At 40.8% G+C, this 288358-nt stretch overlaps 2 protein-coding genes and 2 pseudogenes across 2 annotated transcripts; 1 reads left to right on the top strand and 3 right to left on the bottom strand.

The window, feature by feature from the left end:
- Positions 1-15766: 15766 nt before the first annotated feature.
- LOC145793282 (uncharacterized) lies at positions 15767-16996 on the bottom strand. The gene is made up of 3 exons (XM_082876068.1): positions 16592-16996; positions 16413-16511; positions 15767-16204 (listed from the first exon to the last, which is right to left on the bottom strand). The coding sequence occupies exons 1-3, from the start codon at positions 16994-16996 to the stop codon at positions 15767-15769; spliced, it is 942 nt and encodes a 313-aa protein (XP_082732194.1).
- A 13841-nt stretch (positions 16997-30837) lies between these two features.
- Positions 30838-62188, top strand: LOC114256623 (prolycopene isomerase 1, chloroplastic-like; annotated as a pseudogene).
- Positions 62189-64426: 2238 nt separating this feature from the next.
- On the bottom strand, positions 64427-67399 carry LOC114256703 (cytosolic sulfotransferase 15). The gene is given in 2 exon segments (XM_082876067.1): positions 64427-65483; positions 67213-67399. Coding segments are annotated over 2 exon segments (1149 nt in total). The 3' UTR covers positions 64427-64521.
- Positions 67400-88638: 21239 nt separating this feature from the next.
- On the bottom strand, positions 88639-279140 carry LOC145793281 (cytosolic sulfotransferase 15-like; annotated as a pseudogene).
- Positions 279141-288358: the final 9218 nt, after the last annotated feature.

Genomic DNA, 288358 nt, shown 5'->3' with positions numbered 1-288358 from the left:
TCCTGAGGGAAGGGAGAGGTCCCGTAGACCATCTCTCAATGTCCGTAGGCTACATTTGGTGGCCGTAGGCCATTTTTCCCATTTCGGAGTCCGGTTTCCGGTTTTTCGGGACCGTTGGCCGTGTGCCTCGGTTCGGGACCGCTTAACCATCTCCTATTGCTCCGGTTTTTGGCATACTCCCTTTATACTCCCTTTTGAGGGACACTGGGGTCTGAGAAACCCACTTCGTGGCCGAACGCCACTTTCGGCGCTTAACAGCCCATTTTCGGGACGCCGAACTGCGCGTTTTGGCCCCCGAACATTCGTTTTGCAACGGTTTTCGTTCATTTTTGGCAGGTACCTCTGTTTTATCACCGGGGAGGTCACTGAAGGGTGGGAGGCCAGCAATTGTTGCAGCAACAAGTTATACATCCTCCGACGCCCTCCGGCGCCCGTTTTTCACACTTCCGGGCTAATGTTGAACACCTTGGGCCCACATTCTTGAACTTTGAACCACATTTTTGTGATGTACACACATGGGAGGACCCTAAAAGTTGGTGGCCGGCCATTAATGCTACTTGACCCTTTTGACCCCCTCCTTCCGAGCTAATGTTGAACACCTTGGGCCCACATTCTTGAACTTTGAACCACATATTTGTGATGTACACACATGGGAGGACCCTAAAAAATGGTGGCCGGCCAGTAATTCCACCTGACCCTTTTGAACCCCTCTTTCCGGGCTAATGTTGAACCCCTTGGACCCACTTTCTTGAACTTCAAACCACAGGGTTGTGTTGTACACACACAGGAGGACACCATCAGTTGGTGGCCGGCCACTAAATCTTCTTGACCCTTTTGACCCCTAGCCGGCCGGCGAGGAGGTGTGGCCGGCCGGCCACCTGGAGCAAAAGTAACTGGCCGGCCCAGTTCCTTGCACTGTGCACTTTACAGCTGTGGAGCTTTATCCCCCAGAAAATATCTTTATCCGGGGGATATTTTGTGGGGGAAAGTTGCCCTCCTTTTCCCCCACCTTTACACCCCCTTTTTGGCCCTTATAACCAGCTGGTGGCTTCACTTGTAGGGGTTGGAAAAATTGTTCTTCAAGTCTCAAGATCCATCTCTCCCTCCATCCTTCTCATTTCCTTAAAAAAACCTAAGTCCCTAATCACCATTTCTTCTACACCACCAAGCTCTACCATCACCACTTCATTTCCAGCAACAAGGAGGACTTCTCAAAGGCTAAAGAAGCTGCAAATTGGTCCAAGAAGCAACAAAAGCCTTAGTCTTCAAGGGTGAGTAACATTTCTCCTCTTTGACCCTTTTTCTTGATCCATTTGTAAGCCCTTTATGCTTTTTGTTTCAAGCTCCGGCCCTAACTGAAAGGGGCCTTCTTTTGAGCTCATTTTCACTTTTTATTAAGGGCTCAACCCTGTTTGAGCCCTCCATGATGCACTTGCTTCATTGATCCTCTTATATGTAATAATCTTGCATGCTATTTTTGGCCCATGAGTAATTTGTTTTTGAGCATGATGTAATCTGTGAATATGCTTATTTTGGCCCCTTCTTCAACATTGTTGAAGGGCCCCTCACCATTTGGTTCCTCCATGTGTCACTTGTAGTTATATCCCTTATTTGGCCCCATTTTTGCATAAATTGGCAGCCCCCTTTGCTTCTGTTTTTGGACCTTGGTCCGAACTTAAAGGGGCCTTATTTTGGCCTATACTTCATGTTTCATTAACATTTTTTTTCTGTTTGATGACTATTTTGTGTACTTCATGTTATAGCACCTTTTGAGCCTCAATCTTGTGCCTTTTTTTAGCATGTTTGTATATTGATTCGAGGCTTGCCATATACTGTAAACATTCATAATTTTGGTCCCTCTTCAATGTTGTAGAAGGAATTTTTTCAGTTTGGGTTTTGCTTATATCACTTGCTTCATTACCCCTCTCTTGGCCCCTATTCTTGCATGCCATTTTTGCCATACCTATGCTTGCTGTTTGGCCATGTTTATAACTGTGAAAATTCCTTTTTTGGGACTTTCTAGCTTCTGTCTTTGCATTGCATGTCCATATTGTGCATGTTTGGCATAGCTATAGGCCATTCCGGGTACCTGATATCGCATTTCGGGACTATTTCATGCATTTGGTGTCATTTCATATCATTTTGGGGCTGCTTTCCCCCACTTTTCATTGCTGAAATCCCATTACCATGTTTGCACATCATTTCCCGTGCCATAGTTTGCATTTTCGCATCGCCTCGGTTTGCGTGCCCGTGTGCACACATTTCGAGGCACTCCATTTTTATCCGCCGGCATCCTATGTGAGTGTGGCTGAGGCTCACTCATGTTGGTATAAGCCCATATCATGTTTTCATGTCATTGCATCGCATTCTGTCATCGCCTCGGTTTGCGCGCCCGGGTGCACGCATTTCGAGGCACTCCTTTTTTTTATCCGTCGGCATCCGATGCGAGTGTGGCTGAGGCTCACTCATGTTGCTATAAGCCCATATCATGTTTTCATGTCGTCCCATCGCATTCTGCCATCGTCTCGGTTTGCGTGCCCGCGTGCACGCATTTCGAGGCATCTCATTTTCACAGCATAGTGCATACTAGGTTGTATCTTAGATCGCATTCGTGTCATTTTCTCGGTTTGCGTGCCCGTGTGCACGCATTTCGAGACATCTTTTTTTTATAGCATTGCGTATGTTAGGATTGTATCTTAGCTGCATTTCATGCATGTCATGCATATTGCATCGTGTTCGGAATAGGAGTTAGCCCGGGCACAGGAAACGAGGTACATTTCGTACTCCGAGTGACGGAATGTATCTCAATTCCCCAGTCACCGACACTCCGGATTATCCATGATGGAGTTAGGTTTTAGTTGTATTTTCGTGTGCATTCATCCTATATTGAGTTGTGCATTTCGACTCCTCGGCCATCATGCCTCGGTATGCGTGATTGGTGGCACGAGGATCGAGAGATGCATATATTTGTGCAAATACATTGCTATGCCCCTTTCCTGCTCTATGTTGCAGCAAAATGAAGAATCAACAACCTTTTGGGGCGTGGCACGCATTTCAAGAACAGGTGTAAACATAGGCTAATTGGGGCATTCCGGTGGATTTCCGCGCGAGACAACCCGGACATGCATCATCCATCAGAAGCAAGGCAGTCCCTGGCTTGCATGCCAGTTTTATTCATTTTCTTAGTTAATTTGTTAATTAATTAGGATTTTGTAATATTTTGGACTGTAATATTCTTTCATTTGGGACTGTAACATTCGGACTGTATTATTTATTCAGACCCTCTGCGCGAGGGCACAACTGTAATAAGTGTGCGTGAGTGTGATGTATGTCTTCCAACCCCACATCTTTCTCCCTTTTATTTATCCGCTTATGATGGTTAGATTAGGGCATATTTCAATTAGCATACAGTGTGACAGCATGTTTGCATCATTCATCTGTTTTGCATGCACCGGGCTCGGCGCATCGTACTAACTGCATTGTACTTTCAATTCCAAAGTTGAATACATGTTAGTTGTAGCATTTCATATGCCATGTTTAGAATGGCCGAGCCTGATATAGTTGCATTTTTGCATGTGTTGCATTAGGCATTTCTGTATACTTAGGATCATGCATGATTTCTAATGAAGTTTCTATTTTGGCTTGGAGTACCCGGTAAGTTTTATGCTTTAGCATCCTTGCATGCGTGTGAGTGACTGCCATGAATAGCATGCTTACCATGAGGCTATGTGCTTATATGATATAACTGCCTGAATGCCTGTGGGTGAAGGTTAGGTTACTTAAATTGGAGTAAATCGTCAAATGTTTCAAGCCTACCTGCGGGTAGCAAACCATCTTTCAAAAACAAACATGAAATGTTTCGTTCCAATTTGAGCGACCCGGTCTATACTTGTATGCTGTGCGCATCACATAGTAACCTAGGCTAATAACCGGAATAAGAACTCACAATGTTTTCAAAAATAGATATCATGGTTAGTAGAGGCCGATCTTTGATCGGGCGAGCGGGGGTGCTCACGAAGTGACCTTCCCCAATCGTACCCAAGTTCCCGAGCCGAGGCAACTTTGGTGATGACGGACACGTGGCCTTTTGGCACCGAGTCAGGGTTTCCTAAATTTCGCAAAATAAAATATTTAGGTGGCGACTCTGTATCTGGCAAAGCAGTCCATGTTTGGCACTTCTTTTCAAAAAATCTGTTTTTCTCAAAACGATTTGCCGGATTTGGACTCTTTGGTTCAGACTTAGAACCGTGACTACGAAAGTCGAGTCCGAGCTGTGGCGAGGTCCCCCGCGGGCTGTCCACAGTTTCTGGCGACTCTGCTGGGGATTTAGAGAACTTGACTCGAACTCATGATATCTGTTTTTGACTACACTTGTGTGATTCTTTGCATTGCATTTGCATTGGTGCGCCTAGGACACCGTGTTTTCCATCTGCTATTCCTGAACGGTTTGCCGGAGGCTTGTCTTGTCAAGGCATGACCATAAGGCTGACCGGTTGTGGGCTCTGCCAGTATGGGAACACAAACCCCGGTTTTACCGGGGCACCCTCTTTGACCATTCGACCTAGTGCATATTCGGATCCATAGTGACTATTCCAAACTAGGACAGGTTGCTTACCCGTTTATAGGTTGTTTGAAACCGCTGCGTGCGTAGTGAAACCCTAGTTCCTGACAAAAATAGGACAGGGAAACCCTACCCCAACATAGGGGTGTTTTGGCTCTCACTTATCTGTTATGTGCTTTAGAGTGCGTCTCTACAGGAATGCATGTATCAGTATATGAGTTCGGGCATCAGGCCTGCGGGCATCAGTTCAGTATTGTCAGTATCAAGCCTGCGGGCATCAGTTCAGTATTGTCAGTATCAGGCCTGCGGGCATCAGTTCAGCACATGAGTTTGGGTATCAGGCCTGCGGGCATCAGCCAGTATTTGAGAATCAGCTATCTGCGGATATTAGATTCTATTTTAGGGGACAGTGATACAGGGATAATAATCAGTGTTTGAGGACAGTGTGTATTCAGCTTATTGACTGTGTGTTGATTATGCCCGGCTGTGTGTCATGCATTTTATTTTAAGCTGTTATGCTGTCCGTTTATCTGTTTATTTATTTACTTTTCGCTTTATTTATCTTTTGCTAGGTCAGTTTTTAGCACAATTGCTTCCAACCCAACAGGCATTCCCCAAGCACTTTGGACACGAGGTCGTCGACTCCATCGATTTGAGGATCTAATCGACGGACAGCCAGTGTTCCATTCTCTACCCCCTGTTACCAGAAGGAAGCAGAAAAAGCGCAGTGTATCTGAACAGAGATCACCAGAACAGTGGTTTCCCCCATCAGTGGACAGTCGGATTGAGATCCCCATTGAGACAGATCTGCCAGTAGTTCAGACAAATCGAAACAGTATGACGGCACCAACAGGAGTTGAGGAAATGATGCGCCAAATGCAGGAAACCATGCGGGCCATGCAGCAGGATGCTGTTCGCCGAGATGAACTCGCTAAGCAGCAGGCCAAAATTATGACCCAGCAAGCTGAGCTGATTACCAGACTGCAACAACAGAATACAGCATCTGCTTCACACCAAATCCCTCCTCCAGCAGGGGCTCCATTACCTGAGCAGGCACCTACTGTTCAGAACGCCCCACCAAGTGCCCAGAATACCCTGCCGAATGTCCAAAATTTACAAGAGGACACGAATCTTCCAACGGGGCCAGCTCCGCCCCCGCTTCCACCACAACTGTCCAAGGTCCACGCACCCAATCGCTCCGACTCTCCCTTCGAGTTCGAGGTTGATCATACAGCTCTGAAATTGAGCAAACTGGAGAAGCTCTTTAAGAAATCCCAAGGGGTCAAGGCTATGCCGGATATCGAGGACGGATATACCGAGGAGGCCGTAACACTCCCCGATAGGTTCAAAATGCCACAAATCGACCGCTTTGACGGGACCGGCAACCCCATGGTCCTTCTCCGACTGTTTGCAGACATCTTGCGGCCAATGGGCCTAACACGACCACAGAAGCTTTCACTATTCGGTCGAACCCTGTCGGGTGTGGCCGCCCACTGGTACGCAAAGTTACAAGATGAAGTGAAGAAGAATTGGGATGAAATGGCTGAGGCCTTTGTCACGCAATATTCATACAACACTCAGATCGAGATCACAACCCGTGATCTTAAAACGACAAGGCAAGAGCCCAAGGAAACTTTCTCGGACTTTGTGATCCGATGGAGGGCAAAGGCGTCAATGATGACTTTAAGGCCCACGGACAAAGATCAAATCCGGATAATTGTGCGCAATCTCCACCCGAAGTTGATGCAGAGAATGATTGTAGTCCCCTTTCCTACTTTTGCAGATTTACATGAAATGGGGGTGCAAATCGAAGATGCAATGAAACAAGGTCTGTTTGACCACGACAGGGAACAACCAAGGAGGACTTTCAACCGTAACAACAATGCGGGCCCGAGTGGCGCTGCAAATACGAGAGCCTCGGAAGTTAGTATGGTCACCACCACTCCCCCTCCCCCTCCAAGGCCCATGACTGCCACACCCTTCTCCGGCGCGTCCGGAAGCAACACACAAACCAACAGATTCCAACCGCGAGGCCAAAGAACCTTTACCCCACTATATATGCCCCTGACCAAAGTTCTGGGAATATTGATCAGAAAAAATATTTAAAACCCCTGGAGCCAAAGCCATTACCGAATCCACTCCCCCCCTCTTATGACCCAGCAAAATACTGCGCGTATCACGAACAACACGGTCACGACACCGACCGTTGTTACAGATTGCGTCATGAGATCCAAGATCTTATCGACAAACAGGTGATCGCGCCTCCTGATAAACCCAATGTCACAACCAACCCTCTCCCACCACATAACCAACCTTCCCCTCCCAAAAGAATTAATTTTATCCAGACTGGGGTCGCATCTTACGATCCTAGCATCTATATTACGCCCACCCACCTACCCAAGCCAAAGGTGCTCCTCCCCGACTGCACAGATTTCTTGTGCATGGTGGACATCTCCAAAACCCAACCAGAACCGATGGTGGTGACCGTCGAAGACAGGGCAGGGCAGATTTTGGGAGAGAATGAGATTGTTGAATCCGGGACTGGACAGAGTTTTGCTGGGGGAGCCTATGATCCAAGCAAGTACATCCTATCAACGAGCCGAATTGGGCTAGGTATAGAATTGCCAGAGACAGGAGAGCTATGCATGATCCGGGGGGATGGATCTGGGCTATGGGCAGATGATCTGACAGCCGTAGAGGAGGACTTTGCTAACTTGCAATTTTTCGATGACCAGGAACTGGGGGATACGTCAATCAACTGGTATGATTATGAGGGATCAGCGGAGGCCACTGGATGGCTCAAGGATCAACCAGATGCAGTGGGGGAAGCCCAATCAGAACAGAGCCCGGTAGGGGCAGAGATATCAGTTGTGGCCGGAAGGGCCGAAAGTCAAGTTATACCGCCGGAGAGCGCCGGTGCTAAGAATTCCGTTCGAGACATGGGCATTATGAATACGGGAATTGTTGAACAAACAGCTGTACTGACGCAGCTGGAACAAGAAAAGTTTGAGGATGCTGAAAGAGCTAGGAAAGCTAAGGGCCCTGAGGGGACTGAGAGTGCTGTGTGCACGAAGATAGAGAATGTTGCGAGCACGTGGACAGGGAGTACTGCAAGTGCAACTAAACCGGAGCCAGACAGGTGCCTATTGGCTGCCAGTGGGATGTGGTGGGAAGACGACGACTTATGTCTTGCCCACACGGATGAAGACTGGGGAAATGGCCAACCGGATGACACTTGGTATCTTGATGAAGTTGACCATATGACGAGAAGTGGGCGGTACTTCAAACCCCCACACCTGGACCAACCCGAGGCATCCGGGAAGGATAGAGAAGCGGAGAAACAGAAGGAGAAGCAGATTGAAGAGGAAGCTGTGCTGAAACAATTAAAGAAGATACAAGCAGACATCTCCATCTGGGGACTGCTAATGGCATCACGAGTACATAGAAAAGCTGTCCTATCTGCTATGGACAAGTCCAAACTCTCCATAGACACCACACCTGAATAGCTGGTTGGGCTGGTTTTTCCGGGAGGAGGTTCCCCGGCATTAACCTTTTCGGACAAGGAACTACCGCCTGAGGGCACAAGTCATAACAAACCTCTCTATATTTCCGTGGAATGTAGAGATAAGTGGATACCGGTGGTACTTGTTGATACCGGGTCTGCGATTAATGTCTGCCCGACCAGAACGGCATATGCAATCGGGTTAAAGCCCGTGGACTTCGTCCCGACCATTCAAGTAATCAGAGCATACGACAATACCAGCAGAGAAGTGATGGGGACTGTTAAAATTCAAACCAAGGTTGGTCCAGGACAACATAGCATTGAATTTCATATCTTGGACGTTCCCGCAACCTTTAACCTACTTTTGGGGCGACCGTGGTTGCACCAGGTCAAAGCAGTCTCTTCCACTCTACATCAGATGCTAAAGTACCCTCACGGGAAAGGGGTAGCGATCGTTTTTGGGAATTCATCCATCCATCCACCGCCGGAAGTGTCCACACCTGTCTTGGAGATCGAGCACGGCACGGAGGATGTGTTTTTATCGGGGTTCACTTTGGCCAAGGCTCAAGTGGTGCAGAATGTCATGGCTGTGAATGAGGGCATGTACATTAGTGCTCAATCTATCTACCTCATGAACAAGCTAAAACATACCCCCGGGATGGGATTAGGGAGAAGCGGCCGGAAGGGCGTCTCAATGTTGGCCGAAGTGCCACACAACCCTCACGCCTTTGGACTGGGTTATCTGCCCACCAAAGAGGACTGGGTAAGGAAAGGAAAAGAAATGGCCGGAAGAGCCAGGGCAAAGAAGGCCGGGAAGCCATTTGAGTTAATGCACAGGCCCATCTGGGGTACCCTAAACGGACGCTTCGTCCGGGAGGGGTAAGATTTTCCATTCTGCGGCTTCCCGGAGCCATGGCTAAACGCGGAGGGGAAGCGCGTGCCTGGTTTTGAAATCTTCTTCGACATACAACTATCTGGGGATGACGTTGCCGAAGCGCAAACAGACCCACCAACTGAGGTTGAGCAATGTGAAGCAGTGGATCCTGAGAGCACAGAGCTTGAAATGGGGTAGCACTGGCGAGTCTACTATCAGATCCTCCGATCGGCCAAGAGTGCTTGGGGGATAACTCTACGGTTTCTATGATTGGAGATGAAATAGTTGCGGGCTTTCCAGCGCTGATCTTGAATGCATCTATCGCACCTTCTCTCATCTGGCAATATGAAGAAGGCTTTTTATCTAGCAGCTCTGGGTCAGGTAGTGAGCCGGAATCTGATTCTACCGAATCTTGTGCGTCGGAATCAGATTCCAGCTCGACTGAGTCTGAGTCCGATATTCCTGGGGGTGATAACCAGGATGCCACAGTCCTGTCTAGGTCGTCTTTTTCATTTTCTTTTGAGTCTGTTGTAACAGAGGAATCTGATGGCTTGGAAATATTTAATGAGAATGATGTGGATGTGGTTTCTGAGTATTTTTCTGTGCCTTTGATTTATTGCTTAAATCAGGATTTTCAAAATTTTGATGAAAACAACGAGGGAGAAATTCCCCCAGTTTTGCAACGATTAATTGATTAAGAGCAGGAAAGATTTGTTAAACCTTTAATGGATGAAATCACTACTGTGAATGTTGGTACTGAGAAGGACCCGCGGCTGGTCCAGATCGGGACCACGTTGTCTTCAGAGGAGCGCGAGCGCTTAGTCGCTTTATTAAAAGATTTCAAAGATGTTTTCGCATGGTCCTACGAAGACATGCCTGGAATCGATCCTGAGATTGTACAGCACCGGATCCCTCTTGATCCCGAGGCCCGCCCTGTCAAATAGAAACTCAGAAGGATTCGCCCGGACTGGGCCCTCAAAATTAAGGAAGAGGTCACCAAGCAAATTGACGCAGGGTTCCTGCTGGTATCTGAATACCCAACTTGGTTGGCCAACATTGTTCCGGTACCAAAGAAGGATGGCAGAATTCGGGTCTGTGTAGACTTCAGAGATTTGAACAAGGCCAGTCCGAAGGATGATTTCCCCTTGCCGCACATTGATGAATTGGTAGATTTCACGGCAGGACACACCTTGCTTTCGTTTATGGATGGTTTCTCAGGCTATAATCAAATAGTGATGGCACCCGAAGACCAGGAGAAGACTGCGTTCACTACCCCGTGGGGTACATATTGTTATAGAGTGATGCCATTCGGGTTGAAAAATGCTGGAGCTACGTATCAACGGGCAGCAACTACAATATTGCATGATATGATCCATAAAGAGGTCGAGGTGTATGTGGACGACATGATTGTCAAGTCCAAAGATAGAGAGGGCCACTACACCGCCTTACAAAAATTCTTTCAAAGGGTCAAAGAGTTTCGGCTGCGACTGAATCCCCAGAAATACACGTTTGGTGTTACAGCAGGGAAGATGCTAGGGTTTCTGATTACACAAAGGGGCATCGAGGTCGACCCTTCCAAAATCAAGGCCATCTTAGAAATGCCACCACCAAGGACTGAAAAGGAGGTGCGAGGCTTTCTGGGTAAAGTGCAATTCATAAGACGGTTTATTTCTAAATTAACCTTGACTTGTGAACCACTTTTTGGTCTCCTGAAGAAAGGAAAGAAATTCCAATGGGACGGCCGATGTCAAGCAGCTTTTGAACAGATCAAAGAATATTTACAGAACCCGCCCGTGTTGTCGCCACCAGAGCCGAGGAGGCCGTTGATATTGTATCTTTCGGTAACTGAGACCACCATGGGCTGCATGCTCGCGCAGGAGTCAGAAGACAAAGTGGAAAGAGCCATCTACTATCTGAGCAAAAAGGTGCTGAATTACGAGACCCGCTATACACCGCTGGAGAAGGCTTGTTTGGCCTTGGTATGGGTAACCAGGAAGCTGCGGCACTACCTGTTAGCTCACTCTGTAATGTTGGTTTCGCGTTTAGATCCCATCAAATATCTTTTCGAGAAACCAGCACTTACGGGTAGGCTAGCTCGTTGGCTGCTGTTGCTCTCCGAATTTGATTTGAAGTATGTAACGCGCAAGTCAGTAAAAGGGAGAGCGGTAGCGGAGTTCCATGCCGACCACCCGGTTGAGGGGGATGAAGCGGTTGAGTATCTATTCCCAGATGAAGCCATTCTGCACGTCAAAGATGAAACTTGGACGATGTACTTTGACGGAGCGTCAAACCAGTATGGGTATGGGATAGGGGTGTTGCTGATAGCACCTGATGATTCCCGTATCCCTCTAGCATTCAAGCTCCAGTTCAAAGTTTCCAACAATGAAGCAGAGTATGAGGCATGTATTGCTGGCCTGGAAGCAGCCCTGGAACTAGGGGCAAGACGGTTGGACGTCATTAGGGACTCAAACCTTGTTGTGTCTCAAGCAAAAGGAGATTGGAAAGTCAAGGAGGAAAGGATGATAATCTACCACCAAACCTTGGATTTGTTAATTCCTAGGTTTGAGAAGCTAAATTTCACCCACCTCGTAAGAGAGAACAACAGGTTTGCAGATTCATTAGCAACTCTATCTTCTATGATAGACATCCCGTCCGGAGTCCGGATGCGTCCAGTCATTATTGATCAGAAGTTTGTGCCAGCATACGAGTTGATTTCCGCCATAGATGAAGTTCAAGACGACAACCCCTGGTATTACGACATCTGGAACTTCTTGGAAAAGGAGACATATCCACTAGGGGCAAATGCCAAGGATAAGAGGGCCATCAGAAGAATGGCTGCTCAGTTTATCATCTGCGGGGGTAAGCTGTACAAAAGGGGTCATCTGGGAATGCATAAGCTCTGTGTAGAAGCTGAAGAGTCGAAACGCCTGATGGAAGCCATCCATGGGGGGGAGTGCGGTGCACACATGAATGGAGTAATGCTGGCCAGAAAAATCCTCAGACAGGGCTACTACTGGTCAACCATGGAGGAGGATTGTATTGGTTTTGTTCGGCGATGCCACAAGTGTCAAATTCATGCAAACCGCATGAACATCCCGCCGTCAAAACTGTACAACATGACTTCACCATGGCCTTTTTCAGTCTGGGGAATTGATGTGATCGGAGCTGTTACCCCGAAAGGGTCAAACGGGCATGAGTTTATCCTAGTAGCGATAGATTATTTCACAAAGTGGGTCGAGGCCCAATCATACGCGGTGTTGAAGGCGTCGCACGTCGCAAAGTTCATCAAAAACAACATCATCTGTCGCTACGGGGTGCCAAACAAGATAATTTTAGATAATGGTTCCCACTTCAAGAAAGAAGTGATAGACTTGTTGGAAAAATACAATGTGGCTTTCCATAAGTCATCTACATACCGGCCGCAGACCAACGGAGCGGTTGAGGCTGCCAACAAGAATATCAAGCATATACTGCAGAAGAAGGTGGGAACCTATCGGGATTGGCCAGACAAGCTGCCATTTGCTCTATGGGGCTACAGGACTTCAATCAGAACTTCTACTGGAGCAACTCCATTTTCATTGGTCTATGGAATGGAGGCTGTTCTACCCATTGAGATTGAGGTTCCGTCGTTACGAGTATTGGCTGAATGCCAAATAGCCGAAGCAGATTGGCAGCACAACAGATTCGAAGAACTCATGCTCTTTGATGAAAGAAGACTGAAAGCACTGTACTACATCCAAGGCTATCAACGCAGAATTGCCCGGGCTTTCAACAAGAAGGTTAAGTCCAGGAATCTGAAAGAAGGAGATTTGGTGCTCAAAGACAACCGAGCTCCCATCCACGACCCAAGGGGCAAGTTCAAACCCAATTGGACTGGTCTTTACATCATCAAAGCTATCTGGTCTGGTGGAGCTGTGGTTCTGATCGATCTAGATGGCTTGGAGTTCTCACAACCGATCAATATGGACAAGTTGAAGAAATACTATCCTTGAGAGGCTCGCTAGGTCGAAAATCCGAAAGGGCGACCTAGGCAAAAGTCAGAGCACAAAAAATTAGAAAATATAAAAACTGAGCTCGCAAGGTTGAAAACCCGCAAAGGGCGGCCTTGGCAAAAGTTAGAGCGCAAAAGGAGAGTGAAAATACTCGAGTGAACCTCATCCTGAACTACGTAAGGCTTGATTCCCATCTTTGGGATACGTAGGCAACTTCACCTTGAAGTTCAGCCATAAACTTTTCCCCGATCAACTCTGTCCATTTTGATCATCTCAGCCATCTTTATCCATCAGCATTTATCGTGATCTCTGGTACAGTGCTGTTCAAACTAGGGGCACCTTTCCGTTGCCGCGACGGTGCAAAGTTCTTCAGACTAGGGGCAACTTTCCAGTTGCGGGGATCTGGGGTTGTGCATCTCAGTGATAGATTTTCGGCGTGTCCAATTTTGATCCACATCGAAAATAGTTTTGAAAAGTTTTAATAAAAGTTGACTTTGTTCAAATCAATCTTTTTACGACTAAGACCATTTTTGGACCAAAAACAGAAAATTTTCAGTACCACAACTTTCAATTTCATTGATTTCAAAACTGAGTTCTCCTGCTCTTGCATTACAATCGAGGTTGCTTTTTTTTTTTTTTTGGTACATTCATAAAGAAAACTTGAAAATACTAAATAAGCAACAAATTTGGGGCATAGTTGAATCAAGTATCTCTGCGTCCCCTTCCAGAGCTGGACGAAGCATCTGAAGCCAAGCTAGGCCCAACCTGTGCCTCCTCATTGAGCCAATCCAAGCACTCATCGGACAAAGTGCAACTGAAAGTAGAAGCAGGGGCCAGGAGCTCTCTAGTCCTCCATGCTGTGGCATATCGGGCGAGCTGCGCCCCCCGGGCCGGGAAAGCAGCTGGGTACTCAATCCCCTCCGGTGGGCAGGTCTGATCATGACCAAACTGACGCAGGAACCGGAACGGAAAATAGAATACGCAGTGGGTTAGACCAATCAATTGGATCCCAATCAGCCGGGACATACTATAGCTCATTGCCGGGAGGTTGAGCCAAGGACAACGCCAAGCAATGCCGTCTGCGGACAGATTGCACATCCAATCAAACCACCACCTTTCGTCAAGAGCATTGATTAGGCGCTGCCGAAAGAAGTAGCCTCGAGCTGAATAGGCCGGGCAAAAGTCCACAACCTGCAACTTGTCCATTAACCATACCTGGGGGAGGGATGGAAAATGAGAGAATAAATAACAGAGAGATGTACGATGAGAGAAAAGTAAGACAAGGGTTTTGTGAGAAAAACCGAGCCTGAGGGTCGAGTGATGTGAGCAAATATATATGTAAGGTTGGGTGGGAAACATTACCTGCAGCAGCAGTGGACTCCCAGCAAACCTAGTCGCCTCCCGGCGATAGACAGAATCTAAACCCATCAGTGTCTCGGCCAAGGTCATGGCAATACAGCTCTTTCCTTCTCTCAAGCCTTGGGCAACTTCAATCAGGCGAATGCTAGCCCCGCCGAAGCCCGAGGAAAGCAGAAAGTGAGACAACAAACATAAGCAGAGGGCGTGTTGCCGGAAACCCTGCCAATAATGGTTGCTGCGGTCACTGGCGTCGGAAAAACGGTGGATCAAGCCGAGGATGTCCAGTTCCCCACTGCAGATCAGAGATCGAGCATCATGCGCCGTGAGCCCACACATCCGCCCTAAAGCCTGAGCATGGCCAAAACGGAGCTGAGGCAAGATCACTTCAGAGCATTCAGACTCCATCAAAACCTGAAAATCTTCGAAAGTAGGACATACCTCTTGGCCGCCAAAGCTAAAAACATGCGTCACTGGATTCCAGAACCTTGCCGCGGCACGGAGAAAAGGGAGATGTAGCGGAGTACGGCTCAGCGTGAATAGTGCATTCAAGCCGAAACCCCGGAAATTCAGCTTTTCTGAGCCATCTAGAGAAGAGATCCAAGATGTGACATTTTCTGCGAGAAACGCCTCCATCTTTGTCTAAAACTAAGATGAAATGAATGTTCCTGAAGTTGAGGCTTTTATAGAAGGAAAAACACTATTCACGGGGACACGTGTCAAAAATCAGGTGACTGCAGGACTAAGTGGCCGGCCGGCCACCTTTTCTGGCTGGCCAGCCATTTACTTTTTACAAAACTGGCCGGCCAGCTGTTTCTCTCCACAAAAATGGCCGGCCGGCTCCCAAAGGTGGCCGGCAATGCTGCAATGTATCTCCTTGGCCCTGTTTTACTCTTCGAGGGGAAGTTTCAAGCATTTCCATGCAACGGGAGAGTCAAAGGCCTTCATCTCCCTCCGTTTCGCATGCGTTCCGATGCCCAGATCGTCTGAAGTACACTCTGTTGTTGTTTTGTTTATCGAGTTGTTGTTTTGATTATCGAGTTGTTGTTTTGCTTATCGAGTTGTTTGTCGAGCGGACGTGTTTCGTGTTTTCGAGTCATTGCTCTCTGATTAAACAATCTTTGTTTAAGTCTTGTTTATTTGCGTTGTCAACACTGTTGTATTTTGCTTATTGAGTTGTAAACTTCCTAAGGTTCTGTTATATCTTAGTAAGTTGAATTGCTTAGTTTGTTGCGTCGGTTCACTACCTGACTTGGTGATTACACAATGCACATTCCCATTCAATTTCATTTTTGGCGCAAAATAAAATGATGCGATACGATGCTAAAGTTTAAAATACGAACACCTTTTCAAAAGCTATTTCATTCCATCATGCTTTACAACAAACAAAGGTACAAGTTTTACAAAAAAAAATAAAACTGCCTAACAATGTGTGCTACAAATTACTAGCAAAAAGAAAAATAAAGCAGGAAACAACAGCATCAATGTCCTCGGGAGCGGGAATGAGAAGCACTCCTCATCCTCTTCTGCGGGACAACCTCTGCGCCATCATCATCATCTGGGTCGGAGCTGTCATCCTCAAGATCCCCCTCAGCCTCACCTCTGTTCCCCGAACCAAAACCGGAGCCCCCCTCCTCAGCAGATGTCTCTGACTGACGATCGGTAGCCTCCTCCTCCTCCTCAGCATCCTCCTCCTCCTCATCAGGCTCCACCTCTACAACGTGAGTCCTGCGTCTGCGGACAGGCCCTCCTCGAGCTCCTCGAAAAGGCCTAGATGGCCCGGCTCCTCGGGAAGGCCCAGATGGCCCCGCCCCCTGAAAAGGCCCGGGTGACCCAACTCCCTGAAAAGGCCCAGATGGCCCAGCTCCCCAAGGAGGCCCAGGTGGCCTGGCCTGCGGCTGACCGGACCATGAAGGCATCTGAAAACAAAGAGTTCAATTCAAATACATAAGTCCAAATATATACATCAGATGCAGATATAAGCAAAGGCTACGTGAAGCGAGTGCATGTAAATACAGTGTACAAGTGGGGTGTGTGTCAGATGTGCTCTACACAAGTAGTTTATCGATGCAGTAAAAATCAGCATGTCATCAGAAGTATGATAAATGCCAGAAAACTGAAGGGTACCTGAATGCCCGCGACAGACAACTGTGCCTCCCTCCGCAGAACCATGCCCTCGAGTGTGGCCACCAGTCCAACCACCTCCTCCATGTACCCTCGCGGTGGCTGCAAATATGAGCTCATAATCATCAGTGAACAAAAATGTCTAAACATCTGAATGATGAATGAAAAACAGTGGAGCATACCAGCGGTGAGTCAGGATCAATGGCGTATCGATCACTGGGCATCGGAGGCTCTAGCGGGATCGGGGTCGGAGAGATAGCCCCATACTGCCACGCCATCAACTCAGTCGGCATATCTGGCCATCCAGGATGAGGATAAGTCGACGGAATCGGAGGAACCGGTCTACTCCCACCTCTAGATGTACCAGCCCTGCTAGTAGAAGGGGCGTCTGCAGCCCGAGCCCGAGCCTGGCCCGAGGATGACATACCGGCAGGCCTCATCATCGGGATACGAGCTCCCGTCAATGGAGGCATCAAGTATATGTGACGGTAAGTGGCGTAGTCCCCCTCCTCAATATATAGTAAAGCATCACTACCCAGCATGGCGCCGACTACCTCCGAGTAAGAGAGCCTGTCAGCAGTCCGCATGCTGACTGGGGGCACTACGGGAGGATCCTGAGAAAGATACCCCCATACCTGGCGCAGAAAGCGTTCCCCCAGGAACCATGCCCTGCCAACCGGCCCTTCAAGCAGGACTCTATACTGGGAGATGTCTGACCCTCCGGTATACTGAAGTCGGAGACCATCACCCAGGGACACCCAGGGCTGCCATGTGATCTGCGGATGATAAATGCATAAACCAATCAGAAATCGAGAATATACAGAGCAAATCAAAGATGCAAATGAAAGGAACTGAAAGTTCTGAGGTACCTCTGAATGTCGCACAGTGTCAAAGTACTGTCGCAGGTAAAGGAGGGTCTCTCGAGGTCTCAGCCGGTGCGGGCCCTCGAACACCAGTGAGTATGGGGTCATGGGAACCCCTGCCACCTCCAACTCTGGGGCCAATGCTGGGAAGTATACATAGACCCATAGCTGAGAAAAGCAGTGCAGAATGTAAGTACGAAATGCTGAGAGCAAAATACAGACTGTAAAAGTGCGCTGTGTGTGCAATGTACAAGTAATGAAGAGCAGAAATGTAAATCAAGAGGACAGAAAAGTACCTCCCAGGCTCTCCAGTAGCCGCCAAGTAAATCGCCCCGCCCGCGGGAGGTCGCGCTCAATAAAAGTAAAGGGTAGCCAGGCCGGCGCCACCCCAGTCATATCGATGGACCTGTGATAGGTCAACCAGAGCGCTCAGCAGGTATAGCCCGACTGTGTTCCCTCTGTCGGCGAACAGGGTAGTCCCGAAGAGGAACATAAGGAAACCACGGGCGTACTGCTCAGTCTCCTCGGGGGTCTCGGGCACCATCTCCGCCCGCCGGAAGTGGGAAGAGAACCAAGTGTATCGGACTCTCCCAGAAACCCTGTCAACAGGCGGGTGAGCCCCCAATAGATACATCCAAGCGGCCTCCCACTCGCCCATATCCTCATCATAGGGGATGGGCCAACCTCCTATGTCTAAGCCAGTCAACACAGCGAAGTCTAGAGGCGTCATGGTCATGTCTCCAGTGGCAGAGAAATGAAAGGAGTTGGTGGTGTCCCACCATCTCTCTACCAAGGCTGCCATCAGAGTCCTCCTGGCAGTGCAACGGGACAACCCAACGCAGAAAGCCCCGAATCCTGCCAAGTCTACCAAATCTCGAACGGCCTCCGGGAGCTCGGCGTACCAGTCCCGCGCGGCGGTGGAACCATATCCCCGTACGCTGCGAGAACCAACCTGCATTCAGAATGAATACATGTGTCAATAATGAAATGAATGGGCTGTGTGCCAATGAGATGAACTGGGCTGTGTGCCGATGAAGTGAAATAAGCTACATGCAAATCTATCTGGGCTGCGTGTTCAGAAAATTTGAAGTTTGGGCTGCGTGTTCAACTTTCACTTAAATTGTGGGCTGCGTGTTCACAATCTATCTGGGCTGCGTATTCAGAAAATTTGAAGTTTGGGCTGCGTGTTCAACTTTCAGTTAAATTGTGGGCTGCGTGTTCAGAAAATTTGAAGTTTGGGCTGCGTGTTCAACTTTCAGTTAAATTGTGGGCTGCGTGTTCACTATCTATCTGGGCTGCGTGTTCAGAAAATTTGAAGTTTGGGCTGCGTGTTCAACTTTCAGTTAAATTGTGGGCTGCGTGTTCACTATCTATCTGGGCTACGTGTTCAGAAAATTTGAAGTTTGGGATGCGTGTTCAACTTTCAGTTAAATTGTGGGCTGCGTGTTCACTATCTATCTGGGCTGCGTATTCAGAAAATTTGAAGTTTGGGCTGCGTGTTCAACTTTCAGTTAAATTGTGGGCTGCGTGTTCAGAAAATTTGAAGTTTGGGCTGCGTGTTCAACTTTCAGTTAAATTGTGGGCTGCGTGTTCACTATCTATCTAGGCTGCGTATTCAGAAAATTTGAAGTTTGGGCTGCGTGTTCAACTTTCAGTTAAATTGTGGGCTGCGTGTTCACAATCTATCTGGGCTGCGTATTCAGAAAATTTGAAGTTTGGGCTGCGTGTTCAACTTTCAGTTAAATTGTGGGCTGCGTGTTCACTATCTATCGGGGCTGCGTGTTCAGAAAATTTGAAGTTTGGGCTGCGTGTTCAACTTTCAGTTAAATTGTGGGCTGCGTGTTCACTATCTATCTGGGCTGCGTGTTCAGAAAATTTGAAGTTTGGGCTGCGTGTTCAACTTTCAGTTAAATTGTGGGCTGCGTGTTCACTATCTATCTGGGCTGCGTGTTCAGAAAATTTGAAGTTTGGGCTGCGTGTTCAACTTTCAGTTAAATTGTGGGCTGCGTGTTCACTATCTATCTGGGCTGCGTATTCAGAAAATTTGAAGTTTGGGCTGCGTGTTCAACTTTCAGTTAAATTGTGGGCTGCGTGTTCAAAAAATTTGAAGTTTGGGCTGCGTGTTCAACTTTCAGTTAAATTGTGGGCTGCGTGTTCACTATCTATCTGGGCTGCGTGTTCAGAAAATTTGAAGTTTGGGCTGCGTGTTCAACTTTCAGTTAAATTGTGGGCTGCGTGTTTACTACCTATCTGGGCTGCGTATTCAAAAAATTTGAAGTTTGGGCTGCGTGTTCAACTTTCAGTTAAATTGTGGGCTGCGTGTTCACTATCTATCTGGGCTGCGTGTTCAGAAAATTTGAAGTTTGGACTGCGTGTTCAACTTTCAGTTAAATTGTGGGCTGCGTGTTCACTATCTATCTGGGCTGCGTGTTTAGAAAATTTGAAGTTTGGGCTGCGTGTTCAACTTTCAGTTAAATTGTGGGCTGCGTGTTCACTATCTATCTGGGCTGCGTGTTCAGAAAATTTGAAGTTTGGGCTGCGTGTTCAACTTTCAGTTAAATTGTGGGCTGCGTGTTCACTATCTATTTGGGCTGCGTATTCAGAAAATTTGAAGTTTGGGCTGCGTGTTCAACTTTCAGTTAAATTGTGGGCTGCGTGTTCACTATCTATCTGGGCTGCGTATTCAAAAAATTTGAAGTTTGGGCTGCGTGTTCAACTTTCAATTAAATTGTGGGCTGCGTGTTCAGAAAATTTGAAGTTTGGGCTGCGTGTTCAACTTTCAGTTAAATTGTGGGCTGCGTGTTCACTATCTATCTGGGCTGCGTGTTCAGAAAATTTAAAGTTTGGGCTGCGTGTTCAACTTTCAGTTAAATTGTGGGCTGCGTGTTCACTATCTATCTGGGCTGCGTGTTCAGAAAATTTGAAGTTTGGGCTGCGTGTTCAACTTTCAGTTAAATTGTGGGCTGCGTGTTCACTATCTATCTGTGCTGCGTGTTCAGAAAATTTGAAGTTTGGGCTGCGTGTTCAACTTTCAGTTAAATTGTGGGCTGCGTGTTCACTATCTATCTGGGCTGCGTATTCAGAAAATTTGAAGTTTGGGCTGCGTGTTCAACTTTCAGTTAAATTGTGGGCTGCGTGTTCACTATCTATCTGGGCTGCGTATTCAGAAAATTTGAAGTTTGGGCTGCGTGTTCACTATCTATCTGGGCTGCGTATTCAGAAAATTTGAAGTTTGGGCTGCGTGTTCAACTTTCAGTTAAGTTGTGGGCTGCGTGTTCACTATCTATCTGGGCTGCGTGTTCAGAAAATTTGAAGTTTGGGCTGCATGTTCACTATCTATCTGGGCTGCGTGTTCAGAAAATTTGAAGTTTGGGCTGCGTGTTCAACTTTCAGTTAAATTGTGGGCTGCGTGTTCTCTACTATCAATCTGGGCTGCGTGTTCAGAAAATTTAAAGTGTGGGCTGTGTGTTCACTTTCGAATTCGGGCTGTGTGTTCGACAAATCAGTGTTTGAGCCGTGTGTTCGCCTCTTAACTAATGTGTACTGTGCGTTCGCAATTAATTAATGAGCCGAGTGTTCGGAAATTCGAGTGTTGAAACTACATGTTCAGGATGCAAGCAAAGTACTATGTCATAAGCTAAACTGCGAGTTCAAGCATGGCAAAGGCGCGAAATGTACGAAAGATACAGAAAATGAAGTAAATACCTCTCGGGCCTCATGAGAGAGGTGATGCTCCGGCTCTCGGAGAAGCAGATCCCCGGGTGTTCGCTCGTCAAAACTAGTGAAGTGACGGAAAACGGCGCGTGGAAGAACATGTGCTGGCGGGTTGTACCTCCCGGGAATAAAAGGTCGGGTCCTCGGGGGTAGGGTCATGGGATCAAAATCATCTCTGGCGCCTGGAAAACCTCCGCCGTGGGGAGAATTACCCGCCATTTTCGGAAGATCTGCAAAGGGAGCAAAAATGAGCAAAATGAGCCAAAATTGGAAAAAGTCAACAAAAGTCAACTCTCGGGAAATGAAAAAGTCAATAAAAGTCAACTCCCGAGAAAATCTTCCAAATATTGAGATAAACTTACCTCAAGTGACGAAAATGCGAAAAGAAGCTCCGAAACCGAAATTTAATCGCTTCAAAGTGCTTGAAACTGAATATTTTTGCGAAAACAATTTGCGCGGGGCGTTGGAAAACGCGTGTGGAACTCAGATCTGGAGAAGAAAGTGTTGTAGGAGGCAAGAAAGGGGAAGGTCTCGGCTGCCTTATATAGGCCCCAAGCCTTGGATTGAAGGAGCATCAAAAAGGAGGTGAAAATACCAAAATGCCCCCGAATTTGGGCATATGGCCGGCCGGCCCTCTTTTCTAGCCGGCCAGCTATCTGCTTTTTGGAAAACTGGCCGGCCAGCTATTTGCTTTATGGAAGATCGATTGGCCACCTCCCCTTGGGAAGATAAACGGCCGGCCATATCCCCCACATGCCCACCTAGCTCTCTGCAAATTTTGAGGAAGATCGGAGTTCCCGGGACCTGAAAAAGTTCAAGAAAAGTACACTTCCGGTCGCGAAATTGCTCCGTCGGGACTTCGGCTTCGAGATCTGACATATGTCTCATCATCATTCATCGAAATCAAAGTGTATCCTTTTTGAATGAGTTGTAGCCCTTCCAGGAAGTGGGTCGGAGGCCGTAATTGAGTTACCTTCGCCGAAACACGCGTTTCCGTACTCGTTGTTTCATGACAAACGGACACCCTGATTCATGCTCGTGTCACATTATCTTGCATTCTCATGAGCATACCTGCCTTAACGTGCACATTTCTTGATATTGGCATACCTCTATACTTGGACATGCGTTGTCACGCATGTTCCACTTTTGCATTGCGATGCATTCACTTGCTGGCACTGCGTGTGTCAGACTTCCAGAATCACATTGGATATATAGCATATTGTACTTGTTGCAATTTCTCTCTTTTTGCAGGCACGATATTGTATGTACGGTTCAATTGAGGCTGGTGCGACCAGACGAATCGCGCAGGTATCGTATCTTTTCCGTGTGAGACGTGGCGGGGATTGAATAATCCTCCGCATTCTTAACTGCATGAAATGTAGTTGTTGCTTTGCATTCTCGCTTAAAACTGTTGCATCTATTTGCGAATACTTGCTTCATTACAGCTTGCTGCATTTGCATGATCATTGAGTTATGTTGGGCTTCTTGCATATCATTTGCATTTTGCCCCCTGCCTGCGGGCATGCCTGCGGGCACATCTTTGTTTATCTTGTACGTTTGTCTAAGTCTCCGGCCTTGTCGAAAATGGGTCGTCTCTGGGCTTTGACATTCACTCCCGTCACTTGTGACTTTCGAGTTCTGTCAAAGAGGGGCAACTGTAGACACCCCATTTTTGACCGACCTTAAGACTCAGACGTCACTGATTGAGCGCTTGGTGATGTTGCATAATGTGCTCGTTTAGAAGTTTCAGAGTTACGACCGTGAGCCCTGCCTCCGGACTTCCGAACCCTCTTTTATACTTTGCCTCGGTTTGCGAACCAGGCTCGGTTTTCTTTGTTTCTTTTCCTGAGGGAAGGGAGAGGTCCCGTAGACCATCTCTCAATGTCCGTAGGCTACATTTGGTGGCCGTAGGCCATTTTTCCCATTTCGGAGTCCGGTTTCCGGTTTTTCGGGACTGTTGGCCGTGTGCCTCGGTTCGGGACCGCTTAACCATCTCCTATTGCTCCGGTTTTTGGCATACTCCCTTTATACTCCCTTTTGAGGGACACTGGGGTCTGAGAAACCCACTTCGTGGCCGAACGCCACTTTCGCCGCTTAACAACCCATTTTCGGGACGCCGAACTGCGCGTTTTGGCCCCCGAACATTCGTTTTGCAACGGTTTTCGTTCATTTTTGGCAAGTACCTCTGTTTTATCACCGGGGAGGTCACTGAAGGGTGGGAGGCCAGCAATTGTTGCAGCAACCAGTTATACATCCTCCGACGCCCTCCGGCGCCCGTTTTTCACACTTCCGGGCTAATGTTGAACACCTTGGGCCCACATTCTTGAACTTTGAACCACATTTTTGTGATGTACACACATGGGAGGACCCTAAAAGTTGGTGGCCGGCCATTAATGCTACTTGACCCTTTTGACCCCCTCCTTCCGAGCTAATGTTGAACACCTTGGGCCCACATTCTTGAACTTTGAACCACATATTTGTGATGTACACACATGGGAGGACCCTAAAAAATGGTGGCCGGCCAGTAATTCCACCTGACCCTTTTGAACCCCTCTTTCCGGGCTAATGTTGAACCCCTTGGACCCACTTTCTTGAACTTCAAACCACAGGGTTGTGTTGTACACACACAGGAGGACACCATCAGTTGGTGGCCGGCCACTAAATCTTCTTGACCCTTTTGACCCCTAGCCGGCCGGCGAGGAGGTGTGGCCGGCCGGCCACCTGGAGCAAAAGTAACTGGCCGGCCCAGTTCCTTGCACTGTGCACTTTACAGCTGTGGAGCTTTATCCCCCAGAAAATATCTTTATCCGGGGGATATTTTGTGGGGGAAAGTTGCCCTCCTTTTCCCCCACCTTTACACCCCCTTTTTGGCCCTTATAACCAGCTGGTGGCTTCACTTGTAGGGGTTGGAAAAATTGTTCTTCAAGTCTCAAGATCCATCTCTCCCTCCATCCTTCTCATTTCCTTAAAAAAACCTAAGTCCCTAATCACCATTTCTTCTACACCACCAAGCTCTACCATCACCACTTCATTTCCAGCAACAAGGAGGACTTCTCAAAGGCTAAAGAAGCTGCAAATTGGTCCAAGAAGCAACAAAAGCCTTAGTCTTCAAGGGTGAGTAACATTTCTCCTCTTTGACCCTTTTTCTTGATCCATTTGTAAGCCCTTTATGCTTTTTGTTTCAAGCTCCGGCCCTAACTGAAAGGGGCCTTCTTTTGAGCTCATTTTCACTTTTCATTAAGGGCTCAACCCTGTTTGAGCCCTCCATGATGCACTTGCTTCATTGATCCTCTTATATGTAATAATCTTGCATGCTATTTTTGGCCCATGAATAATTTGTTTTTGAGCATGATGTAATCTGTGAATATTCTTATTTTGGGCCATTATTCAACATTGTTGAAGGGCCCCTCACCATTTGGTGCCTCCATGTGTCACTTGTAGTTATATCCCTTATTTGGCCCCATTTTTGCATAAATTGGCAGCCCCCTTTGCTTCTGTTTTTGGACCTTGGTCCGAACTGAAATGGGCCTTATTTTGGCCTATACTTTATGTTTCATTAACATTTTTTTTCTGTTTGATGATTATTTTGTGTACTTCATGTTATAGCACCTTTTGAGCCTCAATCTTGTGCCTTTTTTTAGCATGTTTGTATATTGATTCGAGGCTTGCCATATACTGTACACATTCATATTTTTGGTCCCTCTTCAATGTTGTTGAAGGAATTTTTTCAGTTTGGGTTTTGCTTATATCACTTGCTTCATTACCCCTCTCTTGGCCCCTATTCTTGCATGCCATTTTTGCCATACCTATGCTTGCTGTTTGGCCATGTTTATAACTGTGAAAATTCCTTTTTTGGGACTGTCTAGCTTCTGTCTTTGCATTGCATGTCCATATTGTGCATGTTTGGCATAGCTATAGGCCATTCCGGGTACCTAATATCGCATTTCGGGACTATTTCATGCATTTGGTGTCATTTCGTATCATTTTGGGGCTGCTTTCCCCCACTTTTCATTGCTGAAATCCCATTACCATGTTTGCACATCATTTCCCGTGCCATAGTTTGCATTTTCGCATCGCCTCGGTTTGCGTGCCCGTGTGCACGCATTTCGAGACACTCCATTTTTATCCGCCGGCATCCTATGTGAGTGTGGCTGAGGCTCACTCATGTTGGTATAAGCCCATATCATGTTTTCATGTCATTGCATCGCATTCTGTCATCGCCTCGGTTTGCGCGCCCGGGTGCACGCATTTCGAGGCACTCCTTTTTTTTATCCGTCGGCATCCAATGCGAGTGTGGCTGAGGCTCACTCATGTTGGTATAAGCCCATATCATGTTTTCATGTCGTCCCATCGCATTCTGCCATCGCCTCGGTTTGCGTGCCCTCGTGCACGCATTTCGAGGCATCTCATTTTCACAGCATAGTGCATACTAGGTTGTATCTTAGATCGCATTCGTGTCATTTTCTCGATTTGCGTGCCCGTGTGCACGCATTTCGAGACATCTTTTTTTTATAGCATTGCGTATGTTAGGATTGTATCTTAGCTGCATTTCATGCATGTCATGCATATTGCATCGTGTTCGGAATAGGAGTTAGCCCGGGCACGGGAAACGAGGTACATTTCGTACTCCGAGTGACGGAATGTATCTCAATTCCCCAGTCACCGACACTCCGGATTATCCATGATGGAGTTAGGTTTTAGCTGTATTTTCGTGTGCATTCATCCTATATTGAGTTGTGCATTTCGACTCCTCGGCCATCATGCCTCGGTATGCGTGATTGGTGGCACGTGGATCGAGACATGTATATATTTGTGCAAATACATTGCTATGCCCCTTTCCTACTCTCTGTTGCAGCAAAACGAAGAATTAGCAACCTTTTGGGGCGTGGCACGCATTTCAAGAACAGGTGTAAACATAGGCTAATTGGGGCATTCCGGTGGATTTCCGCGCGAGACAACCCGGACATGCATCATCCATCAGAAGCAAGGCAGTCCCTGGCTTGCATGCCAGTTTTATTCATTTTCTTAGTTAATTTGTTAATTAATTAGGATTTTGTAATATTTTGGACTGTAATATTCTTTCATTTGGGACTGTAACATTCGGACTGTATTATTTATTCGGACCCTCTGCGCGAGGGCACAACTGTAATAAGTGTGCGTGAGTGTGATGTATGTCTTCCAACCCCACGTCTTTCTCCCTTTTATTTATTCGCTTATGATGGTTAGATTAGGGCATATTTCAATTAGCATACAGTGTGACAGCATGTTTGCATCATTCATCTGTTTTGCATGCACCGAGCTCGGCGCATCATACTAACTGCATTGTACTTTCAATTCCAAAGTTGAATACATGTTAGTTGTAGCATTTCATATGCCATGTTTAGAATGGCCGAGCCTGCTATAGTTGCATTTTTGCATGTGTTGCATTAGGCATTTCTGTATACTTAGGATCATGCATGATTTCTAATGAAGTTTCTATTTTGGCTTGGAGTACCCGGTAAGTTTTATGCTTTAGCATCCTTGCATGCGTGTGAGTGACTGCCATGAATAGCATGCTTACCATGAGGCTATGTGCTTATATGATATAACTGTCTGAATGCCTGTGGGTGAAGGTTAGGTTACTTAAATTGGAGTAAATCGTCAAATGTTTCAAGCCTACCTGCGGGTAGCAAACCATCTTTCAAAAACAAACATGAAATGTTTCGTTCCAATTTGAGCGACCCGGTCTATACTTGTATGCTGTGCGCATCACATAGTAACCTAGCCTAATAACCGGAATAAGAACTCACAATGTTTTCAAAAATATATATCATGGTTAGTAGAGGCCGATCTTTGATCGGGCGAGCGGGGGTGCTCACGAAGTGACCTTCCCCAATCGTACCCAAGTTCCCGAGCCGAGGCAACTTTGGTGATGACGGGCACGTGGCCTTTTGGCACCGAGTCAGGGTTTCCTAAATTTCCCAAAATAAAATATTTAGGTGGCGACTCTGTATCTGGCAAAGCAGTCCATGTTTGGCACTTCTTTTCAAAAAATCTGTTTTTCTCAAAACGATTTGCCGGATTTGGACTCTTTGGTTCAGACTTAGAACCGTGACTACGAAAGTCGAGTCCGAGCTGTGGCGAGGTCCCCCGCGGGCTGTCTACAATAGGACATGAACTCTAAAGAATTAAGTAGGTTGATACAAGAATTGGGTTAAATTGAAGAGAATTGAACCATATCATACATGCATGCCTATTTCATCACAATTTGAAGTTGTTTTCAAAGAATTTCCTCTTGCATGTCCTCATTTTGGCCTTGATCAAAGAATTCAATATGTTTTTGAGTTGGATCAGTGGTCGCTATAATTGGGTTGGCCATAAAGCAAAATACGACAATAAACTACACTTTCTCCAAAGTAAACAGAATTAAATAACATTAATTAATTATTGTTATTATTTTTAATCTTACAATTACCTTCCAAGGAAACAAAACTCAATCGACTACATACACCAATTAGTATATTAATTAGTGTATCTACACTAATTATGACATTATTATTGATCACACCCATTAATCACATTACAAATATCAAAAACCTCTTAAATTATGCCACATCATCAATTTGTATACTAATTAGTATACTAATTGATGCATATAACATTATTCAACAAAAATCCATTCAAATTATTATTACTTTCTTTGACCAAAATAAAAAAATAAAAAAAAATTCCCTTCAAATTAATTATGTATATAAATAGCCTGTATTTATATTATACACCTTTCCGCATAGTATCTTCTCTTATTCCATATAAAACCTAAACCCGCATAGTATCTTCTTTTATTATTACTTTTCTTTGTTGGTTTTTAGTTTTAATTTGTAATGGTGTAAATACTTATAGTGGAACTAGTTTTTTTTTATAATTGTTTAAATTCTAGAATAGTATGTCGCTATTATGAAAAGATATGTGGCGATTATTGAACTAATATTGAAAAACCTAAGTGATTCGTGATTAAATCAAGAATTAATTGTACCAATTCCCAAACAACTAAAACTAATAATCTAAATCATCAAGCACGTATGAACGTGATTTAGATTGTTTTTTCCGAATTAATAAATTGACACAAATAATTTTTACGTGAAAAAACCACAATTGGAGCACCTCCAATTGTGATGAAAAAACCACGGGCGAAATGCCACAACTCAATCCACTACTGAAGAAAGAAAGATTACAAAGACACCAAACAAATTACCCAAACGCTTCCAATTTGTCTTCAATCCTTCTGTATATCTTTTACCTAGGGGTGAGCATGGTCCGGATTGGATCGGATTGGAGTAAAACCAGGACCAATCCGTTATCTACGGATCTTGAAAAATTGGAACCAATCCAATCCATTTAAATCATGGAACCAATCCGAACCAATCCATTTAAACACGGATTGGATCGGTTTAGGACCACGGATTTGCATAATTAAATTACAAAAAAATATATATGACTTTAATTTCATAAAAATATAAATATAGTACCATATTAGTTTCACAATAGCAACATGTCTTTTCATAATAGCGACAAACTGTTTTAGAATTTAAACAATCATAAGAAAATTAGTTCCACCATAAGTATTTAGACCATTACAAATTAACACTAAAAACTAGCAAACAAAAATAATAAAAGAAGATACTATGCAAGTTTAGGCTTGGATTTAAGTTTTATATGAAATAAGAGAAGATACTATACAAGAGGGTGTATAATAAAAATATAGACTATTTGTATACGGTCCGGATCGGTTCCAATCCGGAACCGTGGGGTTCAATCCGAAACCAATCCGTGAACTACGGATTTTTAATTTTTCAATCCGGAACCAAACCACGGATTCAAAAAATCAATCCGAACCTACTAGATTAGACTGGACTGGATCGGATTACGGATTTCACGGATTCCTTGCTCAGCCCTACTTTTACCGCAACCTTCGTCTTGGAATTGATTAGATTGATGTTGAATCCACAACATCCATTGTCGAATCAACGACTGGACACAACATCAAACTCCTTTGATTACTCTGTGCTTGAATCTTCGGATTCCACCGAAGAAGAATACTCTTAAAGAAGATCAACCAAACTCCTTGATGTGTGCTTATCAGAACATGAGTTCAATACTCAATCAACATCAAGGAAAACCAGAAAAACAGCCCCAAAAGAAAACCCTAAAACCCTTAAAGAAGATCTAGAAAACGTAACCCTAGATTTGGAACAACCTGCAGCTTTATAGCTGCTGAAGTCGCGAGGTCCGCTCGAGCGTAGGAATGGACGTTTGAGCGGGGACACTACAATGCATGTTCCAAACCAGGATTCACGCTCGAGCGTAAAATCACACCACTCAATATATTTTGCAGACAAGCCAAAATACTGCAATGATGGAAACTTCGCTCGAGCGCCAAGTTCCTCGCTCGAGTGGGAAGACCAAAATGAAAGGAAAATTACAACTCAATGCAACCCAAGTTTGTTCACGGAATTTGACAATAATAAGTAGGGTCCTGAAAAATATAATACTATATTTATATTTTTATGAAATTAAAATTTTATATATTTTATTATTATTATTTAATTATGTGAATATGTTATCCTAAATCGATCAAATTTGTGTTTCAATGGATTGGTTTAGATTGGTTTTACAATTTAAACAGATTGGATTGGTTTCAATTTTTTAAGAACTGTAAATAATGAATTAGTTTTGGTTTTACCCTAATCCGAGCAATTCGGACCACGCTCATCTCTATGAAATAATGTATAATTTCAACTTTAATGTTACAGGTTCAGATTTTCTTACTTACCAAATACTAGAAAATGAAGTGGGTCTCACCAATCCACCATTGGCTGAGAATCTGAGATTAATTCATACACTAGAGTAAATAATAATGATAAAAATAAATAAATAAATTTGAGCCTAAACAACTTTGCCATTCGGTTGCACAGATTAGCTGGGTTGTTCGAAGTTGGCTCGCTCGGCATAGTAGTTCGAATCAGCTCAACTATAGGAATTTACCTCACTAAATTTTTAAAATTTTCTTTGGCAACAACTCTTTGAGCTATATGCAACTTTGCCTCTGAAATTTTTTGAATGTCACCTTTACCCAATAAACTTTAGAATTTAACCTGCAGTGCTTTCTGAAATTCCATGCCCAGAATGTATATATATATATACATTTGGGTAAATTATAGGGAAATTTATTAAAAAATCATTTTTCAAGTGTTTGAATTGATGTTAAATCAGTCAATTAATTGCGCTCCCAAGTTTACTAAACATATCATGAGAGGTTATATGATATTTAATTTTTTTATTTTATTTATTTATTTATTTATAATAATAGTGGCATTGTCCTCAATACAAAATTAGTGAGAGCTAACAATTACTTTAGAGAAGTGCTATTTGCTTGTGTTTGGATCATGGATATTTGAAGGAAATGTTAGTTTAATACCTAAAGTAATACCCATATCCATGATCCAACCATATCCATGATCCAAAAGCATGTCATTGTTGTACTGTCTAAAGTTCTTTCATAGCCATCTACCCTTTTTTGAATTCTGGGGCATTGTTGATCATGGATCTAGCATTGACATCCTTATCCACAAATCAGTTTGGTTTGTGGAAACCACAAAATTCTTGATAGCAGAAATGTTTAAGAGAGGAGAGGTAACAGTAAACATCTGCAAGGGAACCTCATTGTGTGATTGTTAGGTCTGTATGTATTCCTTGATTTTCTTTGTACAAGGGCCATTGCCTGTTTAGAAAGCTTATGGTCTTCTAGTGCTTCTTATGGCCCCTCTTAGGACTCTCTGGTCGGTGTGGCAAGTTATGATGCAACTAGATTCGATATGTGGGAAATGTTTTTTCGATTGGCACTGGAGTGTTCGGATCAAAGCCTGACTAATCCCCAGGGTGCACAGGTCCTCAGTAAGGAATTTCCCGCAAGTGCACCTCAGTTAATTCAAGAGTTTTCTCCCAATGGGAAATGTTAAAAATAAACTATTGCCCAATTTAATTCATTCGTGACTTGAAAATTTCATAGAGAAATAAAATAATTCCAAAACCAAATTTTGCACATTTTAGTCTAAGATTTGGGCTTCATGATAGTGGAAAGATTCTTCAGAGTTTAAATTGCTTCCTCAGCATTAGTTAGGTCCTCTAATTTAAAGGAACACTTTGTCGAATTATCTGCAGGCAAGCCAGAGGCAGACGTTGTCGTAATTGGTAGTGGAATTGCTGGACTATGTTGTGCAGGACTTCTATCTAGATACTAGCAAGATGTTTTAGTCTTAGAAAGCCATAGTTTGCTTGGGGGTGCTGCTCACTCATTTGAGAAAAAGGGCTACAAATTCGACTCTGGTCCATCTTTGTTCTCCTGATTCCAATCAAGAGGTCCTCAGGCTAATCCTCTAGCACAAGTAATTTGTTCTTTTCATATCACCTTACTTCTTACATAAATGCAGTCTTATCTGAATATAGGTGGTATTTAGGATATTGCTGCTGATAACAACAATTAACTTCATTACATGGCATTTACTGGGGCTTGGTTGTACTTTATAGACAAGAAAAGATCATATTTAGTTTGGCTTCTCTCAAGTTGTCATCTCAACTGGAGAGATCATTACCCATTTTGGAACCAATATATGATCAAAACCGTTCATTTTTTATGATTTGTTGAGTAGAATATTCATGCAAAAAATCAAGATAATTGGACATCAGTAGCTATATATTTGAATCATATTTGTTTTAAAAAAATGGATGACATATAATTTCAAGAATAGCCATTCATTTTTTTGTAATACAAATTTGATTCAAACATATAGATATCGATATTTGATCATCTTGACTTTTTGCATGAATATTCTACTCAACGAGTCTTAAAAAGTGAACGGTTAGAATCACCGAAATTGGTCCCAAAATGGGCCTACCAAGCCCAATGCTTTCAAATTGAGATGGCTAACTTGAGAGTAGCCAAACCTTTATACTATTTGAACTATTGAGCGGCTAGAAGCTGGCCTATAGCTTGCAGCTATATCGACTTCCATTAGTGATATGCAACTATACCCACATGAAAATACACCCACACATCTGTAAAAGAAAAATACAACTGAAAAATGATTGAACTACATCCTGAGGCTCTTTTTATTTATTTATTACCTTCTGAATTCCACACTGGACAACTTAATTCATCATAATTTATGTGATGGACAATTAATAATATAATGTAGCACATGATGACAAATATATATATTTAAATATTTTATGAAGTTCTTCCTTCAATAATGTAGTTCATGATAATGTTTTTTATATATTTGAAATCCTCCCTTTAATTATGCCAAAGATATTTATTTATATAAATAAAAAAAAATGCAAACAACTGACTCTTCAAAAAAACTTAAGCTAATAATAGAAAAGGTGCAACCCAAACATAAACTGATAGAGGGGATGCAACTCAGTACTAGTATCATTAATAAATAAATAAAAAAAAGAGAATTTGAAGTGGGAAGGAGTGGTGGTGAGCGCCTTTTTGCTGAGGTTAGTTACGACGGCTGGTAGGGCTAAACCTAGTGAAAGCAAAAAGAATGCAGTAGCAACATTTATCTCCTTGCCGTGTGTTCAATTGCTTGAAAGGAAGTTCTTCGTTGTCTGGCTATATAGTATGGAAATGAATGAAAAGAATATAAACAAACTGTGTGCTTGCAAGGAAATGAAAGAATTAGTCATGTGGCAATTTAGATTACCAAGCAAATAAACATATTCTATACTTCTCTCTGGGATCTACAATTATTTAAAATTTAACCTTTCACTTCCTTATCCATTTATCCTATCCTGTCTAGCTATTCATCATCACTGTTGATGACGAAATGCTGAGCTGATTTTTGGTCACAGTGGGTGGTTGACTATTCAGTGAAGGGCCGGAATGGTTCTACTTCTCAATGGATGTTGTACTTTCTTTGTGGAATACATTTTATGTCATTGCATTGACGTCATTAAACACAATTCCTTGTGTTGCTTCATTCTCATTAATTAACCTTTTTATGTAATCTGTGATAGCATATTTTCTGTCTATTCCATCTGTGTAAGAACTTTTCGATGGACACAAGAATTTTTGGAGGTGTATGGTGCTTGTCTTTAACAATCAAGTGTATGCTATTTCCTAAGGTTACTGTAAAAACTGATGAAGTGATGATTAATGGATTTGTCTCTTTTTAGCATAGATTCTACGTGGAAGCTGCAAGAATGTAACGCCCTCAAAATAATACATAAAACCCAACATTCTTGACATGCATAGACACAAGAGAATAAACATCTTTCCATTCATCAGAGTAGTTAAGTACAAAAGTATTACATGTTGACAACAAAAGTAAATGCCCTAAGGGCTTACAACTTTCAAAGCCAACACTTGGTTACAAAAAAAAAAAAAGAAGAGTACTAACTCAAAATACATTAAGCCCTTGGCTTGAATTTACATGTAATACACCAAAAAGATAACAAAACAACAACAAGAGTCTTCAACTCCTAGAACCTCCCAAGTTATGTCCTTGGAGGTGGCATGTCACCTGGACCTGAAAATGATGTCCCATATAGGGTGAGCCACAACCCAGTAGAGATATACTAAACCAGATATAAGCAATGTCTAAATAATAGCATTTGATAGATGGTTAGCACTTATAAACCAATTTATATCACAATACAGTTCCATGACAATCATGTCCATGTTACAATCCATTTTCCTTTACTTATCAAATTATTTCATAAACGTGGCTCAGAACCTGGCCAAACATTTCAATGAGACTACATCTCACATTAAAACACTTTTTTTGATTCAACATTCAAATGAGTTTACAATTCACAATTAAAACACTTCCATGCCTCAATTAATACACATATTCGCTGTATTAACACTTCCATTTAATACACATATTTGCTGTATTAACACTTCAGTCTGATACACGTATTTGCTGTATCAATGGAGTCCATCCCCTATCTCCTCCCAAACAGGTTTGAGAGTCCATCTCCTATCTTTCGTCAAACCATGGAGTACATCCCCTATCTCTTTCCACACATTACACATATTCCAAGTATATAAACAATTATCATATACAAGGATCAATAAATACACATATTTGATGTATTATTCCAACCATCATATTCCATGACATATTCAATATGATTAGTTTTGATTTTCCCTAATCAACATGTAGTATCTACAACAATCAAGACTATCCTCCACTGATAGCCCAAAGCAGTTATTTCTTAAAAGAAGATAAATGCATCAACAGATATAATATCATCATTTACATAGGTGAGTGATAAATTAATCCAACTACACAATTCAATCCCATAATTTCCCAATTTCATGGATTTCAACTCAATTTCATGCTTTCCCAAATTAATTATACCAATTAATTTATCACAATAATTAGGGCATTCTCCCCCTTTACCAAAAATCAACCCTAAGGTTCAATTTCCTCAATTTGACACTAATAATGCCATTTTCCAAGTCTTACATGCACATGGGTTTTTAATATTTGAAAACCCCTCTTTTATAAATTACACAACAACTCTAACTTTTCCCAAAATTACCCAACATCACCAACTAATAAAAATGACCAAATTTAAAGACAAAACTCATAAGATGGAGTAGGGTATCCCTACCTCGAAATTAGAAGCCCAAAGGAGTAGATGAGGAAAAACCAAAGTGCTCCAAATCCACTATTGTTCAGATTAAAACAAAGCCCTCGCGACCCTCTACCTTTCTTACAAAGAACTTAAGGTAAAAACACACTAAAAATAGATGAAACCCTAGAGAGAAGTTAAGTGTAGAGAAAGAGAGAGCTGAATCTAGGGTTTTGAAATCAAAAGGGATGAAAAAGTGAAGTGTTTACCTGCTGCTGTCTACTGATATAATACAGGCTTGCTCGAGCGAAGAAGTGGTCGCTCAGACACAAAGAAGCCTCGCTCGAGCGTAGAAAGCCTCGCTCGAGCCAACAATCCAAACCTTCAAGTCTGCAACCCAGAAGCACGCTCGAGCGACAGAATGCTCGCTCGAGCGAAGAAACCCAAAACATAGACCTCGCTCGCTCGAGCCAAGAAATGCAACTCTCTGGTCTAGAACCAGACGCAGACGCAGGCTCGAGCTAAGGAACCCTGGCTCGAGCCACCAGACACAACACCCAACTCTCGCTTGAGCGAAGGAAAGCTCGCTCGAGCGAAGGACCAAAAACAAAGAGCTCGCTTGAGTGACAAAAGGCTCGCTCGAGCGAAGAACCAAAATTCTGGGCCACAACCATTTGCTGCCAATCACACCCAACCTGTAACAAACTTGCCCAAAACATCCTATAACTCAAATACAAAGTTTTGAAGGACGGAAACAAGGTATATACAACAACCAACATCCACGGAACCAAGTCCGGATTACACTAATCAATGGACGGAAAACCAGGGTCGCTATAACCTCCCATTCTTAAAGAATTTCGTCCCCGAAATTATGTACAAGTTTTTCAAAAACAAGTTTTTTTTTTTTTTTTTTTTTTTTCAATTCTCAATAACATCATAGTTCAACATTCCACATCTTGACCATTACCAGTCATCCCATCTCTATTCAAGAGGCATTTCACAAGATATACTACAACATGCATTATCAACATGCGTTTCTTTCAAATCCAACAATTTCCAATATACATGATTCACAATTCCATATCATACTCAATGTTCATGATATATTTCCATTTCAACAACACATTCAACATATACAATGTTATTTTAAACTTCCATTTCAAGGCAAGTTTCATGTAACAAGCCACATTTATGGCTTAGTCATGCTTGCATGCATTTATATGTTTTGCCATGTTAAGATTGCTGTAGCAACCCATATTCATGTTGTAGTCATGTTCGAGTTCGTTTATGTAGCTTTGTCTTGTTAAGTTTGCATTCATGAATCTTGCCTTGTTTCGTGTTTATGTGATTTGTCTAAGTGTTGTCTAAGTGTTGTGTGCCTGTTTTGTTCCTTCCTTGGTGCCTCAAGCCTAAGTTATGTTTAGCCGAAGTTATGCCAAGCCTAGGTTATGTTACGCCTAGATCATTCCAAGCCGAGGTCATCTTCAGTCTAGAAGTATCTTGGAACCCCTTCGTTTGACCTCCACATTCGCCCTGACATATTGGCCGAGATGGCATTATCTAGGCCGAGGTGTGAATCACCAAGGCCGAGATGTGTATCATCTAGGCCGAGATGTTACCTTTGCACCTGAATGATCTTGTCCTGGAGTGGTATGACCTAGACCGAGGTGTGGCACATCTAGGCCAAGGTGTGACACAACTTAGTCAAGTGTTGTCCTTCCTAGCCGAGGTCATTGCCACCTTAGTTGCCGAAGTCTTGTTGTTAGCCGATGTCACCCCTTGCCGGAGTGCTTTACCGAGTAGCTTGTTAGATACGCTTTGTCATAGTCTTGTCTTGTCAATCTATCACCTTTTTGAAGAGAACCAACCAGTCGCTGCCACGTGTCCGAGCTGAGAGTTAAGTCAGCCGGCAGAGAGAGAAACCCATCATTTGTTCCTAAACTTGTTTGAAGAGAAGAGAGAGAAGCTCTAGGAGAGGGAGAAGAGTTCTTGAGGGAGAGTGGATTTCTAAGCTTGATTCCTAGAGATCAAACCGTTAGATCCGTGTTCTAAGGTTAGATTCTTGATCAGCTCTTGTTGTTCTTTATGTTCATGTTATTGCATTGCATGATTTAATATGATTTGTAAGCCATGCATTGCTTTGAAGTTCGGTTTTAGAAAGAGAAAATAGTATTCATGTGTTTTTCAAGAAAAGCCATGTTTCGATCCGAAAGTTCATGCCAAGATCCATGCTTTTGTGTTTGTTTTCATATGATTTTCAAGTATGGGTACCCAGGTCCATGTTTTTGAACTCATAGCATGAAATCCCAGATTTGTAAATAAAGAAGTTATGATTTTGGCATTCATATTCCTCATGTTCTTCATGTTCATGTTCTTCCTGTTCTTCACGGGTGGAAACCCAGATCTCCAGACTTCACTTCCCGAGGTGTAGTCGCCGAGACCACTCTTACCTAGACCTCACACTTAGGCCAAGCATCGTATCTCACCTTGGCCTACCTTGCATGATCACTTACACCTTTAGTTGTCTTTTGCGCACCTCGGCATGCTGCCGCATGCCGAAGCCTAGGTAGCCACACCTCGGCCAGGAGGTGTGGGACCTCGGCAAAGACCTGGTTGGTACCCAGCATGTCTTCCTAACATGAAAAATAGTGTTTTGACTTCCAGCATGCTTTCCCCAGATCATTTGCATATATGTGAGACCTGTTTTGAGAAGTATGTTCAGTATGCTTTGCCATGTGTTTGTAGGACTTGGACCTTTGCCTTGACCCCGACGTCCCAAGAACTAATGTGAGTGGTATTTTTAATAAAGTCATGTTCTTAAGGTTTTGATAAAGCTTTGCCTTGTTTTGATAAAAGTATTTGTTAAGCATGAATGATATCCCTATTTTATGAATCAAGTGTAAGCTTTGTTTTGAATGGCAATGTATCAAGTAAGCTTTGTTTTGACCTTCTCGGAAAGTCCCTCGTGCTGGATGACTCTAAACTTTCGCAGCACCCTTGATGTATACCCAAGTGTTAAAGGGCTACGGGCTCTTGTAACATAGGTCCCTTGTGCTGGAGGACTCTAAACTTGCGCAGCACCCAAGTGTTAAAGGGCTACGGGCTCTTGTAACATAGGTCCCTTGTGCTGAAGGACTCTAAACTTGTGCAGCACCCAAGTGTTAAAGGGCTATGGGCTCTTGTAACATAGGTCCCTTGTGCTGGAGGACTCTAAACTTGCGCAGCACCCAAGTGTTAAAGGGCTACGGGCCTTCTTGCTTGGTCTTGTTTTGCCACTGGCGGTTTACCGCGTGGGTCTTGTAAGTAAGTGAGTAAGTTTTGAAAGACCAAGGTTATGCCGATGTTATGTTATAAGATTTGACGTATGTTAAGCAAGTAAGTTTTGTAAGATCATGTTTGACGAACAAGATTTATCTCATGTTTTGTACAAGCTATGATAAGTTTGGTTTTGACAAAGATATACTATGTATTGTTTTGAAAAGACCTCGGGAATCATTCATTTAACCTCTTTATTATTTATACCATTCACTGAGTATCCAAGCTCACCCTCCCTATGTATATATGTAGGTAAAAAGCAAGAAGTCGGCTACGCCGAGATGTGTGTTTTGTATGCATGTTATGATGCTTGTAAGGATGTCGGCAATCCTGAAGATTATGTTCTATGATTTGTAGCTCAAGTGTTTTGTTTATGTCGGCAATTTTGAAGCTTATGTATTTTGAACATGTCGGCTCGAGAAGCCTTTTATCAAGATGTAACATGTATTTTGTACTTTATTTTATTTGTATTCAAGTTTTAAAAGCTATGTAAAGATGTATGCCATTTCATTTGACTTATGCACTGCTCTTATGGACCACCTGTATTTTGAATTAATGCTTCCGCACATGTTAGCCCCATATATTTATACTCTGATCGTGTGTGAATTTTCTAAGTTGGCCTTCGGTAATCTCGGATTACTGGCCATCACGGCACCAAACTACTAGGGGCGGTTTGGGGTCGTGACAGAATGGTATCAAAGCACAAGTTCCTTATAATACGTTATTCTCACACTTCTAGTCCTAAAGAGCATAGGATGTCCTTTAGAATGATTTTAGGGTTGCATCATATTGCTTGCTACTTGACAAGGTGTGCATTATCTCGGCATAAGCATTTATCACATCGCCATGATCATGTTCACTTGCATACATGTTCATTTGTTCATTTTGTTCTAAGAGTCGCATCCTGCATATTCCTAGCATCATGAGAAGAGGTAGACCCCCAGTTGGCCGAGATCAATCCGAGGACAGAATAGACAGATTAGAAAGATTGGTTGAAAGTTTGGCCGATGAGTTAAGGCAAGCAAGGCAGCAGAACACTGGTACCACCTCCACCCAGGCCGAGCAGGCAGATGGCCGACATGCAGTTCCACCACCGCCAGTACCACAAGTGCCTCCGCAGCCAGCTTTGTATGGAGATGACACGTTGACCTTGATCAGAGAATTCAAGAAGATGAAACCGCCGAAGTTCCATGGAGGTATAGAGCCGATGAAGGCAGAAGCATGGGTTCTTGAGATGGAGAAGTTGTTCGAGGTTTTTCCTAGCACCGACGCTCAAAAGGTGTCATTAGCAGCATTCACATTGGAAGACGACACTCGTAGATGGTGGATGATGATCTGAGAAGGTAACCCAGACTTGTCTTGGGCTGGATTTTTGGAGCTGTTCTACGTCAAGCACTTTTCACTCAGTGTCCGAGATCGCAAGACTACAGAATTTCAGATGTTGACACAGGGTAGCAAAACAGTGGCAGAGTATGATCGTGCTTTCACCGAGTTGGCAAGGTATGCACCCCACATGGTCGACAATGAATACAGGAAAGCTAGGAAGTTTGAGAGTGGACTTTGAGGGCCAATACAAGATCAGGTTAATCTGCTCGACATGCCGACGTATGCTGGAGTGTTAGATAAAGCCATCCTTGCAGAAGTCAACCTGAACAGAAATCAAAGTTCGGGGAAGAATCAGAGGAAGAGGCAGACCTACGACTATCGCGAAGAAGAAGCAGACCCGAATGATGCCGAGGAGAAGACAGAGGAGGACAGTACCAACAACACGAATCAGGAAGGTAACACCAGGCCGACGTGTGCGAGTTGCGGGAAGCTACATTTTGGGGTTTGTCTTCGGGCGACTGGAGCATGTTTCGTATGCGGTGAGAAGGGTCATCGTATTAAGGATTGTCCCAAGGTAAAGGCTAGAGAGGGTAAGCAGAGAGGAGAACTTGACATCCGGAGACGTTTTGGGAACAAGGTAAGTGAAGTTTGGGGACCAAACTTCTTTAAGGGGGGAAGGATGTAACAACCCACATTTATGGCTTAGTCATGCTTGCATGCATTTATATGTTTTTCCATGTTAAGATTGTTGTAGCAACCCATATTCATGTTGTAGTCATGTTCGAGTTCGTTTATGTAGCTTTGTCTTGTTAAGTTTGCATTCATGAATCTTGCCTTGTTTCGTGTTTATGTGATTTGTCGAAGTGTTGTCTAAGTGTTGTGTGCCTGTTTTGTTCCTTCCTTGGTGCCTTAAGCCTAAGTTATGTTTAGCCGAAGTTATGCCAAGCCAAGGTTACGTTACGCCTAGATCATTCCAAGCCGAGGTCATCTTCAGTCTAGAAGTATCTTGGAACCCCTTCGTTTGACCTCCACATTCGCCCTGACATATTGGCCGAGATGGCGTTATCTAGGCCGAGGTGTGAATCACCAAGGCCGAGATGTGTATCATCTAGGCCGAGATGTTACCTTTGCACCTGAATGATCTTGTCCTGGAGTGGTATGACCTAGACCGAGGTGTGGCACATCTAGGCCAAGGTGTGGCACAGCTTAGTCAAGTGTTGTCCTTCCTAGCCGAGGTCATTGTCACCTTAGTTGCCGAAGTCTTGTTGTTAGCCGATGTCACCCCTTGCCGGAGTGCTTTGCCGAGTAGCTTGTTAGATACGCTTTGTCATAGTCTTGTCTTGTCAATCTATCACCTTTTTGAAGAGAACCAACCAGTCGCTGCCACGTGTCCGAGCTGAGAGTTAAGTCAGCCGGCAGAGAGAGAAACCCATCATTTGTTCCTAAACTTGTTTGAAGAGAAGAGAGAGAAGCTCTAGGAGAGGGAGAAGAGTTCTTGAAGGAGAGTGGATTTCTAAGCTTGATTCCTAGAGATCGAACCGTTAGATCCGTGTTCTAAGGTTAGATTCTTGATCCGCTCTTGTTGTTCTTTATGTTCATGTTATTGCATTGCATGATTTAATATGATTTGTAAGCCATGCATTGCTTTGAAGTTCGGTTTTAGAAAGAGAAAATAGTATTCATGTGTTTTTCAAGAAAAGCCATGTTTCGATCCGAAAGTTCATGCCAAGATCCATGCTTTTGTGTTTGTTTTCATATGATTTTCAAGTATGGGTACCCAGGTCCATGTTTTCGAACTCATAGCTTGAAATCCCAGATTTTGTAAATAAAGAAGTTATGATTTTGGCATTCATATTCCTCATGTTCTTCATGTTCATGTTCTTCCTGTTCTTCACGGGTGGAAACCCAGATCTTCAGACTTCACTTCCCGAGGTGTAGTCGCCGAGACCACTCTTACCTAGACCTCACACTTAGGCCAAGTATCGTATCTCACCTTGGCCTACCTTGCATGATCACTTACACCTTTAGTTGTCTTTTGCGCACCTCGGCATGCTGCCGCATGCCGAAGCCTAGGTAGCCACACCTCGGCCAGGAGGTGTGGGACCTCGGCAAAGACCTGGTTGGTACCCAGCATGTCTTCCTGACATGAAAAACAGTGTTTTGACTTCCAGCATGCTTTCCCCAGATCATTTGCATACATGTGAGACCTGTTTTGAGAAGTATGTTCAGTATGCTTTGCCATGTGTTTGTAGGACTTGGACCTTTGCCTTGACCCCGACGTCCCAAGAACTAATGTGAGTGGTATTTTTAATAAAGTCATGTTCTTAAGGTTTTGATAAAGCTTTGCCTTGTTTTGATAAAAGTATTTGTTAAGCATGAATGATATCCCTATTTTATGAATCAAGTGTAAGCTTTGTTTTGAATGGCAATGTATCAAGTAAGCTTTGTTTTGACCTTCTCGGAAAGTCCCTCGTGCTGGAGGACTCTAAACTTTCGCAGCACCCTTGATGTATACCCAAGTGTTAAAGGGCTACGGGCTCTTGTAACATAGGTCCCTTGTGCTGGAGGACTCTAAACTTGCGCAGCACCCAAGTGTTAAAGGGCTACGGGCTCTTGTAACATAGGTCCCTTGTGCTGAAGGACTCTAAACTTGCGCAGCACCCAAGTGTTAAAGGGCTATGGGCTCTTGTAACATAGGTCCCTTGTGCTGGAGGACTCTAAACTTGCGCAGCACCCAAGTGTTAAAGGGCTACGGGCCTTCTTGCTTGGTCTTGTTTTGCCACTGGCGGTTTACCGCGTGGGTCTTGTAAGTAAGTGAGTAAGTTTTGAAAGACCAAGGTTATGCCGATGTTATGTTATAAGATTTGACATATGTTAAGCAAGTAAGTTTTGTAAGATCATGTTTGATGAACAAGATTTATCTCATGTTTTGTACAAGCTATGATAAGTTTGGTTTTGACAAAGATATACTATGTATTGTTTTGAAAAGACCTCGGCAATCATTTATTTAACCTCTTTATTATTTATACCATTCACTGAGTATCCAAGCTCACCCTCCCTATGTATATATGTAGGTAAAAAGCAAGAAGTCGGCTACGCCGAGATGTGTGTTTTGTATGCATGTTATGACGGTTGTAAGGATGTCGGCAATCCTGAAGATTATGTTCTATGATTTGTAGCTCAAGTGTTTTGTTTATGTCGGCAATTTTGAAGCTTATGTATTTTGAACATGTCGGCTCGAGAAGCCTTTTATCAAGATGTAACATGTATTTTGTACTTTATTTTATTTGTATTCAAGTTTTAAAAGCTATGTAAAGATGTATGCCATTTCATTTGACTTATGCACTGCTCTTATGGACTACCTGTATTTTGAATTAATGTTTCCGCACATGTTAGCCCCATATATTTATACTCTGATCGTGTGTGAATTTTGTAAGTTGGCCTTCGGTAATCTCGGATTACTGGCCATCACGACACCAAACTACTAGGGGCGGTTTGGGGTCGTGACATTTCACAATACTTCCACAAACAAAAATGTATACAATGTTTTACGACTTAAGACATATTCAATGTTCTTAAAGTTTAACAATACAACAAAATCCCCAATACATGGTTAAACATTTGCAAACAAGTCCGGATATTTCTCACGGACCTCTAACTCACGTTCCCACGTGGCTTCCTCCACTCCGTGATGTTTCCACAAAACTTTTACCAAGGGAATGGTCTTGCCTCGCAAGACTTGGTCCCGCCTATCCAAGACCCGCACCGGTCTCTCCTCATACGAGGCATCCTCATCAACCTCTAAGTCGGTCCAATCCAATACATGTGATGGGTCCAGCTCGTACTTCCGAAGCATACTAACATGAAACATGTCATGAACTCCAGACAACTGCGGCGGCAAAGCTAAACGGTAGGCAACCTCGCCAATCCTCTCAAGGATCTCAAAAGGGCCAATAAACCAAGGGAACAACTTCCCACTCTTACCAAATCTCATCAAACCCCGCCTAGGCGATATTTTCAAGAAGACATGATCACCCACCTCAAATACCAAAGGCCTCCTCCTACGGTCGGCATAACATTTCTGACGACTCTGGGCTGTAACAAGCCTCCTACGGATAAGCTCAACCTTCTCCGTCGTTTCCCTCACCAAATCCGGGCCCAACAAAGGTGCATCACCCACCTCGGCCCAACAAACTGGAGACCTACAAGGTCGGCCATACAAGGCCTCAAACGGTGCCATATCAATACTGGACTGAAAACTGTTGTTGTAGGCAAACTCCACCAAGGGTTGCCTCTCCCACGACCCACTAAAGTCAAGAACACAATCTCGAAGCATATCTTCAAGGATCTGAATAGTACGCTCGGACTGCCCGTCAATCTAAGGATGATAAACTGTGCTAAAGGTCAATCTAGTGCCCAAGGCACTCTGCAAACTCTGCCACAACCTAGCGGTAAAATGTGGATCTCTATCTGAAACGATCGACATTGAGACCCCGTGCAACCTCACTATGTCCCGAATATACAAGTCAGCAAGATGATCTACCGAATCTCTCACGTGCATAGGGATGAAGTGCGTCGACTTAGTCAACCGGTCTACAACCACCCAAATAGCATCACTACCCCGTTAAGTCCTCGGAAGACCTACAACGAAGTCCATAGTGACATGCTCCCATTTCCACTCGGCAATAGGCAAGGGTTGTAATAAACCCGCTAGCCTCTGATGCTCGACCTTCACTTGCTGACAAGTAAGGCACTTAGACACAAAAACTGCCACATCCTTCTTCACACCCCGCCACCAAAACTAGCGACCCAAATCATGATACATCTTGGTGCCTCCCGGATGCACCGCAAGGCATGAGTGGTGAAACTCTCGGAGTACCTCCTCTCGGCAAGACTCCGGCACAAATAAACGGTCTCGGTATCTCACACTCAGGTCAGGATACACAGTCAAACCCTTCTCAACCTTCCCACTGGAGATCTTCTCTCGGAGGGATTCTACCTCAAGGTCACCTCTCTGTGCCTCTAACACTCGACTCACAAGTGTACGCTGCGCAACAACAAGAAACAAGGCCACAGCCTCAACAGATTCGCTCAGAAGCAAATCAAACTTGCCAAGTGCACCCAACATCTCCCACTCCCGGATGGCTATACAAGCTATATCACTGATGGATTTCCTGCTAAGGGCATCGGCCACAACATTGGCCTTCCCCGGATAATAGTGCAATTCAAAGTCGTAATCCTCAATAAACGCTATCCACCTCCTCTGCCTCAAGTTCAAGTCTTTCTGTGTAAACAGATACTTCAGACTCTTATGATCCGAGAATACCTCGAATCTCTCACCATAAAGGTAGTGCCTCCAGATCTTCAAGGCAAAAATCACAGCTGCTAACTCTAGGTCATGTGTAGGGTAATTCCTCTCGTGTATTTTCAACTGCCGCGAGCCATAGACTACCTCTCTCTGGAATAATCAACACTGGGGCGGTAGTAAGTCTAACTTTCAACTCTTAGAATGAATTTTCACAAGTCTCACTCCACACAAACTTGACCGCTTTCCGCGTTAACCTAGTCAACGGCGACGCTAGCTTGAAGAAATCCTTCACAAACCGGTGGTAATACCCAGCTAATCCCAGAAAACTGCAGATCTCAAAAACACTTTTAGGCTGTGCCCAATCCTGCACTGCCTCAATCTTGGATGTATCAACAGACACCCCTTCTCCGGAGACCACATGGCCTAAGAACTTGACCTCTCCTAGCCAGAACTCACACTTCCCAAACTTGGCGTACAGCCTATGGGCTCTAAGCAACTCAAGCACCACTCTTAAGTGTTCTTCGTGCTCCTCCTCAGACGGTGAAAAGATCAGAATGTCGTCCACAAAGACGACCACAAAGCGATCTAAGAATTCCCGGAATATCCGGTTCATCAAATCCATAAACACTGCCGGTGCATTGGTGAGCCCAAAAGACATCACTAGAAACTCAAAATGGCCATATCGCATACAGAATGCCGTCTTCGGAATATCCTCCTCCTTGACCCTTAACTGATGGTAACCGGATCTCAAGTCTATCTTAGAAAAACAACGGGACCCTTTCAACTGGTCAAACAAATCATCAATACGGGGCATAGGGTACTTATTCTTAACCGTAGCCCAATTCAATTTCCGGTAATCAATACAAAGTCTCAAGGCACCATCTTTTTTTTTTAGCAAAGAGGGCCGGTGCTTCCCACGGTAAAACACTAGGGTGAATAAAGGCTTTATCTAGCAATTCCTGGAGCTGAATCTTCAACTCACTCAACTCGGCTGGGGCAAAACGATATCGTGCCATAGAAATCGGCGTCGTGCCAGGCACTAGATCAATAGAGAACTCAATCTCTCGATGAGGTGGTAAGCTAACAAGGTCCTCGGGAAAAACATCCGAATACTCACAAACCACTCTAGGCAGTACAATCTGGGTCTCATCACACTCACTACTTATGAAGCTAACGAGAAGACCACTAAGCTCACTCCGCCCTCGCAGATCATACACCGGTGGCAACACACTACCAACCCGATCCCCCAAGAAAAGAAAACAATCCTCGCTCAAGGTACATACAGTGACCCTCTGGCGGTAGCAATTAATAACAGCCCGGTATGACGATAACCAGTCCATATCCAAAATCACATCAAAACCCGACATAGCCATAACTACAAAAGAAAATGGAAGCAGGCGGTCAGCGACCTCTATATCACAGCCCCGACACCCTTGTTTCAAAATTAGTTCACACCCAATAGGTGATACAACACATATAAGAGATGCTAACTGCTCCAACCCCAAAACAGATGCAAATGCAACAGATATAAAGGAATGGGATGCACCCGTATCAATCAATACATTGGCAACCGAGTTGCAAAACATAAAGGTACCTCTCACAACAGATGGAGCCGGTACAAGATCTTGCGCGGTAACAGCATACACGCGCCCAGAAGGTCTCTGATCTACCTGCTCACCCCTAGGAGCAAAAGACTGCTGCACAGACTGAGACGATGACGCCCCCTGATTGGCCCTCGAGGCCTGAACAGACTGTGCTGGCTGAAAACTCTGCGTCTACCTCGAACCAGACGCACCCGAGGTGGCACTCAACTGCGGGCAAAACCTCTTCAGGTGCCCCACCTGACCACACTAATAAGAAGGCAGTGGCTGACCTCTACCCTGACTCTGGCTCTGAGGTCGGGCCGAAGATGAAGCAGCTCTCTGACCTCCTCTCATCTGCGGGCAAGCTGGAGACTTGTGTCCCAGCTGACCACATTTGTAACAAGTAACGTCTCCCTGACTGCCTCTCCCAGAGCCTGAACTCGGCACTGGAAAGGTAGATCTCGCAAAAGCTCACTGGGACTGCTGAGGGTTAGAACCCTTCTGCCTCCTACCGTTCCCCTGGCCATCCTAACTCCTCTTAGAGCCCCTTCTTCTCTCCCCTTCCTCATGCATCATAGTCTCCATATGGGCTGCAGCATCCACATGACACCCATACTCTCGAGTCATAGACCCCCTAACTCTCATTTTGAGCCCGTGCCTTAACTTCTTCTTAAATTCCAAACAACGGCGTTCCTCAGACGCCACAAGCTTAGGTGCAAACCTGGATAAACTAGTAAATGCGACCTTAAACTCGGCCACTGATGAACTCAGCTGCTTAAGCTGGCAGAACTGATCTCTCAACTTCTCCCTGACTGCGGGAGACAGAAACTTCTCCTAGAAAGCATCTACAAAGGCCTCCCAAGTACCAGCAATACGACCCCTCATGAACTTCCACCACTGACCTGCATCCCCCTTTAGCTGGAAAGATGCCAAGGTCACCTTCAATGCCTCATCTTTAATGCCAAGCATCTCAAATGTCTTAATCATCTGCTCAAGCCATTCATCAGCCTTCAGTGGCTCCTTAGGATCCCCCAGAAACTCATTCGGATTAGGCCAGAAAAACTCCCTCTTTAGAAAAGAAGGGCCTACCTCCACCACATGGACTTGGGCTTGATTTTCAGCTCTGAGAATGCCCAAGGATTCCCTTAATGCTCTTGCCATCTCGCGGGCTAAGGCACCCATGGCCTGCTGACCTGCTGGCTCGGCCACATTGGCCTGACCAACCCCCTCCTGCTGCGCCGGAATCTCATCCGGTATAGGCATCTCCTGCCTCCCCGGCCTACCTTGCCTACCACCACGTCTCCGTCCTGACATCCTAATAAAGGTAACGAAGAACATTAGCACATTCACAAACGTGCCGAAACTATAACACTCGCGTCCTAATGCATGGACAACTGTAATTCATTCCACGTAAGCACATAATCACATAAGCACTTACGAATTTCATTTCTGGATAATGACAGTCCCGAGGCGTTACTAGAGTTCCAATTAGAAACAGCATTGATCAAGTGCTTTTCCAATAGGACTCCCAAAAACCCAAGGATCCAATCAACATCCTAGAAACTACATTCCATACCCATATAGTCACATAAGCATGTTATCACATAAGTACATAGCATTACATCTAAGTCTCTAACAAGTGAGACAAACCCATTATGGTACTAACCACTTCCCGCGTACCCAAAGTATTCGAACCCGGTACGCTCTGATACCAAGTTGTAACGCCCTCAAAATAATACATAAAACCCAACATTCTTGACATGCATTGACATAAGAGAATAAACATCTTTCCATTCATCAAAGTAGTTAAGTACAAAAGTATTACATGTTGACAACAAAAGTAAATGCCCTAAGGGCTTACAACTTTCCAAGCCAACACTTGGTTACAAAAAAAAAAAAAAAAAAAAAGAAGAGTACTAACTCAAAATACATTAAGCCTTTGGCTTCAATTTACATGTAATACACCAAAAAGATAACAAAACAACAACAAGAGTCTTCAACTCCCAGAACCTCCCAAGCTATGTCCTTGGAGGTGGCATGTCACCTAGACCTGAAAATGATGTCCCATATATGGTGAGCCACAGCCTAGTAGAGATATACTAAACCAGATATAAGCAATGTCTAAATAATAGCATTTGATAGGTGGTTAACACTTATAAACCAATTTATATCACAATACAGTTCCATGACAATCATGTCCATGTTACAATCCATTTTCCTTTACTTATCAAATCATTTCATAAACGTGGCTCAGAACCTGGCCAAACATTTCAATGAGACTACATCTCACATTAAAACACTCTTTTTGATTCAACATTCAAATGAGTTTACAACTCATAATTAAAACACTTCCATGTCTCAATTAATACACATATTCGCTGTATTAACACTTCTATTTAATACACATATTTGATGTATTAACACTTCAATTTGATACATGTATTTGTTGTATCAATGGAGTCCATCCCCTATCTCCTCCCAAACAGGTTTGAGAGTCCATCCCCTATCTTTCGTCAAACCATGGAGTACAAACCATGGAGTACATCCCCTATCTCCTCCCACACATTACACATATTCCAAGTATATAAACAATTATCATATACAAGGATCAATCAATACACATATTTGATGTATTATTCCAACTGTCATATTCCATGACATATTCAATATGATTAGTTTCGATTTTCCCTAATCAACATGCAGTATCTACAACAATCAAGATTATCCTCCACCGATAGCCCAAAGCAGCTATTTCTAAACAGAAGATAAATGCATCAACAGATATAATATCATCATTTACATAGGTGAGTGATAAATTAATCCAACTACACCATTCAATCCCATAATTTCCCAATTTCATGGATTTCAACTCAATTTCATGTTTTCCCAAATTAATTATACCAATTAATTTATCACAATAATTAGGGCATTCTCCTCCTTTACAAAAAATCAACCCTAAGGTTCAATTTCCTCAATTTGACACTAATAATGCCATTTTCCAAGTCTTACATACACATGGGTTTTTAATATTTGAAAACCCCTCTTTTATAAATTACACAACAACCCTAACTTTTCCCGAAATTACCCAACATCACCAACTAATCAAAATGACCAAAATTAAAGACAAAACTCATAAGATAGAGTAGGGTATCCGTACCTCGAAATTAGAAGCCCAAAGGAGTGGATGAGGAAAAACCAAAGTGCTCCAAATCCACTATTGTTCATATTAAAACAAAGCCCTCGCGACCCTCTACCTTTCTTACAAAGAACTTAGGGTAAAAACACACTAAAAATAGATGAAACCCTAGAGAGAAGTTAAGTGAAGAGAGAGAGAGAGAGAGAGCTGAATCTAGGGTTTTGAAATCAAAAGGGATGAAAAAGAGAGAGAGAGCTGAACGAAGGAAAGCTCGTTCGAGCCAAGAAATGCAACTCTCAGGTCGAAAACCAGACGCAGATGCAGGCTCGAGCTAAGGAACCCTGGCTCAAGCCACCAGACACAACACCCAACTCTCGCTCGAGCGAAGGACCAAAAACAAAGAGCTCGCTCGAGCGAAGAACCAAAATTCTGGGAGCAACCATTTGCTCCCAATCACACCCAACCTGTAACAAACCTGCCCAAAACATCCTATAACTCAAATACAAAGTATTGAAGGACGAAAACAAGATATATACAGCAACCAACATCCACGGAACCAAGTCCGGATTACACTAATCAATGGAGGGAAAACCAGGGTCGCTATAAGAAGTTAGATTCGTGGACTCCATGTGAAAAAAATATGATTACTGCATCTGTTCTATTTTCAGGTTTTGGATGCATTAGGTGAGTCAATTGCTTGTGCCAATTATGACTCTTGGATGGTTTACTTACCTGAAGGTGACTTCTTATCACGCATTGAACCAACTGACTTTTTTAAGGTAGACACTCAATATCCACTTCTGGTGTTGTGTTAGATTGATTCTATTTCTTAATTTCATGGGTCATCGTCCTAGGATTTTGCTACCCTTCTGATTGAAGACTGAAACAAGTAAAATTTATTTTGTAGGCACATTATGCTTTAGATATTGTTTTCCAAAAGACACATGAAACACTTTTTTATTTTCTAGCCATTAAAAGTGTGCACATTTGACTTGCTTCTTCAGATAATTAAAGAAAAACTAAACCAAAGGAACATATATATTTTTTGTTAAAGTTGCTACCGGGCGTTTATGGTTCGATAAGAACTGGAAAAAAAATTCAATCTCACCATTATGAAAATTACTAAATTAGGTGAGCAGAGTATAGATAAAAGAATAGAGGCAGATTGAAAATTTCACATGGGGCCTATTTGAACTCTTGCAATTATTTCTTGGTTTAATAAGTTTGAGTCTTGTTTTTAGGTTTCTATGGGTTAGTTGGCTGTTGGTTTAAAATCAGTTCTAGCTTTATTAGGAATCACAAGTTTGAGTCGGTAGTCTTTAAATTTTCTGGATATGGGCCTTTGTTTTGATCTATTGGTCATAATATGCGTTTAGCTATGTTTTTGGGAATTATATTTGGCCAACGTTAGGTTTTGAATATTAATATATTATAAGTAGTCAAAATTTAGTTGAGGTAGTAGAAGTATAGCAGCCCATAAAAATCCTTGTAATCTTTCTATTTGAAAGAGTTGAGGTTTTGTTTTTTGATTTTGGTTAAACTTTGCGAACTTCAAGCTCCTCTCTTTTTCTTCTTCTTTTTCTTCACAATGCAGCCAAGTTTTTCTGTGTGAATCACCATTCATACCTAATTTCCATGCGCACTGTACGGAGGGTAAAGAAAGAGTATATAATTTTGGTTTTTCTATAACTTTTATGAAACCTAAAACACTAGGATAAAAAAACTTTATGATAAGAGATTTCAGCAATCAATTTTCCTATGGATCTTACAAACTAAAAAAATACTTGAAGATTAGCAGACACAATCAATTGCATATATGTAGCTGTGTCACCTTCGTGACTGAGATGAACTTTTTGAAACAAGAAATCACTTATAGCCCTGTTATTGTGTTCTCTTAATTCTGGAAAACTACTTAATATGACTTCTAATCATTCTTCAGGACCTTGAGAAGTATGCAAGTCTTGATGCTGCGTGAGAATGGAGAAAATTTCTTGTAAGTATTGTGTATATATTCATATATATTCTATTCCTTATCAGCCTTTTTTTTTTTTTTCTTTTTCTTGAATATAGAAAGACTATGTTTTAATTTTTTTTTTTTGATAAAGTAGAAAAGGAAAATCTTGGCTATCATGTTCTTTTCAAAATTGAGAATGAGCCAAAATTTTTACTTCTCTTGTATTTGAGGTTGTCCAATATATCAAGCTATAAAAGCTCAAGGCTGAATCACAAAAAAATGATTTAACAGATTGCCCAATATCCTGGATACGTGATTTTGCAGAAGTTGCCTTCATGATTTCCTATTATTGCTCTTATCAAGAATATAAAATGCATTTTTGTACAGGATGCAATACTGCCAATGTCTGCAGCTACAATGGCTCTGTTACCTTTATCTATTCGATGTGATTGGGGTGTTCTATCCACTACTGCAACTAGATATGCCCCCTCTCTCTTGAAATCCTTTGCCTAAATGGGACCTCAGGGAGCCCTTAGTGCTATGAAGCTTCTCAGACCCTTCTCAGAAATAGTTGATTCCTTGGAGTTGAAAGAGCCTTTTATACGAAATTGGATAGATCTTCTGGCTTTCTTGCTCGCAGGGGTGAAATCTAATGGTATTCTATCCGCAGAGATGGTAACTATTACAAATCAAGGTTTTTTCTTTATTTTTTTTTTGAACTGTGGTATGATCATGAAATATAAGTATGCTTGTGCTGCTTATTTTATTGATAACATAATAATTTTGTGCTTCAATCTTTTCAGGTATACATGTTTGCAAAATGGTACAAGCCAGGTTGCAGTCTGGAGTATCCCATTCAGGGAACTAGGGCAGTTGTTGATGCTCTTGTTGAGCTGTGGGAGTAAAGCTAAGAAGTGGTCAAGTGAGTAAATGATTTAACTGAAAAAAATATAGAATTTCTCATTCAGATTGAATTATATTTCTTTCTTATTCATTAATTGATAAAAATAAATATTTGCTGCAGTTTGTACGCGATAAGAAGGCGGTTGTTAGTAATGCCTCTATGTGGGACACATTGGATCTATTACCTAAGGAAGTCATTCCAAAGTCATACTAGGACAGGATCAAAATGACCCCTCAATGTGAATCATTTATGCATCTTCATTTGGGTTTTGATGCAGAGGTGAGTGATAGTAACAACCAACCTTGCTTATGATTATTAAGGGGGGGGGGGGGGGGGAAAGAGAAGCTTTTGGTTCGCTAAGTGTAGACACCCCATTTTGATTGGCCCTAAGACTTGGGCGCTTTTTTTTGATTACCCGATGATGACAATTAGAATGTGTTTCTCACAGAATCCTCAGTAAGAAAGATGGAATTTGAACTTTAATTCCAACCTTTACACATTTTTTTGGCCAAACTATTTTAGACCTAAGAAATATTTAAAAACATCTTGTTTATAGGTTTGGAGTTGAAGGAAATAGGAGGGGATGGAAGAAAACTAGTTTAGGAAAAGAATGAGCATCAAATCATTAAGAGGGAAATGAACAACCTTCACAAAATTAGGCATATCTCTTTGTATACTTGGAATTTAAATGTGAGGCCATAACCATTGAAAATTAGACTTTTGGGGCTTCAATTTAGACCCAAGAACCACCTAAGCCCAAGTCCAGATAAGGGAGATATGCCCATTTGAAGTTGGGCTTAAGAGAAGATTTTGTTGACTTGGCCCAAGGGAAATGAATAGCCTTCACTAAATTAGGCATATCTCTTTGTACAATTGGAATGTAAATATGAGGCCACCACTATTGGAAAGTAGACTTCTGGGGCTTCAATTTAGACCCAAGAACCACCTAAGTCCAAGTCTAGATGAGAGAGATATGCCCATTTGAAGTTAGGCATAATGGCAGATTTTGTTGACTCGGCCCAAAACAACAATAGCCCATTTTTCTTGGTTTTGGTTCGGTTGGGACAACCCATTTACCTATTTTCTGATCCATTCAAGTGCATCCACTCATCCTCCATTATACCTAATCATCCCCCATTGTCAAAACAAGGTTTTGTTTGCATCCATAAAGGAGTATCTGTAGACGTCCCCGGAACGCCCCGGGAGGAACGAGCTCCCGTTCTGTTCATTTGTGGGGTCACTACAGCTCAGACTCTCAAATTGTCACGGTTCTTAATCTGAACCAAAGAGTCCAAATCCGGCAAATCGTTTTGAGAAACAGATTTTTGAAAAGTAGTGCCAAACATGGACTGCTTTGCCAAATACAGAGTCGCCACCTAAATATTTTTAAAATGGAAAAATTTAGGAAACCCTAACTCGGTGCCGAAGGCCACATGTCCGTCATCACCGGAGTTGTCTCGGCTCGGGAACTTGGGTACGATCGGGGAAGGTCAGCTATGAGCACCCCCTTTCGCCCGGTCCGAAGACCGGCCTCTACTAACCATGATATCCGATTTTGAAAACGTTATGTGTTCTTATTCCATTTATTAGCTTAGAATTACTGTGTTATGCGCGCAGCAAACAAGTATAGACTAGATTGCCTAATTTGGAAAGAAACATTGCATATCCGTTCGTTTTGAAAATGCTTTGGAATTTGCTACTCGCAAGTAGGCTAAAACACGGATTTCAATGAGTTTTTCCAACTCAAACAATCCAACCTTCACCCAGAGGCATTCAAACAGTTTAACACATAAGCATTTAGCCGCATGGCAAGCATACTGTCATGTTAACATTCACACACATGCGAGATGCTAAAGCATAAATACTTACATCGTACTCCGTGCAAATCAGTAAACTAGTTAGCAAAACATGCGTGTCCTAGTTCATGCTAAATTGCCTAATGCAACACATACAGGATGCAATTAGATAGGCTCGGCTAATCTAAGCATGGCATATGAAATGCGATCAACTATCACATATTCAATTTTTGAATTGAAGTACAAATGCAGTTAGCATGATGTGCCGAGCCTAATGCATGCAATACAAATGGATGCACACATGCACAGCATAAGGTATGCTAATTTAAATGTGCCCTAATCTACCATCGTAAGCAGGTAAATAAAAGGGAAGAAAGACGTGAGGTTGGAAGACATACACACACTCACGCACGCATATTACAGATTTGCCCTCACTTGGAGGGACCAAATAAATATTACAAATTAATTAACTATGCAAGCTAATTAAATATTACAAATTAATTAATTTAATTAACAAATTAAATTAAGCTAAGAAAACAGATGAACCGCCTCGGGAAACGCACCGCCATGCATAGGCTGCCTCTGTTTTCCTTCCTTCACTCCTCTGGAGGCTGTCAAAACCTCAGGACTGCATCCCTGGACACTGGGGAGCGCCACCGGCTGAGTGGAATTACCACCGGCAGTGGTGTATGGCCATCGGCACAAAATGAAGCTGTCGGCAGAGGAATTATTGCCGGTCGGCACCTTACACTGCCGGTCGGCAGAGTGTTCCTGCAGAATCTGCAAATGACAGCAACAGAGGGCAAGGCAAAGCATGGCAACACAATTCAAGGCATATATGCACCAACCATGTCCCTTATCATGATAATGACTCAAAGGGGCATGTGCCTCGATTCTCGGACCACCAATCACGCATTTCCATGCATGATGGTCCAAAGAACCAAGTATGCAACTTTGATTTCAAATGAAATGCAAACCAAATCAAACCAAAGTCCTAATCCCTATCACCAAATCAAGGGGCAAGGAATGCATGCAAAATGCAATGCAACCTAAGCATACAAGCTAAGGATGCAACATGGCATGGCAACTAACTTATGCAAGCATACAAGCATACATATGGCAATGCAAATGGATGCAAAGATGGACTTAAACATGAATTAGGCAACTCTAAATAGGCCTAAAACAGTAGCCATAATGCTAAAATGAGGGGCCAAATACATATGCGCACATACACATGTTGAAAGGCCAACACTTGGGCACAAGTTGAACAACCCTCAAACACATTTGAAAGGGGGAATCATGGACTAATTAGCATGCAACATGAGCTCTAAAAATGCATGTTAGGATGGTGCCAAACCAAGCAACAAAATCAAGCCAAACATGCAACAAATAGTCCAAGTGTTCAAAGCAAACCAATGGGGCATTGAACTACACTTAGCAAGACCAAACATGGCATGGACTAAATGACTAAAAACAGAGTTTTAGGACATAACATAAGGCCCAAAAGACCACTTAGATGGCATCTAAATGGCTCAAAAACAAAGGCATGCACAAATGGTCAAAACAAGGAGCATGCAACACATGCTTCCAAAGCATCAAAGGGGCATGCAAGGCAATCAAGCAAGCATGAAAATGGGACTGAAATAGCTTATAGGGTGGCCCCAAATCACCAAAACAATGCAAAGATGCCATGCTACACATTCATATGCTCAAGGCCAACAAGCCTAAATACAAAGGAGCTATATGATGCATGCCAAATTCGACCCAAACAACCTAGGAAAGACCTAGAACATGGCAAAACATGCACAAAATCTTCACAAGACCAACCCTAAAACATGCTCCAACAAAGGCTAACAACCTAAGACATGTTAAGGCATAACAAGGCATTACAAGGCAACTATGCTAAGCATGCATGGAGTACCAAAACCAATTTAAAATCATGTTATATTATGGATATATAAGCATGAAAAACAGCCTAAACATGCTCAACACACACTCAAGCATAGGCTCTCTTAAGAGACCAAAATATGTCCTTTTCAAGGACAACAAGGAGAGGGGGTGGCCCTCTCCTTCTTGGGACTTCAAGGCATCATCTTCACCACTGAAATCCCTCAAGATTTCATTGGTGAAGAGACCCCAACACCAAAATCCCGGAGCTAGCACAAAATGGCTCAAAATGAGGCCTTTCAAGGCCTAAGGGGGGTCAACCACCCTCAAACAACAAAACACTCTTAATAAACAATAAAGAGGGCCTAAAAATAGAACTTTTTTATGTTATACAATAAGCACAAAAACAGCTCTAAGACAGGTAGAAAATCAATGTAAAAATGGGGAATAAAGGTGTAAGTTTCTTACCCTTGATGACCCCTTCACAAATGGTGCTCCAATGGCCTTCTTTAGCTTGAATCCAACACCAAAACTTCAAAACCAGTCCCTTAGAACCTCAAGAGCCAAAGGAAGGTGAAACACTATGTGTTTGTGTGCAATAGTATGGACTAAACACACTAAAACACACACAAGAGGGAAAAAGAGAGAGATAAGGTGTAACAAACCCTAACCCTAGATCTCAAACCCTAACAATGGCTGTCTAAGCTCTCAAAATATCTCAAAATGTCTAACCTCCCAAGCCAAGAGACCCCTCTCTCTCTATATGGCACTTCTTGTCTTGTAAAGCTTACAAGACAAGCTTCATAAGAGGGAGATCCCTCCATACACGTGTATGGAGGGGAGCAAAAGCAAGACAGCTGTCTTAAAATATCTGCTAAAGCAGATGCACAGTAATCGGCCGGCCAAAAATGCCATCTTGGCCAAAAAGAGTGCCGACCGGCACTAAAAAGTGCTGACCGACAACAAATAGTGCCGGCCGGCAATATACATTGCCGGTGGCAGCAAAAACCAGCCGGTGGCCTCTAGCCACTGCCGGTGATGGGTGGGGATGATCCACAAGCCCTACCCTGCCCTTCCAAGGCAAAACACAAGTGTTTGGTGCAAAACCAGACACTAAACGGTCGAGTTCGGAGATCCTGAGGCAAGGCACGCGAGCCGAGGCCTCCGGGAACTCCAAACGAATACAAACATGGATGATCACCGTGTGTTCAAACGGTGACGTCCAAGTCTTGAGGACGGTCAAAAATGGGGTGTCTACAGTATCCCATGCAACCATCTTGAAAATTTACCCTCCTATCACATTCTTGTCTCCCACCTTGTCTCCCACAATATAGAATGATCATATTGTAAAAGAGAAGGAGGACCACGAAATTGAAGAGAAAAGCGTGAGAAAAGGGTGAAAAAAGAGAAAAATTGAGTTTTTGAGCCAAAAATATTCCTATCTTCCATATACACCCCATACCTTTCATAGCTACTGAAATTCCTTATTTCCATATACCAAAACCACTCCAAAAATTCTGATATAGCCAAAGATCAATTGCCTTGATTATAAGGAAGAATGTTTAGTGATTGAAAGTGAGAAAAACTAGAGAGTTAGCCACTTTCCATACCACAAACTCCATAAACTCCATAATTTCGAATTGAGGATTTGAGAACACACTTCCTACACTTGAGGGTGATCAAGAGGAAGTTTGGAAATCAAGAAGTTCAATCTTTCTTTGGAAGGTGAATTTTTAGTCTTTTATTTTCTTATATTTTATATCTCATATTATTTTCTTGCTTCTTATTTCATAGTGTTTTGTTATAATCCAAGTGGTTTGTTTATCTCATATTTATTTTCTTACTTTATATTTCATAGTGTGTTGTTATAATCCTAGTGGTTTGTTTAGCTCATAATTATTTATTTATTTATTTATTTTTATTCGCATGCTTTAATTTCATTTAGTTTTGTTGTAATCTTGCATGTTCTACCTCATATTTATTTTTTCTTGTACTAGTCTCATATTAGTTTTGTTGTAATCTTGCATGTTCTATCTTATATATGTTTTATTGCTTTAGGTTTATGTTGTGAGTTTGCACTTTTTATTTTATTTTATATTTGTTTTCTTGTTTTTTAATCTAACCGGTAGTGGTTAGTTGAGCCACCTACATATTTTTTTTTTTGTTGTTCCTTTTCTTGGTTTCGCAACAAGACAGGTTTTGCTTGGCCTAGTTGGCCGGCCGGCCTATTTGGCAGGTCGGTTAGCTTCTTCCGAACAAGATGGCGTAATCTCCCAAAGTTGACCAATTTCTGCCGGCAGTTCCAAAGAACATGAAGCTTTTATTTTATTTATGTTTATTTTGAGTGTTTTGCGAGGTTTTTTTATTTTGATGTAATACTCTTCTCATCCCTCTCCAATTTGGTTTGTAATTATTCTTTCAAGTGTTATAATAATTCCTCGTCCTGCTACTTTCGATCTCGTTCTTTAACTTGCTTTCTTTATCTGTAAATATGCATCATATTTTGTCTTTCATTATATCCATGCTTTGCATCTATGTTTCATGCATCTTGATTCGGCTAAGTTTGCATTTGTGGGTTTAATAAAATTCCTATGTGATTATGTGCGCTACCTCATGTTCTTGAGATGATTCACATGTCATATCTTAGAAGCCGAATATTTAGTTGCATCTCACGAGTGAATTGCATTAGGCTTTTGTATATAAGATCATGCATGTTTTACTAACTTTATTTTGTAGCTTGTTCGTGGGACGTCAAACATGTAAGTTTTTATGTTTTAGCATCCCATTTGTGTGTGTTTTTCTTACTATGTTTAGCATTCTACCATGAGGCTATTTGCTTATGTGATGTAACTCTATGAATGCCAGTGGATGGAGGTTATGTCGCTTAATTTGGAATGATGTTGATTTTCATGTTTGTAAACTCAATTTATTTAGGTTGTACATCTTCAAAACTACATGAAAACAAGTTGTTCCACAGTGGGTGACATAGTCTATACTTGTATGCTTCACATAGTAAATTGTAGGATTTATTAAATAATCAGAACATGAACATATAAAAAAAATAAAATCCATATCATGGTTAGTGAAGGCCGATCTCTTGATCGGGTGAGCGGGGGTGCTTAATTAATGACCTTCCCCTCTCATACCTAAGGTTCTGAATCAAGACAACTTTGGTTACGACGAACAGTGGCCTTGGCACGAGTCACGGGTGTCCTAATTTTTTCAAAATAAATATTAGATGGTGACTCTGAGATCTGATGACGTAGTCCATTTCTGGCAAAAGGTTTTTGCAATAAAATAGATTTTCTAAAAGTTACAAATGTGGACTCTCATTTATGTTTCACATTGCACTCGTGAGACTATATCAAAGAGATCGAGGGTCCGAACTGTTTAACGCGCGCGGGTATCCCTCGGGCATGTTACACTAAGTGAGGTGCTTCTTTAAAAAATCCATTATGAATTCTCTTGTCAGCAAATATTTTTTTCCCCACAACTGTTCAATATCAGATGCAAAAGTTCTGTTTGGTCATTGTATTGTTTGTGGGTTAGTTTCTGTTATGTAGGCCATCAAGTCTTATTTCACTACCTTAGAAAATATTTTTCATGTCCATGTTCAACATGAACCATGTTGATCTCTATTCAGTGGACATGCGGTTAAACTTGAGCATTTAGAGGAGATGATTGTCTAACATAGCATCAAAGCATTAGTTTTGGTAGGACTTGGGTTCAAGTCTCCGTGTGTTTATTTTTTCCACCATTATGCTTTTCGCTTGGCATCTATTATATTTTACTTGCACCTTGTTTGTATGTTAGTACATTTGCAACCTATTTGGTTCATCTGTTTGTTGACATATGAGAAGGGGGTCTCGTGTGAGGGAGGGTACAATGGCTTGATATGTGTTATTTGGCCCAAATCATAAATAGCTTTAACTTTTTTTGGTAGCTTTGATCCTACTAGGTCTCGGGCTCAAGTCTTTCCAGATAATCTAATACCTTATAGGATCAAAGTTTTGATATCAAGTTAGAAAAATCTAAATTCAAGTCCTATTATCCTTTGGTTCCAAGTTTCTCACAGTAAGGTCTTGGGGAAGGATGCGAGAGATCAAGCATGTTACTGTCACTGGGTCATCTAACATAAACCATCTTGACCAAAATTATCTAATCTTATTGTTGTTGTGTTGCTACTGCTGCTATTGTCATCAATTTCCCATGAATCACGTGCTTGTGATATATTTTTCTATTGCCTCTATCCTTTTCCTGTGCAATATCCTAATTTCCGTGTCTGCTCATTTCATGGGCTTCTTGGGTTTGGTTTGCTCTACATTTGTAGTCAACAGAAGGTTTCCTGTAACCTATGATTACTTTTGCTATCAACTTTGCAAATTTATTATATATGTGATATGATTTATTCGATTTGCACAATTCATGTTGAAAGCTGATAATCCAGTGCACTATTTCACACCTAACAGTTGCATGTCATCATATATCCCAAAGAATCGCTATTTCTTTTAGTTGTTGAATCTTTGTTGGATTGATCCATGTGTGATGTCCTGAATCCTCATTACTAATGGAATCCAAATGATCTCTGGATTGAATAGAAGATCCTTTCAATTGGTTAGAAGCCGTTACTTGAATGAAACTAGATTTTGTGGAATTATTTTAATATTTGACGATACATTATGTACCTTACTAAACAACCGATCCTTGTTTACCAACTGTAGACTGCAATAAAAAGTTCCCACGTTTGAATGTGAGGGCTTGGGTGAGGCTTGCTAAAAATGCATTATCTGTTGGTGATAATGCATAGTATACTTATGTCAATCTTAACTCTTTAAAGATAGATTTTTTTTTTCTAATACTGCCGAGATGAGTTGAAAAATAGCAGAATTGAATCACCATTTGGAGAAATTGAAATCACAATGTGGTAACTCTAAGAAATTACTGTTAAAATGGTTGTGAATGATTGGGAGAGAGGAGTCGATGTTGATCAAAATGTTGTTTTAATATCTGTACCCAACGTGCTTTGTCCAGATCTTGCACCCCCTGGGAAACACGTGTTACATGCCTATATGCCAGAAACCGAACCATTTGGGCTCTGGGAAGGACTTGATCATAAAAGTGCTAAATAAAAGAACTCAAAGCTAAAAGATCTGAGGTATGCTTACTGGTAACTTTTGTCATTGGCTTTTCTTATGTTGTCATTCATGACAAATGCACTAATTGAAAGCCGTGAAATTCAATATTATCAGAAGGAATAATAGAACAAGTTCAGCTAACTTATTATGGAACATTTTAATGATAGTCCATTCAGAATTTGACTATGGTATTGAGGTTGAGGGAGTTTTACATTTTTTTTTTTTTGCTGATTAGGTTTTTTTTTTTTGCATCTTAAAGCTTGATTTGTTTAATTAGACCTAATGTTTTCTAGTTAATTGTCAAGTTTAAGAACAATATATATTGTATGCATAAATTTTGGCATTGGAGGTTGTGACCTAGAGCAATGACAAGTGTTATCAGCTCCGTGTGTTATGGCGTGGGGTTGAGTCACCTGAATCAGCCTCTCCATAAAAATGTGTAGGGAAAGCTGCCTACTCACTATCTCTTCCAAACTTATTGTAAGTGGGAGCCCTGTGCGTTGTGTACAACCTTCATAAGTTTTGGCATTCTTTTGATTTTTACCTATGGTGGAACTTCTTAAGAAAGTCTCAAGGTACATAATTTTTCCAATAATTGAAGCAACTTGGTTTTACCATGTATGATGTGACAATATTTGAACCATCATGTCTTTTAGTTTCTCTAAAAAAATTGTCAAAATTGCATATAATTTTGGAGTCAGAAGTTCATATTTCTGTGTATTCTTGGAATGTTGTCGACTTAATTTTTGAGTTTCCTATTAGCTACCTTGCTAATATCTCTAATTGTTCTCTCTTATTCTTTGAAATTCTCAAATGCTCATGTGCCATCAGATTATTTCCGGATAATCTGTATATAGTGTATGAAACAAGATAATTATTTTTCCTATTAAAGTAGCTCTTATTATTCCTTACCAATCCAAGTCATGTGGAGGGCCGTGGAGCGTGCTGTTGGTCTAGGTTTTGATCGCGAGAAGTGTGAAGTGAAGTTGGTTGGAACCCCCTTGACACATCGAAGGTTTCTCCGGAGGAATAGAGGAACTTATGGGTCAGCTATACAGGCCGGTAAAGGCACTTTTCCAGGACATTCAACTTCGATCCCACAGCTTTACTGCTGCGGTGATTCTACAGTCCCTGGTATCGGAGTCCCAACAGTTGCTGCTAGTGGCACCATTGTTACAAACTCATTGGTTTTTGTGTCTCAACACTCAGAGCTTCTTGACGCTGTTGGAATATGATAAAAGTTGTTGAGTTCTGTTTAATGTTTCTCTTGAATTTTTCCTCATTTTGTTGTATATTTATTAATATTGTATATAATGTTTTTGAGAAACAAGTATTTTTCTCTTGCTATAAAATTTAAATAATACACGTTTTTTTTAGCACACACTGAAATTAAAATGAACCTCACTGAAATCGGTTGAGTAAAAATCTTGGAATCTAATTTAATTAGATTTTTTCCCACCTTTTGAATTGGAAGCAAAAATAAAAATAACTCAAATGTTTTATGATGCATTTTTTTAATAATTGGTAGGAGAGAAGTAATGGAAGGGGAAGCTGCATTTGCAACGGTAAGACTCGAATTTCTCCCCTGGTGTGGGTAGGGGAGGAGGTTTTTAGTTACACACATAGAAAGATCAAAGTAGCTATCAGATAGAAAATACTGGTTTTAAGTTGTTGACATACCAATATTTTTATGATGATGATTACATTTACCTTCACTGCATAGGTAACATTTGTGAGTGGTGGAGCCTATTAATTAGATCAATGAAATGGTAACACATAAGATGATGTTTGGATATTTTTTACCTTAAATTAGAAGCACAAATAGATTGGGACTTATATAGTTTAGACCTGCTGAAGTAATTATTTTTTTGGAGACTTGCATAAGACTAAGGTCAAGTAAAAACTTATCGAAAATTTTTTGGATTGAAATTATAAATTATGTTTTGAACAATTAGTTTTTGAAAGAGAGTAAGTCCATTCATCCTTGTTAGTTTTTTATTTTTGGCAATCTCGTTTGACAAAACTCTTTTCAGTTGTACTTTTATTCGCTCTTTTTATTTTAGTGAGGCTATGAGTCTTAGATACGAATCCAACCCGAATTGTGCCTTACAGAGAAGTTTCAGAAGTTAATTCTTTCATGTTTGCCACTTCGCTGACTATAACGGGGATCGAGTTGCCCAGTCAGCTCGCGGGGGTCCAGGGCGCAGCGCCCCTTGGCGGGTCCGGGGCAGCACCACGGCGGGGTTGAGGGGCAGCGCCCCCGGAGCAAAATGCAAAAATGCATTAGAAGTTGCCTGTCCGCTCGAGCGGACATTCCCCCGCTCGAGCGGAGGATCCTTGGTTCCAAAAGTTTGATCACCTGCAAAAACACTGGAAGTTGTTTTTTCCCGCTCGAGCAGAATTTCCCACGCTCGAGCGTCGGTCCGCTCGAGCGGCCATTCTGGCGCTCGAGCGGAGATCGCGGAACAGATTGCTATAAATATGTGTTTCAATCAGATTTTAGGATTACGCCTCCAGATCTTCTTTTTGGATATTAGGGTTTATATTTGGGGCTATTTTGCTAGTTTTCTTTGATGTTTGATTGAGTATTCAACTCATGGTTTAAGAGATATACATCAAAGGATTGTTTGTTTAATCTATACAAAAGAGAGAGTTGTTCTTCGGTGGAGTCTGGGGAATTCGAGCCTGAAGCTTTGGTGGATTCTAGAGTGGCTCATCGTTGTGATTCGACATCGGCATTGTGGATTCAATGTTGGGCAAGACAATTCTGAGGTGAAGACAAGGCTGGAAGAGACACATAGAGGTTAGTTCAATTCGGGCGTGGATTCGCTAGGTAATTGAGAGTATACTTGTGTAATTCCTTTATGTCTTTTTAGTGGATTGTTTTGTGGCTTTTGCTCGTGGTTTTTTTATCACAATTGGAGGCGCTCCAATTGTGGTTTTTCCATATAAAATCGTTGTGTCGATTTGTCTTGATTGTTTGATTGGGATTGTTATTTACTGCTTAAAATTGATACATAATCACAAATCAACATATAGGGAATTTCTAGTTTTTTTCAATCCTTGTTACATATTGGTTGTGGGGGGGATTAATGCATGGGGTTGGATTATATATCTTGCTTGATCTTGAATTTCACATTTATACATTAAAGTGGACCTCTAAATTGACAGTCCCTTTTGGACTATATATCCTCCATATAGGCGACTATTGAGTCTTATAGAAGGGGATGAGATACAAAATGGAAGGATTAAGGGGGTCCAAATTAGGGGATTGAATGACTAAAATATTCTTAAATTATAGTGTTTTTTTGTTTTTTTGAGCAACAAAGAAACAATTTTATTGAAACAAAGATGATGACAAAGGGAGGACAAGAAGTCCTCCTACAAAGTTTGAAAATACAAAGCTAAAGACCAAAGAAACAAAACTATAACACATCACAACCGGTACTAAGCATGAAAACAACAATCCAATCCCTAGAGACCATTTCTAACAAACATGAGATAAGATGGAATTCCCGGACTTATTAGTTTTGGTAATCTTGTCCAACGAAACAAACATAGTAAATTTTCACAAACTAGTCTTGAATGCTAACCCAGAACCACCCAACTTTTCTTCAATGACCTTGTTCAAGCGTTCCACCATCTCAGGTGTAAAATGATTGATCCAATCACCCACTTCACCTCTCCTAAAGAACGTCTTATTCTCGAAGTGTCTAATGGATTTACCAGTTTTGTTCACCTCCAACTCTCTCATATTGTTAAAGTTGCACAACCTTGATATCTTTTCTATCACACCTTTACTCTCTTCATCTGAAGAGAATGGAACACTCGTAAACTCTGCTAGCCTCTTCATCTGAAAAATAATGTCTTCTTTCAAGTCCTCGTACATCAAAAACAACACCTTTTGAGGCTTCTTCAGGCTCTCCTTCTAGTACCCCAATACATTGTCCCAAAAGGGCCCAAACTTGATAACACCCCTACAATACATGTCAAAAGCATCATTACATGATAGAGGCTCAATGCTCTCTGGTCTACACTTGGACAAGAAGTGCCAGGAGGAGACAAAGGAGTCGTAGGGATTGAGACAGAGATAAACAACGCGACAATTAGAGGTCTTGATTGAGTCAGGTAATGAATGGTATGGCATATGGGTGGAGAAAATGCTAGATTGAAAATTGGAGAGGTTTAGAATATGACTGCCTTGATGGCCGTCTTTATCAGCGGAGAGATTGATCTTGTGAAAAGGAATGAGATCGTGAGGGTTGGAAGTGAGAAGGGGGTGTTGGGAAAGCTTGTTGGTGTAGCGATGACGGTTGGCGATAGCGAATGTTAGGGTTTTCGACCAGGTGGCGCCTGATTTGGGCATGGTGGCGAGTATGAGGTTGGTGTCCTGAGCTTTGAAGTGTTGTTAGAAAGACATTACATCTTGAATATGCATTGAGGGGCACCAAAAGCCTTGGTAGAGATAGAGATCCAGACCTGTCCATCTCTTCTCTTTGGGAAGCAATGCTAGTGGATTATCATGGCAATCTTCTTATTCTTTGTCTTTGATGATTGGATTGCTTTCCCTTTCTTGAGTGTTTTCCATGGAAGGTGGGGAGGGTATGTTGCTCTGGTAGGTAATCCACAAATTCAGTATTCTTGATCTTGATAATGGTTTTGAAAGCCTGCATAAACCCAATGTTATATATATATATAAACCAATGCTCAATGGTTTTGGATGCCTGCATAACCCAATGTTCTATATATAATAATAACCAATGCTCCCAAAGAATTCTTGATCTTAACCTTGCTTAAAAAAACAAAACACTAGGGCATTTTTTTTTAAGTTTATATTTACAGTTTTTTTTTGTTTATATTTATAGAATTTTTGAAACCATCAACCAAAGCTTGTTTGGTTTCTAAAGTGAGATTTTGATAAAAATGTAAAGTGTGTAATTTACCCTTTCATTTTTGTGCAAGTAACATTACTGTTCTTAGATCTTTTACTACAAAATTAAGCTTCCATAACCCCAATGGTGTATAATAAAATAAAAATAATACGATTATAAGATTGATTTAATTTTTTTTATTTCATGGATAATATACACCAAGGGTCTTATAGAATGAATGATTCGGATCATCAAAAAGGAACCCGTGATGGGCCCAACGGGCTCCTCAAGTTCTCTCAAGTTGATATTTGAATTCGAGAGAAACTCAACATATATCATGTACGTATAAAGATTTATATAATTTATAATTTATAATAAGATAAGATAGAATAAAAGTCAGCCATCTTGATTCAGGGTTGGTTTGGAAATAGCCCATTTTAGTAACTTTTTGATTTTTTGGCTAAAATATGAGGTGAAAAAAATTAGTATGTTTAGGATACTTTTTGAATTTTTATTAAAAAAACATGTAAAAGTGGGGAGAAAATGAAAAATGAAACCTTTGAATAAGACCCATACGTGGTTAAGGAGATTGAAAATGTAGGTAAGGAGATTCGAACTACTAACCTACTAATATGGTGCAAGAGTTCAATAATTGTTGAAGTATCTTTGAAAAATCCAGAAAATGTGCTAAATACTTTATATATAATAATATACATATATAAAATAATTAAGGTCTTAGCTGTTCTGGCCTAAGCAATCCACAAAGTTAAAAAAATGTGATTAAAGAAGGGTAAATTATTAAGGCATTTGGTCCAAAAGTACACATTCCAATTTTGTTTGGCCAAAGGTCCAAGCATTGAAACACTTTGTCCAAAAAGATAAGCTCAAGCAAAATGACCAAAATACCTTTCCTTATGAATATATGGGTAAATTATACAAATAGTCCCTGTACTTTACACAATGTGTCATTTGGTCTATGTTGTTTCAATTTGCTCGATTTTGCCCCTTAATTTAACGGATTGTGTCATTTTAGTCCGATAAATAATGGTTGTTAAGTTTGGTGGATGGAAAGTTAAATTATGTATTAATTTGGTCTTTGTAGTTTACACAATGTGTCAATTTAGTCTTTGTCAAAATCGAGCAAATTAAAACAATAAGGACCAAATTGACACATAGTTTGACTTTCCATTCGCCAAACTTAACAACAGTTATTTATTGTACTAAAATGACACAATCTGTTAAATTAAGGGGCAAAATCGAGCAAATTGAAACAACAGGGATCAAATTGACACATCGTATAAACCACAAGGACCATTTGCATAATTTACCCTAAATATATCATATACACAATTTAACCCAAACAAATCACAATCCATCTCTCTCTCTACTCTCTCTTCTCCTCTTCCATATCACCGCCACTTCCACGACGCTGGAGTCGTTGTCCACCTTGCGCCACGGCTTCACCTCCGTCGACTTTACCGTCCTCTCCACCCTCATTGCAGCCCTCTCTCTCTCTGCCTCCCCCTCCCCCCTGCCAACACCACCTCTTCCTCCTCCTTTATCGCCTCCTCTCATCCTCACTGTCTTCCTCCGTTGTTCATTGTTGCTGCTGCTGCTGAAGCCCACACAGATCTATAGATCTCTGCCTAAGATCTATAGATTCGAACAACCACCACGCTTCTCTCGATTCAGCTCCTCTACAGAGGAGCACCACCATCACCTCTATGCCTAGGGCTAGCCCTGAGATTTGTGAGGCCTAAAGCGAATTATGAAAATGGGGCCCCTCTTACATATATTTTTTTTAATAAAAAAATTTATGCATAAAATGATAAGTATTAACAAGTTTTTTATTTAAGTTTACTTGCACAGATAATTATTAAAATTATAAACTAAAATTTACTTTCATATATTAAGATAGGAAGAAATCAGTACAATGAATCAAAAACATAAAAAACTGGTTTTGTTGCTTTATAGTTTAGCAATATTTAATTTACAATTGAATCAACTATCACTTAAATACTACTCTTCTCACATTTTTAGCTGCAAATCACTAATTAAGTTTGTATAATCTAATTTATCTACCAAATCCTTTTCAATAGACAATATAGCTAATCCATTCAATTTTTCTTATGACATTGTTGATCGAAGGTAGGATTTGATCAATTTTATCTTTGAAAAACTTCTTTCTCCAGAGGCAACAGTAACTGGAATAGTCAACAATATTGTATACACAATCCAGGCATTTGGAAAACAACCATCCATCAATTCCAAATAATTCATCACTTCAATTGGCCTATTGATTTTTTTTGGCAAAACTTCTTTGAAGACTTTCAACTCAGAAAATAAATCTCTCCCATCAACATCCATAAGTCCATCATGTTTCAAAAAATCTTCAAGATTAGCACAATAAGTCTTCAAGCATTCATCACTGGTAGAATTTAATTTTTTCAAATCAAACAAAAATCCAAAAGTTTCTTCATATATTTGAAATTGTTCAAATCTACTCTTAAGTGAAGAAATAGCTTGATCTATTATATATATATATATATATATATGAAGTAATTAACTCTAAAGGATTCTTCAGTTGATTGTGTAACGTCTTCACTAACATTCTCATCAAACTGTTTCTTTCTACAAATGACACGTCTTTCACGAAATATAGGTTGAATCTCCATTTTAGTTGCATTTTCTTTAGCTTCAATCGTGGTCTCCAAAGATCCAATTTCTCTATATTTTTCAAGAAATGTAATGAGTCCTTTTAATTAATGTATAGCAACATCAATATACATCTCTTCAGCTTGAAATGACTTGCTAACAGAGTTGACAGCAAACAACAGATTGTGCCAAATAATCATGCCAAGCAAAAACTCAAAATTCTCAATTTCAGATGTAACTAAGGATTGAGCTTCATGCTTTGTATTGGGTTCATCAGATTCTTTTTCCAACTGAATTAAAGCATCTCTTATTTGTGGAGCTTGGTACTGTATAACTTTAACACTTTCAATGCAACTTTCTGAACGAGTTTGTGATAATGGCTCAAGTGTGAGACCTTCCACATTGTCTTTAAAAAATTTTCACCTCTTTGTAGAAGATGAAAACAACACATATATGCGTTGTACCACTCTAAAGAAATAGATAGCTTTGGAACAAGAGTTAGCCATATCACAAAGGCAAGATTAAGACTCTGACACCCACATGGCGTGTAGAATGCTCTTGGATTTATTTCAAGTACTCTTTTTTGTACGCCTTTGTGTCTCCCTTTCATATTAGAGCCATTATCATATCATTGCCCTCTTATATCACCAATATTAAGTTGGAGTGTGTGCAATGCTTCTTTAAGTACATTAAAAAGTCCCAACCTTGATGTATCATCCACCTTCAAAAATTCTAAAAAGAATTCTCCTACCTTTACGGGACTAGTTGAAACATCTACACATCTTATCACAAGAGACATTTGTTCTTCATGACTAACATCCAGAGCACAATAAAAAATAATTGAAAAATATTTCGCTTCTTTGATTCTTGCCACAATCGTACTCTTCATCTCACTTGGTAACATCTGTATCAATTCATTTTGGATTTTGTGACCAAGATAATGGTAATGAATTTCACTCTTTTGAATACGTTGAATGTGCTCTTGCATTACTAGATCAAATTTGACAAGCATTTCAATTAAGTTTAAAAAGATTCCATTTATTTCTTGATAAAACTTCTCATTGTCTTCACAAAAAGCTAAATTATTTTTAGCAAGAGTGATCACAATAGAAATTATCCTTAGTAGCACTTGTCTCCAGTGTTCTCTCTCTTTGTTGATTTGTTCTGGAACACTTCTATCAATTGTTTCATTCTGCGTCAATCTACTTTCCAATTCAATTCATTTGCTCATGCAAATAAAGTGCTCATTGTTGTTTCATGACTTCTAAGCATGTTCTCCAGATTCTTCCAATCTTTCAATCCATCAGTAGCCAAATGAATTTTGTTCCCATCTTGCTTAAACAACTTACAACAAAAGCAAAATACTTTCTCTGAAGCATCTGAATATACTGGCCACTTCCTATTCTACTTCTCTCCATTGTGTAACTATCGCAAATAAAATGTAGAAGAAAAATGCCTATCTTTGTCTTCTGGGGGAAAATTCACACCATTACCTCTTATAGGACCTCTTTCAACTAATAAATCTCTTAAATTTTGATCAATCTTGTCCCAATTACTTGGGTCATAAATGTTTAGAGGTCCACATTCAACATTGACATCTTCACTTTCATTAGATTCTACATTCCCCAAATCTTCATTCTTATTCTCATTCACATGTTCACTAGGTTCTTCAATCGCCAAATCCTCATCATTATTGTCATTTGTATATTGATCAGTTTATTCAATTACCAAATTTTCATCAACTGAACCCAAAATATCTACTTGTTTCTTGCTACCAAAATATTTATCAAGTACTCTCGATTGAGATTGAATTAATTGTTCTACTTTCAGCTTCTTCTTTCTCTTTTTATTTCCAAAATTATACTTCATAGGAAACATGACTATAATCACAATTCAATCCACAAATCACAATCTACTAATTATCTCATATCTGATAGCAAATAAATAATAAAAAAACAATTTGATGAAGGGCAAAAAAATTAGAGAAAAATTATTCATTTAAAACTGATAAAGACCTAGGTAAAAAAAATTAGGACAAAATTATTTATTCCACTAAAATCTGATAAATAAAGAAAGTAAAAAAAAAAACTAGGGAAAATTTATTATTCCACTAAAATTTGATAAAAAAAGAAGGTAAAAAAAATTAGAATAAATTTATTTATTCTATTAAAATATGATAGTAAGAGAGAGAGAGAAAAGACTTACTATGAGAGAGAGTGTGAGAGAGTGAGTGAGTCGCCGCCATGTCACGATTAATAATTTCCAATTTCTAGCCGGTACTCAATGCTCTGCTTAGTGCTTCCTTCGTCACTTCGTGAGAGAGAGAGAGAGAGAGAGAGAGAGAGAGAGAGAGAGAGAGCGCTATGCTGAGTACACTCATTCATCACTCAGTGCTCTGTTCTGCTTAGTGCACTCATTTCTTCATCACTCAGTGCTCTGCTTAGTGTTTCCTATATTTTAATTTCATCAAAATGGGTTCAATTGGGTCAAACCACATCCACACTTATAAATAAATATGGATCCAACAAAATATTTTGAAGTCTTTTAAATTAGCCCTAAAACAATAAAAATAATTTGGATCTATTTAAATTTGTAATGTACTATACCATTTTACTAAATTTAGAACCCTATTTTGGATCAATTTATTGGGCCTAAGGTACAGACCTCAATGGCCTTAGCCCAAGGCTGGTACTGTCTACACCATCATCAACACAATGTCTCAGGAGCTCAAAGACATAGTGGTTCCAGCGAACCTCAGTTCCTTCGTCGCTGACTGACCACCACCACCACTACTATCCTGCCAATTGAACGTCTCTCTCTCTTTCTCTCTCTTTCTCCTCTTCCATCATCCAGATTTAGGGTTCCTCTTTCTTACATTTATGCATTATATATACAAGGGAGAAGGGATATAGGGGCCAAGGGGGTCACGTGCCCCCTTGACTTTTGCATTTTTTTTTTTTTTTAAGGATTGTTTGTGCCTATATACAAAACATCCCATCCCACTTTGACCCCAAAAAAACTGGCACACGCACACAGTGGCGGAGGGAGGTAAGGTCAGGGGGTCATGTGCCCACTAGATTTTGGGATTTATTTATTTTTTTTTAAAATTTTGCAAACATAAAGAAAATATTTTAAATCAAAAAAATTACAAAAATATTATTAGAGTGAAATGTCAATGACATTGTAAAAATTATGATAACAATAACGGTTGTTTTAATTGAAAATGAAGAGAGTACTATAAATCATAATATCTATGAAATTTTATGAATGTAATGGTAATGTCATTATTATTGACATGCAAGTATAAGTAATCTCACTATAAATATATGAAATTTATTAGATTGTTAGTTACATTTGACATGTGAGGTTCACTCTCTATGTGTTTATGTACTATTAGTTGGTGATATCACATATTATTTGAATGTAATGGTAATGTCATTATTATTGGTATGCAAGTATAAGTAATCTCATTATAAATATATGAAATTTATTAGATTGTTAGTTACATTTGACATGTGAGGTTCACTCTTTATGTGTTTATGTACTATTAGTTGGTGATATCACATATTAATGATGACGTGGTATTACCATTATATTGAATTTTTAATCAAATTTTGTATAAAATTTATTTTATCATTATATAATTTATTTTAAGACTTATATCTATATTTTTTTTGTATTGTCCATGATACACTAGTTACAAATAACATTTATTTTTCTAATGTTTCTTGAAATCAATCGTAAAAACTTGCGTGAAATATTTTTGTAAAAATTTTCGATATTGCAATTAATAAGTGTCCCTTCTAATTTAATTTTCGAGCTCCGCCACTCTGTATATATATATAGGCAAATATATGTGACATATATGTGAGTTTATTTTGGATCAAGTGTGAGGGAATATCACCAGCATTTGTGGCCAAAATGAAGGTGAACTGCCCAAAAATGCCGTGATTGAAGCTAACTCTGGGGAACAATCATAGGAAGTGAAAATCCAACAAATTAGTGATGAACACTACTTTACGCACTGTGGTTGGGAAAAGCTCATCAATGACAACCATTTCACACTTGGGGATTTCGTAGTTTTCAGCCTAATCTCGGATTCAGTGTTCGACGTTGTTACGTATGGTCCCGATCACGAAAGTCCATGGATTCACCATCTCGTAAGAGCTCTCTCTCTTTCTCCCCTTTATGTATTTTATTATTCTAGGTTTATATAGTTACTTGAGTTTGAGATGCTTGCATGAGCAGATCCGTATGATAGGTGATCAAACAGAGGAGAGGGTCATCCACAAAGCTAGGATTCGTAATTTAGGTTACAAAGGGGAATAAGGAAGTGATTTGAGAATACTTTGTTCCTGGATTTCCCCAGACCTGCTCATTTCTTTTATTTATTTATTTTTTGGAGCTCTTGATTGTTCTTGTTGTTGATTGTACAAAATGTGTGGATTTTAATTTATTTATTTTTATTGTTACTATTGATGATGAAGCATATTGCAACTAATTAAAAAAAAAACATTTGGACAGATCTGTTCAATTTTGAATAGATAGATTTCAACAGATAGAGAACATTAGAACAGGTTTTAAACAGATAGGGAGAGAAATCCACAGATTTTGGACAAATAGGCAAAAAAATTGAACAAATAGGAAAAATGTTAAACATAGGGGAAAAAACTGAACAAATAAGAAAAATTTTGAACATCTAGGAAAAAAATTTGAAAAGATAGTCAACGAAAATCAACAGATAAATTATAGGATAAAATTGAAAATAAAATATCATTCAAAACAAACAAAAAGACTTTTTATCAAATTATTTTACAAATGATGGATCTCTCACTAATGAAAAATATCCACTTGACCTATTGTTTTATATCTTCCTTAGATTGGATTTATCACAAATTTTCTCAAATTATTACAATTTTTTTTAATTATGACCATTTACACTTTATTTCTTTTGTTATATTTAACACTTTTTGTTATGAATTTACACAAAATTAGGTTATGTGTGAAACACATGACATATTTATTGATCTTTTAGAATAATAAAATCTAATTTTTATTTATTTATTTATGATAATAATTCCCCTATATTCTATTTTTATTTATTTTGTCTACCTGATCTTTGTAGCAAAGTGTAAATGAGATCACCAGATAAGGATATTATTGTCCTAAAAATTCAATAAATGTGTTTATATATGATTTGCTTTTGTATAAATCTATAATATAGTTCTAAAAGAAAAAGTCAACTATAACAAGATAAATACTTTGAGGGGATTAACTGTTGAATTTTATAGTTTAGTGGGACAAAATATAAATAGGTCAACCTAGTGATATTTTTTTATACAATTTTATAAATTTTTAATTTATTGATGTAATGTGTAAACAAAAAAATAAATAATAATATTTAAAATAAAATTTACTATGATATAATAGTTGTGAGATAAGTGAATAAAAAAATTGTGTAGTTTGGTAGTTTGTATAATATTATTCATAAAAGAGAAATATCCCATACTATTAATTTTATGTCACTGTTTTGTATCAATTTTTATGCAAATATTTATGATTAGTTCATTATTAAAAAACAATCATATTCTAAAAATAAGAAGAACAAATAACATCTTATCAGGCATTTAGTAATATCAAATAATAAAAAAAATAAAGGATGAATTATAAAATAAAATAAAATAACAGGATTTGAGTCATATAACAAAATAAATTTTAAAATTTTCAATTTTGTTAATTTAAACTGATACTTTGAATTTGTTTTCAATCTAAACTATTTGTTTGTTTTTATTAAGTAAAATCGATGAAAAAATAAATATTTTAGTCATTAAACTCATGAAAAATATTATTTTAGATATTTTATATATATCTATATTGAGTTTAGTGACTAAAATATTCTTTTCTATCAGTTTCATTTGATGAAAATAGGTGAATAGTTTATATTGAAAATAAACCAAAATGTTAGGATTTAAATTGACAAAATTAAAAAACTTAAGGTTTATTTTGTTAATAGACTCAAGCTCTGAGGGTTTTATTTGTAATTACCTGTAATGACTCGGACTTTAATTCACATTGGATTGATGTATAGTTGTGCTCGTCACCTTAAAACTTGTATGGTTGGCGGACTCTTGATATTGATGGGTTGGTAAGTGAAATTTAAATATTATAATTGAGGACCCGTGGGTGATGTTTGGAACCTTGATTGAAGCTTTAACAAGATATATAAGAAAGATTAAATAAAAAGCCCCAAGTTTGAGTTTGAGTTTTCGACCAACCTTTACTCTTTTTCCCTTTTCTCCTCCATACTTTGAATTTGAATGTGAGGCTGGAACCATTGAAAAGATTATTTTCGGGGCTTCGATTTGGATACAAGAACGACCTAGAACGGAGTCCCGATGAGAGGGTTATACCCGTTTGAAATTTCCATATATGTGCTGGAAACAGGTACGCTCGAGCGTGGAAAGATATGCTCGAGTGAACTGCGCGAATTCAGCAACTTAAAAACGTAAGTTTTAGCTCATTCTTTGCATTTTCCTTTTCCTTTTTCATTCCTCTCACCCTAGGTCCAAAAACCCTAGGTTTTTGACCTCAAATAACTTCCATCTCCCTAAGTTTTGGCCAAGATCTTCTACCAAAAAGTGAAGAACACATGAAGATCAACATGTTCTACCGATTGGAATTCGGATTTGTGAAGGAATCTCAACAAAGCTTTGCTCTCTTGCTTGATTCTTGAGGTAGGGGTCCTAGTTCTTCTTCAATACTTCTATAAATAGATAGATTTGTGGTATTTTGATTATATACATACAAAACCTACATTTTTTAGCATATAGTGTACATTATGAGATTTGGGGGTTTAGGGTTTGAAGTGTTGGGGGTTCAATGGTTGGGTTAATATGGTGGATTATGAACCTTAGGTGTATAATCAATAGGGAAATTGAAATTAAGAGTAGTGGTTTAAGAAATTTTAATTTTTGTTGAAAATCTTAATTTTTCCTTGAAAACCCTAAGTTGATTCATTATGATAATTAATGATTTTGCTAAAATTGAAAGTAGATTCAGGAAATTGGTAGATTGAATTATATATGTACAAGTTTAATTGGATTTCGGAGGTGTTTCAAAATTATGTTAAAAATTAGCGATTGAACTCTTATTATGAATATTGTAAATCATGCTATAATGTGAAAGGAAGATTGGGGAAATGACTTATTAATGGTATAGATGACATAAACTTAGTTATGGAATGTTGAAAGGGGATTCAAGAATTTATCTTGAAATATGTTGAATTGTAAATAGTGTTGTTGAATTAGGTTGTGTTGGCTTATATTGAATAGTGTTGAATGATGTTGAACCAAATTGTGTTGGACTATGATGAATTGTGTTTAAATCATATTGAATTGTGTTGAGTTGAGTTGTGTTGGGTGTGCTGAGTTTGAGTTGTGTTGTGTTGGGTCATGTTGAGTTTGAGATGAGTTGTGTTGCGTAGTGTTGTGTTGGTACCCGCCGGGGGGGGGGGGAATTGAAAGATGATACGGAATTTGTGATAAGATGATGAGGTGAAGATTTAAGAATTTTATTGTGTAATTAGAAAGTGATTTTATACCTCAAAACTAAAAGCCCAACTTTATATTTAACTCTAGTTATGAAGTTTTATTTTGGAAAATGAGGATACTTCAATCAATATTAAATTTATGAAATTAAGTCTATGTTGGGTTAAGATGAGTGTGAATAATGATAAATGGGAGATTGTGAAATATGACGTTGTTATATGAAGGAGTTGTATCAAAGAAAATTAAATGTTGGAGATTTAATTTATAACCGTGGATAGTAATTGATAATCAAGGTGTTTAAAAAAAAAAAAAAAGAATTTGAAGACCTGATGATAACATGGACAAGTAGAGAAATAGTTTGAACCCAAGAATTGTGAATACTTTAAAGATGAGTCTTTGCCTCTACGGATGTGTTGTTATATGTTTGTGTGACAAAACAATGAATGATTTAATGGATAATGAAAAAGGTCGTGGAACATATTTGCACTTGTTATGTGAATGAAATTTTAATATATGGTGGAGGTATATTGTAACTGTCACGACCCCAAACCGCCCCTAGTAGTTTGGTGCCGTGATGGCTAGTAATCCGAGATTATCGAAGGCCAACTTTCAAAATTCACACACAATCAGAGTATAAATATATGGGACTCACAAGTGCGGAAGCAATAATCTAAAATACAAGTGGTCCATAAGAGCAGTGCATAAGTCAAATGGAATAGCATACATCTTTACATAGCTTTAAAACTTGAATACAAATAAAATGAAGTACAAAAATATATATTACATCTTAACAATAGGCTTCTCAAGCCAACATAAACATAATACATGGAATACAAGTCGAGAGACATAATCTTCAAAATTTGCCGACATAAACAAAAACACTTGAGCTAAAAATCATGGGACATGATCTTCGGAATTGCCGACATCCTTACAGCCGACATAACATGCATACAAAACACACATCTCGGCGTAGCCGACTTCTTACTTGTTACCAACATATATACATAGGGAGGGTGAGCTTGGATACTCAGTAAATGGTATAAGTAATAAAGGGGTTAAATGAATGATTCCCGAGATCTTTCAAAACAATACATAATATATCTTTGTCAAAACCATACTTGTCATAGCTTGTACAAAACATGAGATAAATCTTGTTCATCAAACTTGATCTTACAAAACTTACGTACTTAACATGCGTCAAATCTTATAACATAACCTCGGCATAACCTTGGTCCTTCAAAACTTACTTACTTACTTACAAGATCCACGCGGTAAACCGCCAGTGGCAAAACAAGACCAAGCAAGAGCCCGTAGCCCTTTAACACTTGGGTGCTGCGCAAGTTTAAAGTCCTCCAGCACAAGGGACCTATGTTACAAGAGCCCGTAGCCCTTTAACACTTGGGTGCTGCGCAAGTTTAGAGTCCTCCAGCACAAGGGACCTATGTTACAAGAGCCCGTAGCCCTTTAACACTTGGGTGTTGCGCAAGTTTAGAGTCCTCCAGCACAAGGGACTTTCCGAGAAGGTCATCAAAACAAAGCTTACTTGATACATTGCCATTCAAAACAAAACTTATACTTGATACACAAAATAGGGATATCATTCATGCTTAACAAATACTTTTATCAAAACAAGGCAAAGCTTTATCAAAACCTTAAGAACATAACTTTATTAAAATACCACTCACATTAGTTCTTGGGACGTCGGGGTCAAGGCAAAGGTCCAAATCCTACAAACACATGGCAAATACACTGAACATACTTCTCAAAACAAGTCTCACATACATGCAAATGACCTCGGAAAACATGCTGGAAGTCAAAACACTGTTTTACATGTCAGGAAGACATGCTGGGTACCAACCAGGTCTTTGCCGAGGTCTCACACCTCCTGGCCGAGGTGTGGCTACCTAGGCTTCTCGGCGTGCGGCTGCATGCCGAGGTGCGCACAAGACAAACTAAAGGTGTAAGTGATCATGCAAGGTAGGCCAAGGTGAGATACGATGCTTGGCCTAAGTATGAGGTCTAGGTAAGAGTGATCTCGGCGACTACACCTCGGGAAGTGAAGTCTGGAGATCTGGGTTTCTACCCGTGAAGAACAAGAAGAATATGAACATGAAGATCATGAAGAAGATGAATGCTAAAATCATAACTCCTTTGTTTACAAAATCTGGGATTTCATGCTATGAGTTCGAAAACATGGACCTGGGTACCCATGCTTAAAAATCATATGAAAACAAACACAAAAACATGAATCTAGGCATGAGCCTTCGGATCAAAACATGACTTTTTTTGAAGAACACATGAATGTCATTTTCTCTTTCTAAAACCGGACTTCAAAACAATGCATGGCTTACAAATCATATTCAATCATGCAATGCAATAACATAAACATAAAGAACAACATGGGTAGATCAAGAATCTAACCTTAGAACACGGATCTAACGGTTCGATCTCTAGGGATCAAGCTTGGAAGTCTACCTCCTCTCAAGAACTCCTCTCCCTCTTCTAGAGCTTCTCTCTCTTCTTCAAAAATAAGGATATAACAAATGATGGGTTTCTCTCTCTGCCGGCTGACTTAACTCTCAGCTCGGACACGTGGCAGCGGCTGATTGGCTTTCTTCAAAAAGTGATAGGTTGACAAGACAAGACTCTGACAAAGTGTATCTAACAAGCTACTCGGTACGGCACTCCGGCAAGTGATGACATCGGCTAACAACAAGACTTCGGCAACTAAGGTGACAATGACCTCGGCTAGGAAGGACAACACTTGACTAAGCTGTGCCACACCTTGGCCTAGATGTGCCACACCTCGGTCTAGGTTATACCACTCCAAGACAAGATCACTCAGATGCAAAGGTAACATTTCGGCCTAGATGATACACATCTCGGCCTTGGTGATTCACACCTCGGCCTAGATAATGATATCTCGGCCAATATGCCAGGGCGAATGTGGAGGTCAAACAAAGGGGTTCCAAGATACTTTTAGGCTGAAGATGACCTCGGCTTGGAATGATCTAGGCGTAACATGACCTAGGCTTGGCATGACTTAGGCTTAACATAACCTAGGCTTGGCATCAAGGAAGGGACAAAGCATGAACATAACACTCAGGCAAATCTCATAAACACAAAACAAGGCATGGACCTTACTTAGGCAAAACAAGTCAAGATTCAAGAATGCAAACTTATCAAGACAAGTTATGTAAATGAACATGAACATGACTACAACATGAATATGGATTGTTACAGCAACTTAACATGGCAAAACATATAAATGCATGCAACCATGACTAGGCCATAAAATGTGGGTTGTTACAGTAACAACCCTCATTTCAACTTAGTCATACTTGCATACATTTATGTATGATCTTGTTTTGATATGTGCATTTGCAAATCTTGTCTTGTTTTGCTCGAATGTTGCTTGCATGCTTTGTTCTTGCCTGGTGTGTTGCCGAGGTCATCTTAAGCCTAGACACGTTCGAAACCTTTTCCACTTAGAACTGTCTTGGAATCCCTTCGGTTGACCTCCATCTCCACCCTGGCATATTGGCCGAGATGTCACCATCTAGGCCGAGGTGCGCGTCGCCTAGGCCGAGATGTGCTTCATCTAGGCCGAGATGTTATTATCTAGGCGTTCTAGATCCTTGATCCTTGCACTTAGTGATTTTGTTCCTGAAATGGTATGACCTAGACCGAGGTGTGGCACATCTAGGCCAAGGTGTGGCACAGCTTAGTCAAGTGTTGTCCTTCAAAGCCGATGTCATTGTTACCCTGCTTGCCGAAGCTTTGCCTTAGCCGAGATCATCACTTGCCGGAGTGCTCTTGCCGTCTAGCTTGTTGAATACACTTTGTCATGGTCTTGTCTTATTAGTCAATCACCTTTTCGAGTAGAGCCAACCAGCCGATGCCATGTGTCCTAGCAGAGGGATTAAGTTAGTGACTGTTGAGAGAAACATATCATTTTGTATCAAATCTTGCCTTTTAGAGAGAGAAACTCTAGGAAGAAGGAAGGGAAGCCGTTGAGTAAGAGAGTGAACGTCCAAGCTTGATCGTTGGAGCTTGAACCATTAGATTCGAGTTTTGAGGTTAGAATCTTAACCTACTCTTGTTGTTCTTATTGATCATCCAGCTGCATTGCACGATCAAGCCTGTTCTGCACATCATGCATTGATTTAAAGTTGGTATTAGAAAGAGAAAATGGTTTTCATGTGTTCTTGAGGAGAAGCCTCGTTTGATCCAAAAGTTTGCACTAAGGTTCATGTTTTGTGTTTGTTTTCATAAGATCTTCGAGTCTGGGTACCCAGGTCCATGATTTCGGATTCTTAGCATGAAATCTCAGATTTTGTAATAGCAAGTTTTAATCTTCGCATTCATCTTCCTCATGTTCATGTTCTTCATGTTCGTCATGTTCTTCAAGAGAGAAAAATCCAGATTTTCCCGACTTCATTTCCTTGAATGTGGCCATCGAGGCCACACCTCGGCAAGGAGGTGTGGGACCTCAGCCTAGACCTGGTAGTTGCCCAACATGTTTTTCCAAAGATAAGAAACTGTGTTTTGATTTGATTTGACTTAGTTTTTGAAGAATGCCGAGGTCATTTGCATGCATGCCAGACTTGTTTTGAGAAATGCATTCAATAGACTTTGCCATGTGTTTGTAGGACTGGGACTTGCCTTGACTCCGACGTTTGAAGAACTAAGTGAGTGGTATTTTTAATAAAGCTATGTTATATGTTTTGATAATGACTTTGCTTTGCTTTCTTTTGAAAGTATTTGTTAAGCATGAATAATTGTCCCTATTTTGTATATCAAGCATTATCTTGTTTGATGACCTTCTCGGAAAGTCCTTAGTGCCAGGGGACTATAATGCAACTGCACATCTTGCTTTGAAAGTCCTTAGTGCCAGGGGACTATGATGCAACTGCACATTTTGTTTTGCAAGTCCCTTGTGCTGGAGGACTCTAAACTTTCGCAGTACTCTCGTGTTAGGGGGCTACGGGCCTTTGTAACATAGGTCCTTTGTGCTAGAGGACTCTAAACTTTTGTAGCACCCTTGTTCGAGATATCTCCCTTGCTTTGTTTTGTTTTGCCACTGACGGTTTACCGCATGGGTTTGTTTGCCGGAATGTCATGAATTGTAATATGTTGATGCTAGTAAGCATCCCTTGAAGCTTTGAAGGTTTGTTAGATGGACGAGGTCCACCCCTTGTCATATAAAGTTTCGACATATATTGTTTTGAAAAGACTTCGGCTATTATTCATGCAAACCCTTTATTATTTATATCATTCACTGAGTATCCAAGCTCACCCTCTCTATATGTATGTAGGTGATGAGCAAGAAGGCGATGACGCCTAGATGTGAGTCGCGAGCTTGTTTTGGATTTTTGATTATGTCGGCTTGACTTGTATTTACGTCGGCAGTCTTGAAAATTATGCTTCTCGATTTGTAATACTTGTATTTTGCACACGTCAGCTTGAGAAGCTTTTTGATCAAGATGTAATTTGTACTTTGCTTCATTTGTAATTAAGTTGTAACCTATGTGAAGATGTTGCCATTTCATTTGACTTACGCACAGCTCTTATGGACTAATCCGATTTGTATGTATTGCTTCCGTACTTGTGAGCCCCAGATATTTATATTCTGTCGCGTGTGAATTTTTGGAAGTCGGCCTTCGGTAATCTCGGATTACTGGCCATCACGACACCATCTTACTAGGGGCGGTTTGGGGTCGTGACATATATTGAATTAATGTGTTACGGAAATAATGGAAGATGTGTTGGCATTGTCCACTAATTGTAATGATGGATTGTGATGTTATCTTGGAGTCCGTTTCCGGCCGTATTTTGAGCCGGCAAAGCATGGCGCTTGAGATAGGTTCCGCCTCCCTTCCGGAGTAGCGCCCAGTAAAGCGTGTGGTATGTTGAGGTTCCGCATTCCTTCTGGTTTGTGACCGATAAAGCGTGAGGTTCCGCGTTCCTTCCGGCTTGTGACCGATAAAGCGTGAGGTTCCGCATTCCTTCCGGCTTGTGATCGGTAAAGCATGTAACTCATGGAGATGACTTGTAATTGGATTCGGTATTTGGTATGAAATTAGTTGAAAGAATGGAAAATGAAATGGTAATTGGATTAAGGATTGGTGTTGATACACTCAATGGATTGCTTGTGATTATAATGAAAGATTATGAGTTTTGTTTTGTAAATAATAGAGAAATTGAATTAAAAATGGATTGTTATTCTTGTGTTATGCTTGTATTCTATTTGGTGATGCAAACGTTAATGTGAGGTAATCGTTGGGCAAGTTGGAGTTGAGTGTATGAGGATTGTCTTTTTGAACATAAAGGAAATTGGATCATGACATTATGGAGTTATAGTGATTGGAAATAGTATAAGGGAAAAGTGGAAATGAAATGGGAAATATTTTGGGAATTGATTAATAATTTTTAAATGATGTTGTTTCTTAAACATGTTTGTTTCACAAGGATCTATGGTTTTCTAAAGTTAAGGGATGATTTTTAATGGCTGGAGGTTTTTCTTAAAAGTGTTTAAATAATTTTGAGAAAAATGTACTTTACTTATGATATTTTGAAATTTGAAGATGTCACCCTACTATATGGTATCACCCTGCATGCATGATCATTTCTATCTGTGTGTTAGTTATTGATTGAGAACTATGAGATTCCTACTGGGCATTAATGCTCACCCCGTCGTCGTTTTATTTTTTTTACAGAAAGAAAGTTTGGATTATATGATTGAAGATTTATGGAGTTTTGAGTCCCTGTGTATAATTCATGGTAGATGTAAAGGAAATGGATTTTTGTATTTGTATTTATTTATTTGTAGCACAGTAGGAGATTGGCATATATTGTTGTCATTGTAATATTCATTGAGAGATAGAGAATATGCATCATTGTATTTCTGTTACTCAAGTGTAATAGATATTTGTATATGTATTAAGTTGGAAAAAAAAAAATGGACCTAAATTAAGGGTTTTGGTAATGATTTCGAGTAATTAAATTTTGGGGCGTTACATTACCCCCCAAAAATTGATGTGTAATTATCATGAAGGAAAATTTTACTTACACTACAATTTTATCTCTTTATACTTATTTTCTCATAACACCATTAAAAAATAATTGAAATTCCCATTACATGAATTAAACCATTTTCAAAACCCTACACATTTTGAATTACTTTGGTGTTATATTGCTGAATAAATTATATTTGTTTAGCTATCTGTTGGTGCACGTTTACATACTCAATTTCCTTAAAACATCAATTTTTGTCAAGTTTACGATGGCCCTGTTTGGTTATACATTGTCAAACAATTTTGATTATTTTGATGTCAAGTTGCCGAACAAATTAGATTTGTCCAGTCATTGGTTATCTCTCGTTTACAAATTCACTTTTCTTAAAACATGGCATCCATAAAAATATTAAGTGTACAAACATCCATAAAAATATTCATAAAATTTGTTAATACATACATCTACAAAAAAACACACTAAGATATTATGACAATTCATCTATGTTAATAGTTTCAGTAATTACTACATTAGTGTAGACAAACCTACGAAATTGATCAATATAGATAGTATATGCTTTCTTCTATCCATTAATACACGGATGATAAAAACGAATCTAATTACTTACTGTCAGCGATATCAAATAATTAAAAAAATAGATAAATCTAACAAATCATTAACATTGTTGGACTGACATTATTGAATTAAGAAGCTAAAACATCAAAAACCTTGGTAAAGATCGAGATCATGAAAACCTACCCATCCCTTTACTTTGGGAAGTGATGCAAAAATATCATCATGGTAATAGTTGTTTAGCTCATGATTAGTTTCTTCGTCTAAGGATGAGTGAATCGTTTTCATTTCCATTTTTGCGTGTCTTCCATGGAAGGTGGGAGAGAGGTATGTTAGTATGATGGGTACTCCACAAATTCTTCATCTTCATAAAATAATATGCACCCTTAAAGAAAGTGCATATTTTTTTGTGATAGGAGTTATGATTTTTTTCGGTAAAAATAATGAATGATGAAATTATGATAGGTATGAATAATGAAATTATATTTTTTATAGTAAAAATTATATTTTTTGTGGTGAATTAAAAATTATATTTTTATATAAAGTACATCAATATATATATTTTGAAATGCCTTTTTGTATATAATAACAATCAAAGCTCCCAAAAGTATTCATGAGTGGTCTCCATGAGCAATGGGTCACCAAAGGAAATTTATCTAGAATTTGTCGGCTATGATTGATAGACAAGTGAGTTTTTAGAACAGTTCAAAAAAAAAAAAAAGAAAGTTTTTAGAAATAGATTATCTATTTTTTTAAGATAAAAGTATTATTATATTTTCTTAAAAAAAATTTATATTTTTTATAAATGATATATACAGACGATTTTACAAAATAAAATTTTGAATTATCAAAATAAGAGGTCAAATATAACCGTTCAAATTTAAACTTGCGAGAATGCAATCTATTCGGATCATTTTAGAATACACAATAATAATCCCAATTGATCTTTCCATCATAACAAAGTCATAACCAAACACTACTGTTGCTTTGGAAATTAACTGTTTTAGTTGGATTTTGACTTTTTATAAAAAGATTTGTAAAAAAATAAAGAGAAGAGTTGATTTTTTGATAGTGGCTATTTTAGCCAATTTCCAAACTTCAGTATAATTAAAAATCTTTTTGATTATAATGAAAATAATAATCACATATATTATAATTAACATTACAATGAGTCATAATTAATATCATAATAAGTTATAATCAAATTAAAACTAATGTCATAACAAATTATAATCAAATATCACAAATGTCATAATTAAGATATATAATATACACTAGGTGTGTATTATAAAATTTTCCATAATTATACACACCAATCATATTTTTTCTTTTACTTTTGCTTTTGCTTTTTTTTTTTTTCATTTTTTTGTTTTAAACATTGCCTTTTTTGGTAGCGAATAAAGCTTGGTAGCTCGAAATTTTCAAGGTTTGACTGGCCCAAATTTAAAAACGACGTCGTTTTGATTTTTTTTTTCCCCCTCTCTTTTCTCTCTGAAACAGGGAGAAGAAGGAAGAGAGAAGAGAGAAGAAAGAGAGAAGAGGGAGGAAGAGAGAAGAAAGATCCGCCCACCGACGTCGTCGCCATCATCGTCGCGATGGTCCTCTGTGTGTATACACAGATCTATGTATACACAAATAGATCTGTCTCGACTCTATCTATTTTCTCTCCTCTCCTATGTTGCTATGGGTTTGTTTTTGGATTTGGGTTTGATTTTAGATTTTGATTTTGATTTTGATTTTTTTGATTTGTGTAGATTTGGTAGATTTGTGTAGATTTTTTTTTTTTTTTTTTTTGATTTTTTTGATTTTGATTTTTCGATTTAGATTTAGATTTTTTCAAAGAGCAAAGTAGAGCAGAGGGGGAGGAAGAAGAAAAGACAAAAAAAAAAAAAAAAAAGGTGCCAAAACGATATTGTTTTAGCACCTCGAGCCATTTGAACCACAATGAATTCGAGCTATCTAGTGAGATTGTTTGGTAGCCCACTTGAGGATAGTACTGATGCTGGCAATGTGTGGTAGGGCTGTGTGATTAATTATTGAGGACTTTAATGGGAAAGTCAATTCTCTTTTTTTTTTTTTAAATAATTATTTTCTAAATATTAATTAATTAGCTTATTGACATATCACAAGATATAAAAAAAATAAATCTATGAGTTTATATACCATTTTTCTTATCACATTGGGTTAATTTTACATTTTTATTTTCTAAATTATTATTATTATTATTATTATTATTCTCATCAAATCTTTTAACCAAACACAGATTAAGAAAATTATTATCAAACTCTTTTAATTTCTCTCTCTCTCTTTTTTTTTAAATCTTTTCTCGCTAAATCACTCTATGCAAACAGAGTGTGATGAGTTGAGTCAATTTTGATGGTAAGTTATTTAAATTTGATTTGAAAATTTAATAAATTTTAAAAGAAAAATGCTTGGGAGCACTAATTAGTGCTCCCACTAATTAGGTGACAGTGGGTCCCGTCATTAATGATGTGATGTTTTGGTCTTGGAGTTGTATTTTTTTTTTTTTTTTTTTTACTTTTTTAATGCATTAGTGCTATTAGTGATGATGCTTTTAGTGGGATAAATCATTGTTGATTTTAAAATATGTTCAAACTTAATCTGTTTGCATTTTAAGCTGATCTCAAACAAGTTTCAATTGATCGAAACATGAGCATAGCTTAAGTAGCATGATTTTTCAAAGTACATACATATAATTAGGTTGAGTCAAATAGCAAGTTGTTCAAATTTGATTTAAAAACTGAATGAATTTTAAAATATATTCAAATTTAATTTATTTACCTAATAAGTTGATCTCAAATAGACTTTAATGATTCGAGTTTGACTTACTGTGTTTGTTTTACAGTTCCTAGATTTGTATTACTTTTTTTTTTTTTTTTTATCGCTGCCCGTTTGTGAGATCAAATGATGGTTCATAGATTGAGAATAGTTCTATTTTTATTCAAGCATATTGAACCAATAAAATGGCAATGATCAATCAAAATGCACCTGCAACACATTTTGGAGGCTTCATTCTCATTCCTTTTGGAAATTGAACGGTTTAATAATGAAGTTTACCTAGCTCCTTGGGTCCAGCTTGTCTCAAGTTGAGATCAAGACTGGACCCGTCCAATTCGGCTCATGGGGTCCATTTTTTGGGGTCTGTTTTGATAATTCGAACCGTTCAATGTGTAGAAATCGTCGAGTACTACGTGCTTGTAAAAAGTCACGTTGATCGGATATCAATAGCTATGTGATCAAATCAGTTTTGTATAAAAAAAAATGAACGGTGAAACAATTAACGGTTGATAAAAAACGGTTTTATTCACATAGCTATCGATATCCGATCAACGTGATTTTTACAGGCATATAGTACTCGACGAGTTCTACACATTGAACGGTTCAGATTATCAAAACGGGACCCGTGGTGGGCCCCCACAAGCCCAACAGCACGGGCCAATCCGATCTTGGGCTGGACCAAAGCCACTGACCTTCTTTATTAAGGGAAATTATCAATCAGTTTTAAAAATTTAGTACTGATTCATGATAAAGTTTTTTTTTTAATTTATCAATATTTATAAAATTTACTACATTTTTGTTATTACTTTTCAAAAGTAGCCTGAAGTGAAATTTTCCCTTTTTTGTAATTGGTTGTCTTTTTGTGTGGACCACTAATCTTAGCCATTGATGCTGACATACTTTCATGCTATAAAAGTTAGAAACTATGAAGCAGTGGAATTAATTATTGAGCACTTTATGGGAAGGATTGAGGATAACTTATTTATGATATTTTGGAACTGATTGGCAACTTCCAAATAAATCACATTTTTTTGATTTTTTTTTTTAGTATTTTTTTAAATTATATCAATTTTTATTTTTTTTGATCCGTCTTGCATAGACGAATTTTAAAAGTATAAAATTTCAAAAAATTTCAAAAACAACCCCATAAAAGTTTATTATTTTTTTGCTTATTTTGTCATTTTGGATTTTATTTTAAAAAAATATTTTTATTTATTATTTTTTTGGTTCATCTTGTCAAGTAGAATTTTTTCAATTTTTTTAAAAATAATGTTCACTAAAAATAAAAATAAACTAACAAAAAAAAAAAAAAGTAACAGAAAAGCAAACTCCAAACACTTCAAAATAAGGTCTCTCTGCTTTTCAGTACTCTTGGCATATATATGATGCTTGCAATCAAAATTGTCAGACCTAATGCTAGATTGGTCCACCATATAGTTGTCAAGTTTTCATTTCTCATTGAATTTAGATGCCATTCAACAACCTTTGGATTTAGATTATGGTGTTTGAATGATGTGTCTCAACCATTTCTTTCTATGATACTACATATACAAAATCTATACTTCTAGTTCAGGGTTATAAGTAGAATTCCTTGCTCTTGAATGATACTAAATATACAAAACAAAATTATAAAAAAAATATTTAAAATGCATGTATCAGTAAGGTTAAGACCTACCTCCAATAAAAATAATGAGAATATTTCTAGAGAATTTTGTCGTGTACATTCTTGATATATGATTTAATTATGCAACAATACTAGGAACATCTAAATTTTTACTCTTTAACTATGTTTATATGTTTGGCTTAGGTTGAGGCCTTTGGTGGCAACATGTATAGTAGTTTAATCATGCTAGCTAGTGCACATTGGGTTCAATTTTTGGATTAAAGTTAGTAAATTTTTTGAATGATTAAGTTTTTAAAAAAAGAAAGAGTTCATTCATCCTCATTCCATATTGGTTGTGTTTGTTTGGAGGGATTAATGCATGTGATTGGATTATGTATCTTGTTCAATCTTGAATTTCATGTTTATATATCAAAGTGGACCTCTAGATTGACAAAATACTATTGAGTCTCATAAGAGGGGTAGGTTACAAAATGGGAGGAGTAAGGAGGTATAGATTAGGGGTTAAAGCACAAAAATATCCTCAAACTATGATCATTATATTATTCCATATAGTCCACTAATAATATTTTCAAACAAACATGAGATAAGATTTTATTAATCTTCCTTCTAATCCAAAGACATTTTAAACGTGACATAGAATACATAATCGTAAGGGACTTATAATCCCGAGACTATTACTTCTAGTAATTCAATCTGACGAAATGACAATGATCATTTTTCACAAACTAGTTTTAAATGCTAACCCAGAATTATCAAACTTTTCTTCCATGATCTTGTTTAAACGTTGGACCATCTCAGGTGTCAAATGATTGACCCAATCACCCACTTCACCTCTCATGAAAAACGTCTTATTCTCAAATTGAAGAAGTGAACCAGATTTTTTCACCTCCAACTCTCTCAAATTTTTAAAGCTACACAACTTGGATATCTCTTCTATCACACCTTTTCTTTCTTCTTCCAAAGATAATGAAACACCCACAAACTCGGCTACCCTCTTTATTTGAAGGGTAATATCTTTTTTTAGGTCCTCGTACATCAAAAACAAAACCTTGTGAGGCCTTTCCAAGCTCTTCTTCCAGTGCCCCAGTGCATGATCCCAGAAGGGCCCAAAACCGATGACACATCTACAAAACATGTTGAAAGCATCATCGCATGATAAAGGCCAGGGGCTCTCGGCTCTAGCCTTATTCACAAAGTGCCAAGCGGAGACAAAGGCATCATAGGGATTGCGACAGAGATAGACAATGCGACAACCAGAGTTCTTAATTGAGTCGGGCAATGAATGGTAGGGGATATGGGTGGAAAAAATATTAGCCATAGGAACACTACAACAAAATTGAACTTTTACGACTTGTGATGCATGCCGTAAAAACTTTTTCATAGCATGCACACAAATGTCGTTATATGACATGCCATGGAAAGTTGATTGTCATTTACGGCATACGGGTAAAGTTGTAAAAAGTAATAAATTAAACATTAATAACATACTTTGTATGTCGTATAAAAAATTTTACAACATTTTTTTTCATGCCATAAATCATTATACTTTTCATAGCATAATTTTGCATGCCGTAGAAGGTTATTTTTAATATATTTATGACATACTATGTATGCCGTACATAATCTTTTACGACATTTTCTTGTTTGTCATAAATCATTACACTTTTCACGACATAATTTTGTATGTCATAAAAACTTGTTTTTAATATATTTCTGACATACTTTGTACGCCGTATATAATCTTTTACGACATTTTCTTGCATGTCATAAATCATTACACTTTTCACGACATAACTTTATATGCTGTAGAAGGTTTTTTTTAATATAATATATATATATATATATCTAGAGAGAGAGAGAGAGAGAGAGGGGAAAAGCAAATTCAAAGTTCATTATATGAGTAAACTCAATATATGAAGACCTGATATCACTAAAGAGCCCACTTTAGTACTAGAAAAGCAAATTAAAAGATCAAATAGCAAATTATATGTACAAATGAAAGCAAAAAGATTATATATAACACAAGCCAGTCAAGTCTAATTCATTATTAGGAGTAATAGAAACAGCTAAAGAATCAATTAACTTGGCTTCCCTCCAGTCCTACAGTTCGTAATCGGACTGGAGGGTACTGTTGGGCCCATGGAGACCCACTACGTGTCCCGTTTCGATAATCTGAGTCGTTAATGTGTAGAACTCATTGAGTACTATATGCCTGTTAAGAATCACGTATATCAGATATCGATAGTTATTTCATCGGATTAGATTTCTGTCAACCGTTTATTTTTTCACTATCCATTTTTGTTTATACAAAACTGATTTGATCACATAGCTATCGATATCCGATCAACGTGATTTTTTACAGATATATAGTGCTCAACAAGTTCTACACATTGAACAGTTCAAGTTATCAAAACGGGATCCATGGTGGGGCCCCTACGGGCCCAACAACACCCTCTAGTCCAATCACGGACCGGAAGGAAGCCAAACCCATTTTGTTGTGTGACTATTGTTAAGGCCGGAAATGAGTTTAGTTGAGCCCAATACTAGGTTATCTAAATTTGATTTAAAAATATAATAAGTTTTAAAATGTGTTCAAACTTAAATTGTTCATATTTCGAATTGATCTCGAACGAGTTTCAATCCATCAGATCACTTTTTTTATAGTACATATAATTGAGTTAAACCAATTAACAAGTTGTTCAAACTTGACTTAAAATCTTAATAAGTCCTAAAATATATTCAAACTTGATTTGTTTACCTGCTAAGTTAATCTCAAATGAACTTTTAAAAAGTTGAACTTGACTAACTAGTTTCCTTTTACAGTTTGTATTATTATTTTTCATTGCTAGTCATCTATGAGTTCACTAATAGGGAGTAGTTCTATTTTTATGATATGGTTTGATTTATTTATTTATTTTTTGATTAATGTTTAATGGACTATGACCTTTTTTTACATATCTAATAGCTATAGGTTTGTGTCAACTTAATTGGGATATCTCTTTTGAATTTAATACTCTTTTTTGTAATCCTTATTATTTCCATAAACTTTATAGTTATTAATATTTTTTTCTACAATCAAAAAAATACTCAGAATGATGTGCTAAGAATTATTAACATAAAAGGACACAAGAATAAGAGAGAAAAATATAATTTTAGTTTGGAATAATTTGGGAAACAAGAAGAGTCCATTCATTGTCCTTACATATGTTTTTTCACATACCAGTCTTGAAAACTAATCAAGAATTGCCCAACTTTTCTTCAATGATCTTGTTTAACTGTTCTACCAATTTTATTATTATTATTATTATTATTATTATTATTATTATTATTATTATTATTATTATTATTATTATTATTATTATCGGCAAAAGTCAATGATTAGTTGTTAAGTTAGCATTTAGGAGAATTAAAACTCACATTTATACACTTTACAAGTAAATTTTACCCTCCCATTCCACTCTTAAGAATGGAACCCTAGACCTTTCCCTTAAGAAAGACTTTGTGGCCAAAGGGCTAGCCAACTAGACTATAGCCCTTGGTTAACCGTTCCACCATTTGAGGTGTCAAATATGGGGGTGAGCATGGTTTGGATTAGTTCAATTTGAAATAAAATTAGTACCAATCTGTTATCTGCAATTCCATAAAAATTAGAACTAAACTAATCCATTTAAATCATGAACCCAATAAATCTTTAATAATTATATTTTTATATAAAGTAAATACTATATATATATATATATATGTTTTTGAAATGCCTTTCGTATCTTACTATTGGCGTTGTTTGGGAAAACAAAATCCAGGCTATTGTAGCCTCATATTTGAAAATAGCCAAAAAGTTTGAACAGTGAGGCTGTTTGTACAGCTAGATTCCATTATGAGGTACAATTACCGTTTTACCCTTTGACTGTTTCAACTTGGGTATACGGATTGAACCCATCTCATAGCTCATTTCACGCCTCTGCCAAATCTCTTCCATCTATTGCATCTCTCACCAACAATCTGAAGAAACATGAGTTCACCTCACCGAATCTCTCTCTGGTAGAGCTCTGCCTTCCACACAACGCGACCGGCGAATAACTGCAACTGGTAAATGAAAAGAACTGATTATACATCTGTTTGTAGCATTTTCCGACTCGGTTATGTTGATTTTTCATTCTGATCTACAAGATCCTGCTATGTTTTGCCCCCTACTGATGGTATTCAGTGGATATTTTCGCCGATCTGGTCATAATCTGTCTTTTCCCAAATTCTTTTCACCGGCAACAAGGTCTATTTTTTTTTTAATGGCTGATAACAAACCATAATATTGTGTTCCCCACTGATAGTATTGGTGATATATGCAATCATGCCTTTTGTTTTTTCCCCCCCCCCTTGATTTTCATTGTTTTTTTGGAAATCTGTTGTGTTTCTTCTAATATTTTGCCTTTTTTTTTTCCATAATTGATTCTTCACAATCCGAATGTGCAGATGATTAGGTTTGGAGTTCAAAATAAAATAACATTTTTGAAAACGATTACATTCCAAAATATGATCTTCGTATCCCCAAAGTTTTCATCCAGCTAAGGGGCCACACTCTTTGTGACCATAAGCACTTTTTTGCCTCTTTTTTCAATTTTCCTGGAAATATGTTGTCCATATAAGCCTAATTTTTTTTTAAATCAAAAAATTTTGTTCGTTAAACTTATTTGTACCTGTTGCTGAAAATATGCAGATCCCACAAAATTATTTGTACCAGTTGCTGGAAATCTGGTTTTTAAATTTTGTTTTGTTTTGTTTTTTTGTTTTTTTGTTTTTTTCCATTTTTTTGCGTCAAAATGTGTTGGTTCATCATGTTACTGGTTTTCCTTTTTTTTTTTTTTGAAAATATGTTCTGCTTAATCTATTCTTCACACTTGGATGCTTCTGCCCTTTTTTATGTCGTATTTTCTTTCCACTTTGGCCAAATTTGGTCGTCTATATCTTATTGCTGGTTAGGCATTTCTATGACAAAATCTATATTAGAAACTGTTGTGGTTTACAAATGCCCTGGTGTGTATCAGATGATTTTAGACGGTTTTGAAAACAAGACTGGAATATGAATTAACTTTTAGATATACTTATGTAGAGTTCTTAGGGAAGTTGTTGCCTAGTGTTTTTGTAAAATACACTGTCGTATTCGTTGACAAAAATTTCGTGAAACAATGTTTGACCTTTATGTGAAGATAATGAAATTATTTTGTTCGTATTTACTTAATAATAAATCTATATGTATGAGAAGTAGCCTTCCTCTGTTGTGATATGACTGTTACAAATGCTTTTTTTGCTTCATTCCAACTGTTTCATGTATGAGAAACCTACACATAACTCGATAAATTTAATTATACTTCTGTTTTTTCACATGTTTCTGGTTCAATGACTTGTCTAATTTTCTACATCAATACGACAACACGTTTGTTAAATGCAATAAAAGACTTGATGTTGCCGATAGGCGTTTGGGAAGTTTCTATGAAATTTGATTACGGAAGTCTTTTTATTTTGGTTACCGACATATCAACCAATTGTAAAGTTTAATGAACTAAAGTTGTGCTACTCAAAGGGTGCGATTCATTTTGTTAGAATTACGATGCCATTTCAAAACACTTTTCAAATAAAATACCCACACACACAACTATTATTTACGCATAACTGAATTCCTAAATTATTCTCAATCATGACAACCAAACAAACAACCCAAATTGGAAGACCAAACTCTTTAAATACTCACACTCAAACAGCATATTGTAGACACCCCATTTTTGACTGACCTTAAGACTCAGACGTCATTGATTGAGCGCTCGGTGATTGCGCATGTTGTGCTCATTCTGAGGTTACGGAGTCTTGGCTGAGAGCCTTGCCTCCGAACTTCGGGACCCTTTTGTGCTTTGCCTCGGTTTGCGAACCAAGTTCTGTTTTCTCTTCCTAAAGGGAGGGAGAGGTCTCGTAGACCATATCTCAATGGCCGTAGGCTATTTTTCGTGGTCGTAGACCACTGTTCCCGTTTGGAGACCAGTTTCTAATTTTCAGAGCCGTCGACCGTGCGCCTCGGTTCGGGACCGCTTAACTTTCTCCGTTTGCTCCGATTTTTGGCACACGCCTTGTTTCCTCTCTCTAGAGGGACATTGTGGCCCGGGAGACCACCTTTGTGGTCGCACGCCACTTTCGATGCTTAACAGTCAGTTTTCGGGGCACCCGGCTGCTCGTTTTGGCCCCCGAACCCTCGTTTTGCATCCGTCTTGGTTCATTTTTGGCATGGACCCTATTTTCATTGTTTGGAAGGTGGTACAAGGGTGGGAGACCACCTTTTCTTCTTGGAGACCACTTTTCCTCGTCGGCCAATTTTTCTTGTCAGGTAGCTAGTCTCTCTGACTTTTGAGCCACATTTACTAGTCTCCCACCATACCACTAGCTTGCATTGAGTGAGGAGACCACCCTAGGAGGCTGCCGACCAGCTTTTAAGACCTGAACCTTTTGAACCTGGTCGGCCGACTAGGGCAAGTGGTCAGTCGACCACTTGAACTGGTTTGCCTACCCCCCCAGTCTTGTCTCAATGAGTTGATTCCAGCTGTGCCAGCTGGGAGGCCCAGACTGGATCCTCCATACACGAGTATGGAGGATCTTCCACCTTGGTTTTAAGCTTCTTGGAGAAGCTTTAGCCTCCCTTGTCTATAAAGAAAGGCCTTCCCTTCCTTGTAGAGGGTTCAAGAAATTCTCTAAGGCATATACACCTATCTCCCTCTATATCTCTCCCTTTAGGCTTAAAAAGTGTGAAGTTTTTGGCCCTTTGCACACCATCTCCTAGACTAACCCCTCCAACACCAACCTAAGCTTCTTGGAGCCCTTTTTAAGAGGTTGAGGAGCTACATTTTTTGTCCAGAGGCTGCTGGAGTTGCTGAGCTACAAGGGTAGCAAACTTTCTCCTTTTTAAGGTTTTATTTTGCTTCATCTTTTAGCCATACTTTTAAGCATATTTGACCTTTGTCATTAACTGAAAAAAGTCTTATTTTGAGGCCCTTAACATGTTTGTTTAAGATCATTTTTCTGTTGGGGGTCATCTACCCCCTTGCATGCTTCATTTTGCCTTATTTTGAGCCATGCATTAGGGCCTTTGCATTAACCTTTGTTTGGCCTTCTAGCCACTAAAATCCAGTGGATTTTCAGTGGCTAGCATGCTGTTTTGAGTACCAAAATCAGAGAGGGGTGACCCTCTCTCTCCTTGTTTTATTTTCTAGCATTTTTGGCCTTACAAATGAGCCCTTGTTTGCATGCTTCCAAGCCATGTTTCAGGCCATTTTTGGTAAGTTTCAGGACCTACATAGGCTCTGTCCAGAGTTTGTTTTGCCATATTGGGTGTCCATCTTGCATGTGTAGAATAACCCTCTCCATAGCCCATCAAAGGAACATGTCATTCTTGCATGAATTGACCATGTTTCAATGAGTTTTTGGTCTTTATTTGGCATGTCACACCTTTGAATTTTTCTGGTTTAGTGACCTCTTGAATGCTTCATATACTTGTAGTGTAAATCCTCTTCACTAGCTTGTATTGCATGCTATTTTGGTCTTTGATTCTAGCACTTTTTGGCCATACCTTAAACTAATTTTATGCATGATTTGGACTGCCTTAGCTTTGTTTTTATGCCTCATGGTCGAATGATGCTTGCTATGTATGGTTGTAGTGTAATACCCTTGCCTAGCCTTGAGTTTTGAAGCTTATTGCATGCTTATACTGAGGTGTTTTCATGTTTTGGGGCCATTGAGCATGTCATTTCAGAGCCTATACTTGTGCCATATTCCCATGTTTTCCACTCTTTAAATGTGTTTGAGAGTCATGCTTAAATACCTCATTTATGGACCATTGCATGAGCTTCATTTCTATGCATTTTGAGTCATCATTTTAGACCATTTTCCCACTATCTTGGACCTGCATAGGGACTGTTTGGGACTGGTTGGGTCACTTGAGCATTGCTTTGTGTACCTCTAATGTAATGCAATTCACTAGTTTCGGTATCCGGGCCATCTAGCATGCATTGTGTGAGGTGTTTACATGATTCGGGACCATCTTGCATGTCATTTTAGAGCTGGAAAATGTGTGATTGTATGCCATATTTCATCCCTTTCCATGCTTTGGTAGAGTTGCATTTGGTGCCTTAGGTTTGGTCCCTTGCATTCGTGCATATTTGCATGTGTTTTCGTTACCCAATTTCATCATGTTTGGCCACTGATTTGGGTGTGGCTAAGGCTCACCTATCTTGGTTTAAGTCCATCTTGCATTGTATATGCCATTTAGTCCATGTTGTTGCATGATTGACCATTGCATTGTGTATGCCTTGATCATTTCATTGTTAGTCTCCATGTGTGCATTACGTATGCCATATAGCTTTCATGTGCATTGAGTATGCCATTGATTATTTCATAGCATTGTGTATGCTAGTAGCATGTTTGCATATCATCATTTGCATGTTTGCATCATTTAGTGGCATTATGTTTCGGTTGCATGTTAGAGTTGCATTCATGCATGCCATGTGTATTGCATTGTGTTTGGAGTAGGGTTTAGTCCAGACACGGGAAACGAGGGACGTTTCGTACTCCAAGTGACGAAACGTGCCTCGATTCTCGGTCGCCGACACTCCGGATTACCCATGATGGAGTTTAGGCATTGTTGTGTTTATATGTGCATTCATTTTACATTGAGTCGTGCAATCCGACTCCACGGCCATCATGCATCGCGATGCGTGATTGGTGGCACGAGAATCGAGGACTACACTCCCTAGAGCTTATCCAATAACGGGGAGAGTGGTCATCCATACATATGTTGAAAATACTTTGCCATGCCCCTTTCTTGCTCTCTGCTGCAGCAAATCGGAAACCAGCAGCAAAAACTGGTCGGTAGTATCCCTACAGCATGGTGGAGTTTCAGCCTTCTGGAGTTTGTATAGTGTTCTGGGTCCAGTTGCAAACAGAGGCAAAATCGGGGCATTGCGATGGATTTTCCAGCAAGGGGACTCGAGCATGCATGCATCCCTATCATTCAAAATCGAGCCGAGGCAGTCCATTTCATATGTTTTGCATGCTAGCTTATTTATTTTAGTTAATTTGTTAATTAATTAGGGTTGTGTAATAATTAGCTGTAATTCGTTATTCATTCGGTCATGTATTATTTATTCGGACCCTCTGAGGAGGGCAATATTGTAATAAGCGTGCGTGTGTGTGATGTATGTCTTCCAACCCCACGTCTTTCTCCATTTTATTTACCTGCTTATGATGGTTAGTTTTAGGGCATGTTTCAATTAGCATCTATATGTTTCCATGTTTGCATCCATTCATCTGTCTTGCATGCACCGGGTTCGGTGCATCATACTAACTGCATTGTATTTCAATTCCAAGTTGAGTACATGTTATCTGTTGCATTTCATATGCCATGTTTAGAATACCCGAGCCTATCTTAGTTGCATTTTGCATGTGTTGCATTAGCCATCTTAACATGAACTAGGGTCATGCATTGATTACTAACTAGTTTCTGTTTTGGCTTGGAGTACTCGGTAAGTGTTTATGCTTTAGCATCCTTGCATGCGTGTGAGTAACTGCCATGATAGCATGCTTACCATGAGGCTATGTGCTTATGTGATATAGTTGCCTGAATCCTGTGGGTGAAGGTTGGGTTGCTTGAATTGGAATAATTCGTCGAAACCCGTGTTTTAGCCTACTTGCGAGTAGCAAACTTCAATCCATTTTCAAAACAAACGGATATGCGATGCTTTGTTCTAACTTAGGCAATCCAGTCTATACTTGTATGCTGTGCGCATCACATAGTAATTCTAGGCTAATAAACGGGAATAAGAACACATAATGTTTTCAAAATTCGATATCATGGTTAGTAAAGGCCGATCTTTGATCGGGCGAGCGATGGTGCTCATGAAGTGACCTTCCCCAATCGTACCCAAGTTCCCGAGCCGAGGCAACTTTGGTGATGACGGACACGTGGCCTTAGGCACGAGTCAGGGTTTCCAAAATTCTCTCAAAATAAAATATTTAGGTGGCGACTCTGTATCTGGCAAAGCAGTCCATGTTTGGCACTTCTTTCTAAAAATTTGTTTTTCAAAACGATTTGCCGGATTTGGACTCTTTGGTGATTTATCGGTCTCGCATTACACTTTGCGGGATTAGATTCAGAACCGTAACATTTGAGTCCGAACTATAGTAAGCCCAATGAACAAAACGGGATTTCCTCCTGGGACGTTCGGGGAGGTCTACAGTTTCTAGTGACTCTGCTGGGGATTTAGAGAACTTGACTCAAACTCATGATATCTTGTTTTGATTACACTTATGTGTTTCTTTGCATTGCATTTGCATTGGTGCGCCTAGGACACCGTGTTTGCCATCTGCTATTCCTGAACGGTTTGCCAGAGGCTCGCTTTGAAAAGCGTGCCATAAGGTTAACCGGTTACCGGGTCTGCCACGATGGGAACATAAACCCCGATTTTTACCGGGGCACCCTTTTTGACCATTCGACCTAGTGCATATCGAAATCCGTAGTGACCATTCCAAGCTAAGACAAGTTGCTTACCCGATTATAGGTTGTTTGAAACCGCTGCGTGCGTAGTGAAACCCTAGCTCCTGACAAAATAGGACAGGGAAACCCTACCCCAACATAGGGGTGTTTTGGCTCTCATTTGCCTGCTATGTGCTGTCAGAGTATGTCTCTGCAGGGCTATGTATATCAGTTTACAAGTCTGGGTATCAGGCCTGAGGGCATCAGTATGTGGGGAATCAGTTTGACCTGAGGGTATCAGTTTACAGGCAGAATCTTGGACAGAATTCAGTAAAGAGCACAGTTATTCGGCTGCTCATATCTGTTTTGTTGAAATCAGGCTGAGATGCTGTTTGTTTTCTCTTTTGCTAGGGGTAATCCTGGAACTATAGCTTCAGAAGGCTCCGATATCTCCCGGGTTCATTGGACTTGTGCTGATAAACTTTGTTAGGTCAAAGATTCAATTCAAGGGCAACCAGTGTTCTTTCGCTGAGGCAAGGCAAAAAAAGGCCAGTCAGGGCTCACCGGTTCATCTGATCCGTCAGTCGCTAGTCACATCACCTTTGTTCAGACTCAGTAGACCGTGAAGGCACAGGGTTCGGAAGAATTTGTGGCCGTGATAGCAGCGTTAAATCAGGGAACTACCATGCAAGCTGAGACCAGTATTGAAATGCAGCGCCCATCTAGGGCATCTACTGCACATCCATCCTCGGGACCCCAGCCGAACTTTGATCCACTTCCACCAGCTGAAGATTTGCATGGTCCGGATCCCCAAGAAGGGTTGGCTCAAGCTCAAGTTTCCACACCCTTGGTGCAGCCTACTGAGAGGCTTCAACCCTTTCATGTTAACGAGTTCAATCTGACTGCAGTGAAAATTGCGAACCTTGAGAAGCAATTCAAAAAGGCACAGGGCCTTAACTCCATTCCCGATATTGAGGATGGATACACCGAGGCTGCTATACGACTCCTAGACAGATTCAAAATGCCACATATTGACCGTTTCGACGGGTCTGGAGATCCTATGGTACATATCCGACTTTTCCTGGATGTCTTGAAGCCGATGGGCCTGACTAAGCCACAGAAACTCTCTCTGTATGGAAGAACCCTGTCGGGTGTAGCAGCCACTTGGTACGCTAGGTTGGAGGATAAAGTGAAGCAAAACTGGGAAGAACTGGTTGAGGCCTTTGTCGATCAGTATTCCTACAATACCCAAGTTGAAATGACCATGCAAGAGCTTGAAACAACCCGCCAGAACCCAACAGAGCCTTTTGTGGAATTTGTTGCAATGTGGAGAGTAAAGGCAACACAGATGACAGATCGCCCTTCTGAAAGGGATCAAGTGCAAATGATGGTGCGAAACCTCGAGCATGATATGTTGCAAAAGTTGATAGTCGCTCCGTTATTCACTTTCAAAAGTTTGCATGAACTGGGGGTTCAAATCAAAAATGCGTTTAACAGTGGGATCATTCCCAGAACTAGTGAATCGATAAAGAGGGTTTTTGTAGGGACTACCAATGCTGGTAGTAGCGCTATTCCCAAACCCACTGAAATCAATACAATCGCCACAGCCGACCCTTTTGCCAATCCAAGCCTACAAACCGCCAACCCAGCCCGAGCTCGGGACAGAACTTTCGCTCCCCTCTATATGAGCCTGACTAGCGCACTAAAAGTCTTGATGGAAAGAGGGTATCTCAAACCCCTCGATCCTTAACCTCTGCTTGACCCACTCCCAGCCAGACATAATCCCTCCAAGTACTGTGGGTACTATCAACAGTGCAATCATGGCACCGACCGTTGCTACCGCCTTCGTCATGAGGTCCAAAATCTCATCGACAACCGAACGATAGCTCCACCTTCAGACCCCAATGACCAAACATCTCCTGCCCACCTCAATCTCATCCATATACTGCCATACACCTATGACCCCAGCATATACATCACCCCGGCCCATCTACCCAAGCCTGAGGTGTTTATCCCAGAAAGCATGGACTTATGCATGATGGGTGCACCTGAACCCCAATCATCTCAAACCCGTTAACCCACTACTTCTGAGTTGATGAGAATGATTGAAGATCTTCAAAGAACTGTGGCAGATTTAGCCTTTGGGATATTGGCTCCATAATCAACCACACCACATACTGGGAATTTCATGTCAAAAGGCTCCCTAATCTTGGGACGGGCTGCATTTGAAGAAAGCCAAACCCTTGGCAAAGTGGAGGCGAGTGGAAAGAACAAGGTAGGGGCGGGCATGGATCCCCATGAACATCTTATGTTGGTTGTTGAGGCTTTGAAAGCCGAGGGACTGAACAAAGAGCAAGTCCTCGCAGTTGTTGTAAAAACTGTGGATGACACTTTTGCCACTCAAGTTAGGGGCAGTTTGAATCAAGGGGCAAGCTGGGAGAAGGGCCGTTGTACCAGGAATGTTCCTTTCAGCTCTAATCCCGTGCTCAGAAAAGATCAGCAAACTCAGTCAGCACCTGCTAATCCCTTTGCTGGTGCGTCCAGCAAAAATCCACAAACCTTGAAGTACCAACCCCAAGGTCAGAGGGTCTTCCATGCCCTCTATATGCCTTTGTCCAAAGCTCTCCAAATCCCTGTTGGACAAGGCCATCTCAAACTCCTTGAGCCTCGGCCTCTCCCGAATCCTGCTTTGGCTACGCATGATGCTGCCCAGTACTGTGCCTTCCATCAACAAACCGGTCATGGCACTGACAATTGCTTTCGTCTTCGCCACGAAGTCATCGTCGTACCACGAGGTCATCGTCGTACCACGTCCTGCAAATTCTATCGGCACTTGATCCGTAAACTCTTGGGGGGTAATGTGACATGTGATCGGGGGATGAACCACCTGTGGATGGCACTCAGTTCACTCCAGCTGTGGGTATGGCACGCACTATTTTGAGCATTTGCGAATGCTGTTTACTTTACTTTCTGACTTGGGTATTGGGTCAGTCTTGTTGTGTTGTACAGAGTCAGTCTTTTCTTACTGAGTCAGTTGGGTCTATATTGTTGTACCGAGTCAGTCCTGTTTTGTAGGAGTCGAGTGATTCCGGAGGTGTTACCTCGGATATCACTATTTTGTTTTGTGTTTGTCTTTTCACTTTCTTTTGAGTTTGTTTCTGCCGTGGAGCCAGTTACACCAGAAGATCTGAATGAAACAGTAGTGATTTCACACTCTCGTGTTTGCTTCTACCTTGTGCTAGTTGTGCCAAAAAGTTTGAATGAAACGACAGTACTTTTTTCCTACTTTTCTGTGCCTCGAACTCATTGTTGCATTGATCTAAGTTTTTCAAAACTTTTTCGAACACTGCGGTGAAAACGAATAGGAAGGAATTCCTCGACATTTGCAAAATTTGATCAAATTAAGAGAAAGATAGGCATGCTAAGCCCTTAATGAATGAAATCATGTTTGTTAATGTGAGTACTGAGAAGGATCCTAGATTGATCCAGATTGGTTCTACATTGTCTTCAGCGCGAGCGACTAGTTGCTTTCTTAAAAAAAAAAAAATTCAAAAATGTTTTGTGCCGTCCTGCGAAGACCTGTGTGGAATCGCTCTTGAGATTGTGCAGCCTAAGATCGCTCTCAGCCTCGAGGCTCGACCTCTTACTTTCAAACCTTGAACTTAGATTCAGAATGTTCAACGGTCAACCACAATGTAAGGCCTGTGTGGCCAAATTTGAAGCAACCCACGAACTAGGGGCAGGGAAGTCAGATCAAGAAGATCAGATGTCGTCAAAAGAAGCTTGCAAAGCTAGATCAGAAGCACCCCTCGAACTAGGGGCAAAAGATGCCAGATTGTGCTCGAAGAGCCAAAGATGGATCATTCCACAAATCAATGAAGATCATCAAGAATGCCAAACCCTAGAAGGGAGGAAAGAATAAGACATTGCTGAAGGACAACCGAGTTCCTATCTACAACACTAGGGGCAAATTCACCCTCCATTGGATGGACTTCTACATCATTAGCGAACAACAGTCATTCTCCTGGATTCAGATGACTTCAAGATCTCAAAACCATTTGACATGGGCAAAGCTACACTTTTACCCTTGAGAGGCTCGCTGGGCCGAAAACCCAAAAGGGCGACCCAGGCAAAAGTTAGAGCAAGAAAAAGAAAAAAAAGAAAAAAGAGAAAAATGAAAAAAATAAAGAAAAGAAGAAAAAAATGAAGAAAATGAAAGGAAAAGATGAAAAAGAAAAGAAATGAAAAGAATTGAAAAGAAGAGAAGGAAAAAGCTCGCAAGGTTGAAAACCCAAAAAGGGCGGCCTTGGCAAAAGTTAGAGCGCAAAAGGAGAGGTTAATACACGAGTGTACCTTAACCCCCGAACTACGTAAGGCTTGATTCCCATATTTGGGATACGTAGGCGACTTCATTCTGAAGTCCAGCCGTAAAACACTTCAAATTCGACTGTGTCCATTATGTTTAGGTTGCATGTTAGAGTTGCATTCATGCATGCCATGTGTATTGCATTGTGTTTGGAGTAGGGTTTAGTCCAGACACGGGAAACGAGGGACGTTTCGTACTCCGAGTGACGAAACGTGCCTCGATTCTCGGTCGCCGACACTCCAGATTACCCATGATGGAGTTTAGGCCTTGTTGTGTTTATATGTGCATTCATTTTACATTAAGTCGTGCAATCCGACTCCTCGGCCATCATGCATCGCGATGTGTGATTGGTGGCACGAGGGTCGAGGACTACACTCCCTAGAGCTTATGCAATGACGGGGAGAGTGGTCATGCATACATATGTTGAAAATACTTTGCCATGCCCCTTTCTTGCTCTCTGTTGCAGCAAACCGGAAACCATCAGCAAAAATTAGTCGGTAGTATCCCTACAGCATGGTGGAGTTTCAGCCTTCTGGAGTTTTGTACAGTGTTCTAGGACCAGTTGCAAATAGAGGCAAAATCGGGGCATTGCGATGGATTTTCCGGCAAGGGGACTCGAGCATGCATGCATCCCTATCATTCAAGACCGAGCCGAGGCAGTCCATTTCATATGTTTTGCATGCTAGCTTATTTATTTTAGTTAATTTGTTAATTAATTAGGGTTGTGTAATAATTAGCTGTAATTCGTTATTCATTCGGTTGTGTATTATTTATTTGGACCCTCCGAAGAGGGCAATGTTGTAATAAGCGTGCGTGTGTGTGATGTATGTCTTCCAACACCACGTCTTTCTCCCTTTTATTTACTTGCTTATGATGGTTAGTTTTAGGGCATGTTTCAATTAGCATCTATATGTTCGCATGTTTGCATCCATTCATCTGTCTTGCATGCACCTGACTCGGCGCATCATACTAACTGCATTGTATTTCAATTCCAAGTTGAGTACATGTTATCTGTTGCATTTCATATGCCATGTTTAGAATACCCGAGCCTATCTTAGTTGCATTTTGCATGTGTTGCATTAGCCATCTTAACATGAACTAGGGTCATGCATTGATTACTAACTAGTTTCTGTTTTGGCTTAGAGTACTCGGTAAGTGTTTATGCTTTAGCATCCTTGCATGCGTGTGAGTGACTGCCATGATAGCATGCTTACCCTGAGGCTATGTGCTTATGTGATATAGTTGCCTGAATGCCTGTGGGTGAAGGTTGGGTTGCTTGAATTGGAATAATTCGTCGAAACCCATGTTTTAGCCTACTTGCGAGTAGCAAACTTCAATCCATTTTCAAAACAAACGGATATGCGATGCTTTGTTCCAACTTAGGCAATCCAGTCTATACTTGTATGCTGTGGGCATCACATAGTAATTCTAGGCTAATAAACGGGAATAAGAACACATAATGTTTTCAAAATTCGATATCATGGTTAGTAGAGGCCGATCTTTGATCGGGCGATCGAGGGTGCTCACGAAGTGACCTTCCCCAATCGTACCCAAGTTCCCGAGCCGAGGCAACTTTGGTGATGACGGACACGTGGCCTTAGGCACGAGTCAGGGTTTCTTAAATTCCCCCAAAATAAAATATTTAGGTGGCGACTCTGTATCTGGCAAAGCAGTCCATGTTTGGCACTTCTTTCTAAAAATCTATTTTTCAAAACGATTTGCCGGATTTGGACTCTTTGGTGATTTATCGGTCTCGCATTGCACTTTACGGGATTAGATGCAGAACCGTGACATTTGAGTTCGAACTGTAGTAAGCCCAATGAACAAAACGAGATTTCCTCCCGGGACGTTCGGGGACGTCAAACTGTTCATTTTTTAACTCATTATTTACAAATTTGCATGTTTTTTTTAAAAAATTAGTTCAATTCAATTTATAAAACTATTTCCCAATTTTTTTTAAAAAATTTATTGTTCCCACGACTATTGACACGAATAACATGGGCAATTTTGTAAACAAGTATTCATATCTTAATTGCCATTGTTTCCTTCTGGTTTGCTATCATGGTACGAAACAGCGAATGGCTTCCTCTATGTCCACTAGCACGTCAACATGGCCACGACGAATGTGTGCTTGCGGTTATGGCCATTGTTTTGTTAAGGTATCCAGATCCCACAAAAATCCTGGTCGTGCATAGTATGTTTGCCCCCGGTCCGTAATGAGTTGTGTAAAATATGCTATTTAAATCTCCATTGATTGGCAAAATTGAACTTCCATAACTAACCACTATTATGTTTCTTACTCATCAGCAATGTGTAAATTGGATTGGTTGGTGTGATGAATTAGGGAGACGGAGCCCCGACCATGACTTATCCCCAAGCTAAGTCATGCCGTTATGGGCTGATATCGTGCAAATTTTTAATACCTTGCGTGTCATGAAAATTGTTAATTTTGTGTTGTGCATAACGGTTATCATATTATTACTGTGCATGTAAAGCATTGTAACCACATCATGTATGTACGTTGGATGTTTTTTTAACTAGTAACTGAAGTTAAGAAACTGAACTACTGTAAATGCTACTTGCTGTTAGTAGTTATGTTCTACTTTTCTCCTACCTTTCAATTTAGTTTTGCATATCATATTTGTTTGTGAGATGTCGTCAATTTTCCGTTTCCAATTTATGTAACATGTGTAAAATACCTTGTACCATAATAGTTCAATGGCTGCAACACATTCGTCCCCTCGAACACCGTCCAAAAATGAAGGGGTTGGACACTTGGCCAGTGAAGGGTTTGTTAATTACATTGATCATTCACATAAAACAACTTGGGACAGTGCATCAACCGAAAGCTTTTTAGAGTGTGTGCGGGAGGAAATTTTAGTAGGACATAGGCTAGGTACAACTATCACGGTTGCCGAGTATAAGGAAATTGCTGTGAAATTTGCTCAGCACACGGGTAGACGTCATGACATGAAACAATTCAAGAACAAGTACCTTGCTTTGAAAAATGAGTGGTAGGCTTGGAATAAGTTAATGGACAACAGTAAGGGTGTCACCGGCATTGGGTTTGACAGGACAATCGGGTTGTTCACCACGTCAGAGGAGTGGTAGGAGAATTTGAAATCAATATGTAACACGTTATATTTACTTGTATGTTAACAGTTAATTTGGTTGTGTATTGTTCATTGCTTCTTCCTAATTAATTTGGTTGTTTTGTTTTTGTTACTTTACTACTTTAATTTGGTTTTTTACATTTTTATTCTTTTCATTTGCAGACAAACAAGCTAGCATGCAAATTCAAGACCAAGCCATTAGAGCATGAAGATTTGATGCGAAAGTTTTCACAGGTGCAACCATGACTGGGAAACATCATTGGACCCCCGGCGAGCAGGTTGTGAACGGTGAATCCAATTCAGTTGACTCCCTTGGGTTGCAGCCATTTACGGAGCCATATCAACCGATGGTGGACTCACCACCACACTCCCCCACCGTTTAGCTGGATGAAGCAGAGTAGGGGTCAAAGCGAAAGAAGGGGGGTAATACAAGTGGAAAGTCGAAGAAGATCTCCAGCAGCATCAGTGCTTGCAGACAATTTCAACCATCTCTTGGCGGCGGTTCATTCATAGAAGCACCTCACGGTCAGGCACGAAACTGGTGCATCTCAGAAGTATGGCATTGAGGCATGCATGCAGAGGATTATGGCTATACCCAACTTTATCAGTACACCCCTTTTCCATTTTGCCTGCATTGCACTGGAGAATACAGATTACCGTGAGATACTAATGTGCAAGCTTGCTGATGGTAATGTGATCGGATAGCTAGCGGCATTGAAGGCCTCCAAAGGACTGTGAGTCCTGCGGTTTGTTGTTTTTGGAGAAAATAAGAAAATGTGTGGTGTTTGTGGACCTGCCTTGTGTTGTTATGTTTATTTATTTTTTGTTTTTCCTAGCTTCGCTTACCAGTATTGTTGTGTCAAACATTTTATGCAATTGCATATGCAATAATGCTTTATGGAAGCATGGTTTGTGATTACTTTTGCTAAATTGACAACTAGAATTGTTTAATTTCATTGAATGGATTCCTTTTTGTGGTTCGTATACTTATGTTGATGTATACATGGGTGTAAACTTTTTTTTATTTTTGGCATTAGTTTAAAACATGACAAGTTTACATGTTTGACATAATTAATTCTGTATTGTGTGCATTATAGGGTTCAAGAATTCAGAAATATGGAACGGTGAATATAGCAATCTATATTGAAATAATCTATATTGAAATAATGATGATGACATAATTGAACACACAAAAGAACAGGAGGACGAACAGAACAATGTAGTCGTTGAAGCAGCGCGTCATGCAATGGAATATTACGTGAAGTACATGGGGAAGACCCCATGTCGAACTTCTATTTTGACCGGTCGTGCGTGGATTCAAGAATTATTTGATGGGCACTTATCCAACCCAAAATAAACTACCAGTATGCGACTTCGACATGTGCTTCATTTTTATCTCTTGCGGCTGGGATGCAAGCATGCATGACAGTCGCATCTTTAAGGAAATAATTGAAAACGAGCATGCACCATTTCCATACCCACAAGAAGGGAACAAATTTTAAATGTAGTACTAGTTGGGGTTTATGTCACGTGTATATCATTGTTTTTTTGAAAAAATATAGGTAAATATTATCTTGTGGATGCGGGATATCCAAACAAGAAGGGGTACCTGGCACCATTCAAAGGGTTTCGGTATCACCAAGCACAATTCTGGGAAGATAGACGACCCGATAACCCAAGAGAATTGTTTAACGAAGCACATGCATCACTAAGGAGTGTGGTGGAAAGGACTTTTGGAGTGTGGAAATCTCGGTGAAAGTTCCTGTACAACATGCCAGACTATGATTTTGCGACGGTGCAAGTGCCATTGGTTGGTGCGTCAATGACATTACACAATTTCATTCGTAGACACGAGCTAGCTGCCAATGGCCACGACGAACATTATGGTGTTTTATCAGTGCCGGATGACATGCCCGACACTGACGACAGCTGAGAAAATCTCGACGATGGGCTCATGGTTGTGGATACGGATGTGGATATGGAAAGAGTTCGCGTTCGCATCTGCGACCATTTGTTTTATGTACGGCAGCAGGGAATATTGTGAATATGCTGTTTTGGATTTGGAAATTTTTTGTGTAATGTGACCCACGTATCATGCCATTGGACTTATGGAGCTGTTTGTAATGCATAATATTCATAACTTCAGTTTCATAGACGTTTGTAACGTACTCATAAATTTTATTTGCCAAGATTGAACTTTACTTAAAAGATTCGGTATTTTTTTTCTCAGTTAATTTGTATAATTGCAAGGCTACTGTTCTTTCAATTTTGAACCTATCGGATGACTTCGATATTTGATGCACAGTCAACTTTCATAAAAAAGAATTGCATTTTTTTTTTGTAGTTCGTCATTTTTTTTTTTGTACCAATTAAAATTTCTGACAAATTTAATAATTTCATAATTTTTAACTTGTAAACGTTAACATGGTCATTTCATACAAACTACAAATACATTTCAATTCGTAGTTCCAAAAAATAAAGCATTTTTTAGTTCTAGGCAAATTGACTACTAATTTAGGAAAAGTTTCTAATTGTGTGGATATTTTTCTTTTTTAATTTAAATTGAAATGGTGCCGAATATTGTAATAATCTCGAGTTCGGAATTGATAGAAGTAAAAGATAAATTTGTAAAAAGTTTGTCAAATTTTTTCCAAACAAATAATGGTAAACACATACAATTGGTATATTTTAGTGTACAAACTGATGATTATTAATAATTTATAAATTTAAAAAAAATTATAATTTATATTAGGTTTAAAATAATGTCTAAAAGTTTGTTGATATATGCAATTAATTGTTTACAAGTTTTTATTTATTTATTTATTTATTTATTTTGTAGGTGTTAAAAATTACAATTCAATTCACCAATTCACAATCCTTCAAATTTTTTGCCCAGGTACGGCAATTGGAGCCATTAGCACTGCTCAAAATTTGAAAAAAAAGAGTGTTTGGTTTCAGTTTTTTGAATTCAATTTTCTAAAAATTGAGTTTTTGTTTTTTGTGTTTTTTTTTTCATTTTTATTGAATATTTTTTAAATTCTAAGTAATTTTTTTGTTTTTTTAGATGCACCTTACGTAAATGTATCTAAATAATAAAATATTTGTGAAAAAATATTTTAAAAAATTAATGAATACACAAAATATGAAAAATGTACTGAATTTTTATTTTTTTTATTTATATTTTTTGATATTAGCGTATTTTTTAAAGATTTTTTTACAAATATTATACTTTTTAAGTGTATTTATGGTAGGTGTGTCTAAAAATTAAAAACAATTGTTTAAAATATTAAAAAGAAAATCATTGAAAACATTAGAATACGGAAAATAAAAAAAAATAGAATTTTCTGAAAACTGTTTTCTAAAAATTAGAACCAAACAAGCCAGCTTGCTTGTTTTTGGACACTTTTCAGAATTTTTTTTTTTCGTGTGTTTTTTTTTAAACTGATTTTTTTTAATATTTTAAGCATTTTTTTTTAATTTTTAGACACACCTAACATAAATATACATAAAAAATACAATTTTTGTGAATTCTTTTTTTAAAAATTCACTAAATGTCAAAAATAGAAAAAAAATACAAGAATTTAGTATATTTTTCATATTTTTATGTATTTATTAATTTTTTAAAATATTTTTCACAAATTTTTTATTTTTTAAATACATCTAAGTAAGGTGCTTCTAAAAAAGTTTTAAAAAAACATATTTAAAATTTTAAAAATATTCATTAAAAACAAAAAAAAAACACGAGAAATAAAAAACTCAATTTTTAAAAAATTTAATCCAAAAAACTCAAACCAAACACACTATTAATCTGAATTTTCTTTCCGTCTCACGTCAGTAATCCGAATGCCTAGCTTGGAACATGAGTGCTTACATGTAGGGACAGTTTGGTTATTTCAGTACAAAACATCATTTCAAACACTTTTTCCTATATAATCATTCAAAAAATATTCAATACATCTTCCTAAACCTACAAACTAAAATAACCTAATAAATAGCTAAATAGTCAAAAAAAAAATCTAAAAAATAGTGACTTCTCAAACGAGGTCATTATAAATAAAAAGTAGTTTAAGTTCTTTTACAGGAGATGCCTCTTTTTTTTTTTTGTTTTTTGTTTTTTTGGAATTTTACCTTTTTGTTTTTTTTTCGTGATGTATATATATATATATATATATTTGGTTGGGATAAAAAATAATATTTTAATTCTATTTTAATTTGGGATTATTTGTCACAACCTAAATAAGTATATTTTTTTATTTTTTTATTAAAAAAATAGATAAAAATATATATATATATTTGGGATAACTTTTAAACTTTTTACGAAAAAATGTAATATAAAATAATAATTAGTAATGTAAATTTACATTTTTACCCCTCTTGTTGACAAAAAATTAGAACTAATTACCTTAAAATCCTATTTATAAATATTATAGTGGCTTAGGTCCTATTTAAAATTTTTTAAATCAATAAGTTCTATTTTATAAAATTGAGAATATTATTATTTTTTTTCCAATTTTTAAAACTAAGAAAATTATCAATTTTGCATAATAATATTCCAGATAATTGTTTCACTAATGATGAAAAAAAAAGATATGAGATTAAACGTTTTTGCCCTTCTACTTATTAGTTTGATTCAACTATCCAATAAAATTGAGAACATTATCATTTTTTTTTTCAATTTTAAAACTACGTTTTTTTCATTTTTATTTTATTTATTTTTTTACAATTTTGCACACCAATGATTCATCATCATGCTCTTTTATAGCTAGAAAATTTTTAATTTTGCCCAAAAATAAATTCAATTTTTAAAAAAAATTCAAAAAAAAAGTTTTTAATTCACATAATTTTTTTTTGTTTGTTTTTTCAATTTGAAAGTTGATGTTTTAAAGTTTTAAAAATCAAAATAAATGTCAAATCATCATACTCCTTTGTAGATAACCATAAATGATGAATAATTATTGTTTGAAGAGTAATTTCGATTATTAAAAATTTAATGAGATTTAGCCTTGGTTTGGCATGTGAAAAAGCCTAACTTTTTAACTATTTTAGCCACAAAAATATAAAATAAGCTAAAAAGTTAATAAGACAAAATGTCACATCTAAACCATAATCATTTTATTTTTTTTCTCATAAAAATCGAAAAAGTCAAAAAATCTATTTCAAACGAGATTTTTTAATCCCAGACTAAAATAACTAAAAATTCAAAAAGTGAACTCAAATCCCAAATGAACCCTTAAAAATCTTAAAAAAATCTTAATTAAAAATCAATAGAGTCTAAGTTAATAAATTAAAATTTATATGAAAATATCCTACAAATCTGCAACACATGTAGCTTGATGAGACGTAGAGATTTTTTTTTTTTTGTTTTTTTTTGTTTTTTTTTGGTCCTTGCTCCTGCAGCGGATAGTGATGCAAGAGTAAAACTGTTTGAGTTACTAGAGCATCACAGTGGGATGACTAAAAAAAAGTGATAAAAGTGGAACTTAAAAATGTGTTAAGATATGTCAAGTGTTTTTTAATTTTAGCAAGTGAGTAGTGGTGTAATGGATGTGTTAAGGTGTGTGTTAAGAATATATATATATATATATAATAAATAAAATAAATAAATAATTTAATTTAATCAAAAATTTCAAGCCAAAAAAAAATCCCTACAAGTAAAAAAAAAAAAAAAATCAATTGACCGCCCGGACGTCTGTCAGACAAATTTTTTTTTTTTTTTTTTTTTTGTGCCTTTTCTTGAAGGGTCTAGACATCCAAGGTGGACTTCCGACGGGACGTTCGGTAGGACTTCCGGCCAAACGTTCTGGAGGACATCCCCAGGCACACATCTCTCTCTTCCTTCGCTAGCTAAAACGCTGGCCATAGTTAACATACAAGTTAACAGCTGACACTAACACTCAACACTAACACACCCACTAATACACCTATTGCATCACCCAACAATGTTTTTGGCTAGCCAAAAACTAACACCTGACACTAATACACTTACTAACGCATCCATTGTGGATGCTCTTAGAAGCTTTAGAGGAGCTCTAGAGGTGGATCTTTTTTTATGATTTGATATTTTTGCTTGTAAATTTTTTTTTTTAATGTGTTGTCCCATCACTAGAGTTGGTATGAGAGCTCCAATTCTACTGCTTTCTATTATCACTCGATGCAAGAGTGGCAATTATTACACAATCGGAAGTTTTGTTTAGAAAAAAAATTCACTATGTTTGTTTCCAGTTTTTTGAAAATATTTTTTTTTTAAATTTTTTTTTTCATTTTTTGTATTTTTTTGTTTTTACTGAATTTTTTTAATATTTTAAACAATTTTTAAAATTTTTAGACACACTTAATATAAATACACTTAAAAAGTATAATTTTTGTGAAAAAATCTTTAAAAAATTCACTAAATACCCAAAATATAAAAAAAAATACAAAAATTCAGTAATTGTTTTTTGTATTTTTGTGTATTTATTAATTTTTTAAAATGCTTTTTCACAAATATTTTACTTTTTAAATACATCTAAGTAAGGTGCATTGAAAAAAGTAAAAAAAATGTTTCAAATTTTAAAAATATTCACTAAAAGTAAAAAAATACGAAAAACAAAAAATTTAATTTTTAAAAAATTGAATTCAGAAAACTGAAACTAAACACACTGATTATCTTTTATGAATTATTTTCAGAATTTATAACCAAATTTTTTATCAAAAATTTTATGTTTTCACAAAATATGCATGCTTTATTTTTGTAAAAATTGAAATAGTAGATGATGTTGACATTTTTGTATAATGTTTTAAATATGTTTTTGTGAAATAATTTATACAAATTATAACAAATTTTTTTAGCATAATTTTGTATGTTTAATTTTTTTTTTTCGCATGACGATTTTGATAACAAATTTTATAAATTTTTTCAAAATTCATAACCAAATCAAACTTGTCAAACTGAAAAACTCTTCTCACTCAATTTTTTGCGAAACTCTTGTTTCGATAACAAAAAATAAGATGAAACAAAATTGTGTTGTGAAAATACGTACGTATTTGCAAAATAACACCATTGCTTGAGCACATCTGTTACCAATTATACTGTTTTGTTTAATATGTTGGCATCACAATTTTGCATAATAAAAATTAACAATAAAAGGAAAAGATTTCGTGATGATCTAAAATAAAAAAATATTTCAATTATTGATCCGTAAATAAAAAAATTTAAAAAAAAATTAAAATTTTTAACCCTCAATGTTTGATGACATGAACCTAATTTTTTTATCTTTAAGAAATAAAAACAGAATGTCAAAAATTGCATAATTTATATTTCTCATATACACAGACAATCTTATAATCTACTTCCCATTACCCCCACCAACAAAACTACCAACAAAGCTATTGCACTTGCACTCACGCTGCAAAGATGCATGCAATAGTTGCCCTCACAATGGCCATTTCAATATCTTCATCTACTGTCATTGTTGGATGGTCGGGAAGGTCTAGCGCTTCGTAGTCCTCGGCATTTTGGATATTTTGCGACACTTCATCAATGAGGCTATTTCGTCTTATGAAATTATGTAAGGCTATTGATGCTGCAACTAAGAGAACTTGTATTGTCCGAAAATCGTATTTCATCATGTTCCTCAAGATGCCCCACCTTGATTTCCACTCCCTAAATGTCCTCTCGATGCAACTACGCAACGACTAGTGTGCCCTATTAAAGCGTTCGTAGTCGTTCCGTGGTCGTCAATTGCGATAAGCCGGTTGGTGATACCGGTAGCCCTTGAATGGTTCTAAGAACCCTTTCTTATTACTATACCTACTGTCAACTAAGTAATATTTACTTACACAAACAATTATGCAATACTTATATAAAGTAAAGAAATTTATAAAAATAAAACTAGTATAATAATAATCAAAGCTCCCAAAAGCATTCACGAGTGGTCTCCATGAACAATGGGTCCCCAAAGGAAATTATCTAGAATTTGTCGGCTATGATTGATAGACAAGTAAGTTTATAAACAAAGACTATCTATTTTTTTTAAGATAAAGATATTATTATATTTACTTCTTTTTTTTTTTTTAATGACACATACAAAATATTTTGCAAAACAAATTTTGACTTACCAAAATAAGATCTATAATGAATTCTATGTCATCAAATATAACCATTCAAATTTAAACTAGCGAGAACGCAATCTATTCTTATATCAGATTATTCTAGAATACACAATAATAATCACAATAGATCTTTGCATTATAACAAAGTCATAACCAAACACTATTATTTTTTTGAAAATTAATTATTTTAGTTGACGTTTGACTATTATGAAAAGACTTGTAAAAAAGTAGAGAGAAAAGTTGATTTTTTGGTAGTGGCTACTTTAGCTAGTTTCCAAACTTCAGTATAATTAAAAATCTTTTCGATTAATTCAGCTTATCACCCTCAGACAGATAGGCAATTGGAGAGGACTATTCAAACCCTTGAGAATTGTATGGCCATGCATTCTACATCATCATGGATCCATTGTAAAATCACGTTTTCTATTGACCTACCAAATTTCACACGATTCTGAGCCCGACCCATTTTCAGATCTAGTTTATGTTCAACATTTTATCTTCAACACTTCTACATTCCCCAATTTTATCAGCTTCTTTACCTCCACAAACGACATACTGTTATTATCCGCTCTTCCTCCTCTGACCACATCACCACCACCACTACCGCCGCCTCCATTGGCATCCCAACACAATGCCCTCAGCCCAAATGACGGCTTCGGCTTGTACCGAATCGCCGACGACAGACTCTGTTTCAGAAAAATACACAACGATCTCCACATCATCTCTCTCTCTCTCTCTCTCTCTCTCTCTTTAACACGACCAAATTTATTTTCTGTCTTTATCTATGTATATCTATATGTATCTATCATCTGCTGTTCCATAATGTTAATAATGGTAGTAACTGATTTGAACGTGAATGCCTTGGATCTCGAAGACTAGTGGGTGGGAGGGGAGAAAGAGAGAGAGAGAGAGGGTTGTGGGCAGAGATGGTGGTGAAAAGGTTAGTGGATTAGGGTTTGAGAAATTAGGGTTAGGGTTAGGATTTGAGAAATTAGGGTTAGAATGTTAGCGATGATGGTAAAAATGTAATTTTATATTTGGATAAAATTGAAATTAGAAAAAATAAAAGAGATGGGGGTCCAAAGAAGAAGGGAATTCTATTTCCGCACACTACTTCCTTTCTTTCCATGTCTTTTCTCAATACACACACTAAATAAATTTAAATTATCAACTTTCACTCAATACACATCCTACCATACCGAAAATACCCTTACCATCTTCATCCTCCAAATCCTAACCCTAGCAAGCTACCATTACTGTTGTCGTCGGCTTCGGCACCTCTTCTCCTCCCTTTCACTTCCAGTCGTTACCCCCATCCCTCCCTCCACCCACTAGCGCCACTTCCGCGACCTTCATCACCTAAATAGATTCTGATTTCCTCTCTCTCTTAATCGCGAAGTAGGGTTGTTGTAGACACCCCATTTTTGACCGTCCTCAATAATTGGTTGTGCTTGCAGGTACATCCAGCCACAATTTCATTTGCTCGTCGAGTAATCGACTTTCGCGGCGGAACGTCACAGGATTGAGCTTTCTAAACCCTGTATCCTTTCTGCCCCATTCTTGGACCATGTGTTGGCCCTTCCAGCTTGACTCTCTTGGTGCACTGCCGGCCACCCTATGCTACTGCCGGCCTTACTTTTTTCCCTGCCTGCTACTAATGATGCCTGCTAGCCATCAGTGAGCCACTGCCGGCCACAACTGATGGCCAGCAAACCACTTTGTCTCAGCAGATTTCACTCCAGATCTTTTGAGCCAGCTGGTTTTCACTCATCTCTCTTCCATAGTGTATGGAGGGATGAGGCTCTTTTCAAGCTTGTTGAACAAACTTTGCATTGCCTCTCTTCTATATAAGGAGAGGCTCCTCCTCCATTTCAGAGGTGGAGAATTTGGAGCTTTGAAAGAGAGATATAGCTTTGTATCTATATGTCATTGTTTCTTCATTTTTGTGACTTAAAAGTGTAGTTTTGTCTCACTTTTGTACACAAACACACACTCAAACACATTGCTTGTGTTGCTGAGGCTTCTTGAGGTTGTTTTTGGTGTTCTTGGGTTGGTTTGAGCACAAAGAAGTTGCTGAAGTTGCAGTAGTAAAGAAGGTCTTCAAGGGTGAGTCTTTAACCTTTAGATCCCCCATTTTTGCCTGAGCTTTTAGCCCTTCTTGTATACGTTTTTAAGCTTAACTCTTAACTAAAAAAGTTTCTATTTTTGCATGCTTAAGAAGTTTGTTTCAGGTCACTTTTTCATTTGGGGTGATCTCCCCCCTCTTAGGCCTTGTTTTGAGCCATCCCTTTAGGCTCTTGTTGTAGCCTTTGTATGACCTTTCTACCACTGAAATCCAAAGGATTTTCAGTGGTCGAAAGGTGGTTTTGGAGTCCTAAATAGGAGAGGGTCATCCCCTCTCCTTGCGTCTTGTTTACTTGTTTCATATGCCTCATGTTTGAGAATCTTTGTTGAGCTTATGTTGGCCATATCTTAGCTTGTATTTGTGATTATTTTGCTGTGGCATATCACTATTTTTACTTGGTTTGGTCACCCCATGCATGGTTTATACGCCTGTAGTATAAATCTTACAAACTAGCTTTGTGTGCCTCATGTTTGAGCATGTCATTCTAGCCTTATTTGAGTCCATTTCAGCATGTTTTTGGTGATGTTTTGCCATGTCATACCTCTGTTAGGGTTTGGTTTAGTCACCTCTTGCATGCTCCATGCACTTGTAGTGCATTTTCATGAATTAGCCTAACATGAATCATGCTTTAACATGTCATTTTAGCATGCTTTTGGCTTAGCTTTGAGAAGATTTTGTTCATGTTTTACCATGTTTAAGGTCTGATTTTTGGTTGTTTTGGCCATGCATGACTTGCTTTGTATAGCCATGGTTCAATCTAGTTTGTTAGCTTTGCGCACCAAGACCACTAGCATGCTTTACTTGGACCATTTGAATGATTTGGCATCGTTTATTATGTGACTTCAGTCCATGTTTCATGCTCATGCACTTGCATTTATCACTCACTCAATGCGTTGGAGGGTTTGCCCTTTTATGCCTTAATATGAATCATTGCGTATGCCTTCATACCTTAGCTTGCGGGCCTCATTTCAGTGTTTATTTGGGGTCATTATGCCATGATATAACTCTGATTTTTGTTGGTTAAGTCATCACATGCTTGGTCTTAATAGGTGTAGTGTAATCCACCTTATTTGCCTTGTATGCATTGTGTCTTATGCCCCTTATGCTAGCATGTTTTGGCTTTCTTCCATGCATGTTTTAGACTCATTTTAACATGTGCTAGGACTGCTTTAGGTTGCCTTTGTCAGATGCTTCATGGTTTGTATAGCTGTAGTGCAATTGGCCTTGCTAGCATTGTGTTTTGATGACTCATGCATGCTATCTTTGAGCTATTTAGATGATTTGGCGTCACTTGATACTTCATTTCAGAGCATGTAACATTGCCATGTTCCCACTTCATTGTTGCCTAGTTTGTGGCCTAGCATGTATGCCATCTTGCGTAGGTACTTGGGCCTCCATCTTAGCATGTTTCGGTCATTGTTTTGACCTATTTCAGCTCTATCCATGTTTGGTTCAAGCACTTGTGCCATATATTGCATGCCCCCTTTGTAGTCCTCTTTACTAGCTTCATGCTTTAAGGACCTTTGTATGCTATGCTTGTGTTGTTTGAATGATTTGGCATCATTTCATACCTTATTTTAGTGCATTTAGTGTTGTCACACTTCCATGTTTATCACTCCTTGAGCACTCTTGAGAGTTGTGCTCTTAGGCCTAGTTGATTGGCCAATGCATTGTGCATGCATGCCTTGTCTTTTGGTGCCTTTGTTTTGGTGTTTTGGCCACTGATTTGGGCATAATAGAGGTCTGTCCATTTTGGTTTAAGTCCATCTTTGCATGTTGTTACATGTTTGCCTTTGCATGTTGTTGTATGCTTGTCTTGCATGTTGTCGCATGCTTGTTGCATACTTGGTACAATGCATGTTGTTGCATGCTAGTTCCATTGCATATTGTTCCATTTTGTTACATTACATCATGCTTGCATGTTGCATTAGCATTGTTTGCATGCCATTAGCATTGATAGGTTGATCATGTTGCATTTCATTGTGTTCAACCTGGTGTTGTGTTTGAACACAAGGTGGATTAGCTCATTTCATACTTGAAGTGATGAAATGAGCCAATCTCCTTTGGTCTCCATTTCCTTTGATTTCTCATGAGAAGGAGATGGTCTCGGTGTCTCATTTGTCATGCATTTATTGAATTTGCACAAGTTGGATCTTTGGCCATCATGCATCGAGATGCGTGATTGATGGTCTTGGATCCGATTATGCCTCTCCCTTGATGTTTCGAGGTGATATGGGGTGGCATAGTGTGTACATATCCTTGGGAGACCCTCCATTTCCTCTGTTTTGTGCTCTGCTGCAGCTTGGTGTCACAGCATACCAGTGGCTGGCAGCTTCTTATTTCTGGTCGGCAGCCCTTCATTCTCGGCCGGCAGTGCCTACTCTTGCCAGCAGAGGGGTCGGCAGTAGCTCCTCATGGCCGGCAGGCCATTGGTGCATTCCTCAGCATGGTTTTGGTAAGATCCAGGAGCAAGTTCTCAAGGACACCCTGAAAACAGAGCCTCAAGAGAGCAACTGGAGAGCTTTTCAGGGCGGCAACCGAGCATGCACCTTCTTCTTCTTCGAACAGAGCTGGAGCAGCATTGTTTATTGCTTACTTGTTAGTTAGCTTTAATTTGTAATTTAAATTAGTTAATTTATTAATTAATTAAGTGTTGTAATAATTAGTAAGTAGATTGCTCATTATTCATTTTGGTTGTGTAATAATTAGTCTAATTAGATTATTAGATTAGTTAGCTAGCTTAGCGTATTCATTTGGACCCTCCGTCGAGAGGGCGAATTTTGTAATAAGCATGCGTGTGTGCGATGCATGTCTTCCAACTCCCATTTCTTTCTCCCTTTTACTTAACCGCTTATGATGTTTAGTTTTAGGGCATATTTTGTTTAGCATACCTTATGCTTCGCATGCGTGCATCCATTCATCTGTATTGCATGCACCGGGCTCGGCGCATCATACTAACCTCATTGTACTTTCAATACATTACTTGAATACGTGTTCAACAGCATGTTATCAAGTTGCATTTCATATGCCATCTTAGAATAGCCAAGCCTATTTTTAGATACATTTTTGCATGTGTTGCATTAGCCATCTTAACATGAATTAGGATCATGCATTGATTTCTAACTAGTTCTCTGTTTCGGCTCGGAGTACACTGTGAGTGTTTACGCTTTAGCATACTTCATGTGCGTTATTGATTGCCATATATAGCATGCTTGCCATGAGGCTAACTGCTTAAGTGTTTAACTGCCTGAATGCCTGTGGGTGACGGTTGGATTGCTTGAATTGGAACAATTCATTGAAATCCTCGATTTAGCCTACTTGCGAGTAGCAAACTTCAAACCGTTTTCAAACAAACAAATATGCAATGTTTTGTTCCAACTTAAGCGATCTAGTCTATACTTGTATGCTGTGCGCATCACATAGTAATTCCAGGTTTAATAATCGGAATAAGAACACATGTGTTTTCAAAAACAATATATCATGTTTAGTACAGGTCGATCTTTAGATCGGGCGAGCGGGGGTGCTCATTGCATGACCTTCCCCTCTCGTACCCAAGTTCTTGAGCCGAGGCAACTTTGGTGATGACGGACACGTGGCCTTAGGCATGAGTCAGGGTTTTCTAAATTCCCCCAAAACAAAATATTTAGGTGGCGACTCTGTATCTGGCAAAGCAGTCCATGTTTGGCACTTCTTTATAAAAATCAGTTTTCCAAAACGATTTGCCGGATTTGGACTCTGTGGTGATTTATCGGTCTTGCATTGCACTTTGCGAGATTAGATTCAGAACCGTGACATTGAGTCCGAACTGTAGTAAGTCCAATGAACAAAACAGGATTTCGGGACCATATTTCGCGCGCGAAGCCCGGGACGTTCGGGGCACGTCTACAGTTTCTGGCGACTCTGCTGGGGATTTAGAGAACTTGACTCGAACTCATGATATCTTGTTTTGACTACACTTATGTGTCTCTTTGCATTGCATGTGCATTGGTGCGCCTAGGACATCGTGTTTGCCGTATGCTATTTCTAAACGGTTTGCCGAAGGCTCGCTTTGAGAAGCGTTCCATAAGGCTGAACGGTTGCGGGCTCTGCCACGACGGGAACACAAACTCCGGTTTTACCGGGGCACTCTTTTGACCATTCGACCTAGTGCATATCGGAATCCATAGTGACCATTCCAAACTAAGACAGGTTGCTTACCCGATTATAGGTTGTTTGAAACCGCTGCGTGCGTAGTGAAACCCTGGCTCCTGACAAAATAGGACAGGGAAAACCCTACCCCTCCATAGGGGTGTTTTGCTCTTACTTGCTTGGTATGTGCTGTCAAAGTGTGCCTCTACAGGTTATGTATATCAGTTTGCAAGTCTGGATATCAGGCTTACGGGCATCTGTATCAGTATTTTTGGGGAATCAGTTTTACCTGGGGGTATCAGCTTACAGGGCAGAACTTTTGGGCAGAATTCAGTAGAGAGCATAGTCATGCAGCTATGCTTACATTTGTTCTGGTAAAATTGGGTGGAGATGCTGCTTGTTTTCTCTTTTGCTAGGTAGTCTTGGAACTGTAGCTTCAGAAGGCTCTGATATCCCCCGAGTACACCAGACTTGTGCTGATAGACTTTGTCAGGTCAGAGATTCAGTTCAGAACAGCCAGTGTTTTCCTTCGCTAAGGCAAGGCGGAGAAGGGCTGTAGACACCCCATTTTTGACCGTCCTCAAGACTTGGACATCATCGTTTGAACACTCGATGATCATCCATGCTCGCGTTCGTTTTGAGTTCTCGGAGGTCTCGGCTACGCGCCTTACCTCAAGATCTCTCAACTTATCTGTTTTGTGCTTGGTCATGGACCAAACACTTGTGTTTTTGCTTCTAAGGGAAGAGGGTGGCTTGTTTTCCATCCCTTCAACCCATCGGCCATGGCATGAGGCCATCGGCCCCTTTTTCTTGCCACTGGCCAAGAGTGTTGGCCGGTCGACACTATATTTGGTCGGCCGGCACTTGTGTTGGTCGATCAGCCATTTTTGGTGGGCGAACCCTGTTCAACTGCTTTATGCAGATATTTTATGCTAGCTGGTGCAGCTGGCATCCACAATTAACCCCATCCATACACATGTATGGAGGGATTTGCTCTTTGCTTGGCATCTCTTAGAAGCCTTAGAATTTGAGCCTCTATAAAGAGGGAGCCCCTTCTCCCTCCTTCAAGGTTCAGAAAAATTGTTCTTGAGAGGATAGGTATAGGATTGTATCTATACTTCCTTGTTTAACCTTGTTTTCTGCTCAAAATAGTAGTATTGTCTTACTATTGCAAACAAACACACACTAGAACACCATCCTTGGTTGCTGAGGTGCTAGGAGGTTGATTTCAGTGTTCTTGAGTTTGTTTGACCTCAGAAAACCTGTTGGAGCTTTGTTCTTGAAGAGGTTCTTCAAGGGTGAGAAACTACCCTCTTTATTCCCAATTTTTGCACAAGCTTTTAGCTTATCTTGCATGCTGTTTTGAGCTTAACTTATAATTGATAAAAGTTCTGATTTTGCATGCTTTTGATCTTTGTTTAAGATCACTTTTGTGTTTGGGGTTGTTTACCCCCCCTCTTAGGCCTTGTTTGGCCTTATTTTTGTGCCTTTTTTGTGAGTTTCGGGACCACCTTGTATTGGCCTTCTGGGATGGTGTTTTGAGGTCCTAAGAAGGAGAGGGTCATCCCCTATCCTTGTTGTCTTTCATGTTTGCATAAATGGCTTCTGTTTGTTTCTTGTATGCCTGGCTTGTTTTAGCTTCATTTCAGTATATATTAGGCTTTGTTTTGCCATGATATAACATTTTTTTGACTTGGTTTAGACATACCATGCATGCTTTGTATACTTGCCTTGTAATCCCGTGATTTGCCTTAACATGCATCATGTTGTAGCATGCCTTTCTAGCATGATTTTGGCTTAACTTCATGAAGCTTCTAGCTTTGTTTTAACATGCTAAAGCTCTGATTTTTGTTGTTTTGGTCGTCCATGACTTGCTTTGTATAGCCACCATGTAATCTAGCTTGTAGGCTTTGAGTATTGAATCCTTTGGCGTGCTTTATTTGGGTCATTTCAGTGATTTGGCATCACTTGTCATGTTATTTCAGTCCATATAGTATGCTCAAACACTTGCATTTATCACTCATTTAATGCTTTGAAGGGTTTGTGTTTTATGCCCCTTGAATGGACCATTGTGTATGCCACCATGCTTAGGTCTTTGGGATGCCATCTAAGTGGGTTTTTGGGCTCATTCTGACATGCCATAACTCTGATTTTATGGGCTTAAGTCATACCATGTTTGGTTGTATTAGGTGTAGTGTAACACCTCTTTTGTGGCCTTATATGCCTCATGTTTTGCCCCTTTGTTTTAGCTTGTTTTGGCTTTGGTCATTGCATGTTTTAGGCTCACTTTGGTATGCCTTAGGACTGTTTTAGGTTATGCTTGCCATATGCTCTTTGTCTTGTGTAGCTTTGGTTCAAGTCCCTTCACTAATCTTAGGCTTTAAGCCTTGTGCGTGCTTTGATCATGATTTGTCTATGTGATTTGGCATCACTCCTAGCCTCATTTCAGAGCATGTAAGGTTGTTACATCGGCATGCTTTCCATTCCTTTTAAGTGTTCTTGAAAGTTGCCTTTTATGGCTTAGTCTTTAGGCCAATTGGCATGCATGTTTGTATGTGCATTCCATGCCTTTGTCGCATCATTTTGGCCGCTGATTTGGACCTATTCGAGAGCTGTCCATTTTGGTTTAAGTCCATCCCCGCATGTTGTTGCATGCTTGCCTTGTATGTTGTCACATGCTTGTTGTATATTTGATGAATTGCATGTTGTAGCATGCTAGTTCAATTGTGCCTTGTTGTGTACTTGGCCCATAACATGTTGTTGCATGTTAGTATATTGCATGTTGTTACATGCTAACCCCATTGCACTTTGTTGCATGTCATACTAGCTTACGTGTTTAGGTTGTATACCTATTGCATATTAGCTGCATGCTTGCCTCACATGTTGTTGCATGCTTGGGTTCTTTGCATGCTTGCTTGCATGCTTAGGTTGCATTTCGTTGAGTGTGCATTCCCTTGCCTCTTGATAAACCATGATAGAGGTTGAGGTCCTTTATGTGTTTTGTGTGCATTTCATTTGACATTAAAATGCACACATGGCTCCTTTGGCCATCATGCATTGAAACGCGTGATTGATGGCCTGAGGGTCGAGAACCATACTCCTTTGAGTCTTAAACATGATGAGGAGGGTGGTGGCGCAAACATTGCCTTGAAAATGCATTGCCATGCTCTGTCTGTCCTCTGCTGCAGCAGGACAGGATTCTACAAGAAAAGATGGTCGGTCGGCCATCCTCAGTGTCGGCCGGCTATGCATTGTTGGCCGAGGTCCCCACAAATGGTCGATGACCAGTTCCTCTTGGCCGGTGGCCTTGAATTTCAGCCGGTGACATCCCACAGTGCTCAGGAGGTGATTCAGAAGCATCCTTGAGACTTGCAAAGTTTTCAGAGGTGCAAAGTAGTGTAAACAGAGGCAACATGACATGGCGATGTATTTCCAAGCGAAATCGAGCATGCATGCATTCGTCCCTCTTCCTGAGGCAGCTTTACTGCTTTCAGTAGCTTAATTAATTTGTTTAATTAGTTAAGTATTATGTAATAATTAGTTAGCTCGTTAGTTAGTTAATTAGTTGATTTGTATTATTCTTTCGGATCCTCCGTCGAGAGGGCGAATTTGTAATAAGTGTGCGTGCGTGCGTGCGTGCGTGCGTGTGTGAATGTCTTCCAACCCCACGTCTTTCTCCCTTTTACTTACCTGCTTTTGATAGTTAGATTAGGGCATGTTTCAATTAGCATACTTATACCTCGCATGTTTGCATCCATTCATCTGTATTGCATGCACCGGGCTCGGCGCATCATACTAGCTGCATCGTATCTCAATACCAAGTTGAATACATGTATCAATTGTTTCATGTCATTTTAGAATAGCCGCGCCTACTTCTAGTTGCATTTGCATGTGCTGCATTAGCCATCTTGACATGAACTAGGATCATGCCTTGATTACTAACTAGTTGTTGTTTTGGCTCGGAGTACTAGGTAAGCTTTTTATGCTTTAGCATCTTGCATGTATGTGAGTGCTAACATGACAGCATGCTTGCCATTAGACTAATTGCCTATGTGATATAACTGCCTGAATGCCTGTGGGTGAAGGTTAGATTGCTTGAATTGGGACAATTCATTGAAATCCGTATTTTAGCCTACTTACGAGTAGCAATATTCAAAACCACTTCCAAACAAACAGATATGCGATGCTTTGTTCCAAGTTAGGCGATCTAGTCTATACTTGTTTTGCTGTGCGCATCACGTAGTAAAGATTAGTTAATTAACCGGAATAAGAATACATGTGTTTTCAAAAACTAGATATCATGTTTAGTAGTGGCCGATCTTTGATCGGGCGAGCGGGGGTGCTCATAGCTGACCTTCCCCAATCGTACCCAAGTTCCCGAGCTGAGGCAACTTTGGTGATGACGGACACGTGGCCTCAGGCAACGAGTCAGGGTTTCCTAAATTCCCCAAAATAAAATATTTAGGTGGCGACTCTGTATCTGGCAAAGTAGTCCATGTTTGACACTTCTTTACAAAAATCAGTTTTCCAAAACGATTTGCCGGATTTGGACTCTTTGGTGATTTATCAATCTTGCATTGCACATTGTGAGATCAGATTAAGAAACGTGACATTTGAGTCTGAACTGTAGCATGAGGCCCTCGGGGCGCGTCTACAGTTTCTGGCGACTCTGCTGGGGAGTTTAGAGAACTTGACTCGAATTCATGATATCTTCCTTATTTATTTATTTTGTAGGTGTTAAAAATTACAATTCAATTCACTAATTCACAATCCTTCAAATTTTTTGCCCAGGTTCAGCAATTGGAGCCATTAGCACTGCTTAAAATTTGAAAAAAAAGAGTGTTTGGTTTCAGTTTTTTGAATTCAATTTTCTAAAAATTGAGTTTTTGTTTTTTGTGTTTTTTTTTCATTTTTATTGAATATTTTTTAAATTCTAAGTAATTTTTTTATTTTTTTAGATGCACCTTACTTAAATGTATCTAAATAATAAAATATTTGTGAAAAAATATTTTAAAAAATTAATGAATACACAAAATACGAAAAATGTACTGAATTTTTTTTATTTATTTATATTTTTTGATATTTAGTGTATTTTTTAAAGATTTTTTTTCACAAATATTATACTTTTTAAGTGTATTTATGTTAGGTGTGTCTAAAAATTAAAAACAATTGTTTAAAATATTAAAAAGAAAATCATTGAAAACATTAGAATACGGAAAATAAAAAAAATAGAATTTTCTGAAAACTGTTTTCTGAAAATCAGAACCAAACAAGCCAGCTTGCTTGTTTTTGGACACTTTTCAGAATTATTTTTTTGTTTTTCGTGTGTTTTTTTTAAAAATGGTTTTTTTAATATTTTAAGCATTTTTTTTTTAATTTTTAAACACACCTAACATAAATATACATAAAAAAATATAATTTTTGTGAATTCTTTTTTTAAAAATTCACTAAATATCAAAAATAGAAAAAAAATACAAGAATTTAGTATATTTTTCATATTTTTATGTATTTATTAATTTTTTAAAATATTTTTCACAAATTTTTTATTTTTTAGATACATCTAAGTAAGGTGCTTCTAAAAAAGTTAAAAAAAAATATTTAAAATTTTAAAAATATTCACTAAAAATAAAAAAATACGAAAAATAAAAAACTCAATTTTCAAAAAAATTAATTCAAAAAACTCAAACTAAAGATACTGTTAATCTGAATTTCCTTTCCGTCTCACGTCAGTAATCCGAATGCCTAGCTTGGAACATGAGAGCTTACATGTAGGGGCAATTTGGTTATTTGAGTAAAACACATCATTTCAAACACTTTTCCCTATATAATCATTCAAAAAATATTCAATACATCTTCCTAAACATACAAATTAAAATAACCTAATAAACAGCTAAATAGTCAAAAAAAAAATCTAAAAAATAGTGACTTTTCAAACGAGGCCATTATAAATAAAAAGTAATTTAGGTTCTTTTACAGGAGATGCCTCCTTTTTTTTGTTTTTTGTTTTTTTGAAATTTTACCTTTTTGTTTTTTTTCGTGTTGTATATATATATATATATATATTTGGTTGGGATAAAAAATAATATTTTAATTCTATTTTAATTTGGGATTATTTGTCACAACCTAAATAAGTATATTTTTTATTTTTTTATTAAAAAAATAGATAAAAATATATATATATATTTGGGATAATTTTTAAACTTTTTACGAAAAAATGTAATATAAAATAATAATTAGTAATGTAAATTTACATTTTTACCCCTCTTGTTGAAAAAAAATTAGAACTAATTACCTTAAAGTCCTATTTATAAATATTATAGTGGCTTAGGTCCTATTTAAGATTTTTTAAATCAATAAGTTCTATTTTGTAAAATTGAGAATATTATTATTTTTTTTCCAATTTTTAAAACTAAGAAAATTATCAATTTTGCATAATAATATTCCAGATAATTGTTTCACTAATGTTAAAAAAAAAGATATGAGATTAAACGTTTTTGCCCTTCTACTTATTAGTTTGATTCAACTATCCAATAAAATCGAGAACATTATCAGTTTTTTTTTCAGTTTTAAAACTACGTTTTTTTCATTTTTAATTTTTTTTTTTTTTACAATTTTGCACACCAATGATTCATCATCATGCTCTTTTATAGCTACAAAATTTTTTATTTTGCCCAAAAATAAATTCAATTTTTAAAAAATTTTCAAAAAAAAAAAGTTTTTATTTCACATAATTTTTTTTTGTTTGTTTTTTCAATTTGAAAGTTGATGTTTTAAAGTTTTAAAAATCAAAAGAAATGTCAAATCATCATACTCCTTTATAGATAACCATAAATGATGAATAATCATTGTTTGAAGAGTAATTTCGATTATTAAAAATTTAATGAGATTTAGCCTTGGGTTGGCATGTCAAAAAGCCTAACTTTTTAACTATTTTAGCCACAAAAATATAAAATAAGCTAAAAAGTTAATAAGACAAAATGTCACATCTAAACCATAATCATTTTATTTTTTTTCTCATAAAAATCGAAAAAGTCAAAAAATCTATTTCAAACGAGACTTTTTAATCCCAGACTAAAATAACTAAAAATTCAAAAAGTGAACTCAAATCCCAAATGAACCCTTAAAAATCCTAAAAAAATCTTAATTAAAAATCAATAGAGTCTAAGTTAATAAATTAAAATTTATATGAAAATATCCTACAAATCTGCAACACATGTAGCTTGATGAGACGTAGAGATTTTTTTTTTTTTGTTTTTTTTTGGTCCTTGCTCCTGCAGCGGATAGTGATGCAAGAGTAAAACTGTTTGAGTTACTAGAGCATCACAGTGGGATGACTAAAAAAAAAGTGATAAAAGTGGAACTTAAAAATGTGTTAAGATATGTCAAGTGTTTTTTAATTTTAGCAAGTGAGTAGTGGTGTAATGGATGTGTTAAGGTGTGTGTTAAGAATATATATATATATATAATAAATAAAATAAATAAATAATTTAATTTAATCAAAAATTTCAAGCCAAAAAAAAATCCCTACAAGTAAAAAAAAAAAAAAAATCAATTGACCGCCCGGACGTCTGTCAGACAAATTTTTTTTTTTTTTTTTTTTTTGTGCCTTTTCTTGAAGGGTCTAGACATCCAAGGTGGACTTCCGACGGGACGTTCGGTAGGACTTCCGGCCAAACGTTCTGGAGGACATCCCCAGGCACACATCTCTCTCTTCCTTCGCTAGCTAAAACGCTGGCCATAGTTAACATACAAGTTAACAGCTGACACTAACACTCAACACTAACACACCCACTAATACACCTATTGCATCACCCAACAATGTTTTTGGCTAGCCAAAAACTAACACCTGACACTAATACACTTACTAACGCATCCATTGTGGATGCTCTTAGAAGCTTTAGAGGAGCTCTAGAGGTAGATCTTTTTTTATGATTTGATATTTTTGCTTGTAAATTTTTTTTTTTAATGTGTTGTCCCATCACTAGAGTTGGTATGAGAGCTCCAATTCTACTGCTTTCTATTATCACTCGATGCAAGAGTGGCAATTATTACACAATCGGAAGTTTTGTTTAGAAAAAAAATTCACTATGTTTGTTTCCAGTTTTTTGAAAATATTTTTTTTTTAAATTTTTTTTTTCATTTTTTGTATTTTTTTGTTTTTACTGAATTTTTTTAATATTTTAAACAATTTTTAAAATTTTTAGACACACTTAATATAAATACACTTAAAAAGTATAATTTTTGTGAAAAAATCTTTAAAAAATTCACTAAATACCCAAAATATAAAAAAAAATACAAAAATTCAGTAATTGTTTTTTGTATTTTTGTGTATTTATTAATTTTTTAAAATGCTTTTTCACAAATATTTTACTTTTTAAATACATCTAAGTAAGGTGCATTGAAAAAAGTAAAAAAAATGTTTCAAATTTTAAAAATATTCACTAAAAGTAAAAAAATACGAAAAACAAAAAATTTAATTTTTAAAAAATTGAATTCAGAAAACTGAAACTAAACACACTGATTATCTTTTATGAATTATTTTCAGAATTTATAACCAAATTTTTTATCAAAAATTTTATGTTTTCACAAAATATGCATGCTTTATTTTTGTAAAAATTGAAATAGTAGATGATGTTGACATTTTTGTATAATGTTTTAAATATGTTTTTGTGAAATAATTTATACAAATTATAACAAATTTTTTTAGCATAATTTTGTATGTTTAATTTTTTTTTTTCGCATGACGATTTTGATAACAAATTTTATAAATTTTTTCAAAATTCATAACCAAATCAAACTTGTCAAACTGAAAAACTCTTCTCACTCAATTTTTTGCGAAACTCTTGTTTCGATAACAAAAAATAAGATGAAACAAAATTGTGTTGTGAAAATACGTACGTATTTGCAAAATAACACCATTGCTTGAGCACATCTGTTACCAATTATACTGTTTTGTTTAATATGTTGGCATCACAATTTTGCATAATAAAAATTAACAATAAAAGGAAAAGATTTCGTGATGATCTAAAATAAAAAAATATTTCAATTATTGATCCGTAAATAAAAAAATTTAAAAAAAAATTAAAATTTTTAACCCTCAATGTTTGATGACATGAACCTAATTTTTTTATCTTTAAGAAATAAAAACAGAATGTCAAAAATTGCATAATTTATATTTCTCATATACACAGACAATCTTATAATCTACTTCCCATTACCCCCACCAACAAAACTACCAACAAAGCTATTGCACTTGCACTCACGCTGCAAAGATGCATGCAATAGTTGCCCTCACAATGGCCATTTCAATATCTTCATCTACTGTCATTGTTGGATGGTCGGGAAGGTCTAGCGCTTCGTAGTCCTCGGCATTTTGGATATTTTGCGACACTTCATCAATGAGGCTATTTCGTCTTATGAAATTATGTAAGGCTATTGATGCTGCAACTAAGAGAACTTGTATTGTCCGAAAATCGTATTTCATCATGTTCCTCAAGATGCCCCACCTTGATTTCCACTCCCTAAATGTCCTCTCGATGCAACTACGCAACGACTAGTGTGCCCTATTAAAGCGTTCGTAGTCGTTCCGTGGTCGTCAATTGCGATAAGCCGGTTGGTGATACCGGTAGCCCTTGAATGGTTCTAAGAACCCTTTCTTATTACTATACCTACTGTCAACTAAGTAATATTTACTTACACAAACAATTATGCAATACTTATATAAAGTAAAGAAATTTATAAAAATAAAACTAGTATAATAATAATCAAAGCTCCCAAAAGCATTCACGAGTGGTCTCCATGAACAATGGGTCCCCAAAGGAAATTATCTAGAATTTGTCGGCTATGATTGATAGACAAGTAAGTTTATAAACAAAGACTATCTATTTTTTTTAAGATAAAGATATTATTATATTTACTTCTTTTTTTTTTTTTAATGACACATACAAAATATTTTGCAAAACAAATTTTGACTTACCAAAATAAGATCTATAATGAATTCTATGTCATCAAATATAACCATTCAAATTTAAACTAGCGAGAACGCAATCTATTCTTATATCAGATTATTCTAGAATACACAATAATAATCACAATAGATCTTTGCATTATAACAAAGTCATAACCAAACACTATTATTTTTTTGAAAATTAATTATTTTAGTTGACGTTTGACTATTATGAAAAGACTTGTAAAAAAGTAGAGAGAAAAGTTGATTTTTTGGTAGTGGCTACTTTAGCTAGTTTCCAAACTTCAGTATAATTAAAAATCTTTTCGATTAATTCAGCTTATCACCCTCAGACAGATAGGCAATTGGAGAGGACTATTCAAACCCTTGAGAATTGTATGGCCATGCATTCTACATCATCATGGATCCATTGTAAAATCACGTTTTCTATTGACCTACCAAATTTCACACGATTCTGAGCCCGACCCATTTTCAGATCTAGTTTATGTTCAACATTTTATCTTCAACACTTCTACATTCCCCAATTTTATCAGCTTCTTTACCTCCACAAACGACATACTGTTATTATCCGCTCTTCCTCCTCTGACCACATCACCACCACCACTACCGCCGCCTCCATTGGCATCCCAACACAATGCCCTCAGCCCAAATGACGGCTTCGGCTTGTACCGAATCGCCGACGACAGACTCTGTTTCAGAAAAATACACAACGATCTCCACATCATCTCTCTCTCTCTCTCTCTCTCTCTCTCTCTTTAACACGACCAAATTTATTTTCTGTCTTTATCTATGTATATCTATATGTATCTATCATCTGCTGTTCCATAATGTTAATAATGGTAGTAACTGATTTGAACGTGAATGCCTTGGATCTCGAAGACTAGTGGGTGGGAGGGGAGAAAGAGAGAGAGAGAGAGGGTTGTGGGCAGAGATGGTGGTGAAAAGGTTAGTGGATTAGGGTTTGAGAAATTAGGGTTAGGGTTAGGATTTGAGAAATTAGGGTTAGAATGTTAGCGATGATGGTAAAAATGTAATTTTATATTTGGATAAAATTGAAATTAGAAAAAATAAAAGAGATGGGGGTCCAAAGAAGAAGGGAATTCTATTTCCGCACACTACTTCCTTTCTTTCCATGTCTTTTCTCAATACACACACTAAATAAATTTAAATTATCAACTTTCACTCAATACACATCCTACCATACCGAAAATACCCTTACCATCTTCATCCTCCAAATCCTAACCCTAGCAAGCTACCATTACTGTTGTCGTCGGCTTCGGCACCTCTTCTCCTCCCTTTCACTTCCAGTCGTTACCCCCATCCCTCCCTCCACCCACTAGCGCCACTTCCGCGACCTTCATCACCTAAATAGATTCTGATTTCCTCTCTCTCTTAATCGCGAAGTAGGGTTGTTGTAGACACCCCATTTTTGACCGTCCTCAATAATTGGTTGTGCTTGCAGGTACATCCAGCCACAATTTCATTTGCTCGTCGAGTAATCGACTTTCGCGGCGGAACGTCACAGGATTGAGCTTTCTAAACCCTGTATCCTTTCTGCCCCATTCTTGGACCATGTGTTGGCCCTTCCAGCTTGACTCTCTTGGTGCACTGCCGGCCACCCTATGCTACTGCCGGCCTTACTTTTTTCCCTGCCTGCTACTAATGATGCCTGCTAGCCATCAGTGAGCCACTGCCGGCCACAACTGATGGCCAGCAAACCACTTTGTCTCAGCAGATTTCACTCCAGATCTTTTGAGCCAGCTGGTTTTCACTCATCTCTCTTCCATAGTGTATGGGGGGATGAGGCTCTTTTCAAGCTTGTTGAACAAACTTTGCATTGCCTCTCTTCTATATAAGGAGAGGCTCCTCCTCCATTTCAGAGGTGGAGAATTTGGAGCTTTGAAAGAGAGATATAGCTTTGTATCTATATGTCATTGTTTCTTCATTTTTGTGACTTAAAAGTGTAGTTTTGTCTCACTTTTGTACACAAACACACACTCAAACACATTGCTTGTGTTGCTGAGGCTTCTTGAGGTTGTTTTTGGTGTTCTTGGGTTGGTTTGAGCACAAAGAAGTTGCTGAAGTTGCAGTAGTAAAGAAGGTCTTCAAGGGTGAGTCTTTAACCTTTAGATCCCCCATTTTTGCCTGAGCTTTTAGCCCTTCTTGTATACGTTTTTAAGCTTAACTCTTAACTAAAAAAGTTTCTATTTTTGCATGCTTAAGAAGTTTGTTTCAGGTCACTTTTTCATTTGGGGTGATCTCCCCCCTCTTAGGCCTTGTTTTGAGCCATTCCTTTAGGCTCTTGTTGTAGCCTTTGTATGACCTTTCTACCACTGAAATCCAAAGGATTTTCAGTGGTCGAAAGGTGGTTTTGGAGTCCTAAATAGGAGAGGGTCATCCCCTCTCCTTGCGTCTTGTTTACTTGTTTCATATGCCTCATGTTTGAGAATCTTTGTTGAGCTTATGTTGGCCATATCTTAGCTTGTATTTGTGATTATTTTGCTGTGGCATATCACTATTTTTACTTGGTTTGGTCACCCCATGCATGGTTTATACGCCTGTAGTATAAATCTTACAAACTAGCTTTGTGTGCCTCATGTTTGAGCATGTCATTCTAGCCTTATTTGAGTCCATTTCAGCATGTTTTTGGTGATGTTTTGCCATGTCATACCTCTGTTAGGGTTTGGTTTAGTCACCTCTTGCATGCTCCATGCACTTGTAGTGCATTTTCATGAATTAGCCTAACATGAATCATGCTTTAACATGTCATTTTAGCATGCTTTTGGCTTAGCTTTGAGAAGATTTTGTTCATGTTTTACCATGTTTAAGGTCTGATTTTTGGTTGTTTTGGCCATGCATGACTTGCTTTGTATAGCCATGGTTCAATCTAGTTTGTTAGCTTTGCGCACCAAGACCACTAGCATGCTTTACTTGGACCATTTGAATGATTTGGCATCGTTTATTATGTGACTTCAGTCCATGTTTCATGCTCATGCACTTGCATTTATCACTCACTCAATGCGTTGGAGGGTTTGCCCTTTTATGCCTTAATATGAATCATTGCGTATGCCTTCATACCTTAGCTTGCGGGCCTCATTTCAGTGTTTATTTGGGGTCATTATGCCATGATATAACTCTGATTTTTGTTGGTTAAGTCATCACATGCTTGGTCTTAATAGGTGTAGTGTAATCCACCTTATTTGCCTTGTATGCATTGTGTCTTATGCCCCTTATGCTAGCATGTTTTGGCTTTCTTCCATGCATGTTTTAGACTCATTTTAACATGTGCTAGGACTGCTTTAGGTTGCCTTTGTCAGATGCTTCATGGTTTGTATAGCTGTAGTGCAATTGGCCTTGCTAGCATTGTGTTTTGATGACTCATGCATGCTATCTTTGAGCCATTTAGATGATTTGGCGTCACTTGATACTTCATTTCAGAGCATGTAACATTGCCATGTTCCCACTTCATTGTTGCCTAGTTTGTGGCCTAGCATGTATGCCATCTTGCGTAGGTACTTGGGCCTCCATCTTAGCATGTTTCGGTCATTGTTTTGACCTATTTCAGCTCTATCCATGTTTGGTTCAAGCACTTGTGCCATATATTGCATGCCCCCTTTGTAGTCCTCTTTACTAGCTTCATGCTTTAAGGACCTTTGTATGCTATGCTTGTGTTGTTTGAATGATTTGGCATCATTTCATACCTTATTTTAGTGCATTTAGTGTTGTCACACTTCCATGTTTATCACTCCTTGAGCACTCTTGAGAGTTGTGCTCTTAGGCCTAGTTGATTGGCCAATGCATTGTGCATGCATGCCTTGTCTTTTGGTGCCTTTGTTTTGGTGTTTTGGCCACTGATTTGGGCATAATAGAGGTCTGTCCATTTTGGTTTAAGTCCATCTTTGCATGTTGTTACATGTTTGCCTTTGCATGTTGTTGTATGCTTGTCTTGCATGTTGTCGCATGCTTGTTGCATACTTGGTACAATGCATGTTGTTGCATGCTAGTTCCATTGCATATTGTTCCATTTTGTTACATTACATCATGCTTGCATGTTGCATTAGCATTGTTTGCATGCCATTAGCATTGATAGGTTGATCATGTTGCATTTGAGAAATTAGGGTTAGAATGTTAGGGATGATGGTAAAAATGTAATTTTATATTTGGATAAAATTGGAATTAGAAAAAATAAAAGAGATGGGGGTCCAAAGAAGAAGGGAATTCTATTTCCGTACACTACTTCCTTTCTTTCCACGTCTTTTCTCAATACACACACTAAATAAATTTAAATTATCAACTTTCACTCAATACACATCCTACCATACTGAAAATACCCTTACCATCTTCATCCTCCAAATCCTAACCCTAGCAAGCTACCATTACTGTTGTCGTCGGCTTCGGCACCTCTTCTCCTCCCTTTCATTTCCAGTCGTTACCCCCATCCCTCCCTCCACCTACTGGCGCCACTTCCGCGACCTTCATCGCCTAAATAGATTCTGATTTCCTCTCTCTCTTAATCGCGAAGTAGGGTTGTTGTAGGCACCCCATTTTTGACCGTCCTCAAGACTTGGTTGTGCTTGCAGGTACATCCAGCCAATATTTCATTTGCTCGTCGAGTACTCGACTTTCGCGGTGAAACGTCATAGGTTTGAGCTTTCCAAACCCTGTATCCTTTCTGCCCCATTCTTGGACCATGTGTTGGCCCTTCCAGCTTGACTCTCTTGGTGCACTGCCGGCCACCCTATGCTACTACCGGCCTTACTTTTTTCCCTGCCTACTATTAATGATGCCTGTCAGCCATCAGTGAGCCACTGCCGGCCACAACTGATGGCCAGCAAACCATTTTGTCTCAGCAGATTTCATTCCAGATCTTTTGAGCCAGCTGGTTTTCACTCATCTCTCTTCCATAGTGTATGGAGGGATGAGGCTCTTTTCAAGCTTGTTGAACAAGCTTTGCATTGCCTCTCTTCTATATAAGGAGAGGCTCCTCCTCCATTTCAGAGGTGGAGAATTTGGAGCTTTGAAAGATAGATATAGCTTTGTATCTATATCTCCTTGTTTCTTCATTTTTGTGACTTAAAAGTGTAGTTTTGTCTCACTTTTGTACACAAACACACACTCAAACACGTTGCTTGTGTTGCTGAGGCTTCTTGAGGTTGTTTTTAGTGTTCTTGGGTTGGTTTGAGCACAAAGAAGTTGCTAAAGTTGCAGTAGTAAAGAAGGTCTTCAAGGGTGAGTCTTTAACTTTTAGATCTCCCATTTTTGCCTGAGCTTTTAGCCCTTCTTGTATATGTTTTTAAGCTTAACTCTTAACTAAAAAAGTTTCTATTTTTTCATGCTTAAGAAGTTTGTTTAAGGTCACTTTTTCATTTGGGGTGATCTCCCCCCTCTTAGGCCATGTTTTGAGCCATCCCTTTAGGCTCTTGTTGTAGCCTTTGTATGACCTTTCTACCACTGAAATCCAAAGGATTTTCAGTGGTCAAAAGATGGTTTTGGAGTCCTAAATAGGAGAGGGTCATCCCCTCTCCTTGCGTCTTGTTTACTTGTTTCATATGCCTCATGTTTGAGCATCTTTGTTGAGCTTATGTTGGCCATATCTTAGCTTGTATTTGTGATTATTTTGCTGTGGTATATCACTATTTTTACTTGGTTTGGTCACCCCATGCATGGTTTATACGCTTGTAGTATAAATCTTACAAACTAGCTTTGTGTGCCTCATGTTTGAGCATGTCATTCTAGCCTTATTTGAGTCCATTTCAGCATGTTTTTGGTGATGTTCTGCCATGTCATACCTCTGTTAGGGTTTGGTTTAGTCACCTCTTGCATGCTCCATGCACTTGTAGTGCATTTTCATGAATTAGCCTAACATGAATCATGCTTTAACATGTCATTTTAGCATGCTTTTGGCTTAGCTTTGAGAAGATTTTGTTCATGTTTTACCATGTTTAAGGTCTAATTTTGGTTTTTTTGGCCATGCATGACTTGCTTTGTATAGCCATGGTTCAGTCTAGTTTGTTAGCTTTGTGCACCAAGACCACTAGCATGCTTTACTTGGACCATTTGAGTGATTTGGCATCATTTATTATGTGACTTCAGTCCATGTTTCATGCTCATGCACTTGCATTTATCACTCACTCAATGCGTTGGAGGGTTTTCCCTTTTATGCCTTAATATGAATCATTGCGTATGTCTTCATACCTTAGCTTGTGGGCCATCATTTCAGTGTTTATTTGGGGTCATTATGCCATGATATAACTCTGATTTTTGTTGGTTAAGTCGTCACATGCTTGGTCTTAATAGGTGTAGTGTAATCCACCATATTTGCCTTGTATGCATTGTGCCTTATGGCCCTTATGCTAGCATGTTTTGGCTTTCTTCCATACATGTTTTAGACTCATTTTAACATGTGCTAGGACTGTTTTGGGTTGCCTTTGTCAGATGCTTCATGGTTTGTATAGCTGTAGTGCAATTGGCCTTGCTAGCATTGTGTTTTGATGACTCATGCATGCTATCTTTGAGCTATTTAGATGATTTGGCGTCACTTGATACTTCATTTCAGAGCATGTAACATTGCCATGTTCCCACTTCATTGTTGCCTAGTTTGTGGCCTAGCATGTATGCAATCTTGCCTAGGTACTTGGGCCTCTATCTTAGCATGTTTCGGTCATTGTTTTGACCTATTTCAGCTCTATCCATGTTTGGTTCAAGCACTTGTGCCATATATTGCATGCCCCCTTTGTAGTCCTCTTTACTAGCTTCATGCTTTAAGGACCTTTGTATGCTATGCTTGTGTTGTTTGAATGATTTGGCATCATTTCATACCTTATTTCAGTGCATTTAGTGTTGTCACACTTCCATGTTTATCACTTCTTGAGCACTCTTGAGAGTTGTGCTCTTAGGCCTAGTTGATTGGCCAATGCATTGTGCATGCATGCCTTGTCATTTGGTGCCTTTGTTTTGGTGTTTTGGCCACTGATTTGGGCATGATAGAGGTCTGTCCATTTTGGTTTAAGTCCATCTTTGCATGTTGTTACATGTTTGTCTTTGTATGTTGTTGCATGCATGTCTTGCATGTTGTCGCATGCTTGTTGCATACTTGGTACATTGCATGTTGTTGCATGCTAGTTCCATTGCATATTGTTCCATTTTGTTACATTGCATCATGCTTGCATGTTGCATTAGCATTGTTTGCATGCCATTAGCATTGATAGGTCGATCATGTTGCATTTCATTGTGTTCAACCCGGTGTTGTGTTTGAACACAAGGTGGATTAGCTCATTTCATACTTGAAGTGATGAAATGAGCCAATCTCCTTTGGTCTCCAATTCTTTTGATTTCTCATGATAAGGAGATGGTCTTGGTGTCTCATTTGTCATGCATTTATTGAATTTGCACAAGTTGGATCTTTGGCCATCATGCATCGAGATGCGTGATTGATGGTCTTGGATCCGATTATGCCTCTCCCTTGATGTTTCGAGGTGATATGGGGTGGCATAGTGTGTACATATCCTTGGGAGACCCTCCATTTCCCCTGTTCTGTGCTCTGCTGCAGGTTGGTGTCACAGCATACCAGTGGCTGGCAGCTTCTTATTTCTGGCCGGCAGCCCTTCATTCTCGGCCGGCAGTGTCTACTCTTGCCGGCAAAGGGGTCGGGAGTAGCTCCTCATGGCCGGCAGGCCATTGGTGCATTCCTCAGCATGGTTTTGGTAAGATCCAGGAGCAAGTTCTCAAGGACACCCTGAAAACAGAGCCTCAAGAGAGCAACTGGAGAGCTTTTCAGGGCGGCAACCGAGCATGTACCTTCTTCTTCTTCGAACAGAGCTGGAGCAGCATTGTTTATTGCTTACTTGTTAGTTAGCTTTAATTTGTAATTTAAATTAGTTAATTTATTAATTAATTAAGTGTTGTAATAATTAGTAAGTAGATTGCTTATTATTCATTTTGGTTGTGTAATAATTAGTCTAATTAGATTATTAGATTAGTTAGCTAGCTTAGCGTATTCATTTGGACCCTCCGTCGAGAGGGCGAATTTTGTAATAAGCATGCGTGTGTGCGATGCATGTCTTCCAACCCCCATTTCTTTCTCCCTTTTACTTAACCGCTTATGATGGTTAGTTTAAGGGCATATTTTGTTTAGCATACCTTATGCTTCGCATGCGTGCATCCATTCATCTGTATTGCATGCACCGGGCTCGGCGCATCATACTAACCTCATTGTACTTTCAATACATTACTTGAATACGTGTTCAACAGCATGTTATCAAGTTGCATTTCATATGCCATCTTAGAATAGCCAAGCCTATTTTTAGATGCATTTTTGCATGTGTTGCATTAGCCATCTTAACATGAATTAGGATCATGCATTGATTTCTAACTAGTTCTCTGTTTCGGCTCGGAGTACATTGTGAGTGTTTTCGCTTTAGCATACTGCATGTGCGTTATTGATTGCCATGTATAGCATGCTTGCCATGAGGCTAACTGCTTACGTGTTTAACTGCCTGAATGCCTGTGGGTGAAGGTTGGATTGCTTGAATTGGAACAATTCATTGAAATCCTCGATTTAGCCTACTTGCGAGTAGCAAACTTCAAACCGTTTTCAAACAAACAAATATGCAATGTTTTGTTCCAACTTAAGAGATCTAGTCTATACTTGTATGCTGTGCGCATCACATAGTAATTCCAGGTTTAATAATCGGAATAAGAACACATGTGTAGACACCCCATTTTTGACCGTCCTCAAGACTTGGACGTCACCGTTTGAACACACGGCGATCTTCCATGTTTGTGTTCGTTTGGAGTTCCCGGAGGTCTCGGCTCGCGCGCCTTGCCTCAGGATCCCCGAACTCGACCGTTTAGTGTCTGGTTTTGCACCAAACACTTGTATCTTGCCTTTGAGAGGCAGGGTGGGGCTTGTAGACCATCCCCACCTATCACCGGCAGTGGCTAGATGCCACCGGCTGGTGTTTTGCTGCCACCGGCAATTTTTATTGCCGGCCGGCACTTTTTGTTGCCGGTCAGCACTATTTTGTGCCGGTCGGCACTCTTTTTAGCCAAGATGGCATTTTTGGCCGGCCGATTGCTGTTCATCTGCTTTTGCAGATATTTTTAGACAGCTGTATTGCTTTTGCTCCCCTCCATACACGTGTATGGAGGGATCTCCCTCTTGCAAAGCTTGTCTTGTAAGCTTTACAAGAGGCATATAGAGAGGGTCTCTCTCCAAGGCAAAAGGAGGCTCTTAGACATTTTTGAGGAGAGAATACAGAGAGAGCTCTGGTTTTTCTAGGGTTAGGGTTAGATACATTCACCTATCTCTCTTTTCCTCTCATTTTGTACACTAGGTGTTTTGTGTCTCATTATTGCACACAAACACCTAGTGTTTCACCTTCCTCTTGGAGCTGAGGTTCTAAAGAGTGTGTTTTGAAGTTTTTGTGTTGGATTCAAGCTCAAGGAGGCCATTGGAGCACCATTGTTGAAGAGGACTACAAGGGTGAGAAACTAGTCCCTTTTTTCCCCATTTTTGCATTGATTTTCTACTAGTCTTAGAGCTGTTTTTGTGATTATTGTATAACATAAAAAAGTTCTGTTTTTAAGCCCTCTTTATTGTTTATTAAGAGTGTTTTGTTGTTTGAGGGGTGTTGACCACCCTTAGGCCTCAAAAGGCCTCATTTTGAGCCATTTTGTGCTAGCTCCGGGATTTTGGTGTTGAGGTCTCTTCACCACTGAAATCTTGAGGGATTTCAGTGGTGAAGATGATGCTTTGAAGTCCCAAGAAGGAGAGGGCCACCCCCTCTCCTTGTTGTCCTTGAAAAGGGCATATTTTGGCCTCTTAAGGAAGCCTATGCTTGAGTGTGTGTTGAGCATGTTTGGTTTGTTTTTCATGCTTATATATCCATGATATAACATGATTTCAAGTTGGTTTTGGAACTCCATGCATGTTTAGCATAGTTGCCATGTAATGCCTTATTTGTGCCTTAACATGTTCTAGGTTGTTAGCCTTTGTTGGAGCATGTTTTAGGCTTGCATTTGTGAAGTTTATGTGCTTATTTTGTCATGTTTTAGCTCTGTCCATAGTCGTTTGGGTTGATCTTGGCATGCTTGATATAGCTCCTTTGTATTTGGGCTTGTTGGCCTTGAGTATGTGCATGTGTAGCATGCCATCTTTGCATTGTTTTGGTGATTTGGGATCATTCTACATGCCATTTCAGTCCCATTTCCATGCTTGTTTGATTGCCTTGCATGCCTCTTTAATGCCTTGGAAGCATGTGTTGCAATGCTCCATGTTTTGGCCATGGTGCATGCCTTTGTATTTGGGCCATTTAGATGCCATCTAAAGAGTCCTTTAGCCTTGTTTTAACATGCTAAACCTCTGATTTTGGTCCCTCTTTGCATGCCTTGTTTGGTCTTGTTAAGTGTAGTTCAATGCCTCATTGATTTGCTTTGAACACTTAGGCCATTTGGTGCATGCTTGGCTTGATTTGTTGTTTGGTTTGGCACCATGTATTAGCATGATTTCAAAGCTTATAATGCATGCTAATTGTTCATGTTTGTCCCCTTTCAAGTGTGCTTGAATGTTGCTTGATTTGTGCTTAAGTGTTGGCCCTTATGTGCATGTGTGTGTATGCCATTTAGCCCTCACTTTTTAGCACTTTGGCCACTGTTTTAGGCCTTATTAGAGCTGCCTAATTCATGTGTAAGCCCATCTTTCCATTTATTTGCATTGCCATATGTATGCTTGTATGCTTGCATAAGTGCCTTGCCATGCCATGTTGCATTCCTAGCTTGTATGCCTAGGTTGCATTGCATCTTGCATGCATTCCTTGTCCCTTGACTTGGGTGATAGGGATTGGGAGATTTGTTTGATTGGTTTGCATGCATTTGAAATCAAAGTTGCATACTTGGTTCTTCGGGCCATCATGCATGGAAATGCGTGATTGGTGGTCCGAGAACCGAGGCACATGTCCCTTTGAGTCATCACAATGATAAGGGACATGGTTGGTGCATACATGCCTTGAATTGTGTTGCCATGCCCTGTTTTGCCCTCTGTTGCTGTGAGTTGCAGGTTCTGCAGGAATTCTCTGCCGACCGGCAGTGTAATGTGCCGACCGGCACCATTGTCTCTGCCGACAGACCCTATTTTGTGCCGATGGCCATACGACACTGCCGGTGGAAATTTCAATCAGCCGGTGGTGATCCTCTCTGTCCAAGGGACCAGTCCTGAGGCTTTGACAGCCTCCAGAGGAGGAAAGGAGGAGAGCAGAGGCAGCTTGCGCATGGTGGCACGCTTCCCGAGGCATTTTCCCTGCTTTAATTAATTTATTTAATTTGTTAATTAAATTAGTTAATCTGTAATATTAATTAGCTTGCGTAGTTAATTAATTTGTAATATTTATTTGGTCCCTCCGAGCGAGGGCAATTCTGTAATAAGTGTGCGTGAGTGTGTGTATGTCTTCCAACCTCACGTCTTTCTTCCCTTTTACTTACCTGCTTTAATGGTTAGTATTAGAGCACGTTTAATTTAGCATATCTCATGCTATGCATGTATGCATCCATGCATTTGTATTGCATGCATTAGGCTCGGTACATCACGCTAATTGCATCAATACTTCAATTCCCAAACTGAATACGTGATAATTGTGCATTTTCACATGACATGTTTAGGATAGCCGAGCCTATTCTAGTAACATTTTGTATGCGATGCATTAGGCACTTCACATGGACTTGGATCATGCATGTTTGCTAACAAGTTCTTTGTTTTGGCACGGAGTACTATGTAAGTATTTCCGCTTTAGCATCTCGCATGTGTGTGAATGTTAACATGACAGCATGCTTAACATGTGGCTAGATGCTTATGTGTTAAACTGTTTTGAATGCCTGTGGGTGAAGGCCGGATTGTTTGAGTTGGAAAAACTCGTTGAAATCCGCATTTTAGCCTACTTGCGAGTAGCAAATTCCAAAGCATTTTCAAACCAAACGGATATGCAATGTTTATTTCCAAATTAGGCAATCTAGTCTATGCTTGTTTGCTGTGCGCATAACATAGTAATTCTAGGCTAATAATTGGAATAAGAACACATAACGTTTTCAAAACCGGATATCACGGTTAGTAGAGGCCGGTCTTCGGACCGGGCGAAAGGGGGTGCTCATAGCTGACCTTCCCCGATCAGACCCAAGCTCCCGAGCCGAGACAACTCCGGTGATGACGGACATGTGGCCTTCGGCACCGAGTCAGGGTTTCCTAAATTTCCCATTTCAAAAATATTTAGGTGGCGACTCTGTATCTGGCAAAGCAGTCCATGTTTGGCACTACTTTTTCAAAAATCTGTTTCTCAAAACGATTTGCCAGATTTGGACTCTTTGGTTCAGATTAAGAACCGTGACAAAAATCGAGTCCGAACTGTAGTAGCGAGCCCCCCCCCCACGCGGGCGCTGTTACAGTTTCTGGCGACTCTGCTGGGGATTTTTAGAGAGCTTGACTCGAACTCGTGATATCCCGTTTTGATCTCATTTATGTGTTTCTTTGCATTGCATGTGCATTGGTGCGCCTAGGAACACAGTGTTTGCCATCTGCCATTCCTGAACGGTTTGCCGGAGGCTTGTCTTGTCAAGGCATGTCCATAAGGCTGACCGGCTATGGGCTCTGACAGTATGGGAACACAAACCCCGGTTTACCGGGGCACCCTTTTTGACCATTCGACCTAGTGCATATTCGGATCCATAGTGACCATTCCAAATTAGGACAGGTTGCTTACCTGATGCTAAGTTGTTTGAAACCACTGTGTGCGTAGTGAAACCCTAGCTCCTGACAAAATAGGACAGGGAAACCCTACCCCAACATAGGGGTGTTTTGTTCTCTTTACTTGCTATGTGCTTTTAGAGTGTTGCTCTACAGGAACGCACATGCCAGTTTGCAAGTGTGAGTATCAAACCTGGGGACACCAGTATCAGTGTCAGTTGTGAGAATCAGTTATCCGCGGGTATTGGTTCAGCCTTCGGGAACAGTGACTTCTGGGAACAGTGATCAGCAGTAGGGTACAGTTGTTTGGCTACACCCGTGTTTGATCAGTTTGGGTTGAAATGCTGTCTATTTTTCTTTCAAGGTTCAGAGAGTTGCGGAGTTGAAACATAATAGTCAGTGTCTCCCCTTGCTGAGGCGGGATTTATGGCGGCACAAAATTCAGAAGAAGTTGTGGTTATGACGGCTGCATTGGAGCAGGGAACCGTTCCGCAGAGTGAGGCCGCCATCAGTATGTCATACCCGCCTAGGTCTCCTGTTGTGCACCCGGTTTGGGCTCCCCAGTTATACCAGGCTCGTGAGCCCACCACCTTCGAATTGATGGGGATGATAGGCGATCTCCAAAGGTCTGTGGCAGACCTCGCTTATGGAATGTCAGCTTCACCGCCAGCGGCGCCGTATGCCGGGAATTTTGTACCACAGGAGCCCCCGCTACTGGGGCGGATTGTGATAGAGCTCAGCCAGCCAGATGTGGCTTCCGGCTACAGCCGCGACATGCCAGTATCAACCCCGACCCTTGATCAGACTGAGGCCAAAGGAAAAGACAAGGCAAAGGTAGACGCCGACCCTATTGAACAACTGCTGTGGGCAGTCGAGGCTCTGAAGGCCAGAGGAATGAGCAAGCAACAAACATCTGCAATAGTAACCAAAGCTATAGATGATGCTTTCCCCGCTCCAATCAAAGGCAGTTCAAGCCAGACAGAAAACTGGGATGGGCCCCGTCATGCCCAGACAATTCCAGTAGCTCCCACCCCTGCACTGGGAAAGGTTCAAAAAGCCAAGGCAGCGCCAGCCGATCCTTTTGCCAGCGCATCTGGCAAGAATCCTCAAACTGCAAAGTACCTGCCCCGAGGGCGCAGAGTCTTTCACGACCTCCACATGCCTTTGTCTAGGGCATTGCTAATATTGGCGAAGAATGGGCATCTTAAGCCTTTGGAGCCCCGGCCACTCCCGAAGAATCTCCCCGCCACTCATGATGCTACCTTGTACTGCGCATACCATCAACAGTCCGGTCACAGTACCGATGGATGTTCCCGCCTTCGTCATGAAGTGCAGGATTTGATTGATAACAAGGTTATCCTACCACCTACCTCAGGCAAGCCCGTCACCACTCAGTTGTTGGATTTCGAGGGCTCAGATACTGCGAGTATGTAAAGCGAACCGCCTGCGGGCAACATTTGGTACATTTTGGATGAAGCGTCTGGCACGCATTTTTGAGCATCGGTGAAACCGAGTTTTTGTAAATCCTGGCTTGGATATCGAGTCAGTCTTTTGTTTTGAGTCTGTCTCTTTGTCTTGAGTCAGTCTTTTGCTTAAAGGTTTGTCTTGTTGTATCGAGTCAGCCCCCGTTGTATATAATACCTGGTGATTCTGGGGTTGTTGCCTCGAACACCATTTTGTTTTGTAATTATTATCTGTTTTTGTTTTGAGTCTGTTTCTGCCGAGGGGCCAGTTGCACCAACGAAGCCGATCAAAACAGCTGTTGCTATCTCAACTTCATGCTTACTTTCAGCATAAGTGCCGGAGAATTTGAATGGGCTGACAGTACATCTCGCCTGCTCTCCTGTGGGCCAAACTCATTGCATTAACCTAAGTTTTTAAAAAAAAAACAAACTTTTGAACACTGCGGTGATAAAAATGAAGAGGAGGAATTCCTCGGGTTTTGTAAAATTTTGATCATTTTGAGAGAAAGAGAGGCGTGCTAAGCCTTTTTATGAATAAAGCCATGCTTGTCGGCGTGAGTACTGAGAAGGACCCTGGCCTGATGCAGATTGGTTCCACACTATCTTCGGCGCGAGCGATTCGTCGCTTCCTTAAAAACTTTCAAAAGCAAATGTTTTACGCAGCCCTGCGAAGACCTGTGTGGAATCGCTCTTGAGATTGCGCAGCCTAGGATCGCTCTCAGCCTCAAGATTCAACCTATTTGTTTTCCAAGTTTGAACCCGTTCAGAATGTTCAGAAAGTTCAACGGACAAACGCCATGGAGGCCCGTGTGGCCAGTTTCGAAACAGCCCTCGAGCAGGAGGCACCAAAGCCGAATCAGAAGGAGTAGATCTCGTCGGAAGAAGCTCATAGAGCAACCGGGATGGATTCTCCACAAATCAGTGCAACAGCCGTTCTCTTAGATACAGAGAGGCTTCAATTCAAAAAAAAAAAAACCATTTGGCATGGACTTGTTACACTTTTACCCTTTGAGAGGCTCGCTGGGCCGAAAACCCGGAAGGGCGGCCCAGGCAAAAGTTAGAGCAAGAGAAAAATACAAGAAAAAGAAAAAAAAAGAAGAAGCAAAAATACAAAAAAAAGAAGAAGAAAAGAAAAGAAATGAAAAAAGAAAAGATAAAAAAAGAAGAGAAAAAGAAATAGAAAATGAAAAGAAGCTCGCAAGGTCGAAAACCCGCATCGGGCACCTTGGCAAAAATTAGAGCCTGAAAAGTGAAGGTTAAAATACCCGAGTGGACCTTAACCGGAACTACGTAAGGCTTGATTCCCATGTTTGGGATACGTAGGCAACTTCATCATGAAGTCCAGCCCCCAACGCTTTCATAAGCGTCTCAGTCCATGCAATGGTTTCGATTTCATCCCCAAAGTCCAGTGGCCAACACCCTTCAAGGTGATTGTGTCCATATATTTGTTGTGACCGTCTTCGTCACCTCTGTGTCCAAGAGTTCGGCCACCACCAATGAAGACTGTCTACAGATTGCTGCGGCACCATCCACACAAGGGGCAACTTTCCGTTGCCACAAGCCGTCGTGAGACGCCATTCAAACTAGGGGCAACTTTCCGTTGCCTCCCACCCCCCTTCAAGCCAGGGGCAATTTTCCATTGCCTCCGATCCGAGGTTGCGCATTTCGAAGAGTAAGTTCCATGCTCGTTGAGCATTGACTGTTTGAAAAATAGTTTTTGAAAATTTTTACTGAGGTTGACTATTTTCTCGAAAACTATTTCATTTTCCAAAATCGGACCATTGTCTTGGACCCAAAAAGGAAAATTTTCAGTGCTTACAGCTTGACTTGCACGGTTTTCAAATCAAAAAGTCGAACGAGTACGTTAATCCGACTCTCATTTTGATCAAAACTGTTTTAGTAGAAAGCAAAAACAAAGAATGGTTAAAATGATGAACTAGGGGCACAGTTGAGCCAGGCGTTCTGTCTTTCCCCCGCCATCGACGTACTTGCCAGAAAAGCGCTCTGCCCGCCAGAAGAAATAGCCGTGAGCTAACGGTGTTGAGCATGAACCCACATCTTTCTATTTACCCATCAATCACCCCGGGGAGGGATGAAAAATGAGAGAATGAAGAATAGAGAGGTGTAAGTTGAGAGAAAAGTGAGGAAAAGGGTTTTGAGAGAAAATTCGAGCTCGAGAGCCGAGTGATGTGAGAATCACAAATTAGAAAGGGTGGGAAACAATACCCAGTTTGAACTGGCTCCTCGTGGTCCGAGGTCCCCCATCTTCGTTTACGCGTCTGTGTGTCGTGTCTCTTTCATTTGACGGTCTCGTCTTTTGTTTCGAGTCTCTCCCGAGCGTGTCTCGTTGTGTTTAGGTCGTGTACCTCTTTGTTTGAGTCCTCCCCGCTGTGTTCGGTTGTAGGCTTGATATCCCGGTTTGAAAAACCCTCATTCGATTTCAAAAATCATCTATGCTCAGAATGCTGTGCCATTCTCTACATTTGAATGTGTTTTGACTCCAACTGGTTCCATCTTTGAGGTCCGTCTTGTCAGATTGGGCCGTTTGTTCAGAATTTGCTGTGTGCAGAATGAATCGAATGCTGTGTTATGGGCTGTGTGCAGATTAATCCCCAGTAAAGCAAGGGCTGTGTGTCCAGAATCAGGCAGTGGGTTGCTTGGGTTATTTTGCTGTTGGCTGTTTAGTTATCTGATTATTACAGTGCAAGCATTTAATTTTCAGACAACCAATCAATTTCATTTACATTGAGGTGTAACATGATGATATGCGATGCAATGCATGAGATGTGTAAATGTAAACACTTTTTCAGATAAAAAGTCCGTTTCATTTCATTATCTTTTCAAATGTACAAGTTTTGGAAACAAAAATCTGCCTGCGGCAGTACAAGGTAATCTATCTACCAACAAAAAGAAAAGTACAAGAAAGAAAAGATAGCAAAAATCTGCATCTATGTCAAGCACTCCGAGGGGCCGTCAGTCTGTCCTAGTCCTCTTCCTGGACGAAGGTCCAGGAGCATCATCAGCGTCGTCATCAGAGCCCGAGCTAGAACCGTCTCCGGTCTCCTCCTCCGATGACCCTGCCTCCGCCTCTGACTCCTCGTCGTCGTCATCGTCCGGGACTGGAGCTCGCGAGCTACTCCCGACGTGAGTACGCCCCCCTAGTACGGGGAAATATCCTGCCCTCCTCATCTCTCCCCCGAGCAGGGACAGAAGGCCTAGCTGGAGTGCCTCCTGCCATAGGAATCTGGAAAGGAGGCTGAAAAACTACACAAAAAGGGAAATGCATCAGTATGCCGTGAGCAGTTTATCAGTGCAGAATGCAAAGTAAGAGTACAGTGTAAGAATGCCGTGAGCAGTTTATCAGTACAGAGTACGGTGCAGAATGCAGTGTATGCAGTGTTCAGATACTGTGAGATCAGTGTATCAGCTGTTGTGCCGTGCATCAGATTATGTAAAGCAGTGAATGAATGGTTTGAGGCCAGTGTCAGAAGGACATACCGGTATGCTGTAGACGGCTAGGAGGTCAAAAGTCCGCTGAAGCATCCCCATCATCGAGGCATTCATCGCCAACGACTGACGGGTGTACTCAGAAGAAGCCTGCAAAGTATCAGATGCATTAGTATTCTGTGGAATATGAAATAGACTGAGATGAATGACTGTACAAAATGCAGTAGAACATACCGGCGGCAAGTCGGGGATGTCAATGAACTCGTGACCAGCCGGTGGAGGGGCGAAGGGGATCTGATAGGTCGACCCACCCTGCCCCTGGAAGGTCAGTACAGCAGGCAGGGTAGGCCAACCAGCTCCTCGTCCTCCCTGAGCTCCGCCCCTGCCACGGACTCGGGCCCTCCTCGAAGATCCAGCTCCAACTCCCGCTCCGGCCCCAGCCGCCGATGCTACAGGCCTGGCCCCCTCTGCTCGACGGCCGCTCAAGGGACGCATCAGGTACGTCCGCACGTACTCCTGATAGTCACCGGTGCCTCGGAAGCCGGCCTCCTCCCAGCCGATGGAGTAATCATCCAGCTGCTCAGGGGTCAGCCCCTCGGTCTCCCTCATCTCTGCAGGAGGGTGAACCGGGACTATCTGCTCAGGTAACCCAAGGGTCTGGCGTAGAAAACGCTCCCCCAGGTACCAAGCCCGACAGACCGGGCCCTCTAGCAAGATCCGGAAACGCGAGGTCTCCTCAGCACCAGGGAACCGACCCCGCATCGCCGACGGCAAGGAAGCCCATGGCCGCCAAGTGATCTGAAAGTGACAGACAGTTTGTTATCTACTGTTATTGAAACATGCAGTGGGAAAGCGAAGCTAAATGAACTGAAAGTAAAGCATACCTCGGCCGGAGTGATGGTGTCAAAATATCGGCGGAAGAAGCCGAATGTCTCCCGTGGTCGCCGGGTGCATCTCCCATCGAAGCGACTCGAGAACGGGACAGCCGGAGGAGGCTCCGCAACTGGCACGGGTGCAAGCCTAGGAAAGTAGGCGTAAACCCACAGCTGCAAAACAGATGTCAGTATGACCATCAGATAAAGCAGAATATGCAGAATGAAGCAGGAATGGCAGAGCCGTGTTTTGTATTGTGTGCAGTGTACGGTGTGAACAGTGTACAGTCAGTGTAAAGCAGAATGTATGTGTGTGCCGTGTGTACAGTATACAGCAGGTATAGAGCAGACTACAATGTGTGCAGTGTACAGAGTACAGAAAGTACGAGATAGAAATGAAAAAAGTGGAGAAGAAATGTACCTCCCAAGCCCGCCAGTAACCTCCGAGTAGCTGGCCGCTGCCACGTGAAGCCGAGCTCATATATCCATAAAGGGTGGCCAGAGCAGCGCCGCCCCAGTCATAGTGCAAGATATCCCGGATGTCCACCAGTGCGCTGAGAAGGCAGAGAGGCACGGTGTTCGCCCGGTCGGCGAAGATGGTAGTCCCGAACAAGAACATGAGGAAGCCGCGAGCATACCTCTCCTCATCCTCCGGGGTCATCTGCGCCTCCTCCTCCAATGCGGGCTGGACCCGAAACTGTGTCTCGAACCAGGAGTACCGCACGAAGCCTGGACGAGCTAATGGCGGGGCCTCCCCCAGTAGATGGACCTGAGCGGCGGTCCACTCATCCATGTCTGTGTCGAAAGGGATCGGATCCCCCCTACCCCGATGCCTGTGAGCATCGAGAAGTCATAAGGGGTCATCGTCATGTCCCCTGCAGCAGAAAAATGGAAAGAATCGGTGGTGTCCCACCACCTCTCCGCCAAAGCAGCAAGGAGAGGTCTGCATGTGGAGAGCCTAGAGAGCCCTCGGCAGAAGGTGCCGAAGCCCGCTCGGTCCACGATGCGCTGAACCGCATCAGGGAGCTCATCATACCACTCCCGTGCACCAGTATTCCCATACCCGCGAATGGTATGGGAACCCTCCTGCAAACAGAAAACAACAATTGCAAGAAAATATTCAACATGCAGTTTTGAAAAGACAGATATGGCATGTATGCAAGTTTGTTAGATTCAGGCAGATACCGGGTGCCGGTGTGCTTACAGTAAAATACGTGTGCTGTGTCAGCGTGTTTGGGTGTTTCAGAACAGATATGGCATGTATGCAAGTTTTTCAGGTTCAGACAAATACTGGGTGCCAGTGTGTATGCAGTGGAATACAGTGTGTGCCGTGTGTTTGAGTAATTCAGGGCTAGTGCAGTGTGTGTGCATGTGTCAGTCTCAAGCAGATATCAGTTGTATGTATGTTTACAGTCAACTACGGTCTATGGTGTACCAGATTTCAGCAGTTAAAGAGTATAACTAACTATGACAGTTTTGTATCCTACATTGCAGAAAGTAAAGCAGAAAGAAGAGAGTTACCTCGGAAGTGCCGAATGAAAGGTGGGAGGTAGGCTCGCGTAGTAATAGCTCAGGGGCCGCGTACCTCTCAAAGCTCCGGAACTGACGCAGGCCGTCGGGGGGCAGAACATGGATCGCCGGCCGGTAGGTCGCCGGGTCGAACGGGCGCTCGCTCAGTGGTAAGAGCTCGACCCCGGGATCCATCTCGTGGTCCGGGGGAGTCCCACCACGTGGAATGTCGTCCGCCATGTAGAGAATGGTGTGAAAATGGCCCGGAAAAGGAAAACCGAGCCAGAATACGAAGAGTCAACCGAAAAGTCAACTCCCGAGAGGGTCGGAAATGGCCGGGAAGGCCGGAATGTGAAAAGGCACGGAAATGAAGAGGAAAGTGAGGGGAACGAACCCCGAAAAGGCTGGAACGCCAAACGAGGCACCGAAATGAAAATGTGATCGGTGGAAAATGTCCGAAACGCGAAGAGGATCGTGAATCCAACGACGAAACGAGCGTAGAACGCGAAGAAACGGGCGAAAAAAGGAGAGGGAAAAGCTCTAGAGAGAGAGGGCAAAGGTTTTTCGGCGGTGGAGAAGTGAGAAAATAGGGCATGAAGCCCTATTTTATAACACCCAAGGTGAAAAGACAAAACTGCACCGCACCAGCAACTGTTTGCCAGTCGGCAATGTTTTGTGCCGGCTGGCACTTTTTTGTGCCGATGGAATTGTTTTTGTGCCGATGGCCAGCCGGTGGCCTCATCTTTCGGCCGGTGGGGTTCCCACAGCCTTGTTTAGGCCATTTGAGCTGTTTTGGGTCTTCATAGCTCAAGAAAGTGCAAGAAAGTGCATCTCCGACATTCAACTGGCCTCCGTTTTGAGCGCGGGCCGTGTCTCCAGTGCGTGGCACTCGAATTCATGCAAGGTGTATCCTTTTTGTATCCTTTTAAATTCAAAAGTTGCCCCATGTGTGTTGCGCGAGTTCATCACACTACTTCTGTGCATTGCATCGCGCTGTCATACGCCACACATTTGCATTGTTGTGCACGTGTTACATGCGTTGCAACACGCACCCCTTTGCATTGTCGTGCACATTTCTCATGCATCATCATTGCATTTCCATTCCATGCATTGTTATGCATTCCGGAATACGTGCGTTGTTGCGCATTCAAGCCCATTTACACTCCGTGTGGCATGCATGTCACACTTGGCATCGCACTGTTTTGTGCATTTCAAAATTGTTCGTGCTGTTCTGCGTATCGCACTGTTTTGTGCATTTCAAATCGTCGCACTGTTTTGTGCATTTCAAACCTCGCGCTGTTCTGCGCATCGCACTGTTTTGTGCATTTCAAACCTCGCGCTGTTCTGCGCATCGCACTGTTTTGTGCATTTCAAATCGTCGCACTGTTTTGTGCATTTCAAATCGTCGCACTGTTTTGTGCATTGCATTCCGTCGCGCTGTTTTGCGCATCTCATTGCATTTTGCATTGTCATGCATATCAATTCTTCACTTGCGTAGACCGCATGATAATTCTTTACTTGCGTAGACCGCATGTTATTTCTTGACTTGCGTAGACCGCATGTTATTTCTCTCTTTGCGTAGACCGCATGATAATTTCTTTACTTGCGTAGACCGCATGTTATTTCTCTCCTTGCGTAGACCGCATGATAATTCTTTACTTGCGTAGACCGCATGTTATTTCTCTCCTTGCGTAGACCGCATGTTATTTCTCTCCTTGCGTAGACCGCATGTTTATTCTTTCCTTGCGTAGACCACATGTCAATTCTTTACTTGCGTTGACCGCATATTAATTCATTACTTGCGTTGACCGCATGTTAATTCTTTATTTGCGTTGACCGCATATTAATTCATTGCTTGCGTAGACCGCGTGATCATTTTATTCCTTGCGTAGACCGCATGTCTTATTTGCGTAGACCGCATGCTTAACTTCATTACTTGCGTAGACCGCATGATAATTCTTTACTTGCGTAGACCGCATGTTATTTCTTCACTTGCGTAGACCGCATGTTATTTCTCTCTTTGCGTAGACCGCATGATAATTTCTTTACTTGCGTAGACCGCATGTTATTTCTCTCCTTGCGTAGACCGCATGATAATTCTTTACTTGCGTAGACCGCATGTTATTTCTCTCTTTGCGTAGACCGCATGTTTATTCTTTCCTTGCGTAGACCGCATGTCAATTCTTTACTTGCGTTGACCGCATATTAATTCATTACTTGCGTTGACCGCATGTTAATTCTTTATTTGCGTTGACCGCATATTAATTCATTGCTTGCGTAGACCGCGTGATCATTTTATTCATTGCGTAGACCGCATGTCTTATTTGCGTAGACCGCATGCTTAACTTCATTACTTGCGTAGACCGCATGATAATTCTTTACTTGCGTAGACCGCATGTTATTTCTTCACTTGTGTAGACCGCATGTTATTTCTCTCTTTGCGTAGACCGCATGATAATTTCTTTACTTGCGTAGACCGCATGTTATTTCTCTCCTTGCGTAGACCGCATGATAATTCTTTACTTGCGTAGACCGCATGTTATTTCTCTCCTTGCGTAGACCGCATGTTTATTCTTTCCTTGCGTAGACCGCATGTCAATTCTTTACTTGCGTTGACCGCATATTAATTCATTACTTGCGTTGACCGCATGTTAATTCTTTATTTGCGTTGACTGCATATTAATTCATTGCTTGCGTAGACCGCGTGATCATTTTATTCCTTGCGTAGACCGCATGTCTTATTTGCGTAGACCGCATGCTTAACTTCATTACTTGCGTAGACCGCATGTTTGTAATCATTCTTTACTTGCATAGACCGCATCTTAATTCTTTACTTGCGCAGACCGCATGTTATTTCTCTCTTTGCGTAGACCGCATGTCTTATTTGCGTAGACCGCATGTCTTACTTGCGTAGACCGCATGTTTAATTTCATTACTTGCGTAGACCGCATGTTTAATTTCATTACCTGCGTAGACCGCATGTTTTGATTGCGTAGACCGCATTGTTAATCTCATTACCTGCGTAAACCGCATGTCTTGATTTGTGTAGACCGCATGTTTTAATTTCATTACCTGCGTAGACCGCATGTTTTGATTGCGTAGACCGCATGTTCAATTTCAATACTTGCGTAGACCGCATGTTTTGATTGCGTAGACCGCATGTTCAATTTCACTACCTGCGTAGACCGCATGTTTTGATTGCGTAGACCGCATGCTTATTCAAATCCCATTACCTGCGTAGACCGCATGTTTTGATTTGCGTAGACCGCATGTTTAATTTCATTACTTGCGTAGACCGCATGTTTTGATTGCGTAGACCGCATGTTCAGTTTCAATACCTGCGTAGACCGCATGTTTTGATTGCGTAGACCGCATGTTTTGATTGCGCAGACCGCATGTTCAATTTCACTACCTGCGTAGACCGCATGTTTTGATTGCGTAGACCGCATTGTTAAATCTCATTACTTGCGTAGACCGCATGTTTTGATTGCGTAGACCGCATTGTTAATTTCATTATCTGCGTAGACCGCATGTTTTGATTGCGTAGACCGCATTGTTAAATCTTATTACCTGCGTAGACCGCATGTTTTGATTGCGTAGACCGCATTGATATTTTCATTACCTGCGTAGACCGCATGTTTTGATTGCGTAGACCGCATTGTTATTTCCATTACCTGCGTAGACCGCATGTTTTGATTGCGTAGACCGCATGTTTTACCTGCGTAGACCGCATGTTTTGATTGCGTAGACCGCATTGATAATTCCATTACCTGCGTAGACCGCATGTTTTGCTTGCGTAGACCGCATGCTTGTTAATTCTAATACCTGCGTAGACCGCATGTTTTAAATTGCGTAGACCGCTTATTAAGTTTCGTTACATGCGTAGACCGCATGTTCATGATCAATTTTGTTGACTGTGTAGACCGCATGCTCCACTTACATGTTTGTATTTCCACAGCATTGTCATGCTCCCCGCTTGCTTTGCGCTGTCACGCATTTCGAGTACACCACATTTGCATTTTCATGCATGTTGCTAACCATATTGCACCTGTTAAGTTTGTTTTCTTTCCAGGCACGATATTGTATGTACGGTTCATTTGCAGCTGGTGCAACCAGACGAGCCGCACAGGTATTGTATCTCCCGAGTGAGACGTATTGAGAATTCCATAATTCTCTTACATCCTTTCTGCATTGTAGTGTAGTTTGGTATGCTAGCTTAAAATTGTCGCATGTTTGCTTCATTACAGCTTTCTTTGCATGATCATAAGTTATGCTCGGCTTCGTGCATTGTCTTGCATTTTGCCCCTGCCCCCGGGCGCATACCTTATTTGTCTTGTATGTTTGTCTGAGTCTTCGGCCTTGTCAAAAATGGGTCGTCTCTGGGCTTTGACATTCACTCCCGTCATTGTTATGACTTTCGAGTTCTGTCAAAGAGGGGCAACTGTAGACACCCCATTTTTGACCGTCCTCAAGACTTGGACGTCACTGTTTGAACACACGGTGATCTTCCATGTTTGTGTTCGTTTGGAGTTCCCGGAGGTCTCGGCTCGCGCGCCTTGCCTCAGGATCCCCGAACTCGACCGTTTAGTGTCTGGTTTTGCACCAAACACTTGCATCTTGCCTTTGAGAGGCAGGGTGGGGCTTGTAGACCATCTCCACCCATCACCGGCAGTGGCTAGATGCCACCGGCTGGTGTTTTGCTGCCACCGGCAATTTTTATTGCCGGCCGGCACTTTTTGTTGCCGGTCAGCACTATTTTGTGCCGGTCAGCACTCTTTTTGGCCAAGATGGCATTTTTGGCCGGCCGATTGCTGTTCATCTGCTTTTGCAGATATTTTTAGACAGCTGTATTGCTTTTGCTCCCCTCCATACACGTGTATGGAGGGATCTCCCTCTTGCAAAGCTTGTCTTGTAAGCTTTACAAGAGGCATATAGAGAGGGTCTCTCTCCAAGGCAAAAGGAGGCTCTTAGACATTTTTGAGGAGAGAATACAGAGAGAGCTCTGGTTTTTCTAGGGTTAGGGTTAGATACATTCACCTATCTCTCTTTTCCTCTCATTTTGTACACTAGGTGTTTTGTGTCTCATTATTGCACACAAACACCTAGTGTTTCACCTTCCTCTTGGAGCTGAGGTTCTAAAGAGTGTGTTTTGAAGTTTTTGTGTTGGATTCAAGCTCAAGGAGGCCATTGGAGCACCATTGTTGAAGAGGACTACAAGGGTGAGAAACTAGTCCCTTTTTTCCCCATTTTTGCATTGATTTTCTACTAGTCTTAGAGCTGTTTTTGTGATTATTGTATAACATAAAAAAGTTCTGTTTTTAAGCCCTCTTTATTGTTTATTAAGAGTGTTTTGTTGTTTGAGGGGTGTTGACCACCCTTAGGCCTCAAAAGGCCTCATTTTGAGCCATTTTGTGCTAGCTCCGGGATTTTGGTGTTGAGGTCTCTTCACCACTGAAATCTTGAGGGATTTCAGTGGTGAAGATGATGCTTTGAAGTCCCAAGAAGGAGAGGGCCACCCCCTCTCCTTGTTGTCCTTGAAAAGGGCATATTTTGGCCTCTTAAGGAAGCCTATGCTTGAGTGTGTGTTGAGCATGTTTGGTTTGTTTTTCATGCTTATATATCCATGATATAACATGATTTCAAGTTGGTTTTGGAACTCCATGCATGTTTAGCATAGTTGCCATGTAATGCCTTATTTGTGCCTTAACATGTTCTAGGTTGTTAGCCTTTGTTGGAGCATGTTTTAGGCTTGCATTTGTGAAGTTTATGTGCTTATTTTGTCATGTTTTAGCTCTGTCCATAGTCGTTTGGGTTGATCTTGGCATGCTTGATATAGCTCCTTTGTATTTGGGCTTGTTGGCCTTGAGTATGTGCATGTGTAGCATGCCATCTTTGCATTGTTTTGGTGATTTGGGATCATTCTACATGCCATTTCAGTCCCATTTCCATGCTTGTTTGATTGCCTTGCATGCCTCTTTAATGCCTTGGAAGCATGTGTTGCAATGCTCCATGTTTTGGCCATGGTGCATGCCTTTGTATTTGGGCCATTTAGATGCCATCTAAAGAGTCCTTTAGCCTTGTTTTAACATGCTAAACCTCTGATTTTGGTCCCTCTTTGCATGCCTTGTTTGGTCTTGTTAAGTGTAGTTCAATGCCTCATTGATTTGCTTTGAACACTTAGGCCATTTGGTGCATGCTTGGCTTGATTTGTTGTTTGGTTTGGCACCATGTATTAGCATGATTTCAAAGCTTATAATGCATGCTAATTGTTCATGTTTGTCCCCTTTCAAGTGTGCTTGAATGTTGCTTGATTTGTGCTTAAGTGTTGGCCCTTATGTGCATGTGTGTGTATGCCATTTAGCCCTCACTTTTTAGCACTTTGGCCACTGTTTTAGGCCTTATTAGAGCTGCCTAATTCATGTGTAAGCCCATCTTTCCATTTATTTGCATTGCCATATGTATGCTTGTATGCTTGCATAAGTGCCTTGCCATGCCATGTTGCATTCCTAGCTTGTATGCCTAGGTTGCATTGCATCTTGCATGCATTCCTTGTCCCTTGACTTGGGTGATAGGGATTGGGAGATTTGTTTGATTGGTTTGCATGCATTTGAAATCAAAGTTGCATACTTGGTTCTTCGGGCCATCATGCATGGAAATGCGTGATTGGTGGTCCGAGAACCGAGGCACATGTCCCTTTGAGTCATCACAATGATAAGGGACATGGTTGGTGCATACATGCCTTGAATTGTGTTGCCATGCCTTGTTTTGCCCTCTGTTGCTGTGAGTTGCAGGTTCTGCAGGAATTCTCTGCCGACCGGCAGTGTAATGTGTCGACCGGCACCATTGTCTCTGCCAACAGACCCTATTTTGTGCCGATGGCCATACGACACTGCCGGTGGAAATTTCAATCAGCCGGTGGTGATCCTCTCTGTCCAAGGGACCAGTCCTGAGGCTTTGACAGCCTCCAGAGGAGGAAAGGAGGAGAGCAGAGGCAGCTTGCGCATGGTGGCACGCTTCCCGAGGCGTTTTCCCTGCTTTAATTAATTTATTTAATTTGTTAATTAAATTAGTTAATCTGTAATATTAATTAGCTTGCGTAGTTAATTAATTTGTAATATTTATTTGGTCCCTCCGAGCGAGGGCAATTCTGTAATAAGTGTGCGTGAGTGTGTGTATGTCTTCCAACCTCACGTCTTTCTTCCCTTTTACTTACCTGCTTTAATGGTTAGTATTAGGGCACGTTTAATTTAGCATATCTCATGCTATGCATGTATGCATCCATGCATTTGTATTGCATGCATTAGGCTCGGTACATCACGCTAATTGCATCAATACTTCAATTCCCAAACTGAATACGTGATAATTGTGCATTTTCACATGACATGTTTAGGATAGCCGAGCCTATTCTAGTAACATTTTGTATGCGATGCATTAGGCACTTCACATGGACTTGGATCATGCATGTTTGCTAACAAGTTCTTTGTTTTGGCACGGAGTACTATGTAAGTATTTCCGCTTTAGCATCTCGCATGTGTGTGAATGTTAACATGACAGCATGCTTAACATGTGGCTAGATGCTTATGTGTTAAACTGTTTTGAATGCCTGTGGGTGAAGGCCGGATTGTTTGAGTTGGAAAAACTCGTTGAAATCCGCATTTTAGCCTACTTGCGAGTAGCAAATTCCAAAGCATTTTCAAACCAAACGGATATGCAATGTTTATTTCCAAATTAGGCAATCTAGTCTATGCTTGTTTGCTGTGCGCATAACATAGTAATTCTAGGCTAATAATTGGAATAAGAACACATAACGTTTTCAAAACCGGATATCACGGTTAGTAGAGGCCGGTCTTCGGACCGGGCGAAAGGGGGTGCTCATAGCTGACCTTCCCCGATCGTACCCAAGCTCCCGAGCCGAGACAACTCCGGTGATGACGGACATGTGGCCTTCGGCACCGAGTCAGGGTTTCCTAAATTTCCCATTTCAAAAATATTTAGGCGGCGACTCTGTATCTGGCAAAGCAGTCCATGTTTGGCACTACTTTTTCAAAAATCTGTTTCTCAAAACGATTTGCCAGATTTGGACTCTTTGGTTCAGATTAAGAACCGTGACAAAAATCGAGTCCGAACTGTAGTAGCGAGGCCCCCCCCCACGCGGGCGCTGTTACAACATGTGTTTTCAAAAACAACATATCATGTTTAGTACAAGTCGATCTTTAGATCAGGCGAGCGGGGGTGCTCATTGCATGACCTTCCCCTCTCGTACCCAAGTTCCCGAGCCGAGGCAACTTTGGTGATGACGGACACGTGGCCTTAGGCACGAGTCAGGGTTTCCTAAATTCTCCCAAAACAAAATATTTAGGTGGCGACTCTGTATCTGGCAAAGTAGTCCATGTTTGGCACTTCTTTATAAAAATCAGTTTTCCAAAATGATTTGCCGGATTTGGACTCTTTGGTGATTTATCGATCTTGCATTGCACTTTGCGAGATTAGATTCAGAACCGTGACATTGAGTCTGAACTGTAGTAAGTCCAATAAACAAAACGGGATTTCGCGACAATATTTCGCGCGCGAAGCCCGGGACGTTCGGGGCACGTCTACAGTTTCTGGCGACTCTGCTGGGGATTTAGAGAACTTGACTCGAACTCATGATATCTTGTTTTGACTACACTTATGTGTCTCTTTGTATTGCATGTGCATTGGTGCGCCTAGGACACCATGTTTGTCGTATGCTATTCCTGAACGGTTTGCCGGAGGCTCGCTTTGAGAAGCGTTCCATAAGGCTGACCGGTTGCGGGCTCTGCCACGACGGGAACACAAACTCCGGTTTTACCGGGGCACTCTTTTGACCATTCGACCTAGTGCATATCGGAATCCATAGTGACCATTCCAAACTAGGACAGGTTGCTTACCCGATTATAGGTTGTTTGAAACCGCTGCGTGCGTAGTGAAACCCTAGCTCCTGACAAAATAGGACAGGGAAAACCCTACCCCTCCATAGGGGTGTTTTGGCTCTTACTTGCTTGGTATGTGCTGTCAGAGTGTGCCTCTACAGGTTATGTATATCAGTTTGCAAGTCTGGATATCAGGCTTACGGGCATCAGTATCAGTATTTTTGGGGAATCAGTTTTACCTGGGGGTATCAGCTTACAGGGCAGAACTTTTGGGCAGAATTCAGTAGAGAGCATAGTCATGCAGCTATGCTTACATCTGTTCTGGTAAAATTGGGTTGAGATGCTGCTTGTCTTCTCTTTTGCTAGGTAGTCTTGGAACTTGTCACGACCCAAACCCGGCCCTATGGGTTTAGTACCGTAACCGGCTAGTAATCCGAGATTACCGAAGGCCTGCTTAACAGTAATACAGTAAAACAGAGTACAGGGCCTGGCGGAAGCCAAAACAGTAAATAAACAATGTCCAATGAGCTGTGACAGTCTGTATGCCAAAAAGACTTTTCATACGTATAACGTAACAGGACAGAACAGTATGTGCAATATTTACATCATCCAGAATATGGACTCAATCCCTTATATAACAGTACAGTACAGTGTTATCAGTCTATACAGTTCACAAAACAGATATAGAGATAGAAGGGGGAAAAATAAAAGACCCCTAAGCCATAGCATGGCAGGCTCGGAACCTCGCATTGAGGCACATAGGTTGGCTTGACAAAACTGGAGTTAATCCCGACGCTTCTAGCCGCGGTCTGGTGCCTGTACACCTACATATATATATGAGCAGTGAGCTAAAGCCCAGTGAATAACACAATGCGTAAAGGGGTTAAGAATGAATGTCCTTACAGTGATGAAAACAGTTCATTAATTCAGTATTCCAGTCGTTCAGTCAGTACAGTCATATGTGGTACATCCATTAGCATAACAGTATAGTAAACAGTAGGTCTTAAAAGACCGAACAGTAAATGATGGCCATCAATCAGTAACAGTAGTGGTTCCAACGAGGGAACCGACAGAGATCTCTGTAACAGTAGCAGTAAACAGTAGGTGCTAAGGATGCCACAATACAGTTCAGAATATAGGACATACATTCATTCAGTTAACAGTAATCAGTTCAGAAAGCAGTGCAGTTCAATTGTTCAGAAAATAATCATTTTGAACATATCTTTACACAGATGTTACTCACAGAGTTCTGGGCTACAGTAAGCTAGAGCGTCTCCTCAGAAAGCCAATCCTACACAGTTAACAGATTGAACACACACTAAGCTACACAGTTGGGAAAGATAATAACTTAATCCCTAATTTGCCTCGGTGTGTTCTACATCTATATCCTCATTCAGATGTCTTAAACTAGGCCTAAGAATGCCTAGAATGAGATGAGGATGCAAAGATGCACTTTTAAAAGCATTTTCAGATTTTTCAGAAAACAGGGGTCACGCTCGAGCGTAGGTCACTTCGCTCGAGCAGACATGCAGACAAAGGTTTCCGCTCAAGCGTATACTTAGCCGCTCGAGCGTTCTGCAAAACAGTCAAAAGTGCTGGATAAGCGAAAATCACGCTCGATTGGGCGCTCGACACCCGCTCGAGCATGAGACACAAAGCCCGCTCGAGCGTCAATTATTCCGCTCAAGCGGACGTCAAAACAGAACAAAATGCTGGGAGCACGATTTCCACGCTCGAGCGCCAGTCACCCCGCTTGAGCGTGAGTCCAAATTCTGGAAATTCCAGATTTGAACCTCAAGCTCAAAATCAAGTTTCAAACCATTAATTTCGATCCTCATGGGCCAATTTTCCAGAAAACACATCAAAACTCATACTTTAACATGATTCAAAGCTCAATTTGTAAAATCAAGGCCCAAGGGTGTTTCAAATAAATCCAATTCGAACCAATTTTCATGAATATGAAGCACATGCAAACATGCATGAATTCAAACCAATTCAAAGCTTCAATTTCATGCTCTAGTGAGCCAAATCTTTCAAAAACATGATGAGTTCATGATCTTTTGTAGCAATATGAGCATGCATGTATGATTTAATGAAAGACAACTTCAAAACTTCAAAATAAAGGCATGCATGCATGAACTAGGCTCCAATTCAACATACATGGGCCAATTCAAGGCTCAAATCACTAAAGGCTCAAGAACTAAGCATGAACAAGTTCAAATACATTAATAGAAGGTTAAATCCTCATACCTAAGTCTTGAATTCTAGGTAAGGAAGCTCAATTATGCAAATTTATACTTCAATCCCTTCAATTTCCAAGCAAATCTACTAGTGAACTCAATTCTCACTCTCACTCTCTCTAAGTCGGCAAGAACAATGAAAATGGCTGAGGAAATGTTTGTTGCAATGAACCAAGGCTTCAAAAAGGCTCACAAAGTGGCCCACTCACAATGACAAGGTTGTAGTTAAACCAAACTATGTAACTTCTCAATAATTAACCTAATTTAATCATACCAAATCAGTTTTCAGATAAATATGCTATAAAATCACTTAAATTACGATGATCATAAAACACTAAACAATTTCTGGTTCGGTCGTCGATAAGGCCTTCAATTAGCACTTTAAACACTAAAATACGAACAGATCAAATAAACAATCAACAGGTAGAATGCAATTCAAACAGATGTACTTAATCACTTCAGTTTCGAATTTCAGTCAGTCAGTTCAGTATTTCATTCAGTTCGATTATCAGTCATAATCAGTTCAGTTTAATGGTAATCGGTGGTTATTCGGTAAAGAGTGGTGAGGGTTATTACAGAATTGTAGCTTTAGAAGGCTCTGATATCCCCCGAGTACACCAGACTTGTGCTGATAGACTTTGTCAGGTCAGAGATTCAGTTCAGAACAACTAGTGTTTTCCTTCGCTAAGGCAAGGCGGAGAAGGGCTGTAGACACCCCATTTTTGACCGTCCTCAAAACTTGGACATCATCGTTTGAACACTCGATGATCATCCATGCTTGTGTTCGTTTTGAGTTCTCGGAGGTCTCGGCTACGTGCCTTGCCTCAAGATCTCTCAACTTATCTGTTTTGTGCTTGGTCATGGACCAAACACTTGTGTTTTTGCTTCTAAGGGAAGAGGGTGGCTTGTTTTCCATCCCCTCAACCCACCGGCCATAGCATGAGGCCATCGGCCCCTTTTTCTTGCCACCAGCCAAGAGTGTTGGCCGGTCGGCACTATATTTGGTCAGCCGGCACTTGTGTTGGTCAATCGGCCAAATTTGGTGGGCAAACCCTGTTCAACTGCTTTATGCAGATATTTTATGACAGCTGGTGCAGTTGGCATCCACAATTAACCCCCTCCATACATGTGTATGGAGGAATTTGCTCTTTGCTTGGCTTCTCTTAGAAGCCTTAGAATTTGAGCCTCTATAAAGAGGGAGCCCCTGCTCCCTCCTTCAAGGTTCAAAAAATTTGTTCTTGAGAGGATAGATATAGGATTGTATCTATACTTCCTTGTTTAACCTTGTTTTGTGCTCAAAATAGTAGTATTGTCTTACTATTGCAAACAAACACACACTGGAACACCATCCTTGGTTGCTGAGGTGCTAGGAGGTTGATTTCAACGTTCTTGAGTTGGTTTGACCTCAGAAAACCTGTTGGATCTTTGTTCTTGAAGAGGTTCTTCAAGGGTGAGAAACTACCCTCTTTATTCCCCATTTTTGCACAAGCTTTTAGCCTATCTTGCATGCTGTTTTGAGCTTAACTTATAATTGATAAAAGTTCTGATTTTGCATGCTTTTGATCTTTGTTTAAGATCACTTTTGTGTTTGGGGTTGTTTACCCCCCCTCTTAGGCCTTGTTTGGCCTCATTTTTGTGCCTTTTCCTTGAGTTTCGAGACCACCTTGTATTGGCCTTCTGGGATGGTGTTTTGAGGTCCTAAGAAGGAGAGGGTCATCCCCTATCCTTGTTGTCTTTCATGCTTGCATAAATGGCTTCTATTTGTGGCTTGTATGCCTAGCTTGTTTTAGCTTCATTTCAGTATATATTAGGCTTTGTTTTGCCATGATATAACACTTTTTTGACTTGGTTTAGACATACCATGCATGCTTTGTATACTTGTCTTGTAATCCCATGATTTGCCTTAACATGCATCATGTTGTAGCATGCCTTTCTAGCATGATTTTGGCTTAACTTCATGAAGCTTCTAGCTTTGTTTGAACATGCTAAAGCTCTGATATTGGTTGTTTTGGTCGTCCATGACTTGCTTTGTATAGCCACCATGTAATCTAGCTTGTAGGCTTTGAGTATTGAATCCTTTGGCATGCTTTATTTGGGTCATTTCAGTGGTTTGACATCACTTGTCATGTTATTTCAGTCCATATAGTATGCTCAAACACTTGCATTTATCACTCATTTAATGCTTTGAAGGGTTTGTGTTTTATGCTCCTTTGAGTGTAAACAGAGGCAACATGACATGACGATGGATTTCCAAGCGAAACCGAGCATGCATGCATTCGTCCCTCTTCCTGAGGCAGCTTTACTGCTTTCAGTAACTTAATTAATTTGTTTAATTAGTTAAGTATTATGTAATAATTAGTTAGCTCGTTAGTTAGTTAATTAGTTGATTTGTATTATTCTTTCGGACCCTCCGTCGAGAGGGCGAATTTGTAATAAGTGTGCGTGCGTGCGTGTGTGAATGTCTTCCAACCCCACGTCTTTCTCCTTTTTACTTACCTGCTTTTGATGGTTAGATTAGGGCATGTTTCAATTAGCATACTTATGCCTCGCATGTTTGCATCCATTTATTTGTATTGCATGCACCGGGCTCGGCGCATCATACTAACTGCATCGTATCTCAATACCAAGTTGAATACATGTATCAATTGTTTCATACCATTTTAGAATAGCCGAGCCTATTTCTAGTTGCATTTTGCATGTGTTGCATTAGCCATCTTGACATGAACTAGGATCATGCATTGATTACTAACTAGTTGTTGTTTTGGCTCGGAGTACTATGTAAGTTTTTTATGCTTTAGCATCTTGCATGTATGTGAGTGCTAACATGACAGCATGCTTGCCATTAGACTAATTGCTTATGTGATATAACTGCCTGAATGCCTGTGGGTGAAGGTTAGATTGCTTGAATTGGGACAATTCATTGAAATCCGTATTTTAGCCTACTTGCGAGTAGCAAAATTCAAAACCACTTCCAAACAAACAGATATGCGATGCTTTGTTCCAAGTTAGGCGATCTAGTCTATACTTGTTTTGCTGTGCGCATCACGTAGTAAAGATTAGTTAATTAACCGGGATAAGAATACATGTGTTTTCAAAAACTAGATATCATGTTTAGTAGTGGTCGATCTTTGATCGAGCGAGCGGGGGTGCTCATAGCTGACCTTCCCCAATCGTACCCAAGTTCCCGAGCCGAGGCAACTTTGGTGATGACGGACACGTGGCCTCAGGCAACGAGTCAGGGTTTCCTAAATTCCCCAAAATAAAATATTTAGGTGGCGACTCTGTATCTGGCAAAGCAGTCCATGTTTGGCACTTCTTTACAAAAATCAGTTTTGCAAAACGATTTGCCGGATTTGGACTCTTTGGTGATTTATCAATCTTGCATTGCACATTGTGAGATCAGATTAAGAACTGTGACATTTGAGTCTGAACTGTAGCGTGAGGCCCTCGAGGCGCGTCTACAGTTTCTGGCGACTCTGCTGGGGAGTTTAGAGAACTTGACTCGAACTCATGATATCTTGTTTTGATTACACTTATGTGTCTCTTTGCATTGCATGTGCATTTGTGCGCCTAGGACAACGTGTTTTCCATATACTATTCCTAAACAGTTTACCGGAGGCTCGCCTTAAGAAGCGTGCCATAAGGCTGACCGATTGCGAGCTCTGCCACGACGGAAACGCAAACCCCGGTTTTACCAGGGGCACATTTTTTTGCCATTCGACCTAGTACATATCAGAATCCATAGTGACTATTCCAAACTAGGATAGGTTGCTTACTCGATTGTAGGTTGTTTGAAACCGCTGTGTGCATAGTGAAAACCCTAGCTCTTGACAATGGGACAGGGAAACCTTACCCCAACATAGGGGTGTTTTGGCTCTTACTTATCTGTTATGTGCTTCTTGAGTTAACCTCTACAGGGGTATTCACGTATCAGTTTGCAAGTTTGGGTATCAGGCCTGCGGGCATCAGTATCAATGTTTTAAAGAATCAGTTATATCTGCAGGTATCAGATTCAATTTCGGGGCAGTGAATTTGGGAACAGTGATCAGTGGCCGAATACAGTTTTTCAGCTATGCTTGTGTCTGTTCTGGTGAAATTGGGCTGAAATGCTACCTGTTTTCCCTTTCAGTTTTAGAGATCTAGTTCAGAATAGCCAGTGCTCTCCTTCGTTGAAGCAAGGCAAACATCTAATCCATCAGTCACCGATCACATCACCTCCATTCAGTTCAGCGGATTTATGATGGCACAAAATTCAGAGGAAATTGTGGTTATGGCAGCCGCATTAAACCAAGGAATCATCTTACAAGGCGAAACTGATGTTGAGGTGCCACACCCACCTAAATCACCTACCACACGCCCGATCTGGGAACCCCAGTTGTTTCAAGCTCGTGAACCCACTACCTTTAAGCCAATGGGAATGATTGGCGACCTCTAGAGATCTGTGGCTGATCTAGTCTACGCAATGTCGGCCCCGCCACCAACTGCATCGTATGCCGGGAACTTCATGCCGCAAGAGCCCCTACTACTGGGGCGAATTGTAATTGAGCTCAGCCAACCTGAAGCTGTCTCAAGCTCCGGCAACGATATGTCGGCGACAACGAGGCTTCGTACTGAAGTAGCAACCCAAACTGCCCACCAAGCTGAGACTAGTGGAAAGAACAAGATGAAGGTGGACGCAAATCCCTATGAACAACTCCAGCAAGCTATTGAGGCTCTGAAAGCCGGCGGGTTGAATAAGCAATAAGTACTCGCAGTTGTGGCTAAGACTGCGGATGACATTTTCCTTGCTCAGACCGAGAGCAGTTCAAGCCAAAGGAAAAATCGGGATAGGGACCGTCGTACCAAAACAGTTCCTTCTAATCCTAACCTTGTACCTGGAAAAGGCCAGAGAGCCAAGGCAGCACCTGCTGACCTTTTTGCTAGTGCGTCCAGCAAAGGTCCACAGACTTTGAAGTATCTGCCCCGAGGGCGCAGGGTCTTTCATGCCCTCTACATGTCTTTGTCCCAGGCTCTTCGAATCCTCACTGAAAAAGGTCATCTCAAACCTCTTGAGCCTCGGCCTCTCCCGAGTAATCTCCCTCTCTCACATGATGCTACCCAGTACTGCGCGTACCACCAACAAGCTGGTCACACCACCGACAATTGCTTTTGTCTTCGTCACGAAGTGCAAGACTTGATCGATGATGAGGTCATCCTCCCACCTAGCTCAGCAAGGTCTATCACCACTAAGTTCGTGGACTTCGAAGATAATACAAGTATGTGATCAGGGGTTGGCCCACCTGCGGGCGGCGCTTGGTTTATTTTAAATGTGGCGTTTGGCACGCACTATTTTGAGAATTTGCGAATGCTAATTTTTGTACTCTCTGACTTGGGTATTGAGTCAGTTCTGTGGTTTTATTTCGAGTTTGTCTCGTTGTTTTGAGTCAGTCTTTTTGATTAAGGTCAGTCTTGTTGTATCGAGTCAATCCTGTTTTGTTAGAGTCAGGTGATTTCGAGGGTGTTACCTCGGACATCACTTGCTTGTTTTGGTATTTGTCTTTTACACTCTTTTGAGCCTGTTTCTGCCGTGGAGCCAGTTACACTAGAAGATCTGAATGAAACAGCAATGGTTTTCATGCTTTTGTGTTTGTTTCTGCCTTAAATTAGTTGTGCCAAAAGATTTGAATGAAGCGGCAGTGCTTTTCACTTACTTTTCTGTGCCTTTTAAATCATTGCATTGACCTAAGTTTTTTCAAAACCTTTTGAACACTGTGATGAAAACAAAGAGGAAGGAATTCCTCGGGATTTGCAAAAATTTGATCAATTGAGAGAAATAAAGGCATGCTAAGCCCTTAATGAATGAAATCATGTTTGTTAATGTGAGTACTGAGAAGGATCCTGGCCTGATCCAGATTGGTTCTACACTGTCTTCAGCGCGAGCGATTAGTCGCTTTCTTAATAGATTTAAAAAAAAATGTTTTGCGCCGTCTTGCGAAGACTTGTGTGGAATCGCTCCTGAGATTGTGCAGCTTAGAATCGCTCTCAGCCTCGAGACTCGACCCCTTTGCTTTCAAACCTTGAACTTGCATCCAGAATATTCAACGGTCAACCACAATGTGAGGCTTGTATGGCCAGATCAGAAGCACCCCTCGAACAAGGGGCGAAAGACGTCTGATAATGCACTCGAAGAGTCAAAGACGAAGATCGGCAAGAATGCCAATTCCCGGAAGGGAAGAAAGAAGAAAGTTTTGTTAAAAAACAACCGAGTTCCTATCCACAACACTAGGGGCAAATTCAGTCCCCACTGGATGGACTTCTACATCATCAGCAGATAGCAGCCATTCTCCTGGATTCGAATGGCTTCGAGACCCTAAAACCATTTGGCATGGACAAAGCTACACTTTTACCCTTGAGAGGCTCGCTGGGCCGGAAACCCAGAAGGGCGACCCAAGCAAAAGTTAGAGCAAGAAAGAAAGAAAGAAAAAGAACAAAAAATAGAAAAAATGCGAAAAATGAAAAAAAAAGAAATAAAAAGAAGAAAATGATTGAAAAAAAGAAAAGAAAAACAAAGCTCGCAAGGTTGAAAACCCGGAAGGGCGGCCTTGGCAAAAGTTAGAGCGCAAAAGGAGAGGTTAAATACCCGAGTGTACCTTAACCTCGAACTATGTAAGGCTTGATTCCCATGTTTGGGATACGTAGGCAACTTCATTCTGAAGTCTAGCCATAAACACTTCCAAATCGATTGTGTCCATGTAATGGTTCAGATCATCTTTGTCATTTCTGTATCCGAGAGTTCGGTTATGACCGTCACCTTGAGAACTGGTTACAGTGTGCTACGGCGTTATCCAAACAAGGGGCAACTTTCCGTTGCCATACAGTGTGCTGCGGTGCTATTCAAACAAGGGGCAACTTTCTGTTGCCGTGCAGTGCCGTTCAAGCAAGGGGCAATTTTCCATTGTTATGGATCTGAGGTTGTGCATCTCAAGGGTAGGTTCCGTACTCGTTGAGTAATGACCGTTTGCAAAAATAGTTTTTGAGAATTTTTATGAGTTGACTAATTTTCTCAGAAATTATTCCATCTTTTTCAAAACTAGACCATTTCTTGGACTCAAAAAAGGAAAATTTTCAGTGCTCATAGCCTGACTTGCATGATTTCAAATCAGAAAGTTGAACAAACATGTTAATCTAAATCTCATATTGGTCAAAGTTGTTTTAGTGGAAAGCCAAAACAAAAATGGTCAAAATGATGAACTAGGGGCGCAGTTGAGTCAGGCTTCCTGTCTTTTCCCCGTTGTTAATGCATTTGCTAGAAAGGGTACCACACTTGCCAAGAAGGGCACGACTGAGGCTAATAACAAAGGGCTGAAAGCTCTCTCATCCTCCAAACAACGAGGTATCAAGCTAAGTGCGAAACACGCATTGGAATGGATCAAGATACTCTACTTCCTTATCCGTGGCACCGACTAGACGTCACCGGAAGAAATAGCTGCGAGCTGGTTATATTGGGCATGAACCTACAATCTCCCGTTTATCCATCAACCACCCAGGGGAGGGATAAAAAATGAGAGATTAAAGAATAGAGAGATGTGCGTTGAGAGAAAAAGTGAGAAAAGGGCTTTTTCAGAAAAACAGAGCCTGAGGGCCGAGTGATGTGAGAATCACAAATGAGAAAGGGTGGGAAATAATACCCGAAGAAACTGGCTCCTCGTGCACCGAGAGGTCTCTCGCTGTTGTAACACGTCTATGTGTCGTGTCTTTTGTTGTTTTGTTTATCTTTTTGTTTTGAGTCGTTTCGAGTGTTTCTCGATGTGTTTAGGTTGTTCACCTTTTTGTTTTTCGTTGTTGAGTCTTTTTTACTGTGTTCAGTCGTAGGCTCTATACCCGGTCAAAAACTCATTTCTTATTTCAAAATAAGTTATTTTGTGCTCAGAGTGTTGTGCCATTCTTCACATTTGTGCAAAACAAGGATTTGTTCTTTCATAAAATCATAGGGTCCAACCCAGGTCGTGTGAGAACGGGAGAACCAGGACCTATCTGAAGCTATAGGTTCCAGACTGCAATGCAAAAGAAAAAAGGAAGAATTCGGAGCATCTGAGCTTATTTCAACTTCTGCAGATTTCGTCTTTGCATCCCGTGTGTTCAAACTGAATAAAACGCTGTGTTATGGGCTGTGTGTTCAGAATCGGTAGTGTCCAGCATGAGCTGTGTGCCGAGTGAATAGAATGCTGTGTTAAGGGCTGTAAGTTCAGAACGAGCAGTGTTCGGAATGGGCCGTGTGTTCAGTATCAGCAGTGTCCTGCATGAGCCGTATGTTCAAAATAAACAGAGTACTGTGTTACGAGCTATGTGTTCAGAATGAGCAGTCTATGTGTTGAATATGTTGGGAACTTGTGATTGGTTCCACTTCTAGGGCATTTCGGTGTTGATTTGGCGAAGTCACACCAGTGTTACTTTAATTTGTTTATTGAGTTGTTGCTCATTTGTTTATCGAGTTGTCGCAATTTTGTTTATCGAGTTGTTTCTCTTTACTTATCGAGTTGTAAACTTGTCAAGGTCTTATTGTTGCTTATTGAGTTGATTTGTTTGTTATGTTGGCTCACTACCTGACCTGGTAATACATGCATGTTCAATTTCCATTCGATTACATTATTATGTAATACGATGCGATAGGATGCAATGCATAAAATGTACAAATGCAACACTTTTTCAGCAAAAAGCTTGTTTCATTCCATCATCTTTTCAATGTACATAGTTTTGAGAAAGTAAAACCTGCCTGAGGCAGTACAATGTGCTCAATCTACCAGCAAAAAAAAAGGGTAAAGCAAAAAAGAAGAGAAAAGCAACGAAATGTCTGAACAAAGCAAAGAAAGGAAAAGGCAGCAGAAAGTCTGGATCAAAATCAGTCATCTCAAGTACGGAAGTCGGTCCTGGTCCTCTTCCTGGATGAGGGTCCAGGATCACCACCGTCGTCTCCAAAATCAGAGTCTGAGCTATCTCCGGCCTCGCCCTGCAACAACGCCGCCTCCTCATCTGACTCATCGTCATCTGGAGTGGGCTCTCAGGAACTGCTCTCAGTATGAATGCGCCTATGTCTGCCCCGGCTATGGATAGTCATCCTCCGCCTGACTCATCTTCCTCCCCGAGCAGGAACAGATGGTCCAACTAGCGCACCTCCTGCGGCTGGAATCTGGAATGGAGCCTGAAAAGGACAAATGGCAAATGCATCAGTTGCAGATAAAACAGAATACAGTGTTTGAGTACAGTGTATGAATGCCGTGAGCAACGCTATGAGCAGTATATGGGTTGCAGTGTATCAGTGCCGTGAGTGTTGTGCTTCAAGTGCCGTGTCAATAGTGTGATGCATCAGATTATGTATGAAACGAATTAGGCGGAGTTTGAAACTGCAGTTGAAAGAACTTACCGGGATATTGTAGATGGTCAATAAGTCGATGCACCGCTGCAACATCCCTACTGCTGAGGCTATCAACTCCAAGGACTGGCGAGTGTACTCGACGGAAGCCTGCAAAAGTGTTAAAGTCATTAGTATTCTGCGGGATATCAAATTGAAATGACTGTACAAAATGCAAAGTATAGTAGTGCATACCGGGGTTGAGCCATAGACTCCGACGAGCTCAGCATCAGCCGGAGGAGGAGCGAAAGGAATCTAATAGGTCTCCTCACCCTACCCTCGGCATGTGATCATCGCAGGCAGTGCTGGCCACTCAGCTTCCTGCCCCCTCCGGGACCCACTCCTACCTCGGGCCGCAGGTGCCCTTGGTGTCCCCGCTCTTGTTACTGGCGCCGCTAGCCTCTCTCGCTCAGCTCGATGAGCACCAGTCAAAGGCCACATGATGTAAGCCTGAATGTACTCAGCGTAGTCACCCTCCTCCCTAAAAGGCTCTGAGTCCCAGCCAATCGTATAGTCTATCATCTCCTCCAAGGTGTACCTCTCAGTGTGCCTTGTGTGGGTAGGAGGAGGTGCTGGAACCGGCTGCTCAGGCACGCCCAAGGTCTGCCGCAGGAAGCGCTCCCCAAAGTACGAAGTGCGGCAAACCGGCCCCTCCAGTAGAACCCTGAACCGGGCGGTCTTCCGAGCATCGGCATACCGCTCCCGAACTGCGCCAGACAACGGGGCCCAAGGCTGCCAGGTGATCTGCAAGTAAAACACAGTTTGTTATCTACTGATGTTGAAAGAACAATGTAAAGCGAAGCTTAAATGGACTGTAATGTCTGACATACCTCGGCTGCGGTGATGGTGTCGAAATAATAGCGGAAGAACATAAAGGACTCTCGTAGCCTCCGCTCGCATCTCACGTCGAAACGATGAGAAAATGGAACGCCAAGGGGGACCTCCTCGTCTGGCACTGGGGCAAGTCTCGGGAAGTAGGCATATACCCACAACTGCAAAGTATAACAGAGCAAACACCAGTATGCTTATCAGATAAAGCAGAATGCCGAATAAAGCAGATTATGTGTATACCGTGTGTGTAGTGTGCAAACCGGTATAAAGTAGATTACATGTGTGCAGTGTATAGAGTACATATAATGTAAAGCAGAAATGTAAAATAGAAAGAGAAGGTGTACCACCCAAGCTCGCCAGTAGCCTCCGAGCAACTGTTTGTTGCAGCGAAAGGATGAGCTCATGTACCCGTAAAAAGTGGCCAACCTCGCGCCACCCCAGTCGCAGTGGCGGACCTATGTCACATCCACAAGCGCACTCAGCAGGTAGAGGGCGACGGTGTTCACTCGGTCGGCGAAGAGCGTGGTCCCCAACAAGAACATAATTAAGCCACGAGCGTACTGCTCCTTCTCCTCCCGAGTGGTAGGCGCCTGGATCCGGAAGTGATCCTCGAACCACGAGTACCTCACAAACCCTGCCCGAGCAAGAGGTGGCTGAGTGCCGAGCAAGTATAGCTGAGCGGCGTCCCACTCGTCCATGTCCGTATCAAAGGGAATCGGATCACCCCCTACTCTGATGCCTGTGAGCATGGAGAAGTCAAAGGGAGTCATCGTCATCTCCCCAGTGGCAGAAAGGTGGAAGGAGTCGGTGGTATCCCACCACCTCTCCACCAGAGTAGCAAGAAGGGGCCTGCTCACAGTGAGGAGCGAGAGTCCCATGCAGAAGGTCCCAAAACCAGCCTGGTCAACAATGCGACGAGCCGCGTCAGGTAGCTCCATGTACCAACCTCGGGCAGCTGTGTTTCCATACCCCCGGAAGGCATGGGAATCTCCTTGTGATCAAAACAAACAGTTGCGAAGCAGTGTTACAAATACAGTGTTGAATGCGCTCAGAATTGATGAAAATGCAGTGTGTGTGCATGTGTCAGAGTCTACACAGATATTGGGGTGCGGGTGTGCTCGCAGTTGAACTATAGCATATGATGAATCAGTGTGTTTGAATGGTTCAGTTGAAAATACAGCGTGTGTGCACGTGTTCAGATTCAAACAGATATCGGGTGCAGGTGTGCTCGCAGTGAACTATAGCATTTGATGAATCAGTGCGTTTTGAATGGTTCAGTTGAGAATACAGCGTATGTGCACGTGTTTAGATTTAAACAGATATCGGGTGCGGGTGTGCTCGCTAGTGAACTACAAAATGTGATGTATCAGTGTGTCTGAGTTAAGCAGTTAAAGAACATAATCGACTATCGCAGTTATGTGTTCTACATTGCAGAAAATGAAACAGGGGAAGAGTGTACCTCAGAAGCGCCGTAGGACAGATGAGACTCTAGCTCGCGCAACAAAAGCTCCAGTGGCGCGCCTCGCGCATAGCTCCTGAACTGGCGGATGCCATCGGGAGGCAGCACGTGTATCGCCGGCCTGTAGGCCGCCAGATCAAACGGGCAGATGTGAAGAGGTAGGAGCTCGACCTCGAGGTCCACGTCCATCTCCGGGGGAGCCCCACCCTGTGGTATGTCGTCCGCCATCTCAGAGAGAGTGCAAAAATGGCCGAGAATGTGAAAAATAGGCGAGAATGCCAAAAGTCAACCCCAAAGTCAAACCCGAGAGGGTAAAAAATGGGAGGAAAGGTCGGGGTGTGGAAAAGGCACGAAGATCAAGGTTTGACTCGGGTAAAACAAACCCCAAATGGTGGAAACCAAGAAAAATGCACCGAAATCAAGATTTGTTCGGTTCAAAATGTGCGAAACGGTGAAGATTTCGCGAATCGAACGACGAAAAAGTGTCGAAAACAAGAGAAAACGAGGATCGAAGGTTGGAAAATCACTTAGAGAGAGGGGAGGGTTTTTCGAGCTTGGAGGAAGTGAAAATATAGGGTTTTAGGCCCTTTATTTAAAGACTTGTGACTAAATGTCAAAACTGCCCCGACTCTGTCATTTTTGGCCGGTCGGCCAAATTGTTAGCCGATCGGCTAAATAGTTGGCCGATGCACTCCTTTTGTGGCCGATGGATGGCCGGTGGCCTTCCCTTGTGGTCGGTGGACCTCCCACACCCTTGGTTGGGTCAGTTTTGTGGTTTGGAACCTTCATTTCTCAAGACAGTGCAAGGAAGTGCACTTTTGAACCTTGACCGGCCTTCGTGTTGACCTCGAACCATGTTTTCTGTATGCGATGCTGAGTACGTGCAAGGTGTATCCTTTTCGTATCCTTTGGTATCTTGCAAGATTCAATAACCGCTTTAAAAAAATGCGTTGCATTACAATGTTTTGCCTTGTTTACAATAAACATACATAGGTTGTATCGTTATGCACGTCTACACACGTTGTAACGCACACAACTTGCATTGTTATGCACTGTTCATTTGCATCGTTATGCATGTCTACACGTGTTGTAACGCACACAACTTGTATTGTTATGCACGTCTACATGCGTTGTAGCGCACACCAGTCTTGCATTGTTATGCACTGTTCATTTACATTGTCATGCATTTCAAAAAAACGTGCGTTGTCGCGCATTTGAGTTCATTTGCATTGTCTTGCATCTTAAAAAAAACGTGTGTTGTCGCGCATCTGAGTTCATTTGCATTGTCATGCATCTAAAAAAAAAAAAAAAAACGTGCGTTGTCACGCATTTGAGTTCATTTGCATTGTCATGCATTTCAAGAAATGTGCGTTGTCACGCATTTGAGTTCATTTACATTGTCATGCATTTCAATTACACGCATTGTCATGCATTTCCGTTCATGCATTGTCATGCGTGTCCCATTTGCATTGTCATGCATTCCAATAATTTACATTGTCGTGCATTTCAATAAAACACGCATTGTCATGCATCTTTCATTTGCATTTTAGTTCATGCATTGTCATGCATTTCAGTTCATGCATTGTCATGCATGTCTCATTTGCATTATCATGCATTCCAATAAATCATGCATTGTCATGCATTTCAATTACACGCATTGTCATGCATTTCAGTTCATGCATTGTCATGCGTGTCTCATTTGCATTATCATGCATTCCAATAAATCATGCATTGTCATGCATCTTTCATTTGCATTTTAGTTCATGCATTGTCATGCGTGTCTCATTTGCATTATCATGCATTCCAATAAATCATTCATTGTCATGCATTTCAATTACACACATTGTCATGCATTTCAGTTCATGCATTGTCATGCGTGTCTCATTTGCATTATCATGCATTCCAATAAATCATGCATTGTCATGCATTTCAATTACACGCATTGTCATGCATTTCAGTTCATGCATTGTCATGCATTTCAGTCCTCGCATTGTCATGTGTGTCTCATTTGCATTGTCATGCATTCCAATAAATCATGCATTGTCGTGCATTTCAATAATTGGCATTGTCATGCATTTCAGTTCATGCATTGTCATGCATTTCAATCCATGCATTGTCCTGTGTGTCTCATTTGCATTATCATGCATCTCTTGTTTGCATTGTCATGCATTTCAAACAACTCGCATTGTCATGCATCTTCCATTTGCATTATCATGCATGGCAATCTCTCGCATTGTTGTATATTTCATGTGCATTGTCTTGCACCCCTCTAACTTGCATTGTTTTGCACTTTCTTTTCTGGAGCACCGGGATATGTCCCTATGTTTCCCTTTCTTTGGTTAAGAGCATTCGGAACATGTTCCGATACTCTAACTTTTCTCCACTCGCGTGCCGCGTGTGGACATAACACTAACTTTTCTCCACTCGTGTGCCGCGTGTGGACATAACTCTAACTTTTCTCCACTTGCGTGCCGCGTGTGGACGTAACGCTAACTTTTCTCCACTAGCGTGCCGCGTGTGGACGTAACTCTAACTTTTCTCCACTCGCGTGCCGCGTGTGGACGTAACTAACTTTTCTCCACTCGCGTGCCGTGTGTGAATGTAACTAACCCTTACTAACCCCTTTCTCCCCTTTTCGCATTGTTACACACATTGCATGCGTTTTCGCGTATGCTTTACTTACATGTGTTTGTGCACCTTTCTCCCCTTTTCGCATTGTTACACACATTGCATGCGTTTTCGCGTATGCTTTACTTACATGTGTTTATGCACCCTTTCTCCCATTTTCGCATTGTTACACGCATTGCATGCGTTATCACGTATGCTTTACTTACATGTATTTATGCACCTTCTCGCATTGTTACACACATTGCATGTGTTATCGTGTATGCTTTACTTACATGTGTTTATGCCTCTCTCGTTACACACATTGTATGCGTTGACGCGCATGCTTTACTTACATGTGTTTATACACTACTCGGTTTGCATTGTTATGCACCACTCAGCTTGCGTTGTCGTGCATGCCCTCCTTGCATTGTTATGCTTATTTCAAACCGCATTGTTATGCGTCGCACTTAAGTTGCATTGTCTTGCACCCCTCCTCACTTGTGTTGTCACGCAGTTTTCACTTGCATTGCTATGCATGTCTCTAACAATGTTGTACCTGTTAAGTTTTCTTTTCTTTTTCAGGCACGATATTGTATGTACGGTTCATTTGAGGCTAGCGAGACCAGACGAACCGGACGGTATTGTATTATCCGCGTCAAGCGTAGCGAGAATTACATAATTCTCTTGCATCCTTTCTGCATTGTAATTTAGTTTGGTTTTTGGCTTGCTTAAAACTGTTGCATGTTATGCTTCGTTACAGCTTTCTTTGCATGATCATAAGTTATGCTCGGCTTTGTGCATTGTTCTTACATTTTACCCCTGCCTTTGGTCACATATCTTTGCTAGCTTGTATACTCTGTCTAAGTCTTCGGCCTTGTCAAAAATGGGTCGTCTCTGGGCCTTGACATTCACTCCCATCATTGTTGTGACTTTCGAGTTCTGTCAAAGAGGGGCAACTGTAGACATCCCATTTTTGACCGTCCTCAAGACTTGGACGTCATCGTTTGAACACTCGATGATCATCCATGCTCGTGTTCGTTTTGAGTTCTCGGAGGTCTCGGCTACGCGCCTTGCCTCAAGATCTCTCAACTTATCTGTTTTGTGCTTGGTCATGGACCAAACACTTGTGTTTTTGCTTCTAAGGAAAGAGGGTGGCTTGTTTGCCATCCCATCAACCCATCGGCCATGGCATGAGGCCATTGGCCCTTTTTTCTTGCCACCAGCCAAGAGTGTTGGCCGGTCGGCACTATATTTGGTCGGCCGGCACTTGTGTTGGTCGATCGGCCATTTTTGGTGGCCGAACCCTGTTCATCTGCTTTATGCAGATATTTTATGCCAGCTGGTGCAGCCGACATCCACAATTAACCCCCTCCATACACGTGTATGGAGGGATTTGCTCCTTGCTTTGCTTCTCTTAGAAGCCTTAGAATTTGAGCCTCTATAAAGAGGGAGCCCCTCCTCCCTCCTTCAAGGTTCATAAAATTTGTTCTTGAGAGGATAGATATAGAATTGTATCTATACTTCCTTGTTTAACCTTGTTTTGTGCTCAAAATAGTAGTATTGTCTTACTATTGCACACAAACACACACTAGAACACCATCCTTGGTTGCTAAGGTGCTAGGAGGTTGATTTCAGTGTTCTTGAGTTTGTTTGACCTCAGAAAACCTGCTGGAGCATTGTTCTTGAAGAGGTTCTTCAAGGGTGAGAAACTACCCTCTTTATTCCCCATTTTTGCACAATCTTTTAGCCTATCTTGCATGCTATTTTGAGCTTAACTTATAATTGATAAAAGTTCTGATTTTGCATGCTTTTGATCTTTGTTTCAGATCACTTTTGTGTTTGGGGTTGTTTACCCCCTCTTAGGCCTTGTTTGGCCTCATTTTTGTGCCTTTTTTGTGAGCTTTGGGACCACCTTGTATTGGCCTTCTCACCACTGAAATCCAGAGGGATTTCAGTGGTGGGGATGGTGTTTTGAGGTCCTAAGAAAGAGAGGGTCATCCCCTCTCCTTGTTGTCTTTCATGCTTGCATAAATGGCTTCTGTTTGTGGCTTGTATGCCTAGCTTGTTTTAGCTTCATTTTAGTATATATTAGGCTTTGTTTTGCCATGATATAACACTTTTTTGACTTGGTTTAGACATACCATGCATGCTTTGTATACTTGTCTTGTAATCCCATGATTTGGCTTAACATGCATCATTTGTAACATGCCTTTTTAGCATGATTTTGGCTTAATTTCATGAAGCTTCTAGCTTTGTTTTAACATGCTAAAGCTCTGATTTTGGTTGTTTTGGTCGTCCATGACTTGCTTTGTATAGCCACCATGTAATCTAGCTTGTAGGCTTTGAGTATTGAATCATTTGGCATGCTTTACTTGGGTCATTTCAGTGGTTTGGCATCACTTGTCATGTTATTTTAGTCCACATAGTATGCTCAAACACTTGCATTTATCACTCCTTTAATGCTTTGAAGGGTTTGTGTTTTATGCCCCTTGAATGGTCCATTGTGTATGCCACCATGCTTAGGTCTTTGGGATGCCATCTAAGTGGGTTTTTGGGCTCATTCTAACATGCCATAACTCTGATTTTATGGGCTTAAGTCATACCATGTTTGGTTGTATTAGGTGTAGTGTAACACCTCTTTTGTGGCCTTGTATGCCTCATGTTTTGCCCCTTTGTTTTAGCTTGTTTTGGTTTTGGTCATTGCAAGTTTTAGGCTCACTTTGGTATGCCTTAGGACTGTTTTAGGTTATGCTTGTGATATGCTCTTTGTCTTGTGTAGCTTTCGTTCAAGTCCCTTTACTAGTCTTAGGCTTTAAGCCTTGTGCGTGCTTTGATCATGATTTGTCTATGTGATTTGGTATCACTCCTAGCCTCATTTCAGAGCATGTAAGGTTGTTACATCAGCATGCTTTCCATTCCTTTTAAGTGTTCTTGAAAGTTTCCTTTTATGCCTTAGTCTTTAGGCCAATTGGCATGCATGTTTGTATGTGCATTCCATGCCTTTGTCGCATCATTTTAGCCGCTGATTTGGACCTATTCGAGAGCTGTCCATTTTGGTTTAAGCCCATCCCCGCATGTTGTTGCATGCTTGCCTTGTATGTTGTCACATGCTTGTTGCATATTTGATGAATTGCATGTTGTAGCATGCTAGTTCAATTGTGCCTTGTTGTGTACTTGGCCCATAACATGTTGTTGCATGTTAGTATATTGCATGTTGTTACATGCTAACCCCATTGCATTTTGTTGCATGCCATACTAGCTTACGTGTTTAGGTTGTATGCCTATTGCATATTAGCTGCATGCTTGCCTCACATGTTATTGCATGCTTGGGTTCTTTGCATGCTTAGGTTGCATTGCATTGAGTGTGCATTCCCTTGCCTCTTGATAAACCATGATAGAGGTTGGGGTCCTTTATGTGTTTTGTGTGCATTTCATTTGACATTAAAATGCACACTTCGCTCCTTTGGCCATCATGCATTGAAACGCGTGATTGATGGCCCGAGGGTCAAGAACCATACTCTTTTGAGTCTTAAACTTGATGAGGAGGGTGGTGGTACAAACATTGCCTTGAAAATGCATTGCCATACTCTGTCTGTCCTCTGCTGCAGCAGAACATGATTCTGCAAGAAAAGATGGCCGGTCGGCCATCCTCAGTACTGGCCGGCTATGCATTGTTGGCCGAGGTCCCCACAAATGGTCGGTGACCAGTTCCTCTTGGCCGGTGGCCTTGAATTTCAGCTGGTGACATCCCACAGTGCTCAGGAGGTGATTCAGAAGCATCCTTGAGACTTGCAAAGTTTTTAGAGGTGTAAAGCAGTGTAAACAGAGGCAACATGACATGGCGATAGAATTCTAAGCGAAACCGAGCATGCATGCATTCGTCCCTCTTCCCGAGGCTGCTTTACTGCTTTCAGTAGCTTAATTAATTTGTTTAATTAGTTAAGTATTATGTAATAATTAGTTAGCTCGTTAGTTAGTTAATTAGTTGATTTGTATTATTCTTTCAGACCCTCTGCCGAGAGGGTGAATTTGTAATAAGTGTGCGTGCGTGTGTGTATGTCTTCCAACCCCACGTCTTTCTCCTTTTTACTTACCTGCTTTTGATGGTTAGATTAGGGCATGTTTCAATTAGCATACTTATGCCTCGCATGTTTGCATCCATTCATCTGTATTGCATGCACCGGGCTCAGCGCATCATACTAACTGCATCGTATCTCAATACCAAGTTGAATACATGTATCAATTGTTGCATGCCATTTTAGAATAGCCGAGCCTATTTTTAGTTGTATTTTGCATGTGTTGCATTAGCCATCTTGACATGAACTAGGATCATGCATTGATTACTAACTAGTTATTGTTTTGGCTCGGAGTACTAGGTAAGCTTTTTATGCTTTAGCATCTTGCATGTATGTGAGTGCTAACATGACAGCATACTTGCCATGAGACTAATTGCTTATGTGATATAACTGCCTGAATGCCTGTGGGTGACGGTTGGATTGCTTGAATTGGGACAATTCATTGAAATCCGTATTTTAGCCTACTTGCGAGTCGCAAAATTCAAAACCACTTCCAAACAAATGGATATGCGATGCTTTGTTCCAAGTTAGGCGATCTAGTCTATACTTGTTTTGCTGTGTGCATCACGTAGTAAAGATTAGCTAATTAACCGGAATAAGAATACATGTGTTTTCAAAAACTAGATATCATGTTTAGTAGTGGCCGATCTTTGATCGGGCGAGCGGGGGTGCTCATAGCTGACCTTCCCCAATCGTACCCAAGTTCCCGAGCTGAGGCAACTTTGGTGATGACGAACACGTGGCCTCAGGCAACGAGTCAGGGTTTCCTAAATTCCCCAAAATAAAATATTTAGGTGGCGACTCTGTATCTGGCAAAGCAGTCCATGTTTGGCACTTCTTTACAAAAATCAGTTTTCCAAAACGATTTGCCGGATTTGGACTCTTTGGTGATTTATCAATCTTGCATTGCACATTGTGAGATCAGATTAAGAACTGTGACATTTGAGTTTGAACTGTAGCATGAGGCCCTCAGGGCGCGTCTACATGGGCTAGTCAAGGCTCACCGGTTCATCAGATCCGTTAGTCACCAGTCATATCACCTCTGTTCAATTCAGCCGACTCATAACGACGCAGAGTTCAGAAGAAATTGTGGTCATGACAGCGGCATTAAAGCAGGGAATCGCCATGCAAGGTGAGACCGATGTTGAAATGCAACGCCCACCCAGGTCACCTGTCGTACATCCAATCTGGGAACCCCAATTATTCCAAACCCGTGAGCCTACCACTTTTGAGCTAATGGGAATGATCGGCGATCTTCAAAGATCTGTGGCTGATCTAGCCTTCGGAATGTCGACTCCGCCATCGACTACATCATATGCCAGAAATTTCATGCCAGAAGAGCCCCCGCTACTAGGGCAAATTATAATTGAGATCAGCCAACTTAAAGCTATCCCAAGTTCCGGCAATAACATGTCGACAACAACCGGGCTTCGCACGAATGTAACAACCCAAACCTTCGACCAAGCTCAGGCGAGAGGTAAGAACAAGGTGGGGGCAGACACTGATCCCTATGAACAACTTCTGCAGGCTATTGAGGCTTTGAAAGCCGGGGGACTGAACAAACAGCAAGTGCTCGCAGTTGCTGCAAAAACTGTGGATGACACTTTCATCACTCCGAGCGAGGGCAGTTCGAGCAAAGGGAAAAATCGGGAGAAGGGCCGTCATACCAGAACCGTTCCCTCCAACCCTAATTCTACACCCGGGAAAGATCAGCAGACCAAGCTAGTACCTGCTGACCCTTTTTCTAGTGCACCCAGCAAAAATCCACAAACCTTGAAGTATATACCCCGAGGTCGTAGGGTCTTCCATGCCCTCTATATGCCTTTGTCCAAGGCTCTTCAAATCCTTGCTGAAAAGGGACATCTCAAACTCCTCGAGCCTCGACCTCTCCCCAGTTGTCTTCCACCTAGTCATGATACTACCCAGTACTGTGTGTACCATCAATAGACCGGCCATAGCACCGACAATTGCTTCCGTCTTCGCCATGAAGTACAGGATTTGTTTGACAACGGGGTCATCCTCCCACCAAGCTCATCAAAGTCTATCGTCACTGGATCAGTGAACTTCGAGGATAGTGCGAGTATGTAATCGCGGGATGAACCAACTGCGGGCGGCGCTCAGTTTACTCCAGATGTGGCGTATGGCACGCACTATTTTGAGCATTTACGAATACTAGTTTTGTATTTTCTGACTTGGGTATTCAGTCGGTTTTGTTGTCTTGTATATAGTCAGTCTTTTTGTACTAAGTCAATCGGGTCTGTCTTGTTGTATCAAGTCAGTCCTGTTGTACAGAAGTCGGGTGATTCCGAGGGTGTTACCTCAGGCATCACTATTTTGTTTTGTGTTTATCTTTTCGCTTTCTTTTAAGTCTATTTCTACCATGGAGCCAGTTGTGCCAACAGATTTTGAATGAAACAGCAGTAAATTTTCACACTCTTGTGTTTGCTTCTGCCTTGCGCCAGTTGTGCCAGAAGTTTGAATGAAGCGGCAGCGCTTTTCACTTACTTTTCTGTGCCTTGAAATCATTGCATTGACCTAAGTTTTTCAAAACTTTTTGAACATTGTGATGAAAACAAAGAGGGAGGAATTCCTCGGGTTTTGTAAAATTTGATCAATTGAGAGAAAGAGAGGCGTGCTAAGCCCTTAATGAATGAAATCATGTTTGTTAATGTGAGTACTGAGAAGGATCCTAGCTTGATCCAGATTGGTTCTACATTGTCTTCCGCGCGAGCGATTAGTCGCTTTCTTAAAAGATTTCAAAAAAATGTTTTGTGCCGTCCTACGAAGACCTGTGTGGAATCGTTCTTGAGATTGTGCAACTTAGGATCGCTCTCAGCCTTGAGACTAGACCCCCCTTCGCTTTCAAACCTTGAACCATAATTCAGAATGTTCAACGGTCAACCACAATGTGAGGCCTATGTGGCCAGATTTGAAGCAGCCCACGAACTAGGGGCAAGAAAGTCAGATCAAGAAGGTCAGACGTCGTTAAAAGAAGCTTGCAAAGCTAGATCAGAAGCACCCCTCGAACTAGGGGCAAAAATGTCATATGCGCTCGAAGAGTCAAAATTGGGATATTTCTCAAGCTAATGAAGATCGACAAGAATACCAAATCCCAGAAGGGAGGAAAGAAGAAAGTATTGCTGAAGGACAACCGAGTTCCTATCCACAACACTAGGGGCAAATTCAATCCCCATAGGATGGACTCCAACATCATCAGTAAACAGCAGCCATTCTCCTGGATTCAAATGGCTTTGAGATCCTAAAACCATTTGACATGGACAAAGCTACACTTTTACCCTTGAGAGGCTCGTTGGGCCGAAAACCCGGAAGGGCAGCCCAGGCAAAAGTTAGAGCAAATGAAAAAGAAAAAAAAAATGCAAAGATGAAAAGAAATGAAAAATGAAAAAAAAGAAGAAAAGAAATGAAAATAAGAAAAAAAATTGAAAAGAAAAGAAAAACAATGCTCGCAAGGTTGAAAACCCAGAAAGGGCGGCCTTGGCAAAAGTTAGAGCGTAAAATGAGAGGTTAATACCCGAGTGTACCTTAACCCGAACTACGTAAGGCTTGATTCCCATGTTTGGGATACGTAGGAAACTTCATTCTGAAGTCCAGCCATAAACACTTCCAAATTGATTTGGTCCATGTAATGGTTTTGATCATCTTTATCTACTCTGTATCCGAGAGTTCGGTTGTGATCGTCACTCTGAAGACTGATTACAATGCACTGCGGTGCCATTCAGACAAAGGAAAACTTTTCGTTGCCATACAATGTGCTGCGGTGCTATCCAAACAAGGGGCAATGTTCCATGGCAGTGCAGTGCCATTTAGACAAGGGGCAATTTTCCATTGTTATGGATCTAACGTTGTGCATCTCAAGAGTAGGTTCCATGCTCGTTGAGCAGTGGCCATTTGCAAAAACAGTTTTTGAGAATTTTTAATGAGTTGACTAATTTTCTCAGAAATTATCCCATTTTTTTCCAAAAAACTAGACCATTTCTTGGACCCAAAAAAGGAAAATTTTCAGTGCTCATAGCCTGACTTGCATGATTTCAAATCAGAAAATCGAACAAGCATGTCAATCAAACTCTTATATTGATCAAAATTGTTTTAGTAGAAAGCCAAAACAAAAAATGGTCAAAATGATGAACTAGGGACATAGTTAAGTGTAGACGCGCCCGCGAGGGACCCCGCTACTATAGTTCGGACTCGCGATTTTTGCTGTCGCGGTTCTTAATCTAAACCAAAGAGTCCAAATCTGGCAAATCGTTTTGAGAGGAAAAGATTTTGAAAGAAGTGCCAAACATGGACTGCTTTGCCAGATACAGAGTCGCCACCTAAATATTTTTAAAAACAGGGAAATTTAGGAAACCCTGACTCGGTGCCGAAGGCCACATGTCCGTCATCACCGGAGTTGTCTCGGCTCGGGAGCTTGGGTACGATCGGGGAAGGTCAGCTATGAGCACCCCTCTCGCCCGGTCAAAAGACCGGCCTCTACTAACCGTGATATTCTGTTTTGAAAATGTTTGTGTGTTCTTACTCCATTTATTAGCCTAGAATTACTATGTTATGCGCACAGCAAACAAGTATAGACTAGATTGCCTAACTTGGGAATAAACATTGCATATCCGTTTGCTTTGGAAATACTTTAGATTTTGCTACTCGTAAGTAGGCTAAAACACAGATTTCAATGAGTTTTTCCAACTCAAACAATCCAACCTCCATCCACAGGCATCCAAACAGTTTAACACATAAGCATTTAGCCGCATGGCAAGCATACTGTCATGTTAACATTCACACACATGCGAGATGCTAAAGCATAAATACTTACATCGTACTCCGTGCCAAAACAGTAAACTAGTTAGCAAAACGTGCGTGTCCTAGTTCATGTTAAATTGCCTAATGCAACACATACAAGATGCAATTTAGATAGGCTCGGTTAACCTAAGCATGGCATATGTAATGCGATCAATTATCACATATTCGATTTGTGAATTGAAGTACAAATGCAGTTAGCGTGATGTACCGACCCTAATGCATGCAGTACAAATGCATGAATGCACGCATGCATAGCATAAGGTATGCTAAATTAAGCATGCCCTAATCTACCATCATAAGCAGGTAAATAAAAGGGAAGAAAGACGTGAGGTTGGAAGACATACACACACTCACGCACGCTTATTACAGATTTGCCCTCATTCGGAGGGCCCAAATAAATATTACAGTCCCAAATAATAAATAAATAAAATTATTATAGAATTTCTAATTAATTAAAAGAAAGGATGCAAAAGAAAGAAGAGGGTGGCCACAGCCTCTGCCTCGGGATGCGCAGATGATGCATGCTCGGAACTTGGCTCGCCCGAAAAACCCATACCGTACCCCTGCCACCTCTGTTTGTATTGCCTTGTCTCTCTGAAAATTGCCAAAGTCCTGGAGCAGGTTCCTTACACACTGCAGAGAACCACCGGCCAGACAGAATTCCCACCGGCACTCTACAATTTCCACTGGCTGTTCTTGGACTCATCGGCACTTCAGTAATTGCCGGTCGGCACTAAATTCTGCCGGTCGGCAGAAACTTCCTGCAAAAGACAGTTTTGACAGCAAACTGAGAACAGGCAGTGCATGGCATGGGGTTTTCAGGCACATGTGAGCATGATCATGCGTCCTATCATGCTTTGAACTCAAGGAAGCATGATCTTCAATCCTCGAGCCATCAATGGTGCATGATAGCCCAAGGGATCAAATTTGCCACTTAATGTAAAGATGCATTCAACATACAAATGAGATCCGAAGCCTTATCATGTCGAAGTCAAAGGCCCCGGTGACCGAGAATCAAGGTACATTACATCATTTGAAGTATGAATGTCCCTTGATCCCCACACTTGGTTTGACACCCCAAACCAAGTAATGCAATGCATGTTATGCAAACATGGCTCAAATGCAACATGACACCAATCATGCAAGACATAGCAAATGTTATGCAACTACCATGACAAATACGCAATGCTAAGCATGCAAGTTGCAAATGGGATGCAAACATGGACCAATTTGTCACAAAGTTAGCATGGGACTACACATTAATGAAACAATTATGTAACAAACATGAGACAAGCATGCAAGAGGGCCTTAAAGTGATAAAGGTGCAGGCCTTAATTCACCTCAAAACAGCACCAAAAGTGCTCAAAATGATGGGCAAGCTCTCATGTCAACATGCAAGCCAATAGACCCATGGCTAAGGCACCAAAAGGGTCACTTCATTTCCAACAACAAAACCAAATCATGGCATGGTTTAGACAAGTAAAAACAGAGTTTTTGCAGACAAAATAGGATCCCAAACCCTCCTAACATGGCGGCTAAAATGACTCCAAAGGAGTGTATGCACCAAGGCTCAAATGTAGGCATAAAAGGGCACACCCTCAAGGCACAAAAGAGATCGTAAATGCAAGTTAGAGGTCAAAATGTTCAAAGCTTACAAGCCAAAACATAAAAAGATGACATCAAACAAGACAAGCATGACTGAAATGGATGTCCAAATGACCTTAAACATGGTAGAACAATGCCAAAATCTTCATGGAACTAAGCCAACACATGCAAGAATCATGGCCTAATCATGAGATGCATTTCTAGGCCAAATGGAGCAATACAAAGCAAGTACTACAAGAATACATGGAGGCACAAATCCGGCCAAAAACAGAGGTTATATATGACCTAAAACATCCAAAAATCTTCTAAAATAAGGCTCAAGATGATCAAGTATACATGCTAACCTTTTAGGCCAAAATGTAAGGAAATAAGACAATGAAGGGAGAGGGGTGTCCCTCCCCTATGCAAGACTTCAAACCACCTTTTTTAATACTGAAAATCAACTATTTTTTAGTGATGAAAAGACCAACACACTCAAACAAACAAGGCCTCTCAAAAGAAGCACAAAAGAGGCCAAATAAAGCCCAATGAGGTGAGTTAGCACTCAAACCACAAAATAACCTTAATGAAAGTTCTAAAGCATGAGAATACAAGCCTTTTTCATGTTATACACAAAAGATAAATCAACAAGCAAGATAGGTAAAAGACTATTGCAAGTTTGGGGAATATAAAGCAAGATGCTCACCCTTGAAGAACCTTTGAAGAACAAATGGTCTAGCCCTCTTCTTTTGATCAAAACCAGTCCAAAAACTCAAGAAACAACCCCCCAAGGCCCTCAATCTCGGAGCAAGGTGTAATAGTGTGTGTAATTGTGCAAAAGTAAGGTAAAAACACACTTTTGGGCCAAAAATCACACACAAAGGAGGAGAGAGAGGGAGATATAGAGATAGGATATATCTATATCTCTAAGCTCTGGTTTTTGCTTCTAACTTTCTAACCTAGATCAAAGAGGAAGGCCCTTCCTCTTATAAGACTCCCTCTTGCAAAGCTTATACAACAAGCTTGCTTAGAGGGAGATCCCTCCATACACGTGTATGGAGGGAGGCAGAGTTGGTGCCAGCTATCACAGCTGGCACAAAATATCTCCATAAAGTAGATGAACAGTGGTCGGCTGCCCAAAAAAGTTATTTCGACAAAAAAGAGTGCCGACCGGCAACAAACTATGCCGACCGGCAATAAAATGTGCCGACCGGCAACAAATAGTGCCGGTGGCAGAAAAAGACCAGCCGGTGGCCTCTGGCCACTGCCGGTGGTGTGTGGGGTCACAAGGCATTCCCTGCCCTTCCAAGGCAAAGCACAAGTGTTCGGTATGAAACCAGACACTAAACGGTCGAGTTCGGAGATCTTGAGGCAACACGCGCGAGCCGGGACTTCTGGGAACTCCAAACAAACACAAACATGGATAATCACCGAGTGTTCAAACGGTGACGTCCAAGTCTTGAGGACGGTCAAAAATGGGGTGTCTACAGTTGCCCCTCTTTGACAGAACTCGAAAGTCATAACAATGACGGGAGTGAATGTCAAAGCCTAGAGACGACCCATTTTTGACAAGGCCGAAGACTTAGACAAACATGCGAGACAATCAAGATATGCGCCCGAAGGCAGGGGCAAAATGCGAGACAATGCACGAAGCCGAGCATAACTTATGATCATGCAAAGAAAGCTGTAACGAAGCATACATGCGACAGTTTTAAGCTAGCATACACCGAACTACACTACAATGCGGAAAGGATGTAAGAGAATTATGTAATTCTCAATACATCTCACTCGGGAGATACAATACCCGTGCGGCTCGTCTGGTTGCACCAGCCTCAAATGAACCGTACATACAATATTGTGCCTGAAAAGAAAACAAACTTTAACAGGTACAATATCGTTAGCAATATGCATAGTAGTATACTCGAAATGCGTGACAGCACAAAGCAAGTGGGGAGCATAACAATGCTGTGGAAATACAAACATGTAAGTGGAGCATACGGTCTACGCGGGTAACGAAATTGATCATAAGCATGCGGTCTACGCAGGTAATGAAATCAACAGATTATGCGGTCTACGCAAGCAAAACATGCGGTCTACGCAAGTAATGAAATTAATATGCGGTCTACGCAAACGAAACATGCGGTCTACGCAGGTAATGATATTAAACAATCATGCGGTCTACGTAAGCAAAACATGCGGTCTACGCAAGTAATGAAGTTGAACGATGATGCGGTCTACGCGGGTAAAGAAATAATGCGATCTATGCAATCAAAGCATGCGGTCTACGCAGGTAAAGAAAATAATAATGCGGTCTACGCAAGCAATACATGCGGTCTACGCAGGTAATGAAATTAATAAAGATGCGGTCTATGCAATCAAAACATACGGTCTACGTAGGTAATGAAATTAATAAAGATGCGGTCTACGCAATCAAAACATGCGGTCTACGCAGGTAATGAAATTAATAAAGATGCGGTCTACGCAATCGAAACATGCGGTCTACGCAGGTAATGAAATTAATAAAGATGCGGTCTACGCAATCAAAACATGCGGTCTACGCAGGTAATGAAAATAGTAATGCGGTCTACGCAATCAAAACATGCGGTCTACGCAGGTAATGCGGTCTACGCAGGTAATGCGGTCTACGCTCAAAACATGCGGTCTACGCAGGTAATGAAATTAATAAAGATGCGGTCTACGCAATCAAAACATGCGGTCTACGCAGGTAATGAAATTAATAAAGATGCGGTCTACGCAATCAAAACATGCGGTCTACGCAGGTAATGAAATTAATAAAGATACGGTCTACGCAGTCAAAACATGTGGTCTACGCAGGTAATGAAATTAATAAAGATGCGGTCTACGCAATCAAAACATGCGGTCTACGCAGGTAATGAAATTAATAAAGATGCGGTCTATGCAATCAATGAAAGGTATTGTTACACAGCATGGTTGAAACAATTTGTGGAATTCACAAGGCATGAAAAGGATACAGGGCGGGACATTCTTCGCACGCATCGAGCATTGTTCGCAGAAGTTGTGACCTGAGGTCAACTCGAAGGTTCACATTTCAAAAGTGCGCGTCCTCACATGGTTTAAAGTAACGAAGGTGGGCAAACGCGTCGTTGACCCGAACAAAGGTACGGAAGGTGCGCTGACCGCAAGGGGAGTTTCACTGGTATCAATTCTGATACTTTGCTTCCTTGTCACTCTATGCTTTACTTTCCTTTTTACTAGTAATTTAAGCACATTGCACTGCCTCGGGCAGGTTTTATTCTTTTTCAAGGTTACATATTTTGCAAAACACGTGATGGGAATGAAACAATCCATTTTGTTCAAAAGATGTTGCATTTGTGGACTTTCTGTGCATCGCATCGCAAGGTATCATACCACAATGTGAACGAATTTTACTTTGGAAATTTGCATCGTAATAATCAGGTAGTGAACCGACTTACAACTCGATAAGCAAATGTACAAAGGCATAATAGGACCAAACAAGCGTGAGTACAACTCGATAAACAAATCAAGAGTTCAAAGAAGGTGAAATACAACTCGATAAGCAAATGCATAATTACTTGTCAATCGGACAAGCATGTCCTCGCAAGAATCGATTGCCGGGGAGGGGCTGGAGGTGGTGAAATTCCCCAATGCCTAACATAAACAGCTTAGGAAACCAGAAGGAAGCCCATCGGCTTGGGGTAGAGACCACCGGCTGCAAAGAATGGCTACCGGCCATAAAATTTCTTTGTCGGCAAACTATTATGGCCGGTCAGCAAAAAGTTTGGCCGGCCGGCACTAAATAAGGGGATCACCAGAATGTTGACACCTGTCCCCCACTCAACCTTATCTCCTACAAAAGATCCCAGCTTCGTAGTTTTTCTCATTTTCACACTGATTTGCTCCAATGGAAGAGTTTCTTGCTCAAAATCTCATAGCTTGGATTGCTAGCTTGGATGGCTCGAAAAAAGTGAACTTCCGGGGTTTTGGCATAAATGCACTATTCATTCTAGGCCGCACCCCATTGCACCTCCCGTTTCTTCATGCCGCGGCAAGGTTTTGGAATCCGGTGACGCATGTCTTTAGCTTCGTCGGGCAAGAGATATGTCCTACGTTTGAAGATTTCCGAGCCTTAATGGAATCCGAGCGCGAAGAGGAGCTCCTGCCCCAACTTAATTTTGGTCATGCCCAATCCTTAGGGCGCATGTGCGGACTCAGCATGCGTGACGCTCGGTCCCTAATTTGCGACGAGATGCTGGACATTCCGAGTTTGGCCAATCGATTTTCTGATGCTGGCGATCGCAACAACCATCACTGGCAAGGCTTCCGGCGACACGCCCTCTGTTTGTGCATGCTATCCCATTTTCTATTTGTCTCGGGCTTTGGAGGGGCTAGTGTCCGGCTGATCGAGGTTGCCCAAGGCTTGAAGGAGGGCAAGAGCTGTATTGCTATGACTCTGGCCGAAACGTTAATGGGCTTAGACGCCTTTTATCGCCATGAGACGACCAGAATAGCAGGAAGTCCACTACTACTACAGGTAATGTTTCCCACCCAATCTCGCATTTATGTTTTGCTCACATCACTCGGCCCTCAAGCTCGGTCTTTTCTCACAAAACCCCATCCTCACTTTTCTTTCATCGTACATCTCTCTATTCTTTACTCTCTCATTTTTCATCCCTTCCCAGGTATGGTTGATGGACAAACTGCAGGTTGTGGACTCTTGCCCAGCATATTCAGCTCGCGGCTACTTCTTCCGGCACCGTCTGGTCAATGCCTTGGATGAGGGATGGTGGTTCGCTTGGATGTGCCACTTGTCCGCAGACCGTATTGCTTGGCGGTGCCCTTGGCTGAACCTCCCGGCAATGAGTTACAACATGCCCCGGCAGACTGGGATTCAATTGGTTTGTCTCACTCACTGTGTATTCTATTTCCCATTTCGGATTCGACGCCAATTTGGCCTTGATCAGACCTGCCCGCCAGAGGGGATAGAGTATCCTGCTGCATTCCCAGCCCGAGGCGCACAGCTTGCTTGGCAGGCCACCACGTGGAGGATGAGAGAACTCCTGGCCCCCGCTCTTACTTTCAGTTGCACTTTGTCTGACGAGTGCGTGGATTGGCTCAACGAGGAAGCACAGATTGAGCCCAGCTTGGCATCAGAGGCTTTGACCAGCTCTGGGAGGGGGCGCAGGAACACCTGACTTGACTATGCCCCAGATTTATTGCTTCATTAGTACTTTCAAGTTTTCTTTATGAATGTAATAAAAAGCAACTTCAATTGTATGCAAGAGCAGGAGAACTCTGTTTTGAAATCAATGAAATTGAAAGTTGTGGTACTGAAAATTTTCCGTTTGGTCCAAAAATGGTCAAAGTTGTAAAAAGATTATTTGAACGAAATCGGCTTTATTAAAACTTCTCAAAAACATCTTTGATGTGGATCAGAACTGGACACGCCTGAGATCTGTCACTGAGATGCACAACCCCAGATCTCTGCAACTAGAAAGTTGCCCCTAGTCTGAAGAGCGCCGCAGCACCACACAACAATGGAAAGTTGCCCCTTGTCTGAGTAGCACTGTACTAGGGATTCCAACGAATGCTGATAGACAAAGATGACTGAGATGATCAAATGGACAAAGTTGATCGGGGAAGTGTTATGGCTGAACTTCAGGATGAAGCTGCCTACGTATCCCAAGGATGGGAATCAAGCCTTACGTAGTTCCGGTTTAGGTTCGCTCGAGTATTTTCACTCTCCTTTTGCGCTCTAACTTTTGCCAAGGCCGCCCTTTGCGGGTTTTCAGCCTTGCGAGCTCAGTTTTTATATTTTCTAATTTTTTTGTGCTCTGAGTTTTGCCTAGGTCGCTCTTTCGGGTTTTCGGCCTAGCGAGCCTCTCAAGGGTAGTATTTCTTCAACTTGTCCATATTGATCGGTTGGGAGAATTCCAAGCCATCTAAGTCCATCAGAACCACAGCTCCACCTGACCAGATAGCTTTGATGATGTAGGGACCAGTCCAATTGGGTCTGAACTTGCCCCTCGGGTCGTGGATGGGAGCTCGGTTGTCCTTGAGCACCAAATCCCCTTCCTTTAGATTTCTGGACTTAACCTTCTTGTTAAAAGCCCGCGCAATTCTGCGTTGATAACTTTGGACGTGGTACAGTGCTTTCAGCCTTCTCTCATCAAAGAGCATGAGTTCCTCAAACCTGCTCTGCTGCCAATCTGCCTCAGCTATCTGACACTCAGCCAATACCCGTAAAGACGGAACTTCAATTTCAATAGGTAGAACGGCCTCCATTCCATAAACTAACGAATACGGAGTCGCTCCGGTAGAAGTTCTAATTGAAGTCCTGTAGCCCCACAGAGCAAACGGCAACTTATCTGGCCAATCTCGGTAGGTCTCCACCATTTTCCGCAGTATGTGCTTGATGTTCTTGTTGGCGGCCTCAACTGCTCCATTGGTTTGCGGCCGGTACGTAGATGACTTATGAAAAGCCACGTTATACTTTTCCAACAAGTCGACCACTTCTTTCTTAAAGTGGGATCCATTATCCGAAATAATCTCGTTTGGCACCCCGTAGCGACAAATGATGTTGTTTCTGATGAACTTTGTGACGTGTGATGCCTTCAACACCGCGTATGATTGGGCCTCGACCCACTTTGTGAAATAATCTATCGCTACCAGGATATACTCATGTCCGTTCGACCCCTTCGGGGTAATAGCTCCGATCACATCAATTCCCCATATGGAAAATGGCCACGGGGACGTCATGTTGTATAGCTTGGACGGTGGAATGTTCATACGGTTCGCATGGATTTGGCATTTGTGGCATCGCCGAACAAAGCCGATACAATCCTCCTCCATGGTTGACCAGTAGTAGCCCTGTCTGAGGATCTTTCTGGCCAGCATTACTCCATTCATGTGCCCACCGCACTCCCCTCCATGGATGGCCTCCATTAGGCGCTTCGACTCTTCAGCTTCTACACAGAGCTTATGCATTCCCAGATGACCCCTTTTGTACAGCTTACCCCCGCAGATGATGAACTGAACAGCCATCCTTCTAATGGCCCTCTTATCCTTGGCACTTGCCCCTGGCGGATATGTCTCCTTTTCTAAGAAGTTCCAAATGTCGTAATACCAGGGGTTGTTGTCTTGAGCCTCATCTATGGCGGAAATTGACTCGTATGCTGGTGCAAACTTCTGATCAATGATGACTGGACGCATCCGGACTCCGGACGGGATGTCTATCATGGAAGATAGAGTTGCTAGTGAATCTGCGAACCTGTTGTTCTCTCTTACGAGGTAGGTGAAATTTAGCTTCTCAAACCGAGGAATTAACAAATCCAAGGTTTGGTGGTAAATTATCATCCTTTCCTCCTTGACTTTCCAGTCTCCTTTTGCTTGAGACACAACAAGGTTCGAGTCCCCAATGACGTCCAACCATCTTGCCCCTAGTTCTAGGGTTGCTTCCAGACCAGCAATACATGCCTCATACTCTGCCTCATTGTTCGAGACTTTGAACTGGAGCTTGAATGCTAAAGGGATACGGGAATCGTCAGGCGCTATCAGCAACACCCCTATCCCATACCCATACTGGTTTGACGCTTCGTCAAAGTACATCGTCCAAGTTTCATCCTCGATGTGCAGAATGGCTTCATCTGGGAATAGGTACTCAACCGCTTCATCCCCCTCAACCGGGTGGTCGGCAAGGAACTCCGTTACCGCTCTTCCTTTCACTGACTTGCGTGTTACATACTTCAAGTCAAATTCAGAAAGCAATAGCAGCCAACGGGCTAGCCTTCCCGTAAGTGCTGGTTTCTCGAAAAGATATTTGATGGGATACAAACGTGAAACCAACATTACAGAGTGAGCTAACAGGTAGTGCCGCAGCTTCCTGGTAGCCCATACCAAGGCCAAACAAGCCTTCTCCAGAGGTGTATAGCGGGTCTCGTAATCCAGCATCTTCTTGCTCAGATAGTTGATGGCCCTTTCTACTCTGTCCTCTGACTCTTGCGCGAGCATACAGCCCATGGTGGTCTCAGTTACCGAAAGATACAATGTCAACAGTCTCCCCGGCTCTGGTGGTGACAACACGGGCGGGTTCTGTAGATACTCTTTGATCTGTTCAAAAGCTGCTTGACATCGGCCGTCCCATTGGAACTTCTTTCCTTTCTTCAGGAGACCAAAAAGGGGTTCACAAGTCAAGGTTAATTTAGAGATAAACCGTCTTATGAATTGCACTTTACCTAGAAAGCCTCGCACCTCCTTTTCAGTCCTCGGTGGTGGCATTTCTAAGATGGCCTTGATTTTGGAAGGGTCGACCTCGATGCCCCTTTGTGTAATCAGAAACCCTAGCATCTTCCCTGCTGTAACACCAAAAGTACACTTCTGGAGATTCAACCGCAGCCGAAACTCTTTGATCCTTTGGAAGAATTTTTGTAAGGCGGTGTAGTGGCCTTCTCTTTCTTTGGACTTGACAATCATGTCGTCCACATACACCTCGACCTCTTTATGGATCATATCATGCAATATTATAGTTGCTGCCCGTTGATAGGTAGCTCCAGCGTTTTTCAACCCAAATGGCATCACTCTATAACAATATGTACCCCACGGGGTAGTGAATGCAGTCTTCTCCTGGTCTTCAGGTGCCATTACTATCTGATTATAGCCTGAAAAGCCATCCATAAACGAAAGCAAGGCGTGTCCTGCCGTGAAATCTACCAATTCATCAATGTGCGGCAAGGGAAAGTCGTCCTTCGGACTGGCCCTGTTCAAATCTCTGAAGTCTACACAGACCCGAATTCTGCCGTCCTTCTTCGGCACCGGAACAATGTTGGCCAACCAAGTCAGGTATTCAGATACCAGCAGGAAGCCTGCATCAATTTGCTTGGTGACCTCTTCCTTGATCTTAAGGGCCCAATCAGGGCGGATCCTTCTGAGCTTCTGTTTGATAGGTCGGGCCTCGGGATCAAGAGGGATCCGGTGCTGTACAATCTCAGGATCGATTCCAGGCATGTCTTCGTAGGACCACGCGAAAACATCTTTGGAATCTTTTAACAAAGCGACTAAACGCTCGCGTTCCTCAGAAGACAACGTGGACTCGATCTGGACCAGCCGCGGGTCCTTCTCAGTACCAACATTCACAGTAGTGATTTCATCCATTAAGGGTTTAACAAATCTTTCCTGCTCTTGATCAATTAACCGTTGCAAAACCGGGGGAATTTCTTCCTCGTCGTTTTCATCAAAATTTTGAAAATCCTGATTTAAGCAATAAATTAAAGGCACAGAAAAATACTCCGAAACCACATCCACGTCGTTCTCATTAAATACTTCCAAGTCGTCGGATTCCTCTGTTACAACAGACTCAAAAGAAAATGAAAATGACGACCTAGACAGGACTGTGGCATCCGGGTTATCACCCCCAAGAATACCGGACTCAGACTGAGTTGAGCTGGAACCTGATTCCGACGCACAAGATTCGGTGAAATCAGATTCCGGCTCACTACCTGACCCGGTGCTGCTAGATAAAAAGCCTTCTTCATATTGCCAGATGAGAGAAGGTGCGATGGACGCATCCAAAATAGCTGATGGTAGGCCCGCAGCCGCTTCATTCCCAATCACACATACCGAGGAGCTATCCCCCAAGCATCTCTGTTCGATCGGAGGATCTGAAAGCAGACACGCCAGCGCTGCCCCCATTTCATTTTCAGCGTCCTCAGACTGCACTTCCTTACTTTGCTCAGCCTCAGCCGATAGATCTGCCTCCCCTTCGGCGATGTCATCCTCAGGTAACTGTAAATCAAAGAAGATCTCAAACCCCGGTACGCGCTTCTTCTCCGCATTGAGCCACGGCTCTGGGAAGCCACAGAACGGAAAGTCCTCCCCCTCCCGGACGAAGCGTCCGTTTAGGGTCCCCCGAATGGGCTGGTGCATCAAGTCAAAGGGCTTCCCCATCTGTTTCGCTCTGGCCCTTCCGGCCATTTCCTTACCTTTTCTTATCCAATCCTCTTTGGTGGGTAGGTAGCCCAAACCAAAGGTATGAGGGTTATGCGGCACTTCGGCCAATGTTACGACACCTTTTCGGCCGCTCTTACCCAATCCCATCCCGGGGATGTGCTGGAGTTTGTTCATGAGATAGACTGCTTAGGCACTGACATATACCCCTTCATTAGCTGCCATGATGTCCTGTACAACCCGAGCTTCAGCTAAGGTAAAACCTGATATGAACACATCTTCCATACCGTGTTCAATTTCTAGAACAGGCGTGGATACTTCTGGCGGCGGATGAATTGATGAATTTCCGAAGACAATGGCTACTCCCTTCCCATAGGGGTATTTCACCACTTGATGTAGGGTAGAGGAGACCGCCTTCACCTGATGCAGCCACGGCCGCCCCAAAAGCAGGTTGAACGTTGCAGGAACCTCCAAGACATGGAAATCTATCTCGTGCTGTCCCGGCCCAACCTTTGTTTGAATCTTAACTGTTCCCATTACTTCCCGGCTTGTGTTGTCATACGCCCGAATTACCTGGGCCGTTGGCACGAAATCCGCGACTTTCAAACCAATCGCATAAGCTGTCCTTGCCGGGCAGACGTTGATGGCGGACCCTGTGTCGACAAGCACCACAGGTATCCATTTATCCCTGCACTCCACAGAGATGTAGAGTGGCTTGTTATGGTTCGCACCCTCGGGTGGCAGTTCTTTGTCAGAAAAACTCAATGCTGGGGAATTTCCTCCCGAAAAGACTAAGCCCACCAGCTGTTCGGGCGTGGTGTCTATGGAAAGCTTGGCTTTGTCCATGGCTGTAAGGACGGCTTGTCTATGTACTCGAGAAGCCATAAGCAGTCCCCAGATGGAGATGTCTGCTTGTATTTTTTCAATTGTCTCAATACGGCCTCATCTTCGAGTTGCTTTTCCTTTTGCTTCTCTGCCTCCTTATCTTTTCCCGACGCTTCCGGTTGATCTAGGTGTGGAGGCTTGAAGTACCGTCCACTCCTGGTCATGTGATCGACCTCGCCGATATACCAGGTATCATCTGGTTGGTTATCTTCCCAATCTTCGTCCGTGTGGGCAAGACATAGATCGCCGTTTTCCCACCACATACCATCTGCAGCCGACAGGCATCTATCTAGTTCTGGCATAACTGTCCCGATACTTGCAGTACCTTTTATCCCTATGCTCGCAGCATTCTCCATTTCTGTACTTGTGGCAATCTCAACCCCCACATGGCCTTTTGCCTTCCTGATCCTCTCAGAATCTTCGAATCTTCCCTGTTCTGACTGTGTCAACGCAGGAGATTGCTCAATGATCCCTGTACTCAAAATGCTCCATTCCCGAGCGAAACTCTCGACACCGGTGCTCTCCGGCGATGTATTCTGTTCTTCGACCTTCCCGGCTGTTGTTGACACTTCTGCCCCTGCCGGGCCTTGTTCTGACTGAAACCCTCCTAGCACATCTGGCTGATCGTCCAACCATCCCGTGGCCTCAGCCGATTCCTCATAATCGAACCAGTTGACGGTTGGGTCTTCTGGGTCTTGGTTATCTTGAAACTGGAACTTGGCAAGATCCTCTTCCACAGCTGTCAAATCATCCGTTCCCTGTCCTGGACTGTCCCTTTGGATTGCGCACAGCTCTCCCCCGGCTGGAAATTCGACATCTGGTCTATTCTGGCCCATTGGTGAAATGTAGTTACTTGGACTATAAGCGTTTCCAACATCACTTCCAGATTCTGCAAACTCTGGCTCGACAATCTCTTTCCTATTCTCGATGGTCACCACCGCTGGCTTGGGTTGGGTTATGGAGACGTCCACCATGCACAAATCGGTGCCATCAGGAAGGAAAACCTCCGGCTTAGGTAGGTAGGAGGGTGTGATATAAATACTAGGATCGTAGAATGCGACCCCAGTGTGGATGAAATTGACTCTTTTGGGTGGTGGAACTTGGTTATGTGTGGGGAGAGGATTTGTAGTAACATTGGGTTTTTCAGGGGGTAAAATCACCCCATTATCAATGAGATCTTGGATTTCATGACGCAATCGAAAGCACAGGTCGGTGTCGTGACCGTGCTGCTGGTGGAATGCACAGTACTTAGCTGGATTGTGGGCGGCGGGGAGTCTTTCGGGTAAGGGCCGCGGCTCTAGGGGCTTCAGATGCCCTTTTCTGATCAAAACCCCTAAAGCTTTGGATAGGGGCATATAAAGCGGAGCGAAGGTTCTGGTATTTCTGGGAGGGTATTTGGCTGTTTGAGAGTTGCTTCCGGACGCACCGGAGAATGGTGTGGCTGCTGTAGTTCTTGGGGAAGGGTTGGTGGTGACCATACTCACTTCGGAGGTCCTGGTAGTTGTAGCGCCACTCGGGCCTGCGGTAGTATTTCGATTGAAAGTTCTGCGGGGTTGCTCCCGGTCATTATCAATCAGGCCTTGTTTTAAGGCATCCTCGATCTGCACCCCCATTTCATGTAGATCAGCAAAAGTAGGGAAGGGGATTACAATCATCTTCTGCATTAGCTTCGGCTGAAGATTGCGCACAATCATCCGAATTTGGTCCTTGTCCGTGGGTCTTAAGGTCATCATAGCCTTAGCCCGCCATCTGGTTACAAATTCTGAGAAACTCTCCTTGGTTTCTTGTCTCGTCGTCTCGAGATCCCGGGTCGTGATCTCGATTTGTGTGTTATACGAGTACTGCAGGATGAAGGCCTCAGCCATCTCGTCCCAACTTCTCTTGACATCATCTTCCAATTTTGCATACCATGCGGCCGCTACACCTGACAGGGTCCGGCCAAATAAAGACAGCTTCTGCAATCTAGTGAGGCCCATTGGCCTTAGGACGTCTGAAAATAGTCGCAGGAGTACCATGGGATCCTCAGATCCGTCAAAACGATCGATTTGTGGCATCTTAAACCGATCTGGCAGCGTCATGGCTGCGTCAGTGTATTCGTCTCCAATGTCCGGAATGGACTTCGCACCCTGAGATTTTTTGAACAGCTTTTCAAGCTTATGCATTTTCAATGCGACGGGGTCCACCTCGGACTCGAAGGGAGAATCCGATAGATTGATAGGAGTGGGTGCCTTGGATTGTTGAGGCAGAATCGGGGGTGGAGCTGGCCCCGTTGGGATGTCCGTATCTTCTCGGACATTCCGGGCGTTTGGAGTCTCTTCGGGTATTGGAACCCTTAGTGAGGGAGGGACTTGCTGTGAAGCTGACGTCCCAGTTTGCTGCTGCAATCTCACAATTAACTCCGCTTGCTCACCCATAACTGTGGCTTGTTGTTTCGTGAATTCTGCCTATCGGACAGCATCCTGCTGCATCATTTTCATGCTTTCCTGAAGTTGGCGCACCATCTCCTCTAAGCTAGCCATACTATTCTGCTCTGGTTGAATTACTGGTATATGTTCTCTTTCTGTAGTTGAGACAGGACCCTGATCCCTACTGAACTCAGGCGGGGTAGATAAGGCTCTCTGAACTGACTGTCGAACCGATGCCCTCTGCCTGGTTGCCTTCCGTTTAGTAACCGGGGGTAGAGAGTGGTACACCGGTTGTTCTGCTATCAGATCCTCAGATCGATGGAGTCGGCGACCTCTGATCCAGAGTGCTCGGGGGATGTCTACTGGGTTGGAAGCAATGATGCTAAACTACCTAGCAAAAAGATAAATAAAGCAATAAATAAACCAACAACCGGACAGCACAACGGCATAAAATAAACATATAATACACAGTTGAGTATCCACAATACATAGTCAGTAAGCCGAACACACTGTCCCTCGATACTGATCACTGTTCCCAAAAAAAATCTCTGTCCCCAAAACTGAACTTGATACCCGCAGATAACTGATTCATAAACTGATACTGATGCCCTCAGGCCTACTACTCAGTCCTGCAAACTGACATGCACGTTCCTGTAGAGCCACACTCTAAAAGCACATAGCAAGTAAAGAGAGCCAAAACACCCCTATGTTGGGGTAGGGTTTCCCTGTCCTATTTTGTCAGGAGCTAGGGTTTCACTATGCACGCAGCAGTTTTCAAACAACCTAACATCGGGTAAGCAGCCTGTCCTAATTTGGAATGGTCACTATGGATCCGAATATGCACTAGGTCGAATGGTCGAAAAGGGTGCCTCGGTAAAAACCGGGGTTTGTGTTCCCATGCTGTCAGAGCCCATAGCCGGTCAGCCTTATGGACATGCCTTGACAAGACAAGCCTCCGGCAAACCGTTCAGGAATGGCAGATGGCAAACACTGTGTTCCTAGGCGCACCAATGCACATGCAATGCAAAGAAACACATAAGCGAAATCAAAATGGGAAATCATGAGTTCGAGTCAAGCTCTCTAAAAATCCCCAGCAGAGTCGCCAGAAACTGTAGACGCGCCCGCGAGGGACCCCGCTACTACAGTTCGGACTCGCGATTTTTGCTGTCGCGGTTCTTAATCTGAACTAAAGAGTCCAAATCTGGAAAATCGTTTTGAGAGGAAAAGATTTTGAAAGAAGTGCCAAACATGGACTGCTTTGCCAGATACAGAGTCGCCACCTAAATATTTTTAAAAATGGGAAAATTTAGGAAACCCTGACTCGGTGCCGAAGGCCACATGTCCGTCATCACCGGAGTTGTCTCGGCTCGGGAGCTTGGGTACGATCAGGGAAGGTCAGCTATGAGCACCTCCTCTCGCCCGGTCAAAAGACCGGCCTCTACTAACCGTGATATTCTGTTTTGAAAATGTTTATGTGTTCTTACTCCATTTATTAGCCTAGAATTACTATGTTATGTGCACAGCAAACAAGTATAGACTAGATTGCCTAACTTGGGAATAAACATTGCATATCCGTTTGCTTTGGAAATACTTTAGATTTTGCTACTCGTAAGTAGGCTGAAACACGGATTTCAATGAGTTTTTCCAACTCAAACAATCCAACCTCCATCCACAGGCATCCAAACAGTTTAACACATAAGCATTTAGCCGCATGGCAAGCATACTGTCATGTTAACATTCACACACATGCGAGATGCTAAAGCATAAATACTTACATCGTACTCCGTGCCAAAACAGTAAACTAGTTAGCAAAACGTGCGTGTCCTAGTTCATGTTAAATTGCCTAATGCAACACATACAAGATGCAATTTAGATAGACTCGGTTAACCTAAGCATAGCATATGTAATGCGATCAATTATCACATATTCGATTTGTGAATTGAAGTACAAATGCAATTAGCGTGATGTACCGAGCCTAATGCATGCAGTACAAATGCATGAACGCACGCATGCATAGCATAAGGTATGCTAAATTAAACATGCCCTAATCTACCATCATAAGCAGGTAAATAAAAGGGAAGAAAGACGTGAGGTTGGAAGACATACACACACTCACGCACACTTATTACAGATTTGCCCTCATTCGGAGGGCCCAAATAAATATTACAGTCCCAAATAATAAATAAATAACATTATTACAGAATTTCTAATTAATTAAAAGAAAGGATGCAAAAGAAAGAAGAGGGTGGCCACAGCCTCTGCCTCGGGATGCGCAGATGATGCATGCTCAGAACTTGGCTCGCCCGAAAAACCCGTACCATACCCCTGCCACCTCTGTTTGTACTGCCTTGTCTCTCTGAAAATTGCCAAAGTCCTGGAGCAGGTTCCTTACACACTGTAGAGAACCACCGGCCAGACAGAATTCCCACCGGCACTCTACAATTTCCACCGGCTGTTCTTGGACTTATCGGCACTTCAGTAATTGCCGGTCGGCACTAAATTCTGCCGGTCGGCAGAAACTTCCTGCAGAAGACAGTTTTGACAGCAAACAGAGAACAGGCAGTGCATGGCATGGGGTTTTCAGGCACATGTGAGCATGATCGTGCTTCCTATCATGCTTTGAACTCAAGGAAGCATGATCTTCAATCCTCGAGCCATCAATGGTGCATGATAGCCCAAGGGATCAAATTTGCCACTTAATGTAAAGATGCATGCAACATACAAATGAGATCCGAAGCCTTATCATGTCAAAGTCAAAGGCCCCGGTGACCGAGAATCAAGGTACATTACATCATTTGAAGTATGAATGTCCCTTGATCCCCACACTTGGTTTGACACCCCAAACCAAGTAATGCAATGCATGTTATGCAAACATGGCTCAAATGCAACATGACACCAATCATGCAAGACATAGCAAATGTTATGCAACTACCATGACAAATACGTAATGCTAAGCATGCAAGTTGCAAATGGGATGCAAACATGGACCAATTTGTCACAAAGTTAGCATGGGACTACACATTAATGAAACAATTATGTAACAAACATGAGACAAGCCTGCAAGAGGGCCTTAAAGTGATAAAGGTGCAGGCCTTAATTCACCTCAAAACAGCACCAAAAGTGCTCAAAATGATGGGCAAGCTCTCATGTCAACATGCAAGCCAATAGACCCAAGGCTAAGGCACCAAAAGGGTCACTTCATTTCCAACAACAAAACCAAATCATGGCATGGTTTAGACAAGTAAAAACAGAGTTTTTGCAAACAAAATAGGATCCCAAACCCTCCTAACATGGCGGCTAAAATGACTCCAAAGGAGTGTATGCACCAAGGCTTAAATGTAGGCATAAAAGGGCACACCCTCAAGGCACAAAAGAGATCGTAAATGCAAGCATGCAAACATGATTCTTAGGCTGAAATAGGATCCTAAATGATGCCAAATCATAAGGATGGTCAAACTACACATGCTAGAGGTCAAAATGTTCAAAGCTTACAAGCCAAAACATAAAAAGATGACATCAAACAAGACAAGCATGACTGAAATGGATGTCCAACAGACCTTAAACATGGTAAAACAATGCCAAAATCTTCATGGAACTAAGCCAACACATGCAAGAATCATGGCCTAATCATGAGATGCATTTCTAGGCCAAATGGAGCAATACAAAGCAAGTACTACAAGCATACAAGGAGGCACAATCCGGCCAAAAACAGAGGTTATATATGACCTAAAACATCCAAAAATCTTCTGAAATAAGGCTCAAGATGATCAAGTATACATGCTAACCTTTTAGGCCAAAATGTAAGGAAACAAGACAATGAAGGGAGAGGGGTGTCCCTCCCCTATGCAAGACTTCAAACCACCTTTTTAATACTGAAAATCAATTGTTTTTTAGTGATGAAAAGACCAACACACCCAAGCAAACAAGGCCTCTCAAAAGAAGCACAAAAGAGGCCAAATAAAGCCCAATGAGGTGAGTTAGCACTCAAACCACAAAATAACCTTAATGAAAGTTCTAAAGCATGAGAATACAAGCCTTTTTCATGTTATACACAAAAGCTAAATCAACAAGCAAGATAGGTAAAAGACTATTGTAAGTTTGAGGAATATAAAGCAAGATGCTCACCCTTAAAGAACCTTTGAAGAACAAATGGTCTAGCCCTCTTCTTTTGATCAAAACCAGTCCAAAAACTCAAGAAACAACCCCCCAAGTCCCTCAATCTCGGAGCAAGGTGTAATAGTGTGTGTAATGGTGCAAAAGTAAGGTAAAAACACACTTTTGGGCCAAAAATCACACACAAAGGAGGAGAGAGAGAGAGATATAGAGATAGGATATATCTATATCTCTAAGCTCTGGTTTTTGCTTCTAACTTTCTAACCTAGATCAAAGAGGAAGGCCCTTCCTCTTATAAGACTCCCTCTTGCAAAGCTTATACAACAAGCTTGCTTAGAGGGAGATCCCTCCATACACGTGTATGGAGGGAGGCAGAGTTGGTGCCAGCTATCACAGCTGGCACAAAATATCTCCATAAAGTAGATGAACAGTGGTCGGCTGCCCAAAAAAGTTATTTCGACAAAAAAGAGTGCCGACCGGCAACAAACTATGCCGACCGGCAATAAAATGTGCCGACCGGCAACAAATAGTGCTGGTGGCAGAAAAAGACCAGCAGGTGGCCTCTGGCCACTGCCGGTGGTGTGTGGGGATGCCTCACAAGGCATTCCCTGCCCTTCCAAGGCAAAGCACAAGTGTTCGGTATGAAACCAGACACTAAACGGTCGAGTTTGGAGATCTTGAGGCAGGACGCGCGAGCCGGGACTTCTGGGAACTCCAAACAAACACAAACATGGATAATCACCGAGTGTTCAAACGGTGACGTCCAAGTCTTGAGGACGGTCAAAAATGGGGTGTCTACATTAAGTCAGGTGTTCTGTCTTTTCCCCATTGTCACTACACTTACCAGAAAGGGCACTCTACCTGCCAGAAAAGGGCACAACTGAAGGTAATAGCAAAATACTGAAGGCTATCTCATCCTCCGAGCAACGAGGTATCAAGCCAAGTGCGAAGCACAAACTGGAATGGATCTAGATATTTCACTCCCTCGTCTGGACACATCTGATCACGTCCGGACACATCTGATCACGTCCAAACTCCCCAGCAGAGCATCGTCAGCCGATGCCAGCTGCAGATTTGCTACACACCCAAGTGTAGCGCAACCCCTCTGTGGGAGAAACTCACTAGCTGTGCGCAGAAGAATGAGAATCTAGCAGAATGCTGGGGGCAAGAGCCCGCACCTTCCTGTTTATTCATTAACCACCTAGGGGAGGGATGAAAAAAATGAGAGATTGAATAATACAGAGGTGTGCGTTGAGAGAAAAAGTGAGAAAAGGGCTTTTTCAGAAAACTAGAGCTTGAGGGCCGAGTGATGTGAGAATCACAAATGAGAAAGAGAGGGAAACAATACCCAGAGAAACAGGCTCCCTGTGCACGTCTGAGTGTCGTGTCTTTTGTTTTGTCTCGATTCTTGTTTTGAGTCATTTCTAGTGTTTCTCGATGTGTTTAGGTTGTTTACCTTTTGTCTTTCTATATTGACTCATTTTGCACTGTGGTCAGTCGTAGACTCAATACCCAGTTGAAAACTTATTCTCACTTTCAATTTTAAAAATAAATCGTTTTGTGCTCGGAGTGCTGTGTCATTCTCCACATTTGTACAAAGCAGGTTCTGTTCTTTCATAAAGATGTAAGGTTCAACCCAGGTCATATGAGAACAGTAGAACCAGGACCTATCTGAAGCTACACGGGTTTCAGGCTGCGAAGCAAAAGAAAAGAGGGAAAATTTGGAGCATCCGAATTTGTTTCAACTTCTGCATGTCCCGTTATTGCATTCTGTATGTTCAGATTGAGCCATGTTCAGAATAAACTGAGTACTGAGCTGTGTGCTCAGAATGAGCAGTGTGCTCAGAATGAGCAGTATGTTGTATAAGCCGTGTGCAGAGTAAACAGAATGTTGTGTTACGAGCAGTGCGGTAAGAGGGAGCAGTTTGCTGTACGCGCTGTGTGTTCAAAGTAGATAGAATACTGTGTCGACCTTTTTCATGCTAGAATGGCAATCAAAAGTGCTCTCCCGGAGTACCAATCGCTGCCAGAGGCACCTTGGCTGTGTTTGCGATGAGTTCCTAGGAGATCAACTACGACGGTGGAAACTAGAGTTTGAATGGCTGATGCCTAGAACACAAAGGTTTGGAATTTTCGAGACTAAAGTCTGGTGTAAATACCCAGGGGTGTATCCCCGGTTTGAAATCTGTATGGAAGACCCATAGGTTGAGGTAGAGGGTATGCATCTCTATTCTAGATACTAAACCAACCTAGTCTGTCACCCCGTTGAAGAATAGGGAAAGTTGTGAGTATGATCAGGAGGAAAAGCGGCATCTGTGGTTTCCCTAGCAGACGTTGCTCCTTGTCAGCATTTCAAAACCTTTGTACTGTGAGTTGAAGGTAAGAGTTCGAAGAACACAAGGGGAGATCTTCGTTAGAGTAGAGCGGTTCACTACCACTCACCTCGTGAGGTGCTTTCGAAAACGCCAATTTGTCTGTTTATTGCATTCCTTTAGTATCATGCATTGTATTGCATTCTACCTATCAAGTTTCTTTCTCATTCATGCATGGTATTGTATGTACTGTTCATTTGGACAAGTTCCGATTCAGTTTGACTGATACCTTTCCTCTCTCGCGTGTGATACGCAGAGAGGTTTACCTTTCCTCTCTCGCTTGTGATACGCTGAGAGGTTTACCTTTCTTCTCTTGCATGTGATACGCTAAGAAATTTACCTTTCCTCTCTTACGTGTGATACGCTGAGAGATTTACCTTTCTTCTCTTGCGTGTGATACACTGAGAAATTTTTCCTTTCCTCTCTTGCGTGTGATACGTTGAGAGATTTTCTCTTTCCTCTCTCACGTGTGATACGCTGAGAGGTTCACCTTTCTTCTCTCGCGTATGATACGCTGAGAGGTTTACCTTTCTTCTCTTGCGTGTGATATGCTGAGAAATTTACCTTTTCTCTCTCGCATGTGATACGCTGAGAGGTGTGCCTTTCCTCTTGTTGCATTGTTATGCACAGTCTTTCTTTCGGGGAACACGGGGATATGTCCCTACGTTTCTATTTCTTTCGGGGAACACGGGGATATGTCCCTATGTTTCTCTTTCTTTCGGGGAACACAGGGATACGTCTCTATGTTTCTCTTTCTTTCGGGGAACACGGGGATACATCCCTATGTTTCCCTATGTTTCTCTTTCTTTCGGGGAACACGGCGATACGTCCCTATGTTTCTCTTTCTTTCGCGAAACACGGGGATATGTCCCTATGTTTCTCTTTCTTTCGGGGAACACAGGGATATGTCCCTATGTTTCTCTTTCTTTCGGGGAACACAGAGATATGTCCCTATGTTTCTCTTTCTTTTGGGGAACACGGGGATACGTCCCTATGTTTCTCTTTCTTTCGGGGAACACGGGGATATGTCCCTATGTTTCTCTTTCTTTTGGGGAACACAGGGATATGTCCCTATGTTTCTCTATCTTTCGGGGAACACGGGGATATGTCCCTATGTTTCCCTTTCTTTCGGAACACGGGGATAAGTCCCTATGTTTCTCTTTCTTTCAGGGAACACAGGGATATGTCCCTATGTTTCTCTTTCTTTCGGGAGACGCGGGGATATGTCCCTATGTTTCTCCCTCTGTTCCTTCCTCACACGATTTCAGCGTGTTTGGAATTTGTTTACCTCTTCTCACGATTTCAGCGTGGTTAGAGTTTGTTCCTTCCTCACATGATTTCAGCATGTTTGGAATTTGTTTACCTCTTCTCACGATTTCAGCGTGGTTAGAGTTTGTTCCTTTCTCACTCGATTTCAACGTGTTTGGAATTTGTCTCAGGCTGCGTCGTGCGCGCTCTTGATTGTTTGTTTTTGGACCTCCTCTCACGATTTCAGTGTGGTTTGAGTGTCCTTTTCCTCACACGATTTCAGCGTGTTTGGAATTTGTCTCAGGCTGCGTCATGCACGCTCCTGATTGTTTGTTTTTGGACCTCCTCTCACGACTTCAGCGTGGTTTGAATGTCCCTTTCCTCACACGATTTCAGCGTGTTTGGAATCTATTTTTGGACCTCTTCTCACGATTTTAGTGTGGTTAGAGTTTGTCCCTTCCTCACACGATTTCAGCGTGTTTGGAATTTGTCTCAGGTTGCGTCATGCAAGCTCCTGATTGTTTGTTTTTAGACCTCCTCTCACGATTTTAGCGTGGTTTGAGTGTCCTTCTCCTCACACGATTTTCGGTGTGTTTGGATTTTATCTCAGGTTCCGTCATGCACGCTCCTGATTGTTTGTTTTTGGACCTCCTCTCACGATTTCAGCGTGGTTTGAGTGTCCTTTTCCTCACACGATTTTTGACATTCTTGGAATTTATCTCAGGTTGCGTTGTATACACGCCTGATTGTTTGTTTTTCCTCTTCTCATGATTCCATCATGGTTGGAATTGTTGCCCCATTGTATCTACTGTTAGTTCATTGCATCGTGCTATTTTGCGCACCTTACCTGCACCTGTTAGTGCATTGCTCGCGCCATTTTGCGCACCTTACCTGCACCTGTTAGTGCATTGCTCGCGCTATTTTACGCACCTCACCTGCACTTGTTAGTGCATTTCTCGCGCTATTTTGTGCACCTTACCTGCACTTGTTAGTGCATTGCATTTCATTCGCGCTATTTTACGTACCTTACCTGCACCTGTTAGTGCATTGCTCGCACTATTTTGAGCACCTCACCTGCACCTGTTAGTGCATTGCGCATCGCGCTATTTTGCGCACCTTACCTGCACCTGTTAGTGCATTGCTCACGCTATTTTGCGTACCTCACCTGCACCTGTTAGTGCATTGCTCGCGCTATTTTGCGCACCTCACCTGCACCTGTTAGTGCATTGCATTTCATTCGCGCTATTTTATGCACCTCACCTGCACCTGTTAGTGCATTGTGCATTGCGCTATCTTGCGCACCTCATCTGCACTTGTTAGTGCATTGCATTTCATTCGCGCTATTTTGCGCACCTCACCTGCACCTGTTAATGCGTTGTTCGCGCTATTTTGCGCATCGCGCTATCTTGCGCACTTCATTTGCACTTATTAGTGCATTGCATTTCATTTGTGCTATCTTGCGCACCGCATCGCACTGTTTTGTGCATTGCATATCATCGCACTATCTTGTGCACTCGCGCTGTTTAGCGCATCGCGCGGTTTAGCGCATCGCACTATTTCGTGCATTACATAGTATCATTCGCGCTATCTTGCACATTTCACCCGCACTTGTTAGTGCATTGCATTATTATGTATACTTCACTTGGATTGTTATGCTTGTTTCTTCCGCATTGTTATGCGTCACACTTAGGTTGCATTGTCTTGCATCCCTTCCGCATTGTTATGCGTCACACTTAGGTTGCATTGTCTTGCATCCCTTCCGCATTGTTATGCGTCACACTTAGGTTGCATTGTCTTGCACCCCTCCCGCATTGTTATGTGTCACACTTAAGTTGCATTGTCTTGCATCACTTCTGCATCGTTATGCGTCACACTTAGGTTGCATTGTCATGCACCCCTCCACTTGCGTTGTCACGCACTTTTCACTTACATTGCTATGCATGTTTCTAACGATATTGTACCTGTTGAGTTTCTTTCTTTTACAGGCACGATATTGTATGTATGGTTCATTTGAAGCCAACGCAACTAGACGAACCAGACGGTATTGTATGCACTCCGCGTGAGACATAACGAGAATTGTATAATTCTCTTACATCCTTTCTGCATGTAATGTAGTTTGATTTGTATTCGCTTGCTTAAAATTGTTGCATTCATTGTATATAATTGTTTTATTACAGTTTTCTTTGCATAATCATCAGTTATGCTCTTGCATCTTGCATGTCATTTGCATTTTGCCCTAGCCTGCGGGCACATCTCTGCATGGTTATTTTGAGTGTTTGCCTGAGTCTTCGGCCTTATCAAAAATGGGTCGTCTCTGGGCTTTGACATTCACTCCCGTCACTTTATGATTTTCGAGTTCTGTCAAAGAGGGGCAACTGTAGACACCTCATTTTTGACCATCCTCAAGACTTAGTCGTGCTTGCAGGTACATCCAGCCACAATTTCATTTGCTCATCGAGTACTCGACTTTCGCGGTGGAACGTCACGTCACAGGTTTGAACTTTCCAAACCCTATATCCTTTCTGCCCCATTCTTGGACCATGTGATGGCCCTTCCAGCTTGACTCTCTTGGTGCACTGCCGACTACCCTATGCTACTGCCGACCTTGCTTTTTTCCCTACCTGCTACTGATGATGCCTGCCGGCCATCAGTGAGCCACTGCCGGCCACAACTGATGGCCGGCAGACCACTTTGTCTCAGCAGATTTCACTCCAGATCTTTTGAGCCAGCTGGTTTTCACTCATCTCTCCTCCATACACGTGTATGGAGGGATGAGGCTCTTTTCAAGCTTGTTGAACAAGCTTTGCATTGCCTCTCTTCTATATAAGGAGAGGCTCCTCCTCCATTTCAAAGGTGGAGAATTTGGAGCTTTGAAAGATAGATATAGCTTTCTATCTATATCTCATTGTTTCTTCATTTTTGTGCCTTAAAAGTGTAGTTTTGTCTCACTTTTGTACACAAACACACACTTAAACACCTTGCTTGTGTTGCTGAGGCTTTTTGAGGTTGTTTTTTGTGTTCTTGGGCTGGTTTGAGCTCAAAGAAGTTGCTGAAGTTGCAGTAGTAAAGAAGGTCTTCAAGGGTGAGTCTTTAACCTTTAGATCCTCCATTTTTGCTTGAGCTTTTATCCCTTCTTGCATATGTTTTTAAGCTTTACTCTTAACTGGAAAAGTTCTTTTTTTGCATGCTTAAGAAGTTTGTTTAAGGTCACTTTTTCGTTTGGGGTGATCTCCCCCCTCTTAGGCCTTGTTAGCCCTTGTTTTGAGCCATCCCTTTAGGCTCTTGTTGTAGCCTTTGTATGACCTTTCTACCACTGAAATCCAAAGGATTTTCAGTGGCGGAAAGGTGGTTTTGGAGTCCTAAATAGGAGAGGGTCATCCCCTCTCCTTGCACCTTGTTTACTTGCTTCATATGCCTCATGTTTGAGCATCTTTGTTGAGCTTATGTTGGCCATATCTTAGCTTGTATTTGTGATTATTTTGTTGTAGCATACCACTGTTTTTACTTGGTTTGGTCACCCCATGCATGGTTTATACACTTGTAGTATAAATCTTACAAACTAGCTTTGTGTGCCTCATGTTTGAGCATGTCATTCTAGCCTCATTAGAGTCCATTTCATCATGTTTTTGGTGATGTTTTTCCATGTCATACCTCTGTTAGGGTTTGGTTTGGTCACCTCTTGCATGCTCCATGCACTTGTAGTGCATTTCCATGAATTAGCCTAACATGAATCATGCTTTGACATGTCATTTTAGAATGCTTTTGGCTTAGCTCTGAGAAGATTTTGTTCATGTTTTACCATGTTTAAGGTCTGATTTTGGTTGTTTTGGCCATGCATGACTTGCTTTGTATAGCCATGGTTCAATCTAGTTTGTTAGCTTTGTGCACCAAGACCACTGGCATTCTTTACTTGGACCATTTGAATGATTTGGCATCTTTTATTATGTGACTTCAGTCCATATTTCATGCTCATGCACTTGCATTTATCACTCACTCAATGCGTTGGAGGGTTTGCCCCTTTATACCTTAACATGAATCATTGCATATGCCTTCATGCCTTTGCTTGCGAGCCATCATTTCAGTGTTTATTTGGGGTCATTATGCCATGATATAACTCTGATTTTTGTTGGTTAAGTCATCCCATGCTTGGTCTTAATAGGTGTAGTGTAATCCACCTTATTTGCCTTGTATGCATTGTGCCTTATGCCCCTCATGCTAGCATGTTTTGGCTTTCTTCCATGCATGTTTTAGACTCATTTTAACATGTGCTAGGACTATTTTGGGTTGCCTTTGTCATATGCTTCATGGTTTGTATAGCTGTAGTGCAATTGGCCTTGCTAGCATTGTGTTTTGATGACTCATGCATGCTATCTTTGAGCTATTTAGATGATTTGGCATCACTTGATACTTCATTTCAGAGCATGTAGCATTGCCATGTTCCCACTTCATTCACTCTTTAAGTGTCTTTCAGTGTTGTGCATTGTTGCCTAGTTTGCGGCCTAGCATGTATGACATCTTGCCTAGGTACTCGAGCCTCCATCTTAGCATGTTTCAGTCATTGTTTTTGACCTATTTTAGCTCTGTCCATGTTTGGTTCAAGCACTTGTGCCATATATTGCATGCCCCCTTTGTAGTCCTCTTTACTAACTTCATGCTTTAAGGACCTTTGTATGCTATGCTTGTGTTGTTTGAATGATTTGGCATCATTTCATACCTTATTTCAGTGCATTTAGTGTTGTCACACTTCCATGTTTATCACTCCTTGAGCACTCTTGAGAGTTGTGGACTTAGGCCTAGTTGATTGGCCAATGCATTGTGCATGCAAGCCTTGTCTTTTGGTGCCTTTGTTTTGGTGTTTTGGCCACTGATTTGGGCATGATTAAGGTCTGTCCATTTTGGTTTAAGTCTAACTTTGCATGTTGTTGCATGTTTGTCTTTGCATGTTGTTGCATGCTTGTCTTGCATGTTGTCGCATGCTTGTTGCATACTTGGTACATTGCATGTTGTTGCATGCTAGTTCCATTGCATATTGTTCCATTTTGTTACATTGCATCATGCTTGCATGTTGCATTAGCATTGTTTGCATGCCATTAGCATTGATAGGTTGATCATGTTGCATTTCATTGTGTTCAACCCGGTGTTGTGTTTGAACACAAAGTGGATTAGCTCATTTCATACTTGAAGTGATGAAATGAGCCAATCTCCTTTGGTCTCCATTTCCTTTGATTTCTCATGATAAGGAGATGGTCTTGGTGTCTCATTTGTCATGCATTTATTGAATTTGCACAAGTTGGATCTTTGGCCATCATGCATCGAGATGCGTGATTGATAGTCTTGGATCCGATTATGCCTCTCCCTTGATGTTTCAAGGTGATATGGGGTGGCATAGCGCGTACATATCCTTGGGAGACCCTATCTTTCCTTTGTTTTGTGCTCTATTGCAGCTTGGTGTCACAGCATACCAGTGGTCGACAGCTTCTTATTTCTGGCCGGCAGCCCTTCATTCTCGGCCGGCAGTGCCTACTCTTGGCCGGCAGAGGGGTTGGCAATAGCTCCTCATGGCCGGCAGGCCACTGGTGCATTCCTCAGCATGGTTTTGGTAAGATCCAGGAGCAAGTTCTCAAGGACACCCTGCAAAGAGAGCCTCAAGAGAGCAACTGGTGAGCTTTTCGAGGTAGCAACCGAGCATGCACCTTCTTCTTCTTTGAACAAAGCTGGAGCAGCATTGTTTATTGCTTACTTGTTAGTTAGCTTTAATTTGTAATTTAAATTAGTTAATTTATTAATTAATTAAGTGTTGTAATAATTAGTAAGTAGATTGCTTATTATTCATTTCGATTGTGTAATAATTAGTCTAATTAGATTATTAGATTAGTTAGCTAGCTTAGCTTAGCGTATTCATTTGGACCCACCGTCGAGAGGGCGAATTTTGTAATAAGCGAGCGTGTGTACGATGCATGTCTTCCAACCGCCATTTCTTTCTCCCTTTTAGTTAACCGCTTACGATGGTTAGTTTTAGGGCATATTTTGTTTAGCATACCTTATGCTTCGCATGCTTGCATCCATTCATCTGTATTGCATGCATCGGGCTCAGCGCATCATACTAACCTCATTGTACTTTCAATACATTACTTGAATACGTGTTCAACAGCATGTTATCAAGTTGCATTTCATATGCCATTTTAGAATAGCCGAGCCCATTTTTAGATGCATTTTTTCATGTGTTGCATTAGCCATCTTAACATGAATTAGGATCATGCATTGATTTCTAACTAGTTCTCTGTTTTGGCTTAGAGTAAACTGTGAGTGTTTACACTTTAGCATACTGCATGTGTGTTATTGATTGCCATGTATAGCATGCTTGCCATGAGGCTAACTGCTTAAGTGTTTAACTGCCTGAATGCCTGTGGGTGAAGGTTGGATTGCTTGAATTGGAACAATTCATTGAAATCCTCGATTTAGCCTACTTGTGAGTAGCAAACTTCAAACCATTTTCAAACAAACTAATATGCAATGCTTTGTTCCAACTTAAGCGATCTAGTCTATACTTGTATGTTGTGCACATCACATAGTAATTCTAAGTTTAATAATCAGAATAAGAACACATGTGTTTTCAAAAACAACATATCATGTTTAGTACAGGCCGATCTTTAGATCGGGCGAGCGGGGGTGCTCATTGCATGACCTTCCCCTCTCGTACCCAAGTTCCCGAGCCGAGGCAACTTTGGTGATGACGGACACGCGGCCTTAGGCACGAGTCAGGGTTTCCTAAATTCCCCCAAAACAAAATATTTAGGTGGCTACTCTGTATCTGGCAAAGCAGTCCATGTTTGGCACTTCTTTATAAAAATCAGTTTTCCAAAACGACTTGCCGGATTTGGACTCTTTGGTGATTTATCGGTCTTGCATTGCACTTTGCAAGATTAGATTCAGAACCGTGACATTGAGTCCGAACTGTAGTAAGTCCAATGAACAAAACGGGATTTCGCGCCCACATTTCGCGCGCGGAGCCGGGACGTTCGAGCGCGTCTACAGCTGTTACCGGCGCCACCGTTGCGACCTCAACCTTCTCCCTTTGAGATCGATCCCTCTCTTTCTTTCTCTCTCTCACAGTCACGAAGGGGGCAGAAAGTGGAGGCGGCGGGGATTCTCTTGGTAGCGGGGAGAGACGAAGGCGAAAGAAGATCGCGGTGGTGGGCAAAGAGGGCAGAGTGAGATCGCAGTAGTGCGCCAATCTTTTTCTTAGGCGAAGCGGGGTCGCAATGGTAGGGAAGAGGCGACGAGAAGAGTGGAGAAGGGGAGAGGCGACGGCCATGGATGGTGATGGTGGAAACTGATGGTCTGAGAGAGTTAGAGTTAGGCTTTTGGGGAATGGATACTTTCGTAATTTAATTTTAAGACAAAAATGTAATAAAAAAAAATCATTAAGTGTGTGGAAAGAAAGGAAGTAGTGTGTGAAAATATAATTATCCAAAGAAGAATGGTAAGTGCTAATAGCAGTACTCTTTAATTATTCAAATTTACTACTATAACCTTATAGTTATATATTGTTGCTTTGTGCATTACGTAGTGGTATTCATAACTTGTGGTGATATTAAAAAAATAGTTACATATTTTGGTTTAAAAAATATTAGAGATTTATAATTTAAGTATTACAATTTACTCATATTGATATGGTATTGTAGTTGGGTCATTGTGAGACCTAAATTATGAGTCTTAACTTTTTTCTCAAATCATCTGATCTTAAGAGTAATTCTAATGATGAAAGTTAAAATAATTTTGTCAAAACAAACAATTAGGATCTAATTATAGGATTACACACATCCGAATAAGTTCATTTTTTTTAAAATAAATAATATGCTTCACGAACCTTATAATATAAACAATTCAATTTGTTTAATCTTCTATTCCATTTACTTCTCGAGAGCAATTTTTTTTTTTATAATATTAATTTTAAATAATATTTAATTAATTGAAATGAAGGCTAAATACCATTGAATTGAATTGAAACAATTTTTTTTTTCTTTTTACTTCTACCAAAAAATCAAATTAAAAGAAAAAGAACTGTGCAAGTTGCGGGTGATTCTATTTGCATCCAAATAATAACTCAGTATGTCCAATTCAAATTTTGAAATTTGAGTTCCTATTATACGCGAATGTAAATTTACTAATATGAACAATATACATTAAATTCTAAAATGAAATATTATATTTTTTTTTCTTCATGATACACCCTAATTATTTATACATATTCTTCATATTCAATTTTCTTCATCATTTATCTGAAATTTCAATTATTTTCTTTTCAACTTTTTTTTCACTCCTAAATTTTAATCCATCCCACCAAAATTTACAATTATCATCAAGACCATTATTTCTTATTGTGTTGTTACATGAAAATAAAAAAAAAATTGAATAAAATCAAATAATGATTTTGTTTTCCAAGCAAAGACCCAGAACGAGAAAATGAAAGCGAAAAAAATAAAAATAAAAATCAATACTTTCGCTTCTTTATCTAGATATGGCAACAAACAAACAGACAAATGGAAAAAAGGCAAACAAAATGTAAACCCACAAAGACTCAACAAAAATGCTTTAAATCAACCATTACGACCACATTTAGGATTTGCTCAGACCTTGATTAGAGCACAGAGAAAAAAAAAATAGAAAGCTAAAAATGAAGAAACAAACAGGCTCTCAGTTTCTTGGCCACACTACCTCTCTTCTCTCTCTTCCATGCAGGGCATGCTTGAAGGGAGTTTTTTCTTTAGAGAAATGCTAAGTGCACCAAACCCTCTGCAAACCTAGCATTGAAATATTTGACATTTTCAAGATAATTTACAAACTCCTGAAAGAGACTCAGATACCTCATTCAAAAACAAACATTTTTTTTTAAGAGAAATGCTAAGTGGACCAAACCCTCTGCAAACCTAGCATTGCTCTTTTTGGTAAGGTCGATCTATGGATGAAGATAGAAAAGTAGATTTCTAATCGTAACTAAATATTCAATTTTAAAATTGTAGAGAAGAAATTGAAGAAAATTTTCACTACTCTTGGCATATGATGCTTGCAAACAAAATTGTCAGACCTAATACTAGATTGGTCCACCATATAGTTGTCAAGTTTTCAGTTCTCATTGAATTTAGATGCCATTTCAACAATCTTTGGATTTAGATTATGGTGTTTGAATGATATGTGTGTCAAACATTTCTTTCTATGATGCATGTCTATTTAGTTGCAAACATTAAAATCTATACTTCTTTCTAGTTAAGAGTTATAATTCCTTGCTCTTGAATGATACTCTACATATACAAAATTAAATTATAAAAAGATATTAAAAATGCGTGTATCAATAGGGTTAAGACCTACCTCTAATAAAAATAATGAGAATATTTCTAGAGAATTATGACGTGTGCATTCTTGATATGTGATTTAACTATGCAACAATGCTAGAAACATCTAAATTTTTACTCTTTAATTGTGTGTATATGTTTGGCTTAGGTTGAGGCCTTTGGTGGCAACTTGTATAGTAGTTTAATCATCCTAGCTAGTGCACACTGGGTTCAATTTTTGGATTAAAGTTAGTAAATTTTTTGAACAATTAAGTTTTTAAACAAGAAATAAGTCCATTCATCCTCATTACATATTGGTTGTGTTTGCTTGGTTAATGCATGGGATTGGATTATGTGTCTTGTTCAATTTTGAATTTCATGTTTCTATATTAAAGTGGACCTCTAGATTGACAAAATACTATTGAGTCACATAAGAGGGGTAGGTTACAGAATGGGAGGAGTAAGGAGGTCTAGATTAGGGGTTAAAGTACGAAAATATCCTCAAACTATGATCATTATATTATACCATATAGTCCACTAATAGTATTTTCAGACAAACATGAGATAAGATGAGATTTTATTAATCTTCCGTCTAATCCAAAGACAATTCAAACGTTACTTCTTTTTTTTATCAGGAAAATAAGAACCTTTGTTGATGATAAAATCATACATCAAATGAGATTACATCAAATAGGGGGGGGAAGAGTAGAAAATATCATAGTAAACTATCTCAATCCCAACTAGGTTGGCACAGAAAAGAGAGCCCAATCATCTGCAAGCTCAACTGTAACGCCCTCAAAATAATAACAATAAACCCATCAATAAAGACATGCATTGATATATAAAAACTCTACACTCTTCTATTCATCAGAGTTCCATTACAAAAAGTATTACATGTTAACGACAAAAGCAAATGCCCTAAGGGCTTACAGCTTTCCAGGTTAACACTTGGTTACAATAAAAGAGTACTAACTCATTTACACATTAAGCCCTTGGCTTGAATTTACATGTAATACATCAAAAGAATTGAAACAACAAAAGTGTGTCTGCCTCTAGCCTCCCAAGCTATGTCCTTGGAGGTGGCATGCTACCTGTACCTGAAAATGATATTCCCATAAAGGGTGAGCCACAGCCCAGTAGAAATACACTAAACCAAATATGAACAATGACTAAAAGATTAGCAGTTGATAGATGGCCAACAATGATACTTTCTCTTATCACACTTTACTGTTTCATGACAGACAAGTCCATGTTACAATTCATTTTCCAATTCCTTTCAAATACTCAGTTTATAACCATGGCTCAGAACCTGGCCAAACAACTCATATGAGACAGTAACTCATATCAAGTACTTCCCCATTTCATAATAGATAAGCATACTAGCTATATCACACACCAACAGATAAGCATACAAGCTATATCATTACTTCCACAGATATGCATTTGAGCACTATCACACTTCCAATGACAAGCATATGAGCTCTGTCAATACATCACTAGATAAGCATACGAGCTCTATCTACGGACTCCATCCCCTATCTCCTCCCAACAACATCCGGTTTAGAGGTCCATCCCCTATCTTCCCCTAAACCGTGGAGTACATCCCCTATCTCCTCCAACACAACACAATGCATATAAACGACAATTATACACATCATCACACAATACATAAATTTAATGTATTCTTTCAATCGTCAATCTCATTGACACATTCCAGTAATTAGTTTCAGTTTGCCTAATCACCATGCATTGTCTACAACAATCAAGACTATCCTCCACCGATAGCCCAAAGCAGTTATTTCTATACAGAAAATAAATGCAACAATGGATATATATAATCAACATTCCAACTAGGTGAGTGATAAATAATCCAACTACACCCTTTAATCCCACAACTTTCCAAATCAATTCCTCATTTCTCATAATTAATTATGCAAATTAATTAACCAATGTAATTAGGGCATTTCCCGTAATTAACATTACACCCCTTAGGTTCCATTTTCATTAATGCTTTAACATTTCTTTCACTTTTCCATGCCAAACATGCATCTAGGCTTTATATAGCTAAAACCCCCAACTTTTGTAAATTTACACAAAAACCCCAAACTTTCACAAAATTACCAAACCAACCCCAAACTCTCAAAATACTAAAATTTAAAGACAAAGCTCATAAAGAGGAGTAGGATATCCCTACCTCAAAGTTAGAGCTCGGATGGAGAAGAAGCCAAAACCAAAATGCTCCAAAGACCAAGATTCTTGGATCAAAACGACGCCCTCGACGATCAACACAACTATTACAAAGGGCAAAGGGAAGGAAGGTACTCTAACTAGATCAAAGCCTAGAGAGAAGGGAGTTTCTAGAGAGAGAGGCTCTCAAAATATCTTTTTAGAAAATAAGAGAGAGAGAGAGAGAGGAAGTGTAGAAAGTGATCTAAAAGTGCCCAGCTGCCCTCTGTTATACGACACTCCCGCTCGAGCGGAAAACACAACGCTCGAGCGTCAAGAACAAAAATCTGGACACGCTCAAGCGCAATAAGGCCCGCTCGAACACAAACACACAGGAATAAAGTAAACCCGCTCGAGCGAGAAAACCAGTCCGCTCGAGCGCAAATCTCTCTCTCCCAGAACCCTCACCAAGACAGTACTACCCGCTCGAGCGCCAACAATCCCGCTCGAGCGCCACCCGCTCGAGCGCAGAAAAACCCGCTCGAGCGTAGAAAACACCTCTGCAGAAGTTTTGCAGGGACACGAAATACTGGGAGTGTGCAGTCTCCGCTCGAGCGCCAGAACACCCACTCGAGCGCTAAACTAGAAACCAAACTTCGCTCGAGCGCAGAATGACCCGCTCGAGCGTAACACCAAAAACCTGGGCAACAAGGATATGGACCAAGGCTTAACTCACCTGTTCAACACAAGCCCATAAACATCCTAAAACTCCAACAACGGATTTAAACGATACCAACAAGATAGATACAACTACCAATTCCACGGAATCGAGTCCGGAATACAACAGAACAGTAAAGGGACAACCGGGATCGCTATATCAACCATAAAAGTTTGGTGAGAGACCAAACCTCGTAGGAGGAAAAAAAAGCGTTACATAGAATACATAATCGTAAGTGACTTATAATCCCAAGACAATTCAAACGTTGCATAGAAAATACAAATTCTTCATCTTCGTAAAATAATATGCACCCTTAAAGAAAGTGCATATTTTTTGTAATAGAAGTTTTGATTTTTTTTTTTTTGATAAAAATTATGAATGACGAAATTAGGATAGGTATGAATAACAAAATTATATTTTTTTATAATAAAAATTATATTTTTTTGTGGTGAATTAAAAATTATATTTTTTTGTGGTGAATTAAAAATTATATTTTTATACAAAGTACATAATATATATATATATATTTTTGAAATGCCTTTTGTATATAATAATAATCAAAGCTCCCAAAAGTATTCATGAGTGGTCTCCATGAGCAATGGGTCACAAAAAGAAATTATCTAGAATTTGTCGGCTATTGATAGACAAGTGAGTTTTTAGAAATAGATTATGTATTTTTTTTTAGGATTTTTTATTGATAAATTCCATTTAGATGTGTTCTATCCCAATAAGTCTACAAAGGAAAATTATAACTTAATTAGTCCCATGTGTTTATATTTTTATTCCATCATGTCCTTTTTTCCTAATTTATATTTTTTGTTGGACTATTATACTCTTAAGTCTATATGTTGATATATATTATATACAAAAATAACATACATGTTTCCCTCTGTTTTTGTTATGGTAGGGTTTCGTTCCTATAGTAGAGAAGGCGACGACACAGGGTTTCATTCATGTAGGAGAGAAGATGATGATTCAGAGTTTGTGCTCAATTTTTTTTTTTTCTGCCATAGTTATGATTTCAGCTGAAATCAAAGGAAGAGATGAGGATTTGAATCGAAGGAACAGAGGTAATGGCTTACAAACTTGTTCAGTAGATTGATTGAAACCCACCTTCGACTGGATTGAATCAAAGGGAAAGAGGAGATGGATTTGAATCGCAACTATTTTGGTATCCAATCTATATTGTTACATACTTGTTCTTCGAAGTGAGTTTGATTTGATTTGGATTGGTGGAATGGTGAAATTACATGGGTTGTTAATGATAGTGATATGATGAAGATGAAGATGTGGGTGATAATTTTTTGTTTTTAGAGAGATTGAGGTTTTTTTTTTTGGATTTCTAGTTCTATTCCTGCCATTATTTCTGGTTTTTCTATCAAATAGTGTGAATGTTTACATTTCATATTGTTTGAAAGTTTAAGAAATGAGTGTTGGAATTGTGAAGAGTGAGGTCTCTGATACAGTAATAGGGCTTTCTTTGTAAAGAGATTGGGTGTGTTTGGTTTGATTTGGATTACTGTAATGGTGGAATTGTAGGAAGTGTTAATAATAGTGATAATGATGAAGATGAAGATGAAAATTATGAAAATACAAAGGAGGATGTGTGTGGATGATTTTTTTATGTTTTGAGAGATTGAGATTTTTGACTTTATGATTTTGTTATTATCATTGATTTTGATTTTTTGTTATTGGATTTCAATGTAGCAATGATTTTTTGAGATTGGTAATGTGTCTGATATAAAAATGATGTAAATGTTCATATTATTAATTAGTGTTAATATTCTCATTAATTTGAATTGAAAATTTGTCATTGTGTTGTCAATTGGTGTTAATATTATTCCCACACCAATATAATATTGAATGGTGAATATGTTTTCACTGTGTTCATTACCACTGTGACAAGCTGATGTTAAGGTTCACATCAGAATTGCATCAACTTATACAACCACAAGCCTCACCTTTCATTTTGAATACAAACATGATGTGAATATTCACACTAAACATACGAATGTAATGGTTCACATGAATTCTGGAATATAGATAAAGACACTATGATTTCAAAGTGTTAATTACTAATATGGTATGGTGATATTAAAGTTCACATCAAATTGCATTGCTCACAAATCACATTAAGCCAATGATTATGTATACACAATTGTGAAGCAGCTAGCAACAATGTAAAGGTTCACATTGATTTTTAATCTCTAAAAATATGACTACATCAACATTGTATTAACCACAAACCATCATTTTTGGTGTGTACACAAACATGAAGCATACCTTATGCACAATCAGATTATTGATTTGAATGTTAACATTACTAACAAAACATCAAATGAATTAATTTAGTCACACTAAGCCAATGGTTATGTGTACATAATTATAAAATAACATAAACCAATATGAATATTAACATTGACTTTCTAGTAGCAAATATTATGACAACAAACCATTGTATCTTATTAAGCACAATCAAAATAACTAATTATGGTTCTTTTGTACAATGCATTTTAATATTTACAAAATCACAGAGGATGTGGAATTCATATTCATATTTTTCTCGCCGATGTAAAATGTGTCTTTGGATGCCTTGTACGTCTCTAGTACACATACGATGACATCATTAAACTTCATGTATTTGTCAAGGTCAACTTTACCTATCCTCAACACATTAAACAACTGCCAAAATGGCGTTTCCTTCAAACAATCCAGCTGAGGATCCGAGAACTTGGTGTTCATCATCAGTTTCACTAACTCAATGATGTTAGATCGATAGTTAACCTTTTTCATGTTCACTTTTCGAGGGGGGCTGGCTATTTGTTCAAGTTTGTCTTTGACGTATAACTGTTCTCTTTTTATTTTGCCATGAAATCTATGAGCAATATCTGTTTGTTCAATTAGAAACAAATTTACTGTTAATGGTCACAAATGGTAAATGATAACAAGTACAAACTATATGTACTGTGAATAATTGAATGATGTGACCGTGGTTGTATTGAGAAAAACTATAATGTGAATATTCACATGAACATAATACAACATAGGATAAAATAATAAAAGTCAAATACATGGCATGAACATTCACATTAATCATATATCATGTCATTAGTTCATGTGTTTGAAAAATGAACAAAATTTTGGGAGTTCAAATCATTTGATCATAAACAACAACACCAACAAGGACAACAATCAAAAAATAGGAGGAAAATAACAAATGAAATCTGGAATAATATCATATTACAACTATTAAACTAACACGATGTATACATGATGTTAATGTTCACATCATTACATTATATATTTGACTGTGAATGTTCATAGTCAAATGTATAATGTGAATATTCACATGGACCGCATTTCATGCCACTTTTTATTTTTTATGAAAAATAATCAAAAATTAGGGATTCGAATTATTTGATCACCATCAACAATCAACAACATCAATAAGGCCAACATTCACAAAAGGGGAAAAAATGTTTTCAGAAGAGCACGAGCGACTAGTTGCTTTATTAAAAGATTTCAAAAAATGTTTTGCGTGGTCCTACGAAGACATGTCTAGAATTGATCTTGAGATTGTATAGCATATGATCACTCTCGGCCTCAAGACTCACTTGTAACAACCCCGATCCATGTTTAACAGTTAAACCATGATTAAGGATGCTAATACGTAATTAAGATGGAATTCTGACTTAATTGCATATGTGCTGCATTATTTGTGTTTCTATCTTTCTATCGTAGAAATATCTGTTTGTATTTGTGGTTCTGTTCTGCGAATTGAAGGCCTTATCGGCATCTAATCATGAAATTGACTTAGTACACGTGTTATTTGGCATTTTTAGAAATTTATGATAGGTTTAATTAAAATTCAGTTCGGAACGATTAAATTAGAATAATTTAATGTCCAAGTGATTAGTTGATCAACATATTAATTAAGCCATTGGCTAAGCCTATATAAGGCTCCCATATGTGCCTTCACTTATTATTTTTCTTCATCTCAACACATTGGAGCTCACATACACAAGCAAAACGTGAGAGAGAGAGAGAGAGAGAGAGAGAGAGAGATAAGAGAAAATTGAGATCAAAAGCTAGGAAAATGGAGAATTGCTAAGAATTGTTAGAGACTTGCAAAGAATTTGGGAGTTAAAGCTTCTTCACTTGCACAATGTAGACTCTAGGTAAGAATTCAACCCTTAGATTGTATATTATGGATGCTTAAACCATGAATTCAAGAGAATTGAGAGGATTACACACACACACACACACACACACACACACACACACACACACACACAACAACTAAGCTAGAGTTGGAGAAATGAACTCAAACCATGCATGCATACATATTTCATAACATTTTAAAGTTGTTTTCCAAGGATTCCCTCATGTATGTTACTAATTCACCTTAGTTTTGAGAATTCATCAAGTTTCATGTCATTTCGTGTCATTAAATCATGTTTTGGAAGTCTTAAAGTCAAGGCAAAACATACATGTTATGTTTTCTAAGAATTTTGATTTTGTTTTACACATTTGGCAAGTCTTTGGGCTTTGATTTTGTGAAATAATTTTGAATTTACCACGGTTTCACTATTTACAAGTGTTTCCTATAGTTTCCTCAAGTTTTTGACCCAAAAGACCATGTTTTACAACTTTGCATTTGAGTTTTGAGCTGAGAAGAGCAATCTGGAAATTCCAGAATTCTGCTCTCCGCTCGAGCGGCAGAACCTGCGCTCGAGTGACCACTCTGTGATCTTATACTTCTGCTCGAGTGATCTGAAGTCTGCTCGAGCATGAAATGCATGCTCCTGGAAGTTTCTGTGTTTTGCAGACCGCTCGAGCGGCAAAAGTTGCGCTAGAATGAGGGCATGGGTCTCACGCTCGAGCGAGAGTCGAGTGGCCATCGAGCAGAGATTTCATATAACCAGTATTTTTTCAAAGTTTACAGACCGCTCGAGCGAGGAAAGTTGCACTCGAGTGTCCCCTCACATGTTTGCATGTACGCTCGAGCGAAGGAAGTTGCGCTCGAGCGAGACCCCTATTTTTAGCAAGTTTTGTTAAAGATTCCAAAATGCCTTTTGGCATCCACATTGCATCCTAGGCATTCCTAGGCCATGATTAAGACTCAATAAGAGATTAAGGCTTGGAAACACACTAAGAATGAAACGAAAGAAATTAAGTACGACCCGAGTGTATGCTTCAAAATGTGTTTCTATTATGTTTGTATAGGTCACGCGCCGTGAACGATTGACCCATTGGCTGCTATCAAAGATATTTGAGCAATAATCAGTGAGTAATAACTCTGTAAAGTTATGTTTAACTTTAATTATTTTCTGATGATATGAAATGATCAGTTTTCTAAAATGCTATGTTTTATATGAGTGAATGATTGTCCAAGTTTCTGAAATGTAATCGTGGCATTCTTAGCATCATATGATATGCGTCCCTTTATGGGTCATCGGAATGCCTTTATGGTCGTCCCTTTATGGGTCATCAGAAACGTCTCTGTGCACATGAGTCATCAGAATGCCATTATGGCTATCCCTTTATGGGTCATCGAAATGCCTTAATAGCCATCCCAAATATGGGTCATCGGATTTGTTAGCACTAATGGATGTACCACGTATGATCTAATCCAAAAATCTAAATATGAATATGAACATGTATATGAATTTGTTTCTGTTTTGACATTTGATCATGTACAAGACTCTGTTTCTACATGGACATCATTCAGTAAAATCTTTACTCTGTTATTATTCACTGGGCTTCCACTCACTATTTATATTATGTATGTAGGTGATTAGGCACGTGACCATGCCCAGAGTTGACGGCCTAAGATTCTCTTGTGTCAGCCAACCACCGTGCCTCCCGAGGAGGTTCCTTTTGAGACGTCCATGTCAAGGCTTTATTTTGTTTTGTTTTGTTTATCTATACTTGGGCTAAGTCCCCTTTTGACTTTATCTGTGTAAATGGGAGACGTAAGACTTTTATATTTATGGCGTCACATGTATATAGATATAAGTTGTTTGAAAATTTAATCTAATATGCATCAGGACAGCTCAATGGACTATGTAACTTTATGTATTGCTTCCGTAGCCCCTAAATATATGTTATACCGTTAAGAGGCCTTCGGTAATCCAAGGATTACTGATCGGTTACAACGCTACACCTATAGGGGCGAGTTTGGGTCGTGACATAGTGGTATTAGAGCACACGTTATACCACACAAACGAGTCCATACGAGCTACAGGATGTCCTAGTGAGAATTAGGGACATTCCATCTGCATGTGTGAGTGTGTATTAATTTCTATGCATGAGAAAACTGTACCAGAACATAAACACATGAAATTGAAACGAATGAACTAGGAATGAATGTTTCGAACACTATGAAAACAATTATTTGCCTGTGTTTATTATTTTTTGTTTACCTATAGCTAATGGAGAATGCAAGAGGTAATGATGCAAGTGAATCCTCAGGGGCTTGTATGAGCCAAATGGAACAAATGATTACTGCTCTAACTGAAGCAATAGCACAACAACAAAGACAACAACTGATGCCTTCGATGCCTCCTCTGGTCCAAGTTGAATTGGACAATAATGATATCATCAACTTAATGCAAAAATTCATGAAGATGAAACCACCAACTTTCTTGGGAGGTATAGAACCATTGAAAACGGAGACATGGTTGCTTGAAATAGAGAAGTTATTTGAAGTGTTTTCCTGTACTGAGACTCAAAAGGTCTTATTGATGACCTACACTCTTAAAGATGAAGCACGAAGATGGTGGTTATTGATCCGAAATAGTAATGGGAATATGATTTGGGCACAATTCAATGAAATCTTCTACAATAAGTACTTTCCCCAATGTTTTAGAGACCGAAAAGTTTCTGAATTCCAAGAACTTAAGCAAGGGAAAATGTCCGTAGCCGAGTATGAGGCTAAGTTCACCGAGTTGGCCAAATTTGCTCCTCATATCGTGGACACAGATTATAAGAAAGCACAAAAGTTTGAGGGAGGACTAGATCTTGAGTGGGCATCTTGAAATTGCCTACTTATGTGGAAGTGCTTGCTAGGGCATTGATGGCAGAGGACATACTAGCGGCAAAGAAACAAGCTATAACTCCAACAACTGAATGGAGAGGTAAAAGGGTCAGATTCAATTTCAAGAAGGGTCGATCATTTTCAAAGAAGCAAAATACTAGATCGTCAAGTAGTAGATCTGCACCAACTTGTTCAGAATGTGGTAGGAAACACAAGGGGGTTTGTTATCGAGCATCAAGTGCCTGTTTCAGGTGTGACAAAACCGGCCATATGATGAAAGATTGTCCTATTAGGCTCGAAAATACCAACCACCCCGCAACGAGTTCAGCCAGATCCGCTTTTGCATCAAGAATGAACACAAAAGCTAACACTGAGAAGGAAACCTTAAGGCAGGGTCGAGTATTTGCACTTGTGCCTGGTGATGTACAGAACACCGAATCTGTTGTGTCAGGTATAAGTTCTATATGTGCTCAGAATGCCTATGTGATGATTGATTCTATTTCCACGCATTCATTTGTATCACATGCTTTTTCTCGAAAATTAACTAGACCGTTAGAACCTATGAACTATTTACTATCTGTGTCTACACCGACTGGGAGTTCTATGATATGTGCTTATGTTTATCCAGCATGTGATATCGTAATTGGTGAAATGACATTGTATGTTGATTTGTTGCCCCTGAACATTGATCATTTTTATTGTCTTCTGGGTATGGATTGGTTGACTAAATACTGTGCCACCATTGACTGTACAAGTAAATATGTTATGTTTAAACCACCTGGCATGCCTGAGTTTGTTTTTACTGGAAATGGGGTAGTTCCTCCACCATACTTGATTTCATTTATGAAAGCCAGGATATTATTAAAAAAGGGTTGTTAGGGCTACTTGTGTTGTGTGTTGACAGAGTCTTCAGATGGTGTTAAAGTGGAAACAATACCCATAGTCTGTGAATTTCCTGATGTATTTCCTACTGACCTACCCGAGGACTTAATTAGTAGGGAAATTGAGTTTACTATTGATGTAGTACCTGGAACACAACCTATCTCCAAGACTCCTTATAGAATGTCCACTTATGAACTTAAAGAATTAAAAACTCAACTCCAAGAACTACTAGACAAGAAGTTTATTCGTCCGAGCACTTCACATTAGGGTGCTCCAGTGTTATTTGTCAAAACGAAAGACAGGTCCTTAAGGCTATGTATTGATTACCGTGAGTTGAATAAAGTAACTGTCAAGAACAAGTACCCACTACTTGAATAGATGACCTGTTTGATCAACTTCAAGAAGCCCAAGTGTTTTCTAAAATTGACCTCAGATCCAGGTATCACCAGTTAAAGGTCAAGGTAGAAGACGTAGAGAAAACAGCATTCAGAACTAGATATGGGCATTATGAATTCCTAGTCATGCCATTTGGGGTAACCAATGCACCTGCAGCATTCATGGACTTAATGAATAGAGTGTTCAAATAATTCCTTGATGAGTTTATTATTGTGTTTATCGATGATATACTGATTTATTCCAAAAGCAGGGAAGAACATAAAAATCATCGGAGAATTGCCTCACAGATTCTGAGGGAAAAGAAATTGTATGCGAAATTGTCCAAATGTGAATTCTAGCTTAATAGTGTAGCATTTTTGGGGCATGTAATCAACAAGGATGGTATCTCTGTTGACCCACAAAAAATTGAAGCTATTGTGAACTGGCCTAGACCGGCAAACATGTCAGAAGTTAGAAGTTTTCTAGGACTTACAGGTTACTACAAAAGATTTGTGAAAGACTTTTCAAAATTTGCTATGTCATTGACCCAGTTGACCCAAAAAAATGTATAATTTGACTAGAACAATCAAAGAGAGTCAACCTTTCAAGAATTGAAGACTAGATTGGTTACTGCACCAATTCTAACCTTGTCTGACGGAACTAATGGGTTTCAAATTTACAGTGATGCATCCTACAAAGGTTTGGGTTGTGTACTTATGCAAAATGGGAAGGTAATTGCTTATGCTTCTCGGCAACTCTGTCCTCATGAAAAGAACTATCCGACTCACGACCTAGAACTAGCATCTGTGGTTTTTGCTTTAAAAATTTGGTGACATTATTTATACGGTGTGACTTGTGATGTGTACATTGATCATAAAAGTCTCAAATATTTATTCACCCAAAAAGAACTGAATATGAGACAGAGACGATGGCTTGAATTAATCAAGGATTACGGCTTGCAGATCTTGTACCATCCGGGAAAAGCCAATACCGTTGCAGATTCTTTGAGCTGGAAATCCATGTGTAATTTGTCATGCTTACTCACCAGTCAAAAGGAGCTAATATGTGATCTAGAAAAGAACGGGATTGAAATTGTACTACGTAAACAAAGTGGGATCTTAGTTGCTATTTTTGCCCAACCTGCAATCATTGAAGAAATTAAAGAGAAACAACGTGAAAAATGAGTTTCTAAAGAAAATTGTTGGTGAGATGGACTCAAAACCAAGGCCCGGGTTTGTACTTGAGAACAATGTGTTGAAATTTCAGGGTCGATTTTGTGTATCGGATTGTTCTGATTTGAGAAAACGTGTTATGACTGAAGCTCATAATTCAAAATTTGCTATGCATCCCGGGAATACAAAGATGTACCATGACATGAAATAGAATTTCTGGTGGCCTGGAATGAAGAAAAGTGTTGCTGACTTTGTACCCAGATGTTTGTGCTTCCAACAAGTTAAAGCTGAACATCAACGACCCGCTGGATTACTTCAGTCGTTTCCAATACCGGAATGGAATTGAGAGCATATTACCATGGATTTTATTGTGGGGCTACCTCGCTATTCCCGAGGTATGGACTCTATTTGGGTCATTGTTGATCGTTTAACTAAATCCGCACATTTCTTACCTGTCAAATCTTTATATAATGTAGATAAGTTGGCTAACTTATATGTTAACGAGATTGTGAGATTACATGGTGTGCCAGTGTCTATTGTATCTGACAGAGATCGTAAGTTCACTTCAAGATTCTGGCAGAGTCTACAGCAAGCTCTAGGAACTAAATTGAGACTAAGCAGTGCTTATCACCCATAGACAGATGGCCAATCTGAACAGACCATTCAGACGTTGGAAGACTTGTTACGGATGTGTGCCCTAGACTTTCAAGGCAATTGGGAAACCTACTTACCATTAGCTAAGTTTGCGTATAACAACAGCCACCATTCGAGCATCGGTATGGCTCTGTCTAAAGCTTTATATGGTAGAAAGTGCCATTCTCCAATTTGCTGGACTAAGGTAGGTGATAGACCATTGTTGGGACTAGAACTTGTGCAAGAAACAAATGAGAAAGTGAAATTGATTCAACAACATCTGAAAACTGCACAAAGCCACCAAAAGAGTTATGCTGATATGCGAAGAAGAGACAGAGAATATGAAGTCGGGGATCACGTGTTTATCAAAGTAACTCTGATGAAGGGCCAAACGCGGTTTGGGGTGAAAGGCAAGTTAGCACCGAGATATGTTGGACCGTATGAGATCCTTGAGAAAATCAACCCGGTGACATATCGAGTGGCCTTACCTCCAGTGATGGAAAATATGCACAACATTTTTCATGTTTCCATGCTTCGGGATTATCTACGAGACCCGTTACATGTCATTGAACCAACACATGTGCTTTTGAAAGATGATTACCCCTATGAGGAGAGGCCAATACAGATTATTAATCGTCGAATCAAAAGACTAAGGAACAAAGAAATCCCATTGGTGAAGGTTGATTGCCAAAACCATGGAGAGACTTATACAAGCTGGGAAACAAAGGAAGATATGATGAGGAGATACCTTGAATTGTTTATCCAGTATTCTTTCAAAATGAAGGTAATCCGAGTTTGGAGGACCAAACTTTTTAAGGGGGGAAGACTGTAACAACCCCGATCCATGTTTAATCGTTAAACCATGATTAAGGATGCTAATACGTAATTAAGATGGAATTCTGACTTAATTGCATATATGTTGCATTATTTGTGTTTCTATCTGTCTATCGTAGAAATTTCTGTTTGTATTTTTGGTTCTGTTCTGCGAATTAAAGGCCTTATCGACATCTAATCATGAAATTGACTTAGTATACGTGTTATTTGGCATTTTTAGAAATTTATGGTAGGTTTAATTAAAATTCGGTTTGGAACGATTAAATTAGAATAATTTAATGTCCAAGTGATTAGTTAATCAACAAATTAATTAAGCCATAGGCCAAGACTATATAAGGCTCTCATATGTGCCTTCACTTATTCTTTTTCTTCATCTCAACACATTTGAGCTCACATACACAAGCAAAACGTGGGAGAGAGAGAAAGATAGGAGAAAATTGAGATCAAAAGCTAGAAAAATGGAGAATTGCTAAGAATTGTTGGAGACTTACAAAGAATTTGGGAGTTGAAGCTTCTTCACTTGTACAATCTAGACTCCAGATAATAATTCAACCCTTAGATTATATATTATGGATGCTTAAACCATGAATTCAAGAGAATTGAGAGGATTACACACACACACATACACACACACACACACACACAAAAAAAACTAAGCTAGAGTTGGAGAAATGAACTCAAACCATGCATGCATGCATGCATATTTCATAACATTTTAAAGTTGTTTTCCAAGGATTCCCTCATGCATGTTACTAATTCACCTTAGTTTTGAGAATTCATCAAGTTTCATGTCATTTTGTGTCATTAAATCATGTTTTGGAAGTCTTGAAGTCAAGGCAAACCATGCATATTATGTTTTCTAAGAATTTGGATTTTGTTTTACACAATTGGCAAGTCTTTGGGCTTTGATTTCGTGAAATGATTTTGAATTTACCATGGTTTCACCATTTACAAGTGTTTCCTATAGTTTCCTCAAGTTTTTGGCCCAAAATACCATATTTTACAACTTTGCATTTGAGTTTTGAGCTGAGAAGAGCAATCTAGAAATTCCAGAATTCTGCTCTCCGCTCGAGCGGCAGAACCTGCGCTCGAGTGACCACTCTGTGATCTTATACTTCTGCTCGAGCGATCTGAAGTCCGCTCGAGCGTGAAATGCATGCTCCCAGAAGTTTGCGTGTTGTCGGACCGCTCGAACGGCAATAGTTGCACTTGAGCCAGGGCATGGGTCTCACGCTCGAGCGAGAGTCGAGCGGCCATCGAGCAGAGATTTCATATAACCAGTATTTTTTTTCAAAGTTTACAGACCGCTCGAGCGAGGAAAGTTGCGCTTGAGCACCCCCTCACATGTTTGCATGTACGCTTGAGCGAAGGAAGATGCGCTCGAGCGGGACCCCTGTTTTCAGCAAGTTTTGTTAAAGATTCCAAAGTGCCTTTTGCCATCCGCATTGAATCCTAGGCATTCCTAGGCCATGATTAAGACTCAATAAGAGATTAAGACTTAGAAACACACTAAGAATGAAACGAAAGAAATTAAGTACGACCCAAGTGTGTGCTTTAAATGTGTATCTATTATGTTTGTGTAGGTCACGCGCCATAAACGATTAACCCATTGGCTGCTATCAAAGTTATCTGTGCAATAATCTGTGAGTAATAACTCTGTAAAGTTATGTTTAACTTTAATTATTTTCTGTTGATATGAAATAATCACTTTTCTGAAATGCTATGTTTTGTATGAGTGAATGATTGTCCAAGTTTTTGAAATGTATTCGTGGCATCCTTAGCATCATATGATATGCGTCCCTTTATGGGTCATCGGAATGCCTTTATGGCCGTCCCTTTATGGGTCATCGGAAACGTCTCTGTGTACATGAGTCATCGGAATGCCTTTATGGTCGTCCCTTTATGGGTCATCGGAATGCCTTAATAGCCGTCCCAAATATGGGTTATCGGATTTGTTAACTCTAATGGATGTACCACATATGATCTTATGCAAAAATCTGAATATGAATATTAACATGTATATGAATTTGTTTCGGCTTTGATATCTAATCATGTACAAGACTCTATTTCTGCATGAACATTATTCAGTAAAATCTTTACTCTGTTATTATTTACTGGGCTTCCGCTCACTATTTATATTATGTATGTAGGTAATCAGGCACGTGACCATGCCCAGAGTTGACGACCTAAGATTCTCTTGTGTCAGCCAACCACCATGCCTCCCGAGGAGGTTCCTTTTGAGAGGTCCATGTCAAAGCTTTATTTGGTTTTGTTTTGTTTATCTGTACTTGGGCTAAGTCTCCTCTTGACTTTATCTGTGTAAATGGGAGACGTAAGACTTTTATATTTATGGCGTCACATGTATATAGATATAAGTTGTTTTGAAAATTTAATCTCATATACGTCAGCATAGTTCAATGGACTATGAAACTTTATATATTGCTTTCGTAGCCCCTAAATATATGTTATACCATTAAGAGGCCTTCGATAATCTAAGGATTACTAGCCGGTTACGATGCTAAACCGATAGGGGCGTGTTTGAGTCGTGACATGACCCTTTTGCTTTCAAACTTTGATTCAGATTGTTCAACGGTCGACCAAAATATGAGGCTTGCATGGCCAAATTTCAAGCAGCCTTTGAACTAGGGGAGATAAGGTCGTATGTCATCAAAGGAAGCTTACATAGCTAGATGAGAAGCAGTCCTTAAACAAGGGGAAAAAAAGGTCAGAGATGCTCGGAGATTCAAAATTCGGTCATTGCTCAAACCAATGGAGATCGGCAAGAAAGCCAAATCCCAGAATCTAAGAGAAGAAATTTTTTGTTGAAGGACAATCTGGTTCCTATCTAGGACATCAATGCCAAATTCAGACCCAATTGGATGGGCTCTTACATCATCAAAGACTATTTAGTCAGGGACGGCAGCCATTCTCGTGGATCCAAATGGCTTAGAGATCCTACGGCCAATCAACATGGACAAGTTAAACTTTTCTATCCTTGAGAGGCTCGCTGGGCTGAAAACCCGAAAGGGTGACCCAGGCAAAAGTTAGAGCAAGAAAAAGAGAAAAAGAATAAAAAAAGCGAAAAAAAAGAATAAAAAAATGTAAACAAAGAAAAAAAAGAAGAAGAAATAATAAAGAAAAGAAAAAAATAAGAAGAAGAAAGAGAAAGGAAAAAATAGAGCTCGCAAGGTTGAACACCCGGAAGGGCGGCTTTGACAAAAGTTAGAGCGCAAAAGGAGAGTGTTAATACCCGAGTGCACCTTAACCCAGGAACTACGTACGGCCTGATTCCCATCTTTGGGATACGTAGGCAACGACCGTAAAGTTCGGTTCCAACCATTTTCAACCTGCTTGTCTCATCCATGTTGGTTGGCTTATCCTTATTCAAGCTCGGCTATCCTATCCATGTGCAAATTGGCTCATCTTTGTTCAAAATCAATTGTCTTATTCCATTAAAAGGATTCAGCTACAAGACAAATCAAGTTAAGACCTGAGGTTGTGCATCTCAAGAGTTAATTCCTCGTTGGTCGGGTAGTGGCCATTTGCAAAAACAGTTTTTGAGGATTTTTAGTAAAGCTGACTAATTTTTCTCGCAAATTATTCTATTTTTTCAAAACTGGACCATTTCTTGGACCCAAAAAAGGAAATTTTTCAGTACTCATAGCCTGACTTGCATGATTTCAAAATAGAAAGTCGAACGAGCATGTTAATCTAACTCTCATGTTGGTCAAAATTGTTTTAGCAGAAAGTCAAAAACAAAAAAAATGGTCAAAATGATGAACTATGGGCACAGTCGAGTTAGGTTTTTTGTCTTTTCCCCATTATCAACATACTCGCCAGAAAGAGCACAACTGAAGCTAGCAGTAAAGGCCAAAAAACTCTCTCACCCTCCAAGCAGTGAGGTATCGAACTAAGTGCGAAACATGAACTAGAAATTGAGCTGGATATTCGACCCCCCTCATAAGGTCCACAACTTCCAGCTTATCCATCAACCACACCTGGGAAGGGATAAAAAATAAGAGAGATTAAAGAATAGAGAGATATGCGCTGTGAGAAAAAATAAGAAAAGGGCTTTTCAGAGAAAAAAGAGATTGAGTGCCAAAGTGATGTGAGAATCATAAATGAGAAAGGGTGGAAAACAATACCTGGAGAAGCAGTGGGTTCCCCGTGAACTGAGAGGTCTCCCACCGGTGGTAAACATCCAAGTGTTGTGTTTGTTGTTTTTGTTTGTCTCGATTCTTGTTTTGAGTCGTTGTGAGTGTAAATAGACGTGTTTAGATTGTTTTTACTTTGTTTTTCCTTTGTTGAGTCATGGTGTACTATGGTCAGTCGTAGGCTCAATACCCCGGTTAAGAACTCAGTCTTGGTTTCAATTGCAAAATAAATCGTTTTGTGCTCAGAGTGCCGTGTCATTCCTACCATGATGTGCAAAATAGGATTCTTTCTTTCATAAACTGCAAGGTCCAACCCCGATCAAGAGGGTACAACAAAAGAAAGACCTATCTGAAGCTACATAGGTTCCAGACTGCAAAGCAAAAGAAAAAAGAAAAAATTTGGAGCATCTTAGTTTGTTTTAACTTTAACAAGTTCCGAGATTGCATTCCGAAGGCACCTTCTCAAGCCTTGTCATTTCTCCGAAGTATGAGTGTACCTCAAGCTCAAGCTCGAAGCCTACTTTAAGTCAGAATGGTGATCAAAGTGCTCTCCCTGAACACCATTCCTTGCCAGAGGTGTCTTGGCTGTGTTTCCAATGAGTTCCTAGGAGACCAACTGCGACGATGGAAACTAGAGTTCGAATGGCGATGACTAGAATACAAAGGTTTGGAATTTCTGAGATTAAAGTCTGGTTTAAATACCTAGGGGTGTATCCTTGGCTTGAAATCTACATGGTAGCCCCATAGGTTGTGGTAGCTTGTAGGTGCCTCAATTCTGGATGCTGAACTAACCTAGTCTGTCACCCCATTGGAGAATAGAGAAAGTTGTGAATATGATCAAGAAGAAAAGCGGCATCTGTGGCTTCTACATGCAAATGTTACCCCTTGTCAGCATTTGAGGGCCTTTGAACTGTGAGTTGAAGGTAAGAATTCGAAGAACAGAAGAGGGAGATTCTCATCAGAGTAGAGTGGTTCACCGCCACTCATCCCATGAGGTACTTTCTAAAGTGCCACTTTGTTTGTTTACTGTAGTTCTTGAGCATCATCCACTGCATACTACCATCACCTTTGTGTATCTATCGTACAATCACATCACCTTCATGTATCTATCGCACGAACTTATCATACTCATTACATCCATCGCATCATCTCAGGACCTCTTCTCATGATTTCAGCGTGGCTAGAGTGTTCATTTCCTCACACAATTTCAGCGTGTTTGAGATTTGTTTTTCCTCTTCTCACGATTTCAGCGTGGTTAGAGTGTTCTTTTCCTCACACGATTTCAGCGTGTTTGTGATTTATTCTTCCTCTTCTCACGATTTCAGCATGGTTAGAGTGTTCTTTTCCTCACACAATTTCAGCGTGTTTGGGATTTATTCTTCCTCTTCTCACGATTTCAGCGTGGTTAGAGTGTTCTTTTCCTCACACGATTTCAGCATGTTTGGGATTTGTTCTTCCTCTTTTCCTCACACGATGTCAGCGTGTTTGGGATTTGTTCTTCCTCTTCTCACGATTTCAGCGTGTTTGGGATTTGTTCTTCATTTTCTCACGATTTTAGCGTGGTTAGAGTGTTCCTCACACGATTTTAGCGTGTTCGGGATTTATTTTTTCTCCTCTCACGATTCCAGCATGGTTGGAGTATGTCACCCTATTCATCTACTACATTATCCATCACATCCACTGCATTATCCATTTTACCACCTGCATCCTTTCCATGTTCAGCTTAGTTTGGCATGTACTATATATTTCCTTCGTTGAAACATGGTTCTGTCATGTGTAAGTACCCACGCTGCACTGAGGCCAGTATTGAGGGTGTCACCACTTTTTCTGTGTTAGACGTTGTTGGTTTTATGTCCAAGCCTTTTCTAGGTAAGACGCGGTTCAGCCTGTGCCCCTTATTCACTGCATCCACTACATCGATTGCATTGCATTTTCTTTTGTTGCATTCAGCATTTAAGATCATTATCTTTCCCCAACAAATCATTCCTCACTTATATCATACCACCCAATTACTTGTATTCTTTCTACGAAACACATAGTTATGCATGTGCTTGCACCCCTTTCGCATTGAAACATGGTTATGTTATGTGTAAGCATCCATGCTGCACTGAGGCCAATATTGAGGATGTAGGCACTTAGCCTATGTTAGGCATCGTTTGGTTGTGCCCACTTCTTTTCTATGTTAAACGTAATTTGTTTTCCATCCCCATCCCGATCCCTTTATGGTATTTGTGTGGTAAACACTGCTTGTAGTTTGATTATATTATTGTATTGCATTGCATTGTGTATCATTTTGCATTCTACCCCTGAGCTATGGTGGTTTGATTCCTTGCAACGAGATACGTAGGCAACCCTCGGATTCAACCAACTGTATCTGCATTTTGTTTGTTTGCCCAAGTCTTACGACCTTGTCAAAATGGGTCGTCTTTGGGCTTTGACATTCACTCACGTCATTTCATGACTCCAAGCTCTGTCAAAAATGGGCAACTGTAGACACCCTATTTTTAACTGCCCTTAAGACTTGGGCGCCACTGATTGATCACTCAATGATGAATGTGTATACTTGTCAAATGCTTGATGTCCTCAGTAGGAAACCTCAGTTTTGAGCTTCAAAAAACCCCAAAACCCATTTTTTTGGCCTGAAACCACTTTTTTGGGCTGAAACGCACTATTAGTGGCCGGCAAACCATCATTAGTGGCCCGCCAGCCACTAGTACAAAAAGCCAGATATTTTCTGCCAGCTGTCCCCCCATGTGCATGCACTATTCCAGCTGTGTGTATGCAGCTGTCCCCCCATGTGCATGCACATGGTTTTCTATATATAGAGGACCTCTCCTCTTGGTTTCAAGGTTGGAAACATTAAGGAGTGAGAAAATATTTTTGGAAAAGTAAAATTCTCTCTCTATATAATTCTCTCTCTCTCTCTCTTGCACCTTACATAGCCTTTGCTCAAACACTCTAAACCAAACCTAGAGAGTTACTTGCTGAGGTGATTTGGGCTTGAATTTGAGCTCTTGAGGCACTTGAGAGTGTGAAATTGGTGGTTTGTGACTCAAGATTCCTCTTCAAGAGGTATACCTTCTAGTGTTTTTGTACCATCTCTACGCCACTTGTTTTCTATCATGTCTTACTGTTTTTAAGCTGTTTATTACCTTTATTTTTGGGCTAAAACTTGTGGTTTAAGGCCATTTAAGGTAGAGGGGTTGATAGCATTTCTTTGAACCTTGCTTCTAAAGCCTTTGCCCTTGTGTTTCCCACGTTCTCATCATCTTCTTTTGTGTTTTTCAGAGGCAAAAATCATGTTTTGAAGTCTTAAAAGTGGAGGGGCTAGCCTCCCCTCCTTGTGCTTGCTTACTAGCTTAACTTGCTCAATGTTCTAGCTAGTTGTTGTAGTTATTTTTATCTCAATTCTAGCACTCTTTTGGACTGTTTTGGCACTGTTTTTGGTTGTTCATTACATTTGAGCTTTGTATAGCATGTTTGTAGTGTAATGGTCCTCATAGGCTTGGTGGTTCAGGCCTTAGCCACCAACCTATTTGAGTTGATAGTGTTTATTTCTTGCTTTTCATACTTGTATTCATGTCTAATCATCTCTGCAACCTCCCTCCTTTCTTAGCTTTTTCTTTGCTTTGAAAGTTGTTTCAAACTAGTTGTTTGTTTAAAGCTTGAGATTGAGGTATTGTGCTTAATGGTTTAATCCCTTTGAGAGGTTCATTACCAACGGCATGACACTTCTCTCATGCCTAAAACTACACTTGGTTTGGTACTTCTTTCCATTAGAGGACTTAATCTTCACTTTTGGACTCAATGAACTAAGGAATGGATGGTAATTAAAATAAAGTTATAAAATTGGGACTAAAACTGATGCAAGATAATAAAGTAATTTGGTGTTCAATCGGACATTAATTAAACACATTGAAACTTGGGTCATTTCATACTTGCTAGTGATGAAATGGTTGAAGTTTCTAAGGTTAACCACTTCCCTTGATCAATCCATGATAGGGAGTAGGTTTTGTTGGTCTTTCCTACCATTTATTGAAATTGTGTCCCTTGGTTCATAAGTCATCATGCAATGAAATTGTGTTGATTGATGGCTTACGAATCAAGCCTACCTCTCCTTTGAGCTGTTTGATGATAAGGAGAGGCAGGGTGGACAAACATCCCCTGAGAATACTCTGTTTGTGCTCTGTATGCTTTCTGTTGCAGTAGGAGGAACCAAGCATTAGTGGCCCGCAGGTAGGGGTGTAAATTCGGCACGGCCCGACCCACTCCGGCTCGGGCCAACCCATGTTGGGCCTCGCGGGCTCCCATCAAAATTCAAGACGGGACAGGTAGGCCCACGGACCAAAAAATTAGGCCCAGGCCCAGGTCCAGGTCCAAGTCCAGGGGTATTCAGGCCTTGGACAGACCGGTGGGGCGGGCCTCGGGTCGGCCCAGTAGGCCTGGGCTTGGGCGGGCCTCGGCAGGCCTTACAAATTTTTTTTGTTTTTTTAAATTTTTTCTACCAAATGTTTATTATTTTCTATTAAAAAAGACATTGGGCCTTGGGCGGGCCGAGCTTGAGTAGGCTTTAAGCGGGCCGAGCTGGGCTTCAAAATGATGGCCCAGGCCCAGGCCCAAGCCCAAGCCCAAGCCCAGGGGCTCGAGCCCGAGCCCAAACGGGGACTAAATGGGTCGGGCCCACCTCGGGCCGCCCACGGGCCGTGGGCCATTACACTCCTACCGGTAGGCCACTTTTACTAGACGACAACCCACATTTAGTGGGTGGCCAACCACTACTTTTGGGTTGCCGGCTACTTTTTTCCAACCAAGCAGTACCTTTTTTGGCACAGAACAAAGTAGAGGCTGAGGTAAAATAGGGCAATTTTCTAACTATGCAATAGAGGTATTCTAGCAGCAAAACAGTGGACGTTTTCAGGTGGAAATCCGCGTACACACATAAGCATTTCTCACTTCGTAGGGCTGATTTGTTAGAGTAGTTAATTACTTAGCTTAGTGTGACGACCCTGACCCATGATTAACGTTAATCTATGATTTCATGTGCCTAATAAGTTATTAAGATCAAATTTTGGATTAATTGCATATGTGTTACATTATTTGTGTTTCTATCTGTTTATTGTAGGAATATCTGTTTGAGATTCTGTTATATTTTGCGAATTGAAGGCCTTATTGGCATCCGATCACGAAATTGACTTGATATATGTGTTATTTGGAATTTATAGAATTTTATAGTAGGTTTAATTAAAATTCGATTCGGAACAATTAAATTAGAATAATTAATGTCAATGTGATTAACCTAAGTCAATTTTAATTAAGCCACTTTAATTAAGCTTATATAAGGCTACTTTGACTTCCTTATTTTATTATACACCCTCATTTCATAGTCCTAAGCTCAAAAAAACGTGAGAGAAAGAGAGAATTAGAGAGTGAGAGTCGATTTCAAGAAGCAAATGAAGGAATTGCTAGGCAATTAAGGGGCAATTGGAGAATTGAGCTAGGATTCACCAAGAGTTCAAAGAATTAAGGACTTTAGGTAAGACTTACATTCCTTAAACTTTCATTTGACTCACTCCTACAAGAATTCAAGAGAATTTAGTTGAATTATGCAAGAATTGAACTAGTGAGGTAGGGAGGAGGAACACATCATGCATGCATGCACATTTTCTTCCAATTTGAGCTTAATTGCCAAGATTTCTCACATACATGCACCAAGCCTACCTGTAACGCCCTCAAAATAATAACATTAAACCCATCAATATAGACATGCATTGATATAAAAAGCTCCACATTCTTCTATTCATCAGAGTTCCATTACCAAAAAGTATTACATGTTAACGACAAAAGCAAATGCCCTAAAGGCTTACAGCTTTCCAAGTTAACACTTGGTTACGACAAAAGAGTGCTAACTCATTTACACATTAAGCCCTTGGCTTGGATATACATGTAATACATCAAAAAAAACTAAACAACAAAAGTCTGCCCGCCTCAAGCCTCCTAAGCTACGTCCTTGGAGGTGGCATGCTACTTGTACCTGAAAATGATATTCCCATATAGGGTGAGCCACAGCCCAGTAGAGATATGCTAAACACAGTATGAGCAATGACTAAGACATTAGCAATTGATAAATGTTCAATTTTCATAAACCAACTCATAATCCATTTCCATTTCTTATCAATTTCACAATTTCCATCAATGGCTTAGAACCTGGCCAACCACTTATATGAGACAAAGACTCATATTAAACATTTCCCCTTATACAATAGATAAACACATTGGTTATATCAGCATCTCAACAGATACGCATACAAGCTATATCCACATTCAACAGATATGCATATTAGCTATATCAACACTTCCAATGACAAGCATATGAGCTATGTCAACACTTCCAAAGATAAGCATATGAGCTATATCAACACATTATCTGACAAGCATATGAGCTGTATCAGTGGAGTCCATCCCCTATCTCCTTCCACACAACATCCGGTTTAGAGGTCCATCCCCTATCTTCCCCTAAACCGTGGAGTACATCCCCTATCTCCTCCCACACACACAATGCATATATACACAAAGGTCATATACACAATCAATCAATACATAACGTTAATGTATTCTATCAACCGTCATACTCTATGACATATCCAATTGATTAGTTTTAGTTTGCCTAATCATCATGCATTGTCTACAACAATCAAAACTACCCTCCACCGATAGTCCAAGCAATTATTTCTAAACAGGTAATAAAAGCTCCAACAGATAAAATATCATTGTTTTCAAAAGCGAGCGATTTATAAATCCAACTCCATCATTTCACAACATAATGAGCCAATTTCATTATCTTCAACTCAATTCCATAAGTTCACAATTTTCCCAAATTAATTATACCAATTAATTTTAAACAACAAATTAGGGCTTTTACCCCCAACTCTCGATATTAACCCAAAGGTTCCAATATCACCAACCAACAATAATATCATCATTTTGAAACCCAAAATACATATTATGAGTCCAAAATCATAAAACCCTTTTTACACATTTTGAAACCCTAAGTCCCAAAATTCCCCAAGTTCAACACTTTATCAAAACAACTAAAAATCTAGGTCAAAGACCATAAGAGTGAGTAGGAATCCCAACCTCAAAGGATGACAACCAACGGAGAAGATGATGAAAACGAACTTGCTTCAAATCACGAGTTTCTCGGATCAAAAGATAGCCCTCGACGATCAACAACTCTTTTGTAAAGGCCAAAGGTGAGGAAATCACTCCTACTAGATCAATACCTAGAGAGAAGGTAGAGTTCTAGAGTGAAAAGCTCAACAATGGTGTTTTTGGAAAAGTAAAAGAGAGAAGAGAAGTGAAAAAGTGATTTAAAATGACCCAGCGGATAACTCATATACGCATGACCCGCTCGAGCGGAGAACACAACGCTCGAGCGCCAAGAACAAAATCTGGACACGCTCGAGCGCAATAAGGCCCGCTCGAGCTCCAAGACACAAGAATAAAGCACTTCCGCTCGAGCGCGAAAACCAGTCCGCTCGAGCGTAGATTTCCCCCTCCCAGAACTTATACCCAGAAAGTACTACCCGCTCGAGCGTCAACAAACCCGCTCGAGCGCCACCACTCGAGCGTAAACAAACCCGCTCGAGCGTAAAAATCACATCTGTAGAAGTTTTGCAGGAACACGAAATACTGGAGGTGTACAATCCCCGCTCGAGCGCAAGAAGACCCGCTCGAGCGGATCGCCTAAAAACTGAACAACAAGGAATTGAAACCAAGGCCTAACCAACCTGTAACAACCCTGCTCAAAACATCCTAAAACTCAATCAAGTGGAATTAAAGGATGACAACAAGATAGATACCACTACCAACTTCACGGAACCGAGTCCGGAATACAACAGAACAGTAAAGGGACAACCGGGATCGCTATAACCTTCCCCCCTTAAAGAATTTCGTCCCCGAAATTAAACACAAGTTTTTCAAAAACAGGTTTTCTCCATTCTCAACAATATTACAACATAATATTAAACAACCCGACCCCTTACCGGTCAATTCCATCTCTTTTCAAGAGGCATTTCACAACATATATTACAAGTGCATTATCAACATGCAATTTTCTTCCATTTCCAACCATTTCCAACATACATGGTTCACAGTTCATATCATAATCAATATACATGATACAACTCCAATTCGACAATATAGTCAACATATGCAATATCATAATCAACTCCCATATCAAGGTAAGTTCTACAACATACTTTCATTAAACCAAAACATTACCAATGTTTTACAACTTAAGACATATATAAAGCTCTTAAGTCCAACAACATTACATAATCTAAATATCAAATTACTCATCAATAAACAAGTCCGGATATTTCTCGCGGACCTCCAACTCACGTTCCCAAGTGGCTTCCTCCACTCTGTGATGTTTCCACAAAACCTTTACCAAAGGGATGGTCTTCCCACGCAGGACTTGATCCCGCCTATCCAAGACCCGAAACGGTCTCTCCTCATACGAGGCATCCTCATCTACCTCTAAGTCGGTCCAGTCTAACATGGATCCGGCTCATACTTCCGAAGCATACTCACATGAAACACGTCATGCACTCCGGACAACTGCGGCGGTAAGGCTAAACGATAAGCAACCTCACCAATCCTCTCAAGGATCTCAAAGGGACCAATAAACTGAGGGGATAACTTCCCACTCTTCCCGAATCTCATCAAACCTCGCCTAGGTGATATTTTCAAGAAGACGTGATCACCTACCTCAAACGCCAAAGGCCTCCTCCTACGGTCGGCATAACTCTTTTGGCGACTCTGGGCTGTAACAAGCCTCCTACGGATAAGCTCAACTTTCTCCGTCGTCTCCCTAACCAACTCCGGACCCAACAAAGGTGCATCACCCACCTCGGCCCAACAAACTGGAGACCTACACGGTCGGCCGTACAAGGCCTCAAACGGTGCCATACCGATACTAGACTGAAAGCTGTTGTTGTAGGCAAACTCTACCAATGGCAAGTGCCTCTCCCACGTCCCACTAAAGTCTAGGACACAACCTCGAAGCATATCCTCAAGGATCTGAATAGTACGCTCAGACTGCCCGTCAGTCTGAGGATGATAGGCCGTACTAAAGGTCAACTTGGTGCCCAAGGCACTCTGCAAACTCTGCCACAACCTGGCGGTAAAACGAGGGTCTCTATCTGAGACGATCGTCACTGGGACCCCGTGCAATCTCACTATGTCCCGAATATACAAGTCGGCGAGATGATCTACCGAATCTCTCACACGCATAGGAATAAAGTGCGCCGACTTAGTCAACCGGTCTACAACCACCCAAATGGCATCACTACCCCGCTGAGTCCTCGGAAGACCTACAACGAAGTCCATAGTGACATGCTCCCACTTCCACTCGGCAATAGGCAAGGGTTGTAACAAACCCGCTGGCCTCTGATGCTCGGCCTTCACTTGCTGGCAAGTAAGGCACTTCGATACGAAAATAGCCACATCTCTCTTCATACCCAGCCACCAAAACTGGCGACCCAAATCCCGATACATCTTAGTGCCTCCCGGGTGCACCGCAAGACGTGAATGATGGAACTCTCGGAGTACTTCCTCTCGGCAAGACTCCGGCACAAACAAACGGTCACGGTATCTCACACTCTGGTCGGGATACACCGTCAAACCCTTCTCAACTTTCCCATTTGAGATCTTCTCTCGGAGGGATTCTACCTCAAGGTCACCTCTCTGTGCCTCTAACACTCGAGTCACAAGTGTAGGCTGCGCAATAACAGCAAACAAGGCCGCAGCCTCAACAGATTCGCCCAGATGCAAATCAAACTCACCAAGTACACCCAACATTCCCCATTCTCAGATGGCTATACAAGCTACATCACTAATGGATTTCCAACTAAGGGCATCGGCCACAACATTGGCCTTTCCCGGGTGATAGTGCAGTTCAAAATCGTAGTCCTCAATGAACTCCATCCATCTCCTCTGCCTCAAATTCAAGTCTCTCTGTGTAAACAGATACTTCAAACTCTTGTGGTCCGAGAACACCTCGAACCTCTCACCATAAAGGTAGTGCCTCCAAATCTTTAAGGCAAAAATCACTGCCGCTAACTCTAGGCCGTGTGTAGGGTAATTCTTCTCGTGCATTTTCAACTGACGCGAGCCATAAGCTACCACTTTCCCCTCTTGCATCAACACATAACCCAAACCCTCTCGCGAGGCATCGCAATAAACCGCATATCCCAACCCTCTCTCCGGAATAATCAAAACAGAAGCGGTGGTCAATCTAACCTTCAACTCTTGGAACGACTTTTCGCAAGTCTCACTCCACACAAACTTAACCCCTTTCCGCGTCAATCTAGTTAACGGCGAAGCTAGCCTGGAGAAATCTTTCACAAACCGACGGTAATACCCAGCTAATCCCAGAAAACTGCGGATCTCAAACACACTCTTAGGCTGTGCCCAGTCTTGCACTGCCTCAATCTTGGATGTATCAACAGACACCCCTTCCCTGGATACCACATGGCCTAAGAATTTCACCTCTCCTAGCCAGAACTCACACTTCCCAAACTTGGCATACAGTCTATGGGCTCTAAGCAACTCAAGCACCACTCTCAAGTGTTCCTCGTGCTCCTCCTCGGAAGGCGAATAGATAAGAATGTCGTCCACGAAAACGACTACAAATCGATCCAAGAATTCCCGGAAGATCCAGTTCATCAAGTCCATGAAGACTGTCGGTGCATTGGTAAGCCCGAATGGCATCACCAGAAACTTATAATGGCCATACCGCGTACGGAATGCCGTCTTAGGAACATCCTCCTCCCTGACCCTCAACTGGTAGTAACCCGATCTCAAGCCTATCTTAGAGAAACAATGGGAACCCTTCAACTGGTCAAACAGATCATCTATACGGGGCATAGGGTACTTATTCTTGACCGTAGCCCGATTCAACTTTCGGTAGTCTATACACAATCTCAAGGCACCATCTTTCTTTTTAGCAAAGAGGGCCGGTGCTCCCCACGGCGAAACACTAGGGCGAACAAATCCCTTATCTAGCAATTCCTGGAGCTGAACTTTCAACTCAACCAACTCTGCTGGAGCAAAACGATAGGGTGCCATAGAAATTGGCATGGTGCCGGGCACTAAATCAATAGAGAACTCTATCTCTCGGTGAGGTGGCAAACTAACGAGGTCCTCGGGAAAGACATCTGAATACTCACAAACCACCCTCGGCAAAACAATCTGGGTCTCATCACACTCACCACTCAGAAAGCTAGCAAGTAGACCACTAAGCTCACTCCACCCTCGCGAATCATACCCCGGTGGCAAAACACAACCAACCCGGTCTCCCAAGAAATGGAACCACTCCCCGCTCAAGGTACATAACGTGACCCTCTGGCAGTAGCAATCGATAACAGCCCGATATGACGATAGCCAGTCCACACCCAAAATAACATCAAAACCCTTCATAGGCATAACTACAAAAGGGAACGGAAGCCTATAATCGGCGACCTCTATATCACAACCTCTACAACCCTGTTTCAGAATCAACTCACCCCCAAGAGGTGACACTACACAAATAGGAGATGCTAACTGTACCAACTCCAATTCCAAAATAGATGCAAATGCAGCAGATACAAAAGAATGAGATGCACCCGTATCAATCAACACACTAGCAACCGAGTTGCAAAACAAGAAGGTACCTCTCACAACAGATGGAGCCGGTACTAGATCCTGCGCGGTAACAGCATACACGCGCCCTGTAGGTCCCTGATCCACCTGCTCACCCCTAGGAGCATACGACTGCTGCACTGACTGGGATGACGAAGCTCCCGGATTGGCCCTCGAAGCCTGCACAGACTGAGCTGGCTGAAATCCCTGCGTCTGTCTAGAACCAGACACTCCTGAAGTGGCACTCAACTGTGGGAAAACCTCTTCAGGTGCCCAGGCTACCCACACTGATAGCAAGATAAGGGCTGCCCCCTGCCCAAACTCTGACTCTAGGGTCTAGCTGAAGAAGAAGCAGCTCTCTGACCTCCGCCCTTCTGCGGGCAAACCGAAGACTTGTGACCTAGCTGGCCACAAGTGTAGCAAGTCAAACCTCCCTGATTACCTCTCCCCGACCCTGCACTCGGCACCGGAAAGGTTGATCTAGCAACTCCACCCTGAGACTGCTGAGGGTTGTAACCCCTCTGTCTCCTGCCATCACCCTGACCATCCTGGCCCCTCTTGGAGCCTCTATGTTTCTCCTCGTCCTCCTCTTGCATCATAAGCTCCATATGAGCTGCAGCATCCACTAAATCTCTATACTCTCGGATGTAAGACCCACCAACCCTCAACTTGAGGCCCCGCCTCAACTTCCGCTCAAACTCATAGCAATGGCGTTCTTTGGACGCCACTAACTCAGGTGCAAACCTGGACAAACTAGTAAAAGTGGCCTCAAACTCTGCCACAGACATACCCTGCTGATTGAGCCGGCTAAACTGATCCCTCAGCTTCTCCCTAGCTACTGTAGATAAGAACCTCTCCTGGAAAGCGTTTACAAACGCCTCCCATGTACCACCAACACGAGCCTTCTCGTACTTCCACCATTGACCCGTATCTCCCTTCAGCTGGAAGGATGCCAAGGTCACTTTCAATGCTCCGTCCTCGATGCCAAGCATCTCGAACGTCTTACTCATTTGTTCTAACCACTCGTCAGCCTTTAGTGGTTCCTTCGGATCCCCAACAAACTCGTCCGGACTAGACCGAAAGAACTCCCTCTTCAAGAAAGAAGGCCCTGGCTCAGTTGCCTGATTTCCAGCTCTGAGAATACCCAAAGCTCCTGCTATCTCTCGGGCCAAGGCACTCATAGCCTGCTGACCCGCTGGCTCGGCCACATTGGCCTGGCCAACTCCCTCCTGCACTGCCGGAATACCATCCGGTAAAGGTACTTCCTGCCTCGCAGGCCTACCACGCCTAGCACCTCTTCCTCGTCCTGACATCCTAATAAAGGTAATACAGAACGTTAGCACATTCACAAATGTGCCAAAACTAAACACTCACGTCCTAATGCATGGACAACTGTAATTCACTCCACGTAAGCACATAAACACATAAGCACTTACGAATTTCATTTCCGGATAATGATAGTCCCGAGGCGTTACTAGAGTTCCGGTTAGAAACGGCATTGATCAGGTGCCTTTCCAACAGGACTCACAGAAACCCAAGGATCCAATCAACATCCTAGAAACTAAATCCCATACCCACATAGTCACATAAGCATGTTATCAATTAAGCATATAGCATATGACACTACATCTAAGTCTCTATCAAGCGAGACAAACCCATTGTGATCCTAATCACTTCCCACGTACCCAAAGTATTCGAACCCGGTACGCTCTGATACCAAGTTGTAACGCCCTCAAAATAATAACATTAAACCCATCAATATAGACATGCATTGATATAAAAAGCTCCACATTCTTCTATTCATCAGAGTTCCATTACCAAAAAGTATTACATGTTAATGACAAAAGCAAATGCCCTAAAGGCTTACAGCTTTCCAAGTTAACACTTGGTTACGACAAAAGAGTGCTAACTCATTTACACATTAAGCGCTTGGCTTGGATATACATGTAATACATCAAAAAAAACTAAACAACAAAAGTCTGCCCGCCTCTAGCCTCCCAAGCTACGTCCTTGGAGGTGGCATGCTACTTGTACCTGAAAATGATATTCCCATATAGGGTGAGCCACAGCCCAGTAGAGATATGCTAAACACAGTATGAGCAATGACTAAGACATTAGCAATTGATAAATGTTCAATTTTCATAAACCAACTCATAATCCATTTCCATTTCTTATCAATTTCACAATTTCCATCAATGGCTTAGAACTTGGCCAACCACTTATATGAGACAAAGACTCATATTAAACATTTCCCCTTATACAATAGATAAACACATTGGTTATATCAGCATCTCAACAGATACGTATACAAGCTATATCCACATTCAACAGATATGCATATTAGCTATATCAACACTTCCAATGACAAGCATATGAGCTATGTCAACACTTCCAAAGATAAGCATATGAGCTATATCAACACATTATCTGACAAGCATATGAGCTGTATCAGTGGAGTCCATCCCCTATCTCCTTCCACACAACATCCGGTTTAGAGGTCCATCCCCTATCTTCCCCTAAACCGTGGAGTACATCCCCTATCTCCTCTCACACACACAATGCATATATACACAAAGGTCATATACACAATCAATCAATACATAACGTTAATGTATTCTATCAACCGTCATACTCTATGACATATCCAATTGATTAGTTTTAGTTTGCCTAATCATCATGCATTGTCTACAACAATCAAAACTACCCTCCACCGGTAGTCCAAGCAATTATTTCTAAACAGGTAATAAAAGCTCCAACAGATAAAATATCAATGTTTTCAAAAGCGAGCGATTTATAAATCCAACTCCATCATTTCACAACATAATGAGCCAATTTCATTATCTTCAACTCAATTCCATAAGTTCACAATTTTCTCAAATTAATTATACCAATTAATTTTAAACAACAAATTAGGGCTTTTACCCCCAACTCTCGATATTAACCCAAAGGTTCCAATATCACCAACCAACAATAATATCATCATTTTGAAACCCAAAATACATATTATGAGCCCAAAATCATAAAACCCTTTTTACACATTTTGAAACCCTAAGTCCCAAAATTCCCCAAGTTCAACACTCTATCAAAACAACTAAAAATCTAGGTCAAAGACCATAAGAGTGAGTAGGAATCCCTACCTCAAAGGATGACAACCAACGGAGAAGATGATGAAAACGAACTTGCTTCAAATCACGAGTTTCTCGGATCAAAAGATAGCCCTCGACGATCAACCACTCTTTTGTAAAGGCCAAAGGTGAGGAAATCACTCCTACTAGATCAATACCTAGAGAGAAGGTAGAGTTCTAGAGTGAGAAGCTCAACAATGGTGTTTTTGGAAAAGTAAGAGAGAGAAGAGAAGTGAAAAAATGATTTAAAATGACCGAGCGGATAACTCATATACGCATGACCCGCTCGAGCGGAGAACACAACGCTCGAGCGCCAAGAACAAAATCTGGACACGCTCGAGCGCAATAAGGCCCGCTCGAGCTCCAAGACACAAGAATAAAGCACTTCCGCTCGAGCGCGAAAACCAGTCCGCTCGAGCATAGATTTCCCCCTCCCAGAACTTATACCCAGAAAGTACTACCCGCTCGAGCGTCAACAAACCCGCTCAAGCGCCACCGCTCGAGCGTAAACAAACCCGCTCGACCGTAAAAATCACATCTGCAGAAGTTTTGCAGGAACACGAAATACTAGAGGTGTGCAATCCCCGCTTGAGCGCAAGAAGACCCGCTCGAGTGGATCGCCTAAAAACTGAACAACAAGGAATTGAAACCAAGGCCTAACCAACCTATAACAACCCTGCTCAAAACATCCTAAAACTCAATCGAGTGGAATTAAAGGATGACAACAAGATAGATACCACTACCAACTTCACGGAACCGAGTTCGGAATACAACAGAACAGTAAAGGGACAACCGGGATCGCTATACTACCACAGTTTTGAGAATTTATTATGTTTTCCAACAATTTTCCTACTTTGATCATGATTTAGAAGTATTGAACTCACTCCATTGTATATATCAGATGTTTTCAAAGTTTTGAGTTGACTTTTGCATAATTGGCAAACCATTGTACCATAATTTCTTGAAATGATCCTCAATTCATGTTGTTTTAAGAGTTTCCATGTAGTTCCTCAAGTTTTGGCCCAGAAAAATAAAGTTTTGATGCTTAAAGATCAAGTTTGAACTTGAAGATCAAATCTGGAAATTCCAAAATTTGCGTCTACGCTTGAGCGTAGAATTTCACGCTCGAGCGACCACTCTGAGCACATGCACTTCCGCTCAAGCGACCTGAGTCACGCTCGAGCATGAAATGCAAGCCATCAGAAGTTCTTGTGTTTTGTAGCACGCTCGAGCGACAAAAGTCATGCTCGAGCAACGGTTTGAGTCTCAAGCTCGAGCGGAGATCAAGCGTCCGTCGAGCGTGAAAAACAAACAACCAGTACTTTTTCAAAGTTTGTAGACCGCTAGAGTGAAGAAAGTTACGCTCGAGCGGACCCTCACATTTTGCATGTCTGCTCAAGCGAGGAAAGCTACGCTCGAGCGTGGACCCTGTTTTCAACAAGTTTTGAAAAATGTTTTCAAGTGCACTTTAGCATCCTCATTCTATCCTAGGCATTCCTAGGCCATGATTAAGACTCCATAATGAGGTTAAAGGCTAGAAACACACTAAGAACAAATGAAATAAGTTATGCACAATCCGAATATGTGTTTCAATGTATGAATCTGCCATGTTATGTAGGTCACGCGCCTCAGGTTAAGTGAATTGCCCACTGTGTCATTTCTTTGGAGCTACCAGTTATCTGTGAGTAATAACCTTGTAAAGAATGCCTTTATGGCCATCCCTTCATGGGTCATCGGATTTGTTAACGCTAATGGATGTGCCACGTACTATAATGTGAAATGTACAAACTTTGAATATGAATATGACTACGCATATGAATTTGTCTCTGGTTTGACATTTGATCATATACAAGACTCTATTTCTTTATGGACATCATTCAGTAAAATCTTGACTCTATTATTATTCACTGGGCTTCTGCTCACTATTTATCTTATGTATGTAGATGAGCAGGCACATGACCAGGCCTAAGCTACCGCCTGGAGTTTTGGTGTCAGCCAGCCATCGTGCCTCCTGTAGAGGTTCCTTTTTGGGATCTGTTCAAGCTTTTGTGTCCTTGGGACTTTTGTGCCTCCTAAATATTTATGTCTGGTCTGAACATGTTTTGGAAGTTTTGTATAAATGGCTTAGGTGACGTAAGACTACTGTATTTACGACGTCACATATACGTGTATAAAATTTAAAATTTTTGTCCCATATATGTCTTCATAGCACATTGGACTATGTATGTTTTTATATTTGCTTCCGCAGCCCCTACTTATAAGTTATCCGGTTCAGAGGCCTTCAGTAATCCAAGGATTATTGGCCGATTACGACGCTAAACCTATAGGGGCGGGTTTGGATTGTGACACTTAGTTATTTCTTTTGGTTGTATTCGTGTTGTAATTAGTTAACTAATTCTAATTTGTAATTAATTAGTTAACTAATTCTAATTTGTAATTAATTAGTTAGTGCAATTAATTAGTTAAATCCAATTTGTAAATAATTAACTAGTGTAGTTAGTTTATTTCATTTGGGTTTGTAATAGTTAGTTAATTTGTAGTAATTAGTTAGCTAGTTAGTTTATTCGGACCCTCCTGCGCGAGGGCAAACTTGTAATAATGTGTATGTCTTTCAACCCCACGTCTTTCTCCCTTTTATTTACTTGCTTATGATGGATAGTTTAGAACATCATGTTTCTTTTAGCATATTCCATGATTCGCATTCACTTGTCTTACATTCATCAAGGCTCGGTTCATCATTCTAACAAAGGATTGTCGTTTATTACTTCGTTGAATACGTGTTTAAACCGCATGCTTTCAAGTTGATTCACATGTCATAATTAGTAGCCAAGCCTATTAGTTGCACCATTGCATGTGTTGCATTAGTCATGTTGCATTAGTTAGGAGCATGCATGTTTTCTAACTCTTTTGTTTCTTTTGGCTTGCCTTGGAGTACGAGGTGAGCATTTTTGTACTTTAGCATATTGCATTAATGTGATTGTTGTCATGTCTAGCATGCTTGCCATGAGGCTAAGTGCTTAATTGATAAATTGTTTGAATGCCTGTGGATGAAGGCTAATTGCTTGAATTTGAACAATTTGAGTAATGTACATATGTGATCACTTTTTCAAGTGGTACATATTCGAAACAATTTTCAAAACAAACATGAATCAAAGTGTTCCAATTTTTACAAATTAGTCTATACTTGTGTGCGCATCACATAGCAATGCTAGCCTAATAATCGAAACAAGAGCATATAATGTAAATAAGATTCACATCATGATTAGTAGAGGCCAATCTTTGATCGGGCAAGTGGGGTGCTCAATTCATGACCTTCCCCTCCCGTACCTAAGTTTCCGAGCTGAGACAATCTTGGTGATGACGGACACGTGGCCTTTGGCACAAGTCATGGGTTTCTTAAATTTCCCAAAAATAGTTAGGTGGCAACTCTATATCTAGAAAAGCAGTCCATTTTTGGAAATTTGATTCAAAATCGATTTTCCAAAAGATTTTCCGAATTTGGACTCTTTTGTGTTTATCTATTTCACATTGCACTTGTGGAATCATATTCAGAACCACGGGGGTCCGAACTGTGGGGCTAGTCGTATCCAAAAGGAGCACAAAAAGTCGAGCTACAGTAGATAGCTTAGCAGGACACAAGATTCTATCCATGATGGATGGGCATTCTAGCTATAACCAAATCTGCATAGCAGAGGAAGATGTCCACAAAACAGCTTTCAGGTGTCCTGGAAACATTGGTACCTTCGAATGGGTCAAGATGCCATTTGGGTTGAAGAATGATTGAGCAACATATTAGAGGGCAAAGAACACTATCTTCCATGATCTCATTGGGGGGGTACTTAGAGTGTTACATTGATGATATTGTTATGAAATCTCAGTCCATGGAGGAGCACCTGGTTCACTTGGCAACAGCCTTCGACAGGATGAGAGAGTTCAAGTTGAAACTCAACCCTCTCAAATGTGCTTTTGGTGTATCAATTGGAAACTTCTTGGGGTATGTAGTGCACAAAAAGGGAATACAGATTGATCAGAATAAAGCCAAAGCCATCATTGAGGCCAAACCTTCATCAAGTAAAAAAGAATTACAAAATTCCTTGGTCAGGTTAATTTTCTTCGAAGATTTATTTCTAACACTACAAGAAAAACTAAAGTATTTTCTTCCTTGTTAAAGCTAAAAAATGAAGAAGAGTTTGTGTGGAAAGCTGACCATCAAGCTACTTCGAATGAATTAAAGCCTACTTGGCCAAGCCTCCAGTGTTGATGCTACCAAGGAGGGATAAATCCTTGAAGTTACATATTGCTGTAGCAAAAGATTCATTGGGAGTTTTTCTGGCTCAGGACAATGAAGAAGGTAAGGAACAAGCAGTTTATTACCTTAGTAGGTTTTTAAATTCTTGCGAATGTAAATATTCAGTTGTAGAAAAGTTGCGCCTAGCATTGTACTTTACAACAATGAAATTAAGATATTATCTTTTGCCCATTGTTGTCTTGGTAATTGCAACCACAGACTTGGTTAAATACATGTTATCTAGACCTTTGCTAAGAGGAAGAATTGGCAAATGGATATTAGCTCTATTAGAGTTTCATCTAGAATATGTCCCCCAAAAAAGCAGTAAAAGGACAGGTTTTGGCTAACTTTTTGGTAGATCATCCATGTCAAATAGAAAGTCAAGAGACAATGGATCTTGGTATGGCCAATGTTGAGCCATGGCCAATGTGGTTCGATAAATCAAAAGTCAATGGTCTGGTTGGAATTGGTGTTGTAATTAAGTCACCGCAGGGAGTAGAAACCACACATGGTTTCAGAGTTGATACAACTACTTGTTCCAATAACCAAGCTGAATATGAAGCTTTAATAATGGGACTTGAAATACTCATTGGATTACAAGCTCGCGCAGTTGATATATAGAGATTCTCAGTTGGTAATCAACCAGGTAAAAGGAATTTTTAAATGTCAAAGTGCAAGCATGTTGTCATACTATGTTGTTCCATTACATTTGCTTTCTCAGTTTCCAATAGAAAATGTGGCTTATATCCCAAGATTCATGAATAACAAAGCCAATGATGTAGCTCAGAGGGCTTTGAATTTCAGAAGAAATGATGATGCTCAATTGGACATAAGTCAAGCAACATATTAAAAATTAATACCACCTTTGACTAAAAGGGGCATTATATTAGAAGTCAACCATAATGACTTACAAGATCAAGATTGGAGGTATCCAATCATGCAGTATTTGACTGGCCCATCTTCGAAGGCCAGCAGGAAGCTTAAATTGCAGTCTATGCAGTACATAGTGTATGGCAATGCTCTTTACAAAACGGGAGCAGATAGGCTATTACTAGAATGTCTAGGGCCAAAAGAGGCATTAACAGCCATGGCTAAGGTGCATGAAGGCATTTGTGGTACCCATCAGCCTAGTGTGAAAATGGGATGGTTTTTTAGAAGGCATTCCTATTATTGGCCAACCATCCTTAAAGACTGTATAAAGTATGCAAAGGGTTGTCAGGCATGCCAAAAGCATGGCATGATAAGACATGTGCCAATAACTGATTTGCATGCAGATGTGAAGCCTTGGCCATTTAGAGGATGGGCAATGGATATGATAGGGAAAATATATCCTCCCTCTTTAAAGCAACATTGTTTCGTTCTAGTGGCCACAGACTACTTCACTAAATGGGTAGAAGCTAAGCCCTATAAAGCAGTGGATTAGACTGAAGTTATTGGATTTATTAAAGAATTGATTCACAGGTTTGGCATCCCACAGACCATTATTGTAGATAATGGGACCGTATTTGATGGGAAAATGGTAAAATCTTTTGTAGTAGAATTTGGAATTAGTTTTGTTAATTTCACCCCTTATTATGCATAAGCAAATGGTCAAGCTGAGTCATCTAACAAATCCTTAAAAAGAGGAATACAAAGAGTTGTGGAGGACAATCCTAGAGATTGGCACAACTTGTTGTTAGATGTACTGTGGGCTTATAGTACTTCTCCAAGGTCAAGTACAGGAATCACTCCTTATGCCTTAGTATATGGACATGATGCAATATTGCTTGTGGAGATTAATATTAAATCCTTGAGGATAGAATGTCAAGACCAATTAACTTCTGAGTAGTACCATCAAAGCATGTTCTTGGAATTAGAGAATGTAGATGAAGTTAGAATTTTGGCATTAAATAGTATTTTTTCCAAAAGAAAAAGGCAGTCAAAAGCTATAATAAGAAAGTCAAGCACATTAGCTTTGATAAAGGTGATTTGGTATGGAAAACAATACTTCTAATAGGAGTTAAAAACCATAAATTTGGCAAATGGCCACCTAATTGGGAAAGACCATATCAAATTCATAGAGTCTTGCTTGGGGGAGCATATCATCTGAGAAATCTAAATGGATATGTGCATCCCAAGAAAATCAATGGTAGATATTTGAAACCTTATTATCCAACTGTGTGGGAAACACAAGAAGTGTGAGAAATTCTAAGTAAGAATAAACAAAAGAGTATGAAACACTCAAATAATAAATAAGGATTTCATTTCGTAAAGAATTAAGTATATGCAGCCACAAATTGGCCCAAACAACAGTACAATGTTCAGTTGTTCCCTTATAATTGATTCTCTACTCCTACGGGATGGGAACAACTGAATGGCTATAGCCATGTCCTGCCTTCTGTCAACTAGCCCTTGGTTAGTAATTTGTAGTTTTTTAGCATTTCGATTCAAGGCTAGGTTGACTGCTGCTAGCTCCTCTTCCAGTTGGGCTTTCTTCTCCAAAAGTTAGGTTTGAAACTGGGAGGCATAGGAATGTTGTCCGTTTAATTCAAACACCTCAGCATGTATATGGGAGACAAACTCCTTATCTTTCAGCAGTTTCTCTTCTGCAGCTTTGGCCATCTGGCAGATATTGACATAGAAATCTAAGGTGGCTGCTGCTTAGGATAAGTGGCTTGAGAAGGCTATGTTGGACTGCTCGAAAGCTTTGTAGCACTTAAGGAAACCATTTTTAATGATAGACTTTTGTAAGGCTTCAAATGGAATCCTTGAGAATGATTACAGTAGGTCTAAGCAAGTGCCCAAGTCCACCCGAGGCAAGGAGGCTTCAGTAGTAGTGGAAGAGCTCTCAATGATCTCCAGAAGGGAATCAGCAAGGATCAATGGCTCAATCTCATTGCTTGGTGCTCGAACTGGTGAAGATATACCAAATAAGTTGGCCAATTGAGCATGGAAGATGTCCACCTCTTCCTCTGGCATTATCAGCACAGAGGAGTCAAGAGATAAAAATATAGGAATAGGAGAAGGAGTGGAGGATTTCCCAACGGTGTCCATGGTCCTGGCTACCAACAAGTCCAGAGAAGAGGGGCTAGAGCTGGGTAGTAGAGAGGGAATTGATGAGCCACCAGTGTCTTCTTTGGGAGTACCAGCTACCACTAAAGATGAAATGACAACTGGAGTTCTCTCAGGTGATAGAGGGGCAGCCAGGACTATAAGAGGAGTAAAATGAGATGAGATGAAATATAGATGGGGCAGATATGGAGTTAGGCCTAGGCATAAGGAAGGTGAGATGCTTTGCTTTAAAGAAGGAAGGGAAGAAGGCATAGGGAGTACAGAGCTGGGAAGTGGAAGTATCATCTGGATGGGCTCTACACTCATTGGCACTTTAGTGTTGATCTTCTTTCTCCCTTCTAAGGTTGCCTTTAGGGCCTTTCATCCATAGGCAAAGAAGGAGAAGCCAGTGTTAAAGGAGGAGGAAATAGACCGACTACTGCTACATTCCACACAAAAAAAAAAAAAAATTAAGTTCATGCTAAATCCTGAAAAGGGAAATTGGTAGAAGAGACTGAGAATAATTACCAGCTTCAGTGGTTTCCAAAGTAATGGTTGGAGAGCTGCGATGGCATAAAGCTTAGCAGTTTGTTTCTTCCTTGCAGCCTTTTTTTTTTGTAGTGCTTCTTCAGCAGCAGCTTCTTCTCTTTGTATTTGTTGCTGCCTCCTTTTCTCAAGCCTCTGGAAAACAATAATCTCTTTAGAATTCTCTTTCTCCACTGCCTTGGCAGTTGCCTCATCGGTAGGGTCCTTGGTGAAATCAGAAGGAGAGACTATCATTTTCTTCCTCTTCTTAAGTGGTGTTTCGTTTTCTTTTTCTGCTTCCTCCTCCTCTGCAAGAACTTCTGGTACCTCTTCTTCAGGATCAAGCAAAAGTTTTCTTTTCTTTTGTTGCTGTTGCTTAAGAATAGCTAAAGCTTGAGTCCTCTTGGGAGATTCCTCTTGTGAGGATCCTGCACCAAATATTATGGCCATGGATGTGATAGATTGTGCATCATAAAAGGAAATGAGAGAGTAAAAGCGCATTCTTTTCTTCAAAGTAGCCCTGGTGATTCTAGGAAGAGAAAACGAGGCAGCAGCAGCAACAGCAGGAGTAGGAGCTAGGATGACAAGGGCAGTGGAGACAGTAGTAGTGATTCCAGTCTCATTGGGCTTGGCTAAAGAGGGTACATCTAACCCTAGCAGCAAATCTTTGGAAGGGATTGCCAGGTGCACCTCTATATTGGTTGTCCACCACTTTGAAATCTTTTCAAAGCTATGCTATATGGCATGAAGGGAGTGAATGTAAACTCACTTAACTCTTGTAACAGTTTAAATGTTGATTCATCCAACTTAGCTTTGGACACTTTCAAATCTCTGACTGTAAGATTTATATTGAAGAGGCTGCAGAGAGAAAGAGGAATCCCTTGAGTAAGCCCAAATTGCCTAGCGAATTGGGAAGGACAACAAACCTCAGAGATACACTTATAGGCTCGAGGGTTTAAAGTACCAATAAAGAGCTCTCTTGGCAGCAAGATGGAGGCCCACATATTTTTGTGCAGAGGTTTGGTGCATTTCTTATCAGCCAAAAATGTCCTCAACCAGGCTTGTAACAACCTCGATCCGTAATTAACTACTAATTTGTAATTAAGAATGCTAACTAAGTGCTTAGAATGGAATTATGTGTTTATTGTGTATGTTGTGTGCTATTTGGCTTTCTATCTGTTACTCGTAGAAATATCTGTCTGGAATTCTTCTTTGGTCTGAAAATTGAAAGCCTTATCAGAATCCAAAATTGAAATTGGTTATATCAATATGTTATTTGGAATTTTTAGAATCATATTGCAAATTTTATTTTATTTTAAAAAAAATGATTCAGTTTACTTAGTTCAGTTGTGTTTGGTTGGTCAAATGTTCTAATTATTGTAATAAGCCATTATACCTATATAAATGTGATTTGTTTGTGTCTCAAACTCATTGGCGAGCTCAACTTCACCATTTTGAGAGCAAAATTTGAGATTTGCATCTTAGAGAGAGAGAGAGAAAGAGAGAGAGAGAGAGAGTCCAATTCTAGAGTGAGAAAAGAAGAAAATGAAGGAAATTTGAAGGTAGACTTAAAGATTATTATTTGTAAGCTCAAGTTTGTGCAAGAACAAGAGAATTTGGAGACTCTAGGTAAGAACTCACCTCCTAAATTGTGAACCTAGGTCATCTAAGATGAGAATACATGAAGAATAAAAGTTTAAATGCATTTTTTGAGCTTTGAATGAAGAATTGAGTTGTAATTCACACATGCATGTATATATGAGTATTAAATCATCATTTTGATCATGAGCTCTATGATTTATGTTGAGTTTAGGCCATGAAATTAACATGCATGCATATTAGATCAAGTTTTGTAAGCAAATTCCATGTTTAAAGAGTTTTGAAAAGAATTTTACATACATGTTGAACCTTGCCATGTTAAGTTTAATTTTGAGCATCTAAATTATTATTATAAGTTATATGGTACATGCATGTTTCATTCATCATGTTTAACTCTTGAATACATGTTTTGGAAATGAGATTTTGTACATGCATAGAGCTTTTGAGCTCAAATTTGATAAATTCATGAGTTTGGAAAAAAAAGATTTGGAAATCTTATATACATGAGTTATTGAGTTCAATTTTGGTAAATTCATGAGATTTCAAAGCAAATGATTTTTTAAGGGATCATGTATATTTGTTTTCTAAAGTAAATTTTGTGTTTGTGACCAAGCCATGCATGACCCTAAGCTTTAAATTGCATGTTTGGAGCTCAAAACTCTGTTTTGAAAATCCAGAAAATTCGTAGACCGCTCGAGCAACGGATCTATCGCTCGAGCAAAGAATACAAGCTTTCAGAAGTTTTACAGATATGAGTACTATGCTCGAGCGGCACAACCTGCGCTCGAGCGACCACCCATGTTTTTGATCCTCAGCTTGAGCGACCAAAGTTGCGCTCAAGCATAAAATGAGAGCTCCCAAAAGTTTTACAGAATTTGCAGACCGCTCGAGCGACCAAAGTTGCACTCAAGTGAAGACCCTGTTTTCAAAAATTTGATTAAGTGTTTCAAAGTGCATTTTGACATCCTCATTGCATCCTAGGCATTCCTAAGCCTTAATTAAGCCACAATAATGAGGATATGAATTAGAAACACGCTAAGAAAAAATAAGAATCCATGTAAGGAAAGCTAAGTCGTGGTGTCCATATGAAAGTGTAATGATAAGACGTGTTTTGTGCTATGTATGTTTTGATTGTAGGTCAAGAATTGGAGACTGACCAACCGTTTCTAGAAGCCCACTATTGTAGCTCGACTTTTTTGCACCCCTGTAAACACCCCATTTTTTACCGCCCTTAAGACTTTGACACTACTGATGGCTTCCTTGGTGATGAAAGTTGTGCAAGCTATGCAATGCAAAAGGTCGATTTCTTTGGTAAGGAGAGCGTCAAATCCAAACCTCACACCCCATTGTTGGACCAAAAAAGATTTTAGATCTTAAAACCCTCTCTTTCAAAATATTTTTGAAAAGAAGTTTCTACGATGTTCCGAGGCTCGCATTTTGTCCAATGTTGCGTTTTTCGGTAAACCGAGCAAGGACAAAGTGGAAATGAATGAAAGAGAGATGAAATCATTGAAAAATATTTCAAAACATCTTTTTTATGGGTTTGGAGTTGAAGAAAAGAGGGAGAGAGGGAAGAAACCAAGTTGAAGAAGAAGGTGGGTATGAATCGCTAAGAGAGAGTCGAGCGGTCCTCGCTAAATCAGGCCTATCTGTCTATACACTTGGATTTAAGCTATGAGACCACTACCGTTGGAAAGAAGACTTCTGGAGCGTCATTTTACACTCAATAATCTCCTAAAGCCGAGTCCGGACGGGGGAGATATGATTGGTTGAAGCTGGGCATCATTCCGGTTGGACCGAAACTAAGCAGCTTCACCAAAACATTCATAACTTTTTGAACAGTTGGAATTTTGATACAAGGCTGCCACCATTGGAAATCTTACTTCCAGGGCTTCAATTTGACACAAGAATGACCTAAAAAGGAGTTCATATGAAGGAGTTAGGCCCATTTGAAGTTGGGCCTGAAAAGTAGATTTTGTTGGCCGATCGGCCAAAAAAGTAGCAGATAAGTAGCAGATCGGCACAAAAGATGGCCGATCGGCCAAGAGTGACCCAAACTCAGATTTTTTGAAGATATTTCATCTCCAACTGTCCGAACTTAGATATTTTCGACCAAAAGCTCTTGAATTGCTATATATGAACATATATCTCATATTTTTTAGGAAGTAGAACTTCTTGAACAAGTTTGGGAGCTTCTCACACTAAAATCTCTCTCTCTCTCTCTACAATTTCCAGAGCTAAATCTCTGCCTCTCTCTTTAGTTTCCTCTCTCTCTTGCTCTTTGGTGCAAAGAAGTGCATAGAAGTAGAGTTTGGTGCATAGAAGTGCATAGAAGTAGAGAAATACTTCTATTTTGACTAGGCATCCTTTATCAAGGTTGCATATCTATGGGCTGAGGTCCCTTGAGCTTATTTTTGGGCTGATAGAAGGTCATTTGAGCCAAGAAAGACGCCATTTTGCTGCTGTGCTCCAAAGGTAATCATTCACCCCTTTTACCTTGTTTTGCATACTAGCTTTGCCATAGTTTTCAACTACTTTGGGGCTGTTTTTTGGGGTGGTGTTGAACTACAAAAACCTCTATTTTTTCCTCTGTTTTTCAGTCCTAAAAGTCTTGGTTTGTGCCTTGGTTGGCTAGGGGGTTGTCCTCCCTTTTGCTCCTTGGCTTGTAAGGCCTTGTGAGCTAACTTTCAAACTTTTCAAACAACTTCTTTTTGGCCTTAGAACCACTAAAATCTAGAGGATTTTTAGTGTTAAAAACCCTATTTTGAGGGCCCAAATAGGAGAGAGTGGTCCCATCTCCTTTTGTCTTGCTTGCTAGTGTTGATGGCCAACCAAATGAGCATGTGTTTTTACTTCTTTATGGCTTTGTTTAGGCTCATTTTTGTGACTTATCAAACCTGCCATATCTCTATTTTTGGCTGTCTTGGTCACCTCTTGCATACTTATTGCACTTGTAGTGTAAATCCTCTTTGCTAGCCTTGTTAGCCTTACAAAGTAGCATGCTTTTGTGGTTTGAATTAGCTTAGTTCAAGCATGTTTTTAATGTTATTTTGACATGTTATAACTCTAATTTTGATTAGTGGACTCACTCCTTGCATGGTTTATACACTTGTAGTGTATTTCTCACAAGCTAGTCTTGTATGCTCCATGAAGTAGCATGCCTTTCTAGCATGATTTGATTCTATTTCAGCATGTTTTTGGTGATGTTTTGCCATCTCATACCTCTGTTAAGGTTTGGTTTGGTTGGCCCTTGCATGCTCCATACACTTGTAGTGCAATTCCATGAATTAGCCTAATGTGTATCATGCTTTAACATGTCATTCTAGCATGATTTTGGCTTAACTCAAAGAAGCTTTTGGTCATGTTTTAGCATGATTAAGCTCTGATTTTTGTTTTTTTGGCCATGTATGCCATGATTTGTATAGCTATGGTTCATCCTAGCTTGTTAGCTTTGTGCATCAAGTCCGCTAGCATGCATTGCTTGACCTATTTGAATGATTTGGCATCATTTGTTATGTGATTTCAGAGCATGCTTCATTACCATGCACTCATATCTTTCACATTTTCAATGCGTTGAAGGGTTGGTCCTTTATGCCTTGAACATGAGCCTTTGCGTATGCCTTCATGCCTAAGCTTGCGAGCTATCATTTCAATGTGTATTTGGGGTTATTTTGCCATGATATAACTCTAATTTTTGTTGGCAAAGCCATCTCATGCTTAGTCTTGATAGGTGTAGTGTAATCCACCTTATTTGCCTTGCATCCATCATGCCTTATGCCCTTCATGCTAGCATATTTTGACTTCCTTCCATACATGTTTTAGACTCATTTTAACATGTTTTAGGACTGTTTTGGGTTTCCCTTGCCATATGCTTCATGTTTTTCATAGTTGTAGTGCAAGTGCCTTGCTAGCCTTAAGCTTTGGGTACCATAGCATGCTTCATTTGTATCATGTACATGATTTGGCATCATTCCACATGACATTTCAGACCATGTAGCATTTCCATGTTCCCACTTCATTCACCCTTTGAGTGCCTCTAAGGGTTGTGCATTTGTTACCTTGTTTGTGGCTTAGTGTGCATGCATGCATGCCTAGGCATTTGTGTCTCAATCTTAGCATATTTTGGTCTTTGTTTAGACCTATTTGAACTCTGTCCATGATTGGTTCATGCCTTTGTACCATGTATTGCATGCCTCCTTTGTAGTTCTCTTTGGTAGCTTTATGCTTTAAGGACCCTAGCATGCCATGCTTGTATTGATTGAATGATTTGGCATCATTTCATACCTTATTTCAGTGCTTATAGTGTTGCTACACTCTTACATTTGTCACTCCTTGAGCACTTTTGAGAGTTATGCTTTTATGCTTAGTTGGTGGGCTAGAGCATGTGCATGCATTGTCTTGCATTTCATGCCATCATTTCAACATTTTGGCCACTAATTTGGGCATGTTTGAGGTCTGTCCATTTTAGTTTAAGTCCATTTTGCATGTTGTTGCATGCTTGTCGCATTGCTTGTTGTTGCATGCTAGCTGCATTGCATGACATTGTTGCATGCTTGGTACATTGCATGTTGTTGCATGCTAGTTGCATTGCATGACATTGTTGCATACTTGTTACATGCCATGTTGTTTACATGTTTGTTATTTGCATTGTGTTTGGCATACCTTACATTGCATTGTGTTTGGTTTGGGTGTCAAGCCAAACACGAGGACCAAGGGACGTTTCATACTTGAAGTGATGAAACGTGTCTCAATCCTCGGTCGCCGACACTCTTGATCAAACATGATAGAGTTTAAGGCATTTGTATGTTTTTGAGAATTCATGTGATATTGATTTGTGCAACTCGGTCTCTTTGGCCATCGTGCATCGAAATGCGTGATTGATGGCTTGAGAGCCGAGCACTACACACCTTTGAGCCTTAAACATGATAAGAGGTGTAGTAGCACACACATTTTCTTGCAAATACATTGCCATGCCTCTGTTTGTGCTCTATTGCAGCAGAAAGGAGAGTTTGCAGGAAGAGATGGCCGATCGGCTATCTGGTGTGCCAATCGGCTATAAATATTTGGCCGATAGTCTCAAAATTGGTCGATGACCTCTATCCCTTGGCCAATGGCCATACCTTTTAGCCGATGACCTCTCATCATGTCCATGGAGTGGAGCAGAGGTGTTTTGGAGATTTGCACAATTTTCAGAAGTCTAAAACAGTGCAAACAGAGGCAACATGAGGCATGGTAACGGATTTCCAGGATGACGCGACCGAGCATGCATCATTCATCATTTCGAGGCAGAGCTGTGGCAGCTTGATTCAGCTTCTTTCTTTTCTTACTTAGTTGGTTTTGTAACTTAATTAATTTTCTTAATTAGTTAAGGTTTTGTAATAATTAATTAGTGTAGTGTAGCTAGCTAGTTGATTTATTCGGACCCTCCGTTGAGAGGGCGAGTTTTGTAATAAGTGTGCGTGAGTGTGTGAATGTCTTCCAACCCCACGTCTTTCTCCCTTTTACTTAACCGCTTATGACGGTTAGTTTTAGGTCATATTTAGGTTAGCATCCTTATACTTGCATGTTCACATTCATTCATCTATATTGCATGCACTGGACTCGGCGTATCATACAAACCGCATTGTATTTCAATACATTTACTTGAATACGTGTTCAACAGCATGTTATCAAGTTACATCTCACATGACATCTTAGAATAGCCGAGCCTATTTCTAGTTGCATTTTGCATGTGTTGCATTAGCCATCTTAACATGAACTAGGATCATGCATGATTTCTAAGTCGTTCTTTGTTTTGGCTCGGAGTACACTGTAAGTGTTTATGCCTTAGCATCTTGCATGAGTGTTATTGATTGCCATGATAGCATGCTTGCCATGAGGCTAACTGCTTAAGTGTTTAATTGCATGAATGCCTGTGGATGAAGGTTGGATTGCTTCAATTGGAATAATTCATCGAAATGCGAGTTTTAAGCCCACTTGAGGTGGCAAAATTATGTTTTCTAAGCCCACTTGAGGGTGGCAAATCCACGTCTTAGCCTACTTGCGAGTAGCACATTCAAACCATTTTCAAACAAACATGAGATGTTTTGTTCCAACTTAGGCGATCTAGTCTATACTTGCATGATGTGCGCATCACGTAGTAAGCTAGCTAATAAACCGGAATAAGAACACATGTGTTTTCAAAAACAAAATATCATGCTTAGTAAAGGCTGATCTTTTTGATCGGGCGAGCGGGGGTGCTCATTGCATGACCTTCCCCTCTCGTACCCAAGTTCCCGAGCCGAGGCAACTTTGGTGATGACGGACACGTGGCCTTAGGCACGAGTCAGGGTTTCCTAAATTTCTCAAAATAAAACATTTAGGTGGCGACTCTGTATCTGGCAAAGCAGTCCATGTTTGGCACTTCTTTATTAAAATCAGTTTTCCAAAATGATTTTCCGGATTTGGACTCTTTGGTGATTTATCAATCTTGCATTGCAGTTTGCAAGATTAGATTCAGAACCGTGACATTGAGTCCAAACTGTAGTAGCTAAGAACAAACAGATTTCGCGCCATTTCCGCGCGGAGCCGGGACGTTCGGGCCCGTCTCTTTCGGAGGTTTGGAAGAAAGCCCTACAGTTCGGACTCCCGCAGTTCTGAATCTAATCTCACAAGTGCAATGTGAATTTGATAATCACCAAAGAGTCCAAATCCGGTAAATCTTTTTGAAAAATCGATTTTTGAATCAAAAATGCCAACATTGGACTGCTTTGCCAGATACAGAGTCGCCTGCTAAATATTTTATTTGGGAAAATTTAGGAAACCCGTGACTCGTGCCAAAGGCCATGTGTCCGTTATCACCAGAGTTGCCTCAGCTCAGGAACTTAAGTACAAGAGGGGAAAGTCATGAATTGAGCACCCCCACTCGCCTGATCAAAGATCGGCCTCTACTAATCATGATATGATTTTTTATCAACATTATGTGCTCTTATTCTAATTTGTTAGGCTAGCATTACTATGTGATGCGCACAAGCAAGTATAGACTAGTTTGCTCAAGTTGGAACAATTCAATTTCATATTTGTTTTTCGAAAAGGGGTTTGATTTTGCCACCTCAAGTGGGCTTAAAATTTGCGAATTTGCCACTAAACATAGTAGGCTTAAAGTTGTGAATTTGCACTAGACATAGTGGGCTTAAAACGTACATTCGTTGAATCGTTCCAATTCAAGCAACAAGCCTTCATCCACAGGCATTCAAGCAGTTTATCAAATAAGCATTTAGCCTCATGGTAAGCATGCTAGTTATGGTAATCACTCACACTCATGCTAGTATGCTAAACCACTAAAAACTTACCTAGTACTCCAAGCTAAGAAGATATGGGTTAGAAAAATATGCATGATTCCTAACTATGCAAAATGTCTAATGCAACACATGCAAAAAATGAAATTAATAGGCTCGGCTACTACTATGGTATATGAATCGATTTGATAACATGCGTTCAAAAAAGTAGTCAAAGAAGTATTTAAATGACAATGCAATTAGAATGATGCGCCGAGCCTCAGTGCATGCAATACAAAATGAATGGATGCAAGCATAAGGTATACTAATTGAAACATGTCCCTAATCTAACCATCAAAAGCAGGTAAATAAAAAGGAGAAAGACGTGGGGTTGGAAGACATACACATTATTACATTACGCTCTCATGAAGGAGAGTCCAGATGAATAAACTAGCTAACCAAGCTAAGCTAAGCTATGCTAATTAAGCTAATTATTACAACACTTGAAATGAATAATTAACTAACTATCTAAGCTAATTAATTAAAAAAACTAAACTAAGCTAATCAAATATTACAACACCAGCTAATTAGCTACAACTAATTAGGCTAGTTAAATATTGCAACACAATTTATACACAACCAATAATACTAATGAAATAATTAATTGCGTTTAATACGGACATAATGGAAGATGGATGAAGATTACATGCACATCGCTTGAAAGCTACTCTGTCTGCTCAGGCCATCTCTGTTTCACCTTCAACCACTGTTTCTGTTTCTGCAAAATTACACTGCTGGCCACACACCAAGGGCCGACCGTGCATCATTGATAGCTAGCCGGGTCTACAGATAACCGGTTGTGCATCAATTTTGTGCAAAACTCTGTTTCTGTGCTCTGAGGTAAAATCAGTGCAGATAGAGCATTTTCAAGCTCTGTTTGTCCTTCCTTCCCTCTCTGTCATGGGAAATCCTCGAGAGTGAGTTGGAATTGATTCCAAAACCATCAATGAGCAATATTATTGCTTGATGATCTCAAATTCAATTTTGGACAAAAGTTGATAAAAATGCAAAGAATAGGACCACCCCTCCCTCTTGTCATAGTGTGAACTCAAAAAGGAAGGTTGTAACGCCTCAAGAATCATCAAAATGCTATGAATTAACATGTGACGACTCTTGACATAAGTAACTTGGCATAACGTCCGGCCAACTTGAAACAATTTATGCATTTTCTTTAAGTGTGTTGATCCAAGTTTTAAACCAATTTTATTAGGCCTTGCCATTCTTTAGTCCATTTGTCCATGGTGATGTTTAAAGTCCTCTAAACAAGAAGTAATTTCAAACAAGAGGTTCCTCTAAAGCATGAAAGAAAGGCCACACCGTTGGCAATGAATCTTTGGAAAGATTAAGCCATTAAGTAGGAACCTTTCTTACATGATTCGAACAACCTCAATTGGCTAAAATAATTCTCAAGTATGAAAGAGATAAATGATGGATTGATTATTAAACTTAGACTCCAAACATGGAAATGAACAAAGAAAGCATAAAAAGCAACAAGTATGCCAACTTATGAGACCACAAGTGTACTAAACAAGGCATGAACCAATTGAAATGGCCTAGACAACCTCAAAATAGCCCTTAATACATGGAAATCAAAGGTAGGTCATGCATGAAAAAAGCTTGAAAAGCTAGACAATAAAGAAGAGAATTAAGGCTAGTAAGCAAGGATAAGGAGGGGTGGCTAACCCCTCCACTTTTGAAGCTTTAAAACATGGTTTTTAGCCTGTCTAAACCTCTAAAAATCAATGTAAATATCAAAGGAAAAGAGTGGAAAAGAGAAGGTTTGAGTTATAAGTAAAGGTATAGAAAGAGCAAGCTCTCTCTACCCTTTTGGTAACTCTTCAAACCCAACTCCAATCACTTCAAATAAGCTCAAAACAGCAACAACTATGAAGTAAGTGAAAGAAAAGAGAGTAAGAGAGAAGAAAACAAGCTTATACCTTTCAAGGGGTAAGCTTGTTGTTAATGATTCAAACTTGGCTTTAACTCACTCTCAAGCTTGAATTATGCTTCTCCAATATCAACCAAGGCTCTAGGGTGATCAAACAAGGTTGTGTATGGAGGATAGAGATGGTATAGACAAGCTAGGTTAGCTCAAAGCTTGCTTGCTATGGAAGAAAGAGGAGACAAGAGCTCTCAAGGTGTATATATCACTTCTAGATTTTTTGTTCAACCCTCAAAACAATCCCAGAGCTTCCTTTTTATAGAATTCGAGCTCAAAAGGTGATAAATATCTTCAAAAATGGACAGCTGGCGGCCTCCCACCCAGAACAGTGTTTATCGCCATCGAGGGCCAGCCGACCATTCATAGCCACGGCCGGCCATCACTGATGCACGGCCGAGCCTTGATGGCATCCCCTGTTTTTTTGGTTCAAACTCAACTCAGGGTGGGAAAAGGTCCAAAAATGAAACTCATGGGTTCAAATAGGGTAAATGTTAAAGATTTGAGGTTATTTCGGGAGCTTGATTGAATCCGAATCGCTGCGAATTCATAATTCAACTTTCATCATCGAGTGTATTGAACCAAGCGTCTAAGTCTTGCAGGCGGTCAAAAATGGGGTGTCTACAACTGTGAGTAACGTTATTGTAAAGATATGTTCATATGAGTTATGTTTCAAATGTTATGTGATAAGTTATGATTTCTGAAATGCAATTTGTTTACATGAACGAATGTCCTATGTTTGGAATCTATTATGGCATCCATAGATAGTCCCAAATCATGAGGGACGGCATGTTAATGCGGGTCCATGACATATATGTGATTACGAGATCTTATTAGCCACTTCATTGTAGTGATATGTGTTTAATCGGTATCCAGGACCGATTACTCTAGTCGGATGACGATGTGATATATTCTATGGGATGTACCATTATTATGTTCTGATATGAGAATTGATTCTGCTATGATCTGTTTTATGAATATGATATGTTCAGAATTCATTCACTAACCCCTTTACATTAATGTTATTCACTGGGCTTTAGCTCACTGTTTGTATATATGTATATGTAGGTGAGCGCGTGCAGGACCAGGCCTGAGGGCTTCTGTCTAACTTCCGTTTTGTCAAGCCAACCATTGTGCCTCACGTGGAGGTTCCTGAAGTGTCGTGTGTTATAAGCTTCGGTTGTTTCTGTATATAAGACTTGATTTGTTTTTGTTGGCTGTACTTAAGATGCTATAGTTAAGTGTGTGGGTATAACGTGAGATTGATTTTTGGATATGTAAATAAAGTTTTAAATATTCTATTTCATATAAGTTTGCACGGCTCAATGGACTACATATATTTCATTTATTTGCTTATTTAGCCCTTAATTATATATTATTCTGTTCAGAGGCCTTGGGTAATCCAAGAATTACTAGCCGGTTACGACATTAAAACTATAGGGGCGAGTTTGGGTCGTGACAAGGCTGGTCCTGTGTTGGCTTTGAAGGGATAAAAGAAGGTAGGAAGTGGAGAAATCGGGAGTTAATGGAAAAAAGTGAAGTGATAGGAAAACTGGAGGGGTAGAAGGAAACCCTAGCAAATTTCTCTCGATAAGCGGTGGGTTCTTGCAGCAAGAATTTCAAGCACTTGGAGTGTAGACCAGTGAAGTATGCGAAAAGCCAGAGTGGCAATATCCATAGTGGGCCTCCTTGGTTAGCATCCAAAGGTTTCTCACAAAATTGGGAACAAGCCCTATAAACGTGGCCTAAAACATAAGGAGCCAAGGCAATATTCTTCTTCGAAACAAGAACCTTGGCCCGGGGAGCACACTCAGGCATAATTCGCTGAGATGAGATGCAAAAAAGGAACTTACATAACTAGTAGAGAATAAAAGAAAAGAACTCTCGGTCCGTCAAAGGACCTTCCTTCTTATTCTTAGTTTTTACAAAGTCATTGAAGGAAGAGTTCAATGATGGAATGATAAAACTAACCGGAAGGTCTAGATAACCAGGGAGAAGGGAGCACCAATGGGTGAGAACCCTAAGAGATGGCAAATATCAAGAACAGTAGGGGCCATCATACCACACCGAAATTGAAAAAAAAAAATTAAAAGTTGAGTTCCAGAAGCAAAGGGCTGCAAGGATCAAAAAAGGATCTTCAAGAATAATGAACCTAGAGAGATGAAGGGCATCAAGGATACAGAGCTCTTGCAAGTCCCATTCTCTGGCAGGCACTACTCTATCATACCATTCCTCCCATTTGACTCTCAATATGGGCCAGCAGTGATGGGGTCGATTCAGCCTCCAGTTTTACCAGTCAAGTCCCCCTTCGTAAAGAAGGCAGTGATCCTCCAAACGAGGATATAAAGTAGGAAGGCAGAGGCTTCCCTAAAGATAGGTCCCAAGACGTATTCTTCTTGAGCACTGTGGCGAGAAATAAAAAGGCGCCCATCTATGGCACTCGGTCCACCAACTCCGAGCTTAACTAGTTCTTCATCAATGCACCTCTTTAAAGCCACAGACAGGCTTACGCGTTCAATAACTAGCACTTTCAGGAAGGAAGACGCCATTAGTGAGGAATTAAAGGAAAGGCGAGGAGAGTCAGTATGAGAAAGGTAAGGATTCAAAGTCAATAGTAACGAAGAGTCAGAAATAATGGACAAGTAAGTGGGTTAAAAAGCGAAGAAAAGGGGTTTTAAACCTTTCTGTCCAAAAAAAGTTACCCAGCCAGCCTAAATGGGTCAAATAGATCCAAAATAATTACTTAGTTATTTTGGACTCATGTGGAGATTTTAAAACACAAAAAGGTCCTGAAGACACATCATGGGGAGTCTCTTTCAGGAGTAAGTTTTGGGAAGGAAGCATATTTCCAATACTCAGTTTGGCTTCGAAAATATGTACTTGGCTTCGAAGCCAGTTTTTCCCTAAAGTCTTTAAAACAAGGAGTTGGCGTCGAAGCCACTTGTCAAACACTCAACTGAACTTTGAAAGTAGGAAGGTGACTTTGAAACAAGTTTTAGGTCTTAAACTTAAGTATAGTTAAGGCCTGTTTTCTTCAAAGGTTTTGAAAGTGTACTCCTAGGCTATCTCTATAAGGTAATTTCCTTTAAAAGAGTTTTTGGAGTACTCATCTTGCCTAGTTTTGGATTTTGAGATAAATGAGCACTTCAAAGCAAATACTTGGTCAAGGCAGTGTAAAAAATTTCAAAGAACAGAAGACTTACCTATATATAGGGAAATGGTCTTGGATCTTCTGTTTAAGCAAACTCTTTTGAGAACAAGTATGTGTTACTTTTAAGATAGACTCCGCACTTCAACATACTTAAACCTGACTTCAAAGCAAGATTGGTCAAATCGAAGCTGTTATTTATATAGATTATATTAACCATGCAATTGGAGTGTGAAAACCTAAGACAAATATGGACACTCCCATGAGAAATTTCATGCTTCGAAGCTCTTAAAACCAGGCATCAAAGCAAGTTGCTTGCTTCAAAGCTGTTATTCACAGATTACATAGACAGAGTAAGGAATAAAGTCATATTCGCCATGCAATCGATCATACAATTGGAATATAAAACCAGATCATGACAGATGTAACGCCCCAACCCTTCACACGTCATCGATATTGTCCGTTTTGGGCCACGCCCACACTGATTTGTTCCTCCCAGTGGGTCACCCATCCCAGAACTACTCCAGCCTAAGCATGCTTAACTGGGGATTTCTACTAGGGATCTCACCACCCGGGAAAAGGCATCGATACTATATAAGGGTTCAGGTTTTTACTTTTATAGCCTAGGAACTCCCCCTCCACTCCCGATGTAGGACACCAGGACCTTACAATCCACCCCCCTTAAGACTGCACATCTCCGTGCAGTAGCCTGCCAGCTCACAAGCCCGCCCACATGCACCAAGAGACGCTAGGGGCCCACACTTGGTACTTCGGAAAGTCAGCTTTGATACTATTTGTAACGCCCCAACCCATCACACGTCATCGATATTGTCCGCTTTGGGCCACACCCACATGGATTTGTTCTTCCTAGTGGGTTATCCATCCCAAAACTACTCCAACCTAAGCACGCTTAACTGGGGAGTTCTACTAAGGATCTCACCACCCGGGAAAAGGCCTTGATACTATATAAGGGTCCAGGTTTTTACTTTTATAATCTAGGAACTCCCCATCCATTCACGATGTGGGACACCGGGACCTTACAACAGATGAGATTTGAAGTACCTAGTTTTATTGGTATGCAATATTTACATTGGGAAAACCTACTTAGTTACATTCTCAATTTCATAAAAATAAGAAATGGACAAAGTCACAAGATCATGAAACTTTGTCCAGCAAAATTCAATAAATACATACTCTTTTTCTAACCTATCTTCTATCCTATCTAAATTTGGTTTATCTAATTGATGAGCCCTTAGTTGGAAGAAGAGTTGTTGGGCCTTCATTTCAAATTCTGTTTGTTTAAGAGCCTTCTTCGTTTTGTCCATTTCTCCTTCCCCAGGTGCATCGCCCATAGTGGCATATTCTCCATGCTCTAAATCTTGGTTCTTAAAGTCTTCATATTCTTCAAGAAGATTCTCTGCATCATACTGAATTTGAATACGAGTAACAGAGGTGTTCCCCAACAACTCACTGGTAATAGAAGCATTTGTGTGCCAATTGAGTAGAAGTAGAAATTGATCCAAGAAAGTATGAAGCTTTGCCTGGGCTACAAGGTTGAGGATGTGGCTTCGAGAGATACACAGGACCATAATAAGTTCTTGTGAGGAATGTTATCTCGAAAGACCTCAAAGGATAAATGGGAGAAAATGGCAAGCAGAGTCTGGGCTTTATACTATTGGTAAGCAGTAGAAGGAATTGGAGCCTAGTAAAGAGCAAAATGCTGGCTCTCGAAGAGGCTGAGTTTCAGTTTTTCAATCCAACTAAGATTGGAGGGCAGGAAATGGGCAGTTGGGGCCCCTCCAAATGAAAGTGGGAGCTAAGGCCTGTTCACACATTCTAGCCAATCAGAGGAGCAAAGTTTTTCTTTTTTGGCTAGGAATGTAGGACTAATTCCTAAGGCTTCAACAAGGGGTGGAGTCCTTCGTACTATTCTGGACGGCAAGATGAGAGTATACCATGCCGAAAGCAAGTTGTCTTCAAGGCTACAAAGACAGTCAAAGGGGACATATGGATATATTACAAAACTGCGCATGGAGGGGTGAATTGCAGTGGGATCATCAAATTCAGGAAATTAATGGTGGATTCGTTTCCTTGTTTAAGGTAGAGTGGGTATGAACCAAGCATCCCAGCCAGTATTTCTAGAAGACGATGAAGCAGCTTCATCCCAAGCAGAGTGTTTTGGAGCAGATGAAGAGCTTCCAATATCTATTTATGCAAATGTTTGGTCCAAAGGTTCATATGGTGCAAAAGCTTCCATAACTTGTATAAATGGGGGCGGATAAGTGTGGCCAATAAATACGTGAAGGTTCTTTTGAGGACGGTTGTCATTATCAAACACCTCCTCGTATGCTCGTTCAATGTAAGAGAATGCTTGATTGGCCATTAAGGGTGTATCTGTCTCCTCATATTCGCAGATAATGAATGGAATGAAAGAATTTAATGAAGTTCAGTACTTCATTTTTAAGAAGACGGTTATGTTTCAGCCAAGTTCATGCACATCTTAGGACGTGGATAGAGTGCATTTATCCACTAATATCACCAAGCATTGGGTATATTAGTGCGGGGGGTAATGTTAGCTACATATTTTGTACAGGCCAATCACAGCTTAACACATGACTCGAAAAGGGTAATTTAGGGAGTTAATGTAAGTCTCCAACCAGCGACAGACACGTGGCAGTTCATATTGGTAATGGTAGGTCTGCGTCGCATGGAAGAAGTTAAAAGGCGCGAAGTGGCATAGCTCAACGGTTACTCACAATTTAAATTCAAATTAAAGAGGGAAGCCCAACTACAAAGAAGGCGTTGTAGGAGCAGATTGGTCAGGGCCATAACCAGAGATCGTAGAAGTGCATTTCGATGGTTGGAAGCCCACTTCGATGGTTACCATTAGGAAGTATAAATAGAGAAGAAGGCCCCAAAATGAAGGACCCAGACTCAGATCTAGAAACCAATTTATTTACTTCATATTTCTTTCCAGTTTTACATTTCCAGTTCTTTACATTTCCGCACTTCAATTCCTGTATTGTACCTCATTTCCTAAGAGTAGTTTCAAGTAATCGTTACTGTAAACCTTTTTAAGACTGGGTCATTTCATTGTAAGTTCTCATTTACTTAATGAAATTCAATTTCTAAATTGTACTTGTTACTTCTTATAAATTTCTCCTAAAACAAGCCACCAATAAAAGTCCTCTTCATTGACGTTGAAAGAACTTCAATACAATCGTTTGATAATTGGTTGGCAATTAAAATTCTGTAAGGACTAATTGATCCTTGCTGGCACGTTTAAATTACACTATTAACCCTCGAAAGCCAAAAAATCCAACAGATACTCTTTTCTTTAATCCTTATTATTTCCATAAACTTTACAGTTATTAATATTTTTTTCCACAATAAAAAAAATACTCAGAATGATGCACCAAGAATTAATAACATAAAAAGAACAAGAACAAGAAGAGAAAAATAAAATTCTAGTTTGGAATAATTTCCGAAACAAGAAGAGTCCATTCATTGTCCTCACACATTTGTTTCACATACCAGTCTTGAAAACTAATCCAGAATTGTCCAAGTTTTCTTCAATGATCATGTTTAACCGTTCCACCGTTTCTTTTTACCGATGAAAGTCAATTATTAATTGTTAAGTTAGCACTTCGAAAGAGTTGAAACTCATACGCATATACCTTACAAGAAAATCTTATTCTTCCATTCCACTACTACGAGTAGAACCCAAGACCTTTTCCTTGAGAGAGAGACTTGGTGACTAACCAACTAGGCTATAGCCCTTGGTTAACTGTTCCACCATTTGAGGAGTCAAATATAGGGGTGAGTATGATCTGGATTGGTTTAGTTTGGGATAAAATCAGAACTAATCCGTTGTCTATGGTTCCATAAAAATTGGGACCAAACCAATCCGTTTAAATCATGGAACCAATCCGAACTAAACCATTTAAACATGGGTTGGATTGGTTTGAAACCACGGTTTCATAAAATCTTTGAATAAGGAAAAAAAAAAACATGTACACAAAAGATTTGTTAAAACTACTCTGAATTATAGATTTTCCTACCAAAAGACTAGAACAAAATAGTGATGCACTAAGCAAACAAATAGAAAATTGGCCAAAGTACAACAAAATGAGAAAATATTTTCAATCCACCTTACCAATCAAACACTGAAGAAACAAAACTTCACAAAAGATGCTGAAATCATGAAACTTATATCCCAAAATAATTATTTTAAGCCACCAAAATATAGAACACATGACAAACGGTCCGAATCAGTTCTAATCCGAAACTGTGAACTGAAAACTAGAACCAATCTGTGAACTGAAAACCAGAACCAGTTTGTGAACTACAATTTTCCAATCCAGAACTGAACCATGGATTAAAAAAATCAAACCAAACCTACCAGATTGGACTAAACCAATTCGATTTACGAATTATACGAATTCCTTGTTGAGCCCTAGTCAAATAGTTAACCCAATCACCTACTTCACCTTTCCTGAAATACGTCTTATTCTCAAAGTATAGAACATAACCAGTTTTGTTCACCTCCAACTCTCTTAGATTGTGAAAGCTACACAACCTCGATATTTCTTCTATCACACTTTCTTTCTCTTCCTCAAAAGAAAATAGAACTCCAATAAACTCCACTACTCTTTTCATCTGAAGGATAATATCTTCTTTCAAGTCCTCGTACATCAAAAATAACACCTTATGAGGCCTCTCTAAGATCTCCTTCCAATACCCCGACACATTGTCCCAGAAAGGGCCAAAACCAACAACACCCCTATAGTACATGTCAAAAGCATCATAGCACGATAGAGGCTGCCTTGAGGTTCTCAGGTGTGAGCTTAGTGAAAAAGTGCCAGGCAAAGACAAAAGAGTCATAAGGATTATGAGAGAGATAGACAATGCAACAGCTAAAGTTCTTAGTTGAGTCAGGCAATGAATCGTAGGGGATATAGGTGGACAAAAATTTCATAGATTTTTTTTTTTTTTTTTTTGATTGGCAAAAAGAAATTTTTTTTTAATAGTGAATGAGTAATACATTGAGATGAAAAGGAAATTCTCGTAGAATGAAAATTGGTGTGATCAAATCAGTTTTGTATGAAAAAAATGGACGGTGAAAAATAAACGGCTTACAAAAATCTGATTTGATCACATAGCTATCAATATCCGATCAACGTGATTTTTTACAGGCATATAGTACTCGCTGAGTTATATACATTAAACAGTTTGGATTATCAAAACGGGACCCGTGGTGGGCCCCTACGGGCCCAACAGTATCCTCCAGTCCATGATCGAACTGGAGAGAAGTCATTTCCTTTTATTATTGCAAAGCATGACCTCAACAAAAGGGATGAGGCCGTGAGGATTGGTCGTGAGCAAAGGGTATTGGGAAAGCGTGTCGGAGTAGCGATGATGATTGGTGATGGTGAAAGTCAAGGCTTTTAACCAAGTGGTGCCTGATTTGGGCATAGTAAGTATAAGATCGATGCCTTGAGCTTTGAAGCGTTGTTGGATTGACATTACTCCTTGAATAGTTAGTGTAGTGCCCCCAAAAGCCTTGGTAAAGATAAAGATCATGCAGACCTAACCAAACCTTCTATAACGCCCTCAAAAATAAACCCATCATAACATACATCCACGATAAATAGAAGAGATTTTATATTACAATCATCAAAGTATTCTTACCAAAGGTATTACATGTTGACAATAAAGGTAAATACCCTATAGGCTTACAACTTTCCAAGTCAACACTTGGTTACAAAAAAGAGAGTACTAACTCTACACAAATAAGCCCTTGGCTTCATATACATGTAATACAACAAAAACAACACAAAGAGTCTGACAGCCTCAAGCCTCCCAAGCTACGTCCTTGGAGGTAGCATAATACCTGTACCTGAAAAGGATGTCCCATATAGGGTAAGCCAACGCCCAATAGAGATATGATAAACATAATATGAACAATAACTAAAACATTAGCACCTGATAAACGTTTAACTCATATAAGCCAACCTACAGTACAATCCAGTTCCATAATCCTTCACTTAACAAAACTCAACTTATAAACATAGCTCAGAACCTGGCCGAACAACTTAAGTGAGACTACATCTCATGCCAATAATACTTCAAACTGCCATTTCACGAAAATTGCGTCCCCAGTATTCGGCACCCATGTGTAATTATTTTCTTATGGCCATTTTACAGAAATTTCATTCGCGGGACTCGGCACCCATGTATAGATGTTTTCGGATTGCCATTTTACGGAAATTTCATCCGCGGGATCGACACCCATGTATAGATGTTTTTAGATTGCCATTTTACGGAAATTTCATCCGCGAGATCGGCACCCATGTATAATTATGTTTTTAGATTTCCATTTTACGGAAATTTCATCCACGGGATCGGCACCCATGTACAATTATGTTTTTAGATTGCCATTTTACGAAAATTTCGTCCGCGGGATCGGCACCCATGTACAATTATGTTTGAATTGCCATTTTACGGAAATTTCATACGCGGGACTCGGCACCCATGTATTCAAATACTCATCATATATAATGACAACCAATACACCAATTGATTAGTTTTAATTCACCTAATCATCATGCAGTGTCTACAACAATCAAGACTATCCTCCACCGATAGCCCAAAGTAGTTATTTCTAAACAGATAATAAATGCACCGACAGATATATAATTGACATTTCCAAAAGTGAGCAATTAATAAATCCAACTCCACCATTCTATCTCATAATGAGCCAATTTCATTATTCCCAACTCAATTTCATAATTCCATAACAAATTTCATTAGTTACACTAATGACCCAAATATACCCAAACATGGCAATTTTTCCCTTAACCTCAATATTGACCCAAAGGTCCAAATATTATCAACAACACCAATAATCTCATCTCTAAACCCAAATACACATGTATAGGCTCAAAATACAAAACCCCTCTTATATACATTTTGAAACCCTAACACCCAAAAATCACCCAACTCAACATTACATCAAAATGACCAATAGTTTATGTCAAAGACCATAGAAATGAGTAGTTATCCCTACCTCAAACTCGGAGCTCAAAGGGAGAAGATGAAGAATTTTGAGATGCTCCAAATCCCAAGATTTTCGGATCAAAACGTAGCCCACAACGAGATCAACACTTTTTACAAAGGGACTAAGGTGGGAGATCACTCTAACTAGATCAATACCTAGAGAGAAGTTGGGTTTTTAGAGAGAGGAGCTCTCCAATGGAGGTTTTCGAAACCTAAGAGAGAGAAAGGACGTTGAAAAGTGATTTAAAATGGCCCAGCTGCGATCTGATATACGTATGACCCGCTCGAGCGGAGAATAGGACGCTCGAGCGTCAAACAAAAAAATTGGACCCACTCGAGCGCAAGAATACCCGCTCGAGCGTCAAGACACAACTGCAAAACACATCCGCTCGAGCACAAAGGGAAGCCCGTTCGAGCATAGATTACACTCATCCAGTACTTTTACAGACATTGCACACCCGCTCGAGCGCCAAGAGGCCCGCTCGAGCGCGACCCGCTCAAGCATATGGAAATCTGCTCGAGCGTGAAAAACGCACCTGCAGAAGTTTTGCAGAGGCACAAAATGCTGAAAGTGTGTAAACTCCACTTGAGTGCAAATGGACCCGCTCGAGCGGACCACCAAAAATCTGGGCAACTAGGAATAGGACTTAAGTACAACCAACCTGTTCGAAACACGCCCAATACATCCTAAAACTCAAATATATGGAATTAAAAGATGACAACAAGATATATACAACAACCAACTCCACGGAACCTAAGTCCGGATACAACAATTAAAGAAGGAAGAACCAGGATCGCTATACCTTCTCTTTGGGAAGCAATGCAAATAGATTGTTATGGCAATTGTCTTGTTGATGATCTTCTTCTTCTTTGTTTTTGATGAATGGGTTATTTTCCTTTTCTTGAGTGTTTTCCATGGAAGGTGGAAAAGGTATAATGTGGGTGTTTGGAAAGTTGCTATTTTAGTAGGCTATTTTAGTTTTTTATTGACTATTTTATTAGGCTAAAAATTTTTTGTGTTGGGAAGATAATTAAATTTTTTTGTAATTGGATGTGATGTTTGTGAAGATAGTGTTTTCCACATCATTCTCATTAAATATTTCCAAGCCGTCAGATTCCTCTGTTACAACAGACTCAAAAGAAAATGAAAATGACGACCTAGACAGGACTGTGGCATCCGGGTTATCACCCCCAGGAATACCAGACTCAGACTCAGTCGAGCTGGAATCTGATTCCGACGCACAAGATTCGGTGGAATCAGATTCCGGCTCACTACCTGACCCGGAGCTGCTAGATAAAAAGCCTTCTTCATATTGCCAGATGAGAGAAGGTGCGATAGATGCATCCAAGATCGGCGCTGGAAAGCCCGCAGCTATTTCATCTCCAATCACAGAAACCGAAGAGTTATCCCCCAATCACTCTTGGTTGATCGGAGGATCTAAAAGTAGACTCGCCAGTGCTACCCCCATTTCAAGCTCTGTGCTCTCAAGATCCACTGTTCTACACTGCTCAACCTCAGTTAGTGGGTCTGTCTGCGCTTCGGCAACGTCATCCCCAGATAATTGTATGTCGAAGAAGATTTCGAAACCAAGCACGCGCTTCTTCTCCGCGTTCAGCCATGGCTCTGGGAAGCCGCAGAATGGAAAATCTTCCCCCTCTCGGACGAAGCGTCCGTTTAGGGTACCCCAGATGGGCCTATGCATTAACTCAAATGGCTTCCCAGCCTTCTTTGCTCTGGCCCTTCCGACCATTTCTTTTCCTTTCCTCACCCAATCCTCTTTGGTGGGCAGATAACCCAGTCCAAAGGTGTGAGGGTTGTGTGGCACTTCGGCCAACACTGAGACGCCCTTCCGGCCGCTTCTCCCTAATCCCATCCCGGGGGTATGTTTTAGCTTGTTCATGAGGTAGATAGATTGAGCACTAACGTACATACCCTCATTCACAGCCATGACATTCTGCACCACTTGAGCCTCGGCCAAAGTGAACCCCGACAAAAACACATCCTCCGTGCCGTGCTCGATCTCCAAGACAGGTGTGGACACTTCCGGCGGCGGATGGATTGATGAATTCCCAAAAACGATCGCTACCCCTTTCCCATGAGGGTACTTTAGCATTTGATGTAGAGTGGAAGAGACTGCTTTGACGTGGTGCAACCACGGTCGCCCCAAAAGTAGGTTAAAGGTTGAAGGAACGTCCAAGATATGAAATTCAATGCTGTGTTGTCCTGGACCAACCTTGGTTTGAATTTTAACAGTCCCCATCACTTCTCTGCTGGTATTGTCGTATGCTCTGATCACTTGAGTAGTTGGGACGAAGTCCACGGGCTTCAACCCGATTGCATATGTCGTTCTGGTCGGGCAGACATTAATCGCAGACCCGGTATCAACAAGTACCACCGGTATCCACTTATCTCTACATTCCACAGAAATATAGAGAGGTTTGTTATGATTTGTGCCCTCGGGCGGTAGTTCCTTGTCCGAAAAGGTTAATGCCGGGGAACCTCCTCCCGAAAAAACCAGCCCAACCAGCTGTTCAGGCGTGGTGTCTATGGAGAGTTTGGACTTGTCCATAGCAGACAGGACAGCTTCTCTATGTACTCGTGATGCCATTAGCAGTCCCCAGATGGAGATGTCTGCTTGTATCTTTTTTAACTGTTTTAGCACAGCTTCATCTTCAATCTGCTTCTCCTTCTGTTTCTCCGCTTCTCTATCCTTCCCGGATGCCTCGGGTTGGTCCAGGTGTGGGGGTTTGAAGTACCGCCCACTTCTCGTCATGTGGTCAACCTCATCGAGGTACCAAGTGTCATCCGGTTGATTATTCCCCCAGTCTTCATCCGTGTGGGCAAGACATAAGTCATCGTCTTCCCACCACATTTCGTCGGCAGCCAACAGACACCTGTCTGGCTCCAGTTTAGTTGCACTCGCAGTACTCCCTATCCACATGCTCGCAGCATTCTCTATCTTCGTGCACACAGCACTTTCGGTCCCCTCAGGGCCTTTAGCTTTCCTAATTCTCTCAGCCTCCTCAAACTTTTCTCGTTCCAGCTGCATCAGTACAGCTGTTTGTTCAACAATTCTCGTATCCATAATGCCCATGTCCCGAGCGGAATTCTTAGCACCGGCGCTCTCCGGCGATACAACTTGACTTTCGGCCATTCCGGCCACAGCTGATACCTCTGCCCCTACCGGGCTCTGTTCTGGTTGGGCTTCCCCCACTTCATCCGGTTGATCCTCGAGCCATCCAGTGGCCTCTACCGATTCCTCATGGTCGAACCAGTTGATTGACGCATCCCCCGGTTCGTGGTCATCGAAAAATTGCAAGTTGGCAAAGTCTTCCTCTACGGCTGTCAGATCATCTGCCCATAGCCCAGATCCATCCCCCCGGATCATGCATAGCTCTCCTATCTCTGGCAATTCTATACCTAGCCCAATTCGGCTCGTTGATAGGATGTACTCGCTTGGATCATAGGCTTCCCCAGCAAAACTCTGTCCAGTCCCAGATTCAACAATCTCATTCTCTCCCAAAATCTGCCCTGCCCTATCTTCGACGGTCACCACCGTCGGTTCTGGTTGGGTTTTGGAGATGTCCACCATGCACAAGAAGTCAGTGCAATCGGGGAGGAGCACCTCCGGCTTGGGTAGGTGGGTCGGGGTGATATAGATACTGGGATCGTAAGATGCGACCCCAGTTTGGATAAAATTAATTCTGTTGGGAGGGGGAGGTTGGTTATGTGGTGGGAGAGGGTTGGTTGTGACATTGGGTTTATCAGGAGGCGCGATCACCTGTTTGTCAATAAGATCCTGGATCTCATGACGCAATCTGTAACAACGGTCGGTGTCGTGACCGTGTTGTTGATGATACGCGCAGTACTTTGCTGGGTCATGAGAGGGAGGAAGTGGGTTCGGTAGTGGCTTCGGCTCCAGGGGTTTCAAATGCTTTTTCCTGATCAACACCCCTAGAGCTTTGGATAGGGGCATATATAGTGGGGTAAAGGTTCTTTGGCCTCGCGGTTGGAATCTGTTGGTTTGTGTGTTGCTTCCGGACGTGCCGGAGAAGGGTGTGGCAGCCATGGGCCTTGGAGGGGGAGGGGGAGTGGTGGTGACCATACTGACTTCCGAGGCTCTTGTATTTGCAGCGCCACTCGGGCCCGCATTGTTGTTACGGTTGAAAGTCCTCCTCGGTTGCTCCCTATCGTGGTCAAACAGACCTTGTTTCATTGCATCTTCGATTTGCACCCCCATCTCATGTAAATCTGCGAAAGTAGGAAAGGGGACTACAATCATTCTCTGCATCAACTTTGGGTGGAGATTGCGCACAATCATCCGGATTTGATCTTTGTCAGTGGGCCTTAAAGTCATCATTGACGCCTTTGCCCTCCATCGGATCACAAAGTCCGAGAAAGTTTCCTTGGGCTCTTGCCTTGTCGTTTCGAGATCACGGGTTGTGATCTCGATCTGAGTGTTGTACGAATATTGCGCGACAAAGGCTTCAGTCATTTCATCCCAATTCCTTTTCACTTCATCTTGTAACTTTGCGTACCAGTGGGCGGCCACACCCGATAGGGTTCGGCCGAATAGTGAAAGCTTCTGTGGTCGTGTTAGGCCCATTGGCCGCAAGATGTCTGCAAACAGTCGGAGATGGACCATGGGGTCGCCGGACCCGTCAAAGCGGTCGATTTGTGGCATTTTGAACCTATCGGGGAGTGTTACGGCCTCCTCGGTATATCCGTCTTCGATATCCGGCATAGCCTTGACCCCTTGGGATTTCTTAAAGAGCTTCTCCAGTTTGCTCAATTTCAGAGCTGTATGATCAACCTCGAACTCGAAGGGAGAGTCGGGGCGATTGGGTGCATGGACCTTGGACAGTTGTGGTGGAAGCGGGGGCGAAGCTGGCCCCGTTGGAAGATTCGTGTCCTCTTGTAAGTTTTGGACATTCGGCAGGGTATTCTGGGCATTTGGTGGGGCGTTCTGAACAGTAGGTGCCTGCTCAGGTAATGGAGCCCCTGCCGGAGGAGGAATTTGGTGTGAAGCAGATGCAGCATTCTGCTGTTGCAATCGGGTAATTAGCTCAGCCTGCTGGGTCATAATCTCGGCCTGCTGCTTGGCGAGTTCATCTCGGCGAACGGCATCCTGCTGCATGGCCCGCTTGGTTTCTTGCATTTGGCGCACCATCTCCTCAACTCCTGTTGGCGTTGCCATACTGTTTTGATCTATCTGAACTACTGGCAAATCTGTCTCAATGGGGATCTCAATCCGACTGTCCGCTGATGGGGGAAACCACTGTTCTGGTGATCTCTGTTCAGATACACTGCGCTTTTTCTGCTTTCTTCTGGTAACAGGGGGTAGAGAATGGAACACTGGCTGTCCGTCGATTAGATCCTCAGATCGATTGAGTCGACGACCTCGTGTCCAAAGTGCTTGGGGAATGCCTGCTGGGTTGGAAGCAATTGTGATAGAACTGACCTAGCAAAAGATAAATAAAGCGAAAAGGAAATAAATAAACAGATAAACGGACAGCATAACAGCTTGAAATAAAATGCATGACACACAGCCGGGCATAACAACACACAGTTGATAAGCTGAATACATACTGTCCTCAAACACTGATTACTATCCTTGTATCACTGTTCCCTAAAACAGAATCTGATACCCGCAGATAGCTGATTCTCAAATACTGGCTGATGCCCGCAGGCCTGATACCCATAATACTGAACTGATGCCCGCAGGCCTGATGCCCAAACTCATATACTGAACTGATGCCCGCAGGCCTGATACTGACAATACTGAACTGATGCCCGCAGGCCTGATGCCCAAACTCGTATACTGATACATGCATTCATGTAGAGACGCACTCTAAAGCACATAACAGATAAGTGAGAGCCAAAACACCCCTATGTTGGGGTAGGGTTTCCCTATCCTATTTTGTCAGGAGCTAGGGTTTCACTACGCACACAGCGGTTTCAAACAACCTATAAACGGGTAAGCAACCTGTCCTAGTTTGGAATGGTCACTATGGATCTGAATATGCACTAGGTCGAATGGTCAAAGAGGGTGCCCCGGTAAAACCGGGGTTTGTGTTCCCATACTGGCAGAGCCCACAACCGGTCAGCCTTATGGTCATGCCTTGACAAGACAAGCCTCCGGCAAACCGTTCAGGAATAGCAGATGGCAAACACGGTGTCCTAGGCGCACCAATGCAAATGCAATGCAAAGAAAGACACAAGTGTAGTCAAAAACAGATATCACAAGTTCGAGTCAAGTTCTCTAAATCCCCAGCAGAGTCGCCAGAAACTGTAACAAGCCCGCGGGGGACCTCGCTACAGCTCGGACTCGACTTGTAGTCGCGGTTCTAAGTCTGAACCAAAGAGTCCAAATCCGGCAAATCGTTTTGAGAAAACAGATTTTGAAAGAAGTGCCAAACATGGACTGCTTTGCCAGATACAGAGTCGCCACCTAAATGTTTTTTAATGGGAAATTTAGGAAACCCTGACTCGGTGCCAAAGGCCACGTGTCCGTCATCACCAAAGTTGCCTCGGCTCGGGAACTTGGGTACGATTGGGGAAGGTCACTTCGTGAGCACCCCCGCTCGCCCGATCAAAGATCGGCCTCTACTAACCATGATATCTATTTTTGAAAACATTATGAGTTCTTATTCCGGTTATTAGCCTAGGTTACTATGTGATGCGCACAGCATACAAGTATAGACTGGATCGCCTGAATTGGAACAAAAACATTTCATGTTCGCTTTTTGAAAATGGTTTGCTACCCGCAGGTAGGCTTGAAACATTTGATGATTTATTCCAATCCAACTAACCCAACCTTCACCCACAGGCATTCAGGCAGTTATATCACATAAGCATTTAGCCTCATGGTAAGCATGCTATTCATGGCAGCACTCGCACGCATGCAAGGATGCTAAAGCATAAAACTTACAGGGTACTCCAAGCCAAAACAAAAACTGTATTAGAAATCATGCATGACCCTAAGTATACAGAAATGCCTAATGCAACACATGCAAAATGCAACTATAGCAGGCTCGGCTATTCTAAACATGGCATATGGAATGCTACAGCTAACATGTATTCAATTTGGAATTGAAAGTACAATGCAGTTAGTATGATGCGCCGAGCCCGGTGCATGCAAAACAGATGAATGAATGCAAACATGCTATCATACTGTATGCTAATTGAAATATGCCCTAATCTAACCATCATAAGCAGGTAAATAAAAGGGAGAAAGACGTGGGGTTGGAAGACATACAACACACACACGCACACTTATTACAGTTATGCCCTCGCGCAGAGGGTCCGAATAAATAATACAGTCCCGAAATAAAAGAATATTACAATCCGAATAATACAGTCCGAATATGTACAAATTCCTAATTAATTAACAAATTAACTAAGAAAGCGGTAAAACTGGCATGCAAGCCAGGGACTGCCTTGCTTCTGATGAATGCTGTATGTTTGGGCTGCCTTGCGCGGAAATCCACTGGGATGCCCCAATTAGCCTCTGTTTAGCAGTTATTCTTGAAACGCGTGCCAAGTCCCGAAAAGTTGTTGATTCCTCATTTTGCTGCAACAGAGAGTAGGAAAGGGGCATAGCAATGTATTTTCAACGATATATGCATGCCTCGATCCTCGTGCCACCAATCACGCATACTGAGGCATGATGGCCGAGGAGTCGAATTGCATAACTCAATATAGCATGAATGCACGTATAAACACAACAAGAACCTAACTCCATCATGGATAATCCGGAGTGTCGGTGACTGGGAATTGAGACACATTCCGTCACTCGGAGTACGAAATGTACCTCGTTTCTCGTGCCCGGGCTAACTCCTATTCCGAACACGATGCAATATGCATGACATGCATGAAATGCAACTAAGATACAATCCTAACATACACAATGCTATGGAATGACATGCCTCGAAATACGTGCACACGGGCATGCAAACCGAGAAAATGACAGAATGCGATCTAAGATACAACCTAGTATGCACTATGCTGTAAAAATGAGATGCCTCGAAATGCGTGCACACGGGCACGCAAACCGAGGCAATGGCATATGCAATGCAAATGCATGAAAAATGCAACATGGACTTATACTAACATGAGAGAGCCTCAGCCACACTCACATAAGAGGCCGATGGATGAAAATGAAGTGCCTCGAAATGCGTGCACACGGGCACGCAAACCGAGGCAATGGCAAAATGCGATGGCATGGAAATGACATATAGAATGCAACATGGACTTATACTAACATGAGAGAGCCTCAGCCACACTCACATAAGAGGCCGATGGATGAAAATGAAGTGCCTCGAAATGCGTGCACACGGGCACGCAAATCGAGGCAATGGCAAAATGCGATGGCATGGAAATGACATATAGAATGCAACATGGAATTATACTAACATGAGAGAGCCTCAGCCACACTCACATAAGAGGCCGATGGATGAAAATGAAGTGCCTCGAAATGCGTGCACACGGGCACGCAAACCGAGGCAATGGCAAAATGCGAATTATGGCATGGGAAATGATATGCAAACATGGTAATAGAATTTAAGCACTGAAATGTGGGGGAAAACAGCCCCGAAACGAGGCGAAAACACACCCGATGCACAGAATAGTCCCGAAACACGAATTTTGGCACCCGAAAAGGCCTATAGCTATACCAAACATGCAAATTTGGTACATGGAATGTAAAGACAGAAGCAAGGCAGCCCCAAAATAAGCATTTTACTAGTACAAAACATGGCCAAACAGCAAGCAAATATAGGGCAAAACTAGCATGCAAGAAATGGCCCTAAACATGGGATTAAGAAGCAACTCATAGCTGATGTCCTCAAACAGGTTAGGGCCCTTCAACAAAGTTGAAGAGGGGCCCAAAATATGATGTTTTTCAGAACTGTAAAAACCCCAAAAACAAACACAGGTATGTCTGCACTCTCATGCAAGAAAAAGGGCCAAAAGGTGGCCAAAGAGGCAAGTGGTATATACAAAGCCCAAACTGAAAAATTCCCTTCTAAAACATTGAATAGGGACCAAAAATATGACTATTTGAAGAACTGTAAAATGGCCAAAACAGTATACAAACATGCTAGAAATGCAATGCAAAATGAGGCTCAAAAGTGGCTATAACACAAAGTATACAAAATATTCCACAAACGGCCAAAGACCCTTAATGAAACATGAAGAATGGGCCAAAATAAGACTATTTTCAGAACTGTAAAATGGCCAAAAACAAAAGCATGATAGGCTGCCAAAGCATGCAAAAATGGGACCAAAAGAGAGATATAACATGAAGTGGCATATGGAGGTCCCAAACCATGAAAGGCCCTAAATGAAACATGAAGAATGGACCAAAATAAGACTATTTTCAGAACTGTAAAATGGCCAAAAACGAAAGCATGATAGGCTGCCAAAGCATGCAAAAATGGGACCAAAAAGGGAGTATAAAGGCAAGTATAGCATGGAGGTCCCAAACAGTGTTGAGCCCTTCTTCAATGTTGGAGAGGGGCTCAAAATAAGCCTATTATCAGTTTACAACATACTCCAAAACAAATCACACACAAGCTAAAGATATCATGCAAGAAAATGACATCTTAGAGGGATAATGAAGCAAGTGCAAGATAGAGGGCTCAAACAGGGTTGAACCCTTAATGAGACATGAAAATGAGCTCAAAATAAGGCCATTTTCAGTTATGGCCGGAGCTCAAAACAAAAAACATAGATGGCTAAGAAATATTGCAAAGAAAAGCTCAAAAAAAAAAGGAATGGCAACTCACCCTTGGAGACAAGTCTTTTGTTGCTTCTTGGACCAATTTGTTACCTCTTAGCTGCTGGAATTCTTCCCCTTGCTGCTGAAATGGAGTGGTGGTGGTAGAGCTTGGTGGTGATGAAGAAAACAAGGTGTAGGACTTAGGGATTTTTAGGCAAATGAGAAAGATGGAGGGAGATATGTGTATTGAGGCTTGAAGACAATTTTTTCCAACCCCAAAATATGATATGGCCTGCTGGTTATATGGACCAAAAAGGGGGTGTAAAGGTGGGGGAAAAGGAGGCCAACTTTCCCCCACAAAATATCCCCCGGATATTGCTATTTTCTGGGGGATAAAGCTATACAGCTGTAAA

Source organism: Camellia sinensis, chromosome 6, assembly GCF_055761805.1.
Source record: "Camellia sinensis isolate YWXY chromosome 6, ASM5576180v1, whole genome shotgun sequence".
NCBI lineage: Eukaryota > Viridiplantae > Streptophyta > Magnoliopsida > Ericales > Theaceae > Camellia > Camellia sinensis.
The sequence above is the reverse complement of the archived record's forward strand: the minus strand, read 5'-3'. Positions and strand labels throughout refer to the sequence as shown.

What these genes read in the sequence shown, in the direction of transcription:
- LOC145793282 (XM_082876068.1), bottom strand. Translation starts at nt 16,996, where the DNA reads ATGCGGACTGCTGACAGGCTCTCTTACTCGGAGGTAGTCGGCGCCATG. An exon ending in TTGATCCTGACTCACCGCTG is followed by an intron (nt 16,512 to 16,591) that starts GTATGCTCCACT and finishes TCATATTTGCAG; the next exon opens with CCACCGCGAGGGTACATGGA. An exon ending in TGTCTGTCGCGGGCATTCAG is followed by an intron (nt 16,205 to 16,412) that starts GTACCCTTCAGT and finishes CTTTGTTTTCAG; the next exon opens with ATGCCTTCATGGTCCGGTCA.